The 271,042-nt window shown below is 37.5% G+C and overlaps 2 protein-coding genes across 2 annotated transcripts; one reads left to right on the forward strand and one right to left on the reverse strand.

Annotated features, from left to right (window-relative positions):
* Positions 1 to 29,068: 29,068 nt before the first annotated feature.
* Positions 29,069 to 168,504, reverse strand: luzp2 (leucine zipper protein 2). The gene is made up of 13 exons (XM_062433566.1): positions 168,414 to 168,504; positions 165,032 to 165,095; positions 108,011 to 108,173; positions 104,272 to 104,342; positions 101,428 to 101,509; positions 93,587 to 93,649; positions 68,223 to 68,285; positions 55,389 to 55,451; positions 51,368 to 51,442; positions 50,429 to 50,596; positions 41,651 to 41,755; positions 37,363 to 37,437; positions 29,069 to 29,179 (listed from the first exon to the last, which is right to left on the reverse strand). Exons 1-13 carry the CDS (start codon positions 168,502 to 168,504, stop codon positions 29,069 to 29,071), a joined length of 1,194 nt encoding a protein of 397 aa, XP_062289550.1.
* Positions 168,505 to 221,263: 52,759 nt separating this feature from the next.
* lingo1b (leucine rich repeat and Ig domain containing 1b) lies at positions 221,264 to 223,220 on the forward strand. The gene has a single exon (XM_062417109.1). It carries the CDS (start codon positions 221,264 to 221,266, stop codon positions 223,133 to 223,135), a length of 1,872 nt encoding a protein of 623 aa, XP_062273093.1. The 3' UTR covers positions 223,136 to 223,220.
* Positions 223,221 to 271,042: the final 47,822 nt, after the last annotated feature.

Below are 271,042 nucleotides of genomic sequence, written 5' to 3' on the forward strand. Positions count from 1 at the left end.
CCAGGCAATGGGGGGCTTTGTTATTTGTCTCACCCTTCTTCTTGTTATTTAGAAGTGAACTCTACTGTGTGTAGTGTGATGGGTTTTTATGCATTTCTAGAGGTCTGTAGTGATGTGCTCTTATCATGGTGTGTGTTGCATCCCTTGATGGTGGTGTGTACATTTTTATAGCGTGAACAGTCTTCCCCTCAGTGTGGTAGCTCTCCAGCCTAGTCAACCTCCTGGGTCCCTTTTCTTAAATGACATTAATGTAATAAAGATTTTCATTTTATCTGCTATTCCTTGTGGTCGAGTGTTGTATGTTCTGAAGTCTCTGATATTTCTCCCATATGATCTCTGGTATCTGGTAGCCTTTGGTCGGCCTAGACTCAAACCCACATTTATTACAGTACCATATAACTTTGAATTTATTCCTATTAGCGAACAAACAAATACAGCAGGTAGCACAACAGCTCTTGATTCTCTGAAGTCATCACCAGACACTGACTCTGATTGCATTTGCTTTATAAGTTTTTGCTCTGATTTGAATTGCATTGACATATTAGCATGAATGCAAAAAGAGAGATTTGAGACATTATACTTGACAGATAACAACATTGTCCATCCATGCATGAATAGAGTAGAATCTGGCAAGGTTTTCTCCATGACTCTCTTATATTGACGTTGCTTCCTGTGTTCAGGAGGCAGCAGTAATGATGCACGCTGGTACATTAAGGGGTGAGGCTGACTGACTAGCGAAGCAAACCGTTTTTTTCTGCAACACGATCAATCACTCAAATGTTTGACTGACTGGCCCCTTTTAGCAAGGTTTGGGGCAATTGCCCACCCTTCCCCATTTTTGACTTTTTCGACACTACCGACCCTGTTGTTTTTTTTCAATTTTTGCCCACTTTGGAAAATCCTTCACAATTTTCACATAACACCTCAACTGTGCTTGATTTTGCTTCTTTCTCACTCAGCCCGACCCCTGGCCCCTTTTAGCAAGGTTTGGGACAATCGCCCACCCTTCCCCATTTTTGACTTTTTCGACACTACCGTTTTTTTCAATTTTTGCCCACTTTGGACAATCCTTCACAATTTTCACATAACGCCCCAACTGTGCTTGATTTTGCCCCTTTCTCACTCAGCCCACCCCCCTGGCCCCTTTTAGCAAGGTTTGGGACAATCGCCGCACCTTTCCCCATTTTTGTATTTTCCGACACTACCGGCCCTGTCGTTTTTTTTCAATTTTTGCCCACTTTGGAAATTTCATAATTGGTCCATTATAAAGTCTGAACACTGTGAAAAAGGCAATCACAGTTTCTTAGAGCTTAAGGTATTGTCTAGGAAACCGTCCCAGAACCCAATTTGTCTAATGACCAACAGTCCAAAACCCATTTTACTTTAATATAAGAAAGAGAAAAACAGCAAAATTTGAAAAGGTGGAACAATCAGAATATTTCTGAACGAAAACGATTAAAGATTACACCAGGTAGAAAAAAGTTGAGTCCTATCTTCTATTTTTCATATTTTTTTTCGATATTCTCAGCCTTAATTGAGTGTCAAACCTTTTTCTCTTTTTTTATATAGCTAAGTTTGTCCTTTAATTTTCATCAAAATAATCTTAAATTATTTTATCTGCTCACAATGGTTTAACCTATTGTCCTTTGAATAGTTTGAATAGTTATATGAATGATGTATTTGAGCAAATACATACAAAGAAATATTGTAATTTAAAAAAAAAAGTTTGACAATTGATAAAAAGGGGCAAGATAGATTTCCAAAGTTCCTTAAATTAATATCAGTCAAGTCTTACCTGAAATTAAATGAATATTCAATCTGGATGTAACTTTCTTTATGTAATGGCAAAGTATTTATTAAACAATATTTTAAAATATATGTTTTTCAGGTGCCTGAGTATCCGTAACAGGGTTGTGCCAAACATAGCACACAACAAATAAAACATCTAATAAAAGGTGCATCTTTGATGTCTGAGCTGGACGAATCAAATTATTTGATGGTTTACAACCTGTTTTTCATGAAGGCATGACAGAAAATACTAAAATAAATGGTCAATTTTTCACTAATATTGATGCGTAAATTGTCCTCCAATTCTGGAATGACCCATAAACCCTCATATACTCAACTCGACTGGTGCTGAAATTGTTCAGTGCCCAAAACCTTTATCCTAGATTCAACTGCTGATACTGATTCCAGCTCACACAACTCTACCCTCTATGCATCTCTTACATGCTGATCTACTGCTTAAACCTGAATTCATTCTAAAGGCCATCAGGGGGCGACTCAACTGGCTCCAAAGAGAAAGCTGATTGTATAGAAGTTTATGAGAAAATTACCGTCCTTATGACTTGATTTATTAACTGAGTAAATATTTTCCTAATGAGTTTATGTTGTCAATCGCTCATCTTCCTCAATACAGCATCATGTAAATCTTCTTAATGATGGTTCCATTTAAAGTAAAATAGAAAATAAAGCAGAATATGCTTTAGGGTGGGAGCTCCTCCCTTGCTCCACACTCCCGTCCAAAACCAGTCACTTCTTATCACTTCCCGCTCCAAAAAAACCAAGATGGCAAAAGTCAAAATGCCAATCTTGAGGCTTCAAAACAGGAGACATCAGAATGGTTATATCCATTATTTTTTATACAGTCTATAGGAGCTCTAAAGTAATCAAAATTGTCCTTAGAAAAGTCTTTAAACAGTTTAACTATGCATTAAAAAATAGCAGATTACAACAATAGATACTCAAATGTCAAATGGCATGGCTTGGCTTGTGGCTCAGGCATCTTTGTAGTCTTTTGCATCTTAGTTGAGTCTCTTTCTGAAGACAACAAAGACAAAACAGGTCAATGCCCAAAATGCCAGGCCACCCTGGCTGCAGAAAACAGAAGAAAATCCCCAGACACAGAGCTGTAAAACGTGTTATAGTCTAGGAGTGTTTTGATAGAAATACGATCCTTGCCGCTTTTTTGAGGGACTGCATTGATTACTAATGAATTATTTTCTGTGGAGAGAAAAACATTGACCTTCAAATAAAAAAGGAGACCATTTTATTCCCATAGAATATTTGAAAATTGCGCGCTTACAAACCGATCATTCAATTTCTGTCACCATTGCTAATTACATCAACACATCATGAACTACAGAGAAAACACTTGGAACTTGTAATATTGATTAACCAAATCAAATGCAGAATAAAGTCAATAAATAAGACTTTATGACAGTGGCACACATGTAATGTAATACATTCAACCCGAGCCAAATAACACTTACACTGCTAAAAGAAATCAAATACAATAATATGTGCGACTTATAATTAACTCATATTGAAGCAGATTTTAAATTTCCATAATATCAAACTAATTAAATTGTTATAAACACATTACAAGTTCACATGGGTTAAACAAGCCAAGAGTTAACAAATTTAGTAGCATTTTTATGTCTGTCAGACACTTATTGTGCATTAAAAAAGGAGAGGAAGAGAGGGAGTAACCTTTCCAAAGCCTATGACTAGAGCAGGGAGGAGAGTTCATCCATGTTGGTGGACACTGTATCTGAAAAGTTTTTAATTGCCAAAACTTTTCACGTTGTGACTGATGGAGAGAGAGCAGTGCTGGTGAGAACAAAGCTGTGAATCAAAGTAATAAAACATTATTTTCTGATTGTATCGCAGCGGTTAAATAAACACGCTCACTTTCTGCTCTGTGTGGGTGTGTGTTGGTCAAACTGACACATCCACAGCAGAGGAGGGAGATGGAGAAGCAGGGGGAACAATTTATCAAATAAAAAATAAAAGTAACCTGGTTACTACGAGTCCCGACCTCACATGCCATTACTGGCCGGGGGCTACACACCAGCTGACCAAAGGTTGATGCCCAGAAGCATCCCGAACACAGCAAAATAATAAGAAAATGATAAATTACACGCAGAGGGCAGAATCTCTGCAGATACATACACCACCACACACTTATAGTTGGTCAAAAGTGATGATTGTGAGAAATTACTTTTGTATGAGTCTATACATAGTTTTGTTTTGGTAAAATCCTGAATAGTATACCTTTTAAATATCCTGCTGAAAAGACCACAGCTGTCTGAGCTTGCTTGCTGAGTGCTCACGTCTCCTCTGAAGAGCAGGTGCAGATCTGAGCTTTTCTGATAAGAAAGTTTCTGTTTGCAATGTCTTTAGTCATTTGTGCAAAATGGAGGCACGCTGTGTATCACACATAGATGAGCTGATAGCACCACGCATGCTGAATCTCATTATTTCAACTAACTGGAAAACCAATTGTGAGAAGACGCACATTAAGCAGTCAAGTAGGGCTCAACGACGTTATAATACCTCCCAACAGCCTTCTCATTCACACTCTGTAATAGTCAAGCTCCCCCCTGGTTGACATGTTCTTCTTTCATTTAGACCATAAACCAGAGAAAAACACTTCACACTATCCCAGCTAATACTGGAGGTAATGATTCCATGTCTAGAATCCAAACTCTCGAGTTTCAGAAAAACGTGATTCCTGACACAGTGGTAGATGACATCTTTAAGGCTTTTTTTTAAACGATAATTCAAAGAGAAGTTGGTGGGTTTTAAATGGTCTGCCAGCAGGGTAGGTGGACTGGAAAGTTGAAGCTTTCAACAAAAAGATTGAGGGCAACAGGTGGTACAGGCTGGAGACTGAATGTTGGTAGGTTGAACACTGTGGGGATCCACAGATCAAACAATTCCTCTACTTTTAACAATTGCAATATCTAAATTCAGGGAATATGCCGCTCTGATACTAGTGCTCTCTTCTCTCTTTTCCCAAATTTAAAATCTGCCAGAGCCAGCAGTCAGCATGTTTACTGGTACACCAGTGTGATCAGGTTTTTGGAGTATCCTGGTTATGTTTTGTGCATGTAAACAGCATATCCTGGTTTGAGAAACCTGGATAAGCTACCTGGAGTACTGAAATACAATCTAGGATACTGGCATCTAAACATATTATGGACTAAAGCATGTCATTTTTTTTCCCTCCAAATTTGTTAGCAAGCTGTTGCTTATATACACACTCAGTTTCTATAGAGCAACATTATCATCTATTAGAAGTCTGTTTCTGGTGTCTTGAGTCCTATATTCTGTCTATTCTGCACAGTATGAGGAAATATGATGAATATTGTGATGATGATAGACCCCAAACTTTGAATAGCTTGTGCTCAGTGTCCACTGAATAAAGAAATTAAATACATTATTTCAAACATGCTTTTAGGAAACCTAAGTCAAATTGCACATCCAGCTGCACATGGACACCCAACAAATTAAACAAACATAACATTAATAAATAACATCTAAATAAATAAGAAAATAAATTAAAATTTAATTTCCCCTACTCCCTTTAATCCCCCCCCCCCCCCCCCTAAACTCTAAAAAACAACTCCATGCAGTGTTGAAATAAAAAAAATCTGGGGAAAAACAGCTTAAATAGTTAAATACATATAAATAAAACATGCCAAATTGAAATAACTGTTATATCTCCCATTACTAACAACTAACACAGACCCAAACTTACTTACTTCCGATGTTGAATCATCACGACCTCTTTACCGTCAATAATATGGTGTATTCAATTCAAAGTATGGTATTTTAGTTACTTGGTTAAATTTGTGTCATTTTCTTTTTTTCGCTAGAATTGATGTCTGTAAGCGATGGACTGGTTTCACACATGAAACACTCAAACAGTTTTCCCCAGAAAGAGCATTAAATGGTAAATTCATGCAAAAGGTGCGTTGCCAGGTTTACAGACTCATTTACATCCAAGACCTGCCAGGAGGGAACCAGATGCCGCGTTTTTCGGTCCGCCGAGAGAACATTAGATAAAGCCCGACGCTGCTCCAAGACCCTCTCCATCATCTTTTGCCTTGAGCCCCACATGGTTGGGCATTCTGTGTTGAGTGAGTGCTCTGGGAGGTTGTGCTCCTGTCTTACTTCTTTCAGAGCCATCATCTGCTTCCAGCTGTGGGAAAAATGTCCCACCAATTTTTTTGCAAAGCCCAGAAGCACGGGCAATGCGACTTTCATCTTTTAACAGCATTTTCTGGGAAGAAGACACTTGAAATAGAAAGCACTTGCACGTAATTCCTCTCGCTCTTTCTCCATGTTTCCTGTTGGCCTCTATCCCAGGTACTTCTAAATAAAGGCAAACATTTTTTAGCAAAAGTTAAAAAAAAAAAAAATCTTTAAAATTGAAGGCTGTTGTATTGAGCTGCAGTCACTATGAGCAACCACGATGCGTCACCAGTTAACACAGTTATTCGTTATACCGAAACACCGACTATTCAGGTTACAGTAGCGATTACACCTACAGCAGATGTGCAGTATTCATTTACACCTCTCAATGGCCATGTAGCGGACACAGCATCGGTACGGCTCAGAACATCATCTGGTCAGAGTCACCTTTGACCCTGGGATGAGTCAATTGGATCAGCTTTGATATAGAGACTGACATGGTCTCTCTCTTGGACAAACAAAGATCCATTAACATTCCATGGAGCAACCAAAAGTGGCAAGAACTACATAAAAGTAACGAAAGACAGATTTTGGTGCTTCCTTTGGACGTCATAATTTATCAGAGAGACTTTACTAACCCTTTCTTCCATCAGATTAGAGTCACACAGACCGCCGTCATAAATTATGAGACACTGAACATTCCTAACTTTCCTGTCTCCTGAAACCACACAGACCATGAAAGTGAGAACATTAGTGATAAAGACTTAAACAAGAACATCTTAGTAAATAGTATGGTTTAAACAATACCAATTACTTATATCAGTATCAATTACCTAAAGAAACCTCCATTGTAACAGCTATTACAGCGATCACCGATAAGTGGGTATTTGAAGAACTGTCATTATACCTCCTCCTTTCATAAAAACAAATGTTGGTATGAGAAAGTTTACTTAATGTGAGAAAGTGTTACATTGATGTTATGCTTACATTATGGTGATAATCAATTACTTATCATGGAATAAGTAGACTAACAATGCTTGATCATATTAATCCTTTTCAGGTTTTAATGAATAGCAGCTTGATGAATCAAGCTGATGTTATATTAATGCCAGAATGATACATCCTGTGTTATGTGTTACTATGTTATAATATGCATTTTATAATCAGGATTAAATACTGAATGAATGATGATGATGATGAAAAGTTTCACAGTAAATTTGATCCTCAAAGTAGCTGTAATGAACCTGATTGGCTGACACACAAGCCCTCCCCAGGACAAAACCCAGCAGCATCCATCTGAAACCGGCTTTACTTGGCTTTTTGCCTTTTTTGACTTGAATTGGCTCTGCTCCAGGTTTCCATCTTTTTTCTTTTCTTCACCTCACACATTCGTACCTTAGTCACCTTATCTTATTTTAATCTTTAGTTATTCTTTATCTAAGTTTTCTTAAGTTTTTGTAACCTTGTAACTTTTGTCAGCAAACGTTCCGGAAAAAGGCCCTTTAAGTAAACACGTCATTAAGTTTTGCATTCAGCCTGTTTTTGACCCTTTTGAGGATTTTGACATGTGGCCAACGCTGAGATATCTCCAGAAAGTTATTAAACAGTGAACTAGTTAAATTGGACCTTTTTCTTCCATCTTTCATCAACCTGCGAGAGCTTTTTGGGCAGACAAACGTCTGTCAATCCTACGACTCATCATAATTGAGAGGGACAAAGTCTGCAGGCAGACAACCACCAGACCAGGCAGTCGGAGAAACGGCCAGCCGACCCGGACCATCCTCACCCCGCCCGGACCGACGACACTCTCTGAGATCTTCCACTTGGTGTGCGTACGCGTGGTTCTGAAGGACGGACAGCTGAGGCCCTCCATGGATGAAAGTAGGATCCAAATATTGCTTTAATCAAGGGTTGATGTGAGATTGAGTATTTCAAATTGTCTTTAAAAGTAAAACTCAGTAAAACTTACAAGTTTTCTTACTTTCCACATAATTACACATCGTTCATTTAAATTCATCATTCACCATCATCTTTCATTCATGTCGCTATATCGAGTAACCATCTGTTGAATTCATATTGTATTGCAAACTCATCATTACAATTATTTATACATCATTTATAAGTAGTGGGTAGTTAATAAAATCCATAAAACTCAATCAATTGTGTATGTCTATTCTTCCAAGTGATACAGGGGATCTATTGAACCGTAGAACCATGAACTTTAGATATTTGACTGATTCCGAAATTTCTTGATTTATTAATTATGAGTTATTGAATAAAAAGATTTATTGGACACACAAAAGTCCAATCAATCTATTCCTTCATAATCCGAAGGTGGTGTCCCTGATTAGATTACGAGAGCAATTTTTAATATCTTATCATTTCCATCATTCGCCTACAGCCACATGCAGCCTGTGGCCAAAACCCTGAATTCTGACCCCGTGGTTGAGTTCAGTGGCCTTTATAATGTTTGACCTGTTGTCAGCAGTGATGCTAACAAGTTGCTCTTCCGGCAAATGCCAGCTGGTCAAAGCCTCCTGTAGTCCACATGCTTCTTGAACTGGTCATAATTCAGCCAATACCGTTTCATAATGGAAGGGCACATTGACTTAGGTTAAAGAGTAATTTCACCATTGTAAATACGATGATTATTTAAAACTAGATCAACTATGTAATAGAATGGAGAAAGATTTTTTTTCCAACCTAACCCTAACCCTTTTTCAAAAATTGTTTTATTTAAATGGGTAAAAAAGATAAATACTACACACATATGAATTATATTCTCTGATGCTCATCTGAATTTTTTTTTTCAAACAGCATAAAACAAAACATTTTAATGTGCGCCTTTAAAAAATGTAGACATTTTCAGTCAAACTTGGTAAAAAGAAAATCCAGAAGCTTTACACACACTTGTACACACCTGTTGCACAAAATATAAACGCTTCCTACAGGACCACATTGTTCATCAGACACTTTTTATTGTTTTATCTTGTAACCTCTTTTTCATTCAGTTACTCGACTCTGTTTTCATCTCCCCTGCAGGGCTGCAGTGAATTAAATCAGTGGAACCAACAAAAAAAATGGCAGCTGTCACTCTCTGTTTCACAAAAAAGGGATATTTTGCTTTATGTTTTGTTCACTCACTGTATAATTCAGGTATGATATTGCTGTTTTGAGGTCATTTGAGTACTTTAAATGACAGAGACTAGACACACTTCAAATCAAACAAAATTGGGGAGTAGTTTCAACTGAAGGTTTTTCCATTGTGAAATTGTCTCAACACAATGGTCCTGAATAGGTGTTGTGATTGTCTATTGAATGTTGCTCTGAAGGAAGTAGAGCAGCAATTGTTGATTCTTTTATTTGGCTTTTTTCTTGAAAGGGCACAATAGAGATAGATTGAAAATAAAATGAGGTGGGAATGACATCCAATAAAGGTTCCTGACAGTTGTTGCAAATACATGGTCAGCAAGATATTTTATATTAAAACAGAAAATAACAACAAATCATCACAATTAAGAATCTAGTTGGCACTAAAAAACTTAAAAAGTGTTTTTTTTTCTGTTGACTGACAAAAACTTACTTAATATTTACTCTTGGTGTCACAGTATTTCTTTTTAAAGATGAAGAAACATTATTATTCTAACTTTTCAGCAATCAATCACAACAAATTACTGTTTCTTTACCAGCAAACATTTTTGGGTAAAGACAGTCTGTGTGTCACATTGTTATCCAATAATTGCCTAAAAATGGTGTCACATTGGACAGCAGAAGTGAGAAGCGTGTGTGGGTGTGTGTGCGTGCGTGTGTGTGTGTGTGTGGCATTTACGTTTCTCTTTCAGTTGGGTGAGTCGGTTACAACAAATCATTATCGGCTTTGCTGTTGTGAGACAATCCAATAAAAGTTGTTCATGACCTCTACTGAAGTATAGAGACAGCTCATGGATGAGCTCATTCGCCAGGTTTTAGTGCACTTACTTAACCTTGTGAAGAGTTTTGCTTTTCAGGCAACTCTTACGCACAGGTAGTAAAACACTTTTTGTCATCACTATGCTGCAATTTTGAATCTTGTGAGCTTTTTAATTAAAATACACATCTGACATATGGACTCACTATACCTAGTTTAAGAATTTCATATCCAAAGTTAGAATACTTTTATGGAAATATTAACAATTGTACTGTATGTGCACAAAACATAAATCAGGGATACGAGGCAAGTTATCTCTTGCCTTTCACTCAGTCTGTAGTTTACAAAAATGTTGGGCTGTAGCGCTGAGAACATCGTCACCATTCACCTCCAAATGGCAGCTGAATTGGGAGTTACTGCCTCAGACCAATTGTCTGCTAGAGAGGAGTTTGAACATAATAGTTATAGAGGTTACCCTCCTGAGGAGAGCAAATGCTAAAATTTGGCACCTACCTTTTTGATTTAAAGGCCAAGTGAAAATGGAGAAATCCACTAAATTTAAAAGTAGGGTGAACTGACTTTATAGTGAAACTAATTCATTTTCATTTATGCCCCACACAATATCAGTTTTCTCATATTTAAGGAATAATATGCTTCTGTTAATTTGTTCAAACAAATAATTAAAGTGACACATTAAGCCCTTTAAGGACATAAATCACCATATATATGCACACAACTTATTAACTTGACGATACAACTTTGTAATTTGTGTGTATGAACTCTTAAAAACTTTATCACTCATACCTGCTGGGGCTCGTAAATGTAGACTTTCACTGAACACGTTGTTAAAGCTTGTAAGTATAGCTGGGGAGCTGGGAGCTCCACTTTGATATATTGCTCCTATCAAGCCACGTACTTCCTTCCAGACTGGCTCAACAAAACACCAGGATATCTATCAATGACTGTCTCAGCAGACAGCATTTAAAAACATTTTGGCGTCTAGTTTGAGGCTTCTAGTTGAGAGTCTATATTAATGGATTGCATGACAAAGGGGTTGCTCGCTTTAATTTCACCTGATTCCACTCACTGTTTTGATTCTCCGGCCTGCTGCTTTGTACTTTTGATTAAATCACCATGCTCTCTTTTTAATATTATTTTGAATGACTAGTTGGGTAAACATAGCGGAGGATTCAGCAACTAATGAGCTGAATACTTAAGATATTTCCCTCAGGAGTTGGTAGGGACCAAAAAAGAGTTAAAAGGAGAGTGAATATTATACTTACTTTCATCAGGACACAAACACGACTCCGAATTAATGCTAATGCTTCTCTGCCTTTGCTGGATGTGTAGGGAACCCATACAAATGTAAAAGGTGACGTTAGTTAAGTATTTATGGCTTGATTCTGCTGCATCACAAGGTAATGCAGTTTAAAAAAAGTTGTTTTGCATTTGAAAGTCAGTTTAGGTGAAGCTAAAGGACTTTGTTTTCTTTAGTAGTTCAACACTAATGGCTTCGTCTAATTAAATTCAAGTACTCTTTTCTATTACATCTAGAAATAACACATTTGTTACTCTGATATAGACTATTTGTTCAGTTCAGAATAAAATTGGCTTAAGATTTTCAAATATTCTTCAAAATCTTAGGAATATGCTACTCAGCAACATACCTGACATGTTTGCTTTTATTAAGATAAGTCATCCCAACCCATTTATACTGAAATACAATTACAAAATAACCCACAAAACGAATTGAGATTTGTGCTCCTTTGTACACTCAGCTGGATCAGAAGTAATGTTATGTCAAAGGCGATGTCTCTCATTCAAGTTCAGGACTGGGTTTTTATCTGGAATTCTACTGGAAATGAAATGATTTATATTCATTTTTGCCTGGAGATGCTATTAAGAGTCACTTGCATTTACTGACGGTGCCTGAGAGGTCAAGAAATGAATATGTCCTCAATGAATTATCTCTCTGCAGCTGTTGCAAACAGGTGTGAAGTAAAGATGTTTAAAAATAGAGAGTCTGCAAGCATAAATCTGCATAATATTTTTGCTATTAAGGCCTTGTGAAAATATTCTGCTCATGCAAATATTGTTTAAAGCTAAAATAGTTAATTTAAATGAAGTCTTAATAGTCACTTCATGGCTGTATCATTCTTACTCTTATCACTCTTTGATTTCTTGAGACACACAGATAAAAAAGAGTCTCCACACCTTCCTAACCTGCACTTTTACAGGTGAAGGTAAATTAAACATCAAATCTTTCAGCCTCTTTTTTTTGTCTGAGTTGATATCTGGGATTTTTTTCTCCTAAAAAAAAGAAACAAACAAATTGATCAAGCCAAGCGGCCTTATTTGTTGTTGAAACAGCTTTCTAAGATATAACACCATCGCAGCCAGAAGAATATATGAGAAGGAAAAGCACTCAAAGCACAAGCAACCATGAGTGGTATTGATAAAGCCTGCTAGTAAATCTATATTTTTGGTTCACAAAATCACAACATAGAAATGTTCACATAAGTGGCTCTATTTCAGTAAAAACTGCTCAGAGGATGGAAACAAACATATAAAATAACATGTTCTGTATCACAGATTTTTAGCTGTTAACCTATTTGAATGATTTCCATAGAGTAAAACATATCACATTTGCTCCAAACATGGTTAATTTCAGAGGATGTTAAGCACTAAGTCATTGTTATAACCTGCAATGTCTCCACTCCAAGACTTCCCCTTGTGCTCTCCTACACTCGGCAGTGTCATTCTCTAAAAACGGGCCATCACCCTGGGGGTTTGAGGTGGAGCTAATAGACATTTGGATCTTCTTGGTTGTCTGCTTCAATATCAGATATGAGAGATTAGGGAGGAGAGAAGTCCGCCACCTTCAGTGACCTCTAGTAAAATCACACTGAGACTCTGTGTCCCTATCTATAGCATAAGCTTAACAAGCAAGAGTGAACTTTAATGAGAATATGAGGTGAGCCCTTCTATCACTGAGACACACGTTGTTTCTCTGTGACATTCCACCCCAATTATTCCCTTATTTCCAAATGTCTAGTCAGCAGAGACAGACTGAAAAGTGTCTCAAAAGTCTGTGATAAATTTGGAGTGTGGGTTGTAACGTACCTAGATATTGTTTACTTAGAACTATTGACAGCCCGAGTACATGTGGCAAAGGAGTCGATAATAAAGATGCAAAATTCAGCAGTCTCTGTGAGTCTCTTTAGGGCAATCACAAGTTGTGAGTAGTGGCCTGGATCCCGGGGGGGTCCTCAAGAAAGTGCATCTTCCTTTTCCCCCTCCTTATTGTGACCATTATTTATCCATTTGGACAGTGATTGTGTTCATTGTTGTTATTCTTTTTAATTATGCCGTGTATGGCTCTCCCTCAGCCAATAAAAATGACCTTTTAAAAGTAATTTCCCCTACAGTCGTGTTAAAAGTTAAAACATGTATTTTCTTTCTTTAATACATTTTTGGGGCATTTTTAAGCCTTTATTACAGTGACAGTAGAGAGCAAGAACAGGAAGTGGGATGTTTTTCAAACTGTCAATCATTTAAGAACAGTTTGGGATCCTAAAGCAAAGCCAAAAGGTTTTATAGGTGGACATTTGAACATAAGAAGCATTACATCTAAAAGTATTCAAGTCAATCATCTTTTAATGGACTCTAATATAGACTTCCTTTGTTAATCTGAAAATCAGTCTCACGAAAACACCCCATCAGCAGCATTCATAGTCCATGGTTTTACCATTTACAGGAGAGAGTGCGGTACTCAAAGGGAGGCGGAGTTGTGATTTATGTGAAAGATAGTATCCAGTGTAATGAAATCCATTGATCAAACTGTAAAGGATTGGAATGTATTGGGCTAAATATAAATATCACCACAAATGTCCTTTGTTCTGTAATTTACCGTCCTCCCTCTTCCAATAATTTGAGTAATTTGACTAATTATTAGAAGAATATATTTAAACTAAAGAAGGAATTATTATGGGAAATTTTATCATCAGTTGCGAGGACAAATCATCCAGATAAAACAGATAAGAAAACATACTGATAACTGATAACTTTCACCTCATGCAGTTGATCAGTATAATAATCAACTGCAATAATAATGAATAAAGTCCACCAGCACTCATATGGATTTAATATTTTGTAACAGACCTGAGAGCATTTTAAAATCTTTCATTATGTTAACTGCTCTCTCTGGCCACAATTTGACTCTGGTGGCCAGAAAGTGGGCTACGGGGGACCACGCCTAAAACATGTCCTTTCTGGCATGGATGCATGGCTGCCTGCTGTTCCAAATGAAATGTGAAAGTTTGTTTCCCCCATTCAGGCGAATCTATGAGGATGAACAAATTGGAAGAGACATCTGAATCCGAGGGCATTGTTCATTTTAGCAAATTTGATGCAGCTTCCTATAAAGCTGACATGTGCCCTCAGCTGTAGGTCTGGTTTCTAATAATCCATCAAAGGTGGGAAATTGAGTTTAGAAAGAGAACCAAAAGATCAAGAGACACTGACTCCTAGGTATTTACAACAATCAACCCTCTCGAAGCAGAAAGCTGACAACATGAATATGCAGCTGTATTTTGGGCAGCAGTTCATTTTCTATGAATTCAGTTTGTACACATACAACACAAAAGGTTCCAGTTTTCCAGCACTTACTATCACCCCAGACAGAAATGGATGTATTAAGGACACAGATGTGGCTTTGAAAAATATACTGATGCAAAATTGCCAGTATAGTGTTAAGCAAATAGGATGTTTCAATTTAAATCTGCTCTATTTAACAATGCAGGGTTGTAATTAACACATTTCTATCACAGATATTTTCTACTGGTCATATCCTCGGTTAATTGATTAATTTGTGGTTTTTAAAATGTTCCCACAGCCCAAAGTATTATGCAAATGAAATGAAACTATCTAAAACAAAATACTTTTCACATTTTAGAAGCTGAAATTAGTGAATGTTTGCCATTTTTGCTTAAAAACTAAACCATTTATAAACTATCAAAATTGTTTTCTGGTCAGTTAATCAAGGAATTGTTTCAGAGATCTACAATACCCATGTGGACATATTAATGAATCCTCTCAAACTTCACACGCACAGAGATGTGCAAGTCTTTTGTCTTTCTGGTCTTTTATTGTCATATTTTGTACATAAATGAACCAACCGACCAAATTCCTTTTAGCTTACGTGTTGTCTAAGTGCTGAAGTGCTCACCGTTCAATTTCATGGTCTAAATATGAGGTGTTTTTGGTTTTTATCATTATTCTTTAGTTCAGTTTAATTTCAAGCCTGATTTTACTAGAGTTACACAGTGCAGTGACAAAAGCTAGAAACAGAAGTTGACAATCTGATTTGTGTTTCTACAGATGCCTTTGCTTATTAAAAATGCCGCCAGCTCTCTGTTTTTAATCTTCATGTTTTTGAAACACTGCCTGATTAGTATTTCTGTTTAATACGGCTGTAAATTGGCTCAAATCACACCTGGAGACCAGTTAATTTTAAACGCGTTGTGGCACACGAAAGGTAGCATTGCAGTGGAAGATTATACATCCTTTTATTGGTTTTCCACATTATAAGAAGAATTGCAGTTCAACAAATATGAATCTTAACCGCATATTCTTATGTCTAACTCATAATAAACCATGAGGATTTCTTCAGTCAGACAGAGAAAACTCATCTGCTGGTAATTGATTGTGTGTATACATTTAATATATTAAATACATATTTAATTCAAATTGTAACCCTTTGCAAATAAGAGCTGCAATAAGTCAACAATATCCCTCCTGCAGAGTGATAGGGGGACGCCAGAATTAATGGGCTGGTTTCTATTTATTTTGTAAATGCTAAGTAAAAAACAACAAATGAGGATTAATTCAGAACAATGAGCATACAGTATATAAAAACATATTCCATTTGGGCTTTAAAAATGCATGTGTCTGCAGAGTAGTGAGACTTGGTTTATTTCTCATTGGGGAAAAATGACAGGCATTGTCATTTGACCTTAAACAACACCTCAATGAGAGGGGGTCAGGGAGTTTGGACGATGGTCGGATGTCGGATTTTGTCACCAAAGATTTGTAGCATTGTGTCCAACCAACAGTCAAAGTTGGTTTCTTTTAATCATGACCATTATCTTTCAATTCACATACATTTAATCACTTCAATTATTAATTTGTAAGTATTTTCATCATTTCCATTTTTTTCCCAGTTATTTTTTGCTAAGTCCAACCTTGAGGCCACTTTCCTTAAATGATTCTGTCATGAATGATGACTGATGAAGTTAAAATGGAAGAAGAAAATGATGAAATATGACTCTGTTTTCATCATATCACAACTGTTTTAATCAAAGCTTTAAATTAATCATATTACTTGATAATTCATCACTCTATTTTTCATTTCACATCCATTTTTACCCCTCTGTTGTTCATCTCACACTTTCATCACCTCCATTTTTATCAATTAATTTTTCTTACTTCCACCCCTCATTCATCACTGGTATCAGTCACTGTAATGTAGAATATTTCACCAGGAAGATAATTGTGATCGCTCCATCGGTCTCAAAGGGTATCATTACCATTACCACACATTTCATCCTGTGACGATGAACTGCATCTGTAGTCAGAGTTTCTTTATAAGGTTAGCTAATGGGTTCAGGGAAGTAAAATATTTTTTTTTAGGTCGGCTTCACACAGCAGAAACAGCTACTTCACCTCGCCAATTCTGGTCTAACTACACCTTTAGGCAGGTGGCCAGTCAACAACAACTCATGTAATGTCCACTCTTGAGCCAGACTGTGACAAAACAGTTTATACCTGCTTTTCATTCTCTCTCTCCTCTCTCTCCTCTCTCTCCCTCTCTCTCTCTCTCTCTCTCTCTCTCTCTCTCTCTCTCTCTCTCTCTCTCTCTCTCTCTCTCTCTCTCTTTATTAATTAATTTAACACAATATTGGAAACCCATTGAATAATAATGATAAACATTTTAAATTGAATACATCAAATCAAGTAAAAAACAACATATTAAAAGAAGTAAAGCAGTGAATAAGTGTAGTGTTTTTAGTTTTGTGTCCGCTATTTATGCCAATTCATCTTAGCACCTCTGTGTGTAGATTTCCAGCCTCTTTTCCCAGTATCTAGCTTTCCCACTGTTTTTTTTCCCCCTGGTATTTTTATTCTCTGCTTTGTTTTCTTCTCCTTGATGTATTTGTTTGTCATATCTCCTGTCTGACTTCCTGTAAATGGTAAATGGACTGCACTTACAAAGCACTTTTCTAGTCTTCCAACCACTCAAAGCATTTTTATTTAGGCACACATTCACACACAGAGGTTGGCAAGTTACCACACAGCCATCAGGAGCAATTTTGGGTTCAGTGTCTTGCCGAAGCACACTTCAACATGTGGACTGGAGGTAACAGGAATTGTACCGCAGATCTTCCAATTTGTGGACGACCCGCTCCAGCACCACAGCCACCCCAACCTCGAACTTCACTAGTAAAAACGGAGTCTTGCGTTTGTTACTCCACCAGTCAATACAGCAACTTGTGAAATAGGTCGAATTTGTCCTGGTTGTGGTTATTTTCATAAATGTCTTATCATCCGCGCCTGTTAAAGTAGGATGAAGCTCACATGCTTGTTTGAAGATGTTACATAAAGATAAATACGGCATGATTAAGTAGTTTTCTTTTCCCAGTGAATGTGTGCATTTTGAAAAAGCACTGTGTTTTATGTCATCAGAAACAGAGTTGGCCTGATGATATGTTGTTTCCACTAGAGAGACTCAACGTTTTCTGCAAATGGATTGAAAAAAAAGTGCATATATCAGTATATTAGCCAAAATAAGAATATGTCATCATATTGGATATTGGAAAAAATCCAATATTGTGCATCCCTCGAGTTCATCCAAACTTTATGGTGCAAAGTTTACTTAAAATATTCTTACCGCTCTCAGCCAGAACCTGATGGTGTTGCTTTTTTTTGCTTATTTTTTTACTGAGATCTGGACTCTTTCCAGATTTTCTTCTATTTTTACCCTGAGAGGAATTATAGCAGCATCTCATCGGGGTCTATATTATAGGGTGTCAAAGAAAATAATGAATATAATACTGCTTTGTCATGCTACAATTAGTTGATTGATTAGATTGAGAGAAAATTAATCACCAACTGTTTTAATTATCAATTAATTTTCTTTGTCATTTTTCAAGCAAAATTGTAAGGTTCCAGCTTCTCAAATGTAGATGCCTATCTTTGTCATTTAATAATAAATAATAATAATAATGCATTTTATTTAAAGGCGCCTTTCAAAGCAGTCAAGGACACCTTACAAGGCACAAAAACACGACAACAGTACATCAAACAATAAAAATCAGGTAAATTTTAGTGCAAAGATAAAGAAAGAAATATGAATGTGACTATAAAGTGCATCAGTGCAACAAATAAGCAAGAACATGATTGCATAGTTAGTGTGAGACAGAGTATGCCACTTTACAGCATGATAGCAAACTAAATATCTTTGGACTTTGGATCAAATAAAACATTTTGAAAAACATCAACTTCTTGGAAATTGTAATGGCAATTTTTCACAAACTTTAAATGATGTAGTATTTGGGTCCCAAAACAGTGTTAAAGGCTGGAAAATGAGTTTTTTAAGCCAGAAATCGTACCCTTCTCATTGGTATCGATCAACAACCTTATCCACTCTGGGCAGATATATTAAGGTCATCTCATGCTATAAGGCAGTAAAACCTTGAAAAAGCTTACTTGATATGAGCTGTGCCAGAAGCCTGTCAATGCTTTTGCAACTGCTTGATCACTAAATGAGGTCGCTTGATAGTCCCATCGATGATTTTCCCTGATGCAGTTTGTCATCACAGCTTTATTCAGTATTTGCGTTAGATTTTTCACTTCGGCTAGAATTATTTCAAATCTCATCCTTTTTCCATATCTTTAATCAGTCTTTAATTATTTGTCATCCTGACATTTGTCAAGTACCTGTATAAATACAGTAACATGACATGTGTCAATCCTTTCTAATCTGCCTACAGACCATTAACCAGTCAACAGACAGGGTTAAAACGTTTTCACAGGCTCCTTAGAAGTCTTTGTATGCCCTGCTAAAAACATGACACACTGTGATTATACGAATGAATACAAAACACCATCAAAGCTGAGTATTTAACAGTCTGACACATACTGTGCATTAATGTTTTTGAAACACTGTGAAAATGGTGACAGTGGCTATTTGCATTGATTGAGGGAAGTGCTCATCAGTTTTGCCTCATTATTGTCTCAAGGCTGGAACATCAGAATTAGCTTTATATGACAAGTATAGGGATGGGAATCAAGAGCCGGATCCAAATGATCAGATCCATTGGAAAGGTATATCTCTGAGCTTATCAATACCTTTTATCAATATTTTTCTGGCAGTAACACCTTGCAAAACTCAACCTGTGACCATCAGTTCGGATACTATGATGATAATAATAATAATAATAATAATAATAATAATAATAATAATAATAATAATAATAATAATAATAATAATAATAATAATAATAATAATAATAATAATAATGATAATAATAATAATAATAATAATAATATACTTGTTAGTATGTTTTTCATATCTGTCTTCCACATTTGGTACACTGTATGGTCAGTTGATTATGTTGTGGTTTCATTACTGGAAATGACCAACACATTGGATAAACAAACATCATATTGTATTTAGGTTACTTTTTGGGAAGTACCTGACATGCCAGCAACACTATATATGCTGCTCACTCTCGGTCAGCGAGTATAATCACAATTGTATCTATCCTGCATGCTGTCTGATGATCCGTGCCCACATTAAACGTGCATTAAGAAAGAACTCTTCAAAATCATCACAAAAACATCTACTCTCAATACTGCAGCAGCATTGAGCGTTTCCTCTAAGTACTCTTGACAGTTTAACATTTAAAACTATTCATTTTAAAGAAATAAATGAAGAAATGTGATTGCTTCTTGTTGGTGGCACAGTTTAATTTCCAAAATGTAAGAGAAAAAGGACCAGATCAATATATTATGTACTGAACATTCATTTTAAGATGGTTTAAGGCTTTTAAGAGGAAAACTGCATGATCTGTTAGTGTTTTCAACAGCTGATGTCACTACAAGAAACCTTGTAGTGTCACAAACCTCAGACGTCCTCTGTCCACTGAACAGCGTCGGAGAAACACTGATTTTTCAATGTGAACCCCCGCAACCACACACACGCACACACATGCACACGCAAAAACAGCTTTTTCTTTAAATTTGGTTCAGCATGGGCTTACTTTGGTATACCATTGCACATGTTCATGTTAAGCATAGCATTATCTTAAAATGAGATCTGTTCTCTCCAAGTCCAGCAGCTGTCAGTTCCAATTTTGTATTCTTGGCTGGGAACTGCGTTCACTGTATGATCGCTCAAGCAAAAAAAAAGGGACTGTGTGTGTAGATTTGTGGGACGCATTGTTTTTTGCGGATGTTCCAGGGAATGTGGTCTTGATGCAGGCTTTGCCAGCATCGCACTGTAATGGACGAATACGGATGAAAAAAATGTGAAAACAGAAAATATGAGATTAGAGAGAGAGAGTCTGGGGGACAGTAGCATGAGGCATACAGACAAAGCTTTTTGACGTCAATTTGTAATCACAGAAATGTGGCTCCCTTCAGTTTGCTTACATTTGGGTAGAAAGTAATATTAATTCTGTGTAGTTTATTTTTGGTTGTGAGATTGTGAGATTGGTGGTTTCAGCCTGTCACACAACACCAATTTCTGATCCTGATGTTAATAATTATGATTTAAAATGATTTCAGTGCTGTTGCTTTGGTCTGAATCTGTGAGATTACCAAACCTCATTCATGTGAATATGACAGATAGAAATAAAAAGAGCATCATAGGAAATGAAAGTCCCCTGAAATAGATAAAAGTAGTCCTTTTAAAAAATGCCATTTTAAAATAAAAATCTATTTATTTATTTATTTACTGAACTGTATTGACTCATTTATATGTTTATATTTACATTTATTTATTTCAAGATTTATTTCATAGCCATATTTATTTTTATAGTTATTTATTTATTTATTCATTCATTTATTTAATGTTGTCTTAAATGGCATTCTGTTGTACAGATGAGTTTTTCTTATATTAGAATACAAAATGAGTTTTTAACCAATTTAATGTGTAATGTTTGACTTATATTCAGTGGTATTCCTTATTTTGCCTTCTTATCAAGTGTTTTAATGATGAGATAATTGTACCTTTTGTTTTAGTTTAAACTAAACGTCTCTAGACTCCTGTATGATGAGGGCAACAGCAGTCGAATGTAAATTCTTACTTTGCCCAAGTCTCGTATGTGTAAAAAAAAACAGCTGCAGTTTGCATATAAATCTAAATAATATTGATACAGATGATTTAAAATAAGAGTGAACAGATGAATACTTTCCAAAATATGCAGTTCCAACCTACAGTGATAGCTCGGAAGTACATATACGGTTTACACATCTCCACTGTGCTTGGATAGTGTGCTAGCAAGTCAACCGTAATTTAGTTCATCATGATCTGCTCTATCAGACATCTTGAACAGCGTTGGCCAAAGACTCACTAAACTGGTGGGGCAACAAATAAAAACAGGGCTTCATTGGCACTTGGACTTAAGCTGACCTGAAGCGCATTTTGAACTGAGCAGAGGAGCACGTGGGCTTATTACAGAGACTCTTATGTGGCTCAGGTGGCATTTAGGAAGTGTCTCATTAGGCCGCAGATTTATGTTGGATAGATTAAAGCTTCATAAATGGGCACTTAAAAACTGTTCAAAGCCCCCACCCATCCTCACTCCCCACTGGTCCTGAATGTCAAACCCATCTAGACCCCAAAATCATGTCGCAGAAGAGCCCAATCTGTTAGTCCACCAAGATGTAATCCCAGTTTGTATATATATATATTTATTCTGATACTGTATTTTTCTTACTGACATACTGTACCAAAAAAAACCAAACAGTTGCTGTATGTTCCTTAGCAAACATAGACACGTACATAACAGGCCAGGCTTGGGGTATTTGCATTGTATGAGTTACTGTGTTATATAGCTAAATATATCATCTGAAAACAATAGACAAATTGAATAGGGGGAAAAAATTAAAGCATCCTTTTTGTGGCTTAATATTTTTTCACCTTTAAAGTTTGCTTTCTTGGACTTCTATGCTAATTTCATCATTGATAAAATGACTCTTTCCCCCCACCATCTATGTTATACTATTCTGTTTAATGATATAGTAAAGTGGTTTGTTTGTTAAATCTACACCAGAGTATGCTTCAGCTGCAGATGAAAATAGAATTTTATGTGACAAGATGAAGGTGGAAGCATTGAGGGCAGCAGCTGCTCTGTCACAGATGTCCTGCAGACCAGAGAGTTTCTGCAGTATGCCACTGTCACTTATCCACGCTCATGCTTTTACATTCAAATATAACTGTAGGTTTAGATTTTTCTCTATATCGTATGTGTCGTAGATTCACAGGAAACGTAATGTAGATTTTTTTTCTTCAGTAACTCTGAGCTCGCCTCTGGTGACAGCCCCCGTACCTTTTTCTCTGAATTTCAATGTGAGATAAAATGGATTCTGACCTGTAAAAGGCCACACATAACACAGCGCTTAAAAGCTTGTCAAATCAGATCGGAAAGGAGAATCTTCGGCGTTGCTATGAGTCGAATGGTGATTGACCCTGAAAATCTCTTTACAATGTTCTCCTTGACTTTAAAGGATGACGTTTAAAGCCATTTTACAGCTGGTCAGGAGGCGAGTGTAGCGAGTGGGAAACTGCTGATATTTGCTAAAACAGGTGAAGTGGAGATGGATTGAAATGACATCATACTTCAAATAGATGAAGGAGACAAGCTAAAAAAAAAACAGTCGGGTCAGCATCTAGACTGATGATTTTTTTTTACAGTGATGCTCTCAAAATGCTATGCCAAAAATGTTCTTCTTCAATCTTCACACCTAAAAAAAGAAAAGTCTAAAAGTACATACACAGTAAGCTGCCATATGCTGAATGTGGGACATTTACTCACAAAGTTTGCAAGGATTAAGTTCAGGAATGATGAGCTGTGTTTTATCAGTTAAATGAAATAAGATTTAGATTTGGATGTCACTGAGACTGAAACTCCTCAGATTGATCTCTGCTCTAAATTTAAAAGAGGCGTCTCATTTTCTTTAAATTAGCAGCCTCATTCAACACTCCAGTTTGTCATGATTTCTAATTAATGCTAAAAAAAAAAAGAAGAAAACCCACAACTACAACCCACGTTCCACTTACAGTTTTTGCCTAATTGCTTTTAGGTCTTGATAAATTGAAGGAAATTAAAGAAATTTAACACATTTTGAAACACCTGGGGATTTGAGGAGCTACAAGAAATTTGTATTTGTAAACAGTTTCCTACTCGTGTAGTCAATTAGGTTCCAAGTGGGTGATAAATGCCAAATGGGAGTGCTGGTGCTAATGAGGGCTAGACAATCAAAGGAACGCATTAAACGTCAACACTACAGAGTATTGTGACTCACATTTAACCAGCCATTACTGAACTTGTGCTCATCTGCTCCTTAGTCTGGTACTCCACATTAGTTTAAAACTGCTTAAAAAATGTACGTATACTGCCTTTTTGACTCAGGTTTGCTTTACACACCTCTCAGAATTGATAGGGAGTGTAAAGCAGCTATTCTATTAAAACCCTCCACCTCGTTAAAATCATTAACTCTCTCAGCACATTAGCAACCTGGGGTTTAAGAGCTGTGGATAAAAGAGCAGATGAAGTGGGCAATCTTGCACACTTGTGTGCGCTCTGTAAAGATTTTGCAATCATTCATGTGTGTTTCAATTCAGTATCACCTCCAACAGCCCAAGTTTAAAAAGAAGAGGCAGCTTCCGGCTGTGTAATTAGAGTGAGTGTTTAATTAGGTCTGTGTGCTTAAGTAGTGAGGGCTTTTCACTGTCATAATACTGCTGACCTTTGCTGTCTTGAAACATAGCCACACACCTTTTCCCCCCATTTGCAGCTGTAAAAGAATCTTATCTTAATGCATAACTGGGCAGCCAGGTGTATAAGAAAATTAATTAATGCAATAAAAATGCTCCCACTCCTATATATACCCTTAATGATGAATTAATTAATACAGGAGAGCTTTATAAAAACCTTATTTGCTTTGACTGGAATGTAGATTATCCTTAAAAAAATGTGTGTTCATAAACTAGCACTAACATAAACAGGAGAACAGCTGACTTTGAATATTAAATGTTTTACTAATTTAACATATTCGGTACTAAATAAGTAACAATCCATGTTAAAATTTGAAAAATACATTATTTAACACGGTTAACACAATGTGTAAAAGCATTACCTGCATTAAGTTATTATTTATTGAGAGTTTCACATTCAAAAACTCATTGCTAATCTATCTATCTAGGTTATGTGTGTGTGATTTAGTCAGACTTCACCAATATACATACAACCTATAGATAAGCAGTAGTGTAAATAAAATAAAATAGAACATCCTCCTGTCATGAACATGGATTTGGAAGATGTGTTTAATCTTGGTGAACATACTTAGGAATTAAGTTAAAATTTGGAAAAATACATTATTTAACACATTATTCACAATTATGTGTATTGTAGGAGGGATTTGTTTTCTTTACACAGTAGAAAGTACCACACGTTTGTGCTTCTGAGAGAAATACAAAAACCAAGGAACGAGAAATAACATTTCATAGGCGAGTTTTTACACAACCTTCTGTCATGAACATGGATTTGGAAGATGTGTTTTATCTTGGTGAACACACTGTGGAAACTCAGGACGACATTGGCAACCATTACTTTAGCCTCATATCTTTGATTGTGAGCAGCTTTCACAAATTGAGGCAACGTGACAAAGAAAAAGTCCAGACCATGAAGCTGCTTGCTGGCAGTTTAAGAACACAGCTGTGTAAAGTAGTTCCAGTTCAATATTGTTCTATGTTGACAGCAAACTTGGTTAAACCATTTGCACACACACGAGCACCTACCTGATAATCTCCCTCAAAGACTCCACAAAAAAAACCCTCTATTTTTTTATATTGACTAAGCTTTTAATCTCTCTCATACACAAACATGCAGCCCACAACTCCTCTTCATTTTACACTTTGTGCGTCACTTATGTAAATCATGTGAGAAATGTCAGTTGATCAGTTGAGTCGGTGTGAAAATATGAATATCAAAAAACTGGATTGTGAAGCATGTCTATTTTCTGTGTTAAAAAATAATTATAGCCATATAACAATGCAATAGGAAAATAGAATATACTTACAAATATTTTCAAAACAAGGGCTCAACTTTAATGTATAGTAATATCAACCTACTGTTACTTTGCAAACTGAAGAATTCTGGTGTAGAAAACATATTTTTTTATTCTAATAATTGTTCTGTATTACACATGAATGTCATTTTGTGAATCTAATCCACTGAAAAAAGATAGACCTCTTCCAAAAATATACCTGTATGCATTTGGAAATGCAGCTGCCCCATTCTAATATGGCATCCATGCTGACACAATACAATGAGTAGCAGCACCCATTGCCGTATCTACTGTATGTATCTATGCCATGGATGTATAAAGAGATCTGGACACAGCGTTGGAGGCAGGGCCCGGTTAATCTCTATGAAAGTTGTTCAGTATCGAATGAATAATTGGTAAAAATGGCATAAAAAAAGCCACTTCCTGCTGTAAAGACATTGCCTGGATGAAAACATACTGCACACACTATGGGCCACATGCACCCACGGAGCATGCTCACTAGAGACTTTCACCAGCTGAGGTAGCTGACTTCTATTTTAGCCCCTTAATGGATTAGAATCTGATACTGAAACTTTCACATTATAACACAAAACTTATTACATTATGAGATAAGTTTCACATTTTAATGTAACAAGTTTCATGTTATAAAGTGATACTGAACCTTTTTTTTTCTTTTTCTAGTGTGGCAGCGATACGCTTCTGTATTTAAGCAAGGTTTGTGATGCTCCAAAAAATTTTTTTATTTTTTATTTTTAGATGTTTCTTTCACAATGTATGTCTATGGGAAAAGGTCTTTTTGGGCCAGTGTGCATCACGTGATGTAATTGCTAACTTCTATGTCAAATTTGCTTCAAAGCCTTGTGCTGTTCCTATATCAACTTCTCTTTATACATCCATGATCTACACATACAACCCAACAACTGCCATCACATTTTGATTTAAATGTCGATTTTGATTTGATTTAAATAAGTCTGATTGGTGCCCCCCCCCCCCCAACTGAGCATCGCCTACTTCAAACCAGCAAGAAAAATAACAGGTGTTTGTATGACAATTGTTTTGTGTGTGACTGGCTCCCTTAGGTCTCTCTTGTTAAACTTCCATGATACCTCCTGACTAAATAAAGCTTAAGAAACTAAAAAGAATGCAGTGTAGTTCAGCAAAATGTCCACTGCCTTCTTTTCATACCCATTACTTATTGTGCAAAGGAAACCACTATATTTTTTTACTAGTTGTTGGGGTTGTAACAACATGTGTCTCCTGAACAGAAATAGCTAATTACACCAAAATGAACTGTATTATCTTTATAATAGGCAGTGTTTTGTACTCACACTAACCACAAACCATTTTCCTTTTGGCCTGGTGCATTTGAAGACAGGTTTGTGTAATTGTCCTCAGAAATATACATGATTTCCACAAGCAGTGAATGGGTGGCAGTAAAATGAAGATGGCACACAAAAGCCCATGCTGTCACTTTGATCAAATCCCAAGCCTGTGTACTTCATAGCGAGCTTGACCATCTTTCTTCTTTCCTATCGCTCCGGCCGCTTGCAGCTCTGAGGTTTAATGGCAGCATTTCCAAGATTCGCCATGGGTCTCCAAATCCTGGCGACAGGCCCTTTTGTTTGCTTCTCAGCAAGATGTACACCCAACCTGGAGGAAGCACTCAAACCTGCAAAAAAAGATGGATTATGGCCCTAAAATAGAGCCGTGCATCTGCCATGTAACATTTTCCAGCCTGGACACTCTTGGATCCAGTGACCGCACCAAATGTCACATGAAGGGGATGCTGTGACAACCAAGCTGCTTTAACCAGTCACTTTCAAAACTCAAAGGGGAAGAACAGAAATATTTCACAGTCAACTGTGGAGTTAAAACAGATGACAGAAGAATGCCTCCGAAAATTTGGATCATGGTTTGAAATAAAGATGGCACAATATAATATACATACTGGCATAATATGGTAGATCCTTAATGACACCCTCACAGCTTAGCTGGTGACTGAGGGGTATTTAGTGCTCATAAAACAAGGTGGAAATATTATATATGCTGTTTTTTGTTCACTTATATACTTAATCTGTGTAAATTTGACTGCAGGTTTGTTTTTGGATTCTGTGTTTGTTCACCTTTGTTTATTGTTCGACTGCACAGACTCAGACTGATATCAGAGCCCCCCCCCGACAACTCCAGCTCCTTCTGTTTGCTCCACTTTATGTACATTCACGAAATCAAAACCATTTTAACTCACACGGTTGCATGTGCCTTTTTGTGCCGCCCAGAACTAATTTGCATCCCCTCACGTCTTAAATACACTTCCACTTCTCACACAGTTTGAACACACTTTCACAGTCATCTCTTTGCCCTTGACGTTCTAATATTGTTGCATTTCTGGGCAGTAAACATCAGATGTTGTGCTGTTTTCTATGGAAAATGTCCTTGAAATCAATGTGGCAGCTACATGAATTTAAATAGAGCTCAATAAAACTTGACTTTATGGGGACAATTGTATTCCAGTAAGTTGAATAACTTAGTTTCATGGTACTCTTTTTGGACAACTGCACATCAAACCAAGGCTGTGTTTGGTTGGTGTCAACCAATACAAAAATGTACAGTGAACAAATTTGGATACAGCTTTCGGGGATCAAATAAGACTTCAGAAAAACCATAAAGTAATAATATATTGCCCAGGAACTTGTTTATGAAGATTCTCAGTCATCCAGGTCACAGAATATTTAGATGTACTCAGTAAAAAGCAGCTGGATTAGGAGAGCAAGGACAAAAAAGGAGGTCAGATCACACAATTATTCAACATAAATTAACTTTGAGAATTGTGTGATGAATATTTCTACTTTTGGGAAATTTAGCTCCGACTTCACGCAAGTGTCAAATGCTTCTCTGGTTCCAGTAGTACACAGTGACTTTGTTATTCATATTCATAATGCGTGATTGCTCTTTGCACAGTGCAACCTTTTCCTCCTCTGATCACAAACATACTCACTCATTTCTTTCCCACAAATAACCATTTATTCTTCACACATTTACTGAAAATTACAGTTTATTGAAAGGACACAGAAAGGTCAGATAACACAGATACATGTAGCTAGGAGTTACTACTCAGTGCATGGCACATTCTCAGGGAGACGACCCATTGTGAGTCTTTGGCTCTTTGCCTCTGGAATGTTAAAGGCAGAAAGAGTGCTGAAATATTAAATGTTGAACAGTTGGCCAGCCAACTTGAGCCTCTATGTTTCAAAATGTGGAGGAGTAAATAAACCTTGCTACAATGAGTGACAAACAATAGTCTAAGTTGGGTAGTAGTAATAGTAGTAGTAGTAGAAGTAGTAGGAGTATTTTTTTAATCTTTGTCAATTGATATACTCATCACAGGATACAGTGTCAAACCTCACTAGTGCAAAGGGATTTTTCTAGAAAGATCACACATTTAGAAAGCAGTGTCCTCACTCAGAATAAAACTCAGATAAGTAAACAACAAATGAACAATCATGAAACAAGTTACCAGTGCCATTGCTACCTTTTAAAAAGAATTTCTAGAATGCATGCCATTTTACTATGGAGGTTTTCAGATGACAAATTTGTTGACAATTCCAGTGTCTCAGCTTTTGCAAACAATGCTGATATGCGTATGTGTAGCTGTGAATGTGTGTGTGTGTGTGTTTGTGTGTGACTGTGTATGTGTGTGTGTGGGTGTCTGGGTATGTGAGCGTGTGGGCGCACATATGTTTTTTTTGTGAGAATGAAAGTGTGTGCTCTTAGAAAGATCCTTCAGGCAATGCAGAAGCTCTGCATTTTGGATGATATGCCGTCCGCTCAGTTGTATTTTTGTGGCTTTGTCTTTTTGCTGCTGCTGCCTCCTTCTGCCTCCTCGCTGCCGTCTGAGGGCTTTGTGTTGAATTTTCCAGTCTGCGCTTGGCTCCTTTGCTGTTAGGTTCAGAAGATAAAGATTCATAATGAGCAAGACTGATACAATAATATTCAACAGCAGACATGTGGTGGTCTGTAATTTGAGCAGGAAATGTTCTTAAATATCTCTGGGATTCAAAGGAAGTACTTAGGCATTTCAAATAATATAATATTTATTACTAGTGTTTCATTACCAACACTATAATCACTGTCATTACTACTGTGCAATAATCAGACACTTTATAATTCCTCTCCACTCCTTGTTCTTATTACACAAACCCCATTTTGATAGTTGGTGCAGCGTATATGAAGGAGTTGACTTCAGAGGACAGATTGATATTGGCTGCTATTTATCAGTTTGTCCAATGTCATTGAATACCATGTGTGAGTTTTACATTTTCACATAAGTGTCACATTTTACAGAATAACTTAACACCCTGTTTTAGCTTGAACATGCAGCCATATGTTGGGAGTGAATATGTGGGAGTGTGGAGTAAGGCAAACTATAACTGTAATGTTTACTCGATCATCAGAAAATGCATCGATTCAACTGTTTTTCATAATCAAATAATTGTTCTAGTAACCTTTTAAGCGAAAAAGTGCTTAAAGCTTTTCAAATGTGAGAATGTGAAGCTCCTCTGTGTCATACATGATAGCAAACTCAATATCTTTGGATTTTGATCGTTTGATAGGACAAAAAAAGACATGTGAAGACGCTGCCTTGAGCTTTAAGAAATAATAACAAGCAATTTTCTCTATTTTCTGGCATTTATAAACAAAACAATTAATCAGTGGAGAATCGATGGCACCCCTTGGCAAATAGCATGTTTTGGTGATTTTTAACTCAAAGATGTAAAAAACAACCTCAAGGGTTTTGAAAAAACACATTTCCTGCAAACCGTAATGCATAAATACTTTTTATATGATAGAATGAACAAAATAAAAACATCATCTGTGGTGAGTGCAAAAGTTTGGCCAACCTAAGAGTTTATAAATCTCAAACTCCTAATAAGGTCTCAGCTGGTACAGGTTTCATAGCTTTACAAACACTCTCACTCTTCAAACCTTTGTGTGAACACCCAGCAACCAGGGGTTCGTCTAAGGAGCTGTGTAAGACTGAAAATGAAAGTTATTGATGCCAACAATGGAGGGGGAGGCTACATGAATATAGTGAGGTGTTGTCAGCTTGTTTTCACAGTGTGAGATATAATTAAGAGATGGCAGTTTAGGGCAACTGTGGAGGACATGTTGAGCTCTGGAAGATCAAGAAAACTCTTGGAGAGAACAGCTCACATGCTGGTCAGAAGGGAAAATCAAAAAACCCATTTGACTACAAAAAAAAAAAAAACCTGCAAGAAGAATTTGCAGACTCAGGTGTGGCGGTGCACTGTCCCACTGTGCAGCGATGATTGCGCAAACAAGACCTGCATGGAAGAGTCAGCAGAAGAAAAACTTACCTGCATCCTCATCACAAAAATCCAACATCAGACATATTCAACAGAACATCTACAGAAGCCTGATGTTTTTCGGAAATAAGTAGGGTGGACTGATGTAGTTAAAAAAAGAAAAAATAGAATACTTCAATACTACAATCAGCAAAGGTATGTTTGGAGAAAATAAGGAGCAGCATTTCATGAAAAGAACACCTTGCCAACTGGTAAGCATGTGGGTGGGTGTATCACGCTTTGGGGTTGTGTTGCAGCCACTGGCACAAGAAAGCATTACACGTGTGAAGGGAAAAATGGATTCAACTAAATCCCAGCAAACACTGGAAGCAAACATCATACCACCTGTAAAAAGCTGAGGCTGAAAAGAAGACAGCTTCTACAACAGGATAATGATCCTAAACATACCTCCAAATCCACCACGGACTACCTCAAGATATGCAAGCTGAAGCTTTTGTAATGGCCCTCATGGTCTCCCTGACTTAAACATAATTGAAAATATGTGGGTAGTTCTTAAAAGAGCCATGCATGCAAGACAGCCCAAGAAAATTACAGAACTAGAAGGCTTTTGAAGGACTTTTAATTGACTACAAAAAGCATTTGCAAAGCTTTTATATCTGCCAGAGGGAGTCTTACTAAGTAGGGTACCCAAACTTTTGCACATGCCACCAATGTTTTTATTTGTCTAAATTTCAGGTTAAGGTATAAAAAAGTATCTGTACATTAATGTTTGCAGAACATATTGTGTTATTTTAAATATCCTACAGAGGATGTGTTCACATCTTTTCAATAAAAAAGAAATCACCAAAATATGTGGTCTAGAGGTTCCAAAACGTTTGCATACAATTGTAAATAGGGGATAATGAAAATAATTGTTAGTTGCAGCCCTAAAGGAAACGATGATGGTCACTGGAAAAGGGAAAAACACACCAGGGAAATAATGATGTGACTGTACATATGATTTACTAAAAAATTTGTGGTAAAAATATCACTTTAACTCAATTATCTATCACAGTGTGAGTAAATACTGTAAACACTAGCAGTATGTGGTTATTAACAGCATATCTTTGTTCTTTTGAGATCAGAGTTTATCCCTGCAGTGCACTCCTGCAGTAGATTTCCCCATTGATCCAGTTCGTTTGATATACAGTATGTGCCGGTGACTGCCTGACCACATGACTTAAAAGTTGATTAGGACCACTCAAGTGCACCACTGAACGATTCACTGTCCATGAAAATTAGATTTTGGGATTCTGGGGGCTGCAAAAGATTAACAGTTTGTGTACTCCTCATTTAGGCAAAACCGAGGCTGTATTTCTGGGATGAGTTTGGATGAGCCTTTGAAATACAGCATTCTTGTCAAACTTAGATCAGCAACTTGGCCTGGGTGATATCTTCTGAAATCATGACTAATTATCACATTTACCATGATAACATTTTGTGAAATAATACTTAATTCAATACAGCTGTGCACAAGAATCTCCACGTCTTGGGGCGTTCTACTACAAATGTGAAAGAGAAGTTGTATAAAGCCTTTTGTGGAGCTGTGTGATTTTTTTTTTCAAATTCAAATTGAGTCAATTACATATTGGCTCATGCTTTTAAGCACATTTCCAAGCTTCAAATGTATTTTCTTCCATTTTAAACACAGTAATTTGTGCCAGACTCTGGCGCTGCCAGTACACGGGTGACCTGCACTTATTAGTGTGCCTGAATGCATCCAGTGTAGACTCGGAGGGAGGGCTGAAGCTGCTGCTCTGCTACCGTGCTGCTTATTCTACACCGCCTGTGTTGACACTCTGTCACACTGAATGTCCACTGTTACATTTCAGTGTTTATGGCTAACCTGACTCTGCTCTGACGACCAGCTCACGTGCCTCTCCTGAGCACAGACGCACCATCTATCTAAAAAATTCACTTTTTTTTCTGTATCTTGTTGACTAAAGCCAAAATATGCCCATATGACCGACATGACATGTTGTTCTGCTCCTGCCCCCAGCTGCTTTTACCCCAACATTTGTCTCTTTTGTCCATCAGACTTACAGTAGACTGGACACGTCTGGTTGAATACACTGTTAAAAACTACTAGGTGGAACAATACTGACAGTGTTTCATGAAATGAACTGGTTGTGTGCTCTGGCCTGTAGGGTTAGATTTGTTTTTGTACTTGAAAAAGGTAGCAGCCTGTATAAAGTGATGAATTTATCGAACGCATCGGCGTGACTGAAGTTAGGTCATTTAGCGAGTTGCAATATTGATTTTTTGGTAACTTTTCAATTGATTTCTCAGCTCTAAAGGCTACAGAACCCCTGCTGGCTTTCATCCTCGGCATAGAGGGAAGGACTTACACTTGGGACGCAGAAGGAATGCAATTAACTACCTGGTGGGACAGAAAACCAGCAGTTCTCAGGGTTTTGAAGAACAGTGAGAACAGCAGCAGTCTGTTGACAGTTCAGTGGCATGTTGAAACACAATGCACTATAATAGTTATGTGTTAATGTTATTTTCACAATTTCTCTTTAATATGTTAAAGAAAAACAATCACTGGGCTCCAATGTATTATTTTATTGGGATGCAAGTTTCTTTGCTATTCTGAATAATTTAAAACATTTTTTTTGACATGGCAGTTTAAATACTGCACACAGACACAATAAACCGATTCTCCAAGCAAAGCATCTGTTTGGTGTTTACCAATGTCACTTTGGAGAATACCTTAAGGCTCGCTGGCTGCTTGCAAATTATTGAGTTACAGATCATTCTGCATAGCAGCGGGTTACAGTTCTACCACTTGGCTTGAAGCAAAATAAACAGAAAAGAGGCAACATGCAGCTATACACTTATCCAATCACTTTCAGGGGAGCATGAAAGTAAACTTTGTGTTTGACCTCATCATCTGGCAGTTGTATTATTACAAAATACTGAGCAGTGGATTTTTAACTGAAGTACATGTATGTGTGTGACTGGTACTCAATAACTCTCACTTCATTCTGCAGGCAAACTTGATCTCTTCCTTAATGCACTCATGTGGCTTCATGCCAACCTCTGTTCACACCCACTTTAACGTGGGCTTGAGATTCTTCTTTTTTTTTCTTAAGGATTTTTTGTGCAAGGGTGGGTTTTTGTCAGTAGGAGCTCTGCTAATGTCAGCGGTCAGGCTGATTAAAAAAAAATAAGTGCACAGTATATCTAATGAATGTTTCTGCTATTGCAACATATGTCAAATCTGACCTTGTATTGACTTATTGTACATTGTGTTGTGTCACTGGCATGGATGGAGAGAAATCTTTACAGATACCTTTGTTTTCTAATAAAATGAGCTGAGATTACTTTTCATAGAGAGGCTTTATATCAATATATACACAGTCTATAAAATACAAAGATAGTCCAGAAACATGTAGAGGTATAAAATGAAATAAAGTACAGCTAAAATTACCTTTTTTTGTTATGGATGAAAAAATCTTGTCGATAACATCAGGGGGAAGGTGGGCGCACACTTCCTGCTTTACTAGCAAATCAGGCAGAACGTGTAATTATCTTCCTCAGGAAATGTTAGCAACTGGACACAAATGCCACCGTTATTCTAAAACTCAATAACAAATGAGCAGGTTCTTGTTCTGATAATGTCGCCATCGGTAAAACAACTATTTTAACAATGCTAGAGCTGACAGAGAGCTGACAGACTACTTGTTCTTTTTTAAATAGTAATGATAATAATAATAATAATGATGATAATTTGAACAATTATTATACATTATTTTGGGGAACTGCATGCTGGGTACATACATTGTTGTTTTCCCCTTCTCACATTCACTCTTTTGTGATTTTTGTATTCCAGCTGTTCTTCCACTTGCACCTTTCCTTTTTTTGATGAATTCAAAATGTTAGAAACAAACAATACTGTTGCCACGGTGCTTCAGAGAGACGCTGTGTTGTTTAAGAATGTCACAGTTTGCTGAAGTGCTTTGGAGTTATAAGGAGAATCTTAATGATGGGCTCTAGCAGATATACCATGCATCTGAACAAATGTTATATAAGTTTAATTGCATGCTGTGTCTACACAATGTATTGACAAACCCAGAACAATGTTATCCCCCCTCCCTCCAATGTTGTTGACATTATAGTTATTCTGGCTGAAAGATCCACTGAGGGTATCCGGTGTTGATCTGTCAGACTGTTGATGTCGAGGCCACATCCGCAAGAGCCTCTTTGTCTGATCAGTCTGCCGGAGGAGACTGAGAGAACAGATGAGGGCTTATTGTACAATACATCTCACCTACAAATACAGCTGTTGCTCTGTATCCTTGTAAAGCTTTCTTTGTGCTGGGAGAATTTGAGAATAGCCTTTTCTTCTGGTAATATTGGAACATAAGGGGAGACAACACTCAGGTTCTCGCTCTCACAAATCGAACATGAGAACACATAATGAAGGCAGAGTAGTGACAGAAATAGGGGGGCACTTTAACGCAGATTGATCCACAGAGACCGGAATGCAAATCATTACTAATCAAATTGTTTACTACACCGTGAATGGCAAGTGCTGTGCACGAGGGATACCAACAGACGAGCAAGCCAAGGGAACTGATGCTACGTTTAGTGCTGCAACACAATCTGAAAATTAGATTATGAAAAAAAATCCCCCTGCACACCTGAGTAGTCTTGTTGACAGGTGTGTTGGTGGAGTGAACACATGTTAAAAAGGAAAAAGGTGAACACCTGCACACTTTCTTCACTTGCTGAACAAAATACAAGAACAAATAAATGCAACGTTTCAATCACTGACCTTCTTTAGGTATACAGTATATCATATTGTATATTTATTGAGCAAGTGAAGACAGTGTGTAAGTGTACAAGTAAATAATGTTTTCTCAACAAAAGGTTGAAGTATAAAAAGTAATAAGCTGGAACATAATTATTTCTCCTTGTCTCTCAACTTTTTTACTGCTCTAATAAAATTATGAAGATTTTAGTTCCCAAATAAAACCCCCTCATCATAAAGGTGGACACGCTTCACTAACGCAGATTGTTTCCATTATATTTTTCTTTTGCTGGTCTGGCATGTTGTGTTGGTACAGTATACTGCTGCACAAGTGCCTGTGGGATTTGCGCTTTAGTAACATATTACATATTGTGTAGGACTATTTCACTATCTGAAGCTGAATACCATTATCTTGTAACGCTTTGAATCGGTGACAGTCCTGTGTTGTATAACATAAGAAAAGCAAGTGTCAGACGCTCTGTCTTGCATAAAAACAAACCAGTGATGTTAAATCTGCCCATTTGTCGAGGTCTCTTTTGAAATATTCCCGCATTCTTGTGCAAATACTCTGTGTACTTAAAAATGGACCACTGCCACTTGGAATGCAAGGCAGTTGCTCAGTTACACAGTATTGCACCGAATTGAAATGAGATGCATTGTTTTGCTGTACCATCTGCCACCTCCAAACAGGTGTGACTCAATTCAATAATATGATGAGGGAGGCAGTTAAGCATAGGCTTTGGCAGGGCTTTGACATTGGCACACTGAATATTAGATTTTAGCAGATTGGTTGCCTTCTTTTTTTTAGGAACGTGATGTAGGAGTTGTACAATGCACTGTATTATCTATTGTACTTTGTTTCACTTCTTTGTGTTTTAATTATTTGCAAACGGAGTTGATTTTGTTTTAGCTGTCTGTGAGTGTTTTTCAAATACATTTTTCTGTAATGTAAAAATATGTTCGGAATAGCAAAAACAGCTTAAAATGACTAATATGTTACAGATGATTAAATCATAGCCTAAGGTAGGTGATATTATATATAATTTGTTCTTATTGTCAACATTTTGTCAAGTATTTTTTTGTGTTGACAAATCTTAATATCTCTGTGCCATAGACCCCCTTGTTGTGCAATAACTATTAAAACAATCAATGAAGCACATATTTGCACATAGTGACATATTCCCATTCATGTAAACATAGACACTGTAATAATGTTAGTTAAAGATACAGTGCCCTGCTCGGTAAGGGAGGTCGCATTTTTGTAAAGTAAAGTAATATTTGGTTTTAGTCTTTTGCAGTGGTGTAAAATACAGTTACTCGAGTGTGTGCTTAAGTACAATGTTGAGGTACTTTTACTTGAATTACCAATTTCAAACTTCAATTTAATACAACTGTATACTTTCACTCTACTACATTTCGGAGGGAAATGTACTTTCTACTCCACTACATTTATTTGACAGCTTTAGTTACTTATTAGAGGAAGATTTGACACAACAGATAATATAGCATGCTTTTCAAATACAACGTATTGTTAAAGATGAAACCAGTTCGCAACCTTTTTGTCTTTTGACATCTTACAAAAAGCAGTGTGTAGTCAGGGTTTCATTTCAGATGTCTATGAGATGTTCAATAAATGTTCAAATGATCCAATATTTCACCAAAAATTTAAAATGAGAGAAACTGAATACTTTTAATTAAGTTGGATTTGTCACACAGGACTTTTACTTGTAATGGAGTATTTTTACATTACTGTATTGGTACTTTTACTTAGACAAAATACCTGACCAGTTCTTCCACTAATGTTCTTTTTTATTGGATTACTTGATTGTGAGAAACATATAAAAACACCAGCCTTATCCTGTAAGACAGTTGCGTTGCTTAAGTAATATATCATTTGTTTAGGGGTGGAAACCATGAAAGGACTGACAACACTGCAGTGAAAAGAATACATTTACAATGTTTGCACCCGTTATTTACATATAGATTCAAGTGAAACTCACCTGCTGTGCCTCTGGTAGCTTTTTACTGTCTGCGGCCGATTCCTCCGTCTGATTCTGGAAGCAGTTGCCCCCCGTCTATGGGAGGAGATGGAAATTATTTCAGAATGCATGCTGGGACAGTGTTTATTCAATGAAAACACATGAGATGAATAGACTTACTCATAATAATGATAATAATAAGAAAAACAACTTTATTTTTATTTTTCAAAACAAAGCAACAAAGGGCTGTATATGTTTGAAACAAGATTAAACATTTCAGGACTGAGGCAAACAGACAATTAAAATGATACAAATATAAAATGGAATAAGATCAACAATAATAACGATAAAAAAGACAACAGTAATATAGTCGTTGGAAATAAAACTGTGCTAGGATTAATATAAGGCTTTTTAAAACAGATATCTTTTGGGAAGTGATTTAAGAAGATGTCACTGATCCTGCAAGTCTCACATTCTTGGGCAGGGAGAGCTGAGGGACCATGACTGCAGAACCTTTAGTCCTGAGCTGGGACTTAGAAACAGCAGAGCCCTGCCAGACGATGTGAGGTCGTGCTCTGGCTCATAGGGGAGCAGCAATTTAGAAGTGAAGCTGGGAGCTGAACCATGAACTGCTTTAGATGTGATCAGTAAAATCTTAAAATCAATCCTGATACTTACTGGTAATCAGTGAAGGGAGGCTAAAATGGGGCTCATGTGATCTTGACTTCTAGTATTTGTTAAAAGCTGGGCAGCTGCATTTTATAAGTAATCTAACCATGATTAAATAAAAGCATGGATGACCTTCTCGAGATCAGGCCAAGAGAAAAAAGACCTGATGTTTGAGATCCTTGATAAAAGAAATATGAATAAAATTTGTAATTTGTTTTTCAAATGAAAGGTTAATATTTGTAGGCAGTGGTCCAAGATGTTTCTGTAATATGGGGATGTACTTTTGAGGACCAGAGAATTATTTCTTTTTTTTTTCATTTATTTATTTTCATATAGAACAACAAGGGACCCAGGATGGAGCCTTGTGGAACACCAAACGTCCGAGGGGCCAGAGAAGAGGAGGCATTTCCCATGACTACTGGGAAGGTTCTGTTTGATAAATTGGAACAATCTAGAGCAATCTCCCTGCAGAGCTCAAATCAAGATGACTTTACATCTAACCAGCATCAGCTGTAGGTAAAAAGTCATTTGTTACTTTCATGAAAGACGTTTCGGTGCTATGACGTGCGTGAAAACCTGACTGACATGTGTCTCAGTCTTCTCCAGGTGAAAAGAGGAAGAGGAGTAGAAAAGGAGACCCTCTCCTCATGCTTGTGGCTAGCTTGTTGGTGAGTGACCTCCTCCAGATTGCAGACAACAGAGGTGTTAAAACCAGGAGGAAGGTGGATTCACAGGCAGCCACATCTTCACCGCATATTAACATTTTTAGAGCATCCAACTCGGTTCATACAGCGGCTAACACTCCAGCAAGCACCCGACAGTCCTTGCATGGATTCGGCTTGCTGGCAAATACCTCCTTATGGGCCGTGCGGGAGGAGGGAATCTGTTCCCACTTTGGATTGGACAACTCCATAATCAACAGTCTATCCTGTTGCAACCCGTCACTCAAGTGCAAACTGCATGACGAAGCAAACAAAGTCTCAAGGTAAGAACCTGATCCTTATACCAATGATATTAATAATATTCTATTGACTTCTTCAATATTCTTCAATTCTATCAATATTCATATGTGTACTGGACCAGAAATTATATTTGAAGTGATTAAATAATCAGTCGATTAAACATTTTTCTATTAAACATTTATTGTAGTAATTTTATGAAGCAAAAATGCTAAACATCAGCTGCTTCCAGCCGCTCAAATGTGAGGATACACTGCTTTTCTCATTTTCACACTATCATTGTAAACTGAATACCCTTGGGTTTTGGACTGTTGGTCGGAAAAAAACAAGCAATTTGAAGATGTCCCCTTGGGCACCTGGAACATGTGATGGGCATTTTTCAGTATTTCTGTCATTTTAAAGACTAAATAGTCAATCGTGAAATAATGAATGCTGGAAAAAAAATCATTCATTGTGGCCCTGTGGGATATGTTTCCTTTTGAAGAATTGTACATATGGCTTCAAGCAATGTCAAGACATTTCCATTCTGGAGCCATTTTGCTCCAATGTAACTTTGCTGCCATCACTATACTTTGTCACGACAAAGTCTGTTTAACCTTTAGTTGAATTGCGAATGACCTACTTGAAACACCGACTGAACGTAAGAATATCTGGATGCACCTAACCACAAGCAGGATGTGAATGGAGGTGAACGCCTAGATACTTCATATAACACTGTGAGACAATCCCAAACCTAATGCATTTTACATGAAATATATATTTCAAGTGTGACATCTGTGTAGGAAAAGCAAAACATTCCCTGGATTGCCACAAATCTATCGCATTTAATTTTCAAACTGAAGCACAGTCTGCAAGTTATACGCACTCATACAAACTGTCTCTCCTCATTTCCCTCTCAGCCTACAGGGAGAGGAGGACATGGGAGGATGTGGAGGCACTCACGAGCAAACACAGAATCTGAGTCTCTATTTCAAATACTGTACGTCTCTTCTTATCTGTATCAGAATGCGTCTCCCTCTTGCTGCAGGATTTTTTTACATACTTGCCAAAATTATATAATCAATTATGGGACACCAGCGAACATTGTTTTTGGCACGATTTCATTTAGGAAGAATCTCTTTGACACATTTTCCACCGAGGGTAATTTCCTCTCTGGGTGGCATCCATCCACACTCCCCTGTCTCCAGTGGTCTATCAACTTGTAGCTGTAATACTTCTTGATAGCCACTCATCAAAAATCCTTACGGACCTGTTTCACTTTCCCTGCATTCTTCAAATCCCCTTGGTTTTGACAGGGTTTGAGATACTCATTCAAAGCTTTCCTGATAGCTGGCTGCTCACAGTTGCCTGGATCCTTGACAAGCAAGTATGTGACTCCAAGGTACCAAAAGTCCTTCACAGAAAAATCTGAGTAGAAGAGGCCAGTGCTTCTTTCTCTCCTCCCTCAATAACTGCTTTCAAAGTGCATGCGTGGCACTCAGCTCCCAAAAATGAAATTCCTCATTGTAAAACTATATTTGCACTTAAGAAAACTGTTTTTTGAAGTTCTATTGTTACTGCCTGTGCCCCAAAACGTTGCCCCGTTGTGAAGGGAGGACTGCTTTCACAAAGTTTGATCCATTATTATACAAACTTTATTTTTAATCCTTCAAACCCTCCCAGCTTAGACCCTCCATCAGTCCTTGGTGATCCATTAAGAAAACTCAGCTCTTTCATGATGAAATCTTTGATTTTTGCTCCACTTAATCATAATCTCCTGTACCCAAAAAAAATATTTTTCTACATTTCTGTCTTGACTGAAACTCAACAGTTAATGTTAATGTGTAATATTAGAACAAGTAGCTAAAAATGTATGTTGCAACGCCATTGGTCATATTTCAAAACACAAAGATTTATGCAACACAAACTTTTGGCCAACTTTGGAAATAAGCTGCATTAATTTCCCTTCAAAGATGCTTGTGTGGTATGTGCAGCTTCATCATATTTAATATATTGGTCATGTTTCAGGTGGTTTCAAAGTAATGTATATTTTTTGACTGTCATCATTGTCTTTGAATCTAACATAGCTGCACACAGTAGATTGCTTTTGTCATTACTGGGGTTTATGAATGTATTTATTTTTCCTCATCATCATTAAGTGTCCAAGATTATGGCTCAGTTTAATATAACTAAGGAGGTTTCTCTTTCACTGTATTTTACTCCAGTTTCTTGCACGTTAAATGTGTTTACATTGCTGTTCTGCCTCCTCTTCCTGTGATGTTAGCCCTTACCAATGCAAATATGGCTAATCATGAGACTGAATTAAGTTGGCAAATTTAAAAAAACATTAATCATCGCCCCTTTATTAATTGATTGAATTGCAGGTTACTTTTGTTAGTACTAGTGGGATCAATGTAATCCTTTAGTAATGTGCAAGAAGAACTGATTCAATCCAAAATATATTTCAGCAATTTGCAATTTGAATCAAATAAATGAACTAAAGCACGTGTATGATTAAACTTGTGACAGTTCTTGTATAAAGTTTTCCCATTAATAAACCTAAAGAAGACACTTGGAGCAAAAGCAGCTTGTTTGATTTCTGATGCAGGACTTGAACATGAAATCTGTGAACAGATGAACATCATGGATTCAGGCCCTCGGGTCACATAAGCCATTACAGTTTAATTACTCTAAAGGCTCACCTTTTCCATCTGGCACTCTTTACCGCTGCCATTCTCTCTCCTCATTACTTCAATGTTCATGGGTGATTTACTGGCAGTGACAATTCTCTGAACTTTGGAGATATCCTGTAGGAAAAAAGAGAGACAATTTCAGTTTGGGGTTAGAAATAAAAATGTGTAAATGGCTTGTTGATGCAGCAGTGACTCTGGGGTTCCTGAAATGCAAACAGTTCACACTCAAAGTATCCTGACAGTTATACTTATTCATTTAAACTAATTTAGTTTATTTATTTCTTGTAAATAAATCATGACTGGAATGACTATTTTATAACAGGCAGCGGGAAGGGCAAAATAAAAGACAGTGAGTGCTGGAAAGACTAAAAAGAGAATTGTTGAGATACTTAGGCTTGGAGGTGAACAGAGTAATATTCTTCAACCACATATCAAATACTAATTTAGACTACTGCAGCTAGAAGCCAGAGTCCACCTCCTCACCATCACACCAGCTATTTCCAAAATGTGATTCACAAAGTAGGCTTTAAGTAATAAGTATTGCACGTGTTTTGTCCACTGCATTTTTCCCCAAGTACATCTTTGATACAGTGATGATGATCATTATTCTACTCAATAGAGTGGGTATATAAAGTTTTATTTTAGTTGTCAGAAAGGAAACATACAATACAGAACCTACATATCTGATGCATGTCTAGAAAGCAAGATATTCAAAGCAAACATTTTTCTTAAAGTTCAGTTATTTTATAAATGTGAGTGCACTGTTGTCTAGCAACTGACTCAGAGGTTTCAGAAGTTGGACCTTGAAACCAGCTTGAAATTGATGTCTGTATAAACATACTCGATTAAATGTGAGTGTACAATCGTGTAATTCTGTGAATAGATCTGAACATTGGTGAGTAGATTACACACAAATGGTGCTCAAATAAAAGTATCTTTATATAATTTAAAAGAAAAAATGACCTAAGACAGAATATCATAAATTTAAAAAAAACAAAAAACTAATATTGAGTAACTTCATAAGATGCAATTTATTACATTGATGCACATCTGCATACCAACAATAAGCTAACTTCTTACTTTTAAAACATATATCTTTTGAAACCAGTAGCAATATTACATGACTGTATTAGGGCACCTCCTCAACAGCTAATAAAAAATATGAAGTGCACAAATATTATTTGGATAATTTGGATTTTTTTGAAGTGGGATTGTATGAGGTACTTATGCATAGTCATTGTATAACCTGCACTAGATCGAGGTCGGCAAGCCCCCAGTTTGGAGAAGCAGGCAGGTGTAGCATACCAACACCGGAGCAAAGCACTGGACTGCTGTCCCTCAGACAGCCTTTTCATTTGGCGCTACATCTTTTTTTAAATGTCTAGGTAGAAGTAACGAGAAGTGTAGCCCAACGTGAATGAGCATGTGTACATATATTTTATCTGAAATGTACTCAAGTAAGAATAAAAAATAATCTGCAAAACAATTAATCTTAGAAATACAAATTATTTTAAAAAACGTATTCAAAGACATGTAATGGAGTAAATGCAACACACTACTATCCATCTCTGGATTTGAGATTTACTACTACAGGAGTTTCAAATGATAGACAATGTTACGGTGCTGTGACCCTCTGTAAAAACATCCAAAGGAATGTTAAGATCGTGGGCGGGAAACAAGATGGACAGCCAGAGATGAAAAGGCTCTCTCTGGAGATGGTAAAACGATCTATACTACCACCACCTGAAATGATCTCTGCATGAAAAAAAAACAAAAACTATTTCGAGGTTGAGTTTCTTTGAGTCAGTGGTGTAAGAGATGCCCTGTGCTATAGACCAAACATTTTTAGAAAAAAAAAAAGGGAAATAGGTTTCAGAAAGATTACATAGCAGGCTTCTGTCGGGCTGTTTTATCCATCACTTACTAGAAATAGTCATTTGAATACTGATGCGTAATGGTATGGCTGTGACAAACCTAAATGGAAACTGTCCATTCTCAGAGCATTCATTAGATATATAATCATGATATGTATAATATCAAACTGATAGATGTATAATCATAAAGGGCTGCAAATAACTATTACTATCATTATCAATTAACCTGTCAATTATTCTCTTGATTAATTATTTGGTCTATAAAATGTAAGAAAAAAAAAGACTCACAATGTCCTGTCTTCACGGTCTAAGATCACGTATGACAAAGAAAAGCATTAAAACAAAATTTTAAAGACGTAGAAAACAGCAAGTTTTTGGCATTTTTTCTTAAAAAATGTTCAAACAATTATTTGATTATTTAAAAATAGTTGTCAATTATTTTCTCTCAACTGACTAACTGTTGAGTTGACTAATCAGTGCAGCTCTATAATCAGGTTTCTCATTTTCTCAATAAACTTGAATATCAAATATTTATTAGCTATGGCTTAAAATATAAAAACAATGATATTCATATATTCCTCCTGTTGTCCTCAGATCAATTTTGAACCAGGAGGACAGCGGGCGTTCAAAAATGAGGCATACTTTCATTTAAATGAAGCCCATCGACAGCCATTTCCAAAAATAAGTGTAAAACCTGTTGTAATAAGTTGGAATGAAGTTGGCTAAAATGGTCTAACACAGAATTGGGTGATAATATACCTTATGCTTTATAAGGAGGCAAACCAAACCAGGACAGTTTTGACCTGGGAGGAAAAAAGTTGCACGGTCGACGGGAAGACAACAAGATGGTTATAACAATTACATCAGAAATGTCCATGGTACAAGGAGTCATGACTGGATAAAACTGGATAATTACATCATATATCCATCGGGTTTCTTTTAGGATGAGAGACATATTATGTGATTCATGTACATTACTGAATGTAGCAGCAGAATAACCCAAGGCCAATTGTAGTTGAGATTATTTTTATGCGTTGTGTGGTAGACATCAATAGCCATGTAATGGCATAACTGAACTGCACTGCTTCGACCCTCCTCTGACAAATGCTCACAAGCAGAACCTCTTACAAAATGTTGGCCTTTGAGTTTTATTTTCTTATTAATAAATGATTTGGTATGCGCAGAAATCAGGTGCAAAAAAAAAGCAGGTGGCAGTTATTTAAATCAGTCTCTTCCAAACTATTCAGAGAGGTGAATAATGTTTTCAGTCTCTGCTCAGGGCTGTTAGCAGAGCATGTACCCTCTGCTTGACCCTCTTGCATAGGCAATGCTGACATTATTTAGGCACAGCTCGAGCTTTCACTCACAATGAGGAACAAAACTGCTAAAAACTGCAGCAACAGCTTATTGAAAAGTCAATTACTTGAACTTGGAATATTGTCTGTGTAAGCTCAGTGTGTAGCCGATCTACAGGCCAGAGGCTCACGTAGTCGTTGAGACAAAAATTCAACACTCAAAAGGCCAACTTGTCAATTGACATGTATTCTGAAATATTTTGACATTTAAAAGCTGAAAATGGAGATCTGCTACTATTCCTACAACCTTTTCCTTGTGTTAGATTTTTAAAGTAACAATATAAGAATTTTAATCTTTTTAAATGTATTTTAGTAAGCACTTTGTATTTGAACAGGCTGTTTTAATGGTTTCTATTGTACTGTAAAACATAAAAGTAATATGAGAAACTGCTTGTTTTCCTGCTGTCTACCACATCTAATCCTGTATGCACCAAACAGTAAAAGATAAAGTTAAGTTTTTACAGCACATATTCCTCCAAACACAACGTTGTCTGTCTGTTGCAGGGAGACTGCTGCATAAGGCTTGTACAGTACAGTAGTATCTTCCTTAACTGGGTCAAAAGTGGTCTCTCGAGAACATAAAGCAAGAAGGTCTCAAGATGAACATGAGCAATTTTACCCTGTCACTGTCAAACTCCATTCTTACTGTGTCAGCTGAAAGACATGGCAGGTTCAGTGGAATTGGCTTTACTTATGGAAGTGACCACTTTTGGGCTAATGTTTCATGCATTATTTCCTAACTTTGGACAGCATCTGACAGAATCAGCAGAATTTTACAGCAGTGTAAGAAGGCGGGGGGGGGGGCCTTTTAGCATGCTGCTCTGCCTCCATGGGGGCGATGATGTTCCAGTAGGAACTTTGTAAAACTTAAAACTTAAAATGTTCATTATTAGGAGTGTTCTGTTTAATTAAACACTAAAAAAATGAGAAGGATAAATGGTCTTTGAAAATAAAAAGTAAAAAGAGTGTTTTTTAAAATCTAAAATCACAAAGGTTTATTTTCTTCACAGTTTAATAAAAATGAGCCCTAACAGAAAACACTGCTTGGATGGACTTCTCATATATTTTGCATGATGCAACTGTATTGCATAACAGAATTATTCTACAGTCCAAATTCAACAGATAAATATCTCCAACCTGCTTTTTTTTGTTGTTGTTGCTGTCAACCACCTACTATCTCCTCTCTGCGTGACAGAGATGAATATCCCGTCGATGTATATAGACAAGGAAACAATCATAAAAGTAAACAGTAAGTGCTGAGAGCTTGGCGTGAAATGCCTCATTTCACCTCCGGCACTGTGCTCCGAGCATCTAAAGACATCAGCTCCCATTACTTTGATGAAAATTGCATGCTATCGGACCACAAGATTTGGCTCTATCCCAGAGACTCTTAAATATGAAGCAACTTCCACTCCATTCTTGCTGATCTCTGCATCCTCACACTAATGAATCTTTCACCAGCGAGAGGAGTTGCGTGTATGTGCACGCGCGTGCGTGTGTGTGTGCATTTGAGAGGCAAGGTCTGGGAGTGTCTTATCAGTGGTGTCTACCAGAGCTTAAGGCCCATTATGTTAACTCAAACTACGAGTGTGAAGCTCAAAGTGGTGTCAGTGAGTGCTTGAACAAACATCCCTGCACTTACCCACTTTGGATTTGAAAAACACAAAGTGGGTTTTAGTCTAAGTGTACTCATGAAACTCAAATGTATGTTTTATCACCCAGGGAGTGGATAAAGGCTTTTCTCCATATGTTATAAGCATAGCAGCATTTTTTTCTTTTTTTTCTACATTGGCGTTAATGCTGTTAAACCCTGCTGTGTGCAAAACAATTGCCCTTTGATCACCAGCAATAATTAGGGTTTGATTAGGCATGCATTTTCAGAAATATTAGCATTCGGCTACATTTCACTTATACTAATATGTCAGGTTGAAAACTACACAACAGAAACAAGGATAAAAGATGTAATAATAATGCTTCTGAGAGCTTCCATACAGTTAATGAGCGTACTGAGGCACACCTCGTGGTTATCAAAGAGCCAAGTCCTTCACATTTGCCTCTCTGTCATTGGATTGTTACCCAACTTCTCAGCTGCTGGCCGTCTTGCTCTTTTATGCAAAGTAAGTGCTGTTGTGTATTGTGCTGTGCTGTGCGTTTTTTTTGTTTTTAACTACTTAATTTGAAATAAATTTGGCAGTGATTTAAACGCATCTTGACCCTCCTCCTCATGCACAGGCAGAGTGGACAGATGGAGCACCCCAGTAATCTTTACAGTAAGGGTTCGCCCAGATTTATCAGACAGCCTGTCATAGTGTACAGCGGCTACAGGAGATAATGGAGCCAGCCTACTCACGAGTTGAGTGCTGCTATTTGTATGCTAATGAAGTAGGAAGTAATAACTTCATTAGCATAAAAAAAACAGCCCACACCTAACTTGAGTTGCCTCGACTTGTCTTATCTTTTGTGAGATGTTTATTTCGCCCATGTGTTTCTGATTATTTGGCCCACAGTAAAAGGAAGAAGGTGACAGGGAAATACAGACTTGCTATAATGGGATCATCCTGTTTGACTGCCAACATTGACACAAGTTTAAATACAGAATGTGTCAATTACAGGATATTGTTTTGTGTGATGCCGCTGCAGACGGTCAGTGGCTACACTGGTAGAGATGGTGGTATTGAAGCATGATAAGAAAATGGAGAAATATATATATAAAAATAACATCTAAGTGGCATGTCAAATCTCTTAGGCACTCACGAAAGAGATGCAGAGTAAATTGTGACTGCTTTGAGGAGAGAAAAGCCTCTTAAAGACAGAATTGCTCACCAGGATCATGGCAGATAAGGCGTGGCGGTGCTGTGGCCGGCTTGATGATTTTAAAAGTGACTGCAGCCACTGCTTTTCAGAAATCAGAACTAACACAATGTCTGATTGAGGTTGACATGACTGCTTGGTAGAGGGAAAAATAACTGTACTGTGAAGTATATTTCCCAGAAGTAAAAGCGATGTGTATATTCTGCTGCATTTCAGCTCTATATTCTAGGTTTACACAGTCACACCAATATGTAGAAATGTTCTTTTATTTGGTATCCCTTTTGCTGGAATTCACAAATAGGTTTTTTTCCAGGATAAAACCTTGACATTTGACATTAGCCCTTAAATGTCAAAGTGTTTCAATAGCAAAACAAGAAGCAATATCTACACTGAAGGCATAATCCTATTTTTTACAACAAATTCTCTCGGCAGTCACCTTTTTTGTGCTCCTAAAAGGGATTAAAGTCTGAGTCCTTAGTTGAGTCTACTGTGACCTTGACTTTGCAGGGCTCAAAACAAAGACTGTGTCACATTCAGCTAATCATTTCATACAGTACAAGTCCAACATACTAAAACTTCCAAAATGCCAAAAAGACTAATTGGGACTTACTTCTAAAGCCACATGAACCATTGAATATAAAGATTGACATAAATTACTGTGACTGCTGCTTGATTCAGACATGTTATTATTCTGAACAACCTCAGGAATTGTGTTTGCCCAACTGTTATATTTGGTAGTAATTATTTCCTGGGCCTTTTCTCTCTAGAGAGTGATACTCAGGGCATCAGATTGACAAATAGCCACTTGAACAGGAGGTAATAATCGGCTAACACTTAAATTGATATCGCAGACAGTGCATTATGTGCGCTCTGAAGTGCGGCGAGGTGAATATTTTGGCACCGAGTTATATTCCATGATGTCACCAAGCTGGGAGTTACAGTGTGAAATGAATTTCAATTTCAAGTGTTTACACAGAGAGGAGAAAGAAAAAAAAACCCAAAACAGCAGTTTGCTTTATCTTATCTAAAAAGTCAGAGGGAAAATTATACTCAGCATTACAGAAGCAAATCACAAATCCAACTCGCTCTCCATTTTCATTTTACAAAAACAAATGTATCTCATTTTCATCATAAGACATAATCACGGCTGTGTTTAAACAAGGGTCACTCACACTGACCTGCTATTTCACGGCAGAATCGATGATGGAGGCAGACATTTTGACATGTTGTAGCGGGGAAACAGCAGGTACAATTAATATTATTAAAAAGAGCTGTGATCCATTTAGTTTAATCATCTCAGGTTACTGCTTTTTACATACTGGCTCATTGACATGGCTGACTGACACACTTAAATGCAATGCTTTGCTTGCTATGAAAAGTCAAAATGTCTCGTATGGAAATGGCTGATTGGTCATGCTTTTGGAAATATGGAGAGGCTGTAGTAATGCATTTTGCATTCAGCCTGCATTGTTCATCCAAATCCAGTGAATCAAAACTGGCTTGAAAAAAAACAAAACTGTTCCAATTCAGCAGCCAACGATGATTACCATAATGACTTTTTTTTTTTTTTTTTTTTTTTTTTACAGCTTTAGTAAATGTTTACTGCTAACTGTTATCTTGAGCGTGTCAGTTCAGAGACTCCAGGATATATGGATGTCTTATGCACAAAAAAAAAAGATTCACTGACAAACACAAACATGATCGACCAAGGAGATAGAAGTTATGATTCAAAGTAGCGGTGTAATATACTGTAAGTGAAACGCCATAGCAAGTATGAAGGAAAAGAGTTGAACAACTCTGTTATTCAGGAAGCACCTAGGTAAAAAAATGTTTACTTATTAGTTAGTTTGATAACAGTCTTGTCAGGTTTGGGACGTTTAAAATTAAATGCCAGTTATTTGTTTTCTTGGGAATTACTCTAATTGGTAATTTAAGGAGGATACTACCCAAATTTTAACATCCTAAATAAACTATAGTGGTATATCTCTGTAATGTAGACACATTACTGGGGGTACACTATGTGGGACTGATTTAACTGATAATAAATCAGTGTAGACTCAACCTTTATGCACTGCCCTCAAATGAATGTGTTTTCAGTAATTGCACGTTTTGTTCAAACTTGTGTATTTTTTGCTAACTCCCACTTCAACATTAACAAACTGATGAACCTTCATTGTCAATTGTCAAAAAGAAATAAACAGGTCATGATTTCATTACAAGAAACACATTGTAAAATGACTAAAAAAAGCTGCGTTGTTGCTGCCTGATTAGCTTTCTGATTAGAAAAAAATATTAGATCTACTTAATTCATTTATTTACTAAAATTATTTGTTTGGCATGTGAGATTATAAGAGATATAAAAGGGTAAAAGGGCATTTTGTGAACATCTGTGTGTGCTTTCAGTGGTTTTTGAGCCATTTCACAATCTCGGAAAGATGCAAGGTTGTTGTAACCACAGTAAATGTTTTAAAGTCTTCAAGGTGAACAGTATAAAAATCTCACAGTGTATAAATGTAAAAGTAAAATCTCATCGTTGTGGCACCTTTGCAAAGCACATTTAAACATCTAACAGTGAGACATACTGTTAGTTCAAGGACAGCGGGACCTCATCTACAGTAGATGTGAGGCAGACTGAGTGTATCACTCAGCCAATGTATTAAATATAAAAAGGTTGGATTTTTACCACATGCAGGCCTCCTTTTGGATAAACATTAAATCAGATGAAAGTGAGTGGAATACTGATTTACCTTGGCGTGTGGCTGCTGAAAGGTGACTCTCGAGCTGTTGATGAGTGATGAGTATCTGAACAAGTGGGTGGGGGAGGTGGGAAATCTGTGACTGCTGCTGGGCTGGTTTTGCATGACAGCTGAGAAGCAGATGTGAACTGTGTCCTTCAGCGCCTTCAGCTGAGACTCCTGTCCCCAAACAAGATTACACACACACACACACACATACAAGAAGATTTTTGAATCCCTCCATCCCTTTTTCCATGCATCCACATGAGAAATGTACTTAAGCATCAAGCCATGAGAGGCCAAGCCTTAAAGGGACTGTCGTCAGCTAGGAGGCATCGTTAGGCAAGACATGAAGCGTTACTCACCAGAGTGATAATACATTTAATCAATAATAATAATTTAAAAAATTGGTTTAATTATTTTACAGCAGTGTCTGATGTCAATACAACTGAGCTGAACACCAGGACTACGTGTTTTTCTGATTAGCAGTTGTATCCCCATGCATTTTTAACTCCAACTTGCCCCCAGTGACAGTGTGTCATATAAAAATAACATTATACCTCATAAATTAAAGCTGCTGCATATGTTCAACGTGCTGAAGCTAAACTTTTTTTTTTTGTTGTTGAAAATACAGACATCCTCACTAAAGAGCATATTGCCATTAAAGTGTTTCTTTGGAGAGTTATTTTACCTTTACCCAAACCATTCAACCTTCAAATTCTACTTTCTAAAACATGGATTCAAACTGACTGATATTACTACGTATACTTTATTCATTAAATAATTCAGTAGCTGTTTCTCTATTCAGCATTTGACATTGCATGATTTAAATGGGTCACAGAGAAGATAAGCGAAGAGTTAAACAACCTGCAAATAAAGAAGTTATAGAACAGTATGATACAGCAAGAAAAAAAATTAACAGCCCCCACCCCCTCTCCCCCTTATATTCACCTTGTCGAGTGCAGTCTTCTCCAGCTCTTCCTTGGCTATAGTTAACTTGTGCTCCAAGTCCATTAGCTGCTGCCCCTGCGAAAAGACATTGCTTTTGAATCAGCTCAATCCTCTTTGTTCTGTGCAAACAAAGCATTTCTCCACCCCCGTCTTGTCTCACCAGCACTATCAATAACCCAAATCTATAGCACAAAGGATTGAGAGTCCTCTCTATTATTTTGCTGATCATCACTTTTGTCCTGTTTTTTTTAAACTGTATTATGACACACACACACACACTCATACAAAATTGATCGAGCGCTAAACCTTGTGCGCCTAACATGCTTTTAGCACTCAAAGAATCTGCTGTGTGTTGTACCAGGAGTGTGCAGGGACCTCACAAACCTTTCTGTATTACATTGATAAAATCTCATTTTGATTTTAGTGCTAAAATGCTTTGGTGAATAGGCCTTTAGTAACACAGGAAACTGTAGCATCCAAGATATGGTTGAAAAAGGTCAGATCTGTCCTTTAAACAGAAGAAAAGTTTAATCTTTACCACTAAAGGGAGCAGATACTCTGAAACCATCAAACCCCTTAATGAGTATCATTGTAAGAGTTTAATCCCTGAGTGGTACAACACACACACATTTTTTTTTTTTTTTTTTTTTGGTAAATGAGCCAATGTATCTCCATATGAGGATCAATAGAGCTTCCTGGTGAGTCTTTTAGTATTGATAAATTAATCAGTAAGAGGAAATAAACTTGTTTTAGGAGCATTTGCATACAGTCTGTGTATAACTGGCCTTGGCGATGGACTATGAGTCATGAACTTTTATTGGGTGCCTTTTACTGGCCTCTAAAAAATCATAAACTGCATGTGCTTGCATTCTGAAACACCCAAGGTCAGTAACCACCAAACAGCATCCACAAACTCTGCAGAAAAGAGTGTGAAATATCAGAGAAGAGTGACGAGGCTGATTGATGGTTTTTAGGGAGTTTTATGGACTTGTGTTGTACCTCGGTGGGTTTTGTGGCACTGTGGAGACTATTTGGCATGTTCATCGCATTTTCATCTGGATTTATTCCAGTAAAATGGTAAGTAATTTTAATGATGAACATGTCTGCCACTTCTAACACTCAACGGGGTGGCAGAAAACAATGTGTAAGTCTTGCCGGAGGGATGAGTCATACGGTGACAGTCAAGGACGAAACAACATTCACTGCGATGAGTTTTTAAAGAAGCCAAAGTATCAGATCTTGCTCTCAGGTGGTGTTTTCTTTTTTTTTTTTCATTTACAGGGAGTACGAGACGGTCACACAGTCATTTGTCGCTGTCGGGCTGTGCTCGAGAGGGAATCCAAAATAATAAAGTTTCAGGGAACTTCTTTCATCATGAACGCAAAGGCTTGTATATTTTATCTTTGGGGTGAATGAGAGGCATAAATATTCACTGATAGACATTTTTTTCAGTATAAAGGATAATGAAGGTTACTGATAAAAAAAACCAGACCAATTTCAAAGAGACTGGTGACATTTTATCATTAGATTTATACCATAATAACACTGGCAGTCGACATTATAATATGATGTTACATAAAAGGCCAAAAGAATACATTTAGATTCATTATTTCTCCTTGAGTTTTTATTTGAGTGTGTTCACATCTAATCATGATAGATAACACCAACACAAAATGTTTGGAGTTTGCCTTATTAGCAGTGAGAGCAGATTTGAATGCTTTACTGAAACTGTGCCGACCAACACCAAGTTAAAACTACGGAGAACTGAATAATCATGAGTCACGGCTGCATTGGCTCACAAGTACATAGAAAAAAGCAGCCTGCTCTTTGTTCGTCTTCTTAAGGATCTGAAGACTCTGTGTGTGTGTGTGTGTGTGTGTGTGTGTGTGTGTGTGTGTGTGTGTGTGTGTGTGTTTGTATGTGCATACATGCGGGTGTCTAACATTATAGCAGAGAGCCATTACATCCATTACACAGTGCATCATCAGCGGATAGTCTCCTGAGGACTGCAGCCGCATGGCCACTGACCCAGAAATGCTGACTTTCAGGGTTAGCGCCTTCAAGTCTAAAGCTCCATATTTTTGTGCAGAGTCCATTATAGAGGTGCGGGGTCAGTAGGGTACTAGCCACTCTGCTAGACGAGGCATGCAACTGCATCAAGCCGTCATTTTTCTTTTCTTTTTTTTTCTTATAAAGCCAGTGGAGAAACAGCTCTGGGGGTGAATTTAAAAGTGGTCTGACAGAGAAAAGAAGATGTGAAGCCTTGAATACGGCTCCTCTGCCAAAAATATTGTCTCGCAGGGAAATGCAGGGAAGGCACCGTCAATTCCTCTGAAGTCTCTAATGTAATGACTGAGCAAGTGAAGGGGAACTTGCCTGTGTGTACTGCTAATATTGGGACTGGTGTGCATTCACAAGTATTGGTTCTATTTTACAGTTGTCCTTCAAATCTTACTACAATTAATGGAAAATTATCAAGTGAGGGAAACACAGGCATTACTGACTCCCCCCCCTTACATGTTGTCAAAACAGTACCTTTTCCTGATGTTATTGTTTCAGACCATATCTGTCAATCCTTTGAAAAAAAGTTCATTGCTCCCAAGATAAAATAATTAGGTAGGTTTCTTGTCTTTGTTCTGTTTCCAGCCTTTTTAGATGGTTGTGTCTTTGTGTACTGTGACATTGTGCTGTACTGTAAAATGCACTTGGACAAGGTACAAAAGCCGTCATAACCAATTCAATTGCCTCCTGGTCAAGGTGCCTTGACTGACATCCCCCCTGTGAGGCTGATGACATTTCCGTATCTTGAGTGACTCTTCCCTACTTTCTGCTTCCTCGTCCCCCTGCTGGGCTTTTGATCACAGAATACGTTTGGGGGATACAGATGAGTTTTCAGGAGTAGCCTGAGGGATTGGGGCGGAAGGAGTAGGTCAGAGGGAAACGTATCACTTCCCTTTAACCTTTCCCTCTTTAAAAAAAAATGGAGAAGCAGCAGGAAAGATTGGTATTTTTACACAACAAAGCGTATGATCAAATTAGCCTCGTACTTCTACATTAAGCAAATCACCAGAAACCATAACGTTTTACAGGTCCACATGAAATGTCTGCTGATATTGAGCAATAAGGTTGTTTTGGGTGTGTGACTGATGCAATTTAGCGACAACGATTTATGAGTGGTGACACCAAGCAAACAAGTCAAGGCATCCATCATTCTAGAGGCTAGGCTAGAAATAGAACAAGAAACAGGACATGCAGGGACAATATATTCAGACTTTGGGTTAGAAGCATAAAATTCTGTCTGTGAGGCTCAAGTCCTTTTTATTTATTTATGTCAGCGCTCTGACTCACGTAGGTTTAGGAATGAGTGGGTCTGAAGGATCAAAATATACACTCAAGAAATGGCATTGTAGGGCACCGTGGCAGAAATGTCGACTGACATTTTAACACTGCAAACAAGGCCTGAAAGGTCAGCCCCTGTACCAGTAAATGCCAATAAGCATTACGTGAGCACTAAAGTCTAAAAACATTTAGTCCTTCCAATACAAGAGGCAGTGGAGTATGTGCTGGTGGGCAACAATACTAAACATTTTGTTTCCCACTGTTTATATTGTGCTTGCAGAAGAAGTATATGAGGAAGGGGGAGACTTCTAATGCCCTGTAATTTATGTCTTGGAGATTCCCTTATATGAACTAATATATAATTCTGTATCAACTTCATACACTGCTGTCCATGTCCATGTCCATGTCATTTATCCACACACTTCCCATCATTGAGGAGGATGGGATGGCTCTTGCTGGGGGGGAAAACAGAGGAGAAGACTTAGCTGTATGTGGACTAAGCGCTGGCCCATTGACTTTGCAGGCTGCTGCCTTGCTGGAAGGGACTTTGTAATTGCAGGCTGAATTAATTGGAGTACCTCCTGTGATGGGATCATCCTTTCAAGGTGGTCTGAAGTACCTGTTTACCAGTGGCCGGAAGCTACTATAAAGCCCACCCCCCTCCTCTTGAGTTTGAGCTTACCTTAAAAATTAAATCCTTTTTCCCGTACCGCAGTTCTTTCAGTTGAGCCTGGATTTTTTTGGACTGCAAGAGAAAGATAAGGAAATAAGTGTTAGCTTATTCAAATAGCGAAATTGGTTTTAGATCACGTAGCAGGATTCTGCCAGCTGCAGCAGAAGACTCCTTTGTGATTGTTCCCTGGGCAAAGCTCTGACTTAAAGGAAGGCCCTACTGAGAGGAAGAAAATATCAAATCTCCCCTTCACTGAACTGCATAGTCCACACAATGATGCAGTCATGCACTGGATTCTTGCCCACTGTCTAAACCTGAATTCTCCCTCCCACTACACACATAACCGCCACAACCACACACATCAGGGTTCCTAGGTTACGATGGGCTCACGCCTGTTATCGGTAAGCACGCACGCACACACACATACATATAATATGCAGTTCTTTACTGCCACCCCCAACCCACAGTGACCAGCTCTGCCTGACATCTGCTGCTCCACTTCAGTAGGCACATAGAACACAAAAGCTGCCTCCAAGATAGCTTGATACATCACCATCCACAAAGCTGCTGCTGATACGAGCGTGAATACTGAAAGCCTCCACGTGGGACTCAGCAGCAGATCAGAGGGCGTCTCTCCTGGTCCTCAGTGAGGTCGGAAGATGTTTTTTATGCATCATCTTTATACTGTGGGTATTGTGAAGCCTTGCAAGACTGCAACTGTGATTTATTATGCAAATAAAAAGGCCTTGAATCGATTTGAATAGCAGAAAAGTTGTGAGTAAGAAAGATCAATGGGCGAGTCCATCATATTTTAGTCATTACAAAAAGCTGTTTGAGAGAATATTACTGTTGTGATGTAAATGCATAATGTATATTATCCATATTAATTAATAATTAAGCTGCTTAATTTATACTTATACCTTTTAGCCAATCTCATTATTTCTGCTCATCTGTGTGTATCTCTATTCTATTTATCTATATCTTCCTCTCTCTATCCATAACTCTAATATTTATATCCACCTGCACATGTTCAATCTGTGCATAAAAGCCTGGGTGGTAACACTAGAACAACAAATAAATGAAGCATGCAAGTTAAACATCACACAAGCTTCAGATCAGATCTGTGTGGACTGATGAGGAGAATTAAAATTAATACATGAAATAAATATAAATGCCATTTTTTAATCGTTTGAGGTTCCACTGCTGCTCCTTTTGTTGCTGCCTTTTCTTCTGCAGTGCTTTGCTGGCACCAGAGTAGAGAGTTTGTGCCAATAGCTGTTTATCTTGATCTAGTCCAACTCTAACAGTAGCATAAGAGCAGTGGACAGAAACACGTACTTTCTTTTGTGGATTATCTGTCCATCTGGTTAGATTCTGTGCTCCATTTGGATGGAAATTTAACATTAGAGCTGAAACGATTAGTAGATTAATCACTTAGTTTATTGACAGAAAATTAATAGCCAGCTCTTTTGATAATCAAATTATAGTTTTGAGTCATTGTTTAAGAAAAAATGCTCAAGTTCTATGGTTTCAGATTTTCTTGCTTCTTTCTATGACAGTAAACTTTGGACTGTTGGTCAAGACAAAACATTTCAATATTTTTTCATCTTTTCAATCAGCAGATAATGAAAATAATCGTTAGTTGCAGCGTGTCTTGACATATCTACTTCTTTCTAGGACTGACACCTAAAAAAAAAAAATCAAGTTCGAACAAGATCGTAATGACCTGCAATTCGTTCTAATTAATCCGAATGTGGGTTATCCAATCACAAGACAGCAGAGACACACTGTGGTTCACACCTGTCTCTATTATATGTCTCAAGCTGACCACTTCTGTCCAGATTTCATTGCTGATTACATCACTTCTTTTAAAGGTTTATAATAGCCCTGTTCACAGTTATCACATCAGACAAGCACTGCATTTAATTTTTGTGTGGGCTAAAGAGCTAAAAACATTTTTTTTCAAAAACTAACATACATGTACAGTCTATTCCAACTTTTCAGATTACTCCAATCACATGCATCTGTACTCCTTTTTTCAACAGCTGACACGCTTTTACCAAAACAACCGCTACATCCTGCATTGATGACGCATTTTCCTGTTACATCCTGGCCGGGATGCATCAAGACACATTAGTGTTTCACTACAAAATATATGAGGTCAAATGCATCCCAGACCACTTCAGCAAGTGGTTTGAGTGATTGGATCACAAAGTGTCTCAGTGGTGGTTTACACTGTATTTAGTGTTGTCCACTTGAGATCAGATCACTTGAGACACATTTTAATGCCAGCTGTAAACAGGGTCTATATCTCTTTCTTTCTTTCTTTCTTTCTTTCTTTCTACCTATATCTCTTCGTTGTACCTTTCCATATCTCTTTCTTTCTTTCTACCTATATCTCTTCGTTGTACCTTTCCATATCTTTCTTTCTCTTTCTTTCTACCTATATCTCTTCGTTGTACCTTTCCATATCTCTTTCTTTCTTTCTACCTATATCTCTTCGTTGTACCTTTCCATATCTTTCTTTCTCTTTCTTTCTACCTATATCTCTTCATTGTACCTTTCTATATCTCTTTCTTTCTTTCTTTCTTTCTGCCTATATCTCTTCAATGTACATTTCTATATCTCTATCTTTCTTTCTTCCTCTATATCTTTGTTGTACCTGTCTATATCTCTTTCTTTATATTGGACTGTCTATCTCTTTAAACCTTCCTTTACCTCTCTTTCAATCTATGTCTATCTCTTTACTTCCTTGACACAGGCAGTAAAGATGTGACACGAGGTCTAATCTTTCACCACACGCACTGATGGTGAGGGACAAATTCCCTTCGAAGGGTTTCATGTGCTTGACAAGCACCTGTTCCTTTTTTATGAGGTTCTTTATCTTGTTAGTCCTCCTCCCAGGGTGCTTCCATGTCCTAAGACACCCATATCTGTCTTGTGTAACTGGATTCAAAAATTGCATCCTGGGGCTCCTCATAGGAAAAAAAGAGGATAAATAGATACTGAGGTAACTTTAAAGAGAACGAGACATTTATATGATTTGGGATCGTTAAGTCTGTTTCACTGTGGCCCAGGTCATGAAATCAAATGTTAACAAATTAATTTTATTTGTTTCAGTGAAGTGGAGCTTTTGAGATATTACAGTAGCTGTTAATAGAATGGATCATAATAAGAGGCTGAAGAGTCAAACACTGTGGAGTGTTAACTTATAAATGCAAATATCCGAATCTCTAAATGTGCTGAGCTCTCAGAATAACCAAAGCATTGGTGTATTATTTACTCAGAATAAATCATGTGAGCTGTCTCCGCTGCCCTGGAGAATCACAGCAACATCTCAGTCTTGTTGTTCCTGATAGTTCAAAAAACTCTGCAAGGATGAGACCTGCATTTCAAAATGTTTAAAAAAAACTGTACAAAATATAATGATGCAGTATTTCATAAGCTTGGTGTTGTTTAATGGCTGTCTCTAACTTTTAGAGAAGGATATTAATACTCATGAAATACATCATTCTGTATCACTGTCCATGTGAAAGTGATGAAAGAACTCTAATACCAGCCTGAGCAGCAAGGACAGAGCAGTGAATGTCTGAACAAATATGTCTGACACTTTTACTCTTCAAAGTTCATCATTTATTTATTATTGATGACAAGATCAAATTAAAAAGCAATGCTGCGGTGTCAGGTTTTGTTCCTACGAGACTGAAATATATCCAGAGGCTGTTTAACATTCTCTAACTTGTTTAGTGGCAATTTATTTGACTTTGATAACCTTGTGAACATCTAACTAACCTTGTGAAGTATGGACAGTCTAGTTTTAAGTGCATAACAACAAATACATCTAATAAAAGTCATATTTTCAGTGTTTGAGAAACTAACAGTTTATTTGCTTGCCAGATATTGTAGAATTTACTCAACCCACAGAAATAGCATTGATTCCTGAGCCATATAGTATAAAAACATAATCACCATAACTGCAGTATGTATATTTAGTAAATCTGAAAGCATCCAAATTACATTTAATCTGTTCTTGAAGCTTTACATGTCTGCCACCTTTCTTTGAAATATAACAACAATCCACACATGAACTGCATGTCCTTACACGTCTCTTTCATTTATTTCCTCATCTTGACCTGTTTTCTCCTCTCCAGTAACATGTATTGTGTATATGTCCTACTGTATCTAGTTTTCTTTTCTTTGATTGTTCTTTCATTTTCAGATTGTGTCATTAACTTTGAGTTAAAGCTGAAGCCACGCTACGCAGCTCTGGATCTGAAGACAAAGTTCTAAAAAAGTGTGGCATGAAAGCCTTTAAGGGTTTCTCATTATCCAAGTCCAAATAGCCTACGGTGTAAATGATGCAGCGTGTGGGTGCGTCTTGAGAATTGGAGATCATTAAAAAAACAAAACAGTGAGATAATAAACAACAGTACAAGGCTCAGTTCAGTTTGGTCACAAAGTGAGTTAGCAGGTAGATGACAAGAAGTTGTCTGTATATTGATGTATTCCTAAATTTTTGCTCATCCTTTGTCAGTGCACATTGGTTGAAAGCTTTATTTTTCAGATGACAACTAACACTTGGTTTTCATTGTTAATAATAAAAAAAAAGGATTTGTTTTGTATGTATTGTCAGTGCCCGTAACTCAATGTAACATACACAAACTATGTAAAAGCAGATACAAACAGTTGACATGACAACACACAGTAGTGGGAGGTGAGGTGAAAGGATGTCCTGACATCTTTGGCATACATCTGCATCTAACTTGCAGCAGGAGCGCAGCAGCATTACAGACCTGCTACGTTTCCTTTTCCATTTAAACAGATTGCCCTATTTGTGAAGTGTGTCTGATTGGCTGACGCATGTGAGCCGAGTCAGACCAGTGGCTGGCCGGCAGCCAAAATGTACCGGCTCAAGTATATATTTCATTTCAATCATTTCAGTCAGGGTAATCTGATTTATTCAATATGGATAGTGAAGTATAACAGCATAGTGATACATTTGTTTTATTTAAAGGATCTGCTCTTCTATGCTCCCTGAGCTCATAACAAATTGTATTATAGAGTACATCAATGAAGCCGTGAGCAGACAACGTCTTTCAAAACAACATGTTATCAAAGCAGCACAACATCAAACGCTCATATCTGTAGTATTCTGTCTTTTGGTTTCTGATTCCTGGATGAGACCGGGGCCGTTTTAATATTACGTGGCATTTAACCACATATATGTCATCTCTTCGCTGTTTCTTGATAGGACATAAAAACGAACGTGATGCTCGGAGATGCACACAGGGTGAGATGATGGGCCATAAATGATGATGGTCATGTAACAGATGCAGCTTGCCAAAATGTCAATGCTATCCATCTCCATCCTCATATCAAACCTACACCTAATCTTACCATCGCTCATCTGATACATAAACATTACTCATCTTGCAACTGAGGATTTTCATTATTGTGTGATCTGCCAATCAATGTCTAGATTTATCAATCGATTTGTCTAATAAATGTAAGCAAATTACAACCACGACATAACGATCACTGTGGTTTACTTGATAAATACAAAATGTTCAGCTGTAATAACACAGTGAAGTTCTCAGATACCCGTTTACATTCAGATTCAGACACTTTATTGTCTGGCCTCTAGGGGTGTCTGCAGTGTTCCTAAATGAACAACCTCGTTTTGCTCATTGGGGCTTTTCACATAAAGGCATCAAAGAATGAAAAAAACTCCCAGACAATCTGAAAAACATCACTAACTACCTCAGTTTCTCCTGTGGCGTTAAAAGAATGGTTTCTAAGTTATCAGTTGTGTCAGCACTGAATTTGGGTATGTAGTAGGGTCCGGGGGTATATGTGATGGTTAGTATGTAATTTGGTCCAATCACTGCACACTTTTTTTGTCTTTGTACTGTATTTTGCAATGTGATACTGTTGGGCTTGTTACATGGTCTTTTACCGTGCGCTTTATTGTCTTTTCTGTACTGTAGTTGGGTTTTACTGTACCTACCATGTTTGGGTATCAGTAGTTATTACATTTTATGCTGTATTATACATTTTGCTCTGTGTACTATTGGGAGTTATTTTTTGCCTGTAGGACAACAGATGGAAATTAATATTTTTATTTCTATGTATTTTTTTAAAATAATAAATTCAACTAAATTAAAGAAAATGCCCACCAGTTTCCTTCAGCCTAAGGTGATCTGTATCTTTTGTGTTTCCTTGTCTGAATTGACACTGTAAGGACAGAAGGTGTTGTATACTGTACAGGTTGTAAAGACCTCTTCAGATAAATTTTGGATTGAGGATATTGTCTCATGTAAAGAAGATTTACTTGATTTGACTCACTGTTTCAGCTGCATAGCTGCATAACTCAAAATTAAAAGTTATTTAATTCATTAGGGGCTGCAATTTATATATTTTTTGTATCATCAGTTCAAATATCAATTGCAGTTCCTCAAACATTTTCAATTAACTTGTTTTGACAGACTAACAGTTCAAAACCTTAAAATACATAGTCATGACAAAGAAACAGCAAATCATTATATTTAAAAAGCTGGAAACAATCATTTGGCATATTAGCTCAGAAATGCTCAAATTATTGATTAAAATATTTGCCGGTAGTTATTATTGCAGTTCTATAACTCATTAAATCATAAGTAGCTAGATCTCCTTGTCTTTGTCCAAAGTGAGGATTGAAGTGTCAGCTTAATCACTTGCGTGCTGTGATATACTTTTATTTTTAGATACATTAATTAGTGAAATAATTAAGACATTTTGCTGCAATAAATTGTTTTGCAATTGTTTGCCAGTTCAATCTGGTCGGCATGGCATCCTAGTACTGTTAAACTCTCCCAGTCACATCCAAAGTTTATGAATAAATGGAAGGGATGAACGTTTATTAAAATAACTGATCCTTCATTATTAAAGACTAGTGTGATCTGTTTCTTAGATCATTAATCACCCCAAAATACACAAGATGATGGTGGCATGCTGTTCTGTTCAAAATGCCCTTGTAGAATTAATTACATGGGGCCATTCACCTTGAACTCACTCATTACAGGAAATCCTCCCAAATCCAGTGTATTATATTTTTTCTGCAGATGGTTCAGGCCATGAGATGTTACCATTAAATCCTGATGTAAGAATGAAATGTAATTCTAGTGGTAACAGAGCTGAAATACTAGAGTGTAACAAACACCCCTCTTCCAAATCGTTGTGCAGCAACACTATAAATATGACAAAACAAGGAATAGAATAAATTCATGCTCTTGAGGAAATTATTCCCAACAGATTAAATGGCATCTCTAATGCCATGTTCCTCTTTCATTCACTGGACAGTCTTAACCTTGACATTGACTCAGGTTTTCGGAGCTATCAGATGCCCTCTTTTTCTCCCCCAGGACATCACCATCTGGTTCGGAAAGGTTGACATTTTTCCGATGATCCACGTAAGGAGCAAAAATAGTCAGATGTGTAAAGCACGCAGCAGAAGTTTCAGTAGCAGACTGGGTTGCGCAGACCTATTAAGTTTCCTCTCCAATTGAAATGGACTGCTGCATTTGTAATTGGTAAAGTGAACAAGCTCACAGCTGAGTCAGGCCAGTGGCAGCCTGCCAGTGAGTTTACTGACTGAACTTTCACATTCATACAGTCATGTCTGAACATTGACAATTCCCATATTGTCTTTCCAAACAGTTTTTGAGACACATAAAATAAACTTGGCAGGGGGAATTACTTCCATCTATTTTCCCCATGAGGAGAAATCCATCCTCAAACCTCAATTAACGATCCTTGATCTTTGGAAATCATTTTTAATGTGAACAATGACACATCACTGGACTGTTTTCACTGATGCTCTGACAAATGAGATAATACAATAAAGAGTTTTATTAGCCTTGTTAACCCTGGTTGTGGCCAATTGAGTCCATGCTCCTCCTTATGCCCAAATACACCAAAGCAGTTTAAACCAACTGACCAAATTACTAAGCAACCAGATTTACCATCCTTAAAGCCCCTCTGAGAGGCTGAAACTGAGAAATTATGACCATAATCAAGATTATAAAGTAGCAGGGAACTAAAACATGAAGCACACTATGATATTTTATATATGAATGAAATGGCGTTTTAATTTAATGTATTTAATCATATGACATATTTGTTAGTATTTAATTTACATAGTAGCTCTTTCATAGCAGTGTCAGCATTTTTCTACTGTTGCATGATAACCCTCATTTGTGCAAATTGTTCGTTAAACTCCTCCCATGAACAGCAGCTGTCCAGTAGTCCAATAACTGACTTTTTGTAATTAGACCTGGCAGATCTGCTGAGCTTTGGATTTGATGTTTATATCTGCCAAACACACTGGTTTTTCCTCATCAAGTATTTTTCTCTTGTAATGCTAAATGTGAAACTAACTGTTATAAATATGAAGGATAAAGTATAAATGTAACATCTGTCTTGCTTCACTAAGTATGTAAAGCAAGCAGCAAAGTAGAGTTATGCTAAGAATGATAACTTTTTACCTGGAAAATGCAACTTTAGCCTCAGTCTTTAGTGCATCGTCACATCTGTAGCCATCGTTCGCATTTTAAAGACCCTCTTACAGGGCTCTTGTTTTAAAACAGGTCACGTTGAAATGCTAAAAAATTCAGCCAGAGACAGCATTTTCAAACAACTCACGTAGCTAAAATTAGCTTAATTAGGTTCACATGGTAGTTAATTAAGTGCTGCTCTTCTTGCATTCTGTAGTCTATTATAATATTGTTCATAAAAACCAAAAAGGTTCACAAATTTTACAGTAACCATACAAACTTTCCAGTGTGGTTAAATATGTAATTTCATGTCTTTTTAGCTGAGTAGTTTTCACAGCACAACATGGATTAAGAGCACAAAGCTTGATCCTCCACCTCACATACAGAGAAAAGCCAAGCTCAAGTTAAAGCAGCTTTCTAAAAACGATTACCACACCAAATGAAATGTATTCCAAAATACAATGCAGGAATTCCCAAAGCCAATTTTCTCAAGATGAGAGCGCAAATCACACATAAAGGATATGTGCTGTTTACTCATACAAAACCTTAAAATGTATCACATGCAATAAAAGAAGCTTCTGCTTGGAAACTTTATCCAAGGCCAACTAAAAAAAGATCTGGCCTAATCTCAATTAGGGATTAATCTCTGACGTACCCAATGCTCTAAGGAGATCTTAATTGAAAAGATCTTTGAAGCATGAAGAGCTGATTTCTAGACAACAATTATGTGTAGCCTATGTTCGAGGGTAAACATGCTCTTAAATGTTAATCTACTTTCGGGTGGGTGTCCGCTGTCACAATCTGATTATAATGAAGTGAAAAGTTCAATAGGTCAGTAAAAATCACTCACATAGTGCACATCATAATTTAGACCTCATGAACAGATGTTATGTTTTAGCACATCTGGATCCCTTCGCAATAGACAAACATGTAATAGAAGAGTGCTGTGGCAATTATTTTCAGCTTTAGTATCCATCTCTCTCTGTCAGTCTACAGTAATTACAGTGTGATTACAGGCCCAGTCAGTGACCTTTCCCCTTTCAACATAAATAACTTCCCAGGATGAAAGTAGGGGCATGGATGAAAATTCCCCTCTCTGATTTACTTCAGCGTTTATAGCCTTCCAAGGGAATTGAAGACAGTGACCTCCATCTACCTGTGTTCAAGAAAATGTCTCTAGCTACCTTCTCCCTAAAGAGACCAGTCCACTTGCCTTGATAACAGCTCTGCAGAAATAATCAGGAAGGCAGTGAAGCACTGGACACAAACACAGCTCGATGTAGAGAGAGTGCAGAGAATGAGGCATTAGCAGCCACAAGCCCAACTACTAATATTTTTATAAATAATTTCTCCTTTGCTGTCACTAATTCTGGCTCAGTGTAGAGTGACCAACATAATGGCTTGGAAAAGCCTGGTCAGTAAAATATCAGGGATATTAAGCTGGAGAATCTGGAGCAACAAAGAAAGGCCTGTTATTTTCAACACCAGTTTCCTGTGTGTGTCAATAGGAACTCAAGGATAACTTGTTGGAGCAGAATGGGGATCGATGAACAGCCCTTCTACGTCAAGAGCTACAAAGTGCAAAATTCTCTTTTGGGTCTCTGAACTGTGGTGTGCACGCATCTCTGAACCATTCAAAGCTTTAGTCTATCATTACAGATGATGCCGGACTAATTCCAGTTACAAGAGGAGAGTCAGTCCGTCAAGAAAACACCTCATCTACCTTGCAGAGACCTGTCATTCTCAAACAGAAAAAAATAACGCTAATGCTCAATCTTAAATTGATCATTTGTGTCAATTAAGTTATTGTTGCAGTGAGAACTGAAGCGGCAAGTTAGCAGCTCAGTGCTAAGGTGCCACCTGAATATTAAACTAATTTTATAAAATATTAATAGTCACTTGGGCAGCTACATGTGATTGATGATACATGCAACTATATATTAGCTATGCAAAATAAAAATAAATGAAATCAGAGTGGTCATAGTTAATGTAACTGTTAGTTTTATTTAGATTTTGGTGGATTTAGCTATTTGAAACTTGAATACAAAGATTTGCGGTCATGTAGCACTTGATGCACAGTAGAGAGTCTCCTTTCTAAGCTAACCTCTGCTGCACTACTTCTCATGTTCATATGTATTTTCCTATAGAGCAAAGTGAACTGAACCAATATTATATTGTGATTAATAAACTAAAATCTCACTGCTACAGTAAGCCACATGGAAACTATAACAGCTGTAGTTGACGAACCCTAACAGAAACATTTTTGTTTGTTTAAAACTGACTTGCTCAAATTGGAGAGAAAATATTATTTCAGGTTTCCAGAAAGAGTGATGAATGAATGAAGTAATCTATGGGGAACTACACTAAGAACCTCAGGTGCAACTAAAGTGCTTCATAATGGGCTGTGCATGAAGGAGAGAGATGTGCGCCTGATCAAGAGAAAAGAGGCAAAGAAATTAAGTCATTTGAGAACATGGATTAGTATTTCAAGGGCACAAATATTATTCTGAGACTACAGCTTTATTTAAGAGACTCAAATTTTACAATTTCTCCTCTGATACATGCCTGGGCTGCAACTGATGATTATTTCCATTATTGATTACTCTATCAATTACTTTCTTGATTAACTGATTAGTTGTTTGGATCAGAAAATGTCAGAAAATGGTGATAAATGTTGATCACTGTTTACCAAAGCCTGAGGTGAAATCATTAAATGTCCCGAGCAACAGTTCACAACCCAATGATAATTAGTTTATTATCATAGAGGACTAAATAAACCAGAAAATATTCACAGAGAATTTGGAAATTACTCAAACAATTAACAAATGATTAGAAATATTTGGAGATTAATTTAATATTTTGCAACTAATCATTGCAGCTCTAATTGCTTGACTATAAAAATGGAAACTACTAACAATGGTTCTGCTATTCAAAAGCCTTGGTAATGTCCTCTGTGGCACTGATCGAACAAGCCTCAGCTGTAAGTCCAGTCCAGGGTTTTTTTCTAAAGAAAAATCTCCATCTCAATACAGAGGTTGCCATCTATCAAGGGGCCTTCATCATCACACGCTCAATGTGTTAAAATCGGAGGTACTGGGAATTTCTTGGAATCAGTCGCTGCACAGCTGCATAACTATTGAGCCCACGATTACACAGTACCAACTGCGCTGACTCGGACATATCATCTGGACGCCCGCAGGACCTACTGACTTACAAGATCCTGCATGGCTAAATTACAGTGTTAGCATTGGTCAGAAGGGCGGTAAAAGCAGCAGTTCAAAGCTCAGCTCAAGGCTTCGCTAAGGTTGTGAACCTGGTGGATGCTGCTGACAGGAACAACTGGAAGCAGAGCTGAACTAGGAAAACCAAAAAAGTAGATGACAGCAAAAATGACACAGTAGAAATATACTTGCCACTGCTCTCACTAAAACCTGAGTTTCTTAGATTGTACTGTACAGCCGTCAAACAGCTCACTGTTAGAGACAAGTTGTTCTGAGATTCACCAGACAGTCAAAACCAAGTAATATTGTGTTTTTGTGTGAGTGAGAGATAACCTTTAGGTCTTTCAACACAAATAAGTAACACCAAAAATGTCCTAAAAAGTGTTTCAATCAATGTTGAGAATTTACTATAATTTCAAGGGAAGAAAAATTACGAAATAGTGTATATCCTCAGATTATTATACATCAAATGAGCAAAAAACATCTCAAAATAAAAAGAAAATTGACCATAAACAGAAAATACATGGTGGCAGAATACATGACCATCGTTACTTACAGAGAATTAAGGAAAACACTGACAATGTACAGCCTGAGTGGACACAGTCTGGCCATGTCCGTCAAAGGCAGAACAGACTACCCAAGGGAGGCCAGGCTGTGTTCACTTTGTCAAAAAAGAGAGGTGGAGACAGAATCTCACTTCCTATTATACTGTGAGAAATACAAGGATATGAAAGGTTTTCTTGGAAAAAAGAAAAGTTTATCCATATCCCCGAACCTCAGAAATGTGTGGGGAGAGTGCAGTGATATATGTTAAATACTGACATACTCTAAAAGAAACAAGTTCTACAATGCTATGGGATTACATCTGTAAAATACTGTCAATACAGTTAATGATGAATCTGAATTAGAGATAATAATTTTGCATCTCTCAATTAACATGTATTTTGTTAACATTGCTAACTTGAACAAAATTTCTGTGTAAAATCGTATGCATTGCAACATGATTTCATGAACATTGAACTCTTATGTATAAAGGGAGCAGATAGTTATATATGTGATAAAAACACAGTGGACTAACTGAAAATCCTTACCTCTTCAGCATAGGCATCACAGAGTTTGTGTCCCGAGAGTAATTTAGTTTTCAGGCTCTTGTTCTGAAAAAAAGGAAAGAGAGGATAATGTCATTGGTGTCGGTGTCCTGTGTTCCTCACTGTATGCACTTTTACATTTTTTTGTTGCTTTTTTATAAGCATTGGCTGACTCAGTGGTCCTCAGTTTCTCGGGCAGGGCATTTGGCTGTGCAGGAGTGCTGACAGCAAGTGCTCGGATGCCTCTCGATTTCAGACTAGAGTTGAAGAGCAGTCAGGAGTGCCCTGTCTGAAGATCTGAGAGTGCACTCAGGCTCATAGGCATCTAAAAGGTCAGGAATGTAGCTCAGGGCCAGACCCCCACTGAACTTTAAACGTGATCAGTAAACCCATGAAATCCTTTGACTGGCAGCCAGCAGAGGGATGCCAAAATAGGGGTCATAAGGTCTCTCTGTTTGGTGCCAGTTAAGATCCTCGCAGCAGTTTTCAAAACAATCTGGAGGCATGGGAGTGATCTCTGATTTGGAAAGGAATAGAGCCAGTTACAATAATTTACAGGAGATATGGTAAAAGCGTGACTAATCATCTCCAGGTCACACAGGGATGTAAAATATTTTTTATTTCTGGAAACATTTATCAGCTGTGAAAAGCAGAACTGCAGCTCTTTCATAACGAGAGGGCTCATAACAAAAACCTCATTTCTGAAGCTATAAATATTAGATAAATGGCTAATTTTCTAATTTTTCGAAATGACATATGAAATTCAATACCCATGGGTGAAAAGATAATGTAGTACCTCTTTTTCCTCAAAGGTGAGGTCATCAGCAAGCATCCCACACACGTCTCTGGCCACAGGCTTAGTTTAAGAGCACACACTGTGATTTTTAGTCTGAATGGAGCTGAAATCCCCTTATTTAAGTCAAATGCACGGCTAGATCTTAGTGTCATCTGTGTGATAACGAAAGTCTGACAATGATACACCCAAAAGGGATCCTGTAGATTCCAGGCAGGAGGGAATGAGAACTGAAGGTGGTAACAGCATTTGGAGAGAAATAATTTCCTTTTTCACTGATAATCATCTGTTTGTAAGTTCTGCTGTAAATCAACTTATGCTTAACCCAAAATACCAGTCCAGATCTCAAGATGACCCAATAAAACAGCACAATCAACTGTGACGAAAGCTGCACTAACGTCTCCAGCATCTGCAGTTAAGAGATGGTCATTACAGGATTCAAAGCTGACCATCTGTGCTGTGATTTAAAACTAGGTTGACTCAGAAGTGTTATTAAGGTGTAAAACGAAAAAGGTACTTAAAATACTAATGCAGTATGCAAAACATACTGCATCATGTAGAATATTGTATACATGTGCATTGCATAGTTTTTTTTAGCAACCTGACAATGTAACATTTTCATAAAGTTTTCAAAAGAATTATACATAATATCTTCACTGACAACATATTTCATTTGTTTTCCTCATCCCCTTGTAGCAACTAAATTAAAACAATTATATTTAGTTTCAGGCATTCACAGCTCAAATCAACACTGACTTGAATCAGAAGACAGAACATGTTTACAAAGTTGAACTGAAACAGTGATCTTTCCTAAACTTTAACCAAGTGAAGAGTTTTTCTCTCTAAATCCAACCTACATACGACTCAGGACTGTGATGGATATAAAACAAGCTCTGGCCACTGAACACAAAATAAGTTTTCCAGCAAAAGAAATTAGTAGAATATAAACAGGATTTCCAGGAGACAGTTTGGAAGATGTGTCTGTATGTGGCTGGAAAACATATTGGAGGCAGAAAGAAAATTATGATATGTGTGAGACTTTATAAAATAACAAAATACCCCCCAGAATGTACACTTTCACTAATTAAATACACTAAGAATACTATTCCTTCACAATAAAGGACCACATTACATTTCTGTTTTTGTCTTAAAACCAAATCTAAATGTATACTATCTAATAATATCTAATGTCAAAGTTGAGGTGAAACTGCAAAAATAAGGAGAGGAGCCACATGCCAACACTTTGCAATAGTTCCTATTTTGTTACCACAAGCTGTGTGATACACAATGTTCAGGGAGATGGATATTTCACACTTTCAGTTTTTCAAAACACAGATGTGAGTGTTTTTAGAAGAGCTGAAAAAAATGGTTGCAAGGGACATAGAAGCTTAGGATGTGTTGAAGGGATATGTGGCTCACTATGAACTTGATAGCTAAAGGAAACACACAGGTGATCCTGTAACATTTGATATTGAGAGGAAATTACTGCCACTGTTCTGTAACTAAGCTTGTACCACTTCTGTTTAACTTAACAAAGAAAAAAAACCAAATTTAATTAGTCACAAGTTCATCATAGCGGCCATTTGAGATGTGTTATTACTTTTCATTGACTCATTCTTAATGAGTTCGTCAATGAGCTAATTACATGTAGTCGAGGGTCTATTCTTCAAACTCACCAAGCAGTAACAACAATGAATGTTATTAAAGAAAGTGAAACCCAACCACCAAAAACAACCTGAGACCCTGAAGAGGTTCTTGCTCTTCAGCTCTTGCTTTGCTTTTCCATATGTAACACTGCATGACAAAAAGTGCATGCAACAGCAACTCCTTTTCCATGCTGGTTTTGCATATGAAGAGGCTTAGAGTGTGATCTAACAGACTTTGAAACACGATGTTGGGTGCCAGCAGGGGTGGTCCTGAACATCGCCCAGAGTGTGGTGCTGCTCAGCTTTTCAAAAGCAGTAATCTCCAAACTGTGGAGTGAATGTATGGACCAGAAAATCTCATCACAATGTTTCCTGTGTTGGACACAACACTCAGAAGATCCACATGGGAAATGACAGTTCTACTCCACACCACTGTATGACACTCAACATCAAATAGCAGTTGTTTGCAATAAAGAATAAACACTGAAACTCAATGAAAATTTAAAAAAAATCCTGAACTTCAAATATGATAAGGTTTTGATTCTTAAAGTTAAAATTAATTTCAATATAGTATAAACATGCATATCACAAGCAGCATCACAACACTTCCATATATACATGAAAGAGTTGCCTCAATCATCCAATGAGAGGACTGGACAGATCACTCTTTTTAATTAGTACATTCATATTATATTAATGAGAAATTGGGTTAATACAAATAGTGTCAAAAATATCAAAATGGTAGAATATAATTGTCTGTATTATTGTCTGACAGGTGACGCACACTATTTGTATTAACCCAGGTGCTCATTAATTAGTCAGAGTGATCTTTCCAGTCCTTTCATTGGATGATTGAGGCAGCTCTTGTTTGGATGTATGGAAGTGTTGTAATGTTGCCTGTGATATGCCTGATGAAGGTTGGATAGACCAAAACGTTACAGCAACTTAATAAACAAACAGCAGTGACTGAGACAGTGTGCGGGACCTTTTTTCACTTTTTGATTGCACTTTCCTCCTACGCACCTGCCACTACTCAGGTGTGCAGACATTCCTGTCTTTAATACATGATTAATAAAATGATCCTGGAGATTAAAAAAAAAATGAAGCTGGGTCTGGAATCTCTCCTTACTTACTGTACAGTGCACTAAATCCAATCCTTTGTCATTTTATCTGAGTGTACAAATGTTCAAATGTTCATGCTCTTCATTGTGCTCAAACCAGGTACACAACTGTCTGCCCAACAATAAAATGTATTCCATTTTATAAGTGCAAAAATAGGATAGGATTTATGGAAAATATTTAAACATGCAACAGTAGGAAAAGCACAGATGTTACTAATAACATTACTGATAGGCTGTGTTGTTCCATTCAAGTGTCCCAGTAAGCTGGGACAGTGTGACAGTCAGCCAGGATGCAAAACACCAGGACAGAGACAGCTAAATGGATTTAAGCCATCATTAATTCAATGATATACACCTGTGCTTTTCAAAAGGAAAAACACAGGTGGCTGATTATAGTCGTGATAAACTACAAAAAGACGAGTGTCCAAAATGTACTGCTCACTGTAGAGTCAATTATTGTTTGGAGTAGTGAGTGATTGTTTTTATTAGTTAACGTGACATGACAAAAATGTGGACTCTCAACAATTGTAAACTTAGTTTTAAATTCAAATTCAAGATTATTATTTACAAAAATTCAAATTTTTGCACATTTCAGACACTCTCCATTCTGTCTACCTCAGTCTTGTCTCTGCTGCTTTAGTATCAGCTGCAGTCACTAAAGCTTTTGCAGGCTTTAGTGCAAGTTTTTATTTAGCGGAAATGTAGTATCGCCATACAAAATTATGCCTCATAGATGGCACATTAAATTCAATTAAGTGGAGATAACACATTTGGCTAAAATGTTGTTGTGCTCTCATGATGGATCTGCTGCTTGATGTTGGAGACAGCTCAATGTTATTAGGTGACAAGTTGGCGGTGAACCACAGGGACAGTTTGGATACAGAAGGCGGGTGATTGTGCATCAAGCAGCTGGCCTTTGACGTCTATGTATAAATAATGTGGTCACCTCCACAGTTGACAGATCAATGCTTAATAATGATCACTCACATCAAAGATGCAACTGTATATGGTTATAATGAAATATTTCCATTTAATGTGTATATGTACTGCATATATAAAAGTCAAATTGGTCAAATACTTCCTGTACTTTTGAATATGAATGCATGATACAGGCAGGTTGGTGGCAAAAACACATCCTGGGAATTCCCAACATCAAAACTGCAGTGTGCACCAGAGTACTAACAACTGATAGGGCCATTTTTACAAATTCAAACTCGAGGCCTTAGTGTACTTTGATATGTAAGTACATTTGCTTCTGCATTACATCATTATTATTATCTGAAAAACAAAATCTTTTTGAAAAAAATGCTACTGAGGCAATGTTCAGTGCTGTATTTTAGCAAGCAGCAAAAGGCTACATTCAGTTGAAAAAGTGTCAGTTTCTCACATGTGGTACATTTTGGCCTCTGTTTTTTCTTTGCAATTCAGTTCTCACTCCCACACACACCTGTACAGTGTACTCTAACACATACAATACATGCACGCCGAGCAGAGGTAATGAGCTTGGATGGCAGTTGTTTTGTGATTCAGTGAGGCAAAACTGGCCGAGTATCAATTCCAGATAGTTGCACCTCCTCTCGCCCATACAGAGGGACCACCATTCGAGGACATGCAGAACTGGCAGCTGTCGTGAAATGTGACGTAGCTTCGCCGCAGGACATACTCAGAGTGAAAATGAGATCCTCTGGAGCTTATATGTCACAGTGCATTATGCAAAATGCGAGACTCTGAGCTGCATATGTCGAAACGTGTTATTCCCGGAGAGCTGTCATTCTGCAGACCAAAAATAAAGGAACAATTTTTAAATTTACATGTTGCTCATATTTTCCTTGTAGAAAAAAAAAAACCACAACAGCACACAAACAAATTCTACAAAATCTGTCACTCAGTCTGTCACAGGGTCTGTATCATTGTGGATTCCCCACTTTTTACTTCAGATCACACACAAAAATGCTGCAACAAAGGTTTCTTTTAGATATGGGATGATTTAAATACAAAATTAAAGCATGAATTCATCCTCGTGAACATTGCAAGATTGAAGAATTAAGTCTAGCGATGAAACTAACAATTAATCTGTCAAATAGCTGACAGACTACAAAATGTCAGACAATGGTCTCAATTATCTGTTGTCATGTCTCCCCTAAAACATTTTGTTACAGTTGGCTTGGTCTGGGGGTGTGTTTTCAGCAGCACGGATGCTACTGAATGATCACAGAAATATTGTAGGAATATAACAGACAGCAGTGTCTCTCTATGATCCTCTCACTCCTCCATGATTACATGTTGCTACTTGTCACTTTGATCATTCAGGAGACACCACTCTATAGAGTATATAGGCTACAATAAATTATAGATGTGAGTATTTAGAGTATACAGTTGAAATATTATTATATTTGCAAGATGAAACTGACAGAGGGGCGGGACTGAGAGAAAGTGATGCAATTACAAGTCTGTCTTCTACTTCAGAACCATGGACAGCTGCACCATGGATTTATCAATACACAGCACAGTTAGGATACTGATATTTCAGATCCATAGTTGATTCTAACTTGCACAAACCTCCCTCATATAAAGAATCAATGAATAAGGGAGACTAGACAAACATACTCAACTAAACAACTTCTCTGCCCTGCGCTCTCTCTGCTACTAGGGGACGGAGAGGGGGAACAATGAGGATGGAATACCCCCTCATCCCCTCTCAAATTATCTACAGTCCGTTTCCCAAAGTCTAAAATGCAACCTAAAATCTCATATTTTGTGTTGACCAATAATCTACAACCCAAAGATATTTTATGATAGAGGACTAAAGAAACCTGAAAATATTCACATTTAAGAAGCTGGAACAAGATCATTTTGGCTTTTTTTTCTTAAAAAGATGTAGTTGTATATAGCGATATAGCCATATAATGATTTCAGCACTAAAAAATTGTCTATCTGACTCAACCGAGTTATTTTCACACATAAAGTGCTGATATGTTGACAGCCCCTGAGTGCTGATATTTACTGTCCATCTAGGTCAGCCTTCACACTACTCACCACATTAGTGTTGGATCCTTTTAGTCGTAGTGTGAAATGTCAGAAAGCGCCTCCTCTGGTTATTTATTAATTTTTTAAAATTTAATTCTGGTCTTATTGTTCCCACAGTAACACCATGGAATATGAATGTACTAATGCACACTTAGCTCTGTCAGATCTGTGCCTCAAACTATGTAATTCCCACTGGTCAAATGGAGAGATGAACTCCTTCCCACACAGCCATGCACTACAAACTTGAAAAAAATCCAAAACAAAACAAAAAAACACGTCTAAGACAACAACAAAATAACTAAGCGCAATGCATTTAGTGTTGGCATTTTTCTTTTCTTTTTTTAAAGCACAGTCACACTAGGCATTGCATGAATATTGCCTGACACTACTCAGGGGTAGTACAAGCGAGAGACTGTTGTCACAATATATTTTAGCTTAAAAGGTCAATAAGCTTCATTGTAAAGACACAAAGAAAAAAAAACAAGATGTTTCTGCTTTAATGGCGTACATGTCTCAAAATATGACTTCATTATTCACATCAATTAAAGGCCACAATGAACTGTGTTCACAGACCAAAATGGACTCACAGTCTCTGGTGTGGGTCAGTAGATAATGCCACAGATAATGAAATGTTTCTTTTAAAATAAACATTCTCAGTGAAATGTCACGAAGGGTTCTGTTTAGTTTTTAATGAACTTCTCAAAGATTTGATGCTCAGTAAGGCACGAAATAAAGAAATGCCTCAACTTTCTAAATGCATCTTGGATAATGTCAAGTACATCGCCAGTGTCTGAATCTGTTTACACTTAGCCACAGAAAATGAACAGAAGCTTGTTGAATTGGTGCTGTGAGACAAACGCATTACTCTAGTATTCTGTTTGGTGTACAATTGGACATTTTAATTACAGGAACTCTTGACACCTGCCTCATAATTTTTTGTCTTAATTCATATAATAATTGTAGTATTATATTTATTACCTGTTGAGCCTGCAGGCAAAATCTGAATTGTCTGAGACCTTGAGAGTGTCACATCATTTCTGGCTATGTAGAAACTGTGTTATTCACTCTGTTGGGTAGCAGTGGTGGGAGTAGTGTTCGTTAATAATGTAGTGTAGAAAAGAGGATCCCTTTGCTTTCACTAATTCTGGACTGGAAAGTCTGCCTTAAGACTCCAACAGTGTGGCCAACAAAGAGGAATAGTAGCATTATGGACTATTTAGAGCATTTTGATTTCAAATTATCATAAATTCCTTTGTTGTAAATTTGTATTCATTCATTCACGTGTACCATTTTAGCTCCCAGTGCAGGATTATCGTTATTATCTATTGAAAAATCGTTGGTTGTCTAAGTATTGAAATCCATTATGGACCCAAGCCTTTTAAAACACCAGTTCTTGAAAGCCATATACTGTTTTCCTGTGGCAGAGTTCAGTGTGAGGCTCATTTCCATTAAACGTCACGGGGTCACTCTCAGTAATAGTTTCAACAACCTGTACAGCACACCACAAAATATACTACCAAAAACTAGACCAGTCCCCCACTGCATAGTACAGAGTATAGACTCAGAAAGCAGTTTCTAAAAAATGTAATGAATTTAATCTGCTTAACATTTTCCAGCTGCATTCATAAAAAAAAGTTTTGTGGATCAAGAAAAATGGACTTTGGAAAAAAAAACACATAGTTGGCATGTCATTTAATATAAAACCCTGAAACTGAATAATCAATTATTAACATTAAATAATGTGTGGGAATTTTTTTGCAATCTATGCAATGTTTTCCTAAGTGTTAACTCATAAATTGATTTATGAATACCAGTCTTAGACATTTTATTTTTTATTCAAAATATTTCTTCTTTATAACCTAAAAAATGCATGAATATAACAAAATAAAACCCCATTCTATGGTCTGTCTATTTGAAAGCTCTCGTCATATATTAATCACACTACACATGTAACATAATCGATTACAATCACTGTCTAGAAACTCAAAGCTATTTCAAAGACAGAAAAAGAAGATACTGGCATTGAATACAGCAAGAAAATTGTGGCAGGGCCTGCATCTGTTCTCTAGTTATGTAACTGTTGAACACATTGGATATAAATTACTGATATTAGCAGAGCAAATGTTCACTGTGGATAAGCTATTAAATATGACATACCCACAGACATGTTACAAGGCATTTGGCAGCTTGAGCTGAACTCATCTTGGCAATTTCTTACAGACTTGAGGTCAAAGGGGGATTATGCATAAGTGAAAAGACTGTCACTGTTTCACTGTTTTGACACATAATCGTGTGCATGCGCTATGTATGCTGCGTTTGAAACAGAAAGGTCTAGTGATTGTATTTTCCCTTTACCTGTCTGCAATTGTCAATTTATTTTTGCTGCTATTGCTCAAGGGATACCGCACTGCATCTGATGAACCCTGCGTTGCAACAAGAGGGCAAAAAAAACAGACAGTTGGCAAATGAAGCAAACAAAATCCTCAATAGCTATAATTTGTTTTGCTACAAACTTGCTTGAGACTCAGCCAAAATATTAGGGGGAAACCCTGAAGACACAAGCCAAAAAATCTGCCCAACTTTCTTGTTTCCAGGTTTGACGTTTTATTCAGGTTTTTTTTTTTGCATTCTGAAGTCAAAACTTTCAATTGCAGTTTATTGCAATTTACTTTTAGATGAAAAGCCCCTTATACAAACTAGTTTCTTAATTTACTCTGTCACTTATGTTTAGCAGGTTGCAGATTCTCCACAAACAGAAGAAACAAATCAGACTAGTTTTATGCAAAAAAAAATGTTCAGTTCCCACTTGAAGTCCTGGGTGATGACGATTCCAGGGAAGTCAAAAGACTCCATAGTGTTGACTGGGGAGTCACTTAGGGTGATGGGGGTGGATGGAGCTGGGTTCTCTCTAAAGAACTGAACCATCTCCACTGTCTTTAGAGCGTTGAGCTCCAAGTTATTTTGGCTGCATTAGGACACTAGATGGTCAGTCCCAAAGATGAGCCCAATGAGAGTGGTGTACTCTGCAAACTGTTTGACTGACTGGTGACTTGAATGAATGAATGAATGAAGGCTTTATTTCAAACATGTAGAGAAACAAAAACAAAGAAAAGATATAAATATATGTATCTTACATAACAGAAAACAACAGTCAAACGCACAAAACAAGGAAAACAACATTGATTAAACATGTTTGAAAAGGAGTAGGAAGAAGCATTCGCTTATTGAATCCTACCCCTTCTCCAATTTATAATTCAACTATTTATTATTTATTTATTTCCTGTGTGTTTATATCTTATTTATGTATGTATTTTAATCCTAATTGTTATTTATATTTACTTATTACCATATCTAAATAATCAAACATATTTGTCTGATACAGACTCAAAAGAAATAAAATAAAATAAATTAAACAGATAAACAAATAAATAAAGAGAATAATATGTGCAAACCCTAGTGCTCGTCCCACCCTCCTTCCTCCCTGTACCTAGTGTAACAGTGATCTTAGGTGTTCTCCATTCTGGTTGGGCATTTAAATCAGCTGACAATATTTAGGTAGTTGATGGCCTAAGGATGGAAGGAGTTACAGTTGATGAACAAAGTTTCCAGAACAGGAGAACAGTGCTGCAGAATCACTGTAACATCTTTACCCCACCCACAGTTAGCATAAAAACAAATGCCTCCTCTTTTTGTTTTGCGGGAGAGCTCTGTGTCTCGAACTGTGGTGCAGAGTCCAGAATCAATCCACACAGCCAAATTTCCATCAAGCACAAAACAGAACGTGAATAGAAGTGTCTGTTCTCCCCAGCCAGTAGTTTAAGTTCATCTAGTTTGCTGCACAGTGATCACATTTTAAAGAGAAATATTCCCATATATATAACAGAGTGCACAGTCAGGGTCTCCACAGATACACAAGTGCACTGGCATATTTCCCTCTCCTACAGCGTTCACTGAATGAACAAAGGTGAGTGCACATATGACCAAAATGCCCAGTAATTCCACAGATGAGAAGGTTGGGAAAGTTGTTTCCCTGATTTTTATGTCCTCTTCTCTGGTGAAAGAGCTGTAGGTAATGTAGCAAAACACTGAGTTTACATACAAAACAAGACAAAAAAGTGCACACCAACACATCGAAGCAGCCACCCATGGCGCCATCTTGATCTTCTTGAAGTGGCCTGAATTAATATCAACATAATAATTGAGCTGCAGGCCATCTCTGCACTAACCCACCCATCTGAACACTATTTTTACTGGTCATTTAACTTATAGTCATTCCTTGTATTTGCTCAAGCTGAATCAGACATGGTAGAATAATCTGGTAAATCAGATGGAAATGAAAGCGGTAAAGCCTCTAATGCGCACAGTGAATTATCTGAGATTAATTGAAGCACTACAACAGTAAAATATGACTAAGCCTAGACAAATTGATATTACTTCAAACTGAATAAATCAAACCCTGATATGCACAGCAGAGCTAAAAACATGGTTATCCACTCTCTAAATTGAGGCATATTGTTGAAGAATGCATGTTTAAAGTTCATATGCTATAATATAATACGAGTTTTGATGACACAAACTTTCAACATGATGTTAAGTGTAGAATTACTGAAATTTTGAATTTTTAGTTGCATAAAAGAAAATAAGGAAAAGAACACTGACATTAGAAAATGATGATGCTGATGAACAGTAAATGACATTGTTTTTTCTTAATTGGTTATTCATAAAATAAGCAGGTATGACTACAGCATAGTTAAACCATGGTTAAAAAGTACCTAATGGGATTTTCTTATAAATAAGCAGAGTTATTTTTACATCAAGTGTTACTCACTGAAGTGCACTGAATTGTAGAAAGCATTTACTTCTTTTTCTTAAAGTTTTTTAAATCCTAAATGTTTAAATTCATGTTTAATTCATGTTTACCAGCTTACAATCTTCTTTTTTCCTGCATTTGCTGGTGCATTTGCTGTGTTTCTCGGCTCATTACAGCCACTGTTGATCACTGGAACATTATGAAACCATTGGCATGAATGTATACCGCATCACCCACATGCACATTTGTCCTTGTGTGTGCACAGGACAAACACAACTAGGACCCACTCAAACTACTCCATAGCTTCTCCATCCATCAGACCCTGTAGACAGTCTTTAAAATAAGGCAACTCAAACTACTTGGTTATGGTAATGGTAAGAGGCAGCTGTGGATTAGGTGGTAGGCCAAGTTCATTATAGGGCTGGTAGTTAGATCAAAGCATTCTCGATCAAGACTCTTGAAGACTCCAAAAACAGTTCAATGTGTATATGTCAGAAAAAGTTTAAGTTCCTCAAGACAAATGTGTCTGCTAAAATAATTGTTGGTCTACAGCATGACCTGGTCTCCAGGGTAAAAGAAAATGGATCCATCTACTACCCTAACCTCTACAAACCTACTTTTTGTTGTGCTAAACAGCAGATCATTTCCTGTATTGACCTGTAACACTGAATGACCATCATATACAGAGTTGTCCAATATGAAGATACTGGTGGTCTATGCTGGGTTATTTGCCTTAACTGCTGGTATCAGTGTTTGGACCCATTTAGGGGCACTTAAGGACAACTAATTTATTGGTCTGAGCGTCCATATGCTTTTAAAAAACCTTTCAAAACAATCAATCTGCAGATGGGACCATTGATTATGCCTAATGGTCTTTAATACTATTCCAGGGTACCATAGGGGGCTATTCTGTTCTATTCTGTTCAGTTTGTTCCATTAAGAGAAAAGTAAATGGGTTGATCGTCCCTCACTGTATAAAAAACAGCAACATATTAGGGTGTAGTGTTACTAACACATTAAAATGACCCTATTCCAATGTAATACATTGTTGTAATGTACAGTAAGTAAGTTCAGTCCTTTGTAAGTACTGAATAAAAGTGTAATGTACCTTGCTTACAAGGATGTCATGGTACATTATGTGGAAAGTAAACTCATTTAATATGCTAATTGAGGTACTTAGCTGCTTGAAGTCTTTTTTTTAAAACAGTGATTCTAAGCAACATGACATCATTTTCTGTGGCTGTACTCATTATGTTAATTATACTGCTTCTCATTAAGAACTTGGGTGTTTGTTTATGAGTCACACTAAAATGTTTGCAAGGAGAAAGCAAAGAATAGGAGGTCAACACCATTCACTTTATGTTGTCAGTTATGAGGGTCCATTATAAAATCACATTACAGTAAGTTATCAGTCAGCTGCCTAATATCATCATATTATAAAACAGTTAATTAAACATGGGTTAAAAAACAACATGACCGACAATGTTCAGTAAGCAAAATAAATAACTAAGAACTATACTAAAACTATACCTACAGAAAACTAGCACACTGTGTTACTTAAAGGCTCCTAGTTAGAACATTTGTAATAATAGAAGCAGCTTTTATAACAAATAAAACATACTTCTCATTGATTCATTTGAAACACTACATAATAATGATTTAATGTAGCTCTTTTTGGAAATGTTACCATTGCAGTGTATTAAAATGATCCTAACCTCTTAATGCACCACACATCACCCGTAGACCTCGTGAAGAATGTAACCCCGCATCTGTGATTAATGTGTTAAATTCACAGAGGATAAGCAAATGTTTCTTCCTGTTGAATTTATCTAAGGCAATAAATATCTTCAGATAAAACTTTAAAGTAAAAGGTCTCCTTGTTGAGTAGGTGGACAAGCCTCCTGAATTCACTACATTAAAGCCATTAAAAGTTTTCTTGGAGCCAGAAGAATAGTCAAAGTGGTAGAGGCAGAAAGTGTGGTAAAACACAAGAAAGGCAAAGTATCAAACAAATAGTATTAAATGACCTCAGTGTCAAATTGGAATACTCAATTTCTGTTAAGAGCCATTAAACATATACATTCATTTTACAACATTTTATGTGTTGTTCTTGCCTAGTGTCACAGTGCAAGCCCGTGCCCTCTAGAGAATAATGGATGACTAGATGTGCTGACCTTAGGCCAAACATTTCATTCTTAGGCTGGTTAGTCTGTGGTCTGAGAGACTGGGTTTGAGACCCAATGTGGGGAAACCTCCCTCACTACACAGATTTAATGATTTATTATTATTTGTTTATATTTAAAGCACCCAATAACCACTTAGAGTAACTTATAATCACATTATAATGCATTATAAAATGATTATAATGTGTTATAACTGAGAATTATAATACACTATGATCTTAAAAAAGCCAGCAAGTGATCAGATATTATGAATTATGATAATTGAACTTAAGTCTTTATAAAATGCGTATAATTATACAATGCAGATTATAATACATAAGTATGTGCATTATAGACATGAGCTTCACAGAAAGTGTTACTGAATAATGATACAGGAATGCTTTCCAAGAAATGATTTTTCTAAAATAAGGCCCTGTTATTCTGGTCTGAAACCATTCTCTGAAGTCTTGACACTGTCTTGTCGTGTCAGGACATTTTGAAATTGAACGTCCTGTGTAACCACAATGTTTGTGAAGACAGCCTCTAGCCACAGTAAAAAAACATTAAAAAACACATGTAATTTTCTGAACATCTCAAAAAAATATCTGGAGTCACAGCCTTCATCAGTCTTGAAGCTCTTGGATGTATTTCTGTAAAAAAATAGACCTTCCACTTTATAGTGTCACAGCTGTATACCACAGAAAACTGGTCACTTGTCTGAAAGCTGAGGGCCAGAAATCAATATCCATGGCAGGCTGTGAGGAATAAAACAACGCTGCTAAGTGACAGCATGACACCAGCACTCTGAACACATGCAAGCCTGTCCTTACCTCTCTCAAACAAGCCTCTATGATTTGAGTTCAGCGACAGTGTGCATGATGCCACACAGAGTGAAAATTTAACATTAAGTGCAAAACAATGTGGAGAGTGACACAAATGTAATCCCACTTGTAGAATAAAGTCGAAGACTTATGCATAAATGTAGGAGTTGCCAGCAGGTGGCTGAGTTACCCAGACAGACATCCCACACATCTGCAAATGAGGAACCACAATTTTTCACTTCAAGCTGATGCAAAGCATCTCCTTGATAGCGGGGAAAACTTTGTGGCTGATAGTTACTTCGCTTTCACTGTGGAATAAAGAAGCGCAATGATTCGATTTTCTGATGACAGTATATATTGCTCTGGACCATCAAAGCTCTTTCTAAATCACGCTGTAAGTCAGTGCATTTTTTTCACTCATGAGAGATCATTCTGTGTAAATAAGGACATCTGACTATACATCTCAGCGAGCACCAAAGTGGTAATCTGCTGGTCAAAATATAGCTTAACATTTAACATGGGTTCAAAATGTGGTTGAAAAACTAAGCTTTACATATTATAGTTGCTTTGGAAGCATTTCAGTGACTATATTTCAATGTTTGTATAGAAGTATAGTCATTTAAATAATGTTGAAAGAAACGTAGATGCCTAACAAAACTTGTCTGTTGAACCATATGTGGTCCTCCAGCCTTCTTATGACCAATACATCACCAAAACAGGAACTACATTTATTTTGGTTACTGTAGTGTTGATATTTAGTACAGCAAAAAGAGATTTATGCTGAATTTCAATGAATAGATCTGTATCTGTAAGCTCAAGATAATTTTAGGCTGCAATAGTTAACATTAGAGACAGAAAGAGGAGTTTGTTTCTCTATGACTGTCACATGTGACAACTCAGTGTTGTTGGACTATTGGCCTGCATCAATGCACACAAACAAGAATAGTAAACAAAAAAATGGCTGACACTCCTCTTACTCTCAGAGGAAAATGCAATGTTTAAAGATATGTTTCTGCATTAAAAAGTATTTTGATAACAACATTTCTAGCAAGAAATGTGCATTTTCATAATCTTCATTGATGACAAAGGTTTTGTCAGGCTTTCTATTGTTGCTATGGTGATTGCTATGGATGCTGCTGTTGCTGAAACCATGTAGTGATAGCATATTGTTTGAATCACTGTTTTTGTGTTGTGTAGTTATCTGAGCTGTTATTTGTTTTATTTCATGTAACTGTTTGATGATGTTCTATGAATAGAAAACATAGATTTTTTTAATGTGGAGATATGTTGAATGGAACAGTTCATTATAAATGGAGGGTCCTCTGGCTGTGCTGTAAAACAATAGATTAGAGACTTGTTTCTGTGATCTCTAACATTGTTAGAAAATGGTTTAGGGTCTCAAACTAATTACATAATCCCAGGCTATGAAAATAATGTATTGGGATTCTGATAGTGAGAAATATTACCTGTAAATAATAAAGGATTGCTGCATTGGCTATTTCACAGACAGTAACTGCAATTTGTCTTTTTGCATATTGCAGCAGTTTGGCAGTGTTGGGAGGAATTACAGATTGAATGCAACCCGCCCCCTGGCTCCCAGAAGGAACACGCCCTCCTGTTAGTATCTGACACTGAACCAATACATTTTTTATGGGATTTTAGTCTGTCAGTGTGTTTTCAGGTTTACCTGCCACTCCAGATTTCATTACAGACAAGCTATGGCAGAATTACTACAGCTACTTCATAATTTGAATATCCTCCATGTAGCTTTTACACTCTGCTTGACTGTTTATGTTTCTGGACAGGCAGTCTATGGGAGATCTTATGTTTGGTAATCACAAAGCGTTTTAATAAGGCCCAACTATCTTTGCAAACGCCTCAGTTCTGGGTCATCAGTTCTAATGAAAAACCCCAACAACAACACAACATTAGCAAATGAAATGTGGAACAGTTCAGAGAGTTACTCACCCTGACGTCATGCCTTGCATAAGCAGCCCTGTTGATAATGAATCAACAGAACACAACACATAAAAACATCTCCCGCGGAGAAACCTCTGCTATGGATGACACAGTTTGCATCCTAACCCAGATCACAAAAATACTCAGTTTCAAATCCACTGCAGGTATTATCCACAGCACATCCGCTGCTGATCACATCTAAATCCCAGACTTTCCCCCTAAACCCCATCACGGCAGAAATACTACCAAATCTTGGCCTCTACTTAGTGCTGTAAACAGTTCTTCCCCTGGCTTTAAAACATTTCTGTATTTTAAGAAATAACAGGCTAATGTCCAAAACTTTTCAATTTTAATGCTTTCAAAAAATACACAGTATGTAACACAGACATGGATGATCTTTTCCTCTCTGCTGAAACAAACTAACACAGAATGGTCTCATTGGTAATAAGCAGCAAATAAGTAACTCAACATTTACTCTTTGCATTCAAAATAATTTCGTTAAAAAGGTACCCCTTTTATTTGTTGATCAATTGAGATCAAGTTGAGAACTTTCAAGAACCACAAAATCCCTGATGAAACTCTCTTGCATATCATACCTCTTTCTCCCCTTGTATCATGTTTGCGTCTTCACGATTGTCCAATTACAATGCAAATTATATTTTTTAAAAAGATCTAAAAAAAAACAAACAGTTACAGCAGCTGTAATAGATATTTTTACCATAATTTATGAAATGACAACACATAATGTCAGAGTCATCGATTGTAATGATGAACTTATAGAGAATTATCAGCAACTCTGCAGCTCTCCTCTGCTTTACGCAGCTTTATAGCGAGTTCCAGCTCATTGTTTGGTTGTCTGGCTGCAACTTTAGCATTTCACTTGACTCACAGCGCTCTTATAGTGCTGTTTTCAGCCACAGCAAGCATCTGTTTTCAGAGAAAAAGGTCTAAAAACCCCACTGTACACTACCTGCACGAAACAGCAAAGAGACACACTTAGCTGTAGGCTAGCTGATGGACATAGTGGCGCATTTAGCAGCTAAAGAGCCAGATATTTCCCCCAGGAGTTCGTAGAGATTGAAAACAGAGTTAAAAGAGAGTGTGAATATTGGACTTACACTCACCAGGTGGACAACTCCAAATGAATGATAATGTTTCTCTGTAACTGCTATATGTGAGAATAAGCAACCGTGTGCTAACATTTTCTATATCAGCTTAGAAGGTGAAGATAAGTCAGCAGTGTTTCTGTAAGAGTGTGAGAGTGAAAGAAATACCAAAGGATTATGTGACCGGGAAACACCTTGAAGCAGGTGTAACACTGAAGTAGCAGATGGTGGATAGATATATATACACAATTGTCTTCAACTCCAACTAACCCCAGTTCAATTTACTATACCTTGTTACATCTTCACACTTTAGTTTAGCCTTGTTTATGTAAGTCATCATTGTAACTAAATAGGCATTGATGCGCTTTTCATCAGCTTCTAGAAATGCCATGACTTGCTGTGATTTGATCCCTTGTTTCTCCCTTTTTTAACTTACATTTTATCTTCTTTTCTTTCTTGTTCAGGCTGCTTGCCAAGTGTTACCTTTAATATGTGATACGTTTTCTTTTGTTGAATTTGGTGAAGATGCTCTGCAAGATTCTTGGTTCAGGACTTATGTGTAGCTTATGTGGCTCAAACATACATTTTTAAATCCGTGAGATCCCTCTATTACTTTTACACAGTTTGCCATGTTTGCATATTGCCATAGCAACCACAGACAGATGGATTTTATGTCTTGATTGTTCTGCATCTAATTGACTTTCTCATACCAGTCTGGTTCTGTGAAGTCTGGAGAGGCATTGGGGATTTTAAGCTGTTATTTGATGTTTTATTTAACTAAATGCTTCTACAGCACATCTCATGTTCACTTACATAATGACATGAACAAAAAAATACTATTCTAAATTAAATGTCATGTCCAGTTCATTCATATTCTGATTTCTCATGATCCAACTCACTGTGGAAAATATTAATGATCGTCTAATTTGCATCCACATCGTGTAATTTATCTCAGAGTTCATGCTCAGTCCACATCATTTTAGGAGTGTAATATTTCTTTGTAGTATGCACACAACTCATAGGGATGTCTGCACCACTCTGCTCAGAATTGTTACCACATGCTTTGGGAGTAGTTGTTTTGAGAGCTATAGTTACTATAGAAATGATGAATTTGAAACCATTGTCTGAAACCTGTTTTTTTTTTTTAACTTTGCTTTAATTTTCATTTTTATTATGATTCACTGGATAATTTTACCTGCTAATGCCTGTGAAAACAAATGAATCGTCAAATAAATTAATGTGGGAAAGAAAACTTACACGGTGGCTAACTATTTATAATGTGTGGACAATTACATCTTGCGAGCAGGGGACACAAATGGAAATAGCTTTGTTTTTTAAGTGGTCACAAGCTGAGAGGGACGTGAAGCACCGCTGTCCAAAAGCTGCTAAATGAAACAACACAATTACACTCAGCACTCTGACGCAGTTTAAAACCTAAAAATAATCCCACCTTCACACATTTCATGAGCGAGGTGCGAGTCAAAACAAGGCATCACACTGTCAATGTAGAACAAATATAGATAATTGTGTAATTGTGTCTGTTGTGACATTTTACTACACTTTATCGATCACTGCCATCTGACCAGGCCTTTTGTATTTGTAATAAACACTGTTACTCTCACAGGATGTCAAGTCCACCATCACTCTTGTGTAGCAAGTCAGGTCTCTGATTTGTAAGTGCAATCGATCAGGCTGGACACCGCCTGTCTGATCAATGCAAAAAGTGACATCAGGTGCCATCACCTGTCTCACCCCATTTCACTTGAACCTCCATTTTTGTCAGTACGCTTTTGCTCTTCCTGCATGTCAGTGATCATATGTGTGAAATGAGTTCTTGAGTCTCCTTGTGTAAATGTGATGGCTATTCATTTGCTGAATGATATGCTAGGGGAGAAGTGAGAAAGCCATTAATTCTTCAAGGGGAAAAAACCCCAAAAACAAGCAAAAAAAGCAGGTAATTATTTACATAGCCAGTTTTTTCATAAGACAGAAAATGCAGGTATTTACTTTGCAAATATTAAGAAAAGCTTCAAAAGGAAAGCCACATTGGATTTACAGTGCTGGAGCTGAATATCTTACAGTAAACACCATGTTTGGCTTCATATATTATGAGAATGTACAATTTCTATACTGTTTTTTTCTGTGCTTGTTTGTTAAGATCTGGAAAAAAAGACTTTACTTAACTGAAAACATTTTTTTTATCATTTATCATCAGTTTTTCATTACATCTTTTTATGTTAGCCTATTATCACTTTTTGAAGGCCATAAGCATCAATCAATGGCACTTCAACACACAAATGCAAAAATGCTATGGCTTGTTAGACTATGACATTAGGCTTCTTTAAACATCAGTGGCGTCATCTGCTTTGTCTTCATCCTGTTCAACACACAATGACGCAGTTTCCTTATTTTCTACCTACTTCAGTTTCTTGTCAGATTATTTCCAGTAAGAGTATCGCAGAAAGATCCAGTAATGATTTTTTTCTGCCATTTAGCCAGTGAAATTACATCAGGAAGACATGAAAGGAAGAAGCCAATGACGGGAAGCCATTTTAGACTTAAAAACATCAGCATCAGCAGCGAGGAGCTGAGTGGCAAAGCTGTCTATTACAATTCTCTGTGCGAACCTGATGAATCCCAGCAGGATCCACATCAGTCTGTAAATCACTCTCCCTCAAAATACTCATAATAAGCCCTGAGAGCAACTCATTGATAATGGCTTCACAGTGAATCGCAGCCATAAAGCTTCCCTGCTGACACCACAACACAATTCACAGTGAAATGCAACATAAAAACACATTTAAAAAGCTAATGCTGGTGCTGCTGTAAACAAAGGGTATGATTAGCTTTAAAAGATGTTCCTTTCAGCTTTATCGGGAGTTTATATTTACTTAGATTTGCTATGGCCTCAAAATCAAAATAGTTAAAGGTTTTATATTATAATATTACAACACTTGAGTTTTAGCATCATCTTCTCAGCTATACCAAACTAATGTAGTTTAATCCAAGAGCCAGGGATCGGAAAAATATTGGAAACACTTCTGAGTATAATGCAATACAATTCAACAGCACCACAAACCAAAGCCTCTAAAAAAGTTAAATCAACACCTGAAACAGTTTCAACAAAAACTGATTAACACAGTATGATTTATTGCAGGGCTGTTGTATTTGACTGTATATTTATCTCAAGGCTAAATATTTACATAAAATAATAGAAATACAGTAGTGCAATCAATGCCATGTAAAAATGAAATTTCTCAGATGAAGAAAAAACACATTTTTAGATTGGACTACTTGAAAGGCGCGCACCGTATCTCGACTTTAACCTGCCAAGGTTCAGAATTCATGCCGACTGCAGTATAGCCTTCATTCTGTCAATAAAATATTGTTGTCATGGCCACAACTTTTAATCTACTCTGTTCATTTTGGTTTCTAATTCATGTGTGGGAGACTGGTATGTGACAGTAAATGACTAAAAACTGATTACATGATAACAGTATGTTGGTATTTAACATGGATATCAAAATACTTCCATCACCAAAATAACATGTTTAAAACTAGAGTATTGCTATAAGTGCGAATGCCAAAATGCTCTTCCTTTTATACAATATATGCAATTATGTGAGCATTTTGCGTGTCTACTTGTATCTCTTGTATGAGAGTGTATCATAGGAGTGAGGAGAGTGGACTCTAAGGTAGAAACATAATAATGTGCAACACTTTTGACCTTTGGGTTTTTGCACACAAGACATTTTCTGAAACTCACACAAGTAGTAATAGATGCAGGAGTTGATGTTTCTCATGATTCCCTGCATGTAGCCACGACTTAAATGTCAGAGAGTCACAGATGTCAGAGAAGTTTCCAGACTTCTATTGACCGAAAATGACCCCTTCTGCATGTGATTACGAAGCCCCCCAAACCTAGAGACGACCTTTTCCAAGATATGTAGATGTGGGACAGAAAAAGGTAAATGTCAACAATGGAGCACTGGCATGATTGGGGGGCAATGTGTCCATAAAAGGTGCTTTCCGTTTGCACTGTTTGTTGCCACTTACTCCTGCCAGCAGAGCAAATCTCAGTATCTAACCTCTGTGCTGCTTCAGTTGGTTTGCAAAAGCATTTACACAAAAAAATACTCTTCATAATTCGAATCTCTTCAATTACAGCACAGTTAACTCTAATTCAGGTCAAACTGTTGGCAGCACTGTTTGCCAGCTCTTTGTTTTGGCAAGATTTAGTGTGTACATCGATGATTGGCTTATGGTAATGAGATTTAGCAGAAAGCAGGGATCATAACATACAAAAACATAAAACCATGCAGAGAGCTGAACTGCTCGTGACCGACAGTAGAGCAAAGATCATCGTCCTCATCAGCATCTTGTTCTCGTCCTAGTTCCAAATCAAGATGTTGTTTAAGAGTAAAGGAACACCTAATTGTTCATTACAAAGTCAAATCATGGCCTCCTTTATGGGTCATTTAGTCAGTTAAACCAATCTGCTGCACAGTATTGCCAACATGTGTAACCACCTACTGTGTAAATCACTGGATTGATTACAGAAGTGTCTGTACATTTACCTCTGATTACCCCCTACAGAGTTAAGCACGCAAGGACAAATTTGATATATAACATCCACAGACATTCCTTTATATCATCTGCTACCTCAGATATTACTTTTTAAGTGCATGTTGACCAATATTATATTTCAAGGCTGTTACATTGCCCCATTGATGAATGTGTAACTGTTAAAATGTCTAAGGGTGTATAGGGGTTATATAATGACTTTCTGGAGTATTTGTGCATTGTGAGACATTTTCATAGGACTTACTCCACAGCTTTTTTTGTATGTTATTTCCATGTTAATGTCCGAACTGTTGCAATTCCTCTAGTCAAATTTCAGTGAATCAGTTAATTATTATCATTAACGTTATTTTTTGCATAAAGTCCTATCTTTGACTTCTTCCCAGGAAGCTCTTTGCTCCATTATATTTTCTCCTGTTTTTGTGTTATATTTGTGTTTTGTGTTATAAGCACGCTACTTTAAGCATTATAACTCATGTTGGGTATTCTGTTTAGTATTGTGGTTTAAGAGGAAAGTCTCATTTGTTTTTAATTTTTCTAAACAAAAACTTTCTATGCAAGGAGGTGAGTGTTTGTCCAGATTTTTGAACTGACCCCTGTTGACCTCTCCTCCCAAGTGGCAACTTGAAAGAATACAGGCCGGACCTCCTGAGAAGACCATGGCTGACAAAATAACTAAATTAACCAAGTGCCACAGTGTTTATGATGGCTACATGCCAATCAACAAAAAATGAGCTACTGGGAGGAAAATTCTGATTATGTGGGTGTGAAGACACTACAATACAGAGGCGTATTTGTTTCTAGATTCTGCCTACTAACACACAAAATATTTAGCCATTGCTCCTTTGGTCCTAAATCAACTCTATTTATTGTTTTTTGGGAGTCTAATGACACCAGACATTTACGTAAATTAAATTTGGCTTAACTAAACAGGTAGACAGGAAGAAGCAAAGCAACAAAATGTTTGCAGCAGGAAAAAGCATAGAAATCAACCATTTGTATCAAACTACCTGTAACTTCTAAGTTGTATAATTACAAATAAAATCAGCTGATTATAGTGACTTTTGCAGAATAGTTCAGGAACCTTTAGTGCCGCAAGAAGGTGTGCTATTTTAGACGTGTACTCAACAACATAAAGTTATTGAGTTATTGCGCTTCCTGGTTGGAAAATGTGCACAGATAGTGGTGATAGAGAGACAAAACAAAAACAAAGTACATACATGTGGCATGCGGTCTTCTGTGAAGTCTACATACATAAATTTACAAAATCCTGCATTCTGGCAGGTATTTCTCTAAACAGTTCAGTAAATTGATGTCATTATGTTATTGTTGTGTCCATCTGAAGCACTTGATCATATTACCAAAGCAGAGTTTAGTCAAATTGGTCTCAAATTAATTTGGACATCTGGTGAAAATCCGTTTTTCTCACTGTAGCAGTGCAGTATGGTGTATTCATTTACAGTAAGAAGCAATAAGAAAAACACACACATCCCAATACCCAATAGGATGGGTGCTGAAAAAAGAAACGTGCATAGTTGAACAGAGAGATCCGCACTGCAAACGCTTGAACCGTCACAGCAGAAAATAAAAAGTCCTTTTAAACAGGAGCTATTTGGTGTGCAAATCTCTCTGTTGAACTTGGCGTAGTAATTTTCAGTACGTCTTCATCATTGTTTCTCATGATCTTGTGATGCAATTAAACAGTCTGCCTGCAGTTCATAGCACAGAAAATGCACTGCGTGACTATAGTGTGCAAGGCGGAATTAAGATAAGATATTCTCTAACCTATAAAAAGTTTTAAGTATTCTTCTGACATGTTCATTAGGCAACTTCAACTTATTTTAAGGAAAAAAAGTCACTTTATAGGTTTTAATGAGCGTATAATGAGTCACCATTAGTCATCATGTCAGTGTGGTTCCATCAAGAACGTGGGAATAAGTAATCAGATGAAAAAAAAAGTAATATCACAATTTAAAAATATACAATTACTTTTACCATTAATTAAGTCATGTTCTATATTTACAATCTTACCAAAAGTATAATAAGTACCTACTCATTATGAAACCGCCTCTGTGAGTGATACGTTATTACATATTATATTATTGGATTTTTATTACTCATGCATTACCATAAGCAGCATTTTAACATAGTAGGCTCAAATGGAGCTAATCTACTTAATAAGCTTTGGGTAGTTTAAGCTCTACCTATGCATTGAATTTTATGAACTGATGCCGTGTTTTGTCTTCAAAATCTTCAATATAATTAGTAACTTTAGGTGTCAAATAAATGGAGTTAAAGAGTACATTTGACTCATAAATGCAGTAGAGTAGAAGTACAAGAAAAGACATATATAGAAATACATAACTTGCAAATGTCTCTAAATTGTATTCAAGTACAGTACTGAGTACTTACTTACATTACACCACTCCTGACAAGTTAAAATCTGTTTTAATGGAATCTGTGTATGTGAGCTTGAAAATGCCATAAAAACCTGACTCATGTCATTCTGAAGCAGCAAAACTCTCTCGATATTTACAGTTATACTGGGTAAGGGGTCATACATATACCAGCTAAATGGCTGATGTTGCATGATTTTTGTAGGAGTTTTCATGTCACATACCTGTTAGACAAACCCCTCTGTGCCTCAAATAATAATAGCAGCTGGTGTATTTAACACAAGCCTACATGTTGTTTTGATGTTTGTGACTTTATTCTATTTTAGTCCTACAGATATATAACAAGGCAAACGGTAGATAATGTGTTGTCATATATTTTTGTACCACTACAATGGTATTAACCAGCACAACGTGTTTCCCCAGCTATCTTAAGGCATCAGCGGTACACATCAGATTATGGTGTCAGCCCCTCAGAATCAAAGAGAAATGCTTCTTTCTAGATTAACTATTTTCCACTGACATTCATACGGAGAGAGAAATCCATTGCAGAAGAGGCAGAAGAAGAGAGACCAATTTCTCAACCAACCCAAGCCACAGCAGTCATGATCACAATCATGATCAAAGACACACTCCACTGTTTACAAATTACTTGGTAAAATAGATATATTCATGCCGGCGAATGTCCACCTTTGATTGAAAGCAACAAGCTCTCCCCCCTGTCGTCTCTGGGGATTGTCAAAAGGCATTTGGCGAACAGAAAATCATTAAACGTAATGGAAGCAGACAGGGCAGGAAAAGTGGGCTCCTGATAAGTGAATTAGAGTAAAATTCTGCATTTTGGTTAAACCTTGTGAAAGTCTACACTGAACATTAATGAGGATGAAAACAGGACTTTTTTATGTGGTGTGACTCAAACACACATGAAATGATGCTTTGATGACTCACCTCTTGCTGTAAATCCTTGATGATTTTGGTTTTTTTCTCCATCTCCACTTTAATTAATTTGATCTGGAGACAGAGAGAACAGAAGAAGAATAATCACACTGAATCACCAGCTTCACTGTCATTCAATGAACATTTAAAAAAAAAAAACATATTATAATTATACCAATTCATACAATGTACTTAAATTAAGTGCATTGAATGGATGTACGTAATTATGACACTTTAGAATCTGATTTACTGTACTCCAATATTATAATATTTCTAATATCTCTTTCTTTTCCCTTTTTAAAGTCAAGGTCACATTTTTTTTCACTTTCAATCAAAGCACCCTGGAGAACTATAAACTCGATCACACCAGTTGACTCACATCCCCAAGCAGGGCATGATAACATAAAAGGTCATGTTTGAACCGTTCAGTCACTGCCACTTCCCCCGAGAATGGAAAATATAAAAATAAAGACACATTGAAAACATAAGAGGAGGAAAGAAAAAAAACAAAAAAACTCATGGTGCAGCATTTAGTTTGATTATTAAGGTCATTGAAAAAAAAAAGAAAGAAAGTTGAAGCAAAAAAAAAAAAAAAAAAAAATCAATCAATAAATAAATAAAATAATGCAGCCTCTATGCATTAGCACTGAAGTGTACCAAATGTTTGTGATGATGCTAGTGTAAGCAGAAAAAAATAAAAATTGTGTCAGGCAGCATTTGATTTATTATCTTTAATTTAACTGATATGAGCAGTGTTGGTAAGTTTACATGTAGGCAGTATATCGAGGCTCCTTCCATAAATGATCACTGTTCCTCATAAATTGACAGAACCGCAGAGGCCCCTGACTATAGTGAAATTCAAAACACAGTATTTCACTTTCAGATGGCCACCTATCAAGGCTAAAATACTTTTTAATTTCTGATAAAAACTGCTGCCACGTAGTATATTTCCCTTGTGTCTTGCAAAGTTAGTTTAGCATAACAAGTGTCCAGAAATGTTCCATCCGCGACTCTCTGATTGCAGCACATATGATTTGCCGAGGCATTTATTCCTGCAGTGAGCGACTGCCTATTTTCCACTGTGTGCCTGACTTAATAGCCCATATGCTCATCATGTCAGAGTGATATCTTTTTTTATCGCAATCCTTTTATCATGAGCTCAGCATGTCTTGCTGGTGCAGGCCTGTGGCTTGTGTTTAGCAAACAGACAGAGGTTCAAACACCAAGTGCAGATGGAAAACTGCTGCCAATGGCTACCATATATCTACACAAATGAATTATCTATGTGTCTGTGTTGGAGGGAGGTGGGGGTTAGGAGGGAGGTGGTTAGATAGGTCAAGGTTTTGTCTTTCTTTCTGTTTGTCATCCTGTAAAGACGGCTTTAGAACGTTGTGTGTCCTTCAGAGAGGTCGTCAAGATAGGCCTGAGGACAAAGAGGAAAAGATTCATGGTGCTGGTGACCTCATACCAGGTATGCACCTCAGGGAACTGTAAACTAAGCCTCACCAGTTGACTCACATCCCCGAGCACGGCATGATAACATCAAGGTTCATGTTTGAGCCTTTCAGTCACTGCTGCAGCCTGCAGGACTGGTTCAAAAAACACCCTGCTGCAGCATTTAGGTTTTCAGTTAAAAATTGTTAGTTGTTGTTGTTTTAGCTCTATATGTCAGGTGGAATGTAAAAAATTAGAGATTAGGAAAATGAAGCATAGCATAAGTGATGTGTTTTATTGGTCTTAAACTGGATTACAGTACCAGTCAAACACACGCCTTCTCATTCCTTTGTATGAAAATGTAACCAAAGTTTTGACTGGTTCTGTAGGTGAAACCAATGCAATGTTGTTTTCTGACAATTATACAGTAAATGTACTGCTTAATGAAACATGTCTGTCTGGTTGAACAGCACAAAGTCATTAAAAATTTGGAACATTTGCGTTTTCCTAAATTATTATTTTTTTCTTTTTTGCTTGAATTATGAATCATGTGGTGCTGAACAATTTAACCGACTAATTAATTGATTAGTTAATCGGCAAAAAATTGTATCTACAACAGTTTTAACAACTAATAAATAAGCTTTAATTAGCTTCAACTAAAATGTTCACTATATTACTTTAGTGTGCGATTTCGACCTGATGATTGTGTTTAAATAAAATGCGAGTAATGCAATGTTTATAGGATGTTTGGCCATAGCCAATTTGCAGTCTTTGTCCCTGGTTGGGCTTTTAATGGATACAATACATAGTAAACAACTACTATAGGCCTACAGACCAACAGCAGACATACTACCAATACCAATACCAATACAACCAATACTACAAATGACACTTAAGAACAATGATTGAAAATGATGATTAAGAACAAAAGGCATGAGCATTAACATGCATGCTGTAGAGACCCATGTATCATAGTATTCACAGATTTGCCTGAGTATTGAAATCTTTAAAATATTTTTTTTTTTTTATTTCTGATGGCAGGGTATTCAAAATCAGAGGGCCTTTGACTGGAAAAGAGGATTGACCAATGGTTGTTTTGTGTTTTCCTGGTTTGCAGTCTCCCCTTGTAGTGGCTGCTTTAGTATTATAGTTTAAAAATCATTTGACTGACTAGTTCTGGATCAAGGCCATTCAAATACTAAAAAGACATTTTATGTAAGAGGGATTTATAAAATTCTCAAAGCTTAATAAATTATACTTTTTCGGAATTTTACAATACTTCCATTTTATTGGCTTCTGATCCAATATTTTCAAAGTTTGTTTGTATAATGACACAGATTTCACTATTGATTAGGTTGCCTGGCCCCCGACGGTTACACAATGACAAAGATGCAATAAAATCATGTTGTGTGTATATAGTTGGGCAGCCTTTATGGGTAAGCAATATCTTATAAGTTGAAAACAGTTAAGGTTAGTCTTAACAATCTTAAACACTTTCCAAATATCAGCTTCAAAATTTAATAGGGAATCCAAGACAACATCTAGATATTTGACATTTACTTTCTCTATTTCCTTCTGATCCATAGTTATTAGAAAGCTACGTTTCACTTTCGTCTTATTGAAAAGCACATTTAAAAAGTTTTTGTACAGCTTAGAGTCAGGAAATTACTTTGAAGCCATTCGCCTTTTCAGTAACTCTGTATCCTGTTGGCACCCGATCTCTTTACAGCTGTCTGCTAACTGATCAATGGATATGCAAAAGAGCAGTGGTCCCAAGATAGAAACTTGTGGTATGCCCATTTTGCAATTAAAAAGTATCACAGTATCAAAGGCATTTTGTGGCTGAAAAATAATTCTCCCACTACTTTACCATCATCTAGATGCCTCTAAATCATTTCTGAACGATATTATGTAGCCATTTCAGTTGAATATATTGGTCAACACCCAAATTGTTTTGGATGTAGATGCTTGTTTCGTTCAAGAAAATTAATCAATAACTTTCAAGATTGCAGGGGGAATTTAGATCGGTCTATGATCACAAGCTTGGTCAGGTGTTCCAGACATATAAATTAGAGTTTTAATTCTTTGCTTTCCCAGGAAATTCCCCAGTAGTGATGGATAAATTCATTTTTTACATGCCTCGTTGAAGTATATACCTACTATTTGAAATGAAATTAGTGTCTAACCCAAACATTCAAACAGCCTTTGAATTATTTAATTGATAAATCATTTGTTGAATTTTACCTTGATCAGTCTGTGTGCTGGAAAGGGAATTTGCTGTGTCATTTGCTGACGTCTCTATCACTTTAAAGTTTGCTGCCAGTTCCTCCACTGATTGGACAAAATAGGCATTAAGTGCATTTGCAATTACCATGCTATCAGAACTGATTTACATTAATTTACATTTAATTGAATTATTCCTTTTCCCTGATTAGACTCTCATTTAGTAGGTCTATTTATATGCCTCCAAAAGAGATGAGCTATTTCCTCACATTGGCTTAATCAACAGCAAAAAGTAGGCATTCTTTGCTTTTCTCGATTCACTGACCACTTTAAAAGGTACAACTATCAATGTATAATGATTTGTTTAATGTGAGATCCCTCATTTTCATTATTTGAGGAATATCATTATTGATCAAAGGCAGTCAGCCTTTTTTTAAACCATATTTTAATGGCTCTATACATTTTTGTATTTACAAGTGAAACCATCAACAGATTTCGAAATTTATTTAAATCACATGTTTGTAGAACTGAATCTCAATTTATGTTCCTTTCTTCACTCTCAAACAGGGATTTCGTTCTTTTCAATCCCACTCTGCAAATGTTTGTTGTTTGGTCTATAGCAAACATTTCTGGGATCAATGGTCAAATTATGATTAGACAGATATTTCAGTTAATTATGTGTTATGTGACTCACTCATATTTATTCATAAACATTATATTAGAAGAAGTGTTTTACTTAATAATTTTGAGTTTTACTGCCTTTGTCTAAACTATTTATGTTAAAATCTCCAAGTAATACAGTTTTACTGTGACAATGGTAACTGGACTAAAATAAATGGACTGCATTGATATAGTGCCTTTCTAGTCTTCCAACCACTCAAAGTGCTAACAACCCACATTCGCCCGTTCACACAGACACACACGTTCATACACTGATGGCACAGCCATCAGGAGCAATTTGGGTTTCAGTATCTCGCCCAAGGACATGCAGACTGGGGAGCCGTGGATTGAACTGCTGATCTTTCGATTGGTGGATGGCCCACTCTACCTCCTGAGCCACAGCTGCCCCATTTAACAGTTTAACAGTTCATCTAAATCACGATAAAATGATACATTTTAAGACAAAGGATTATAGTGAATTACAATGTTGAAACTCATCTTAGGTGACAAGACAATATTTAAGATTAAACATTCATATACATCAAACGTTTCTAGATTCATTTCAGAGAACTTCAGGGTGTCTCTGTTATAAATAAGGACTACCCCTTCTTTTCCCAATAGTCTGTGTTTTCTGTAACAAGCATACCCAGGAACATCAATCATAGTTAAAATATTATTGTTCACCCAAATTTGACTCAGAGCCAGGAAATCCAAATTATAATCTATCAATAGATGTTGAATCTGATCTCCCTTTGAAATATTTAAATGACCTCCAAAAGCTTTTTGTTTAGACTTTAAGACCCAGATTACCTCCGAATGGTTTGAAAATACCTGAGTTTGTTTTGTTTAAGACAAATAGCTGTCTCACGTCTCTCTTAGTGAAAGCTGATGCTGAGATGTTGATGTTCAGAAGACAGTATGTCATCATCTGATAACAATGAATATCTGTACAAAATGTCATACAAATCCATCCAATACTTGCTTAGATATTTCAGTCTGTGTCAAAGTTGTGGTAGTATTTATTATAGCTTCTGATGTGCAGAACATTCACTGCAAAATGCAGCAGAGATTGACTCATATGTAATTACTTGTACCTACTGGCATATTTAGTCACTTTTTATTTTGGTCTGTGTGTTGTTGGTGTTTTCTGCACATCAGAAGCTGCAATACATATTACCATGTTTACAGAGGTGTTCTTTTTAATCTTGAATCTAAGCAGGGTGATAAATGCCATTTGACAGAACATAAATGTCAAATTCAAAACATAAGACTCTGCAAAAGGGTCTGTGGTCTCAGGAAAATGCCATGAATGTCATTTGAAATGTTACTGTACACAGTGCAGATGATTTGATTGTTGATCGTAATGTCACGGTGCACATTAAACCTTGTGACTGCGCATAAGAATTCGGGACTGTAGCAGGACAAGCTTTTCATTAGCATGAATTGAAATCCCAGAGGCATTCTGTTGCTAGTATAGCCAGTCAGGCTTCATGGTGATTTGTTGATAAGGAGTTTTGTGTCTCTTTGAATGTATGAGGATACAAATGTGGGACAATAAAATAAGGTGGAGCACATGCATAGGCATAATTTTTCAACAATGCGACATCTCCATGGACAAGCTACAGTACATTTAAATGAATTTGCGTTTATAACAATAGACTTAAACTGGGGCTTAAACATAACGGTTACAGCAGTTTCGGATAAGAGGCTAGTGGAGTTCAGTTAATTCAATAGACATACAGGTTTATAATAAAAATGTTTTTGTTTAAAGGTATTGTTTATTTATGGGAATTATCCTACACATCCACAGTGGAGCCCCTGCTATTTATGTGGTGTTAAGTTATTAAGTTCCCTTTCATAATTCAAACAGTCCAAAAAGTACATTAATACAAAAAATGGAAATACAATCAAAGCAGATTATATATAGGTTAAAAAATGTGATAAAAAAAATGGTTAATTCATTATTAGAAAATACAGCCAGATGCACAATTATCATTTTAAGGAATAACTGAAAGAAAAAAAAGTAAATGTAATGTACATTTAGATATATGGCAACTAATGGTGACATCAAAACATCAAATTAATTGCAAAGCATTGTTATCAACTATACTATAGAAAAATAATAAAATATAAAATAATAAAACAACAATATCAGGCAGACTCCAAGTGTGATCAGTCATAGTCATTCTGATATAGAGCTAATTGGTGGTTAAAATAGCAATGGACTGTAGAACAAAACACATCCATTAATTATTTTGTCATGATTAGTAAAGTGACCAAAGGTGAACTTGTTTCAATTGACAACAGCATCTCTTCTTAAGACCTTCAATATTCATATCTAACCATGATGGTCACACATGACACACATTCAATCTGTTCACATCTGCCCATTTAATTGGATTTAGATGTTACATTGTTCTCATAAACTAGTCATATACAGCTGCATCTTAAGTATTACACTTGAATTAAGTCATTACAATTTTAATCAGAATATCATCTGCATACATGACAATGTAATATTCAAGCTTCAGTTGTTTATAATCGTTTGTAAAAACAAAAACTGTGTATAGCTGAAATGATTAAGTACATTTATTTATTGATTAACAGAAAACAAAAAAGCCACTATTTTAATGATCTAATTATTTATTCTTGTCAGGTCTTATCAAGTTAAAAAGCACAATATTCACTGATTGCAATGTCAATAAATCCATTTGTCGATCAATGGAAAATTAACCAGCAACTATTTTGATGATCGAATTGTCATTTTATTCCAACATTTGCCGAATTTAGCTTCTGAGATGTGATGATTTAATGCTTTTCTTTGTCATACAGTATAGAAAACTAAATATCTAGACTTTGGACTGTTGATTAAATAAGACATTTGAAGATGTAATCCTTTGACTCTAGTTGAAGCCCTAATCCTATATGATAAACATGGATGGATGGATGGATGGATGGATAGAAACAACTAATTAATAAAAATAATCATCTGTTATTATTTCATTAGCCAGACAGTGTTCAAAATGCCTGTGTAGAATTTAATTAGATGCAGAGTGACATTCAGTTAAGCAAGGCTGCATTAAAGTACCATGTCCGAGGTATTAACCCCCCCTCCCCAGGTTAATACCTCAAGAGCACCACACAAAGTCAAGCATTAATGTTTTTTTCTCCCGTGAATCTTCTTTCTTTCTTTTCTTTTTTTTTACTGGAGCCTGTGTATTAAAACATTTGGGAGATACAGATAGAAAGACGGAATGGTTGATCCTTTGTATGGAGAGGTGGCGAAACAGATGGATAGGTGTTGTTAGCGTCATAATGCCTTTGTTCAATCTTGTTAATGTTTGGGTGGGGGTTGGGCAGACGGGACACAAAGCACTCTCTCGCTATTTCTGAGATTTTCAATTAAGTGGTGAGGCAAGGAGCCGAAAGAGCTGGCTGCTGGCTAATAAGCGTGGCTCACTGAGGGGCCTGTGTGACAGGTGACGGGGCTGGTTAGAGAAGACCGGATGTTGATGGTCAGGTTAGTTCTGTCTTACCGTGGCCTGCTGCTTCTCTGCTCTCTCATTTGCCTCGTCCAGCTGCTTCTGCAAGGCTGCCTGGAGGGATTTCATCTCCTCTCTGTCAAGTTAGAAACATTCTGTTAGCACATCTTTCTCACACTCTCAGAGGCCTAAAAGTCTCTGACATTGAATGGCTTTCTTCACTCTATTGTTTAAGGTTAACTTTAGTTGGACCTTTGAGCCCCAACTCTTTGGATATATTTAATTGTGCTCAAGAGTAATTTTTTTAATTGCATGACAAACATCAAGTTTTGCATGAGTGACATTTGTATTAATGCAAAGCAGTTGGTAAACAAATATGTTGAAATAATATTGTAATTTTAAGTTTCACAAATTCAAAATTTAGGAAGCACACATTGTGACTTAATATTTGCAACATTGAATTTTGACACTTAATGTCCACCGTATAAATGAATGAATTACATTTACCTTATTTACAGTGTAAACATAATTCACATGCATGAATCTTTTATCTTTCCTAGTTTGAATATAAGCATTCAGCTGCAGGCGTTATTTTCCCCTGCCGTGTATGGCTAGTTATCCCTTAAATAAGTGCAAAGACTCACATTAATGCACCTTTTAACAAAGATTAACCAAGATACAAAAAAGTCAGCTTGATTCCATGTCAATGGGGAGATGTAGTATAAGGAAAACACAGTATGTAGTATTCATTTTGTTGTATTATGTAGTAGCCTATGAGCATTTGGAACACCCAACACTGATTTTATTCATGCTGTATGAAGACATGTGCTGCATTCATTATGCGTTTAACATAAATGTTAATGAAATAGAATGCAATGAGTATTTCAGTACCGTTTGATGCTCCTGTGCACAGATAACCGCAATGCACACTGAATTATGAATCAAGTGGGCAAGTGATGTGGGTCAGTGGTTTCAAAAACGCTTGTAGACATTTCATTATGAGGCAGCTCAGTTAAATTAAAGGTAACAATTTATTTACTGTTTCCAAGCATAGCTTTAAGTTTGAGACTATATGACGAGGTCAAAGTCGGTCAGTGGAGTAGTTAGGCAGCAGTAACTTTAAAAGCAATGCAGCAATGCTCGATGTTTGTGTGGAGAGAATCTCACTGTTCAACAGCCATATACAGCACTCTCATATTTTATATGCCAGTGGTCTTGTCTCTTGGCATAAGTTCAGCCTTGCAAACATTTTTCTTCACAGCGACCAGCCAACCACCACTCCTCTGGCATTTCATTTATATTCCCTTCTCCTGCATCCACCACTTGGAAACATTTTGTAGAAACAAGATCAAAACTGCCCAAACTGACAGACAAGGGCACAGTAAACGTGAGATTGTCTTACGTTCAAGGCAAAGAGTAGTAAACATGCAAGTGAGTCCAAAAAGGTTGACAGCAGATTAACTCATAGCTGAATTAACAGTTTTCTATTTTGAAACATTAAAATGCAACTCTTCTGCTTTTTGTACCTGATCTGTTAGTACACATTGTTTTTTGCATTACAGTATGTAGCAAAATTATTTTCAGAAAGCAATCAAATGGCTGTTAAGAGTTGTCAAAAATAAATGACTTGCAATGAATCACCTGTCTGCATCCACCATGATGGAGTCAGCTAGTAATCAAACTTGGCATAGATGAAACTCCAAGGGGGGATTAATAACACTTTGATAAAAAAGCAGCTAACAAATGCTTGGTAGGCAACATTGAGCCAAGCCGCTGCTTTATGGTTTTTAGCTTGATGACATGTGAGAGCTGCCATGGACTGGTGATAGCCTATTGATTAGCTATCAAGATACTGCACACAGGAGGCTGGACTTCAATCAGGCTGACATTTTGGAGAGCATGGAGGCCACAAATGACTCCTAATCATTAACAGTCTCATTACACACAACATTAATCAGACAATCCTAACTGGTAAAGCACTTTAGGTAAACACTTTTACAGCTCGCCTGCAAAAAAATATAACTCTAAATCACAGATGCTTCATGTGCTTTTTCACAAAAAAAAGACAGGCAGATTATTTCCAAGTGTACAAGAATGATTTATGATTGGATTATGTATTATCCAGCTGCTTCTGTGTACACTGACTTGTAAAAGCAAACTGGGCAATGCCTTAGAATAACCTGCATCAATAATGGTGAATAAATCATTATATAAAGGCCTTGTGAGCTTAATTTACTATAGGTGATGGGATCCAGTGTGAGCATACTATTTTCTGCAAAACTTTTTTCTTTTATTCCCTGTTTCTTTATCATTGGTTTGATATTGATTAGGCTGAGAGAAAAAAAAAAGGTGGTGTGAGGCACTGATGAGGATCTACTGCGGCAACATTTGGATCAAAATGTCATGACAGTTGTCAGGTTGTTTGTCTATGTCACTGGCACTCAATCAATCAAACCATATCAAACCATGCAGACCCGATGAAGCTGTGTGAGAGGAGTTTTTTTTCAGTGCTGAAATAAATAATACCTAAAGATGACTTTGATTGTTGTGTATTTATGAATTCATGAATATTTTGTTATATAGAGAAATACTTCAATTGTCAGGGCCTTTAATATGTGTTAATGTCAATTAAATGATTGATAAATGAACATTTGATTGATGGAGAATGGATTCCTGCATTATTTTCTAATTAGTAGGACATTATTTGCTTATTTGTTTTATTTATGATTTAATTACACATTTTTGGTGTTCATTAAAAAAATCCCATGCCTTAGATTTGATCACTTCACCATGTATTACTGATGTTTAATGTCTTAACCTTAATCTTTATGACAATCGTGAGCAGCAACAGCAATGTTATTAACTCATGTCTAACACACTCATGATGCCTCACTTTACCTCTGTTTGTGGCTGAGATCCAGAATCCTCTGCACGTCCTTCTTGGCCACTGAGTCAACATTTTTCAGTGACTAAAAGAGAAAAGAAACACATTCTTGTTTTTCGAGGAAAGAAAGGCAAACTCCAAAATGAGACTCATGACAAAGCACTGAGGAAACAAGGGGGAAATAAATATACTGTGTACAATACACTTTTGATTCAAAATGCACCTTGGGGTTTTCAAAGTTGCAAGTTCACTCCAGGCAAAAAAAGTCAGAAGCTTCAATGTTAACAATGGAAGTCACAGGGGGATTAAACGTATTGTAAAATAATTGAGGTGAAAACCGGTAATATAAAATGATGCAGCAGATGTAAAATGCTGTTGATGCCACAGAAAAATGATGTAGCCTCTAACAATCTGATGATGAATATCTTTTAAAAATCCTAACGTGGGTAGAGAAAAAGCGCACAGCTTCTACTGGCGCCTAAACACCTGCCTGACGGGTAATTATGGATTAATCAGGTCTCTGATTGCCCTATGAGCCCTTCAAGATATTTTGTATTTGTTATGAGTTGGACAGACATTTCCAAACTTCTAAGAAAATGAGGACTCAAAGGGGAGATAGCTTCTCTTTAAATTACGCTCGAAGGTAATATTTGTGGCAATTAACATCACATTTCCATAAACCCTGTATCCTCCTGTCACAGAGGAGATGTTTTTTTCCTTCTCCCCAGTCCCTGACGTCGTCTCATGAGCGTTATGTTGAAGAGTAAGAAAAAGGAAAGAAGCCAGCAACAGTTTTTGACATTAGGGAATGCATATTTACTCAAAATAATGTCAAGTTGAAACTGTGCAGTTAGAACAGTAAAACTGCTCTGAAGTGTGTATTACAAGCCAAATCACAGCTATTCCTTCTTCCTCTCTCAAGGGGTCCCCCCCTGTAATTTGGTGATTTGTATCATCTGTCATTGAACTATGAGTCAAATGGCCAGTTTTCCAAGCTTCCCTGCAACACTGTCCACAAATTGTACTACTGTTTTCATTTTCAACAAAAAATCATGTATGTGACAAGCACTTGGCACATACTGGATCAGTCTACAATCCTCAAATGTGATCATGACATTGAATTCTGACAGCATCTACTCTTAACTCATTTGCAAATGTTTCATGAGGTTATTTTTTCAAAGTACAATCCAAATAGCTCCCAAAGGCCACATTTAGGTGCAGGGCTAAAGAACTCCTATTATAGTACTAAATGATATATAAGGATCTCACCCGGGAGCCACTGCCAACAATAAATCACCCCATCACATAAAGTTTAATTATTAAGGTTGCTGACCTGCACCTAGAGGGCAACTCATTAAAACTATAAACATTTACTCCATCAAACCCAATACTAAAATACTAAGTGCTTGTCCCTGTTGACTTGATTCTCCTTTAAAAGTTGATGATTTTTATGTAGATGATGTTTTCCCCCTGCAGAATAGATTTGTTCCACCGAACACTATTTCAAATCTAACCCAACCTCTGCCCTGCCCAGCATGCTGGCGCAGGGCCCAGGGCCAAGATAGATGCCAACCTTGCTAGCCTGGAGTGAATAGACATCAAAGCCCACCCAGGGGACGATGGTAACCAGAGTACATGAGCTTTTTTTCCCCCATACACGTGGGACATGTATTACCAACAAACACTGATGCAGGAAAAGTGTGCATATCATTAGTTTGATTATTGATTTGCTGACAATTTTACCGGCCAACAAAAGTTGCCTGAAGCTTAAAAACACCAACACCAAACTACCACTCAGACTGCAGCTTTGGGAGGGCTGTGCAGAAACCCAGGGCGTCTGAAACCTGAGGTCTAAATGTCCAAGAGGGAGGATTATTTTGCAGGATCATTGTTGTACGCACTGATGCGACTGAAAAATACTGAATAATTAAAATATCTGAATGTATAATTGAGTTTCTGTTCATTTCTTGTCATTGCCAAGAGCTGTAATGAAGTTGACCTAATCTGGCTGGTGGGAAGCGATGTGCAGTATCTAACACTCAGATAATTGTGTTTCTTGAGAAGGCTCATAGCATTATAATATCTACAGTATAATAAGGTACATTACTTGGTAAAATGTCCAAGACCAGCATTTGGCGGAACCAACAGATACCTCCCCTTGCAGCAGGGATAATAATCCTCATTATCATCCAACTAAAGTTGTCTTATGAACCCACATTTTATTCTCACTTTATGTAAAATAACATTCACTGCAGGAATCCTTATATATATTTTTGCATCTTTGTTTTCAGGCCAAATTTAATTAGGGCAACAATCTTCAAAACTTTCCAGAACACAAATACATGTTAAGTTGGGTTTGGGTGTATACTAGCATTTCTCTAAATGTCGAGATGCTGCATTTTTCCCCCACAAAAAAAATAAGTGTTTTAAACCTGCATGAAGCTCTCATTAAAGCCACAGGTTTGTTTACTTTCTCGTTTGATAGGAGCCATCACATTCTTTCAAAATTACTGTGTAGCCTGGAATAGATATAATTAAAGCAAACCTGCAGTTTATGAGAAATTGGCTTGTATTTTTGTAGCTCAGACCATCGGTTATAATAACATATTGCTCACAAACATCACTGCTGTAATCCAGGACCAAGATAACAGTGACAATTTTGCCAGGTTAGCTTTCAAGCACTTTACATGTTTAGATTCTTATATATTATGCAGTACCATCAGAGATGTGTCTGATTCTGCTGCGTGAAAACAACCCCAAATATACAGAAAGAGTCATAAAGAACTATCTTCATGTATAATAAGAACAAGAAGTCCTGCAACAGATGGTATGGCCCCTAGAGAGCCCTGATGTCAACATCATGGAGTCAGTCTGTGATTATATAAAGAAACAGAAATAATTGAGACACTGAAATCCACAGAAGAACTGAGGCAAATTCATCAAGATCCAGAAACAACCGACCTGCCGTGTGCCTTTAAAAAGTGTGTATAGGTGTACCGAGAACTGCTGCTGTATAAGCGAGGTCACACCAAATGGATGTTTCATTTAGATTTCAGCTGTTTATTGAACATTGTATGTAGTCCATTGATAAATACAAACAATTCATTTAAAAGCATCCTCACTTTACTTTTAGTGCCTAAAACCTTTTGCACAGTACTGTATAAACAAAGATTTAACCTGAAGTGCCTGTTATGTTGTGAATAATCCTTCATTACACAAGAAGAGTAAGTTCATTCAAACCGTAGTTTTCCTTAAATCAGAGCATTGATGATTACAGTTGAAGCCTTTGAGGCTTTGAAGCGAATAGAACATTTGTTTGGATTGATCATCCTGTCTTTTTGTATTTATTTTTTTATTTTATCTTTTCTTTCTCTTGGGAAAGACTAACTTCTGTTCTCATAAGTGCTAAAAAAAGAGTTTGCTTACTTACTTACTGATACTTTCTAATGGATATGCATTTCCATCCCTGTGTTGCTTATTCAGCAACTGCATTTCAAGTAAATCACTGCATACATAACAGTGAGGTTGAGTCATCAAATAGAAAATACTTCCACATTCATATTTAAAAACTATAAATTGGCATATAGCAGGCTGATTGGAAAATAATCAAGAAGAAGAACTGGAATCACTCTTTTCCAAGTCATGTAATGGCAGAAATTAGAGGCTGTTAAATTACATCCGGCCCTGAACTCACAGCCAACAAAGCCTTCTAACATCGCTGCGTCTGTCAAGGAGAAACAGTAAAATTCCAACCTGAATGTTGCCTTTTATGCTGTCCAGCTCCTTTGATGTCTTGGAGAGCTGGTGCAGGATGTTGCTTCGTTCACTGAAGACTTCCTTCAGCGTCTTTTCAAGTCCATCGTAGCTTTGTCTGTTGAGAGAATGAGAGAGAAATACTTCACTATTTAAGTGTCTTCTACCGGTTGAGAGCATTCACATTTTATTGTCACCCATGGGACAAAGAGGTGTTTTAAACTAGATTAAAAGCACTGTCTTTAAAGCTAAAGGGTAGAGCAATAGGGGAGAAAACTAATATCTACTCAGCACAGTCCCTTGGTGACTTAACCCTTAGATGCATGACCTACAGATACCTACACTCTTCCATGAGTGGGGTCAAAAATGACCCCAATTAGAATGAATGCGTTTTATGCTGTAAACTTAAGAAATGTATTTCATTTTGGTTAAAGATGATGATTTGTATTATATTTTGGTCAACAAAATAATTATTTCATGTTTGACAAGCTCATTTATCACTTTTTATCCCAGCTTTCAAAAAGGTCAAAAACGGTTAACATCCAAAAAGTATCCCAATTAGAATCAATGCATTTAATGCAATATTATAACATATGAATGATTTCATGTTTTCCATGCTATCACAACTTCAACATTCATTGTTTGTGTATCCGTCTGTCTGTCTATGCATGTACACACACGCGTCTTCTTTCTTCTCACTGTGAGCAGCTGTTACAAACTACTTGTTTCTGGCTGTGAGCACTGCACACAGAGTCACTGCATTTCCAGCAACTATTGGTGGCTTTGCACACATCTTACACCTCTTTCTCTTCTGTTGGCCCTGTCATAACCCTAACCCTAACCATCATAGTGAGAGTCTGCTTCTCTACACAACAAATACGGTAATGTTAGCTATCTTAGTTAGCTAGTGTTAGCTTACTAGAAAGTAATTTGATAATAATAATTATAATAATAATGAAAATAGGTGCGATTTATATAGCACCTTTCACATATCCAAGGACGCTTTACAATTTGATGATGATAACACAACACTATATCACACAAAAATCATGTATGTGGAAACTAAGTTCATATTTTATAACAGCATATATATTCTGAGGTATACAAATGATGATAATACTTGTACTAATAATACATGTATGTTGCTGTGAAAAAATAATCTTTAGGGGTGGTGAGACTGCTGACATTAGATGTGTGGATCGACAGTAAATATACCTGACAGTCACAGTTGATAAAAATCAAAGGCTCCTAGGGTTAACCCTTGAAATTCCATAGAAAATGATTGGGGTCATTTTTGACCCCGCGTATGGAAGAGTGTGGTACTGATACAAAAAATGCAATTACTTAAAAAATATAACAATTAGATACAAATCCAAATGGCCTCGTGTCAAAGACAACCTATTTGAGGAATACATGGAAGATTAAACGATAAAAATTTAAAATTACAAAGATATTGCAAAAAAACTACTGCTGGGGTCATTTTTGACCCCACTTATGCATCTAAGGGTTAAAAAAAAGAAAAACAAAGTTTCTTTCAATCAACCAATTTAGTGAAGGAGTCTTTTGACAGAGATATGCCTTTTGACCAGAGGTATGTCCCTGCATTTCCATTTAAACATTCATGCAGTCCCTCCAATTATTAAGGAAAAAAAATCTACAGGGTGTTTTGTCAAAGCCTGTTTTTTCTCTGAAGCTCAATTGAATGGCACTGCAGAAACATTTTTGTCGTTTATAACTGAGTTTCCGGAGAGGCAAACATTTCTTCACAGCATGTTTTCATGGACTATAGCCATAATCAAGATTTTCTTTTTCATGATGAATGTAATCCCCACTGAGTGATGTACTGAAGAAGTGGGCACAAAGAAGATTTGAGTACAAAAAGAAGAGTTAAAGGCACCCGGTGTGCATTAAGTGAGCAGACACAGAGGGAATAAAAGCTGAGGATGCTGTCATACTGAGAGCTAAAAGATGAACTGACATAGTTGGTTGTTCATTGTTAACTACTAGTTTATCTTTTTACCCTTTTCATTGTTCATTGTTAACTACTACATCATACTTTTACCCTTTTAAATGTCCATTGTTAACTACTAGATTACCTTTTCACCCTTTTAAATGTCGATTGTTAACTACTAGTTTATCTTTTTACCCTTTTAATTGACACAATCAGAGATAAAGGAGTTAGGAGTTACCATGTGTTCACTTACTGCCTGACCCAATCTGAAAAACTGAAATTAAATATCCATGTTTACTGACTCAAGGACTTCAACAACTCTTCTGGGATATGTTTATAATCAAGTGTATCTGCATGTGGTTACTCTACTAATAAAATACCCTACATTTCCCCTAAAGCCAATCAATTTGATTACTACAAAGAGCCCTTGTGTCTTTTAATCACAATAGTTGACAACAGCAGTCACAAAAGGCCATCTGCGGTTAGTAAGGAGCAGGCATGTAAAAAAAAAAAGAAAAAGAAAGAGGTCAAGTACAAGTGCTATAATGTAATCTTAATAATGGAAGTGGAATCAACGTCTGTAAGGTAAAGAGTTTTTTTTTTTTTTTTTTTTTACCACCTGCCAGGACAAGCTGTGGTTCTCAGGAGACAAATTGAGGTCAGTCAGTAAAACAGCCCTGCCTCACTCTGTGATGCTCACCTGCCCTAATTCACTTTGGCCATTACTGTGCAACTAGGCTGATGTAGAGTGTAGAGTGTCACATAGATTAAAATATTAAAACTAATTTGAGAATGATGTATTGAGGGTAATAATCTATACAAGAACAAGCTGTATTAGATTTACATTAAAATTATTAATAGATGGGTATGATGTTAGTTTTAAAGGTGAAACTAAGGTTATTTATTTATGCTTCACTGACAGGATTTCTCTAGTTGTAGAAAAATAAATGATTTAAATTGTCAGAGACAATCACAGTAAGTTCAGTGTTCCAGTATTTTGCAACTTTGTAGACCGATTAATTACAAATATTTCTTCATTACAGTATTTTGATAATACTAAATGTAATTCAGGAGACATAATATTTCTATTAAAACAAATATTCTGTTGCAAATCAGTATATAAATGCAATTGTCACGAGACAAGAATAATCAAGAGGTATGTATAACCAATCAATGTTTAAAATCTGGAAATATGTAACTAAAATGCATTTCATATAGTTGATTAATTCCATCCTAAAGACTTGGTAGTAGTCCCAAAAACTCTCACTCATCTCCCCCTTTTACATGAATCACTGTTTATAATAAAATTTAGTCGACCATTCCTAGGTACAAAGAAATATAGAAAACTCACTCGGCTGAGTGAGTTTTCCATCATGGATGGTGCGGAGTGCTGCCACATTATTCCAAATCCATGGCTTCGTTTCAGCCTGGGACATCTTCCAAAAACCCTGCACACTCCATGTCATAGATCCCAGCAGCAGATCATACACAATAACACATGAATCACTAATAGCAAAGCAACACCTGGGAAATAAATAAATAACACAGAATACTGAATCCCACACATGACTTGCCACCATATGGCATTGGCGGGAAATTTATTGCAGGTTCATGCAATGGGGGAAGATGGGGTGAGAGATTTCTCCCTGTCTGCCATATTATTCATTACCCGACGGAACAGGCCCTTGGGTATCTGCGAAATGAATAAGGCCCATAATTTGAGGCCAACTGACAGATAAACATGTATATCACAAGGGTCTTAGATAAAGCTGAGATTATTTTTTCAGCTGATCTACTATAAATTGCTCATTACAACAAACAAATGGTAACAGCTGCATGATTGCACTGAAACCTCCTAAGAGTCCAGTGTTCTAGCTGCCTCCTCCCAGACAAAGATCCCCCTTTTTCAAGGCAGAGAAGTGTGATAATGAGGACCAGAATGCCTGGCAAAGAGGCTTATGATCAGAAATGGCACCACCAGGCACACGACCATAAAGCAGTAGTGATGAGATAATGAAATCTTTCATTTCAGACATCTGCAGTTTGAAATCAGTCCCCGGCTGTCCTCATGAAACTCATCAAACTCTCGAGACTGAGGCGGAGGCATCTTTTATTGGATCCGATTATTGAGGACAAATATTTCTTTACCCTTGGAGTCACAGCAGGTCTCAGAGTTATATGAGGCTGACCCTGCAGTGTGAGATAGAACTGCTGAGGATAAAGGAAACACCACTGAAGACTACAGTCAACTTCCAAGCAACGGCTCAATAAAGCAAGCCAAGGCTATGGCATCCGGCCTCACAGAGAGAGCTGCAGGGAGCTCATAGTCCACTGTTGACAAGAGCCAGCCTGTACATACGATTAAAGTGTAAAGACAGTAAGACATTAAGACAAGAGCCAGCCTGTCTCTTTAAGTGTAGAGACAGTAAGACATTAAGTGAAGCTTTACTGCACAGCCTGAACAAAAATGTGCAACTACTGAAATCTTCTCTCATATGGTTTTACTGAAGCGTATTTCCACCAAATCACTGACATTTTGCATTTGCAGCCCTGCAGCCTCTATTGAGTTCTTCAAGTTCAAGTTTATTGTCACCTATTGTCATTGAGCCACAGGGATATAATGAATTGTACTGTAGCAAGGCACTATTGATTCAAAACATAAAACCCTAAACATTGAAATATACAATATAGTATAGGATTAAAAATGAAATAAAATGTATAAATAAAATGTCAAATATAGTGTAGACTGTGCATAAATAAATGAGAATATTTCATATTTTGACAGAAGCAATCTAACAGCACATGATTTAGTCCTATCACACAGCTCATAACATACTGTAGGCAGACCCGAGATAACATGGTTTTACAGGGGAAAAACCTAGTAAAGTCTGCCATCTGAATTCTGTCCACACATTTTTGTCAGGCAGCCACAATTTTTCATCACATTAACCAAAATGTATTTCTCAAAATAAAATTGTAGTATGTAAAAAAGGCGGCCAGTACAGCAAGCAACATTAGCGGCAGAGTGAAACGAGGAAAGCAGAGAGCAGCCCACAATAAACTGACAGCAGAGGGATTTTCATGAAAATATGAAAATGCTAAAAGGTGGACGGGGGGTGTTAATGTTCAACCTTTTCAGCCTCAGTCACATCTGCCTGATGGTTATATCATTCTGCTTATAGCTATCTCAACACTAAACGACTGATTATCTGATGTACCCTGATCTAAACTGGTAGACTTGCCATACTGAAATCATGGCAAGTTAAATTTAAATGCATGTATATTTTTCTCCATCTTACTTGAGCTTTTTTTAATGCTTTTTATGTGCTTCTTAGTGATGTACGGAGATGAGGAATCATTCACCTGCCTGTGTTGTTTGCGCTGTTGATAATAATAAATACAAATAATTTAAAAAACAGGTTGATAACAGTCACATAATGATCCACATACAGTATGCTGAGACCAGTAAAACCTAATACAAGGGCATGGAGGATATCATCCACCGTTGTTTGCTTTCTGATTAGCTGCAGCAAAAATAATCACATGTGTTCTCAGGTTGAGTAACTTGATGTTTCCCCCTCCCAAACATAAACTTCCAGTGCTATTTTTGGAAAAATGTGCAGGATGCGGTCTGAAAAAAACAAAAAAACAAGGTGGTACAGACAAGGACAAATTAAAGGATTCCCCTGGGCACAGTGTCTTTGGAGGCACCTCCACTACCTGAATGGTTATTTTAATATCCACCCAGAGTGGAATCTGAGCACTATCAATCATTCATTTCACATGTCAACTAAACACACAATCCAATGACCTTAATAAATATGCAGCCAAGAATCTGTCAGTTTTTTTTCACAAGTGTGTGACTCCTTCGATACCACCTTACCCTAACAACGCTGCCTCTCTTACATCGCTTTCTTTTTTGGCTCTGTGCTTTTAAGACCTACTATTGAAACATCTATCATCCATACTGACAAACAATTTAAAAAAAAAAAGAAACTAAATTGCCTAGTTTTCCTAGAAAAATGAGACAAGCTGTCATTCCTTGTCTTTCTTTATCTATTTTGGAAGTCAAATATGGAAAAAAACAAGGGCCATCCACCTTAGTGCCCCATTCAATGACTTGGGAAGCTTTGTAAACAAACAGTGGTAGTCAGATTTCATCTCTTTTTGTTGTTATTTACTTGAAATGTCAGCTTCTCAAATAAATCCATACATGTTTAAGCCAAAAATCCGACCTTAAATATGAGAGTGGACAATGCAAACATGTGTAAACACCTCAGCAACAAAAGCTATGGAGAGGACAGCTGTTTATGGGAAACCCCCTCAGCTTGTCTGCAAGGTAGAAGAAAATGTTGCAAATGAAGTGTTCAGAGCAGGTTGACGCCTTGGCTTTTAACAAGGCAGCAGCAACAGAAACCAACAGCTACTCAGCATAAAGGAGTTTATTTGCCGTCATGCAGATTATGGCCAGACAGAGGTTTATATGGTACTTCCAATTTCAGGCTGGATTAATTATGCCATTAGGAGGGGACAAATAAATAGTTTTAATAAGGGGGACTGCCCAGGGCCTGTCAGGGAATTAATATATTCCTCTAGCTGAGCATGACCACAATCCAACATCTGCAACAAAAGTCAGTCATGTTTATCAGCTGTTGTATAAACATCACAGACAGCAGGGAATATTAATTGCATGCATGTCAGGGGATGTCTGACAATAAATCTTCTGTAATTGTTTAGTGAGGGACATGATGAAACAATGGGTGCTGAAGAAGCCAATTTCGCTTTGTCAATAAAGGTCAAAGAAGGCATAGACCTTGAATGCCACAGCATATTCAAGAGCTTATACTTTTGAATAACAAATGCATACAAAAACATCACATAATACAAATCTGAATATGTTTGGCCTACATTAGTGTGAAGTTTGGCATGTTTTACTTGTATTGCACTGTACTGTATTGTTGATATAACTCTCTAGAGTGACTTTGCAAAAGTGATGAATGAGAACATTTAGGTTGAACCAGTGTTTTTACCCATGTAACTAGTGTTGTAGGCAAATATTCAACAATTATCCCTGTTTCATCTTGTATTTTATTCATTGAGTGTGCACTACATCAAAGAAATGCATTGTGATTTTATTGTAGTGCCCAAAAGCGCCCCCAAATTTCTAAAATGATCCCCTTGCTTGCTGTCTTGAAACTCAGCCATGTTATTCTGAGGAAATTCTGGTATTTAGGGATACTGTTATTCACTGAGACATGTATGATTCTTCTTTGAAAGTGTTTCTGACTGCATTCTTTATTATGATTATGGACAATTATGCACTGTTGAGTAGCACAGTCACACTATGAACCACCCTTTTTGATTATTATTGCTGTACTGTACTGCCATACACAATGTTTCCAGCATTGAAACCAAAAAGTCCTCTTAATTAAATGCTAAAACATGTTGTTTGACCACGTAGCTCCACAAGGACACACAAGAGCTTTTCTTATCTGACACATCGGTCTGCAGTAATCAGCTGAACAACATCATTTTATGATGTGACAATGCTGTTGTTGAGGTCTGGTTTGGCACAAAAACTACAATAAAAACCACAGGGTTAAGGTCACTGTTTCCTTTAAAAAAACGTTCTGACTCGCAGTTGAAAACAGGACACGAACAGTGGTAAAGTCCACTGTCGGGTTATAGCCTCCCATCCCCCCCTTAATCCTCATAATGAGGAAAATTGTCAATTTTTATATACGTCATCTGAACTGCACCACTGCTCCAGGTTATAATTACCACAGCTGCTAGATGTCATCTGTCACTCAAACCTAACTATACGTTGTTTTTGGGCAATTGATGACCTATTGTGTCATTTTTCTCATTGGTGCTATAATTATTATACTCTATGAAGTGTGTAGTTAATGATAGAACAACATATATTGTGATAAATCCCAGAAGCAAACATTATAGTGTTTAAAATTCCTCATAAATGTTAAATTAAAATGTGATATCTGATCATATAACTCAAAATAAGGATCTTAAAACAAGTGCTGTCCAACAGTGTGAGTGTGAATGCATCTATCATAAAATAATTAAGTGCGGTACAATTTCCATTTAAGCATTTTATCATTCAGACAGATGAAATTAAAGTAGTGTAAACCAATTTTACACATGAGCAATAAATGCAGATATTCTGCATTCTCACACTTTCTTACATTACAGCATTGAAATTGAGAGCTGTGTTTGTGTGTGTGTGCGTGTGTGTGTGTTTGTTTGTGTGTGTGTGGATGTAGTGATCACAGAGGAGAATTTTGACCTCTGGTTAATCATGTAAACTATCCCGCAAATATTTTAATGGTCTTTTTCAATTATTCCTTTTCGGGCTATGTTTGAGCAATTGATATAACATTACAGTGGTGGTAACTTGTAAATGATATAAGAGCCATCCATTTTAACATCCTTGAAAAGTGAGTCCATCTAATTTGTTCATCACTTAAGTTACGTAATTTTCCACCAAGGGAGGTTTAAGGCATTGAAATAGAAATACTTAGCATATTAAATGAATAATTCAATGATTACTTGCAGGCATTTTCATGCATAAGTAGATGCCAATTACCTTCCCTCGACATTTAACACTCTATCATTCCCTGCATGTACTTGGAAACAATGCTGTTTCTAGACAGATAGGCACTTCATAGTAAAAGGCAATGTAATTGGCACAAGAGAAACACATGAAATGTGTCACTGGAAGAAAAAAAATGAATGCAACTGAAAGTATTAAAAATACATTTTAATATTCCTTTGTAAACCGTGTCCATTTAACAACAGATAGAATATAATACTGACATGATGAATACTCTTGATTGGAAATATCACTGAATTTTATCCCTTTCTCATTTCAGTTCAACATCAAATAAATAATGTATGTATTTGTCGCTTGCTCAGTGTTACCTTCAGTCATATGTGGAGAGAAAAAGTAAATCCTGAGTGCATTTCTCTATTTTCTGCGTGAGTTGAGCTCATCAGACAATCCCCTCTGCTCCCTCCATTGTCATGTACGATCCAAATCATTTTCACAGTGACATGAAACCCCCGCAATCAAACTAGGAGCACGCCTGGAAAAACTGCATTTGATTTTAAATTAATCGGGTCAAAACCAAAAAAAACCTTTTTTTTCTGGCTATTTACATATTCACATGGTGGTTGTTTTCTATACATTCCCCTTCTGCTTTACATAATACATACGTTTGGCACCACAGAGATGATGACGTTCAGTTTTTCTGTCTTTAGTCAGCTTAATGCATGATTTTGACTCATTCTTTCTTCCTATGACAAAGGCTCCTCATCTCATCTAGGGAGATATCGCACAACACATATATCACACGAATTACTGTTATAAAGCATCCCAGGCACCGTTTTACAGTTGCCAGCTTCAATTAAATCTGAGATTTGAGGGTAGCTAATGCAATTCCGCCCATCCTGGCTTTTCAAAGATGTGCGACACTGTCTTTCCGGCTTCAGTAATTGTTGTGCTATAATCAAGCTGGATTGAGCCTGGACTTTTTTGTTTACTCTGAGGGGCGTTCTTTGCCAGACATCAATACTTACTTGCAATTGCAGATGATAAAGCGATCCCTTTCATGTGGGAGAGCCTCACCTTTTCCCTCAGAGACATTTTTATGACAACATCTAATCCAGCTTTGTTTCCACTGTTTGGAAAATGCTACAAGAAACAAGTTGTTTTACACCAGAAGCAACATCCTCAAAACGTTAACGCTGCAGTTTTGAACTTTGGCACTTATAATTCTGCTCGTCCCGATTTGTATGAGCAACAGCACGCTGTCAGCAAAGCACATAACGTGAGCAACAGTGACATTTAACACACCAGCCCTTTTATACGGAAACCTTCACCTGATACATTATGCTTTCTCAAGAGTCTAAATTCTCTAAAATGACATGTTATATTTATTTGTTCAGTGACTTATTTATGAGGAGGGTGAGCTATGGAATAATGTGATGTGTGCTGAGTGTGGGAAAAGAGCTATACTGTATTTTGGAGCTTTGATATAATGCACTGCAGTGGTAAAACAGGATAAAAGCCGGGAAAAGATAAGTCAAGCACATAATTTCTTTCTCACTGAAGTAGAATATCACTTATGGACATATTTAACTTCTTATACTTGAAACATTTAGCTGATATTAAATATTTTAAAATCAGGTGGTTTCCCTAGGGGGAAAACAGTTAGTGGAGGAGGTAATCGATTTATAGTGGATTTCGGATGCAGGGTGACACAGAGCGCTGCTTTGAAACTTCTGCGTATTTCACACATTCATTACCACAAACAACACAGAGCAACTGATACAAGTCCAGCTGGTGAATACAAACTTTAAACCAACTTCGATGCAGTGCACACTCTAACTGCATCCAGCAGGCCATTATCAGACTAACTACAGCCTTGTGTCTGACCCCAGAGGTGAGTTTTACTTTAGACACATCCCCATCTCACTGCGACTTACTGAACCATTTGTTTCCACTTTCCTCAACATGGTAAAATGTGTCTTCGTTTGTTATGGATATAGTTATTACGATAAATGGAGGTTTAACAGTCAACAGCATAATAATGGCTGCAACTAACAATCATTTTCATCATTAAGTGATATGACAACTATTTTCTCAATTAGATTAATCATTTGGTCTATACAATGTTCAACATCTTCAACAGCTTCAAAACGGTTTGCTATCACATAAGGTTAAAGAAATGCAGCAACTCCTCACATTTGAGAAGCTAGAACTAGATAATGTTTGGCATTTTAGCTTCAATTATCAATGAATTATTCTCCATTATTATTATTATTTTCTGGTGATCATCATTTCAGCTCTTGTAAGGATTCCTTTTGATGTTAGCTGAGGCCCTTTTTCTTTACGGGCGAGGTGCTTAACCTCTAGTACAATACACCACCAAAACCCCTGATTTGGCTTGTAGCACATTAAAATGACTACGGAGTGGCTTTGTAACAGATATAATACTTTAAAGGCTTGATATAACAAAAAGAAATTGTCAATCTGAAGAAAAGCACTTATCTACCAGGAGCTCTGGGGCTCCGTGTCTGCTTCCCCGCATCTGACCGATGGCTAAGCTGGGAACTGGCAACAAGCAGGCAGATGCATCTGATTCACATCAAGGGCAATCAGTGAAGCCTCTCCCCAACTTCCAAGTATCACTCAGGGAAAACACAAGGGGACAAGTTAAGCCAGGCAGAGGGGAGGGAGGAGGGGCGGAGGTGTGAGGTGAGGAGAATTTGGAATTGGATGACGGATGTGACTTGATTACTGGTTAACTACCCTGCTGGTGCACCACTCCGATCTGGATGAGAAACCCGCTGGCGGCTGGATTATCAATTTGGAGTAGGCAAGACTCTATTTGAATCTATTGTTTCATTCCAGGCAGACTGACAGTAACAGGGCCCCTGGCTTTGACTGAGCTTGGTAGTTGGCTTTCTTTGCTCATGCTTGCTACAGTGATTTTCCACCTCACCAACTCTTTAATAAAATCTCCTATCAAGCTTCTCATCAAATTCATCAGCGGTCTGTATATTGAAGCACCTGCACCTGCCACGAAGTTCCGGTTCACACACACCTGCTGCTCATAGTTAGGGCTGACATGATGAAATGCAAAGGAAAGTCAGACATGCAAGGTGGAGTAAGTCTTTTCTCACACTGGAAATAAGAAGATGGTTGAAAAGATTGAGCTGACTGACAAGAGGAGCTTTTGATCAGCTTGAAATTCACAAATTAAAAGTCAGAGAGGTGTGGACTCCATTTTAGCTACATTTATTATTAACAATGACACATCTATCATGTAAAAACCTGATATATTAACTGATATAGACCATATTACTGTTTTAAAGATATTTGATTATAAAGCTGCAACATATACAATTTTACAAGTGTTTGAAAAGAAGCAGAACAGCACCAGGACCATAGACGTTTCCCATGGTGTGATTACTGACAACTCGCTTCGCAGTCCACAATCTAATTTCACACAATTTTTCCCAGTTCTTTGTTACACTGATGAAAATAGACATAAGGTAATGAATCTAAATGTCTAATATATCTACTGAATAAATCAAATATGTAGTGACAGCGAAGCTAAGAGTAAAGATGTTGGTTTATATCAGATATTTTACCCAAAACTAGAGTCGCCCACAACAGGCCATCCAATGTAAATGAGGCTCATGGGTATAAAAAATGTTAACTTTCAGAATCTGAGGATAAATATTTAAAACGAAATCTTATCATAGTGTTGCGTTATCAAGAGCACTTCTCTCTTTTTATGTTGAGAAATGTTATAGCTATCAGCAAAGCTTCAAATTCTGGATTTCAAACTCAACTCATCTTTGGGGCACTCTAAAATCTACCTTTTTATTGAAAGAACATGATCAAATAGTTACATAAAGTAACAGCTCAGCTAACTACACAATCTAAAGAAGATGGTTCAAACAACGAGCAAATATGTGGTTTCAGTGATAGTAGTGTCCATAGCAACCACCATAGCAACAACAGAAAGCTTGCAAGAACCTTGATAGTAACAGACAAAATAAACATTATATTCACATATCAAGGATTATAAAAAATGTCTCACCAGAGATGTTATCAAAATGCACTTTAAAGCAAAAACTAAACTTAAAATATTGTATTTTTTTTCTCAATTTAGAATAAAAAGTAATGTCAATTATGTATTTTGTTTTATTTAGTTTTGACTGAAAGAAACTCGTCATGTGAAGTGGACTGCCGTGATATGCCGTTTAGTCTATGGGGACTAAACAGTGTTAAAACTTCAAAAGCACAGAATGTGTAATGGTAACATGCAAAATGACTCAAGAAATTGGTGTTATTCATTGGTGATACTAGGCTGCATTATTTGGGTGAAGATGTCTATCTAACAGAGAACCAGCATTGCACACTTGGGGGTATGGAGTGTTATTTACCAGGCAGGCAGGGTCTCATCAAAGACACTGAAGGATCCAGTGTTAAAAGTCAGGAAATCTAAGCCTCTGCTGCATCGATTTTATTCATTCTTATTTTAGTCTGTCTGTTGTGAGCCCCTCAACTTCATGGAAGTGTTAAATCTCTGGAGTCTCTGTCTTTGTAGAGATGTTTCACAGAGAATTTATAAATATCTGTGTATAACTATTGTATACTGTCCAGAAACTTAAAAATATTGAGATGTTATTTTTAGAGGATGTCTCACAGGGACTGCGCCTCGGTCTCAAACACATGCATATGAAAGATGTTTTTTTTGGGGAGTATTTTTTGCTTATTGTTATCAAAAAAAAACACTAATGTTCGCTTAAAATGTTACAGTGTAACCTCATTCCCAACAGCCTACCTACCACTGCAAGTTGTGCATTTTCATTTCTCCTTTCTTACAAATGTTATTAAATGTGCAGTTTATAAGCTGGGGAAAGAACCACTCTCTCTGGTGGATATTTGTTTGGGTATGTTGCCTCTGATGTTCTTGCTAGTTTTTTTCCATAAAGAATCCTCAGGCAAACAACCAACCTACACACAAGTTGCAGGACTGTGATTATCTACATGCTTAGACGCTGCAAGCGGCTTTTTGTCTGACCTCAACAGCAGATTTGACACTCTGCTTCAGCAGGTAATTGAGTGTTCTGAGTTTACAGGTGTTTCACAGTCACTGATAAACATCACATATGAAGAAACCAGTTTAAGGATAATATAGTATACACAACTGAATGGAAATACATGGTAAGCAGTTGACATAATTTGGGGGTTTATTATAAATTAAGAAAGATTATACTAGATTAGGATTTGCATAGATTACCATTTACATTTGAATGCATGCATTTCATAGGTAATGCTTCGAGATAACAAGTTTAATGAAGTAATTAAGACAAGACAACGAATGGCACTGCCACAGGATCAGTGCATTAAACATCACAGTACAAAATATTAACATGGATTGGGAGGCTGAGCAGATATCTGAGTGCTGATCACTGAATCATGTTTATAATGAAATTGTGATTGGAAAGAGCGCAGATTATAAAATCGAAGAGCCGCAATTTTAATTATAAGTGAGATAATAAACCTTGGATGGAAAAAGCTGTAGTAGGTGAATGTTTAAGTTAGCAACTGTTGATTTAATTAATAACTATCACCAGTAAATTTACTCAGCTGTGGTTAATTGATGTTAATTCTGTCAGTGGGTCTGTTGACACTGTATGCTCTCTGTATACCAGTGTCTGTACTATTTATGTTTGGTCAAAGATAGAGAGTGATGTTGGTCAAACTATCATTTTTTTAAGCTTGGAAAAAAATTGGAGACGGCTGTGTGTTTTTGCTTTTCATAAAGACGCATGTGTGGCAGGTGTTTTCTATGTAAACCATCTTGGCGATTGCCTCATCAATTTCAGACAGACAGCTAGCAGGATGCACGGTTGTTGTTGAGTGTAAATGAGAAGAAGCTGGTGAACAGACTTGTTGGTATCCCCCAGTTATACTTTTAAGCCTATAATCGTTATTTTATGCTAATCATGTTAAAAGCTCTAAATTGAGAGCTTCAAGATTCAGAGCTGTAAAGCAGCTTGTTCTGTCAGTCTGTGAAGTGAGTATCGAGGTATTGACGCTTCCACATCAAAACATTATCAGACATGATTAACAAGCAGTTCATTGATTAGCATAATTACTCAGCCTTTTTCTATCATAAAACAATGACACCACTTCCAAATGCCATGATTCAATTTGATTATCGAGTAACGTCAATAAGATTTTACCAGCAGAGTGAGTACAATATAATTCTAACCCGCTTCCGAGAAATAATACAATAATAGTAAAAAATCATCACGAAAACATCCAAAAATAGCTTGTCCAATTTGTTTAACTGTGTTTGACTTCTGTTTTCTCGTAAACAACGCTCTTGGGAGTCTGCACATTTTGAAAACGGCATACAAAAAAAAGACGTCACAACCACACGGTTTGATTAAAGTGCTGACCAGGACCAGGGCCTGTCTGGTGAGTGAGATGACAGACGGCAGAATACTGATGGAGGCATTAAGGTCAGAGGGACAACCTTGATTTGAACAACAGCTGCATATCGCATCCACATTCGACAAAAGCAATTTTCCCTGGGACTAGACCCACTCATCCAGATCCAGTCACGCAGGTGAAACAGGTTAGAGCGATACAAATATTCAAACGTTACCAAATCTGCCCTTCAGTCGTCGATGTTCAGTGAAATTTCATCAAAAGTGACAAATCGAGAGTAGAAGTGGAGGCATTAAATGTGTTGATTTACTACGTAGGAGAGGCAAAGATCGTCTGCTTAATCTGCACTCATGGATTTCATATCAAATTTATAATTACACTTATTAGCATATTAAGTATAAAATTCAACTCTAATCTGCAGTCCATTTACATTGCTTTTCATGAACTGTGCCACACAACGCTACATTGAAAGGGAAATTATCTATCAGGCCCCACAAATACTGTACTGCCAATGTAAAAAAGGACTGAAATGAAGCGGGGTTAATAGAGGTCTTAACCCTCAGTGGATAGGAAATAATGTGGGTAGCTGTAGCCTTGCTCGAGAGTGACAAGAAAACCATTGAAAACATGATTTTATTTTAGCCTTAGTTAGATAATTATCCAGTCACCACATTCGATATGTTTCTTCATAAGACAGTGCAGTCAGTGCCTTGTTTAATAGCTTCTAGTACCAAGTACTGGATGCTAATTGCTGAATACTAGAACAGGGCTATTTACAGTAACATGAGCCTAGAAGGAAATGGCTTTTCTAAATCGATTATTTTATGAGCAGACAGAGCAGGCGTAAGAAGAACATACTGTATCACCACATGGCTGATCATCCTCTAACAGTCTGGTTTAAAACAAAATCATCCGAAAACAAGCTTCAAGCTGCATATCATGAAGATATTTAATATCATTTTTTATATGACGTCTAGAAAAGTGTAGGGAAATGAATGGACCCAGATATTCTACTTAAATAAATACCGACAAATTCAGTTGCATGACTTTTATTCCAAGAGGAATAAAAATCCAGTATAATGGCTTTTGTTAATGTGAATCTCTGTCAGTTTTTCTTTCCATTCTGTAGGTTGTAAGATTTCACAGATATTTAATGAAATAGTCCTTTAAGGCACCTTAGTACAGGCTTTTTTTTTTGGTTAGGCAGACACAGTAATAAAGTATACTTTGAAAAACAAATTCAATAGTTGCTTTCAGACACATTCATTTTTTGAAACCCCTGCTATTGTATTGACATACCCCAGCTCCTATTTATTCTGCTATTTCACTGAAACTATCCAAGTGTTTGTTGCTATGCTTCTTGTTACCTGGTCTCTCACGCTTTGCCATCTGTTAACAAACTAAATATGTTGAATTCTCTGTCAGATTGACCCTGTCTTGAAACACATTTATGCAATGAAAAAGCATCTTTGTGTCATATACTGCTGGCTTTGTATCTTTTTCATTTGAACAAAATTGCTATGGAAGTTTTCTCGAAATGCTTGTGCAAAGAATAAACTACTACTTGATTATTTTTGTTAGGGGAAGCCTCTTTGCCCTAAGGCATGGGACAGTTTGAAATGGATTCATCATTCATTTATCAAATCTCCAGCAATAGGCCTACTAGCCATGAATATTAATAGCATCAAAAAATAGTTATATCCCGCAGCTAAATGCTGATGAAAATGCATTTTCACTGTCCATTTGCATACCAGTGAGGTAAGATATGGGCATCATGTGCTGTCTTTAATTGGGCATGAAACTGGATTATACAGACTTATTTCTAAATGGAAAGATTACGGTCACACACATTTGCTGCCGGATTAGATTTAACAGTATAAATCCACACATTATATATGATTACTTAAGGTGTTTAAATGTTCACATACTGACAGACCTTATAGTTGGCAGCTGAATTTGGACCTTTAGCTTGTGTAAAAGGAACATTACCAAACCAGCAATGTGTTAGTCCATGTTTGAATACTTTCTCACTTTCCACTCTCTGTGGTTCCTACTTAAGACTAATGAATTCCCTAAACTGGGGGGGCACTTTAGCTTTTTATTTATGTATTTATTTATCTATTTTTTTAGCGAATATCATTCAAACAGTGGTAAATGGCATCTTTTGGGGACTTAGGGATAGAGATGCTCTAGTGAGTATTCACAGCACTAGGACAGTGAGTGCGGGATTGAGTCAAAATAAACTACATTGTGAGTGTTCATGGCAGTAAAGGAGCATGTTACAACAGTGTGGTTCATTGAGGTGTTTATTAGTTTTGGACAACAACAGAGGAATGTGGCACAGGGAGATAAGATATATTAGGGTGTAACTACACAGCAAATACTTTTTTAGTGGATTCAAGTCATATAGTTTTTTTTTCTTTTCATGACATCTGTTGACAATAAGACAGATATCGATCAACGCCAGACTTATCCTTCAAGGCCTGCTTTCAGAACATGACTTAAATTAAATAATAAAAAAATATTAACAATAAATTGTATCAAAAGTAAAAAGTACCCATTCTAAATAACAACCCTTTTGAAAGTCTTAAGTCTTAAATAATAAGTATTTTCATGTGTAAGAAGCATTTTGATGTAGTAGTTTGTTTAGGTGTTGTCAAGTCAAACTACTCATCAGCATACAATATAATGCTCAATATTATAGTACTTTATAATCATATTTCTAAACTCATCATGTGTCTTACAGGTAGAATTTGTGACAGAAAAGATGTGGGAACTGTACAAATAAATAAATAAACAAATAAATCTAGTAAAAACCTGAGTAAAATGTACAAAATCTCCTTCAGAAACAAGGTTTAAAAAGTATAATACATAAAATCATGGACATTTCTTAAATACCATCAACATTGTATTTGAACTTGAGTACCTTTACTCAAGTACAGTATTCTGACATTTTCAACTCCTACTTTGAAGTAAGTGTTAGATTCAGCGGTGATCCTTCTGCAGAAACAAATTACATATCTCAGGTTGCTATTTTTGCTGTTATCATAGGAAGGCATGTTTTTAAAATCAATTAAAGTTGTTAAAATTGTTCCCATGTTGAAGGCTCCAAACTGACTTTAAGGCATAATTATACTTTGATGATCCCAAGTTGACAAATTCATGAAAGGATTACAAAATAATAACGGGGAAGATGAATTATGCATATGACTAGCTGCATAAACAAAATGCTTGGCAGTGTTGTGCACAGTCTCTGAAAGGGACGGAGGCAAGGTTGGGTTAAGGGGGTCCTCTTGACTGTCTTGCAGATCAGCTAAGTACTGGCTGTGTGCAATAATAACATCTTGGATGTAAATCCTGTTTGGGACCTTTGCTGCATGTCACACCCTCTGTCTCTCATCTTTTTGTCTGTCTTCACTGTGAACAGTATAACAGAACTGCAATGCCATAAAATGGTCTTTAAAAGAGCACTTACCCAGAAATGCTAGAGGGGTCTGAGGCAATGAATCTCCAACAGTGAGACCTTTTTTGCAAGTCTGCTTTTCTGATGAGTTTTACGTGGTAGCATGCGGATGTCCTTTAAACGGAGGTCAGGTTATAGCTTACCTCCCATAAACTCCATCTCTCATCTCTTTAATATGTATCTAAACTTTGCAGATACTAAATGATGTGCAGCATTAAACTTAACCAAACAACAAATAGGGCCTGACCACGCACAGCATATTCTTTATTTCCCTTCTTCTGGTTCTGTCAACTAAGAAATTAAATGTGTGAATAGGTGTAGAGTTGGATATAATTGCTAGTAGTTGCTTCAGCACACACTGCAAAAAAAGGAGGCAAGTGTCCTTTGGCTTTGTGCAGAGGATAAAAACATCCCTGTGTCCCTTCACATGCTCTCTGTGTACTTATGTAAGTAAGTAGGTGCAGAGTTTGAATAACCTACACACCGTATAGCGGTACTGCCTGAAGGTTCTTCATACCTATTATGTGGCCCTTTACTGTACAGATCTTTAGTAATCAGTGTTACAAATGATCTTTTGGAAACTGCCTCAGTATTCAATCTAAAATGGTCACTGAGGTTGAACCTGTTTATGTTGAGCCATGGAATTAATCAAGGAGCTTATAAAATGATGACTGTCGACCATAGAGTTAACATTCAGTGTAGGCAGAAAGGTAATTCATTATATACATTTCCATAAGAGTTTGGTCATTTTACTTCTTCCTTTTAATGTAGTGAAATTATTTTTCAATAAAACTATTAACTATTATCATATTGTTTTTTTTTTTTAATAATTGACTAAAGACATAATGTTGATAAGTCTAACGTAAATGTTACTTAGTGGACACACTGCTGTTAAAATTACATTATGATTCATGTAAAAATGAAAGCTACTTCCTTTTATTTTGTAATTTTGAGAAAAATACATATTATCCTTCTCATTAAGTTTAATCTACTTGATTGGAACCTCCACAACATTGTGCCTATGCATACTGACTTCACATTTATCCAAACACACATAATTCAAATTAAATTTTAAGCTAGGATAAAATAACTTGAGGACATTGATAGCAAACATGTTTAAAAAAATGTGTTTCTTCATCTCTAATGAAACAGTCAATACCCAAAGTAAAAAAATCAAGCCTGTTTCAACTCTCTTTGCTGTCAGTGAGTTGTTCAAAGTTTATCCATCCTCTTCAATGACATTAATTAACTCAGTGTGTATTGGCAGCAGCTAATCCGTTGGACCGTGAACACATGTTCAGTAAAGAGAGTGAGAGGCACATGAGAGGCTGTGTGATAAAAAGCAGTTGCAGTATATCTAACAAACAGCTGACAGTGTCTAATAAACAGTTTCACAGCACTTGTTTTATGGCTAATCCCAAGAGAGGTTTTTCTTACTTGGAAGGAAACAATCCGACAAGAAAACATTTATTTTGACATTGGAGCAGATGTTCCATTTGGCTGGTATGTTACATGAGCATGTTAAAAAAAAAAGTCGTTGTAAGGCTTACATATGCAAAAGTTAACTTTTGACTTTGTACAACATTTACTGTATCCTTGAATTCCACATTACAAAGGAAGCACACACTAAATGGGGAAAAATGGCTATTATCGTTTAAAAATGTCAAATAATTTATCTTGAATGTGCCATTACAAGATATTGTTTCACATGTTTTGGATTAAAAGGTTGCTCATTTAATGCATCACACGTGGGAACAAAAAATACTCTTAACACACACACCCTCCCGCCATCCTTTTCTGCTCAGTACAGAGTATATGATAATAAAGGCTGCAAAGAAAAAACATGACACAAATTTTAAAAAGGTGAAAAGCAATAAAGGACTACACGAGGAGTGTCCACTGTGGGTTGTTTCTTAGGTAACGGATGAGGGGCAGACAAATCTTATTGAATTCTGACTCTCTATTCTTCTGAGAGAACCTTGTGTTTTCAAGGTGAAGGGTATTGGTCATTTCATTGAGCCACAACATAAAAGTGGAAACCTCCTTTTTCTTCCTGAGTACCAAAATTATTTTTTTTTAGCTGTACTCAGACCATAGTAAAGAATTTGCTGATGTTCTTTTTATAATACAGATTTGAAATCTGAAGTTCCCAGTACAATTAAATCAGGATCAGGTTCAGTATGGATATTAAGAAATGTCTGTTTTCTATTTTTTGTCCAATATCTCTCTATCCTGAGACAGAGAGTGAAGATATAGAAGTGCTTTACCTCTACTGTACAGTATTTGTCACAGTGTGAGGAGATGTCTGGAAACATCTTGTGATGCTTTGATTTTGAATAGTGGAGTCTATGGATAACCCAAAACCGAATGAGACAATGCCTACAGTTGACTGAGCAAGCATTAATCTCTCTGAGGCTCTCTTCCCAGGTGCCATCGGGGATTGGCATCTCCAGCTCATTTTCCACTGCAGTTTTGATTTCTGTCATTTAGGGAGAGGGCATCTATTTAGAAATGAGGATGAAGCACTTTCAAAAGGACGTAATTGAGTGTGCACATAGTTTCTGTTTTGCAGAACCTAGGGAGTTCATACATTTCTTGCAACTAAGCAAACAAGACAAATGTTGCACTCAGGTAAAAGTAACTAATTGTGTGGATTAAAAATGGTGGTAATGAAAGATTTCCAGGCATGGGGAGCAGGAAAGAGAACGAACTAATGCCACAATGTGTCTTAATATATATTTCTAGATTCTGATCAAGGAAAATCATTTTAATAGTGTTATTTCTATCTATCAGCGAAATAGGGAGCAATCTCCAAAATTGAATGTTAGCTTGCAATTTGACCAAAAGAGAGTGATAGTAAAGAGAGGAAAAATGTTGAGTGATCTGAATCCCAAGATAGGTGAATGTCTGAAAAGAGGTTTAAATGGTAAATGTTGTATCAGGGAAAGGACCTTTAACCCAACAGGCACCAACTCACTTTTGGTCCAGTTAGTCCTGTAACCAGAAAAGGTTAACGAGAAGACACAATTAAGGTTTAGGAATAAAAATCAGAATGTTGTCTGCATAAAGGAATACCTTATCTGACATGTCTGTAATGTTGAAACCAAAAATATCTAAGCCTATGCATCCTCTGTTAGTCAGTGTGAACAGGAGGGGCCAAGGGATTTTTGTACACACAGCTTAATGCAGGAGATACATTTATCTTGTAAATTAAATTTGTTTAGCATGGCAAACAAATTGGACCATTCTACCTAGTCAAACGCCTTTTCGGCATCAAGGGAGATGACTATGTGACCACTCATGCTGGATATAATGGTGCAATATATTAAAAAGACATCTAAGGTTGGAGAGGGTTTCCGATATCCCCCTGGTCCTAGCCCCTTTTTTTGGAATAATTGTTATGACAGTCTTATTAAGTCTTTGTGGCAGACAACCATTTTCAAGGGCCTGAGAGAACATATTAAGCATATGAGTATGAGTGTGTCATCAAATGTTTTGCACAGCACGCAAGGGAGTCCATCAAGGCCTGGGGTTTTGCCCCCTTTTAAAGTTTTAATTGTTTATTTTTGTTCTTTGGGGGTGATGCTCCTCAGGGATAACACAGGCCACTTAAATTAATGCTGGGGGCTATGACCGGAGATTAATATGTCATGACATCTGGGGGATATAACTGGTGGATATCTTGGGTTAAAAATGTGAGGCAGTAATTTAGAGTCCACCAGAAAATAGTCAGTATGTGTATGAACATTATGTACATGGGAGTGAAAGTAGTCTTGGTCTGTGTGGTACAAAAATATCCGCATTGGAATTGTTAATGTACAAATATAAGAAATATATTGTAAAGAGTGAGGCCCTTTTCTTAGAGACAATTTTCAGATTAGGGTCTAGAACATAATTTAAGCCTCCTCCAATAATCAGGTTGGTTTGAACAGTAGAAAGAAAATAATAAAAAAATAGTATACACAAGAGTATAAAAGAACTTCCCTATAATCTATGGGTTAACCTATCATAAACCATCAAGTAAATACAGTACAAAGAGTAACTAATAATAAATAAAAGCAAACACCCTATCACCTATAAGTTAAAACTGTGTTAACCTTAAGATAAGTAGGTTGAGGTAGGTCAGTTTATGTTTTGAGAAACACAATATACCAGCCTATTTGATGGTTCAAACCTATTTATTTGAACCATCAAAAAATAGATTCATTAGTCAGTTTTTCAGGTTTTAAAGTGTAAAACAAACAACTAAGGATCGCCAGATGTCTCAATTAAAATGTAAACAGATTCCTGCCAGAGCAAGATTGTCACCTGGCAACACAAATCACAATATACTGTAGCTGCAACAGGGGAGAGCAAACAGATAGTTAGAGATGCAGTTCTTCAGAAAAGACAGCGATACACTGTCCATATCTGATCAGGTACTCTGTTCAGTAAATCCATGACACGTATCCAAATGTTTTACATACCAAGTATTAACCTGTGGAGGCTGTTCTGAATGCTGCTCTGCAAATTCTGTCGCCCTATCTCGGTCTGTTTAAAAATGTTCCTTGCCGTTGACAGTGACCTATAGTTTCGCAGGGTGATGCATAACAAACCTCAGTCACTGTTTGTTCTTCAGCAGCTCTGTTGCTCTTTTAAGTATAGCACGCCATTTCACAACTGCTAGGGGGGGTAGTCTGGGAATATCAGAATCCTCTGTCCACTGAGAGTGATCCACTGCATCTTGACTGCCTTCTGTAGTATTTCTTCCAACTTGTGAGTGTAGTGCATTTTGAGAATGAAGGCGCGAGGAGGTTCGCCGTCACCAGGACAGGTTCGGAGCACTCTGTGACATCTGTCGATAAGTAGACATCTCCCCCAGAGAGTTGTGCAACCAAGTCTTTGGGTTTCTTACCTGCTTCAGCTCCCTTCTTTACATACAGGATCCACAAGTTTTGTCTCCTGCTGCACCTCTCGAGATCGATGCACTTGTCAGAGAGTCTCACCACTTTGTTTAAGCACACAACTTCCTGCTCCAACTTTGTGATTGTATCAGCAGCACTAGACGGATTGCACTCCAAGTGTGTGAGCTTGCTAGCATGCTCAATTACTGCAGCTGATATGGCTGTGTTGGTTTCGCTTTTGAGAGCTGTCAGCACACACCTGATGGTGGTTGAAAGTTGCGTCAATTATGTCTACAGTCTGATGTGAGTGTAGTTCAGTATGGAGGGAAGCAATAGTCTCCAGCATTGTGCTGTTTCCCAGATCTTGGGCATTTCCACCTGGAGCCTCTACATCAGGGCAGTGTGAGGTAGTTGGACCCACTTCAGTAGCTTTACAAGCTTGACTTGACATGGTTGTAGTTCACTGTGATATTAGATGTGGCAGCGATAAATGGTCGTGTATAAAGTTATTACGGTTCTTACATTAATTATTAGCCAGAATATTTTATTTCAGACAAGTTTTATAAAACTCAACTACAGGAGCAATGTGACTCACGTCTTACTTGATCATTGTGAAGTGCATGTAAGGAACTCTTAACCTTCTTAACTATAAGGTTTCTCTTAAATCCACTGCCATTATAAAAAGGGTCATTTCACACACAATGTATATTTTTACTTGCCCCTCCTGGTATCTAGCCATGCAGATAGTTCAAGCTGTATGTCAACAGTTTGAATTGGTACTGTATCTTCAGTAGAAAATGGAGTGGCAGGAGTCATTTAGCTTTAACCCATAGGTTCATTTTAATGTAAATTGGTTTAAACCAGCTTCAATGTCGTACATTCAGTGTTATTTGTAAGACATGACACCAGAAACAATAAGGACACACGCCGGTTGAATCGCTGTGAATCAGTGACAATGACTTTTATCACCATGGAATTGTTTTAAACTGTCATCTTACTTCAGAGAAACTTATAACGTGCTTCTACAGTGAATAGTAATAAATGTGACATGTGCTTGATAAGGCCCATTTTTCCTCTTAAATTGGACAAATGGAGGAAGAATTGCATGCTGGGCATGAGAGACAATTCCATCACAGACAAGTCTTTAATGATGTCTCATTTGCATTTTTCAATTTGAATTGGGGCCAAAAATAGATCACTGGCCAGGCTTTGTTGAAATGAGTCACGTTAAATAGATAGCAGGGCAACAATCACTTATCTAAAGTCTACGTGTCTGTTTTACCAATGTCTCAGTCATATGTTTATCAAAACCCTCACTAAAAATTGAATGATAATTTCCTGTTGAGCAAAGTAAATAATATCTGAAGGGATTTGTTTATTTTATTTTCCTCCAGTGCATTTTACATGTTTACAGAAGCAGATTAAGGTTTTTTTTTTTGTTGGTTTGGGTTTGGTTTAGATGTAGTGGAAGTGAGAGCTCTCAAGATTAACATCAGTTAAATTAACAATTAACAACTTTCATAGATGAGTAATTATATATTTTATGTCATTTATAACAGGAAAAAAACTCAGATATTTGTTGTGGATCAAGTTTCTGAAATATTGTGATTTGCTTCCTTTTTCCACCTCTTGGACACAAAAAAGTGATATGGGCATTTATTTTGATATCTTCTGACATATATAATTAATCATTTCATTAAAAAAATAATCAACCACTATCATTAGCATAATGCTGCTCACACACAAAAGATAGCAATACTGCGCCATTGTATTGCATTAGAATAATAGTGTGGAAGTATGTATGAACACCAAGCCATTATGTTTTCAATTGCACTTGTTAAATTAATACAGTCCCATTATACAAATGAATGCTAAACTAAGCTCAGAACTAAAAAACTTAAATTCCAAGGACGGACTGTTGCTGGCAAGTATCCCCCTTTAGTGCATCTACATTTTTATTTGCATAATTCAGACATGTTATTTGAATATGTCATGTGCAATATAAGACACTGTGTGTTAGCTAGTGTTACTTCCCCCTAAGGAGCCGCCTGCCATGCTAAAAGCTGGGGCAGAGGCTTGGCCATCCACTTCAGATATTGGCTGAGCCAGCGACAACACTGAGGCTCTTTTGCCACTGCTATCCAGCCAAGACCATTAACATTTGGATGAATTCTGCTTGGAGACTAAAGAGCACAAGATCATAAGCTGATGCCTGTGATGAAGTGAGACTGATAATGGCTAAAACTCACACTATGTTAGGGGGTCAGAATGCCTTGTTTGTCACTCTGGAGTTTGCATTCTTCTCTCAACAGGGCTCAGGCTATAAGCTCCTCATAGTGTCTCCACTTCCTTACAAAGGCAGAGTAGGGAGTGCTGGCTTAGGCTCATCCCTCCCTCCTCCCTTTTGGCTCTTATGTCTCCTTATGTGAGTGTCAAAGTCAGGAGAATATCTTATTCTTGTTGCTTTTGGTCCTCAGTTCCTTTATGACCTTTAAGATTAAAGATAAGCCACAAAGTGTTATCTTCAGTTCACCAGTCCCTTTTACTCCCCCCTTTATTTTTTCACTGGTGGGTTTTTGATTAAATATTTAGAATAACATTTGAACAGGCTTCAAAGTCAGCTGATGTGCAAATGAAGCACCATGTGCTGATAAATCAATCCTAAGGAATAGGTGTGAGGAATAAAGTGTTGGCTGATGCAGAAAGCTGTGATGGAAGCATAAAGAAGTACAAAATGGCATAATCCCCCTGCGGCGAGACAAAAACATCACACGCATGTCAGCTGTTTTGTTGTTGTTGTTGATTTGTTGAGTAATTAAGCAGAAATTTGTCAATCCCACCAGCTTCTCACAATCAAGCATCAACAAAGCTCTCATCAGTGCAACCAACGTCACTACCCGCCAACTTATTCGCCTTCTTAAAAGAGACTAACATTTGACTCTATGTGTAAGAATAAATAAAAAATCAACGTCTAATGTACTCCAGAGACTTTAAAACACACAGTTAAATATATCTTCACTTTAGCTGTCTAAAATTAATCAGGCTGAAATGTGTGCAAATATGCATAATGTACATCAGCTTCATATTTAAAGCTGCATCAAAAACATCATCTGGCAAATATTATGTATGTTGAATTTATTTAGGAGTTTCATGTGACTTCACAACAGAAATATGTTTTAAGGTAAGATGAATCATGCCTTAAAATAAAGTGGTAATATCGTATCTTGATCGTTACTGTATGTCAGTAATTAATAATTGTGATTTATCCCTCTTTTATTCTAAATGAGCATTAAGAAATTGGATTTTTTTTTTTAGCTACATTAATTGTTAGGCATCACTGATGTCACCGATGTCACCTAAAAGTAAGTAAAAAAGTTAATCCATCATAGAAAGTAGCCTGAAGATTTGAACCCCAGGCACTACTCAAACACATCTGTTATTTATTTCATTCGTAATGCTTGTCATCTTAATGAATGTCTTCTATTTTATCATCATTTAGCAGATGACCAGATTGAAAGAGCTCTCAATAGACTTTGTGCTCGCTGTCTCCAGGGTGCCAAGATTTTATGCTTAAATGCCTTCAAGCTCAGTGGTGAACAGTGATGCCTTGTCAGACTGACAACCTCCAAATAATTTGAATGACATATTAAATAGCATTCAATATCACTCGGCTAAATTACAGAGATTTTGCTACTGATTGGAGATAAATACCCCTGTCACAGAAAACTATTTGGATATATAATCCTCCTCAGTAACTATGAACACTTAAAGAAGAAGATTATGCACTGTATGCATGTGCAAATACTGGTTGTATTTGAGCCTTCATACTATGTCATATTATGTGCATATCTAAAAATGTAAAAGTCCCAATTAGTGGGACCATAAGTCCACTCATCTGGAAACATGCACATGAGATTCATATTAGCTGGCAAGTAAAACAAAGGATGAATGTATAATATTTCTACTACTACTACTACTACTACTACTACTAATAATAATAATAATAAAAATAATAATAATAATTTAACATAAATTATGATATTACATGTTAACTATTAGCTTTATTTCAAATTATTATTTAAAGTTGGTAAACATAAAGCATATCAAAACAAGTCAGTACAAGTAATGTATGTAGTTTTGCCCATTTCAAAATGATTTCACAACGACAAACAAATGCAATTTCTAATATAGCAGAAAAAACTGATAATAACCTAACACCTTTAACTCAGACACACACTTACGGAGGTGCTGTCAACACCTCCTCCACACCAAACACTTTTGATGATTACAAATGGCTGAAACATAAAGACAAAAGCTTAAAACAGTTCCCCAATTGGTATAAATACTATCAGTTCCACTCACAAAATTACATATAATGAGCAAGAAATATGCAATTGGGAGTTGTTGTTTTTTTTTTATGTTACTCTGCTCAAAGAGAAAATGAGCTTGAAAACCACAATCAGCACTGAAAATGACAATTACAGGCTGCTATGGTGACAACATACACATGGAGACTGTAAGTAAATAAAACAATACAAAAAGACAACATTTAGGACACAAGTGTTCAGGGAATATTAATCATCAGGAGGCATCACAAATAATCTTAAAGTCAAGACATTCTCCAACCAAGGACTATAAAACTATTCCCCTCGTTGTGCTAAGCCTATCGACTTCTCTCTAAACAGTGAGAGCAGGCTGTTGCCAGCTCACCAGCGCTACAATTTGTAAAGGAGCCTCAGAGGAGGCTGGTAAATAGAAAGACACAGAACAAAACAACATTCATGATTAATCCTTATATAAAATTATATTGTCAAGTTTAGCTGCTGGTGGTGCTTACTAGAAAAAAAAAAGGGAAAACACAAAAAATAATTCTTAAATCTGCAGTGCGGAACTTTTCTATGCTAATGAACGTCCGTTACATTCAAGCCTTTACTAAACGAGTTCACAGAATGCTGCTTAAGCTTCCTATTACCACATAAATCTCTCTGTATTTCACATACAGAGTTTTTAAATCTCATTTTGGGACATTTCCGCGCAGACTGTTTCGCTCTTCTTGGCTCTCCAAATGTTATTGGACCAAATGGATCAAATTCTGATAATGAAACGAGTCATTTCGCAGGAGTTGTTTGACGCTCAAAACTATTTATCCAACGTTTTACATCCACAACAGTAAGTTACAGCCAGTGGTATACTGGCCATCTGGCATACTGGAACAAATCCTGGTGAGCCATTGAACCATCAAAAAATGCACGTTTTTGGGCCAGTGGACTGTCAAAAAATATCTTTTTTTTTCTGGACCTCCCTGTGTGCCTGTCATTCGGGGTGTGCATGAGAGCATGCTGAGTGCTGAGTGCCCTCTTTACACAGAAGGGGGAGACAAAAGTCCTGTCCACCGGCTTTAAAGTGGTAACTTTCCAGGCCCACATTACGTCTGTAAAATTGATAAGTTTGGAGGTTTGGAGCTAATCTTGTTGCCATGGCAAGAAAAAAGGCTTATTTGAGGTTATTGGCGATGGTTGTTCCAATTAATTTTATATAGCTAACAGAAATCACACCAGCCTTGAGTTTCATGAGAGGGTCAGCAGTCAAATTCATCTGAATGTCAATGCTGCTCTGTGGTTTTGAGTGCATAATGTTAAGGTTGTCTCCAGAACAGGACAATTGATAGAAGAAGTATTTGGCCATCCATGAAGTCTGAGCAGAGGTTCACACACTGAGCCCTGTACATGCTGAAATAGCACTTTGATTCAAAGTTATTGCTGCATCAAATTGTTTACCAAAGTCGTGTTTTATAATGCATGACGGCACATAATGGCACACGGTGGTATTGTGAGGGCAGGATTTTCAGAGTGAACACAGTTTTTGTCTTTGAAAAAAGATCTTGTAAAAGCTGATGGACAGTCTCCCCAAGATGAGAAGTTATATGGTCTTCCTTTGCTGATCTAAGTACATTTTGTTGTTCTGCATTTAATTTGCATGACTTTACATTCAGTCCACAAACCAGTCCACAACTGACAGATGTAAAAAATAAATGAGTAGCAAAGCTGACAAAAATAGGCTCAAACAGAAACATAGTTCATTTTTTGTATAACTCTGTTCACTGAACGTAACGTAACCAGCATTTACAAAAGTACTTGTAAGGTATTTGGTAGGAATACAAAACAACACATCAAAGACAACAATACAATAAAACAGGGTGTGAAACAGAGATATAACCCCAAAAAAGGGAAAACACAAATATACTTTGATACAATTGTTCACAGGTCAACTAAATCATACAATGAAGTCGTGTGTAGTCATGTATAAATAGATCTGAACTGCAAGAAAATGTAGTCGCTTCACATAAAAGAAGGGTGTCCACATTGCACAGAATTTGTTTATGGACCCTTTAAGTTTGTTTAATTTCTTCCAACTTTATGCGATTTAAAACAACTTTAATTCGGCGAACATGAGAAGGGGGCGCAAGGGATTTCCATCTAAGAAAGATTAATTGTCTCGCAAACAAAGTGAGAAAAGCAATTACATCCTTATTCATTTTGGACTGTTGTAGGGTGAGTGAGGAAGCACCCAAAAATGCAATAAAAGCGTTAAAAATGTTTTTTCCAGGTACCAACAAGAGAAGGGCAACACTGAAACAGGTGTACCAACAGAGTTCCTTTGTACACCGCCAGTGTGGCAAAGACAAAACCTTGATCAGACAATTGTACACTTTAATGGCTCATCCACAGCTTGGTACAACACGACGTGCAATTTGCAACTTTTTGTATCCGACAGTTTTAAAGAGACGCACTAATGAATGCCTGCACAGGTGTTCATACCTATTTTATTAATTAAATACCAGACATCCCACCAATGTAGCAGCCTGCTCGAATAAAACACGACCCAAATGATCGGGCCTCCCGAGACATTCTGAGGAGAGCTTCTCTCTGTACAAAACATCACGTCTGCTGGTTTGACTATTACATGTGTGTCCGGGTGATACATAATTCACATGCGGACCCTTGAGGTTGACTTTCTTTGTACCATCCCCCACCACACACACACGCGCACACAGCTTGACCATTTCATTCTATCTCTATCAGTCCAAAATACCTTACTGAGTGATTTGTTTCCATTTATTAATCATTTGTGCAAAATGTGCATTGCATATTATCACATACTGTGTGAGAAGAGGGGATTATGTATCATCGTCGTCAACCAAGTACCCATTGAGAAGATCTTAATGAGGGGCAGTGGGTATAGGCGAAATTCAGCTGTTAAATTGCCAGTGTTGAATTTTGCATGAAATCAGGGTTTAACTATGTCAGGGGACGGATTTCATTGCTAAATCTAGCGACAGCCCTTCAATGTGGCATGCTCAAGGACTGGATGTTAATGTAATATACATTATTACCTTTTGTCTTGATTACAGGACTTTAAAAAATAAAAAAAAAACCTTCCACAAAACAATTCACCTGTACTAAATTAAAAATGAAATGCATGAAATGACAAACAACCTTAGGTGTATAAATTGACAAAGATATCTGTAGAAACTATAAATATACTGGGAAGGCTGGAAAGGTTTGCTCAGCTGAATCGCAGCTTCTTGTGCTCGCTGGAATGTGTATGATAAACAACATGCATGGAGCTGTGTTCATTTATTATATTAATGGAGTACAATGAGGTCTAGACCATGCAGTCTTGCACATTTGTAACCTCAAGGGAGCTTAAAAAACTGTACGCATATAGAACCGAGGCAAGCTTTTCTGGGTGTGTTTGATTTTCATATTGCACGTGTAACATAGGTTTTCATTTAATACCCAAAATGAATCTTATGGCCCTGTTGACCAAAGACCAATTTTTCCATACAGCAAAAGTATTAATATTACAATTGCTGCATGGTAATTATTGGACTGAGTCTTTATGTAATAGCAGGCACTTAAAACAGGTATACATTAAAAATTTTGATCATGACTGAATAGCTCTCTTTCTGTGTGAGAGGTTGAAAGCATAATGAGGAAGCCGGCATTGCATTAGTCAAGCAGATACCCCTGCCATGTTGCTGTTGACCAACCACATCCAGAAGAGCTCTGTTGTCTGCATATGTCTCTATGTCAGCAGAGATAGTTTATCATCAGCTAAAGAGAGGTGAAAATGTGTCGCTGCTGATTTGAAGGTGCTACTATTGTTGTTTTTTTTGTAGGCTACTTTCCAAAAACGTATTTTGGTATCTAAGAAATAAGTCTGAAATATTTTTCCCACAATAAGCATCAATTAATCTTTTTAATCAATTTTTATCTCAATTTTGCCCCCCAGAAAATCTCATCCTGTTTAAGAAGGTGTGTCCGTGTCAATTTTAATCTTCTATTAATATTAATAGCTTAATCGCCTGATTGCCCCCTGTGCGCACACACGCACACGTGCACGCGCACACGCACGCACACACACACACACACACCTCAAATAAAATGGGTTTATGGTGAATCATAAACATTATGTCAAAGATGTTTGCCTCCAAAATGTGATCAAACATTTGATCTTCAATCTGGGAAGGAAGAAAATGATCCAAAAACCCAGAGGCAGCCGTGAGCCACACTCAGTGTCTGCTAATGGGAACTCGAAGCGTTGTAGAACATGAAGCAGGTTTGTTTGTAACCGTGATTTTTGTTATGGCAGTTAGTGAGCTAGCGGATGTTTATACATGTCAAATATCTAGCTACTGATCACTCTGTTTAACTACTGATAATCACTGTGTTTTCAGTTTAGATTTTGTGTTGATGTGCACATTAATTCAATGAAGCTGCATCTCGGTACATCAGTGCATTCACAAACTACGTATTGAATTACTAAATGAATATTACCACTAATACAAATTCACTAGAGGCTGAAAATATACATTCATTCACCATTTAGAACTGCTTTTATGAAAATCAAACTCTAGGTATCATATTTGTTTACAGTGTAAAGACTTGAACAACTGTTTTTTTCTTAATTATCTTTAGCCTTAATCGGAAGTTTTTTGGACCACTTAAAAGGTGGAACCACACACGGTAAAATACAACATTCACCTGTTATCACTGTGTAATACAAAATGATGATGGTGACGAAGAAAGCAAAACGGTTAGCAAATGGTTCATTATTTACACAACAAATACACATTAGCATTCATTTGAAGTTGTGTCTCACTCTGCATTCACTCTTCTTTTAGCTTTGTTTTGTTCCTCCTACCGACTCCTGAGGGAAATATCTGTTTTTTTGGATGTTCAGTGTCCCAGTATGTTCACCAGCTATTCACTAGCTTTCTCTGTCTGCTGTTTGGTGCTGGGCCGGGACTGTACTGTTAGTTTTTAGACTTGTTTTCACAGAAAACATCTGCCTGCTACAGCTGAAAAGGAGGCTCTTGTGAGAGCAGTGGGAATAAACCAAAACAGTGAAGTTGTGGGCTGGAAAAACCAAAACAATGAGTTAAAATAATGATCCAGAGAGTTGAGGAGCAATGCAAAGTTAGTGAAAGAATGAAAATGAAGGCGAAGTAAAAAGTGAGCGACTCTAAATAGTCATCCATCCGTTGCTAATAATACATTATTTTATATATATATAAAGTAGAGCAGCTTTAAAGCAGAAAACTGCAAATGCAGCCTCAGAGTTAACTATCCACTGTGTAATTATTTGTTTCGCCCTGGCTAGTTAACTCTCCATATTGTTATTGTGCTCATGGCCAGGATTAAGCCTTGCTCGCTACTTAGAAGTTCATTTAACTAAGCCAATACCCATCCACTGTGTTTAAACGCCCTGCCAAACAGCAGCAGACTTACTTTAAATTATCCTAAAATAAAGACACATAAGTGAAATCTAGATTAGTGCTAGTTTTAAGCCGACTATGTCAGCTGTGAGCATCTTAGCAAATAATGCAGTCACTAAGTGTGTGTTATGCATGCATTTAACACTTCTAATCTTTGTGTAAAACCTTTTTGTATTGACATGATAAAAGCTTTGGAGATATTCCAGGCCTACATGTCAAGGGTCCAGACAATAAACCAGGCAATATGGCGCACGTCACCAGAGCAGTCAAGTTCTATCAGATAGTGGACTAAATACTGTTTATTTACAGCTCTAGACACACACATTATACACAATTCAAAACTCATTCACACTCCAAGTACAGCCAGCTTTAAGAAAGCTAGAATGAAAAATATGACTAAACTTTACAAGTCCTCCAAATTATAATCATAGTTAAAACATAATTATGTTCTATTGTGGGACAAAGCTGTGCTTTTTTAAAAGAAAAACTACTTTGTTAAGGTTAGGGAAAGATCACAGTTTGCATAAAAAGGTTCAATTAAAATTTGGTTATTCTGAAAGTTAGGCTATCTTTGTTGTCATGGCAACAGTAAACACCATAATACGGTTTAGAACAAAATGCCCAAACTCACGGTATGAAACAGTAAGGGAGCAGTGGTCTCCTGCAGAGTCCACTTTTTGCCGCAGCAGGAATGTTACTTTTCTGGGTCATAATTACTTCAGCTGCAACATGGCGTTTGTCACCGATTACATCACAGTATCACCTAAGATTTGAAAGCATAATAATCCTAACTTGTATATGTTTTTGCTGAAACATTGTCGATGTTGTCATGCAAACATCTAGAACTGCAATGATCAATATTATTTTTTGGTTTCTTTAATATTTTATGACATTATGTTGAATATCTTTGGGTTGTGAGATATTGGTCATTTGAGGTTGCTTCTTGGGCTTTAGGAAAAAGTGATCATCATTATTCACAATGTTCTGATACTTCATAGATCAAACAATCGATTAATTGACAAAATAATAATAGTTACTTGCAGCCCTACAAACGTCAAACACAAAGCCAAATGGTCCTCTTTTTCCCTGTAAAGTAACCCACAAAAAGCTAATGTGACTTGTCAGAGGCCACTGGAGAATACATTGCTCCAGTTTTACCAACTTAACACGTCATGGTAGCGATTCTCTTAGAGAAAGAGACTGTTGCCAGGTGTAAAAAGTAAGAGAGGCAAAGGTGAGAAGTGGCCAGAGGGAATGCGCTTTAATCCATCTGGATAAAGACAAGTACAGGTGACAGGGAGACAGTCAGAGGATCATGTAAGTCTAGGCATGCTATCAGAAGTGAAATGTCCAACTGGCAGTGCAAAACCTAAATATATTTAGTTCAATATGAAAGAAACTAAATATTCAGATTAAAGTAGCTGAAACTGGTGAATTTTTGGCATTTTTGCTTTGAAAAATGTAAAGATTAATTGATTATCAAAACTATTATAGACTCATTTCCGGTTCACTTCTGTATCAATCAACTATTGTTTCCGCTCAATATGAGAAGATGTAAAACAGTGAAGGCTGAAAAGACTGAAAATAAGGAGGCAGACAGAAAATACAAGCAGATAAGAGCCTTTACTGATGAACAGAGAGCAGGTGTTGATGACAAAGGTAATGGATTTTTCTCTGTTTTTCCAAATTATCGAGGGCAAAGCTGGAAATCGGGGCCTGCTGCTATTATTTTGGCTGATTACCAGGCGTCTTTAAACCCTGGACATGCTGGGTTACATATCCTATTTGCAATCTGCATAATTCTGACGAGTAAGTAAAACTAAATCACTCACAGTAGGCGAGGACTGAGGAAGTCTTTTTTCCTGGTCTCATTACCGTTCTTATTATAGGGCAGGGTTAAAGAATAATACTGGGATTTTTTTCTTTTTTTTCTTTTTTTTTAAAGATTGAGAGAATCAAATTGGTTGCCCTCCTCTGTATTCCTGTATTTCTGTTTCTGAAATGAAACATGAAATGCAGCTGGATGCCAGGCTCATTTTAAGAAGAAGTCATCTGCTGTCAGTCATTCTTGTAAAGCAGGAAAAACAACCTCCAAGACTTGAAAGTTGCCCAAGTAAGATCATTTATTGCACTAAAAAAGAAGCCCTAATTTGCTTTATTTTTCACTTTCTCTTGTTGCCTGAGTTATGAACTGCTTGCGCTCTTGACATTCAAAAGAAGGATATGGAGGCTGAAAGGAAATGCATTTAATTCCCATTTCATTAGCTACACAAAGCTGAAACTAATGCACCAGACCTGTAATGAATCCTACCTTCATAAATCTTATAATGCTCAGTTGTGTTGTTTGGTTTTAGGGTTGAGAATGAAAGATGATCCTTGACCTTTAAAGCCAGCATGGATGAGAAGTCCTCAAAGTGCTAAAAGAAAATGGAAATTCGAAGATCTACGATTCCATGACCACCAGGCATGACTTCATCTGCCGAGGACGCCAGGGTCAAGCTGCATGTGCTGCTGACCTGTGTAGGTGATGTCAAAAACACACTTCCACTGCTTTGCAAGGGATAACACAGTTGCTCTGATTCTGATTGAGAAGTTATTAATGAATATTGTAGTAAGATTGTTTTTGAAAGCTGGAGTTTGTGATGCTGCTGAATTATACTGACAGGGAACCCCATTTATATCACTATGGGTAGACCTCATACAATCATGTGTTTTTTAAACTTTACTGGCAATGGTAATTTTGTTGTTTGCTTTTGGTGTTTGGGGCTTTTTTGGTGGAGTGAAAATGCATAATGCTTTGTAAGATAGTTGTGTTTAATATGCCGTTTTGTTCAGTTCTGCACTTCATTATCCCAGGTGGGAAACAAAACAACACAAGTACAAAACCAAAAAACAAATATGTTCCCTCTACATACAAAAGACAGAACACAACGATACAGCAAAACCATCACTAAAATGCTAAATTACATGTGCAGATTACGCAGGGAACAAAGGAGTTTTTACCCCTATTGCACTTGAACCAGAGTACTCTAAATCCACAGCCTGAGGGAAGAGTTTCAGACTCAAAGTGAAGGGGGTGGTTTGTGTAGTCTAGTATAGACCTGGCCTTGAAGAGAATCTGCTGGTCAAAGACAGTTGTCGGGGGGGCTGTGGGACACCTATGACCTAACCAGCCACCTTCAAAATATAGCTTCAGGTGATTTTTGTCCTTGGTGTTCAGGTTTCCATAGAATCATAGAAAAAGTAAATTATCTTGACTAATTTTACACCATCTGCAGTGGTTAGTAACCCTTTATGCAGTCGTGAAATCCTTTAATCTGGTAAAGTAGCAACACAATAATGTACAAACACTCCATTACAAGTAAAGGTCCTGCATTAAAAATCATAATTGGACACAGAAAAGATAATAATTTACTGTTCATCAGTTTAATATTAAATGTCATATGTGCATCATATTCTATTTATCACTACATATTATCTTATTATCTTAATCCTTCTAAAATTGAGGCACTGTGAAGTAGCAGAAAATGTAAATACTTAGTAAATTTGTACTCAGGTACAACACTAGTGTATATGATGTTGGCTTTATTCCTGAAAAGCAGTTGGTGAAAAAATCACCTGCAGTGTAGCAAAGAAAATTCCACGGCATATCCAGAATGCTCTGTATATTGATTTTCCAGCTCTGTGCCTGTGGGTGCATCGCTGATGCCCTTTATTCCCATATGAGCCACTGGCCTTCAAGTAGTCTCTAAATGTCCACGGTATCGTCAGAGAGCAGATGGCTACATCAGGAAAAGAGACACGGTGCACGCTGGTTTAGAAGTGCCGATTTAAAAACAGAGACTTTCACCCTGAGATGAAACATCATGGGGCGCTCATGAAGAGAGGCGCTGAGTTATGTATCTGTCTACTTTCATCAAAAACCACTCATGAGATAAGACTGTTGGCTTTTCAAACACACACACACACACAAACATACACACACAAACACACACAGACACAGACAAACTCTGCACACAAGCTATTGACCAACTCTTACCTTTAAATGATAATTCAGTTTGCTATGACGGGAGTTATTGACCTGTGTTGATATCAACTGAATGTCCTGTTCTTGAAGTAAAGATAACAATTCTTGCAACTATCAGTAGTTTGCTACTGAGGAAGTCAAAACTATAACTGTAGCAGAATCTAAATGTCTGATCTGCCAGTTATTTAATAAATTAACACTTGGTGTATAAAATGTCACAAAAGTGGTAAAACATTGTCATTACAATGTCCTTAAACTTAAAGTCACGTATTTAAATGTTGGGTTTTATCCAACCAACAGTCTGAAACACAAACATATTCCATTTGCTATCACAGAGGACAGTTAATCAACAAGAAACTCAAAACCACTGATTTTTGGGTGAGCATTTTTACTTAAAATTTACAAAAAACACAAAATTAGTCAATTATCACAATTAGCTTAATTTTCTGTTGTTAAAATATTTCCTGCTATGCACTGTTTTAAAAGATACAATAAATGCTGAATAGTACCTAAACAGTATTTAAATATGTATTATTATTAGTAAGGGTAATGGTAGCATGAGTAGCTTTTTTTTTTTTTTTTTTTACACATTTTTGCTTCAGGCAGCTACAATAAAAAAAAAAAAAATCACTCCATTTAAAATATACTATGGTTTTGTAGGCTTAAATGTAATATATATTATATTAGCCACTATAACATTATGACGCTTGACAGTAGGGCTGTCAGTAAGACCGTGAAAAGTCAAATAAGTCTGTGAAATGAGTAAAATACATTAGAAATTAAAATATTAATTTAAAATTATTGTCAGATTCGATGGACAGGTTGTGATCAAATGTTGATAAAATGAATTTTAATTTTCCCCCTTTTGTCTGTGATCCCCTCACCCAGCCTGTTATTTCAGACCGTGTCATGTCACACCTGTCCACTAGACGCCCTCAGACAGTTTCTCTTCCAGTGACTCCTCCTGTGATCCGCCACCTGTCTGCATCACTGCTTTGCATTAGCTCGTTAGTCATGTACTGTAGTAGATATAGATGGCAGCTTTTTCTTTGCCCTTTGTCAGACTGTCTAAGCTGTCGTAGCATCGCCGGTTTCTCTATTTTCCTATCCGGATCTATACCTGCATTTTCTCCTGCCTGCCTGCCTGAGATTTATCTATCTGCTTGTTAATGACTGTAAGCCTGACCGACGAATAAAGGCGCCTTTAACCCGATCTGCCTGAAGCTCCAGCATGTGAGACCATGTGCCGCTGATTCTTCTCTCATTACACTGAGTGTGATGTATTGAAATACGTTCTGACAGCTATACTTGACAGCTGTCACACAGTCACATCAGAATGCAGTACACCCACAGAGATGAGGGGAATAAAGGAGTACCCTGTGTATTTATATCAGCTTAATGACTTGCCTGGTATTGTGCACATGCCTCTAATGAATGAGCCCAAACCACACAGAGAAAACCTCATGTTATTTTAATACAACAAATGCAACCTACCAGATATTCATCAGCTAAATGAGGCTCACCAACTACTGAGTGCAAAGTGCAAAAGATATGTTCATGTCAGTGACAGGCTGAGAGCTCACCGCGCTGTCACATTTCACTAAATTAAATCCGGGGGCCGGTGTAATCTTTCAGAAAAGGTCGACACCGTTGGACCTCTAAATTGAGCTCTTGTGATCAGGGTATTTGCTGGAACCCGAAGGCTTTTTTCAATATCTGTTGTCTTTGGGCGGTAATCTTCTATAACTGCTTGTGTGACATTGCACAAATTCCAACCTTATTGCCCAAATCCCTCAAAGTGATTTGCCATTAACCTTGAAATGGTGACTGACTTTACTTAGATGACACTGGAGGCTCGGAGCAATTTTTCCCCACATGCTGTTTGATGAGGAGTGAATGGACGAGTCTTAAATCTGTCAGCACGCAAGAACAGATTTTAGATGTGAGGAATGAATCTGAATGTTAGTTCAAAGGACACTTACAGCATGTCATCATTAATACAGTGATGATTAATAGTGTTAGTCCTGATAAAAAAAGTTTCTCTGTGGGATAATAAAGCACTACCTCAAAAAGTAGGGCCACTTCAGGACAAACTAACAGCTGAGTTTACTAAATGTTGTCTAAATTTATTCTTTACCAAGAGAAACATAGGTTTCAGTTGTTAATCTTGATCAAATATGTTTCATCAGTGACAATGGTTCATCCATGTTGGGATTTAAGGGAGAAAAAACAAAACTCATTCATGTGTGGCAGATCTTTAGTTCCTGTTATGGGCTAAGCTAAAAAATTAAAAAAAAAAAAAAAAGTATCATACAGTATATTGCCTATAATGCATTTTAATAGAGGGCAATAGAGGATACTTCTGCAACATAACCAAGAACTTCTGGGTTCCAGAGGTAAGAAAACCCAATTAAAAGTCCCACTGACATTTTCTACTTTAATAAATCCAGCTTTGGAACAGAGCTTTTCTCAACAGTATGTTGTGTGGCTCGCTTCCTTTGTTTAGATAAAGACAGTTTTTTTGAAAAAATGATCTAAAATCATTGTTAATTCAATATATGTGTTCTTACAACATTTCCTACAAGTCCTGGATGATTACAAGCTACACGTCACGGCTCGATAGGGGAGACACATCCAAGAGCGAGTCGAGGGGTTGCAGCTAGCTCACGTCTGTTATAACAGCAGGACAGAGAGGGGTGAAAGCTGTGCAAGTCTTTACACAGCAGAGATTATGACTAGAAAGTTGAAATAATTACTTTTGAAGAAAGCGTTGGGAAGTTTTATGATCAAATGTTCCCACGCTGTGCTTGTAGTTATTTCTGTGCTCACAAAGTAATTGTTTAAATGTGTAAGAATCACAGAGGTTCAACTTTTGATAGCAGATGTTGTAGTAGATGCCATGTTGTCTTAGAATATGGAAAATAAACCACAGGAACACACATTTTTTTCAGACAGACAAATTGAAGAATGAGAGATGACAGAAGCTAGTGAAACAGAGGCTTTGACATCTCAAGCCGAAGCTAAGGGAAAAATAATGATATCAGTTATTTTCTCAAAACAGACATTATCCAGCTGTTTTCATAGGTTGAGTAGTACTCCTCATGAGAAGTTAGCTGATTTAAATTCTGTGCAATGCTTCTTTCATAACCGCTGCACGTTTTTTTTTTTTTTTTTTTGAAAAGATGCTGTATCTTAAATGGAAATAAAGACAAATATATCTAATAACAAGAAAAATCTATTCTTGAAAATGTTCCCCATCAACTGAAACGAGACAACTGTCTGTGCCAGAGTTTCTCTGAAGGTCCTTCTCTGCGAGTACAGTGATTGTCTGACCTTCACGTCTCCTGCTGAATCAATAAGAAATCTAATCAAGAATGTTAGCCAGGCTTCAAAACCAAATTATGTCAGAAGAAAAGAGGTTAGGATTTGTGGGCAACCTGTTAAATTGGGCCATAACATTAAGTATAATTTCATTAATTGGCTAGCACATCAATGTTTACCTTCTCTGTTGTACATTACGACAACGATTTGGTCTCTATTTGTTAATAAGCAATGCATGCAGTTAACCTGCCTTAGATCCCAAAGCGAAATTGCACTCCTACCACTCCTACACAAGTCATTTGAATGCAAAGGAACAACCATTTACAGTACATACACCCTCACTACTGCACTTACTTTACACACATGCATCATTAAGGTATTTACATGCACAGATTAATTAGTCTCGGCTAATATTCCTGTATTTACTGCAAGCTCACATTAATCAAGTTGACTGTCATGCACTGTACCTGATCCCCTCGGCTACAAGCAACATCAATCATTCCCATCCTGTCATAAACTGCAGTCATATAGCTGCCCTGAAATTTATGTTACATCCATGTAACTTAATCACAATTTGTCAAACAGACTCGCAGCATGAAGGCTGGATATAAGGAAAGATAGCCGGAAGTAAAATTTAACAACTTAATATGCTGTATGTTGGATTTATTGTTATGGTGTGACTAATTTTGCAGTAATCATGTTTTTTATTATAAACTGAAGGAATATAACAGGTCTGAGATATATTTATAAGTATACGGTTTAATATGTTAATATAGAGAAGTTAATTAATTATCTTGACATTTGTAAACAAAGGCATGTGTTTTCAAGATTTAAAATTGTATTACTGTGATTAAAAAAAAAAGTTTTGAGTTTCTGTTCTTGCTTTAACTGATTAACGGAATAATTATAATGTAATTTTATGGGTCGTATTTACAAAAGAAAGAAGCAATTAGTTTTTTTAAAATAACACAAAATTAAAGATTAAAAAGTTAATACCAAGTGGCGCTCTTCAAATACATTGAAATAACTCGACAAAAAAGGACAAACGCTGTTTAGTGGTGTGTATTTAAAATAGTAATTAACTAGTAAATTCCAATCAACATGGTTTCGGGGGTGAAAACAACTAACCACAGAAGAGTCAACTGATTACCTTGTGATTAGAAGTTTACTCTGTCTCATTAAACTGCATGTTATAAAAACAGTAACTCATAAAATTATATTATATCAATATAATATCTTCAAAAATCGCCTTTTAAATAAATATGTTATGATAGATGAAAAAGACTCCAGACCACCATAGAAAACAGATAGTAGCGCCGCTTTGGTTAGATTCCCTCTTGTGAAAAATCCTTTGCCTTGCCTGTAGCGGATTGATTTGAGGGATTGGTTGGGTCAGGATGGCGAACATTTCACCTTGGTAATGCAGTTCTTAGGTGAGTGTTTAGGTTTATAGTGGATGGGACTTAGTATTCATAGCTGGCTGCATCGCCATGCATGATAACATAGTGGATGTGCATGAGCTACAAATGTGAGGCAGTGCTCATTCAGGACTTGGCTCACTCGGTCAGTCAGCTTACAAGGTTCCAATTTTCACACAAATCTGCCGATGACCAGGAGACTGAGTTGGTATTTGGATCACATTCAGGGCATCTCGTCTTTCTCATCAGTTTTCCAAAGCAGCCACTCTATCAAGTAACTAATTGGCGCGGCGCCCTGGTGGCCTAATGGTTAAGGCGCACACCACATAACAGCCACATCCATGGTTCGACTCCCCCAGTTGAGGGATCCGTGCTGCATGTCATGTCCCTCTCTCTCCCTCTCTCCCTCTCTCTCTCTCTCTATCTCTCTCTCTCTCCCTCTCTCCCTAGACTCCAGTCTTTACACTATCTTTCAAATAAAGGATCAAAAGCTTGAAAAAAGTCTCTCCTTGGCTGCATCTCTCCTGCTCCTTGAACACAACTCATCTATTAAGAGATCGTCACTCCAGGGTCCTTAACTAGACTGAAGCATGTTATTTCATTGGAGTCTGGGAGATAGTCAACACACTATCAGATAGTCAATACACATTTTGAGAGGCGCTGAGCATCTAATCACAGTTATCCAAGGTATACCGCATCAAAACCCTTTACTAAGAAGAGCATGGAGGCAATTATTTAAATCTAAAGAACCATAAAATGCATTTGACGCCCAGCACGTTTTCAAAATTTAAAAATATCAATTTCCTTTTCTTTCTTTTTGCTAGATGCAGAACACCTTCTGACCTGACTAAAGTTTGCTCCCTTAATCCCCAATAAGTTTTCTTTGTATTTACTGTGTCTCACTGGCTTCAGGTCACAAAGGTTAGCAAGATCCTTTTTTTCTCACCATACATTGTGGTTTTTTTTGTTCTCTTCCATCTGATTGTATTGAATATTGTGTCACATTACTCGGTTTGGTGACTGTAGGCAAGTTAAATTATAGTGAGCATACTTTTAAACAAACACATCTGTAGCCCCCAGATGTTTAAACTTCTGAGAAGTCATTGATAATTATGTTTCACCAGTTTCTCCGACTGCAAAATTAGAATAAGAAGCAGAAGGAGGTGAAGAAGCAAATGAAGAAACAAAGTTTTACTTTTATGAAACAAAAAAGCTAACCAAACATGTTGAATATATTCAAGCTAAAACAACTTGCCAGCTAATAGATACAGTAAGTTGCTCAACAGAAAATTAATCAGCAACTGTTTTTTTTTTTAAAGCACAAATGCCAAACACACTCTAGTTCCAGTTTTCATTGCTGTCTCCATTAGTCTTCGTAAACTGAATAAACTGTATTTGGGTTTTGACTTATGGTCCGGCACAATAACAAATGTGAAGATGTCACTTTGTGTTCTGGGAAACTCTGATGGATGTTTTTCACTGTTTTCTAGCAGTTTGTATACCAAACAATTAATGAGGTAATCGGGAATATAATGGGCAGATTAATCAGTCATGAAATGAATCGTTACTTGTTTGCCATCTATCCTTCAAGAATATTTTTTGTCTTTAGTCACATTTGAAAAGGTATTTTCTACTTAGCAGCAGGTATGAAGGGAATGAATATGATCCTGTTCATCTGATATAAGGGATTTGCTGTTTGCACCTCATTCTCATACAGAGCCAGCAGCACTTAGGGTTTTGGGACAAAGTTATGCTGGTTTTTGTTTTGATAGAAACCTGTTCTGCATAAATATAAAGAGGTAAGAGATAATCAGCACATATTTGTTTTAGCTGAGAACGTTGGACATATTGTGACAGAGATAACAGATCCTGACACATTAATAGCTTCAGCAATAATACACTGCCAACACTTATAAACAAGACAGTGTCTCAACTGAAACTAACATTTAAAACTGCCTCTGTGGCACTTGATTTTTTATTCAGAGTGAACAATAATAAAAATTGAATTCAACTTGTGTTTAATCGGAAGAGGAAAGGATCTCAGAGATGCATTAAAATATAATAAGTCTGAGATGTCATTAATTTTTTAGAATGACTCTTAGATATCATTCATTTTTAGGAGTGGAGACGAGTAATGGCACGCAGATTGCAGGGAAGTTGGAAGAGAATAGCATCTGCAAGCTATGCTTTACGCAGTCTTATCAATTCACACAAGCCTGTTGGGGGTTGCTCCTGGATCTAATATAACATTTATAATGCCGGATTCTTTTTAGAAAATTGAATACAATTCATCCCAAGAGAAACTGTGCCACAATCAATCTGATGATGCTCTATTGTGTATGTTTTCTTGTCACTAAAAGTGTTATTTTGTTACATAAATGCAGTGGTTTACAAAACCCAGACGGCTAGAGTGTGTTTTGTGGCTTTGCAATCACTCCAGTGCCATTCAAGAACAAAATTAACCTCAAACTATGAACTACTGAGAAGACAAAATACATGCTGTAAACACTAAATGATAATGGTAAAGCTACATTTTTGTATTCTGTGGGCCCACCAAAGCTTTTCAAAACTGTCAGCTTTGAGTTTCCCTCAATTAGGGAAGCAATTATTCCAATAAGACATTGGCTGCCACCAAATGTGCTCCTCATTTAATGATTTTTGTGATAAACTTTGAAATTAAAGTGTCATTAAATTTCTTGCAAAGAGCCAAGTATGGATTGTGAGCCAATGTTTCCTAACCCTGAGGTTAGGTAAAAAATAAACAGGCATTCATTACAGTTGTTTAAAACACATCTTCTCATGCCAATCTTGTCTTATGGAAATGTAGCTGGATCCATTTTCAGTACAACTGTCATGGTGCAATTTGTGTATCCAGCCCAGGTTTGCTCAGTCTTGTTTATTTCCTCTCATTCTGTGGCATCCTGTGACTTGACTGAATTAAGACCAAACAAACAAGACTTTCTTTTTTCTCATGAGACCCTGAGGGAAGCAAAATGAGGAACTGCAATCTAATGCAGGCCTTTCCAAATTAGCTCTGTGAAATCCCTGTGAATGCTGACAGCTGAAAATTATGATGGATGCACTTGATTTCTTCGTCCCCAATCCATATCAATCAATCGGGGGCCCAATCCAGGTCAGAATGCTCCCACGTCCCCCTTTCTTCACCCCAGTCCAAGTTTGTCTTTTCATGATTATGAGCCAAACCTAGCAGCCTCTCTTGGGAGGTCTAGATGATGTGCCAAGCACAGGCTAGGGGATAATTAACTCTGCTTTCCAATTAGGACAAAGCAATCCGCTGAGGATACAAGTAGGGAGAGGATAAATACTCAGGCATCAGTATGGGAGGAGGACAGGGACAGGCAGACAGATGAATAATGAGTGGGGAAACACGCAGGCCAATGCTAAACACATAATCAAATGCCACAATATGTGATTGATGTTACGCATGTACTATTTCATAGATGTCACTTTCTGAGCAATTATTTATCAATTTTACTGCACATTAAAAGGGAGTTTTACATATGATGAATGCATACAATTATTCAGACTTCAGTATTCTTTGTAAGATTGTTACAGAATTATAAGACTTGCAGTTGATAGGCCCTGTGGTGAACCATAAAAAGAGGTCATATAATACAAAATGGACAGAAGTGGATATGAGAGAATGAATTTTCCCCAGCAGGTCCAAAACGTACACCGTTAAAATGGATAGTGTTTTGCTGAGTTTCACTAAATAGGCTCTGTAGACCGCTGAATGGAATAGTTCTTCTTCCAAGAGCCCAGGAGTATTACTTATAGTATATAGCATTTACTTTGCTACAATGACTATACAATATACAACCCTGAGAAAAATTATTTAATACCTTTGTTTCTTTTTTTCCAGAATAGAAGTGGTGCTGTGTGCCAAATGCTCAAAAACAATTGGTTTTCAAGTGAAGTAAAAACACTGGTCCTTTGGGTTGGCCTTTGATTGCGGTTTCAGGGGACTGCAATTATTTCAATTGTTAGTAATGAAATTATTAAAACCTTTGTTTCCGATCTTTGCTACTGTAGATCACATAATGTTTAGCTCCTGCCTTGTGTAATGATTTTGCTGGTGAGGTTCAACTGTGGTCAACCTGTTTGTTAGCTGTTCCTAAGTGTACAGAGGGAAACAGTACACTGATGAATAAAAACAAAACAAAAAGAAAAACAACATTTGGCATAATGTAACCCATGCTCTTTTCTTCTTCTTAGCAAAATACCAAACAAATCCAGCCTCATGTGGTGCAAGGACAAATTCAAAGGAAAATTCACACTGATCAGGATTCATATTGTTCCAATCATATTACACACCCCAGTCTTGGTTTCTGCACAATTACTGCTCTGCTGGCAGTGAATTGGAACATGGCATGGTCATTTCCAATATTAACCATTTAGTCCCTGGAAAAAAATAAAGCTCACAAAATAGTGGCCATAAAAGCCCCACATTCTGCAGATCCACACATTAAATCAATAATTTAATATGTGAAATCACAACTTACTGAAATATATATATTTTTTACAATATTAAATGAATGTGTGGGAGCAGATTTTATTTTTATTTTTAATTTATCTTAAACTGCTGTTAACTCAACTTACCCACAAGTCATTTATGTATATCCATCATCATATATGTAATTAGTAACAATTTCTAAAAGCAGCTGAGTCTTTACAAGAGAATCATGAACAGAAACCAATGTGAGCACATACTGCACACTCACATTTTAGCAACTACCAATTTTAGGGTTAAGGATCTTTTTTGCCATTTTGAGACGAATGGTGACCCAAAAAAATCTTTGGTTAAAGTATTTGCCAAGAAAGCATGAACATAAAAATGTAAAAAATTACATTGTGTGTTTTGGTGTTTTAATGATTATGTGGTTGTTGCAAGAGGACATAGATTATTGTCAAATATTAGTAGGAAATGATTTTTGGATAATTTGGCGACATAAAAGTGACATAAGGATTTGTTGTTTTTTTTACATTCCACATATTACATAGTAAGATGGCAAGAGTGAAAACATAGAGCCTTAGGAATAGTTAATTATTACCTGCATAATAATAGTTTTGGATTACCAAATGTCAAAAGAGCTTTCACGCACAAGAAAGATCTTCTTTGATGAATCCTACCGAGAAGCAGAAAGGCCAAACACATGAGAGGCAAATCAGGGAGGTCAAAGATAACAGACAGTGAGACAACCTGAGAATGGAAGTAAAAATCCACAGCCTGAGGGTTCGGTGCTCAGTGATAGCCTGTCAGTGTCTTTGACTTGCACTTTTTTATAGTTGACAGTGCACATCAGCCATGCTTCATTCACAGGGTGTCATCTTCCATCAATAAAAAAATGAAGGGTCTAATTCTGAAAGCAGATCGCTATACTGCAGATGTGGGAAAACACATCGGATGTGAAAAATATTGCAGGAATAGAATAGTTAGACAAGGATGTATTTATGGAGGCACATTCCGTCCAGTTGAATCTATTGATGTCTTGGGAGTGTGAGTGCCAAAAGGGTTTCTGGCAACAGTTGTATGGTGCTTAATTAATCATTTTAATGTTCCTGTAGTTTTGTTTCTTCACATGACAAATAACCTTTGCATTCTTGTAATAAATTTATAACATTCACTTTTTTCTCTGAACATTTATATCTTTATATCTTCTCCATTGTGTTCATGTGTGGAAGCAGAGTTAGGAAAATGGAAATATCAGCAACATTTTACACAGTAAGAAATATGCATCTTAGAACATTTTTAAAAAAAATATTTGGTGTAGTATTAGGTTTGTTTATCTTGTGTATATCCAAGCATATAGGTGTATACGTACACCATTCATCATATAGCAATTACATTCAGATATGTATCTAGGCCTGTGTGCCTGCTGTGCAGGTTCATACACACAACACACACATATATACAAAAACACCTTGTCCCAAAAAGATGTCCGCCTAATCCCACAACCCTGACTCATGCTTTGATCTGTGTTATTTTAATGACTATAGCCTAACTTATTTTTCCTTATAATGACTATAACCTTACTTATTTTTCCTTATATTTAACTTATTTGTGAACAAACTGCTGTTTTACAACCAAATAAATCAATATATTAATAAATAAAAGTAAATCCAGGCTTTTGCTTCTAGAATGAAACAATGCCACAGCACCAGTCTACTTTACTATAGCACCATGAGTCCATGTCCAACATTTTAAATGCATAGTAGAATGCAATGTAATGCATGCAAAACAAGGAAATGGTACCACCATTCTGCACTTCCATTTTCCAGAACATTTTACGAACTGTACCCTCATTCTGAATGCAGGAAGCCAGGGCCAGGTTTGGCTCTTTGGCCGTAGAGCTCCTGCCTTACCCAGCACCTCTGCTCCCCTGGTAGTCCTCTCAGATTTCCCAGGAGGTACTGGGGTGGAGTTTGCAGTGCTGAATGTCACGGACTGGTTAAACAGAAGTTACTGCTACTATATGTGTACAGCAGTGGTCTCCAACCCTGCTCCTGGAGAGCTACTGCCCTGCATGTTTTAGGTATCTCCTCACTCTATCACACCTGATTCTAATAATCAACTCGTTATCAAGCCCTTTGACGAGCCTCAGCTGCTTGATAACGAGTTAGAGTGAGGAGATACCTAAAACATGCAGGGCAGTAGCTCTCCAGGAGCAGGGTTGGAGACCACTGGTGTACAGCATTCATTCAGGATGTAAAAATGTAATGGTTTGTACTTTGTATCAACAGGACTTTAATAGCTATGAAAATAAAACTAAGTAATGTGACCGACTTCTAGGAGACTCAGAAAAAACAGATGAGCGAGAGAGTGGGATAACAGGAGTGAGAAGAAACAAGAGCAACGAAACCTACATTTGCTCGCTAATTGTGTGAGAGCTGGAAAGCAGCATTTGATACAATTTCATATTTTAGGTGGCAATACAAGATGGAGCAGCAGCTAACAGCTTTCTTCAGAAAATGCAAATATTCTGGTTATTTCGATGTGGTTACTTGCTAGAGCAAAAAGAAAAATAACCACAAAAGAGTTTAAAGATACTTCAGAGACAAGCATCTTGCCTTTCTGGTAATTTCAAGTGCCTTTCCACCTCTGCACACCTTCTTTCCGAAAGCTATCACACAGTCACCAACCGTATACAAAGACCACCACAAAGATTCTGAATCTCTAAAAAAGCTTCAGTCCTCAGAGGTTCCTGAGATGTGAAGAAGACGCAAACATAAATGCACAAAAGGGACTTTCAGCTCCCGAATTTAGTTTAAATCCTATTTTATCATCACGCAGAGTACTTGATCCAAAACAGTCTATTAATATAACTCCTCTCTATAACCAAAAACCAAAACTTTAGATCACAGATAAGAATCCTCACAAAGAAGAGGTGTGCATTCAGGCGTGTCCCACTAGAAGATTGGCTGGACTTGTGTTGCTTTACTCCCCTTCTGACAAAACATACTGGCACCAAAATAATCTGAGTCACAGGTAGATAGGCCTAGCTCTCTCCATCACCTGTAACTCTTTAATGTATGATGGGAATTTTAATGACAGGTACTAGGTGTAAAAGACAGGCAGATATGTGAGGGTTGCCAAGGCGATGGTGCATATATGACCTTGTATATCACGGACAGTATGTCATAAATCCACTGATCCTGACATTTGACAGATCTGAATGCATAATCAGGTCTAAGACATGTTTTATTTCTTACCACAGGATAGAATAACATCAATAGGTGTAACATTTTACACAAGCATGTCACAAACATTCTGACAGGCTGAATAAAAGATGACTAGCTCACAAATATGAGAACCACAATTCAGTATGCTTTCAAAAATATATGATTTTCTCAGTTTATGAGTGACCTTATTTGAGCCCAGAGGCATTTTGAAGCACTGATGATGAGCAGACTTATCGTAAATGCCACGCCAACATGGAGCCATTCCAATATAGAGAAACATTGTCCTCCAAAAAAAAAGGTTTTTTTTTTTTCCTTGTGCGAGCAGAGATGAAAATCACGAGTCTGCCTTCCATCTGCTGTAATATGTTAGTTTATTTTGGCTTGAGTTGGCAAGAGATTTTGTCTCCCATTTTCACTTTGCAGCAAAGCACTGTTTGAGATGAGAATGTTCTCTTTCTATTGTGTATCATCAAATAGATCCACCTTGAATTTGTATACATGCTTTGATACATTTGATACTAATTAATTAACATTCGCCTTTGATCTATCTAGCACCAGGCAAAATGCCTAGCTTGGATTATGTCCCTTAAACAGACAAACATGGCACATTTCATTTTTATCTCTCTCTGATGTGGGTAAGATTGTGAATTCTTTGCAGAAGCCTGACACGTTCACCCTTCACCTTTGATGCACTCAATGATGGCATTTTGGGAACTGTTGTCTTTGACAAGCATTTGACATTGTAAATCTTATTATGTAAATATGATTGATTGGGGGCACATTTAAATCACAGGGGATGGACCACGAGGTCGGCCTGATAAACTAATTTGAAGTGAATATAAATTTTTTGAACAGATGAACGTGATGATGCAGGCAGTTCGAAGCCTCTAGAGGGGCCACTACTCACTGTCTATGTCTATCTCAGTGGCTTTCCATTACATTATTCTTAAGGATAGCTGTCTACAGCAACATAAATATGTTGCAACAGACAGTGGCGTCCCTTACTCCCATAGGGGTCACTGCAATCAATGCCATCCTCAGGATTGGCTGTCACATTAGATGTAGTGGTAAAAGCATACTTAAGTGAATGAAGTGGCTCACATAAGCTCAAAAGGAGTTCTTGCTGTGTGAAAGGACATTGAGGATGGCAGGTTTAAGATGCTCTTCGTCAGTGACATGTATTGTTTGTGTTATTGTGACTGGAACACACATAGCGGAAATATCACAGCACGACATATCCTGACCAGAGCAGGCAGAAAAAATCTCTCCTTTTCTGACATGAGGTCTCTTTTGTCTGATGCAACATAGCCATACAACAAGTGCACAAAACTGTATAAATAAACTGCAGGCATCCTCTGGAAAACAGACGTTCCTGTTGGAGGCGCCTGCAACAGGGCACCATATGTGCTTGCTGAGATAAAACGGAAGGGATGAGCATACCCCCTGTAGGTAAATACTCATCAGACCAGAGTATTGGCTGCTGTGTTTTTAGATTATTCCATCATTTACTGGCAGTGCCAGACACTGTCCTGCAGTACCTGATATCCTCTGAAGACTTTGGACCCTGGTGAGCTGGAAGCTGGCTCAAAAGAAATCCTTCCGCATCCCTGGAAGGAGCACATATGTCTTGTTTTTTGGATATGTGGCCATTTAATCATTAGTCTTGGCCTTTGTTTTAGGGACCTGCCAGACAATGCTAACAGCATCATTTCAATTCAGTTTCCAGTTGTGCTCATAAAACATCTACAGTGCTGTGCCTCACCCCTCCCTCCCTGCCACACAGGCGCATCATTTCATGTTTGTGCCCACATATTTTTCTGCTTTTCCTCTTCATCTTTTTTTATAATGCTGAAAACGCATGTTGTGTGTGGAAATAGCCGTCACATTGCACAACTTCTTTAGTATTAGGTTTGACGATCTGGTGAAATCACAGATATGTGTACAGATTTATGCATCTGGACAAGATTTGCTGATGAAAGCTGAAATGAAATGTGCAACTTAAAGTGGTAGATCACATGGCAGCCAGGCATGCAGCATTCATTAAGCATAGTGTTTTCTGTTTGCATACTGTGAAGCATAGGCACATGACCCCATAAAAATTCAATTAGAAGCAATTCCATAGTTTCATACATAGCACACTGGATTGTTCAATGAAGTTCAATGCACGCGCCTCATATGCAATGAGTTTTTCATGCCCCGATGAAGATTTAATAATAGCAATTCAATAACAGACTTTGGCTTAGTCTGCTCTCAAAGATAAGTACTATACTCTTGTTGGAGATTCAGGAAGATGAGATAAAACTATCTGCACAGATACATGTGAAAGCTTTCACCTGAACATTTCAATTTACCAGCACAGGATATTGTTGGCCATTATAGCTGCTGCCGCATTACTGCTAGCTTCTTTTATGACTGATGTGATTATGTTGTCACACAGCACCCAACAGCTACTTTCAGCTGATGTGTGTTATGAGTCAAAGGCACCATAACTCAGGAATTGTGTCCGCTATTCTTTGAGGTCTGAGACGACCCAGTTGGTATTTGTGATTGTAAGATGTTTAATACCACTGATGATGTATCACATCATCTCCAGCCTGGACATTTTCCATAAAAATCATAATAAAAATAACTTTTGTTTACAGATTCTTCATATTGGGATGTGCACCTGCTTAGAACAATCAAAGCTATAGATGCACAAAGGCACTGTGACAATAGTACTGTCCTAGATTTCCCTCTCCACCCCTCCCATCACATAAAATATCATTTCCATGTGTTGGGTTTCTATGACACCATGTTTGCATCCTGGTGTGACAGCATGAGATTACTGACAAAGCATTTCACGGGATTGATTCAGCTACATTATGCAGTGGGCTTCACTGCCTTTGTTTGTCATAGTGCACCCCACCCTGCCAAGCCTATTCCAAGTGGAAATACCTCAACGTACTGAAAAAAGTCACCAGAGAGAAACTGGTTACTGGTATGTGAATTTAACACTGACACATGGATGGATCTGGAGATTCCTGCCAGAATCAAATATAGCACTCACTTTCACATTCATTTTGTTCTGTGAGGTAGTATGCACATCTCAATCACTTTTATAAGAGGGAAAAAACTATTCATTGTGCAGTTCACACTCATATTTCAATATTACATAATCCATTTATATGAGATTTATCTGCATTTTGCACCAGTGAGTCCTCAGTTCTTTGTTTTTCATATTTACACTGTTGAAATTACAGGCTTAAGTAGGATTACATCTTATTTTGAATAGCAAACAAACATTCAAATCATTTCAAATTTGACAAAACAAAATATGCCTTTTATCAAAAAGTAAATATAGCAAAACACATGAGATTTTTAAATCACTTTTAGATTTTGCTATTGGATAAAGTTCTTGTTATTAATCCCAAAGAAAATGAAAATGTTCACATGTAAATATGCCTCCCAACCCACATAATCTCCCACAATTGAACAAAAATGGTTTCTAAAATGCCCTTCATGAATATTCATATGCATATCAATGTGCTTGTTATTCTATTTTAGTTATTCTTTTTGTCTCTGAAAAAGGAGCACAAAATACAACTTCAATTTCACAGCATGAAATAAAATGCTGTTGTGAAAGGGAGGTGTAATGTATTGCCTGGTCATGTTATTTCTAGTGCCTGTATGCATGCTATAATATATTATGCTGCCAATTCCAGGAGTCATACCCTTTATTAAAATAGAAATGAAAAAAATAAATGAACCCATATAAAGGTTAACTCCTGACTAGCACCTGACTGCCCATCTACTGAGTGTCGTGAGGACAGCAGAGCTGTCAGACATCTCATCTCGATAATGGGTAACCCCAATTAGTGGCACTGTGCCAGGAAAAGAGGGCAACATGAACATGGCGTCAGAGACATGAGATTGGTGCAGCTGCCTGGAGAGAAAATCTGTCTTTTAGTTTTGAACGTCTGATTCCAAGTAGTCGAAATGTCTTCATTTGTATAAATGTAAATGTATAAAACAACGAAACAGCGAAGCATCCTCCTGAGCCACGTCATGCAAGATATAAGAGAAAAGTTGTAATAAAATAGAATAAAATAGATATTAAGGAGATAATCGACATTTAATTACAAAGTAAAATTAGAATAAAATAGTTATCAGGGATAAAAATAGATATATAAATAGTAAGCAGTTACCAGTCATAGTTTCCAATGTAAATTATTCAGGTGCAAAGTAAGGCATGTAATGCAAAAGTAATTGAGTTCAGTCTGGGGTTGTGCACGGGTGCAGTTGGGGTAAGAGGGGCGTGACGGAACATTTTTTTTTCAGTGTTTGTTTCACATAATTTGTTCTTCCCACAAAATAAAACAGACATAAAGGTAATGTAGATTTTTGTTCTTACTATTACCCTGCATACATTTGGATTTACCTTAAGGATACAAAGCAGTTTCTGACACTTACTGTAGTGTATTTGTATGTAGTTATTTCCTGTTTTGGCACTAGCGCCTCCTACCGGCTCATCTGCCTACATTTACTGAGATTCACGATTCTTCACCTGTGCCGAAACTGTCATCCAAAGTCTTGACTTGGACCTTCTAGCAAATGATGCAGTAACACATTCAGTATGCACTGTGGGAACGGTTATATTTATTTCTGTAAAGAACAGGAGAAATGTGCCAGGATGGGTGTATTCTGAGCCAAAACTAAACAACTGCAGTGATTAAAGATTAATTTACTATTCTCCAAAAAATGACCACAAACAAACAACAAATAAAAAGAAATACCACTGTCAAATGCATTATAAACATAACAAAATACATTATAATATCATATAGTCACCAATGGAATCACTCATTTCAGGAATAATTTCATATTTATGAATGAACATACTCTTAAAGTATTCATTGTGGGTATCCTGCTATGCATGCCAGAAGATTAGTTCATCATTAGTGCAAAGCTGCAGAATTAATTTGGCTTCCCTCTAAGGACATTATAAGCAAAATAATTAGACCTAATCACTATGGTATATATGTCACCTTTCCCTTGTGAGATTTAGTTACAAGCAAACAGTAACTAACTCCTTAGACAAATGCTTCACACTGATAAGAGAGACATTACAGTTAAAAAAAAAAAAAGTTCACTACTTGTAATTTATCATTTTTGAGATTTTTTGAAACCTGCAAAACAGCTGCTCAACAGATTTTTTTAGCCACTTATGGGCAGTTGAAACAAGCTGTGAACACACTTCATAACCTTTTAAGTTGATATGGCGATATGGTCCACCTGGCAAATGTAAGTCTAATATTCACCCTCTTTTAGATCCATTTTTGATCTTCATCAACTCCTGAGGGACTCATCTGGCTCTTTAGCTGCTAAACGCTCAGCTTCTGTTCACCAGCTAGTTGCTATACTGTGTGTGTTTGCTGTTTGGTGCTGAGCATGTCGTGTGCAGTGGTTTTTTTCCCTCTGAGAACATCTGCCTGCTGTGGCCGAAATGACACTATGAGAGCGGTGAGAATGAATCAAAAAAGATATGCTGCAGCTGGACAGCTGAACAATGAGCTGAAGCTCACTATAATGAGCTGAAACTCCGTAAAGCCGAGAGAGGCTGCTGAGTCACTGATAATTCTCTGTAGGTTCATCACTCGAGCGACACTTCTCACATTACACACTGTCATTTGATACGTTATTACAAATTTATCAATTATAACCACTTTAAACTTGGTGCTTCTGCATTGTGATATCTTATGGATTTCAAGTGCCATTATGGAGCAATGTAACACTCCTGCAAGTGATGCTTGAAGCTGTAAAGTGGATAACAACAGCCTCTTAGGGTATTCATATCATTTTACCTGTTTTATAATTTTAAAAAATCAACACACATGCCGTGACGGAAGTTGAATAATTTTAGTTGGAACATTTCCATCTACTAGTTGACCTTTGAACCATTCAAAAGTTCCCTACACTGGTTAAAATATGCACATTCAAACATGAGGACTGACAAGGTCGCTCTTCAACCACAATTACTGCACTTCTTGCTCAAAGTAACTCTCCATGTCTACTGTTGGCCCACTGGAGAGCTGTGACTGGAATGCCAACTCTGTTATCACTGCAGTCAGAACCACAGTTACGAGTCTGCAGTGCAAACAAACTACCTTTAGCTGTCAAAAATAAGTTGTTGGCACTTTCTCAACCCATTACTGTTGTGAGCTAGGTATGCTTCATTTCATTGACTAATTCAAAGGATCTGATGTAACTATCTTGTGTGCTATGAAACTGGGGTTTAAAGACAATGAAATGTGGCTTGCATGTTGGAGGAAAAGACAGGAGTTTCTTACTAACTTATTTCATAGACATTTCATTAAATTGGATGACAGCATGACATCCTTGAAAGCATCCGAACAGAATTACATCATCTCTGAATTATTCATTTTCTTGTGTTTCGGAACATGCATCACACTTGCATGCATACTACACTGTGAACATCAGTGTTATAGACCTAATAAGGCTGATACATGTGTTTGACAGTGATGCCATCGAATAATAAATTCCCCTGATTATTATGAGATTAAAATCTAAGGTTTTGGCATTGTCATTACTGTTGTGGGTCCAATTTAGTGGTTCCATTATTTGGCTTCGTCAGGATCCAGCTGGTCAAAAGCTTTACAGGAAATCTTTCTGAACTATTGCTGTCCAATTCCAACTGCTACCGTGTTTACGATCACTGGTGGTTGTATAGCACACAGTGTTACCTAAATGTCACCAGCACCGCCTTTATTAACACACACCAGTGTCCCAATCCAAAACTAAATATTAACTGTACAAGGGTTTATTGTGTGTTCACACTGCAAAAGTGACGCAATTCAGTATACTGAAACATGTACATTCAAAATTCACTTCACGTTTGAGTGTGATGCGGATGGACACCGGTTCCACAAAGCTAGGCACAAAGGACATAGAGGAGTTGCTACGAGATGCAAAACCATGTATATGTGAAGGATATGCACCTTTGGTATTTTAATTTGTCATGCACTTGTGTTTCGTGCATCTTCTCATAAATACTCAACAAAAACCCTCCGACCTATTATGAGAAATGTCATTCATGCCTCTATCCAGTTACAGTACAATCCAGTGCAACTGCAGAGCAGCCCCACATTAAACTCCTATAATAACCAACATGAGTCTCATGTTTTATCTCTAAGACTTGCATTTTAAAATCCTGGTGCAATGAAAAAATATTGTCCCAGTTCCAATCCTGTGTCCCCTCATTTTTTCAATTTATCTTTTGTTATATGCCAAATAATAGTAAAATAAAATCAGTATTTTTACATCAAATTCCCAATCTTCAGTTTCAAATGTTTGCTGACTCATCCTGCACACTTAGGGGTGTTTATAAAAGTTTATCCAATCAAATGTGACGTAGCTAGTGACACCGCTCATATAAACTGCGCTTCACCGACGTAATTCACTTATCGGATATCGGACTGTTGTTACCGATCCACGAACTGATCCAGATTCCATAATCTGCCGGGGAAGTCTGTGAGCTGTGCTTCTCTCTCTGCATAGAACACAAGATAAGAATGAAGGGAATATGCGGGCCTACGGCCTGGTCACTAATAAGGAGAGTTTAAAAGCCCTGAGATGAACTGACACAGAACCCACAAGTGAGGCAGAGAGAGGGAGATGGAGATCAGCACAAATGGCACGCTTCACCCGCAGGCCACTGCAGGAAAGAAGGACACTTTGATGGAAAGAGGGGTGAATTTACACAATTGTTTTAGCTCACCAATATTAGTTAATATAGCTGGACTATTCCACCCTACATCATATGCACTCTTGATGCACTAGGAGACTGAGATAGATGACTCTGTTAATTTCTTTTCACCCTCTGTATTCGGCACTTGCAGATACTATGAGGCAGCCAGGAACTGCAGACCATCCAACTTACTGTCGCCAGAGCTAAAACAGGACTGCTCTGAGCTGGATTGGACACATGACTCTTAACACTGAGACATTTTCTTTTCTTTAGTGATGTTTTATTTCTTTCAATAAATTTAGACTTTTGACCTGTGTTTAAAAACTGCTCTTTACCTTATATTTAAATTGTTTTTTATCCTCAATTTCAAAGTATGAAGCAACACAATATTAGTATGCTGACATTTAATAATTAGTGCAACTGAATTGGTATATTATTAGTTTTACAGGTATTTGGTGAGAAAACATTAATTATTGGATAATCTGAAATTTTGACCTGAGTACAGTTACTGTATTTAATCCTGTGATGAACTAAATGTATGTACCAGATTTCACAGCAGTCCATCCAATACTCGTTGAGACATTTTACTGACAGCCAAAAATGGCCAACTGTACATCATGCCAAAATTAGAGCTAATGAAGGTGTCACATTTTGACCCATTTAGAATTTTTATGACTCCCCAAATTTATTCTGCTAAGCATCAACTCCATGATTTGGTCTCAGCACTGAAAATTAAACAGTCAAAGGTTTTCTTTAGAGCTGGAGTTCTTTTATTAATAAACAATAATGAGGAGAACATTTGAACAGATACAGTGATACGAATCAGCCTAAGTAGGCCAGAATCATATGCACAGTGTACCTTATTGTTCAGTTTTGGTTGCTTATTCAGTGCGTCTCACCCTTTTCTTTCATCTACATTTTCTGCAAGTCTACCTGCCTGTATTGTCCAATCCTTAGCCTTCCTTGCTGATCTAACTTGTGTGTACTGGGCATTAATTCAGCTATACAGTGATGTGCAGTAGTAAGCACATAAACAGACTATTTAAAAAGCCCTGCCTTTTCCCCCTCCTTGTTTGTCCAGCACGCATTTATTATCCTTCCTCCAATCCATCAACACAAAGCGGCGTAAGTGAAGTGAACTTGCTGAAAAGCTTGGTATATAAAAAGTGTTTATGTGGAAAGGCAGCTCAACAAATTCCCAAGAGCACAAGATCATTGTTAATCCGGTTAGGTTGGAGGGAATATTTTATTATTAGTCCTATCCATTTAAGTAATGGGATTCTGCTCGCTATGCAGCCAAGCGCTATATTCAGAGGAACCTGTTGTCAACTCAAGTTGGGAGGTGTTGGATTAATGTAAGTTATATAACACATTACACAAGCTTTGCAAGTCTCGCTAGATGAACAGTAAAAGATATGGGACATCCCAATATGCTATGAGACTTTGCTAAATACTCCAGGCTGAGAGGGAAACTATTTTTTTTTTTTGATGACAACGGAGTCAGAGCAACCCAGCAACTTTTACTAGCTGGAAGTGTTTAGTTTCATAGATAATAAAAAGTGAAAATGTTCTGGTGGATTTTTTAAAGCCTCTAGGAAAATGGATAACAGATGTTGTATTTTTTTCATCTCTGGCCACATAACTCCTCCAAGTTTAATCTATGAGGTGCATCTGAATGCAGTGGTGGCTTTGAAGCACTGGTCCTTTAAGCTTCTCCTTAAAGTCAAGGACAGACAGGCATACTGAGAGTTGCTCCTGGTGAGTTGTAGTCAATGCCCACAGCAGGTGACACAGCAGACCCTTTGTCTGTACTGTGGCTGATAAGAAGAAGATTGACAAGGTCGTGTTCGGCAGGGACAATTTTTTTAACTCCCACAGGTGACCACTGTGCCCGTCTTTTTAAACCTGTCAAGTTTACAGCTTGACACCTCTCATTTTCTCATACATTATGAATCCAATCCCACGCAAAGCCTTTTGTTTCTCTACAATTTCGAAACAGTTGTATTACCATATGAAAAGTACTGCAACAACAAAGACAAAAAAACATATTTTCTGATAAGGATTAATTACTTGCTAAATCCTAGAAGAATTAAGAATTATGTAAATACAGATACACAATATATCAATATACTGTACAAATGTGTAGTTTTAATAATTTCATGCTGGTGCTTCACAAACAATATGCATCCCTTGTGATTATTCAAAACTTTTTTGTGGACACCAACACCAACCTGTTTTTTTGGGGATTCACACAACAAGCATGCATAATGTGCTCAGCAGAATGAACACATTAAAACACTTCTAGCAACAGAGCAAATTATTCACAACGCCTGCAGGTGGGCAGACACACCGTGCTTTGTAATGCAGATTGGCACTAACTACCGACACACACACACACATTACCGTATCCTAACACTCATGACCTTGTGATCCATCTAATTAGTGTTTCGAGGTGAAAAATATACTGAACTTTCAGCACATATGGGAAATCAGACAGCACCCTGAGTAGTGTATAAACTTACAGTGTTTCTTGAAGCTGAATTTCAGGATGCCACTCTGCATGAGAGATTAAAATATTCTCATCACATACTGTGTCAAGTAGTTAAAGTGAAATGACTCAAGGAATGTAAGCTTATAAACTGCTTTAAAGGTTTTGGTTATTTGGAAACTATTTATTGTAATCAAATATGAATTTAAGTCTATCAAAACTGCCAGCTTGAGCATAAAATTGTGAATGCTGTTGAAGCTTTTAAAAGTTGAAGGGTAGAGGAGCATACAAAGGGGGTAATTAAGATGTGATCTGTTGAATGTGGTGAACTGATGACGGATTGTCACACATGGTGTTACGGTATCTGCTCTGCCTCTCCCCTCCCTTGTGTTCTCCGTTTGTCTCCAGTTTGTCTCTGTCTTTGTTTGTGAGTATGTGCTGGGCGTGGTCTTCCGATTCCCTCTCCCGCCTATCCACCTGTGCTCCTGCAGCTGATCATCTCATCTACCCAACAAGCTACTGCAGTATTAAAACAACAGATCTTCACTCCACTTGGCAGATTGTCCTTTCACTTATGAGGTAAAACACTTTAACCAGCTTCATTTTTTGGAATTCAGCTAACTTTTGTTCACCTCTGCCAGCCTTCCTGTTCCCCTGCCTCGCCCATCTGATCATCGTGTCTCCAAGCTCCGGCTCTGGAACCTGCACACAGTCTGCTGACATCCCTGGCTCAGTTACCTGCTCTGCTGCATGTCCTTCTCTCCAGCTGCTCCAGCCCATTCCCCAAACTATCTTCACAAAAAAGTTGCAATAAGCAACCTTTTTGAAGTGTGGAAATGTTTCTTTGTCTGAGTCTGATTATGGATCCTTAAACTATATTGATTCCTTTATTTAAAAGAAAATGAGTAACTTGAACTGTTTAAAAGTACTAATGGAGGTATATAAATACATCAGAAGAAGAGAGACTCATCTTTGAGTCTGATCTCACAAGAAGAGTGTCTGGTGCAAGGCCATGTCGTGTCTTATTGGCTCATAAAATAATTTGAAAATCAGTAAAAGTAACAGGTAACCAGAGTAAAAACTGTAAAATGAGCATGTGATGAAGGTAAATTAGTGTAAAACTCTTAATGAATAATACATATAGCCTAGACAAGATGTTGATGTTGCTTATTTAGTCATTAATATTTAATGTTAAAGAGAAATAATTAAATCATTTGAAGCCAAGTTTTCAGGGGTTTTATATATTTAATTGAAAATGATTTATTATTAATTAAATTAAATTAAAAAATACCTGACCAAAACTCTTACTTTACCCAAGATGAGTCTGAACTTAGCTAAACAGATGTAGACTATTATTTTAAAATACATCACATAAATAGAAACTTCAATTCAAAAAAAGGTTAATGTTATTGTTACTAATAATATTAATTAACATCAGCAGCCGGTGAAAGTAATCAACAAACTCACTGCTGCCATCAAAATCAGCTTCTTAGTCATTGGTCAAAACATGCTATACCTTCAAAACGGTAATGTGTGAGAACTGGATGTAATTTTTGTTTAAAACATTCTAAATTACCCAAAATGATCAACAGAATATGAAGAAACAACAGTTTTGATGTTATGTCAAAAAACTATATGTATTGTGTTGCAGAGCTATCTATAAAAAGTTAGCATGCTAACCAGATAACGTTGTACTGCCTGTACTGTCCAGGCTGAGGATGCGTCCTCTTCCTGTACAGGAAGAGGACGCATCAGTGCCTTAAAAATGGCAAAACTCAGCAGAATGCTGCTGACATTTTCTCTGTAGGACTGTTAATATAACACTTTTTTTTTTATTTTAATATTTTCTCAGGTGAGAAAGTAACCATGTACACTCCCAGCAGACTGTTGTAAAATGGCAGGCAGTTAATGAGAAAATGATGCTGTGTGGCAGAAAAACTGCTGTTTTACCTTCATTGAGTTCAGTGACATGTTATGATTTACACTTACCCCGCGGGGCATGTGTGTGACTAGTTGCTACTTAAAGTTATGTTGTATCTCTGTGGTGCAACCACTTTCTAATCTGTGCAGTTCTTTGGTAACGTACAGCTGGCTCTAATTTATCCGTAGCATTTTGATATCTTGACAGCGCCATAGTACAGATTCACAGTAAACAGTAAGCCTTACTTTATATTGAGAGAGTGATAATGGTGATGGGATGGCATGCTGGGGGGTAGAGGGGTGCTTGTTTGGATCAGGTGGCTAATTCTTACACACTGAGCCTTTAAGACTGCTGCCTAGTAAACAACATTGCATATGTATTTCCAATTTAGCATCCCATCAAGACAATCATTATACACAGACAAGTCCAAGGGAATCAAATGTTTTGCTGCACATAATGTAAAATTCACGTCTCTACAATAAAGACATCTGTTTCAGTTGCACATCAGTAAAAGCGGAGGTGTAGTGTTGTGATCCTGCTGGGGTTTGTGCAGATAAGGACATAGACACATTTTAATGGATTTGGAGCAGAGATTTTCCATTTGCCTGTCTTTAACAGTATCCTGGAAGTCGGTAATCCCAAAACCCTGCATTCATCCTCGGGGGACTTTCATAAAGCTCATTAAATCAGTGTTAATCCAAACACCTGTCATCAAATGCTAATTTGTTAAACACGGAAGGGAAGTTGTTTTGTATAACTTATTTAACATTTGAGGTGAGTTTTGTGCATGTGTCTCCAGCTGCTTGATGCAGTCACAAACAGGAATACTCTGTGAATTCTAATATCAAGCTTATAAGATTCAGATCTGTACTAAATGTCCCCAATAACCTCTACAGTCCCCCAACTGAATCTCTGTTCATACATTAAAGGGCTCCAGTGTAACTGTTCTCCTATTAGACAGATTATAAGATTAGAGACACATTAGAATGCATCTCTAATCCTACCAGTCAAGTCAGGACAGTAAGCAAGCCACGGGAAAGCTCTGAGAAAACAGGAACACTGTGAATCAACGAAAACAAATCTGTCCTTAGACATACACCATCACCACCTTGTCATAGTGACGAGATGCCAAGTAGTATTTTGATAGCTAATTATGCTACATGCCAGATAATTGTTGCTGCCGGGAAGCAATTTCACTCACAGTGTGTTCCCATTACGCCTCTATAAGAGCATGGACTGTGCATGTTGTTATGCATGCCTGTGACCCTGTATGTTTTATGTAAATGTCCAATTCTTTGGGGTTTTCCTTTTTATAAACTACAGCTCTCTCCCTTTTTCTTTTTTGGCGTGTGGGAGCTTCAGTGCTCCTGGGGAAACGGTGCTTTGCAGCCAAATTGACATTCACTGGAGTGTGCCCCCCTCCTGTCATTTTGTCAACACCATCACTGTGTGGAGCTCAGCCAAGCAAGACATCTGACAGACAGGCAAATGGGAGTGGTGGACTTCAGCAACATAACACCCTCTTCGCTGCCCTCTCTGTGCCCAGTGGTGAGGTTCAATGCACATACATACACACACAAAAGAAAAAAAGGGCTATATTGTGTAACCTGAACCCTCTCTATATCTTCTTTGCTGGTATTTTGCAGTTGTCTCTGGCAAAAAAAAAATTTAAAAAGGAAGAAAAAAAAAAAAAAACCAGGGACACAAATTGATCAGAGAGATGCAATCAGCAAAAGGTGAACTGCATGAGTGGGTTTCCATTTGTTGCCAAATAGTAAACCCAACACTAAAAATTGATTGGCAAGTGACAATACTGCTTCAATCCTGGAAGAAGCATCTGGAGAGCACCGTTTCAGGGTCAGAAATCATGACAAAGTAATTTAATTTATTTAATGCCACGCTTACAAAGCAGAGCATTTTTCAGCGTGTTGGAGAATCGCCAACCTATGAAACCGTGGCACATTGCTACTTTAAAGCCATAAATATACAATAAAAAAGATTTCAACAAAGACACATAATATACAGCAGCTCCAATTTAAATGTGGCATTTATTTTATAGTGGCCACAAATTCATGCAAATTGCAGCTCTTTTGACCAAAGCCTGTGGATTAATGACAGCGCTGACACCTCACATTTCCTCAAGACACCGTTTTTCTTTTGCAGTGAATAAGCACAAGTCTCAAAAGTGCCATCAAGTGCCGAGGTCTGCGGGCATAATTTCCTCAATCAAAATATAGAACAAAAAACATTTATGAGATAAACTGCCACTGCGGGCACTGCTGAGCGGCTTCTCTGTCTAATTGCTTGTGTGTCATCGGTGAAATCCTCCCCTTCTACATACACACTGAACAACATACTTATCAGTCAGGTGCCATGGCAAAACACTGAAAAAACAGGGCGATAGGGGCTCAAATGGAACCAGCACTTGTCAGCCAAGATGGATCCTGACACCAGAATATGCTCACAAAATGATTAGATAAAAATAACAGAATCCGCCAGGGCGTTTTTGAGGAGGTGTGCTAGCGGCTGATAAAGGATTCAGATTTATGTAGCCTTCACCAAAAGAAGCAGATATTATGTTTCTTGAAAAATGGAACATGACAGCTTGGTTGTGATGTACAGTATACCCAGCAGAGAGCACAGAATAAATAAAGAGGGGTTAATAAAAGACAGGAAATGAAAAACACAGCACCAGTTTGGCAGCTCTGTTTGATATCTTTGGAAATCAATCTCAGCTCTTGAACGTAAGTTTGTTTTGTTTGCCCTTGAATATTGACAGTAAATCTCTGTCAGACACTATTTTTTTCTGAATAGTGCCATATACGAACATGAAGTACAGAAGAAGTGCTCAGATACTGCGGCTGCTTTTTTATATTAAAGGAAAGAGCTTAGCAATCAAGTGAGCAATTCACATTGAATATGTTTTGTTGAATTACTCTCAAGACCGTTGACAGCTGTAGAGTCAATTCTGGCAGCTCAGAACTCGTTCAATCCCTGCGCTCAACACCGATCAGACCTTAGTTACTCGACTACAACGACAAGAAGGCTTACGCATATTCCACTGTGCTGCACCAAAATAATTTAAAATGTGCTTCAGTCTCATCTGCAATAACCTGTCCCAAAACAGCTTCAAACAGCTCAAAAAACCAAAGTGTACCACTCAGAGATCTGAAAGTGAATGCTGCTTTGCTTGACGTAGCTTGCTCAGCAATATTTCCTTATGGGGGATGGGGACATGGATCCCCTTTTAGGGCAAATTCCCCCCCCTAAATATTTCAGTGTAACCTAACTTCAAAATGTGCAGTAGGTGCATGGCAATGGCACATCATGTCCTGGTTTACCTTAGTTAGATGGTACAGAAATAAGGACTGCAACTAACATTTCCCCCGTTTACTATCATTTAGCCTACCGATCATTTTTTGGATTAATCACTTGCCTGTAAAATATTGGAAAATGATGAAGAATATCCATCACATTTTCCCAGAGGTGACAGATTCTAATTGCTCTTTTTGTCCAAAATGCACAGATATTCAATTTAACATGATGTAAAAAAAAATAAATAAAAAAAAGCAGCAGTCCTTTGTGGGGGTTTTTTCAGTGAAAAAGCATGCAGACTACAATTAACTACTGTATTTTGTTTTGTTTTGTGTTGTTTGTGTGTAATTTATATTTCCTTTTATGAACTCACAAGAATAACTGATGTAAGAAGGGAAACTGAAACTAGACAAAAAAAACCTCAAATAAAGCTGAAAATGAGGGAGAGATAAAAACAAATAAGTGTTAGCACTTAACGCTCATATTAGAAATAGTGTGGTTTGTGACATTATGGGATATTAATGGATATGGGAGAAGATATATTTGCATCATACTTATAAAAGCAAACTTAGGGCATGGTGTAGCATAATGTCATCTGCAGGTGTTACTGTATTTCTGTTCTGTTGAAGAGGAAAAAGTTAATTCTATGAAGACTTTGACCCTGTATACATAAGCACAGCTGACTGGACCGCATTATTTGCACATTTTCATTCCTGATTTGTGCCCAGTTTCTTCAGCTGGAATAGATGTCACATTTCTTTGTTTACATAACATTTATTATAATTGAGGTCTTTGAACATTTCTAATTATTCATAAAATTATATTATAGGTCTCTAGCCTACGTTTGTTGTTAGCAACTAACTGTTGAGTGTATGCATAAATTCCACTTTAAACATCAATAGGATAATTCATCTTTATAAACCGTGGCCAATCATTAAACCTAGCGCTCAGGAAAAGCATTTTTTGCCATTATTTATTAAACAAAGCGGAGGATGTTTTTCAAAGACAGAAAAAAATGGGTTTTGAATGAATGACAGTCATCTTTTAAAAGCTGCTATGGCATTTTAAAAACATGAATCGGAGCATATTTTCATGTAAAAGATGGAGAAATTAATGACAGAACAGCAATCATTGACACAAAACAGAGTGGTCTACAACTAGAGAACAGACAAATACTGCAACGCAATAAATATGTTGATAAAAAGGACAAACCACTGAGCTCTCTCATGATCTAAACATTTTTGTGTAGACCTGTATTATTTATAACCCTTCTCTTTTGTTCATGCCAAAACCAATATCTTCGCATTCTCTGATCTAAGATTTTGTGAATAATGCCTCTAAGCTCCTCAGTTCATCCCGTAGTGAACCAATTATGGGCCATTAAATAACAGGAAAGAATAAAACCGGCAAATGGAAAGATTGCTGATGGCAGCCTAATCATCAGAGATGTAGTCTATGACTAAAAGCTAAATCCTAAGAAATGCTGCAGAGATCAAGGTGGGGAAGGTGAGTGTGTAACAACCACTCCCCCTCTATTCTTTGATAACGACTGTACACTTAGTCTTAAGCAAGCTGCAAACTAACTGCTTCAGTGGAGCTGTTCGATACAACACCATTTGATGTGTGAAGGGCAGCTCCCCGGTGTGAAAGCGTGTAACTTTATGAATGTGAAGGGGGGAAAAAAAACACGTCTGCTTAGCAACTGCTCACTCGATAAATATACAAAAAAAAAAACAACAACAACATGGCAGCAGGAAGGGAATGAAACAAGAAAACAATTTAAATAGCAGGTATCGTTTTCATCTCTCTCCGTCTGAATCACATTAATGTTTGATATTTAAACACTGTGTACTGTCGCTATAAAAATCAATGAAATCCCAGAGGACTTCTATAATGTTTAAGACTTAAACGGGAAACGTCTTTAAAGGCGTACTCCATTGAGTATTGCCCTCCTAGAACATTGTTGCACTCCCGATGGACAGTTTTCTTTTTTTTTCCTTTTTTTTGAAGGATGAAAATCGATACAGATACATTTAACTCCATGCATTTTCCATCGTTGTCAACACCTAGAGCCTATATTTCATGTATTTATCTTCATTTATTCAGTTGTTTGGTCGGGGCAATTCTCAATGATCAGCAGCGGGGAAAATGCTAATTTTCATCTGTTGTCTCTTGTCACATGTTAAAAAGGCAACCTAAAATAAGATTAAAACAACATATTTTATAAAAGAAATAAAATACATCATTATCCACAATGCAACTTGGCTCGATTGATGAAAGTGTACAGATTCAGGTTTGTTGTGCTAGTAGCAGCTAATATATCTTCAAGATGCTAGCCTCAGTCAGAGGTAAGGACATAACTTCTGATAACCCCAACTCTTTCTAACTCCAAACCCCCCAGATTATTGTTCATTTTCAAGCTTGTAGTCCTCAGCACTGTATACCACTCCAAGTTTATCAGACTTCACATACAGCTCCCTTTGAAGCCATGAAAAGATGTATGCAACTTTCTCATAGATATTAACCCTAACTACCCAAGTTCAAGACTTAAATGTGTCAAATCTGTGGAGTTTCACATATTTATGTAAGGATACAACTGTAATATGTCAGGAAAGTACGTTTGTAATGTCATAAGTTTCAAGACTTTAACGAGCGCACTTTGTCTCAGCATGAAAGTCTTAATGTTATTCTGCAAAATGTTACATTTTAAACTAAACTTCTTCTTTTTATACTTGATGGTTTTTCTGTTTGTGCCATTATGAACATTATATGAAAGTTGTAACGGGTGTTTTAGGAGTTGTCAGAAAGTATCTAGATCTATTTTTGTCAACCGGCAACATCATGAGAGTATATTCTTCTCTTAAAACTCCCCGGAGATACAATTCTGTATCATCCAGTGATTAGACTAGGACGATCAGTGTTATTTAAATTGTATTTCTCATTATGATTATGTGAAACACTTTCTCATGGCATTAAAACTCTGGTGATGATTCAAGCATCGATGCAAGGGATGCAAATGGAGCTCTGTTGGAATTTTAAAATGTTTTATGATAAATGTTTCTTTCCAGAATTTCAGCCTTCAGTAGAGACACGAATGCCCCAGACAGTGTAGAAAGTCAGAAATTATTGAGAGATGTACGAATACATTCTTGGTTTTGGTCCTTTTGTTGGATTTTTTGACAACAGGAAAAATACAGAATAGCAGCAGATTTATCTTTTAAGCCAACATGTAACAATTCATCTTCCTCCTGTACTGCATCTACCAAACCTCACACTTTACAAATAACCAACAAGCTGTACCACACACACTTCCCAATGTAAATCTTCCTAAAAAAACACAATGTGCCACAACCTTTATTGTATTTACATATTAGAGTTTGCGTTATTAATACTTATGCTGTTATGAATGTGGTCATACAGCAGTTAAAAGTATGGATTTTTTTCATTTTTCTTTTGAATCATGAAGTGAAGTAGTTTCTGACTCCAACACCGGGCAGGCTGCCTCATGCAAACTTCACTGTTCCAGCTATGTGTACTGATTATGATGCTTTTTCTTTGGGGGCTCAGAGCCCATAACTAAAATGAATGTCTGAATTGAACAATAAAAATAAAAAGCCAAGATCCCTTTTAAATCACACTGAGGGATAACAGATCTGGACTGACACGGATGTCAAACTTCAAAGTGAATGAAACCATATAAAAGGGTGAAAGATAATAACACTTTGACATCTACATTAGAGACCATATGAAAGGTCCTGAGTGTCAGTATCTATGTGTTGGTCAAATGGGACATGAGCAAACAGTTGATGCAATTCAATTTTATATTCAATTCCATTCAATTCAGTTCAATTCAATGGGGCTTTATTGGCATGGACAACAGACATTTACATTGCCAAAGCAAGTGTGAAATTCTCCTTCAGCTTCAAAGGGAATTGACTCATAGCTGCTCAGCAACAATTCACTGAAAACAACATTGCCACTTAGACAAGGGATAATGCTCAGCTTTTGTTTATTGTGGTTATACATCTCAGGCTGCATTCACACCAAATCTGGCAATGCCTGTTCACCAGTAGTCCTCCCATTCATTTCAATGGGGGCAGTGAGTTTAGGCTGTGGGAGTGAGTGCTGCTTAGCAATTTCTGTCAAAATGTAACCTGACATCATGCTGTGGTGGCCATTCACATACATGCAAGTTCCTGGTAGATAATTTATGTGACGTGAATGGTGTATTTGGCGGATTATCTCATGATCATTACAACCAAAGATAAAACAGCTGCCGTGAAAACTTTCCAAAGTTGTAAAATCCGTGTTTTGGCTTCAGATAAGTCCTTAAATACATTCATCTGTAACTCCAACTCATCTTCCTGTATTGTATTTCATTATCTCAATGGGTCCTAAACAAAAACACGCCCCCGCAATTTTAGTCCCCTGCGTCATAGTCTCCGGATTGCGGGATTTGGTGTGAATCCAGCCAAGCCCTCCAGTAATGACTCATCACTGAAAGAACACGAGCATCATGTTTACAGGGACTGAGCAATTAAGTGCCTGCCAATTACAAGAGTGACTTTGTCAACCCCAACACTAATATATATTCTGACAGCACCAAAGGTGCAGAAGCAAGTGCTGCTTGATACAGCAATAAATATTAATATGAAAACTAAAGTTTCCCTAAATCAACAGCTATAATAAATTCAAGGTGCAAAGAGAAGACAGCAAAACAATTGAGGTGGGGGGGAAAAGCCAGTGAACAGCAATAGATAATGAGAAAGAAGTTAAGACTCCTTAAAGTGATGTGAGGTGAGGATCATTGACTAAGTTGGATAATGTAAAGCTGCACTAATCAATATTTCTGTGTTCAAAATTCATTAAATACAAAGTTGTCACTTGTAGTGTTTAACCCACAGAGACTCATCATCCAACTCTTAAGTTCCCCTCAGCCCTACAGAGTCTTTTACCATATTTCAGCTCATTCTTTTGGTTTTCCAGCAAAGTCAGCTCTTAACCTCCTTCCAGATGCAGATGTTTCCACCACTAAAGTTTGGATAAACCCGCCATACTCCACCTGCTCAGCACCAAATACCATCAGACAAATATAACAACTAGCTGGTGAACAAAGTTGAGCATAGAGCAAGCCTCTCTCTCTCCTCTTTGTTTCTCCTTCCTCGCTCTTCTTCTTCTCTCCCTCCCTCCTTCTCTCCCTCAACCCCAACTGGTCGAGGCAGATGGTCGCCCACCTAGAGCCCGGTTCTGCCTGAGGTTTCTTCCCATTAAAAGGGGAGTTTTTCCTCGCCTGTGTCGCCAAGTGCTTGCTCATGGGGGAATGTTGGGTCTCTTTGAATTAAATTAAAGAGTACGGTCTAGACATGCTCTATGTGAAAAGTGCCTCGAGATGACTGTTGTTGTTATTTGGCGCTATATAAATAAAGATTGATTGATTGATACTTAGGCAATTAAGACTCAATGTGCTAGTGAGGTTATCAAGTTTTTATTTTAACATATGCACTGTAGTGCAACTGTGCATCTTCACATTTGGAAAATATTTTGACTAGACTTTCAGTTGCTCCACTAATGTTAAAAACCTTTAAAAAAAAAAAAAAGGCACATGATGGACAACATAATTATGGTGGAACTGGATATTCCCTTAGTATTGGTGCACATTTGATGCAGCAGAGTGTCATTCTGATTGACAGCACCTGTCCATTAGTAACAACTGATAAAAAAGGATATAGTCTGTATTTTCCAATTTAACACTATTATAAGATTATCCAGTGTCAATTATCCAGTAGAAAAAAATATGATTGTACAAACTGCTGCACTGCCTCTACAAATATTTTAGTACATTGCAAAGAAGGCAGAACACATTCCCTCTAAAATAAAGTATTAATAATAGCATTATTAATATTTTCCATCGCTGCACGGATTTAGACAATTGGCTTTTGGAATTCATCTGAGGTGCTTTCATCTTTCTCTCTGTGTTTAAAGCAATGATGTTTCTAGTTTCTTAGCTGATGATAATGTCAAGGCGCGTTTGTTAATTGAAGAGAATGATAACTTTTAACGCCTTTTAAGATCAGGTTAATGGCAGGTCAGATACGTTTCACTGCATAAGTCAAGGCAACATTACACTCATTGTTCAATCCTTTATAAATATTTTAGACTGTTAAAATGTAATTACTCTTTTAAGAGTAAGATGTCAGTCTGATAATATCTGGTAATTTGTGATTTTTCTCTCAGTCACATTAACTCAACCATCCTAATTTTTACACACAATGATGAACTGAATAAACGCCATGTCAGAGGTTCATGCTATTCAACGATAACACTTTCTGTTCCAGGAAGAGCGATAAAGAACAAATCTATGACACGCACTTTCTTTGCCTGAAAAACTAACACTTCCGTCATTTCAAATGTCTTCTGAGAGCAATGAGAGCCACAGCACAGTACCTGAAACGCAGCCTTGAATATAAAACGTCGGGCCCTTCTTCCCCGTCAGCCTGGTTGTGGTCCTTTTAATTACTTTCTCATTTGTAGGAGCCACCCAAGGTTCTGTTTATTGTAGCTCACTTCATTACTTTCATGTGGCCAACGTGGTTGCCATGGTGTGGCCATTACGCCATGTCCTTTGAATTTCAATTATCATTCACAGTCTGATTTGTGCAGAGGGGGACATTACTGGGCTGCACAAACATCATTGTCTCACATCTTGAGGGCTCAAACCCCACCATTCAAAGTCATATCGATAATCATGTATCTGCTATGGATGTTGTTTGATGGCTTATAAGGAACACTGTGCAGAGAGGAAATCACACTCATTTTTTCCCCCCCAAAGTCATTTTCATGCATACAAATATATGTTGCAGAGGCCAAATAATGACACAAACCACTGCTGCACATTAAAAGCCACTCAGAGGTTGCCTTTGCACTGTAATTAAACATATGAACATATTGTAAGGTGCACAATCAACTCAGTTAAACCACCAACCAACCAACTGCTGCTCTGCAAACTACATAAATGTTTATGCGGCGGCGGCTCAAATATGCCCAGCTTCCACAGTATAAATAAAGTGCCAGTTCATTTAGGTAATGATGGAGCCCTCACTCAATAACAATCAAGACAATTGGCAACACAGCCAAGCTTCACTTAACAAAAGAACATATAGGCGAGCTCTGCATCCCATACATAATGTCGTTCAAAACAGTCGCTCTTTCATCACCCAACTGCTAAACAATGCCCAGGGATACAAGGTAGATTGCTTCCACTTAGTCATTATCCCCGCTAACCATTTGCAGAGCATCAATGTATAGATTGAAATTACCATCTCCCCTGACTCAAAGTTAGGTCTGATTCCATGTCTGCTCCACACTTGACCTCAAGTCAATTCTCACTTTCTCAGTTTGCCGGAAAATGTTTGTAGCACAATCGGTTTCATATAAACATCTATCTAGGCGTTCTTAAAGTGCAATGCAAAACACAATTCAGCCTGCGAGTGCTCATCCAGTGAGATATCATGTGGAGTTTCTCTCCCGCTGCTGTACATCTTGATTGAATGTATTCATTGTCACTTGTAAGAAAGTATTGATCGGATGTAAATGATGATCTGTGGAATGTTTTCAACTCAGCAAACATGTGACAGATTGAGACAAAGACGGCATCTGCTGTTGTAATAAATGAAGGAGGCTGAGCACCTTTCAGCACTCATTCAGCTATATGATCCAAAAGAGAGAAAACTGATGCGCGCTGAAATATTGCTTAACCTTTAAAACTGTTTTATATGACAGTTATCTATGAAAACATACAAATACTGTCCATTTATCACACATTAAGTTGTCATTTTAATGTAAATTGTGGCATAATATTTGATTGTGATTACTGAGAGTATTATAGGTGGATATAGACAGCACTTTATCATTACAAAAGTTTATAACAAAAAAATAACGCTAATAATATCACGTGGCATTTTTTATTATTTATCATATTTGCACAGCTCCATCATTACTTGCATAGTCTCATCATCCAAACTGTCTTCCTTTGCAAGTCTGACCCTATATATCATAGAGAGACCCAATTTAAATTACAATAAGCTCATATCCACGGGCATATGTTAGGCTATAAAGCAATGTCTGCACTCTATGTATAATCCAAGGCTCTCTCTAGTCCTTTTAATTGCCGTCCAAAATACTCATAAATATTTGATGTTGTGGAGATCCCACCAGATATCACCGTTTCTAAGAAGAGTCTGCTAAGGTAAAAGACATCAAAGATAGTGTCAAGAAAATGTGTCAAATGTGTTTCAAGAAATGTTCTGAAAGGGAATATTTGAAAGTGTAAAAAGGTGGAGCTGTTTGATCTGACGAGAGGAAGGAGGAATAAAATAAATAAATAAATAAATAAAACAAGCGGAATGCAGAAGAAGTGCATTCTTACTGTAGTATCCTCCCAACCCCGAGCCTTAGGTGGAGAGTCATATCTCATGGGACTAGTGTCAATGCAGCCTTGTGTTCTGCCTAAGTACCAATTGATTCCTGCAATGACACATAGCCCTGGCTCTGCCATTCTGTGGCCCCAAGTAGCCCACTCCATTCATTAAAATCAAATCCTTCTTAATCAAGCTCTCACATGAGCAGGGGATGGCACAAAACAGCTAATTTACAGTGATAATAAGAAATAATATTGTATTATTTGAAAAATTGTGAATGTGTGCATCTTTTCTACAGTTGCTATGTATTTTTAATGTGCATCCATGCTCTTGTGACCTTAATAACACAGAATAACCCTATGAGATGCATTTTAGACTATGCAGAATATAAAACAGAATTAAGCATAGACCAAAGGCTTTGCAAAATGCTGCTATCATATATAAAAATTGAAATGGCTCCTATTTTATTAATTCTTGTTCCTTAAGGCGACTCTATCAGGTCAAACAATGGAGGTTGCGGTTAACATATGAAATGGATTCTCTCACGCACCACTGATGTGACGATAGCGAGTCGAGCAAAGCGAGGCAGAGCAATACGTACGAGTAGACAGCCGGAGTCACAATTCATTTCCCTGCTGCAGATACACAGTCTTTCTCTTCAATAATACACTATCACAACAACAAAAATGAGCATGTCACAAATGATAATCCTTTGTTTAGGCCCGTGACCTCCAGAGTAACAACACAAATATGACAGTCTCCTCTGCTTGAGAAACCAATCAGCTCAGGAAAGGTTTTGAATAGCAGCGTAGATCAAAAGTTAAATCTTCTCAGTATATTATTCCTGAGCTGTTTTTTGATGACCAGCAAAGCATATTAAAAATAAAGAAATAAAGAATAAAATACTCAAAGCTGAATATTTTCAGCTTGGAAGTACATCTAAGAAGAAGCGAAACTCTCAAATTCTGTGCAGCCTGAACCAAAGTCTCACCATATCAGCAAAACTAAACCTATTTCAAGAGTGTTGTGTTAAATGCATCATTGCCAACTGTAATTGCCTCAGCAGAACCACTCTAGGGCGGTGCTAGATCAAAAGACAAACATAGCAGGATGATACGCTAGCTAATTAGCGCTGGCTATTAAAGGCTTAGCTAATTCAGTGTATTTGACAGGGCTAACAGTAGACAGAATGCATGTCAACCGCTGCGGGAGGAGGGGGAAACAATGACGGAGCAGACAAGTGCAGGTGTTATGGATCAACTCGTTTCCTTGTTCAATTGTGACATTTGTCTGATTGTGTAATCGGATGCTTGCGGTGAAGACAGGCATCAAGATAACATTTAAATGTCCTTGGAGATGCCTCAGTGGTTTCCTTTTGTTAAAATTTAAAAAGCCACAGCCATCTGGGGAATCTTAGTCCTGACCTGAAACTTTGTCAACAACACAAATGCTGTATTAGCCATGTTGCCTTTAAAATGGTTCAGATTTTAAGCAACAGTCATGTCATTCAGCTGGATCAATTTCTCAACACTTTCTTTGTGCATTTGCAACAGATTACTTTCTGCTTCCTACTGTCCACCCACTTATTTTTTTATATTTTGGCCGCAGCAGAGAACATTTTAGATACCTTCGAGCGTATGATAATATAAAAACTACAGCCTCCACTTTTTGTGTTTAATCAATATCTCTACGACAAGGTGTCAACGAAAGAGAAAGACAAGCTTTATAAAAGGGGTTTATTTCAGAGCTACTGTCCTGAATTGCTTTGGATTTAAAGTAACAATTTTTTTATATTTCAAACATCATTTTAAGCACGGTGAAAAGATCTTCTTTGGGTAGCAGTAGTGTAACAGATGAAGTGGTCTGAAAACAACCCTGTTTGTAACATTTATTGTTTCACTAACTCGCAGTCGGAGCCCATCTATTATTTAAATCTCCCAAATTGTGGTGATATTTTTCAATTACAGCTTTATACAATTAGCTGGTCATTGCTGGTGCTTCCTGTAGACAAAGCACTGTAGATCTGTTTAGGACCTAGCTCGTGCTTACTTTTATTTCCCTACTTTTAATAGAAAGTAATTTAAGGTTCAGCAAGTCTAAATTGAGGTATTGCCTTCATCTGAAACCCTCTCTACCCTTAACAAAACACAGCCTTATGCACAAGTTAGTTTTTATTCTGTGTTTCGAAAAAAAAACGATCTAATAAAACACTGATTATATCTATGTGTTCTGGTAATTACATTTCATGACATTCCCCCTCAAGAGGTAGCATACAATCTGTGCTGAACCGCCAAATTACGACCTTAATGCCTCCCTCTCCAATTAGCACCCAAAAGATCACCTCCAAGGCTGATGAGAGTACACACTATTTAAAAATAAACCTTGAGAGCCAAACTGCATTTTAATAAATCAAACTTCAACAAGAGCATTATTAGTTTCATGAGCCTCGAAGACGGTCTGGCAAGTATACACAATTTAAAAAAAAGAAAAAGATGAGTTAAAACAGACTGAATGTTTCCAAAGCTGTTTGCCTGGAGGCTATTTATTTATGCATTTACCTTATGCGAGCATTAAAACTGCATGTGTGTTAAAGGGTGTGCGAGTGTCTAATTTGCTGACTACTAAATGCTAGAGGTTCATACATCAATGCGGTTGCTAGTTATATGAGTCATACATCAACAGTGTACCTTTCTTGTATTGACAAATGTGTTGGACGTAGGCTATAACCTTCACTTCTTTCTCTACACATCTCTATCTACTGTAACTCCTGAGGCAAAAGGAATCATTCACGAACCATTATGTGTTTGGCATCCCACAACCAAAATGTAGGTATTTGTCTATTTAGTTAATATCAGCAGCAAAACATTCAGTTCAAATCCATCTTTCTCTCTGTGCATGTAGTCCTGCATTCAACAAATTCATCAATTAAAAAAAACAGTATTGAAGTGTTTTAGGCACTGAAGAGAAAAAGGAAAGGCAAGTTTTATAATGCATGCCTTCCTCCGTGTGATGTCTCCATGGTATAGCCAAAGCCCTGAATTTCCTCTCACGGCTCTCATTAAGGCAGTAGTGTCAGGCACTGGCAGAGAAGAAGGATGATTTTATCAATGATTTAATTAATCATCAAAACTCTCCCTCCGCACACATTTCTCTCTTATTCATTCTTCTTGCCCATCATTCTTCCTTCTGCTGTTTCTAAAGCCTTACATTGCGCGGGTGCACACACACACACACACATACACACACACACACACATACACACACACATAAGATAGAAACACACACCTGCTCTTTTTCACAACACTGCAACACAAGTAGCCTTGTCCTTTCTTTCAGTTCCTTTTACTTCAACTTGCTTCCTACCAGACCAAGCGGACAGCAAAAGTCCCAAAAAGCAATGTCACCACTATTCAGCGGGCATCGCATTCAGTGAATTACCACCACAAAAGGACAACTGTCTCTTAGCCTGCCCCGAACTGAGAAAGATAATAGCCCAGTTAAACAGATAAGCTCTTCCTTCGTCCTTTTAAGTCTTTCAGTCTCCTGAACCAACATGCTTAGCTCACAGAGAGCCTCTGCCAGGACAAATTAAGGTTTCAGTATTTGACAGGACAGAACACACATTCAGATTAGTAATCTAAGATTGCCCATTCTATGCTTTCAACCTATATGCCCCTTTTGTTTCAGAGTCTCTTGCAGGGTGAAACTGAAAACTGAGAAAAAACCTCCTCTTATTTACCACTTACCTGGTGTTGTGGCTTAAAGCTGGACAGAGAAGCAGTAAGCAAATAGCTTGGATGAATTTCATAGCTGTGTTACACTCCCGTTCCTTCTCCCTTCTCAGATGCTTTTTGCCTTTCCCCCGCGTCTCTCTCTCCGCTCTCTAGCTCTCCCACTGGCTGCCTGGGTTTTTAGCGCACTCACACACGCACCCAGACACACATGCGGCGAGGCAGACAGATGCAACACAGTGGCTCTGCGAGAGAGGGAGGATCTCTGGCTTTAAATAACACAGGGACACGGACCGACTCGCTAATGGAAAGGAGCGGGTGGGGCTGAAATCAAGCGAGGGAGATGTGGGAGTGATATGATGTCAGCGCCCATGTAGCTTCAGCTAGTGGTGAGAGGCATTCTTGCCATTGTTTGGTGCCGGTTGCTCCTTAAACAATACACTTCTCCATTCACTTCATTCTGCCGGTGTACTACCGGCATTGTGATAGGTGGAGATACAGTACAACATTTAGTGGTGAGGCTGGACAAACACTCAAGGGGTTAACAGTTCAGTAAAAGCAAAGCCACAGTCCAGCTGAGCTAAGACACTAATAGATTTAGAGTGTAATTAGTTATGAAGTTTTGTATAGAAAGCAAAGCAAGGCTGTTAGTGAATAAACTATCTTCAGTAGAGCAAAAATACCCAGCTAATTGGAGGAATAGTCTGTGATGCCAAGTATTATTTTATGTGGATGTTCTTTGAATTTTTTGTCATTAGGTTTTATTGTTTCTTACTTTCTATTGAGAACAATGGCAGTGCCCAACAATGCATAAAAAACGTAAAGGCTTACTAAAATACCCCAAACTAAAAATTATACAAATAAAAGAAATATCTGAAATAACTAAAATAAACATATTAACAAAACCAAAATCATTAAAATAAGACTCGAAAAGAGTTGCTAGTCGAACATTTTCAGTCAGTGGAAAATAAAATGTTTTTATTAAACTATGTAAATACCTACATAACAAGAAATTTCAACACAGACTCAAGAGTTATATTGGAATCAGATATCTCCACAACACTACTCATTTACTTCCAACATTCCCCTCAATGGCATCATAGACTCAGACATATTATATTGTGATAACAATATAAATGGAAAAGCACAATCTGTGACTGTAGACAAATTGATATAATCTCATGGTACATTTTGTCATACCGCCCATCACCCCAGCAAAAAAATGTCAGAAAAAAGTGGTCATGCTAGCAAGACTACACTCCTTACAAAATGTTCCAAAAACAATTATTTTTCCATCTCTTTCGAGAACATGATGTGAACTTGAGGGAACTTGTTGAGGCAGGTGATTTTGCCTATTATGACCTAATTTGTTCGCACAGAATGAAAGCCACATTTGTAAAATAAGACAAAGCTCTCATTCCCTAAATCAAACACACCTTGGACAATGACGGAAAAATAAAAATGTCTAATAATGAGATTATTTCCCCCAACCCCCAGCCTCACTTGCCCCTTGAATCTGTTTAAAATTCAAGGTTAACCTTATGAAAGTAAGAACAGCTCAAGAACAAAATGTTGAGGACTGAGAGGATGCTCCAAGCGACACTCTGAGTCATGTAATACAGGTAGAATATTAAACAGTCCATACAAAAGGTGGAGGTCACAAACCACAGGCATGATAAATGATTTCCATTACAGGTTTAATAGAGTTTGGAGTCTATTGTCCCCCAGTAGTAGCCCATTCTCCATTCTGAAAGATTTCCACCAATTTAGGTGGTCTAATTAGAAGTTCATGCATGGAAACCCATGGTGACCGGTTGTAATGAGTCTGCTAGACCGCAGCTTGCCTTAGTTACCAGGGAGAGAGTCCTCAGAGGACCTCTGTAATCTGTCTCAATCATGTATCACATCAGCCAGAAACTTCGGTGTCCCCGTGCTCTGTGCCAACCTGTTGAGCATCTTAACATAATGAAGAATAATTACCATAAAATGAGCATGAACTGTTGATATTATGCAAGATTACATTTTGATAAATCCCCATAGCTAAGCTTGAATGTCACATCAGTTGATCTGTATATTTCATTTACAAATGCTTCATTTGAATTTTGATCATGCCTAAATGGGATGCTATAATTTAGTCAGAGTCAGGCCCTGTTTTGTGTTCATTATGAAGTCGGCATGGAGGAAAAACATGTTTTTGTATGACTGTATTTTTTTATGTGCTAGTTACACAGCCAAACTGAGTCCCAGTGACACTTTTTATTGTACGTTTTCAGTCCTTAAATCAGCTTTGCCTGCATAAAAAGGTTTCAGTGCTTTGAGTCAGTTTAGCATTTGACAAACCAATTATTTCATACTTTCAAAATACAGTAAATCACTATGGAAGTCAAATCATTTCAGCTTCTTTCATTTAATCTGAGCTGCTTAGTATCACAGCATTACAGCTGAGTGTGTTACATTAAAAAATTAAAAAGGCTGCCTCGGTGCTCTGTAAGGTGTATAGAAATTAGAAAAGCTTTTTTCCTTTCCTTCTTATGCTTCCTCCAATCATTTCTTAATGTCCGTAAGCCAAGTCAAAGCCATAAACATCCAAGAGTGATGCAACATAAATCTTAGAAAGGCAATTTTAAACATTTTGGCAATGAAGTAAAACCTTTTTTAGTTCAAATATCAGCTTTTTACTCCTACTGTGGTCACTGCAGATGACATGAGGAATGTTGGACTTAAACAGCACAATCAGGCTTTAGAGTGAAGGTAGAAGATTATCTGATAGGTTTGCATGAGTCAGATTGACACAACAGTCCTGTAAACTGCTGGTTCACAGGGTTGTAGCTTTTTCAAGTATTATATCGATAATGATATCTTTTTGAGGACGGCTAACAGTTTTAAACATGCTTGAAAAGTATTAACATTTTGGCTGGTCTTCACTTCTTTAAATGGGTGTTTGGGAGTTTATATTTGGTTTAGAATGAAGGTTTATGGTAAGGTTTGGGGTTAAAAAAAAAGTGATAGTTTAGATACGGACCAGGGAATTATTTATGTCAGTGAGGGTTCTCACAAATATAGACGTGCACAAGCGTGCGTTTGCAGGGATTTAAGAGATTTTTTTTGTTTCTTTTTAGTAAGGAAAAGACAGAGCTTGCCTACCAGCTGTCAAAATATAGTAGGCACGGACGACGAGCCTTTGAAGCCATATTCTCTTTAGCTGAATCCAGCATAAACAGCCATGAGTGTAGATGTTTTTTTGTTTTCTTTTTAAACCCTTTATTTATCCATGAAAGATTTCCGCTACATCCAGTAGAGCTCATCCAGCAACATCCTGCTTCACATTTAAACACTTCAAGCACATTAACCAATGGAGCTGACAAGTAAAACCAATGCTATTTTCCACCAAGCAGCTGGTCAGTGTTTCCTACAGGTTGAGAGTTTACTTGTGGATGTGGGGTTGTATGGGCAACATGCAATGCAATGCAGAAGTCAATCACATTTTAGTCCACATTTTTAGTCCAGAGATTTTCTGTTTTTGCCTTCTGGTCGCAAACTCCTGTCTTTACCTTCAGGCTGCCACACTCCCAGCAGACAACGTTTCCACTTGTCTGCAATAACATATCAAAGGACAGCCATATTGACTGACAGTTGCCTGAGTAAATCAAGATATCCTGATTCTTGAGCTAGCTAAAATAATGGCCTGTCAGCAACGTTGCCGATTTTACAGATGATTGTTTGCTTTCTGCAAAGATGCCTCTCATTCCTCTTCTGCTTTTCCTAGCAATTAATATTTCACTCAAGAAGATAAGTTAGCAAGTGCTGAAATGTCCACAGTCATACATATTATGTACTGTATGTTTGCAGAGGGTTTGCACTACAAGAGGAAGAACCTAGCATTCCCATGCATAAATTTCCATTCTCAACATTTATGTGCCATTCAACATTTTGTGTGGAGAATGAAAGAGAAAACAAAAAAAGAGAGGAGTCTGGCAGCAAAGCTGAAGCTTAAGGCATTTCCCTGTCAGTTGGTTCATTCTCTCAGTGCAGGAGTATGGAAATGTGCTTTCACTGAACTGGTGCTGAAATAAGCTCTGAACATCATGTCTGGAGTGTTTACTTTGTCAACAAGCGTTCAGAACGAAGGGAGATACTGGAAAAACAACCTTAAAGTCTGTTAATACAAATCCCCAAACAGCTGTTGTTGGTCAGTAGTTAGCTAATGAAAGGCAAGAAGAAATGCAGAAGTTATATTTTAACTATGTAAATATGTTTCTCCCCCTTGAGACAGCCCATTTTTAGGATTTCCAGTTCAAGGTTTTAGTTGTATTCACTGCGGTGGAATGTACCACATGAAACAGTAATGCTGAGAGACAGAAATAATGGAGATTGTCAAGAGCAACAAAAGTTATAAGCAGACTAGTTTCAATTCAATTTAAAGCTGCACCATTTTTTCCCCCACCACCAGAGAAAAGTTTTCAGCTTTCTTCACCAGCTGGTTCCTAACATGCACACCTGTCTGCCACATTTTCTGAGTTTTATGCTGCCATTCACGGTTGCAAAAGCGCACAATTTTTCTTCTACACACAGTGGCCATTGTTTAGTGGATGCTGATCTTTCTGTCCTGTGGAGCTTCATTTAAAGAGGACCTATTATGCACATTTTCAGGTCCATAATCTTAATCTGGGGCTCTACTAGAATATCATTGTATGATTTACAGTTCAAAAAGCTCCTTGTTTATCTTATAATGACCCTTTAAGCAGCTCCTCATTCAGCCTCTTTCTAAAACAGGCTGTTTAGCTCCTGTCACTTTAAGGCTCCCCTCCCAAGGTGATGAATGAACAGCACACACATCTGCAGCAAGATTATAGCAGCAGGGCATCTCTGTTTGGTAAATACTACACTCATTACCTAATTTGTGTGACATAACAGTACATTTAGTCTTTTAATCTCAAACCGTATATGAACATTTTTTTTATATATGCAGTTGTTAATATAGGCGTACTTGTGGGAAACGCTCTAAAATGCCAACTGAAGTGGAAAGTCTGCTGTCAGGAAATATCAAAGGTAACAGCCAGTAAAATGTTATTCTGCTGTCGCCAAATGATTGTACAGTATCTCCCTGTACCATTGGTTATATGTATGCTTGAGTACATTAAATGCCTATAATACTACTCAAGTAGACTGTTTTGTGAGAACATGTAAATGCATTTACCAAGCAATCCGTAGTTTGACAGGCTTTAGGCCTCAAATATCTTCACTCAAGTATAACTGCTGTTCCAGTAGGAGATGACCATATAAATAAATCCATCAAGAGTTGGTGTCAGCTCGTCTCAAAAGTAGAAAAAAAATGTTAGAAACACAGCCTAAAGAGCTTTGGTTTATGAAAGCCTTAAATGATGTTCACTGTATAATGTATAACATATTTCAGTAATGGTGAAGCTATGAAACATATATCTTTGCTATGAATATTTCACTCATGGAAAATGCACCACTTTAGCCATTACATATAGACTAACATTACTTCACTTCAACACATCAGTGCTGATTAGATTGAGGTATTAATGAGCCCGACCAAAGGCTTTAATATCAAATAATTTGAGGTGTATACAGCTATTAAAAAAACTGTAAAGTAATATTTAGGTGTTCACAAAGCATCTTTACTAATAGGACAAAATAGACAAAAATGGCTCATATCAAAGAGGCACAGCCTATGTCACACATGTGACACGAAAACTTTAAATCCTTTAATAAAAATTGCAAAATCAAGAGTTATTGGGCAAATCATAGGCCTGTGAAGGTACACATATTTGTAGCCTTCTTGAACTAGTGACCACTTCTGGATGAAAAATGGCTCAAAAATAAGTTGCATGAATCAGAACGAGGCCAAACGAAAATAGGCAAAAATAGAAAAATGGGCACTTGCAGTTAGCTCAGCTGATGGAACCTCTTTCCATTTGGACACTTTCAGAACTGTACCTTTACTGTCAGCTGTCCTTTCTGTCTGTTTCTTTCACTCCTTCTCTCTCTCCCTCTCTTTCTGGCACTTAGCTGGCTCAGCAGGAGGTTTTGAAAAGAAATCAATATCCGCTTTTCCGACATGCTTTGAACCACTAGCTTAATTTGATTCCACTTGCTAGCTAACCAGGTCAATGTGTGCATCAAGAGTTCTAACGTGCAAAACTGGTCTGTGTGCATATGTCTATGTGGCTACATGCACATACATGCATCATCTCAGTAAGTGCCATTTACTGACTGCAGATATTTTCATTCATTATTTCAATACTTTAGGAATGCACATATCGGCTACAGCATATGCTGAATTAAACATGGGTCAACCGTTTTTCTTGGGGGGGGGGGGGTACAAGCCCAGCACCCCCTGCTTCCTAAGTCTCTGGAGCAGAACACCCACAATCAGAGGCAAGATGCCCGGACACCCACATTTAAAGCCAGTAAACTGGCAGCAAACCCACATAAAGCTGTAATAAGATGCCAGGACACCCACTTTTAGCAGTAAGACAGCAGCAGGACATCTATGTTTAGTTGCGGAGCAGCTTCGGATTTGTATGACAGTAATAACACATGAGAGGACATTTTAAACACTGCACAATTCAAAACCAGTGAGGAAAAAACCTCAGTCAGAGTCAAGCATTGTTCACTCCAATACACTGTGATGTTCCAGAGAGACCCCCTGAGCAGATCCTTGGCCTTAAACCACGGCGATGCTGCCACTAGAGAGGAGCATTTGCGGGGGATTGTGCCTCAGTTTATTGTGATTCAGTCGGGTTGTTAGCCACTGAGCTACTTACCCTGCATCCTCTGAGTGGAGGCAAAAAAACTGCTAAACAGCTTTTTTCTAAGAATGATTAACCCATGAGATTGTTATACAAATAATTATATTAATTAATTAAGTTAATTATGTCTCATTGAGTATAATTAAGTGCTGATTATACTTTATATCCTAATCGTTGATAATCTTACTTGCAGCAGAACAAGTTCTACATCAGCAACATTAAAGTACATGCATCTCATTTTCAGGAGTGGAAGTGATGCAGCCACAGCTCTATGATAACACATGTAAAAATGTTCTTGTGGTGGAGAGGAGGATTTTTTTTATCACAAAAGCCACAGATAAGAGAAGAAATGACAGACATATATTTAACCTGCATGTAGGAGTGTTTTCACGGATGTAGGAGGAATACATAAGTGAGAAAGATGGGTAATATAGACCCTTACTTTATCAACGTTATGATTCCACTCACATCACATATGTATCTCCTGTGAAACATGCTCAACATGTTTGCATTTCACTCTCATACGTCAGCAATAATGTCAAGACCAACAAAAATGCTGTTTATGTAGCTCAACAATGTTTACTGCCATTATGTAGTTGCATTGTGCTAATGGAGGTATGAAAAACTGTTTTTCATACCTCTGGTTTTCCAGCACACTTATTCCAAGTCTCAAGACTTGTGGCTTGTAAAGAAATATGGAGATGGTCCTTTTGCTACTAGTAACATAATAGTATGTGCCATAGCTCCAGGCGAAGAATCTATTAATTTGCAGATCTATAAATGTATAGATTTCTTGTTCTTGTAATGTCAGCAGCTTTGCCATGTGGTCACCCCGGGGTTTAATGTTAGAACATTGTGTGTTATATGTTCGATTGGCTGTATACCATTAAAGGACCATTTCTGGGACAAATTTTCACCATTTTCCCCTTCTCTTGTTCTCACGGTAGAATAGGCTGTGGTCTTTACAGGATGACCCCACAGGACAAATACTGGGCTGTATACCGGTGAATTACTGTTTCTGGAGGCCATTGTTCTCGAATGTGTGTAATGCCAGTTCTGCCATGAGAACAAATTGCTAAGGGCCTCAATAAAAGGTGGAAGGAGCGTTAAGTCAGATTTGTGGGGAGAATGCAATATTATTTGCCACAAGGGTCACACAGATAATACAGCATTATTCATTTCTAGCGAATGTTTATTTTAAAAACTTGTTAAAATATGCAGTGCATCAATCAAAATACATAATGTGTTTTTGTTTCCCAAGGATACTGGCTTCTTAGTTTGCATATCTTAACATTAACTTCAGATTTCAATTTCAGACTGTCAGAAACCAGACAGACGCCGAGATTTTCATCTGTCACGCTACAACATACAAAATGAAATTGTTCCATAGATGCAGAATTGTGCGAGATTGAATTTGTAAATGCATATAATGTTGATTTGAGTGCCTACTTTACCCTGAAATGAGGTGTCCTTCTTGGTGGAACTATAGTATGAACCAAGAAAAGACAAAAAAAAAAAAAAAAAGCTAACTCAATTTCTCATTCTCTTCAAGTAATTGTTATAGTATCTAGACAGTGCTGTGCCATCGCTTGGGTGGCTCTCCTTACTGTAATACTCTAGAGTGGAGAGGACAGTGATGTACTGCGAGAATACAAACACAATTGTCTGGGGTGTAAGGATTATCAGTGCTCATAATTCAGAGGCAGTCCTCTTTTTAAATTCACCGGTGGATATTTACCACCATCTTCAGGTAGGTTCCTTCAATTACAAGTAATGATCAGAATGAATATTTAAACAGTATTTCAATGTGATACAATAAAAACATAAGCTACAGTAAACAAAACACAAAACTAATTATCCTGTGCCTTTTCTCAATATCGTTGTTTGTTTGTATTCTCACGCTGAACTCTCTCGAATGAGTAGTGAGGCATCTTAAATACTTGTTTTTCTTCTGTGTCACAGCTGTGACCTGGATAAACAAAACCCTGCAGACACAAGAGTGTTAACAACATGCTGCTGTTGCTGTGTCACATACACTACCAGGAACACAGGTTATATAATATAAAGCGAAACGTTTAAAAGTGAATAGTGAAACTTTAAAAAAGGTCATTCTCTCAGACCTCTTATTTAAAATTGATATGACACTTCTTAAATCATCAAGCTACTGTATAATTAAAGCACAACATGCAGGTACAGTAGGGGCACCTCACAGACTAATTTAAATAATCTAAATATAAATCATCGCTAAAATATATTAAACTGGTTTTCAAATGGATCAAATAATTATTAATTGATCCAGGAAGAGTCTAATAACAAACATTCATTTACTTAACATGGTTAATTTCACACTCACTATTAAGTGTATTCATATATAAAATGTTAACTTAGTTACAAATAGGGCTTTAACTAATTGTTATTTTCATTACTGATTAATCTGTTGATTATTTTCTCAATTATTCATTTGTTGTTTTGTCCATAAAATGTAAGAAACGTGTGACAAATGTTGATCACTGTATCCCAAAGCCCAAGGTTACATCCTCAAATGTCTTGTTTTGTCCTGACCAACAGTTCACAACCCAAAATTATTCAGTTTACTGTTATAGAGGGTTTACTGTTAGATGATCCCTTTAAATCTACATAGGGGGCGGGTCCCCTTCCACCATTTTGCATCGCCATATTTCTACACTTACAAAAAACAATAAGTGTTGTAAGTTTTGTAGTGACCATATGTTCTCCTACATCCTTGGAATGGAAGGGAAGGGTGAAGGAGAGGTATTTAGATGTCCAACCTCACCACTAGATGCCAGTAAATGATACACACTGCACTTTTAAAGCTTATGGAGACATATTCAGATGCTGATCAGCAGTCCAAAACCCAAATATATTTTAGTTTGCTGTCATGTACAACACAGAAAAGTTCAAATCATTATATTTGAGAGGCTGTAGTGAGTAAATATTTGGCATTTTGCTTAAACAAGACTACAACAAGTATCCTATCATTAAAATAGCTGCTGATCATTTTCATGTTGATGTACTAATTGATTATTGCAATCTAGTCAACTACACCACATACTACACCGTATTTGATGTTGAACAGTTTTTAAAGAACTGCTTCCTCATTATTTGCAATCACATCATATTTTTACATTATAAACTGGGTCACAATGTGATTAATCCAAATTATAGCTGGAAACATCCTCTAGAGGTGCAAAATTTGAAGCAAATGTTAACATATATAGAGGCTAATTTTTGGTATCTGAAATTCTTAGGATGCATTTTTAAACACATCATTAGAAGCATTTTTTTCCAAGAATCTCCTTTTAGATTGTAGGTTCAAATATCCATCCACACATGTCAAAGCTTGAATGAAGTGAAGAGGAGCTACTGTGTATGAAAAGAGGGGTCAAAAACTGTAACTGGTAGAGGTCTATGTGAGAAACAGCAGGAAGAGCTCCAGCTGCCACAGAAACACAGGCCTCTAGTCTGCATAATACAGCATGTGCCAGGAGGACGTAAACACGCAGGATTATCTGTTCATCTTTGAGCCAGCCACACCGCTTGACAAAATGATAATGAGTGACAAAGTGCAGCTGTGCCACTAGGAAGATAAAGACTCCGCTGATGGGATCCAACAATTGTAACCAGCAGAACCAAGTTAATATGCTGCAGTGATTCTAACTTGTGATTGTTTTTGTCAGATTGTGTTGTTGATGGCAGAGAAGAGAGATCACTGGGTGCATCTACTGGGAGCTTGGCACTCTCTTCAAAGACAAACAGAAAGAAACAAATTGCCACAGGGAATAAGTGTTTCTACAACTTAAGCTATGCTTGTTTAGGGCTTCAAGTCTAATAAACCATTTTCTGTGGTTATGGATGCTAAATGACTAGCCGTGTCTAATAGTAACTAAATTATAATGTGCAATGAACCCCAAACTAAACAATTAAATGCAACCCTTACCATTTAATGCACCTGCTTTCTTTTCTCTCTAAAGTTACATTACTTCTGACTTTATTCTCAATATCTCTGGGAAAAATAAGGTCATTTTAGACATTTGAACAAGGGACAAATGCTTTTTTTCCCAACTTGGTCTCATAGGATGGCATATAAATAGCATACCTTATGTGACACATAACCTATGAACAAAGCATCTGTATCCATCTACAGAACATCCTAGACATGAACAATATTGGCAGTAGAAAACTGAGTATTTTATATAACAGACATTAACCAGAGCTAGGCACATTCATAGTATGGAGAAATAGTTCCTCGCCTTGGTTAACCAGGTGTCATGCCAGAGGGAAGAAATTCAAATTCCTTATTACAGAGATGTGGAGGACACTCTAGCATGAATCCGGCTGCCCTGACAACCTGCCGCTGTGTGGCTGTGACAAGTCCAAGTAAATTTGGATTTGGCCCCTCCAGGGTCTCATATAAGTGACTGTTCTGAAGGCAGGCAAGTCCCAACCTTGACTCTCTTGAGAAGTCACGGGCCTATTGGCTGATGTCAGGAGAGGAACACTTAGAGCAAGTACCCTGAAGCAGCTGTCACGTAATTCAGCTGGCGTCAGATACTGATAGTGGTATGTGAGCTTTACTTCAGCCATGCTTTTTAAAAGACTGATGAGCCATTACAAAAACTCTTTTTTCTAACTAAGTAGACATAAAAGAGGTAGTCAGCAGTCCTGCCCACTTCATCAAAACACTCAACTTAAATCTCCATTCAGCTCATGGATCACTGGCCTGCACTTTGTGAGGCATTTCTCCTACAGCTATATGATACCATTTTGTTCCCTTTAGTGTAGAGTGAAGGAAGGTTTACCGGCCAATTGATCAGAAGCTCATCTTAGGCTGAAGTCATGGAGATTTAATCCATTACTTTAAGGATGACATTATCTATCTGTAAGTCCACCACTTTGGTCCAGACAGCCAATTGGCATGTTAGCATTCTAGCATTTAGCTCAAAGCACCGCTGTGTCCGAGTACATTTATATGGTATGTATGCAAAACTGTGTGTAATACCATGTATGTGTACTATGTACATGTTGACTAAGAAGCAGACTGTTTTTCACTGTGTGGAAAAATGCACTAATGGCATTTTAATGTATATTACAAATTCCTTATATTATAGTATAGGATTATAGCGTTCTGATATAGTGTTCTATATTCTGACTGTACTCGACAGCTGCCTATCAAGTTTTTTTTTTTTTTAAATGTACGTTCAAAATCTGACACAACCCATTTAAGTTCATGTTCATTCTCAGTTCATGCCAACCTGCATGAGCCTTTTGATTTTGTTCTAAAACTAATAGCAGCATTTGAGTTCCACAGTGTCCTACTATTCGTGGGCTAACCCAGCCTTAGCAAAAGACAGACCTGTAATTACTCCCTATTCAAACAATGATCACACAGGCTAATGGACTGGACTAATGGAATCATTAGGTCAGTGATTACTCTGAATGGCCATCTAATAAGCAAAGAATGAAGGACAATTTTGAAGGGCCAGGTTCACCTTATGGCACAAACTCTATTCACTCGTGACATTTGCCAAATTCTAAGACTATAAAAACCCTTAGAAACTGTAATGCAAATTCAACAGAAGCACCAGGAAGCGGTCCCCAGGTCACAAGATCAAAAGTTTACTGAAACTTGATGGTAAGTTCTGGAGAAAAGAGAAGAAGCTGTTCAGTACAACATTACATCCCGCTACAACTGAGGCTCTTAATATGACATCATTTCTTTATTATCCATTAGGAGCTCCATACCCCAACAGTCATGTTAAATTTGGGACCTACAAAAATCCTGATGGGACAGAAAATGTTACAAAAACTGCATGAAATAGTTTCACCCTGTGTCACAGCAAACCTATGAGAGCTTCTGCAGCTTTTGATGTCAGTTGTTTCTGTATTTCTGTCCACTCTCCATACATTACACATCAGTTATTATGCAAAATATCAAGGCATAAGAAATATTTAAGTATAAATACTGTAATGCATATTTGGAATCCCTTTGCTTAATAATGTACATTGTGCACATACTGGTCTGGTGCAGAGAAACACAGTAATAGTATTGACTACAGTGAAAAAACTTTTTAAGACTACTGAAAGCCTGTATTTATTCAGTGTGTTTGGTTAAATATTTTAAACACATTTGTTCAGCTAAAGAAGGAATTAGTATTATTTCCATGTGTGTACATTTTGGATTTTTAGTCCTTCTTTCTTTGCTTTACCCTCATTTTATACATTGTGTTCTTTAACAGAATCTGTCATGTTATGTTTGATTCATTAGTTACTTTCTTAATTCTAAATTAATAAAATAAAAATATACATAAATATATAGTGTGACTTATGACAGCACAGAATATGAAATGTTTATCTGACAAAATGATGTAACATCATATTTTTTTGGATTACAGACACAAAAACTAAAATCGAAGTGATAACATGTTAAAGTGAAAACACGTATTTCCGACATGGTTCCCGAGATGTTAAAAGACAAAGAAACATGAAGAAAACACAAGACATTCAACATTAAACCTAAATAATACAATCAGGAGATCCAAACACATATCACCACTATTTAAGAAATAAAAAATAATAACTCCCACGTCCATTTGGACAAATGCAATGCCTATTTACACCTAAAATAACAATGCCATTGCACATTTCACTATCCATTAATAAATCCTGACATGACTTTTATAAGCTCCTCTCATTTAAAAAAAATGGATGTATAGTATGTGTTCAACAAAAAGCCATCAGTGCAAATAAAAAGGACCTGGTGGCTACATTATTCACTTGAGGCAATTTACATGAATGCACACTAGCCCTGATATTATAGCCACGCTGAGCATGGACCATTGTTATATGAAAACATGAGAATTGAGAAGTATACCCATTTATAATATTGTACATATATTGCAGCTCTTGTTCTGCTCTGAGCTGTACTGACTTACACATCTGAATTCATTACTACCAACATGAGTTTGAGGGGATGCATTTTAATAAATACCAAATATCAGTTTTCATCACCTGCAGTTTGTTCCTTAATGTAGCTGTCAAACCACTGTGCCAAGCAGAACATGCATAATCAAAATTAAACTGTATCAATGATGACGCAGAAGTCAAAAAGCCTTTGCTTTGCTGATAAACATGGGATCTTGTGATTTTCTGCCCAAATAAACCATTTATAAGTAGCATCTGCTGGCTACCCTTGTGTTAAAATGACCGTACATTTTCTATCTAACATAAAGAAGACTTTTTTTTAATGCTTGTTACATATTTATGCTCGCCAATGTTGTTTTTCCCTGCTTAAATATTTTAAAAAGGACAATACTGTTTTCATGTGGGCTTGCTGTGGAGAAAATCCCCAAAAACCACCAACTTATGCAATATGTGTGTAAGAAAAACATTCATCCGTTTAAATTTAGGAACCCTGCTAGACTGAGATGGACTCCAGCAAATTAAATACGGCATAAATCTGAGTCAAATGAGCCCAAAACATTATACATTCTGAATATAATTACACTGGCAAGTGAAATGATTTTTTTTTAAAAACTAAAAAAAAAACTAAAAAAAATAAGTTCAGATTCTCTCATGTAAATCAAGGTCGTATGAAATGGTGCATGACTGCCAAGCATGGAAGGTGGACATGGTTCACAGCTTACACAATTATACACACTTTGAACACAATCAGTGCTGTGCTCACTGGCATTCTCCTTAATTTTAGGGACAGGTGTTCTCTTTCTTCTTCATATCCCCTCACTGCAGCAGAAAATGAAAAAAAAGAGAGAGAGAGAGAGATAGAGAAAACGTCTTCAGCAGATACGTATGTCACGCTCAAGTAGTGCACGCATAAGCTGTTCTTTGACATGCTCCCAGTGCAGTCAGCATCATGCCAGAAGAGGCTGTCTGGTTTCGCTGCTCTGAGGGTTATTCACTGAATACAACTGCACATGTCCCTGCAAAAATGTCTCAGCTGCATGTGATAATATTAGCAGCGATGTGGGATTGTTTTGGTGACCGGCTGAGCAGCTGAATGTTTCAAATGATAACACTGCTGCAGAATAAAATACATCATTCTTCTCCTCATAGTATCTTGTAAAATGATGTATATGTATGTGTATTGTGTACTATCCTATCGTGATTTTAAGCTGTAATGAGCTGCACACAATAATATGCTTTGTCTTAGATGTAGTAGCTCTCATTCTGGTACAGTTTGTCTCCCAGCCTACAGTGAGCAGCTGTACCTAAATTGACCTATTCGTTGACTTATTCTTAGTAATCGCTGTGTTGATCCACAGGGTGGTGCTCTTTTATAAATTTTGGACCTAATTGAAGCTTTTGTCAACAAAAGTTCCTTACAGGGGGTATTTTTTGCACAAAAAGGGTTGATTAAAAACCAGATCAGTATTTTTGGACTATATCACAGTTATATGTACATATACAGTACAAATATATGACTTTTAAAAAATGAGCATTTGTACATTTATCATCTGATAGTAATAATGTAGTAAAAAGAAGCTTATTTTACTCCTGCTGCTCTAAACTTAGAAAAAACCTCACTGTTTCATAAAACATAATTGATTTATTGGATCCAAAGCGGTTTTGAATTTTAGATGTAATGTTACCCTTTTGTTCACAGGTGGATTGTTGTGCAAGGTTGTTTGTAACCTTAACTGTACATATGGACAGTAAATATCAATCTAAGTAGTAAAGAATATCTTAAAAATTGGAAGAAATTTCTTAAAGTTCACATAAAAATGTGTGAAAGTGTCCAAGGCATTTTACACTTACCGTTTCATCACCTAACTGTGATCTAGTCTGTTTTTCAAGTTTTTCATCGGAGGACAAACTACAAGGACTTTTAGAAAAGTCCATCTTTATAAAGACGGACTCTGAACTTTGAATTTAAAAAATCTGTAAGATTTCTATCTTATCGACACTGTCCAGCCATATTTGGCACCCTTAAGTGATATATAAACTGTACTGATCTTTGCGTTGTATGTGACTGTCTTGATATTCACTTAATTATACACCAAAAAAAAACACTAGCCTCATAACTCCATGTGTATCTGGCTACAAATCATTCATTGTCCTCTTATCTAACTGCATCGTTGCCATTCTTCACACATTCTTAGTCACCATCTGTCAAAAACTGAATAATTGAGTGCCATACCTACCGCTGTTTAACATTTGCTTCTTCTAAATACTGACAAAGTCCTGTGTGGGCTGGCCTTGTGTTTTACTCTGTGCTTTGGCACCGATCTTAAACCATAGCAAAAGAAACTGCACTGGTCTTGTAAGCAAGTCAAATTTATGCTTTTCTCTGTCTTTAGTATGGTGGGTAAGATTGCCGTGTAAACACTCATGTTCTCTCTGGCTCATTCTGCTGCTGTACACCTATATTTAGCTCAACATGTGAGTGATATTCCTCACAAGACATTTTGTTCACAAGCATTTCTCCTAGATTTGCGCTACTGAGCCAACTTGCTTGTCTCGGTTGTGAAAATGTGACTTTGTGATTCATGTATGTATGCATGTCAACCCACTCAGCTGTTAAATGTAACCTGGAATCACAATGCATTACTGTACAATGCCAGCAACACATGTCAAAATTTCACTGTTGCAGAGAAAAGAAATCACTCACAGATCTACAAAGATGTTTTCTGTTCTGTGTGAAGAAAGTGAGAAATGCAATCTACCTGATTAGTACACAGAGATGTGTAGCTTTCTTTTGTATTCCCCGTTTGCTTTTTGGGACTGTATCTTATAACATTTAATAATATGGTGGAAAAACAAGTCCCAGAGTAGGATTAATAAAGTACAAGAACTCCAAGCCACTGCATAATAAAATATTCTCATTCATTAATTGTAGTTTTTTTAGAAATTAGTCTAGTGGTGCAAATGTTGGTATGATTATAATGAAAAAAACTATTTTAATAACAAATCTTGTTTACTTTTGGCGACCCGAGGGGAGAACAAAGCTATCAAAAATGCATTGACATTCTAACACTTCATACATTTGATATGATGAATGTGTTTAAATCAGTTGCCTTTTTTACCATTAGCATTCATTAAAAGTTATATTTCTGGCCAGCTGGCATCAGTACAATATTTACTCACATTTTAAGTCTGTTTGGGTTTTTAGAACATCTGGCATTTAGAGCATTTAGCATTTAGCTGCTAAATGCTCTGCTATGTTTAGCAGGTAGTTGCTCATTTTGTCTGCCTACCTTTGCTGTTGAGCAGGTAGCATACATCAAGTTTGTCCTTGTTTCTTTTTCACTGAATACAACTGCCTGGTCCTGTTGAATGATACAAAAGTATAAAGTTGCAGGCTGAAAAACTAAAACAATTGACTGACAGATGCTAAAATGCTCCGTAGAGCTGAGAGGAACCGAAGACTCTGTGGGTGCATCACTACGAGAGACTGTGTTCACATTAACCTGAGTCAACTGATCCATTGTTAATATAAAACTTATTGAGCAGCTTTAAGGGTTTATACTTTCACCTGTCACCACATTTATATACGTTTTTGTTCAGTACTTTTGGGATAAAATTGGATTAAAGTAGATTCAGGTAAGGTTTTGCTCATCTTTGGGTAAAAAAAACCCCCACCAAACACAGCCTCATACTTCTGCCTAAACCAACCAGCAGCTTTAACTCACAGGACCAAAAATCTTGAGGAGACTTGAGGGATTAAGAGATCTCAGGTGTACAGTATGAAGTATCCACAGTAAGATGTTAAAATCAATACTTTGACACACTGGAAGCCAGTGAAGGGAGTCCAGCACAGGAGAGATGTTGTCTCTGTCTTTTTGATGCCAGAGCAAGAACCCTTGCAGCAGCATTTTGGACAGTTAATACCCAATAAAAGGGGAATACTGCAGCCAATGCAGCAGGAAATAGGTCAGGGGTTTTAGATATTGTCCTCAACTGGATGTCACTGTGCACCGATGTCATTTCAGAGAGTAAAGTTTCTCCATTACATATATGAGTCATATTTGAAGGGTTATTGAATAAAAAAATGTGTATTTTTTATGTTAAGATTATCAGCCACTATATGAATATCAGATTTTTCTTACTCCCTTATATCTGTATTGGCCCCAAAAATTCAGTATCGGTCAGGCTCTACTGATTTTCTGTTTTGCTAAATATGTTGATCAAAGCTGAGTGAAGAATCTCTCAATAATTTTGGCAAAAGGCTTGACAAGGTTGTTAGTGATGGTAATGATCAAGTCAAGGAGGCCAAATATAACAAACTCAGACTTGCTCTCATTAAGCCTCTGAAACAGTCTTTGATGTTTTTCAGACAGCTCTTTCAGTCAATAATGGAGGTAAATAAACGTCAAGTGTACTTTTTATTTTTTCATGAGCACAGCTTGCATGTTTATTTGTATCACATCTTTCTGTACACAAACAAAAAAACAAAGAATCTGACTGATAATGAGTCACGACATAAACGAGTTAAAACGACTCTTTAGGCTCTTTGTGCTTCCATGTGTAGTGATGAGTGCAGCCAACAGAAGCCTCTTTCCAGCTGACCACTCGCACTGTCTGTGATCGACTCGTTTCTTCATCGGGCTATAGCAGTTCTTAAACAGAGATAGACTTAAGGGGATGCTGTGTGTATTTTGGGAAAAACCCCGCCACATGGTAGCATAGGGAGACACTTAGAACCAGAAATAGCAAGTCTGAAAACAGATAGTTTGGTGTCAAATCCTCGCTGACCAAGCTTAATGGAGAAATCCACCGAAACCACATTAACACCAACAAAGCTATCAGTGGCTATGTCCCTTCACATTCTTTTTTTAGCTATAATGCTGTGGGGTGGAGTCAGGTTATCTAACTTCATAACTGGCTAAATGTAGACAACGTGATGTCACATTGACCTATTTGCAGTGATTGCCTCAAAATCTAGAACGTCAGCAGTAATTGTTGTAGAAAAGTGCAGAAAAGACCGGAAAACCCTCTTCCTCCATGTTAAAAATCTGGCTTTTCTTTTTATACCTTCCTTATATTCAAAGTGTTGATGCTTTGAAACCCAAGAATTTGGGAGAAAAATAGATAAACAAGGGACTGTATATTTAAGATGCTAAGTTGTTTGGTTTATAAGATGGCATCGGACTTGTGATTGGCTCAGAGGTGAAAGGAGCCATTCAGGTCATACCTTTAAAAAAGGGTACATCTACAGTCCTTTATTTGATCTTTCCTCGATCCCCGCCATTTTTAAGGCCGTGCCAAAGCCTACACTCCTGCTCTGAGGAGCAAGAAGTGAGAAAGGATCTCAGAGGAATCATGAGCAATGATACATGAGAGCAGCCTTCACGGAAGTCTTTTTCCGGCTGACACACCTCGTTATTGGAAAGCAGTTATTGACCGGACACTGCAGCTGATCGAACGGATATGATACATTACATCACTGAGTGAAGACAGATTACAGATTAAACTCAAGTGTGCCACTCTTTATATTTTATTTATTTTCTGATTCACCATCTAGTTATTCATTTGTTAATTGTAGGTCTGATCAACTTCATTTATTAGAAAGATTTTTCTTTTTATGATTTGTTATTTCTCCCCCATTAACTTTTATTATGGATGAAATTAAAGTCAGGGAGAGTCTGTCTGAGAGCCTTTAAAACACATTTACATTTTACATAATTTGTCATCATTTCCATTCAGTCACATATGAGGCTGAAAATTCCTAAGCGTTGGGTTTGATATGAGTTACATAATTTCAATTTTCCCTGAAACATTTAGCTTAATAAATTATTGCCAGTGTTCAAAAGACGCCCTGACAATATTCTGGGTTTTTGAATAATGAACCCACAATCAGAATATCAATAAATCCAGACACAAATAATGAATAAACAATGTAAATGCATTCTGCCAGTAGAAATGGTTCATGTGTGTCTGAGTATAAATACAGCATGCAGGTTTTTATTCATGTGCAGGTGTTTGTTGAACAGGTAACAGGCTGCAGAGAGGAAACGCTGCTGCTCTGACAGTGATAACTGTGCACCTTTATTAGTATTAGCACAGTGCACATGTGTGGAGACACAAACTCCATCAACAGTCACTACAGCTGTTAAACCCGAATTACAGCGGATGAGCCATTAAAGCCGACTGACGGCTGATCCACCTGTGATCTGCCGTCGCCGTCACCAGAAATGGACGTCGCTTCACATGACGCTTCAGAGGAAAGGACGTCTAAAAAATATATTTCCTCATTTTTTCTCTCCTCACCTTGTTCCATGCATCCTCAGTGGGAGGGTATGAGACACAAGGAGAGGATGCAATTTAAGGGACTCAGGATGCACCCACAGTGTCTAGTGTCAGAGATTTAACCACTCAAGCAATCATGAATTTGTAATGTACTGGCAAGTATTCATGGCCACATATAGCACAGTGCCACCACAGAATGCTTTTCCTAGGAACTAGGTGATTGTGAAAAACGCCTCTAAAGGTTTTGTGCTTGTTTAATTTGTTGCAATATAAAACACATTTTGCCATAAGCACTGCTAAAGGATTGAGCATGAAGGCATGAATTTAACATTGTGTTCAGGGATTCCCTTATTTACAAAAACATTTGGTCGCTGCAGGAGGAGGTTTTATACTTAAGTCAGCTATTAAACATGATCAGACGCAAACCCCACATCCCCTAAGAAGCTAAAGCACAGATGTTTAACTGCTTGCAGTGCAGTTTTGTGCTCCTAAATAGCGTTCATTCAGGTTGTGAATAAAGTATGTTGGGTTAAAAAAAAAACAGTAGCTCATCATCTAGCAAAAGTACCTGATCTGAAACCCATGAGTCACGGAAGCCATTTTGGCATTAACAGTATACAAAAGAAAAGAACTGGGGGAAAAAAAAATACTGATCGTCATACACATTAGAAACCTTCTCTTTGACTCATCAACATTTTTAGAGTTTTATGAATGACTAAGTAGAGCCCCAGAAAGACACAAGTGCCTGTACCACAAAGCAGATAGCATCATTTACAGAAAGAGCCGCTTTCAATGGCAGGTGACTAACTTTAAATGTTTACTACACAGTTGGCAGACTCACCTCAAGGAAGTTACTCACAAATGTGTGGTAGGTTTAGGTCTCTACTAGTCCAAAAATGTGCATCTTAGTGGGGCACTACTGCATATTAACACACAATAATTACAGAAATAGGGGGGTTGGATATTTTAGTAAAGAAAATCCTTCCTCTAGAATCTGATTTACACCCCTAACAACACAACGCAAACACAATCCTGCTTTTCTACTGCCTCAGGAACAAATCAGAGCTTGAGAGTCGTTTGGTTCCAAGTACTCCAGAGTCCCTCATGTGCCTCTAAAAATCACATAACCACTCACTTGAAGTTGAATTGTATATCAACATGTTGAATTTGCATCACGTCCCAAATTAAATTAAAGGGTCTGAGTCACAATATGGTATCAGAGGCCCTGCTGTGCTTAACACAGAAAAAAGTTCACAGCAACCTGCTATCTATTTGAATGTGAATGCAGATGTCATGAATCAGCTCTCCAATATATTCTAAGTGGCCATAGCAGTACACCATTCAAAATGTAAAAAAAGAGAATAATTCATCCTCCTGGGCGTCATCCATTCAAACTTCCTCAACGCCCACCTTTCATCTGGTTTCATTTCTTACATGGAGCATAATTCATCTCTTTTAGATTAGCTTTTAGTTGGTGAAATGAGCCATACATTACTTTTATGTTGTATTGGTGTTAGAGTGCTTCCTCGTTTTCCAACTGCCTTAATAACTCTTCCCCCCAGTGTATGTTTTATTGTACAGCGGAGATGTTCCACCGTTGGCTGTCTTCAGCTCGGTTCGCTGCTGTTTGTCTAACAGATTTAGTACAAAAGTAAAGTTGATTTTCTTCTAGAAGGTATATGCCCTCCATCTGTCTTCAAATACAATGACATACAATAATATTTAGACATAAATGAGTCAAAGTAAAGATAAAACATGCCAACAAATCATTGTAAAAAACATAGATGTCTTTTTTTTGAACCAACATTGTTACATGGTTCATTCAGTGGCCAGGAGCCCTTCATGTCTACCACCACTCCACTAAATCCTTGCCCCCCCTCTAATCTCCCATAAACAGTCCCCAACTGTGTAGCTTCCTTTGCACTGCCAGCATGCGTGTGCCAGCCCCATATACCCATTAGCACCGTTAAGCCTCTGCTTCTCACCACCAACCCCCAACTTCTCACGGCATAGGTGAATATGTCTGATGATTACCTCACTTTGCACGACGGATGGCGTTAATCCGTAACTCTGGCGAGAAATCTTGAAAACAGTAAAAGTACTTATCCATCCCTATCCACCACAGTCTTCACTTGCCTGTCATTACTAGCATAGGTTTGCAGAACTGCATAAATTGAATTTCATTTGGTGTATATCTCTCTAGTTTCAGCACTCCCTCCTCCCTTTCATAACCGCCTTGACTTTTTTTTTTTTGCTTATCTTCATCCCTCTGCTTTATTTGCACGTTCATACTTCTCCCTCTCTAACCTCCTTTCCTCTGTCACTGTCACCACACACCAGTCTGATATTCCTCCTCTCTCTCACGCAGCCTTCCAGTTAACCAGATCATCCCAATCCCACCACAAATAGGAAAACTACAGTAAACAAACAAACAAAACAAAAATCAGAAGAAGATGCTGCCGGTGCAATCAGAGAAAATTTCTCTCCATTTCTTTTCAACTCTCCTCGCTGCCTCTGCTCTGTGCCTCTCATTCTCCCAGTGCACTGCAGCTCCTCCTTCCACCTCTCTCATCAGCTGCCCCTCCCTCTTCCTCTCTGTCTCTGCTAGGTGCAGCATGTATGTGAGCGTGTGTGAGCCAGCAGAGCCGCCTGTGTGTTTACATGTCAGCCTATCAGTGCAGCCGGATTTAGCGCATCTGGAGAGGACGAAGGCATTTCTCAAATGCCCCTCAGACAAGGGATTCTCATCGCTGCATATCTCTCTCTTTCCCATTTGAATCTAGGCTGTCTTACATCCTGCATCCCTGTCTCCATGCTTTCGGAGGCATTTTGAATTTCCTTGGCAACATGGAGCTGCCTGAATTAGAATTCTCTGCATGACAGTCCTGGTAAGAACTCTGTCTCTATGGTGGGCTTTGAGCACTGAGGCATTGGATCAGATTTATTATGGTGCAGTGGTGGGGCCAGGGGATCGCCAGGGAGCAAATTAATATCAGGAATAAAATTGTGTATCGTAGGTAATGGCAGGGATGGAAAGAAGAACAATTATTCTCTGAGGAGTGTTGTAGATCTTATTTGTGCTTTGTCATCCAGATGGATTTCATTTTGTTCTGTGCTTTGCAATCTGTGTTTGTACTGTGTATGGAACACACACATATGATGTGTGCATGTAGCGAGAGTATGTATAGTAATTAGCTGGACATTTTTTCACGGTGTCTATAGGAATACAGGTATACATATTAATAATGTATGTATGTATGGAGGTATGCAAACACCTATGTTCCTGGCTTTTCTTAATCACAGCTAAAAAGGAGTGAGGCTGAGAAGGAAAGCGCCAGTTTTGTGTTTCTCACTGAGTGTTTTGCCAGGGTGGTTGTTGATTCCTAATCTGCCCTCATTATCATCCATGTTCCTTCCGATGCCAGTAAACTCATCTAGGAATCACACTTATTCATTCCATGCTGCTCTTTGCTGTTGGCTATTTCCAGTGGCAATCAGGGATACTATGCAGGTGTTTGATTTGCTACAGGTCAAATAGATGGGTGGTGGTGGTGGCAGTGGTGGTGGTGAGGGTGCTGGCATAGAATGGAGGAGGGGGCTTTATATGATTATTTATGCAGGCCAGATAAACTAGCTCCCATACTTTAATTTATTTTGCCTGTTATATTTGCATCTTTATAATGGCTGCAACGCTCCAGCAGGCAGACAGCTATGAGGAGTCTCTTCCTCTCTGTTGTTAACAGTGCAGTAACAACCTCTCCATGCCACAGACCTCCGACAGTCTCTGAGTGAAGGGTCTGCTCATCACGTCTCAGCTTTAAGAGCTAGACAAAGCTTTTAATTGTAATGGATTGGAATAATTCCTTTGCAACTTATTAATGCATGTCTGCAGCTCCAATATACAGACTGAAATGAGAAATGTTTGTTACTGGCATTCCTGATTACATCAGATGAAAACTGATACTGACAATATTATAAACTGTTAAAAACAAGTAATCATAATGTGGATCAGTTTGTTCAGTTTGCATTTCTAAAAGTATCGCAGTCTGCTTGTATTCACATCAAATACCAGCACAGGCTGATAACTATAATGTATTGGTCAGTAAGGTGTATATTAGGACTGTATAGACTGGAAAATATTTATTACTCAGCATTTCAATTAAATCAGCTCTAATCTGATTATATAAGATACAAATTAATGAACATCACAATAGTTATTCATTACCACGGTACACATTGTATTCATCTTGCTCAGAATAGTGCATCATGTGACATTATTTCTCATACTACGAACCATTTTGAGCATTCATAAATGCTCTTGTAAGATTCTGATTTTGTACATGCTAAGACATTTGAATTATCTGTAAAGGGTCCATTAAGAGGAAGATCGGCCGTTCGACCCCCTACTCCTCCAGTCCGCATGTCAAAGTGTGCTTGGGCAAGATGCTGAACCACATATTGCTCCCAAAGGCCGTGCCATCGGCGTGTGAGTGTGTGTGTATGAATGATTAGAACTCCTCCTGATGAGCAGGTTGGCACCTTGCATGGCAGCCTCTGCCATCAGCGTATGAGTGTGTGTGTGTGTGAATGCCTAAATATGGCTTGTAGTGTAAAGCTCTTTGAGTGGTTGGAAGAGTAGAGAGGCTCTATATAAATGCAGCCCATGTACCATTTGCAGTCCATTTAAACACTGAAACAAAAAAATACCTAAAAATGTTGAGGGTTCGGTAAGAGCTTGTGAAGTTTGTAGGATCCAAAAAGGTTTTTACCTTCAAACTGGCAAAGTCTCTAAGTCGATGTTGTTCATAGATACTATATAATGTAAGAAAATAATGATAATAAGCATATTGTAGTTCACTCTAACGTGTCAAGGGCAAAAAAAAAGCAGAAAAGGGTTCTCGACATTATCTGAGGTAGCTAATATATGATATAATTGAATTGAAATGTGACAACTGACACATTTGTATAATCGCTTTACCAGTACTCATAATACAACTAAACAACAGTGAAATGTTTAGGACAGTACGGTAAAAACTATGGAGCCTATACTTCAGTCTCTCCGATACCAAACACAACAAAACAGCCAGACGCAATCAAAGCAGTGCTGCTGTTCAATTTTTCACAAAGCTTTGTTCCATGCTGTCACATGCTTAATATTCTGTGATGTAGCAGACTACATAACACTGAACAATAGCCAATTTTCTTTCAAATGGGGATCATCAAAGCCAAGGTAATGTTTTTTGAATAGAATTTAAGTTATTTTTTCCCCTGTTCAAAAGGAATAATAGCCAAGCTGACAAATACCATGTTGGAGGAAGTTACAATCAGTAATACTGATATTGTGGAGAATTCAAGGGAGGCATTTAAATATAACAATATGAAAGCCACATGTGGCCTTGTGCTGTGCACACAGTTATATATGTTTCAGAGTTCACTGCATCTGTTCTCTAGGACTAACAATGCCCCATCTTATTTACAGCTAAAAGCAAGGCAATCTTGCACATAGCAGTTCATTTGTGATGCCTCCTGAAAGGAACAATATATAAACTGGTAGGAAAACATAAGGTGTTACTATTAGAGCCTTTTCTGAAACAATCCATCTGGATTGCATCTGCCACGTAATGGATAACATCAGCCACCTTCGAAAGGATACAGTGACAGTGATTGTGGTGACTGCAAGACCACATGTTTATTCTGTGTCTGCTGGATGGTGAGGTGACAGACAGAGGAAGATCTGTCACAGGATATTCTAATTTGCGTTCTACAAATGTATTCAGAAGGTCACAGTACTGCTGCTCTGCAGCAGCCTTCCTCATTTCAATTTAATAATAACAGCTTTATGCAAAATATGAGAGTCAGGGGCTAGTAGAATCGAGGACTGAGGTTGCTTCATGTTGATGCTCCTGGCAGGCTTCATGCTCTATCACAGCAGAGCTCACAATATAATACATCTGAACTGATCGTAGTGGAAATCTGTCAGTCCATCCCATCCTTTTGTGTGGCTGTTATTCATAATATATCTGACACTACAGTCAGGTTTCCTCAAATAGAAAGAATGGAAATGATGAATTATTGCACTGCATTCTCAGAACTGTCAGGATTGGAGCGCTTACTAATTCAAGTTAGCCAATGGAATTTTAACACCATATTTCTCTATCGACACCAAACCTGGTGATGAAGGAGGCTTCAACACACTGCAGTGAACAACATTCAACATTTCCTTGCGATCGGGAAACTGAGGGGCAAATAATTGGTGAAAGTATAAGGGTCCAAGTTTCTTTGTATTGTATTCAATGAAAGGCACTAAAACTTCATATTTGTACTGTGGCTGGTGCCTGAGTGACTTGGTTTAACAATCTCTCAAAATCTTTCATTGTGCTTTCTATGAAGGGCTGTAATAGGCTTGTCTGAGGTAAATTACTTTTAGAATGGCATTTAGCTCTTTCTTTTCTTTTCCAGTCCAAAAACATCTTATATTCCCTGATGGTGAGTAGGGGATAAAGGTTTGTGTAATTTCCAGCTTATCCTACTTGACTTTGAAGAGGAATGGGTGTTAATGAAGAAAGGCACCTCTTTTGTAGTATTACCGTTGGACTTGTCAATGAACCATATCTGCGTGGTAATACTGTATAACAGGCTAAGTGTGTTGCAAGCTCATTCTTGTGGACGTTTTTCCAAAGAAATTCATGAGCATCACAATGACTTTGCTGCTTTAAATGTTCATTGTCATGAATCAGAATGAAGTTGTTGATTTTGAGCCAGGAAAGGACAATAAATCCAACATGATGATTCATATCTTCAAACTCACATATTTAATAAGATCTCATTGTAAAAACAAATCATGTGCTGCCAGGCCAAATGGACATAAGTAAATCATGCAAGACACACTATCTATGTCAGTTATCTAAATAAATGTGAAAAAAGCTGTCACTAGATGCCACATTCAAGCTCCATCAAGCAATATGTCTGATATCAACACTAAATCAAATCACTCCCTGTAATATGAAGGGCTGGTAGTATTGCTGATCTCAGAGAATGAATAGCCCAGTTTGCAGCTGTGTGCAGCTGTGTGCAGCTTTCAACCTCTTCCAGTTAATTGTTTTGGTCCATCAGCATGTCTGGTGGAGTCCCCCTGGCTCTCACCCACCCCCCAAATAAAAACTGTGGGCAGCTCAAAAGCTTCCAGCTCAGAAGCTCCCACACACTGACTGTGCGCTACCTGCCCAGTGTGAAAGACAGTAGGAGCCAATACCTTTTGGAGAGTCGAGTACCTGTTAAAGACAGCCAAACATTGAGGAATTGAAAAAGACACCGAAGGCCAAATCAGGGCTAAAAAGAACCTGACAGCTGGTCCTTTTTCATATGGTTGTAAAGAGAGTCTAGTATAATATAATATAAGTGCAGAATCCAAGTTTTTGTTGAATGAATAAGTAACAATGAACCAACATATAGAGTGAGTACTGTGTTTTGCTACTGTTAAAACCATGCTTTTACAGAACCAGCCTCTCTATATTTAGATGTTGAAGATTTTTGATCTTCTAGTGATAGTAGAAAACGTGATACATTTTGGATATAATGAGTAAATTAATGCAAAACCTGACATGAATGGATCGAAAAGTGATTGTTGTTGTGTTTAATGTACAGGAATACAACATGAATGCTTATATACACAGCAAAGAAACTGAAATCCACAGTGCTTGGAGTTCTGAGTGTAGTAAAAAAGCTTTTATTCAAGCATGGCTGACACCCACGTTTCAGCAGGAGTTTTCTTCAGGGCGTGACACGTAGGTGTCTGCTCAGAACTCTAAGTGCTTGTGATTTCCCTTTCCACATGCTGCTAACTCTCGACTCCAAAGAGAAACTTTTGTTTGCTGAGAGTGAGGTTTTAGAAAATCGTTTTTTACTGGTTTTCTTTTGTTTTAATAGTACTCCAGTTTTCCCCTTTCTGCAATGCCAACATACCATGTCGACTGTTGTTGTATTTATGGATTTATGGAATCTCTGTGTGCATGCATGGCAGAGGATCCAGGCCATATGTGCTCTAATTATGTGTGCATGTGTGTTTGGGGACACACTTTGCGTTGTTTTGGCACATTGACAATTTCTTTGTGAATGCACACACTGCAAGGTTCTGGAAGAATTCAGCAGCTGCGAGAGCATTTTACTAGGAAAATTAAACAAGAGTGTAACAATTAAAAAAAACCCTCTGGTGTCATAAAATCTCCACACAATGCAGATCTGTAGCAGAACTGAGATGCCAGCGGGGTCAGTACATCTGAACTATTGTCCTGTTTTTATTTGCCCGATTTTACTCTGTACAACACTATGTGCATTGTTTTTCAATATGTTCTATAAATAAATGTGATTTGAATTGACTTGACTTACTTGACTTGAGGCTCAAAATACAGTAGCTTCAAAATGAAGGCAACTGGCAATGACCTCACATCTGTATATTTCCAATGGGTTTCTAAAATCCTTTTTTATTCTCATTACTCCCTAAACAATATTGTTAGCAGCCACAAACTGTGAGCTGTTTCCCTCTTTAAACCTCTTTAGTTTGGGGCTACTGTTCAGAAAACACATCCTCATAATGAATGACCACATAGTTTAATTGCACCTGAACTCCAGAACAAATCATGGGAGCATTTCCAGAATGAGTCATGAGGAGCTCAAGAGCATTTTGTAATATTCTGCCTCTATCGCCAGTGATTATGTTTAATGGTGTGACAATGCTGTGGTTGAGACACCAAAACCACTTGGTTAAGGTTAGGGAAAGATCATGGTTTGGCTGAAAATGATCACTTCAAATGTGGTGTGGGTTAAAGTTACACAACCTTCCCCAAGTCATAATTACTACTGCAGCTAGATGGTGTAAATGTAACTATAGGTTGTTTTTGCTGGCTGAATGTTCAACCTGTACTGTCATTTTTCTTGTGAGGATGGTCAGTGATTGTTACCATGGAAACATGGCTCCTTGCTCTGAGTTGGCTTGTGGGTAGGGTGTCTTTATTTTTGTGAAACTATCTTAAACTAATCTATAAGCAGAATTTCTGGTTTAAATGTTGCTTATAGACTGGTTTAATGATGTGTTTTTGGTTGCCTAGTGCAGTGTTACTAGGATTCATAAATACACAAAAATTAAATAAATGATTCTTGTTTGTGCTTGCTTTTTCAGTGATCCACATCAGTTATTGTATCTAGTACTATGATTCCAAATAATCATAATACGCCTTATTCTCAGCACACATTTCACTTTTCATGGTAGGAAAAGCGCAGGTGTTACTAACAACATTAACGATGGATGCACAATAGATCCCTTTCATAGCAGACATTTTGACTTGTCAAAATAACATCAACCCATTCCATTAATCTAAGGCATGTCATGTCTGTGTGAGAATGCACAATACCAGAGCCTTAATGCAATGCAGCCATCATTAATGTCAGTATTTGCACCTGTGCTTTTCCTGCTTTGACATGGCAGTCATTTTAAGACTGCCATGAAAAGGGTCTACATACTAGGACGTTAAATGTATTTCAGCCATCAATAACTTTGACCATATTTACACCTGTACTATTGCTACTGTGACATGTCAAAATACACACATATATATGTATTGTGTGAAAAGGCCAGTTTGTATCATTTTTAAAATATTGGCGGCAGCTGACTTGGACTTTTGGGTTGTACTTACAAATGTTGTGACACGATTTGTCGAGCTGATGCTTATCAGGTCATGATAAGGTGAGTGGATCACAAAAAAAAGGGTCCACTGAATTATTTTAGATGCACTACAGAAGATCAAAGAGGATTAGGTTAGTCTTGTCCACTGACCACACAGAAGAAGAGAGCCTTCTGATGTTGAAGCTGATTATTTCCAGATCAGTAGTATAGAGGATGAGCTTGTGAGAATGGTGCAATTCTTGATGACTTGCTATTGGCGAGCACCCTTGGGCTGTCTTTGAACGTAGTGATGGTCCTGTGGAGGTGAGCATACACTCTATGGTCTTAACGTGAGGGGGCATGTCTCTGCAGGAAATAAGTGCATAAAGCAATACATTTTCAAAAGAACTTCACTCATCACAGCAAGGGATGAGCAAATGGGTTGCAGTACTCACTGTAAAAAGCTTGCAATAATTATTGCTTTATTGTTTGAGAATTGTTTTATATTGGTATGTATTTATGCAATTAGAAAAACAGATTTCCACAGGGTGCACTACCAATTTTTTTTAACGGTTGTAATTAAATTAGTATTGCATTACTATAAAAGCCTACAAATTGTTTTGCCAGCATCCACCACTACCAGCCATGATTTCTGACAACTGATGACTGCTGTGTTGGTCAAACTCTGTTTTGGTCCGTGTGCAGTAAATGATAAATATCTGCATTTACATAGCACTATCCAAAGCGCTTTACAATGTTTTTTGCTGCTCACATGCACATTCACACACACAGACTCACATAGTGCTGATGATATATGCCACGTGACAATAGAGCATCATACAAAATGATACACGTTTTTCTATCATTTATTATGTGTGTCACAAATCACACTCTTTACAGCAAAGATTTTCATAATTTGCAGTCTTTCCATCTTTTGCACAGACTACATTAATAAATTAACATTCTTGGCTTTTTACTCACAAAGCTTTTCAGTGTAGTTGTTGTCATCTCGAGTACTTCATATGGTTCACTTTCTCTCTTCTGCTGCACTGTGTCTGCAGCAGACACACAGAGGGCTCAACCCTGCTCTCCGAGAACCACAGAGAGCAGAGGAGAGTAGCGCAACCATAAATGACAGCCAAATGCAGTAGAGACGCTCACACTGAGCTGAAATGAAATGAGCGAAAATAAATTAGGTAAATAACATAAATAAACATAGTTTAGTCTACTGCGTTTTGCTGTCAGTTATGTGCTACTCTGCTCTGGTGGATCAGTGAGAGCGATGTTGAGCTCTCCATGCACAGCAGAAGAGAGACAGTAAACCAGGTGAAGTACTAAAGTTGATGGCAAATACACTTGTTACAGTACATTACTACCCTCATTACTAGGGTGGGGGGATGGTATGGACCCAAAACTATTTATTTATCTTTGATAGTTTTTGTGCCAAAGAAACAGGTTGGGGAGTGCAAATAGATTACCATTTAATTAGTCCCCTCATTACTGTATGACCGCAGCATCATAATTACATAATAACATAATTGTATTCCACAATGGCACAGAGCTCTGTCAGCACATACCTTTCCACCTCTTAGGCCTCCTTGAACAGCTTCTTAAAGAGCCCTAAAAGTAATTTGGCAGAAACACTGTAGAGGGATAGTTTTAGTGAAAATTTGCTGGTAGTACTGGCGTAAATCTTTTTGACTTCATGCACTTATTTGTCTTGTGAATACTTACTATACTGGATAATGGGGCATTAGGTGTTGAGTAGGTTTGGAGTAATTTGCTCCTCATTTTGAACTTTAAACTATCATTGCTTGGCCATTTTGTTTTGAAACAGGTTTTCATTTTTGGATGAACCATTTCTTCAAAAAGGCTCCTCTCTGTGCTTTTGCTCGTCCTCCACAGTGATCAATATAATTATTCGGACTCTTCTCTTGGCACCACTTCTTTTCACTTCCTTCATCTGTGCAGTAACTTCTTAGGGGAAATATATTCAATTCTGGCTGTGAGCCCTGCTAGCTAGAGAATACTCCTGTCAAAGAAGGAAAGATCAAGGGTTCACCGACCTCATGCTGGTGTGTTTCTGAATCTAGGAGTATTTTGTCCTTCTCTAAGCATTTGATCCTAGCATGGTTAATCATCAAGCCAAAGGGTTTTTTTTTTTAGGTTTGGAGGAGTGGAGGGGTCGTTCTCATGAGATTTCTCCTGTCTGACTGCTCATTCTTATGGAGGATGTCAGTTAGCTGGCAATTATTGCTTCAATACAGTTCTGAAGTGTCTATCTTCCCCCGACTGCCCTCTCTATGGGCCCTAATGACCTTACCAGGCTGATTAATACTAACTAGTAAGGAGCAATAATTATATAAAAGTATTTCTTGTAATAGCATTATAATTTGCAGGTCAGCATACATTTGTACAGTGACATCATAACTGTTGGCATGTTAAGCTGATGCATGTTTAGATCTGTACATGTGTAGGATTTGGCTTTCATTTAAATATGTCAATGGTGATGCAGTACTTTTGACACTAGAGGTAAACACCTAGTAAGTTTTGTTTTACGAAGAATCCAAGGAATATCCAGTTGAGTGAAGATGGAACCTCTTTTTTCGTTTTGATAATTCAAGTACGCACCAAAATACACCCGAAATGTTTGCTCAATAGATCACACGTTGCAGGTATAGTTCAGTCTCCCAAAAGAGTCACAGACCTTCCGAAACACTTTTCCATTGTGATCTCACATCAGCATTGTCATTTTGATGCAGCCCAAAAGATTTTCTTGTTTGTTTGCTTTTTGACTTTTGAATGTTTGCTTTAAATTTGTCAGTTGAACACAAACACAGCAGTGAAAGAAAACTCCATCTCTTAAATCCTATATATATTTATTCTGTTACATTGCAGCCGTAACTTTCTTTTTGCTTACCCTTAGTGCTCGCTAAAACCAATCACAGAATGATCAAAGCTGTTTGGGGCATGTTTGCTGCTTAACAACAAGCTACATATAAGAGCGGGGCTAATGAGCACACTGTTCACAACTATAATGAAGAAAACTGAAACTAGGAGTAATCTACTGAGCACGATCATTCACGAATTGCAATGAACAGAAATGAAAGCATTACTGAAATGTTTATGGGGTGTACAAGAGATTATTGTATAGATTTCTTATTCTCTAAATGAGATTGAATTTTGCAGTACATACTGTAAACTGAAAATCAAACAAACACTGTCCACCAATTACCTCATCAACAATGCAAAATGCAGCTTTTTCCACTTTGTAAAATGGGGTTTCATAAAAATGTGAAATCTCGCATGTATACAGTCGAGACAAAATAGCAAAAATCCCTCTGAAAAAAGGCTTTGAAAATACTAACATTGCTCCAAAAGGTGGGTCATATTATGAATAAGCAGCATTTCTCAGCTATAAAGAAGAAAGGAAACAGACAAATCATCTGTGGCCCAACAGCAGACACATCAATCAAATAAAAAAGTTAAACTACTTAATATACAGTATCAAGGGAAATACTCTCACAACTCAGGCTGTATTGATGATTTACGACAGCAGTCAACAGTTGAAACTGTCCAACAGGGAAATAGTAGACAAATACAGCATACAGTTCATAGGGAAGTGACAAATAATACTAATTGGTTTGCAACTAACGTATTTATCATGTATACAGAAAGGGTTCAATGATTCCAATACTACTATGCTGCACAACAAAAGGTACTTTACTTAATAACTAAGACAACTTAAGGCCATGTATGCATTGATGCATATTGCTCATTTGTCTGCAAGCAGCTTGCAGACATTCAGTGACCCATTAGTAGTGCACACCACTCTCTATTTGCCCAAACCACATAGCACTGAGAAGAGAGGAGATATAGAGATTCAAGGCAACAGGAGACTAATGGTGAGCTGAGACATGCTTTTGAGGGGAAACTGTGACAGGGAGAGAGGTCCGCAGAGAAAATGCAAGCAGTCATAGAAGGGCAAGAGAAAAAAAAAAGGTTTGTCCACTCATATTCTTCACCTGCACAATGCTATCAAAATAGGAATAGAGAGAATCAGGGTGGGGACAAAAGATATGGAGTGATACATCAAGGGCTGAAATTGAATTTATCTTTCCTCTACTCTTCGAATGTTGAAAGAAGACAAGCTCCACTCTAAATGTGTGAGGTGATGTAAAACAAGTATATTAAGTGCTTGACTATTGTAATGCAGAGGCTATTTACTAACTTATTTTATCTGAATTTTAGCTGAAGGTCAAATCACAGTGGTGATACATTGAGTTGGTCTGGGCTGTGAGTCCAGATTACACAGATAGTACCCCTGCCCCTACTACACTGTGAATCATAAATCATGCATGGCACTCGGGTAAGAAAATCACCACGGCATATGCACTTGGTTGTTTTTCGATTAGCAATGACATACGTGAGCTTCATCCTCATACATATTCCTGACTTGACAAGATAAAAATCTCATTCTGTGTCAAACAGATAAACCTGTCACCCTATTTCTGCATTGAATATCTTGATGATACTTCATCTCAGTCAAAGGTTTATAATTTGTCACAGTGGATCAAAGTTAGATGTGTGCCTACACTATGTATGAGATTTTTGTCTTCAATTTCACTGAACGGATGTTTTAGAGAATATTTATTTAACACCATCCCATTGGAAAAGGCTCCATGCCATTCACTGTAAATTCACATAATTAGTGGGAGACAAAACAGAGGGGGATGTGACACAGGAGGTACTGATACTGACAACATTGCTTTCATTCTGTCTTTTGTTTTTACACTGCCCCATACAACTGGATTCAAGCCCAATGTGTCTGACATGTGCAGCCAACAGAAATTAACAGTTCCAGTGGAAGTGAAAATGGAGGCTGCAATTACTGCTCCATTGGAACTACTCAGACCAACATCCATGCTGCCTCAGCCCCATGACTTTAATTCACTGGAAGTGGTGTGTAATTTGTGTTGATGTAATAAAGCAGAATCATTCATATCTTCATGATCAAGGTTAATATTTTTTGAAGCTGGAAAAGTGTGGTAGACAGCCAAAGAGGTTCTAAAAAGCACTACAGTGATAATTTAAAGCACTTTTACAAAAACACTCCTGTGGTGAATGAGTTACGGAAAGAATCCACAGTGCCTTTTCAGCTCCCACATATTATGACAACATGATGAATATTTGGATGGAGGCTGCATTAACCTCTCAAAGTGGAATTTCCTCTTTGAAAACCAGCAGATATATCACTGCGCATCACTGTATACGGTTTAGTAAGTTCATGATGGTAAAGGCGTATGCAGTAGTTAAACCACTTGTGCACCACATACAAAAATGTTTTGCTTTGGGTTTTTTTCACAACCTCTGGCCTTTAGATGCTTTTTTCCCCCTTAGATAAAAATGTGAAAGACATCATTTATTTCCAAGTGCTCATTATGTAATCAAAACAGTCTTCTCACTGAAAACAAATCACAGCGTCATGTCTCTTACTTTGCAAGAGGCTCTTCTAAAAAGTGCATCCTACAGATATATAGCTGTGACTTAAATCGCATGATTGATGTGAGAAGTAGAGCTTGAAGGCTTTAGCAAGTTAAACTGCCCCTGAGTCAAAATCAAATAAGAGTTTAAAGTCCTCTGACAATCTTCCTCTCTCCATTTATCATCACTTGGCAGCAGTATCTGTTTTATATCACTGCAAGGTCAACAGCTCAGCAGTGGCATGGGATGTGTTAAGTTTGAAAATGTTTAGGGGATACATTTAAAGACAGACCATGACAGTTTTGCCTGCTTATTCAAAATGGTTTGTATGAATGGAGACAATGCATCAATGATAGTTGCAGTAATTGTTTTCAGCATACTCAGAAGTCAGAAGCACAGCGGAGTGGTTATATTGTGTGACCAAATCCTTTTATTGATTGGTTGATATCTCTATTTGTGAGAGGAAAGTCACAGTAATGAAATTGTATGCAAGCAAAAAGGGAGTACAGATAAAGCAAAATCATGACTTTATAAAAGCAAGTTAATTCTTCAAAAGCTTATGCTGTTAAATTTTAAAAGCAAAATGTGTGTCTGTCACAGGAAATGTTAACAATTATAATTTATATTTCCATAAAGCATAAAAGTATTTTAGTAAAACAATTAGACACATTACTGTTATGCATTTGGACAGCCATATCTACATCCATAAACATGAGCTTTATCAGTAAGTCAGACAGCTTTCTTTCTTCTAAAAAGCAGTTTCGTAGTTAACAAAATATCAATTAAAAATAAAATGTGACAAAAAGCTCATTAGAATCCCGATTCTCTTTCATTTTGTTGCCTTTGGTCTCATATGGCAAAACTCTTTTTGACAGAACTGATGCCAAACTTTTTTTACTTTTTATATATGACATTGTTCTTCATAGCCATTTCTGTACCATTATCCCACTCTTTTCATGTCTCCACAGGTAAGCAGTAGGATGGTGTCTGGGGAGGCAGGAGGGCACAGCTACTTGGTGGCGTGCTGGCAGCCCATCCTGATCCTGATGCTGGGCACCGTCCTTTCTGGCTCCACCACCGGTTGTCCCTCCCGATGTGACTGTAACGCTCAGGAGCGTTCGGTCGTGTGCCATCGACGGCGACTGGCTACTCTTCCTGAGGGCATACCCACTGAAACAAAGCTTCTGGACCTCAGCAAGAACCGTCTGAAAACTCTGGGTACTGAGGAGTTCATTAATTATCCTCAGCTGGAAGAACTTCAACTCAATGAAAACATAATTTCATCCATTGAGCCTGGGGCTTTTAGCAACCTTTTGAACCTCCGAACTCTAGGTTTGCGCAACAACCAGCTGAAGCTCATTCAGCTGGGGGTGTTCACAGGCCTGACCAACCTCACCCAGCTGGATATTAGTGAGAACAAAATTGTAATTCTGCTCGATTACATGTTCCAGGAGCTATATAACCTGAGGGCTCTAGAGGTTGGTGACAATGACCTAGTATTCATATCACCACGATCGTTTCATGGCCTCAGCAACCTTGAAAGTCTCAACATTGAGGGATGCAATCTGGCCTCAGTGCCCACTGATGCCCTTAGCCATCTGCATAACCTATTGTCACTTCGATTACGCTACCTGAACGTCACTGTCATACGGGATTATTCCTTTAAGAGACTGTATAGGCTGAGAGTACTGGAGATTTCTCATATGCCTGCCCTGGATACCATGACCCAAAATTGCTTGTTTGGACTCAACCTCACATCATTGTCGATCACAAACTGTAATCTTACTGTTATCCCCTACCGAGCCATTAGTCACCTAAGATATCTTCGCTTTCTGAACCTGTCTTTCAATCCCATTCATACTGTGGAAGGAAACCAACTGCACAATCTACAGAAGCTCCAGGCTTTTCACCTGGCTGGTGGGAGATTAGCTGCCATTGAGCCCTACTCTTTCCGAGGACTCAATCACCTTCGTATTCTCAATGTATCCAGCAATAGCTTGAGCACCCTGGAAGAGTCCGTCTTCCACTCAGTGGGAAATCTGGAGACCCTGGCTTTATATGACAACCCTTTGGCCTGTGACTGTCGCTTGCTATGGGTCTTCCGCCGGCGGTGGAGGCTCAACTTCAACAGACAGCAGCCCATATGTGCTTCACCTGAAGTTGTGCAAGGAAAGGAGTTCAAGGACTTCCCAGACATCCTCCCCTCTAACTATTTCAACTGCCAGAAGTCAAAGATTGTGAATAACAAGGTTCAAGAAAGCCATGTGGATGAAGGGACTACGGTCCATTTTGCTTGCCAAGCTGAGGGTGATCCAGTCCCAGTGATCATGTGGCTTTCTCCTAAGAAGGAATACATTACTACCAAAACAGTGGGGTCAAGACTTTCTGTGTCTAATGAGGGCACATTGGAGGTGCGTTACGCCCAAATCCAGGATAATGGTTCCTATTGGTGCATTGCAAGCAATGCAGCAGGCAATGACACCAAAGCTGCTCACCTTTTTGTGCATAGCTATTCCCCCAATTGGCCCCATCAGCCAAACAAGACATTTGCCTTCATTTCCAACCAGCCCAGCGATGAAGGTGCTAATGTGACCCGGGCCACAGTTCCCTTTCCATTTGATGTAAAGACACTTATTATTGCGACCACCATGGGATTTATCTCTTTCCTCGGAGTTGTTCTCTTCTGTCTTGTAATTCTGTTCCTCTGGAGTAGAGGGAAAGACAGTGCTAAGTCAAGTATAGAGGTTGAATATGTGCCACGTAAAGAGGAAACAGAGGAGCCCAGTCCAAATGAGGCACCCGTACAATTCAACATGAAAATCATGTGAACCTCAAAAATGAGGTCATGTAAGCTTACAAACTGCAGTCGGGATGCATACTATCCTCGCTTCAAATATGTACTCAGTTTATGAGCGATAGAAATTGCACAGCAGCGAACGCATCTTGACACTATACCCTTGACTTTTTTTTTACATCGAAAAACTGAATCGTTAAAGGCAAATGTTGAATTTCAAATTTTTTCTGTAAATGTGTATTGGCAATATTCAATTGGTATGTTAACATGCACACAATAACTTAATAACTGTGTTTAACCACATTAAGGTAATAGTTGGAGTAAAGCACATGCTTCACATTACAGTGATTTCCCTATAACTATTATTTAAATAATAGCTTGGCTGCAGTCAGGAATAATACTTGTATCAGCTCAAAATTGTCAGCACAATTGAGGATCTCGTTGCTGTTTACTGATTTACAAAGCACAATAGCCAACAATTAGACACAGGCCCTATTACTTGAAATGTTAGCTCAAAGCAGTTTCTCCATTTTCTTTTATCCCATCATAAGCAATTTACAAAAATGATGGAACATTGGTGACATTTTTGAAAAAGAAAAATAGCAAAAGAGACAAAGTCACATTTTGAGAGAAACAATAACTATAAAACATGTAATTCCAAGGAACAAGTCATAATATTTTTTAAGATAGTTATATTTTGAGAGAAAAAAATCACATTATAAGAATAAAGTAATAATTTTGAAAGTGTATAATAATAATAAAATATAATAATAATAATAATAAAATGTATGCTGTATAAAATGTAATGAGAGTTGTAATATCACCAGAACATTTTTAACAAAACACTTTAGAAACTTTGAGAAAAAATATGAAAATGAAGCTTCAGTATTAAGAGTTAGTTGGTGAATTGGAGACAGAAGACTCAGTGCACCTCACATGTCATTGAGCGGTGGCCTTTAACTATTTCCCAACATTATTAAATTGTGTTGACATTTTCTCTGCGTGCTTTGAAACTGCCCTCTGGAGGAATATGTTCAAAAGTTTCAAACAGTAGCTTCTGTACTCCAGCACAGACAAGCAATTTTGAGAATTGGATTATGCTTACCCTGATTTCAATTTTATTGAGTTTATCAGTTACCATAATTGGACTATCTCCTTAATCTGGTTACAATCAAATTAAGAGTGTGCAAACTGTGCATGTTAACACACTGAGTAAGAAACTTAAGATAGTCTTACAATATGTGCTCCTTTATGCCAACAAAAAGAAGTTTGTCATTAAATGTATTGACATGTTCAGCTATACATATTTTTCTGTATTTTATTATTTCCTTGTACATTATGCTATTGCACAATAGTAATGCTTTTAATGGCTGTGAGTTTTGAACATATTACAAACTAAAGAGCAGATAAAATATTCAGTAAAAACGTTTTTGATGCAACCAAACCAAAAGAGAGACGGGTGTTATTGCTCAGAGTTTGTAAGAATACCCTCGAAAATGATCAAATTAACAGTTTATTATCAAGTGTAACATGGTTAATTTGTTTACCCATTTGGCAGCTCAATGAGCATAAACACTTTGTCAAAGTCCTGAGAATATTGTCACTGGTGCATCTTAAAAAAAAGGTGACATTATTAATTTTTAAGAGTTTTAAGCCTCATAAGGATTTTATGTTGTGTAATTAATTTCAGTCAAGGTCTGCTCCGAAGATAATGTGTTCATCAACTCTTAAAATACTTGTTTAAAAAGGGATGGGCAGGTGGAAATTCTATTAAAATAAAGAACATTTTATACGACGGGTGCTTATTTTATTCTAGTCTACTATAAAAATGAATGTAAAGACACATTTTAATCTCTAAGGAGGGAGGCTAAGGCGTACAGTGAAGTAGGAACAACCCTTAAATTAATCATCTCCATGCAGTGTTTTAATATCAGTCCTTCCCAATAATGTGGTTCTAAAAAATAATGTCATAGCTCTCACATATCCATAATGTGCACGTGTTAATTGTGCACTATAAACTACAATAGTATGCCAAAGTAAGATCTCTTGCTATTGTCACGCTTGGGGATCTTTCATCAGTCTAAGCTATCGATCCTATCTACTGTATTGTGATTTTGCTATTCTTAAATCAGTCTCAGCTGTCTTTCTTAATTACACAGTTTCTGATCAATGCCTACCTTAAGTTAATAATTACCTATAGGTCACAAGAAGATAACGTTTTATTGAGTTTTGCATGGGATTGCAAGTCAGCATAAAACAACATTAATTAATACTGAGCACATCGGGTGTGTTAGCTGTGGTAATTCTTAGCAGCCATAACTGCAGCTAATGGTTGGTTGTAGTAATGACTACAGAAGCCCTGAGAGGTGAGAAAAAAAGAAAATATTATGGTGATCGATGCTCTAAGTCTGATCTAAATTGTGTTCTCCCTTGTGTTTATGGCTGAAGAACAGGTGAAAAAAAGGAGGTTTTACCAGGATAATCTTTCTAAGTGCCCCCCTCCCTCCCCCCCATCTGTGAAAGGGGGATAAACGTTTTGCCAGGTTCATTTTTCTAAGTTGCTTTTTCTCCATCAGTGAGAAAAGGTGGGAAAAAAATTGTCAGGACCATTTTTCATAATCAGGTCTGATTTTTTTCTCAACTGTGTGCAAGTCTTATTCTGCCCTCTTTGAAAACAATACAGCATCGTTCACAGTCACAGCTGCTGTTACTTAAGTATTTTATTCATTAAATAAACAGCTTATTATCTTACATGGCCTCACCAACGTGGCTTACACCTCTAGGGTGGACCTGTTGGACCCACAAGTCAAATGTTGGACTCCCCTCTCGAATATTAAACAAACAAATAACAGCCAACTGGACTCGAGGGTGATTTAGATTAGATTTAGGTTTGATAAGTGGGGTCCGGGGACCCCCAGAGTGTTCCGTGAGGGGGTTCAAGGGGGTAGTTCAATTTGACTAATAATCTATTCACTAGAAGTTAGTATAATGTATAAGAATGACTACTCTAATCAGAGGTTTCACTCTCTCCATGGTTATCTTATCACTTATTACACCATCATTATAGACAAAGACAGTCTATTAAATATATAACCTCTATCTTCTCAGATAGGGGTCCCTGCGACAAAAATCTTATCAAATGTAGGTCCACAGCTTGTTACATATTAATTTGGGGGTTCATTGATATTAAAAGGTTTAAAAACCAATTGTCCATGTTCCAAATGTTCAACTGTCAACTGAAGGACTGATTAAGAATAAGTATCATACTACAGCTGCAATGTTCAGTAAAACAGCATCCTATACTATATGATAAATGAATAATAACCACATTAATTAAAATTACCCAAATCAAAATGTATCCAAGGTGCTTATTCAGGTGTGTATAGCTATCATTAAATGTACAAAATCATCCTATTCCCTTAGCAAGTGTCCAAATGTCCCATTCATGAGAGGTTTTGTTTGTTTATTTGTTTAAATCTTCATTGGTAAAACATCTGTCATAACAGGTGAAATGTCCCCATTACCATGACTAAGCAAACTAACAGTCAACACACTTCAGCTCTCAACTACAACAACAAACACTTGACAATGATCCTGAATCACTTGATCCTGACTAAAAAACACCTGCCACACAATGGGAGATTATCCTTACATAATCTTCTCTCACCTGTTCTTAAGTCTCAGACACACGAGAGAAAACAACTTAGATCAGACTCAGAAAATGGATCACCAGAATGTATTTTTTCCCCGCTTGCCTCTCAGGGCCACGGCAGATGACAGACAAAAAAACAGGAAAATATAATTTCACTGTCAGCTTGAGACTGGGGGAAAGTAACATTACAAAAGACAAGGCTTAAAGGCATAAAGACGCCTGGTCATGTTTTGAAGCAGTAACTGTCAGCTTGATCTAAATCACAAGGCCATCACAGAATAATTTGTCTGCTTGTGGACAGGTTTCTTTTTTATTACATGAAATAAACATGACATCACATGATATTTCTTGACAAACCGTAACACTTGTGCAGGGGGACATCAGAGTAATAACTTGTGTCTGAATACCAAACAAGGAACGGCTTACTGTCTTGTTCATTCACTCGGAAAGAAAAAACATTTATAAACACTTCTAAAATGTAAAAAAACTGTGGTGAAATCGACTCTATGAGTAAAGTCTGTGAGAGTTCAGGCGTCCTGACTGCCAAAGGCGACTGAAACAAGAAGCAAGTTGAAATTAAACTTTTTGGAGGGGCTGTGTAACACTAACTAACAGAGCTCATGCTTTTCTGAATGAAATATGTAATACAATGAAATAGCCTTTGAAGTCTTTGTAATTTTGCTTACGCTGACAAAGCCAATAAGTCATGTGGATGAAATATGGCTTTGGCTATAAAAAGGAATCCCAACCCATGCTGTTACCCCTAATGGCTCCTAAGAGGAGAACTGTTAAATATTATGACGTCTATTGAAGCAAATCAGTGTGTTCATTCTAGGCTACTACAGTATGTGTTTATAATTAACACCACAACACTGAGATATGGTTGAAATAGCAGTTCAATATTCCTTTGTCCATAAAAAGGCCTCACATTTCTGATAACAAGCCCTTAAAACATCCCCATGATAATTCACCTGAATCTGTTGCATCTGCTTTAGCTAAAGCAATAACTATGACACGAAAATGAGTTTCAAGAAGGAAAAAGCATCCTTCACTCAAAAAATAATACATTTTTATTATGTTTTGCTGTTGTCAATTCAGAAAACTCCCTCACCATTGAACACTGATTTAAAACAGTGTGTCTATAATGAAACTTATTTTTCAGATGGGCTGCCACCGAAACTGGCCATCTACAGTGCTATGATGGATTATTTATTCTCCCCTACCACTTTCTGTTGCAGCTTCACTAGAAACATGACAGTTATCAGTGACTCTCCAGTACCTGGTTCATGAGAGCGTTGAAAGGATAGAATCTTATTTACACCCCAATTTCAAGCAAGAGAAGCTTGCAGGCCACACTTTATAGAATTACAGCTGCACTCTGCCTCGGAAAAAGACGAGCAGTAAGCAGCCAGGCCATGCTGAGCCAAGTAATCACTAAAACTTTAAAATCGATTCTGAAATGAAGACAGCATAGAAAGGCTGAAAAAAGAGGCTAATATAGATGAATGAAGTGTGTTTAGTCTTCATCAATTATAAGCAACATGTTGGCAGGAGAATTACACAAAAACTAGAGCGGTGCCACATCATGTCGAGGATGAACAGAAAATTATTGTGGAAAAAAAAATCTAGTCTTATTAAAAAGAAGAAAAGGTCTGCTCTATCTTTTCAATATTCCAAATCTGATTAAGTAATGCCCTAGTTTAAAATCTGAGTCATAACACATTTGGTGTACAGTTTTGGGGCTGTGAAACCAATTTGTCTGGAGATGTTTTCCGGCCATCAAGAATGGCTACAGTAAAAAGACATTTTTCGGAACATTTTCACCGCAGCTTGTAGGAGAAGGGATTATGATTAATAACATGGCCAAGAAATACACTAAGGGGAGGAAAACTAGAGACACCTCACAAGTAAATAATGAAGCTGGAGAAATATGCAAGCCAGAGGACTGAACATTTTCTCTATGACAGGTGAGATGGGAGCTGCAGCAACATCTGGGGACAAAACTCTCACTCTAAATTCTTTTTTTGTTGTATACCTTATTGGTATTGTTGAACGACTTCACTCAAGACAGACACCACAGACAAATATAAATAAATAAAAGTAATCTAAACAAACAATAAATTACATTTTACAAGACTTAAAATACAAAAATAACTCAATAAAAGTCAATTAAATAAAGACCAGGGCTGAAATAACATAAAAATCAATAATGTGAACAAAAACTTAAACCCCAAATCTAAAACATAACTCCAATTAAGACTGAAAATCAGGTCTCTAATTTCCTTTTAAAAATACAAAGAGAGTTTGTCGTTCTAATATCTCGAGGCAGTGTGTTTCACAGTTTAGGGGCATAAAAAAACAGAAGGCAGCCTCATTGGTTCTTTTATGAGACACATAAGGAACATTTAAAAGAGAAGCAGTGAGGAGCTATAATAATGATCTGGCTAGAAGATAAAATTAAACAAGATCTTTGATGTAGGGAGGAGCAAAGTTATTTGAAGCTTTACAAATGAGTGAAATCAGTTCTAAAAGATACAAGGAGTGTCTTAAGTAGTGGCGGGATGTGGTCCATTTTCTTTGTGTTAGTTAAGACTGGCTGCAGTGTTTTTCTTATAGACTTGTTTGATAATCCAGTTAAAGTAGTACACTAGTCTAGACGGCTGGTAATAAATGTGTGAATGAGCATTTCAGCATCTTTCTGATTTAAAAAAGGTGTCTCTGAGATGGAAAAAAGAGGATGTTATAATGAGAATTAAAATGTAAATAAGAGTTTAAAATCACTCCCAGTTTTATTACTAAGCTCATTTCCATCAGCAGTCCCTGGGCAGGTACACGCAGAACAATTATCAGACACTTAAAACATTCATTTACAAGCAAAATCATTACATAGTCTCTATCACACCAGCAATTACACAGACAGATCTACAAGCACACATCGACAGATCAATGCCAGCACATTCACCCAGTACAACTATGAAATTATAATTCATTACAATTAAAAATTTGAACCATGGCCAAATTTATGTCGACATGACTGGATGCTTAATATCCATTTTTCTGCACCATGGGGGAAAAAAAGAAAGTCTGTGCAAGTTTTGAGCTCAGTTGGAAGCATATTCCAATCTTTGATGGCTGTAAATGAAAAAGCAGATTGTGCAAAGGCAGTCTGCCGCAGAGGGATGTTTAAGTCTGAGTTTAGAGCGGATCGAGAGGTTCTGCTCATTTACTCAGAGCAGAGCTGAAAAAAAGCTCTTCGATGGTGGTGAAGCAGCATTGTGAATTATCTTAACTACCAATCAAACTTCTAAAAACAGAGTTAGACTTTTTTTAAACCTTAGAGGCTGTATTTTGAGGTTACGTTACAATAATGGCAATTTAACGATTCCCTATGAAAAACCTTTAAGGCTTGTTTAAAAAGAAACTTGGTTGGTTTTAGCAAAGTCTTACTGGTGTGGAATCAGCGGTGAATACTTTTCAGTACCAGGCGAAGTATTCAAAATCTAATCTTCTGATCCATTTGAATAACCTTTTTAATCTATTAGATCTTTAAGAACCAATTTACACTTGTCACTTCATGTGTTGTACCTCACGTCCAGATAAAATCTACGAATAAATTGAATACATATTCATTTACACTCGGTCACATGTGTTTCGATTAGCCAGATAAGTGTCTGGGTGGGCCCTAACATGCTCACAACACAGTCCAGTTCAGACGGTGGAGGTAACACACCTAAAACTGTTTGCAGCCCCCCTTAAAAAAAGAGGAACTCATAGGCTGCCTAATGTTTCTGCATGACATGCCATAAATGGTTTAGCTTGGTGGCTAACAACCAACCAGCAACTAACACAATACATGGATGACTCACTCACATAAGGGTGGAAAAACATTTTTTTCACCATATGGCCACTCGCACACTACGCATGAATCATTTACTAGTTCCACTGCTCAGAGATGAGATAAACGCTCCATATAACAGCAGCTTAGCATATCTGTATTACCACAAACAGTTAAAGCACAGCAGCTGCTCTACTGGTCTCATTAGAAAATGTTGCACATAGAATAATTTCAGTGTTGTGATGAATTCGTCGTCATTTTTGCAGAAGCATGACCCTGGAAGTGGCTACTTTCACACTTACACTTGTGGGGAAGTCAGATTAAATATGCAAACTTAGAGAGATGTGTAGAGATCTGACTAGAATGCCTTTCAAACCACCGTGGCTAGAAATTCAGTTTTTTTGTTGTTGTTTATTTTTTATGCACTTACACTTAAGTTTTTTTGATGCTTGATAGCTATGCCATTCTGAATTCAGTGCAAATGCAAATGAGACAATAGTTTGTGACAACTGAACATACACTTTATTTCACTGCATATTTATTTACTTTATAAGTCAGTTCACTTTTATTGAAATATTTACATTTCTGAAATTCATTTCCCTTCTTTACTGAGACATAAACGCGTTACATGTCATCCTCAAGGAAAAGAAGAAGCTTTTTCAACCACTTTTAACATTGCATTACTGTCATTACCACCTGTAACAGTCGATGGTGGAATTCTTGTGACAGAATTAGGTCATACAACAAAGTCAAACCATGACAGTAATTGGAAGTTTCTCTGCAGTTTCACAATAGGCTTCATGCAAAGGTTTTTTTTTTGTTTGTTTGTTTGTTTTTTCAAGCATCACTGTGAAATGGAATATCAGCTGCACCAACGTCAAGAGAATTGTACCAATGTCTGGTTTTACCGTCTGGAAGGACACAGTAACCCTGACCCTTTGTTGTCTTGTTAAGGCGGAGTGGAGTGGCACTTCATTACACTCTGCAAGGATTCTTTTGCATTCACAAAGAGACACCTATTTCATCTGAAAGTGGAGGTGGATGTGTTGCTAATGTAAACAGCGTACATGCTTGACAATAGTTTGACCTCGATGTGCTGCAGAGTTTTATGCAATATCTCTCGACAGCTTATCTGCATATTATGGTGGGACTAATAGTTTTGTTAGATGCAACACAGTGCATTCCTGACTACACAGAATACACTGCTCAAGGTAAGCAATGCAATCTGTGTGTACACACTGCTCAAGGTAAGCAATGCAAACTGTGTGTATGTGTATGTGTACCTACATGCATGACCATCTGGGCCCGTGGGAGTTAGATTAGCCAGCCAGTTCCATACACTTACATTTACGTGGCAAGGCAAATACATTTATTTATGTCATCATTTTTTCCCGACAGACTATTTGAGTTGGGCATAAATCATACCTGGATTTTGTATGATGTAAGAATGTCTCTGAATTAATTGTATAGTTGTAGGTATATCCAAACAAACAGGTATTGGAAAAATAAATGACTGATTTGTGCATTCATAAGAGACACTGATGTTACCTTTACAAGTAGTGAGTCAGAAGACAAAGTGATCTGGGCGGAATGTATTTGTATCATATAAAGGTAACATATTAGTACAAATAGATGCTTTATTTAGGTGGCTTGTTAGTGCAGTGGGTTACTGTACGGCTGGAATCCCAACTAAACTGCTGCTCGACCCCTGATTTCCAGCACCATGGACAGCGCTCACACCACATGTTCTTCAGCTTGAACTCATTCAGAGCATGAACATGTACTTAAAATGGAAACAGACGACTTTTCAACTCTCCCTCCTCCCTTGCATTTCCAAGTGGTGTTATCGTTTGCCTCACTGTCACACAACGCAATCGGATTGCTTTCAATTTCAGATCCTAGCTCTGCGAAGCAATAATCAACACCACTTTGGAAATAAGAGAAAAGAAAGACTCACCCAGCCCCCTCACCCAAAACAGTCAACCTAGGGGAAACACTGGTAACATTATTAGGAAAAGCATGAGTTTGTTCTTTCATTTAATTTGACTGGTTATGCGTATACACGGCAGAGAAATCTGCATTCTAATCCCCTACCTACTGTAACCAGGTTTCACTTTGATGTGACACTTTAGTAACTAGGTTACAGAAAACTGATGTCTTGAGTGCAAATGGTAATAGTAACTACTGAGATTTTCTTAATAACAAACATACTGTATGTATACAGAGATAATGTTTTTCAGGGGGACTAGTACAAAATGGAATTCATGCATCCCATTATGCTTGAAACAAAAAATATCCAGACGCTTTGTTGTTAACTTCAGTTCAGAGTCATTACAACCCTACTTGCATGCAGAATTCACACCTGTATATCTCAAAAAGTAGAACACCTATTAGTATGTAATTATGTATTTGTTTTAGAATATGCTCGACAGGAAGATCCTTTTACACGGTGTCCTAACAGCCTCAGGATTTGAAATGCTGTCCGTGCGTTTGTAAAGCATGCAGTGAGATGCAATGCTTTTTAGGAAGCACCTTCAGCAATATCCAGCAGGTAAAACTTACCAAGGCGTACAGGTACGTATGTGTCCTTGCAAACAATTAATGAAGGCTAAAAGTGTAGGTGTTTGCAATCAAAACATCTTATTTTAATATCTACTCAGATGTGCTTTCATTGTACTCATCCTCAATTAAGCAGCTTGTGTGTTTGAAATGCATAAAGTGTATAGATAATGAGTGTGCGAGTGCAGTATAATAGCTCTAGCTGTCCTTCACTTACACTTCAATTTCTGTGTTTGTTACATTTTGAGAAAATCTTTTTTAGACAGAGGTGAAAATGAACAATTATTCTTTTTTGTTAGAGGAAACAAGCCCTTGCCTAAACTGCTTTATTTAACCTGGTCAAGGCATTCATTTTTAAGAAGACAGCGTATTTTGAAGTATAATTTTCGAGTTCAGGTTGTACCACAGCTTCATGTTTGCTTAAAAGCTAAGAATTCCCAAAGCACAAATCCACTGGATATAAGAAAGCAGAATAAAAATTAGATCTGAGCGAAGCAGAGTGTGTGTGGGTGTTTGAGGAGGTTGGGCTATGTGTGGACTAATCTGTTATGACATGAGAATGGCCGTGTCTGGTTACTTTCCTTTCACACCTCTCTCTGTTTAAAGCTTTATATTTTGGCATATGAGTAACATTTGTTGATGCTCCACTGTGGGCTGCTGAGATGTGCATCTATTTACCACCATGTATGTGGTTGAAGTTAATTGCTACATGAAAAAGAAATCCTAATTTGACAAGACAGATCGTGTACTACTTATGGCACCACCGGTTCCTCTGCTGCCTCTGTTTATGTTTATCTCAGTTTGTTTAAGATACACTTTCTGCTTATTAACTGATTCCCATCATGACACATTGACAAATAATGCAGCTGCCATTTGAAGCCATTTATTATCAGTAAGGGAAGTTACCCATGTTTTATTCATCTTTAATTAACTTTTTTAAAAAGGGCTTTATTTTTTACCCAGCAAATAATTGAACATCAGCAAGATATTTTAATAAACAATTCTACATTAAAGGCAAAATAAAAGACATGTTATCCCTCATTAGTTAATCCCGCATACACTTTCCAACACAAACAAATCAGTATGCTGCAAGAACATGCATCCACATGTCGAAACACAATTTAAGCAAATCAATTAACATTAGATACAAGTAGTTTAAAATGAACAGTTGAAATAAAAATAAATTGTTTCAATTGGCAGATTAAGGCATTGACACTGCCAGGTTTAGAGGGCACTTCTGAACCTGACACCCACTGTAGCTACACTGCTAAAATTTTTGCAATCTTTAGTCATGTTTCAATTCAACAGTTTAAAGCAGAGGTGTCCAAACTATTCTACAAAGGGCCATGTGGCTGCAGGTTTTCAATCCGACCAAGCAGGAGCACACCAGACTCGATTCATTTAAATCAGCTGATCTCAGTCTTCAGACAATTGATTGGTCGAATCATGTGCTTTTGATTGGTTGGAACTAAAACCTGCAGCCACATGGCCCTTTGTGGAATAGTTTGGACATGCCTGGTTTAAAGCCTTTTGAGCCAACTTTAAGGTTTTGTTAATTCCAGAGGATAGGATAGGATAGGATAGGATAGGATAGGATAGGATAGGATAGGAGAGGATAGGATAGGATAAGATAGGATAGCAATGATTGAATGGGCTTCATATAGATCAGAGAATATATTAAAACACAACAAAAAAAAAAGCTGTAAAAAATAATTTGAAAAAGTCTGACATTAAAACAGATTACTGTTGGGCTTTTTATGTTAGCATATACTACAGTAAGTACAGTATTTCATGCTATCCAAGGACTTAACAAAATGCGGAAAGATCATCGGCTAATTAGGATTCATATCCAGCCTGGTGGTGGCCTTATAACTGTGTCTGACATTTCTGTAAGGCACTAATATTTTACAGCTTTCCACACACAGTTTTAAATCACTCGGCGGGTTGCTCAATGAGACCGAACTAATTCTATGTTGTTATCCATTTAAAAAATGTGTTTACAGGACTATTTATTTTTCTTTATCAATAGCAAGTGTAATTAAATCACTATGGCAAAACCAGCCATTTAGTTTGGCTTTTTAATGTGGTACATCTTATTTTTTGTAAGATAATTACTTGAGAGCAATCAGTTGTAGACTTGTTGCGAGGTATGACTACAAAATTGAATATTGCATTTTACTCGTCACTTAAGAGTTTGTTGGCAAAGGGATGACAGATAATAGAGTGGTTTTCATAGACATTCAATTTGTGATTGTGGTTGTATTCTTCCAGAGTTCATAGTTAAATGTTTCGGTTCGTCTGTAATTGCACTTAATGGCACCAATAATTACAATGCACTTTGGAACAGACTTGCCATTATGCTGCTATCAAAAAAGTTTGCTTTGCTATCAATATTTTACATAATTGCATATTTAAGAATATTAAGATGGATTGTTGTCTTTGATCTTTGTGATGATTAAAAGTGATTTCACAGTTTTTGATTTCTGTCTTAAATAAATAGTCAGGTGTCACTCTGGAAAAGAGTTTTTCTTGCTGTAATCAATTATCATACAGACTAATAAGTCAGTGTTCCCCTTGGTTGGCTGCTTTGGGGTGGCAGCAGCGGTGACCGGGGAAGGAATTGTTTTCCTGGGAAAAACATGTTGCCATGTGTGAAAGGTGTTACTGGTGATACCAGTGTTCAGGCATTCACCGATAAAACAACTTGTCAACCGCCCCCAATGCTGTTTTGCTTTTTCTTTAGGTACAAATAAAACCCATCGCATGTTGCAGTACCCACGTTCATCAACTAAAACTCTAATTTGCAATTTGTCGGATAACAGACAAAACAATTAAACTAAAATGTCTGCTCAGTGTCTCTTTACAGCAGCAGCAGAGTCTCAGGACAGAGTAGCGGAGTGAGACGTCTGTCCTCCCTCCTGCTCTCTGCTATAAACACACATAGCTGTCAGTGAGCAGCTGTTGTCATGTCTATGTTTGTTTTCAGAAACTCTCCCGCTCTCTGCCTGCTCATGGACAGTAGCTGCAGCTCACCATTATACACACACTCTGTCTCTCTCTCGACTGCACACTCACTATGCACTGCCCTATTTCTTAAAGGGGCTATGCTACCAAGAGTTTCCCAGGCAACCACGCAGAGGTTGACCATGTTTTGGAGCAGGGCTGCACAGAGGCTCCCAATCACTATTGATTTCTCAGTAAATTGATATTTGTTTTGTTTTTTCTTTTATGGCCTGGCAGGGGCTCTCATTGGCCTGGCGGCCCACCAGGCCTGTACAATTATAGGGGAAACACTGTAAGTGATCACTTGGTAAGTCACTTCATCACTCTCAATGTAGGTGGTGAGATGTAAAATCGATTAAAAAAAACTCTAATAAGGCTCCAAATTAGACTCACAGGTCAGTCTCTAAACACTTCAGTGATATAGAATGAGGACAATCTCCCATGCTTTATTGGTTAATTGGCTGGAAACTGGGTGGAGTTTTTTTTTTTTTTAAAAAGACCCTGCTTTGTAGAACCAATCCAAGCAGCTCTTCATATTGGGGTGGTGGCATGCATTTTATTACGGAGGAGAATGGGGGGAGATCATCATTTCCAGTAAGGCGAGTCCTTGACTAAATGTAAGGGGTGTACATTTTTATCGGCTCTTCTCACCACCATTCAAGCAACTACCATGCATTTAGAAATCCCCAGACTTCAGCAGGCTGTCTGGTATCACAAGACTAATCTAAAATCATCACTTACATTGAAAGCGCATTAGAAAGGGATATTTCAAGTATGAACAGGAGGAATGACTGCAGTAGGAAAAATCTGTTTAATGTTCATATCGACATCTGACTAAAAATGTTTTTGAACCTATCCCTTAAATTTAAAATTAGGACTCTCAGATCCGGCAAATGAACAGAAAATTCACAACCAGCAGTCATATAATCAATGCACCGATGACTGAATTTCAAGAGAGTGCGAGATTCACACAGCAATGTATTTATATCCCTAATTAGTGGCAAGTGTTGTTCTTCAGTTCAACAACATCCAGTGTTTTTTCTTACATGGAACCTTGACAGCATATTTTAAGCTAATTCTGTAGCAAGATGAACAGGCTGAGGCTGACAGACAGCTTCTGTCTATGTGACCACAGTCCCAGAATGACAGTGATGGAATTCATTAATCATTAGCAGCCTACAGGCATCTGACCCACACCCAATATGCCTGCTGTGAAGCCTGTTAAACCGAGCCAGTTATCTAGTGCTTTCACACATGGATACCGAGATCATTGGGACACAAATATAGATCTGCCAAAAGGAATAATATAGTGTTATGAGGTTTGCAGGTTGCTCATCTCAAACATTTATCTTCTCCTTCAAATGCACCTATGCTGTGCTTCATGAAATCCTTCACTTTCAGTTGGTGCATGGTAATATGTAGCACAATTCGTAATGCGAGTGGCCCATTTCAAAAGCAGCAGAGCAGGGTACAAGAGCAAGCAATGGATTGAAAATGGAACTAACTTGCCCCTAAGCAGGCCTCATTATAGAGAATGATAGGAAACGCTCAAATTTACACATTAAAATGAGAAATATTGTCTTTTGAGATTAGTTATTTGTATAAATAAGTGCAAATCCAGTGAGTGTGGTTTGTTTGCTGACACTCTGATATCAATGTTGTGTCCCGTGTAAGGGAGACAATAAATACATACAATGCTTTCCAGGTAAGTTTCAGCCTCCTTTTTTGTGCCTCAGCCATTGAAGTGACTATCTCACAAAATGTCCCTAGAGTTTTCAAAGTAACAGAACAGCATTTACGATGGTAGTGAGGATTCCCAAGAGAAAACGCTAGGTGGAGGACAATGGTGGCATTTGAAACAGGTACATGAATCCTGTGCTGTGTGGTTCAAACACAAGAAAATACAAAAACTATTGGTGTTCAATACAATTTTTGTCTTATGACTATAATAGAACTGCAGGGAGTATGATAGGATTGTTGAGCAATAGCACTCAAAAACTGCTTTGCTGGAGGCTGACATTTCTGGCCAGAAAAAATACAAAAAATAAAACGGTTTTGGTGCGCTGAACTGACAGTTTATCGCAAACATATGAGACTATCTTGTATTGATGTGATAGTCATTCCTTAATCATGAATACTGAGCAGCATCACAAGCAGTTAATAATTGTAAATAAATATTTCATAATGTAAATATTCAGGGTCACAGGGGAGCTGGAGTGTATCTGTGAATACACCTGGGCTGAGATGTGTTTGTACTGCCAGTAGAAACTGGAGCAACTGCAGGAAAACCCACCCTGAGACAAGATCATAGAAATGCCACACAGGAAAGACTAAGACAGTGATTTGAATCTTATGCTGTGTTTGAAGTTAATGCTGTGAGGCACACTTCTTGTGATGAGCAACCAATCATCTACAATTAGCACAAACTTAACTGGAGAAAAGAGCACATTACACCAAGCTAAGCGTCCCTTTATTGGCCTCCCATTGTTTCCGGAATAAAGTTCATAATTATATTAAACCACATGCAAAGTGTTAAATGAATTAGCTCAAAGCTACATTTCTGAACCTGCTAAATAGGTACAAGGGTGGACACTTGGTACACTGTCTTGCCTCCAACCAAAGGTAATTGTGCATTTGGTGCCATGAAACCTAAACTGGAAAGCATTGCCGTTTACAATCTACACCATTAATGTATTGCTTTTACTTTCCATGCTATATTTTCTTACAAATAATTAATCTCTTTTAAAACAGTTTTTTTAAATGATGATTTGTACGATTATATATCTCCTGGAGAATACTACATTTATGGGTATTTTTAATTAAATATTTTAATGTTATTTATCTGCCTTTATTTTTTACTATATAATATATTACTGTCTTTAATTTCCCTTGTTAAAGCACTTTGTAACTGGATTGAGAAAAAAGTGTTTTATACAAAGTTATTATGGTTAATAAGCCAAGGCTGTGCATTGTACTGGTACTATGTGATATAATACTTGAGCTTCAGGGCCAAAATCAAACACATACTTTTTCAATACCTGACCTTGTGACATATTGTAAACATGTTTCTCTCAAAAGCTCACATTTAGAAGCAACAGCCAAACCTATGTTGGCTGCTGCTTCTTCTGTTCAAAATGCTGCTGTACAATTCTTTCTACCATCTAAAACTGGCAATTTTTTTTATTTGAATTGGAAAGTATATGATCACAACTAATTAAACAAAATTATGAATCAGACCAGCAATGCCAGCTTGCGATACTCAATGGATTTTGAGACTTTCAGAACCAAAAGAAGTGTTAATACTCAGTACAAAGCCCTGCATGAAGCCCTCAATCAAATACACACATACAATCAGTGAAGTTTACAGCACATTAAAGTGGAGTGTAGAGTAGAGTGCATCCTATTTCAAATTGTGTTCATGAGTCAGGAATCTGGGAGGGTCATTTTTAAAATGCTAAATAATTCACTAAAACTGCTGGGCACTGTAGTTTTAGCAGATGTTACTAAGTGCATTTGTTGGGGACTATTTCAGCAGCAGATTAACACTCATTTGTGTATTTATGAAGCAGGGCCCAAAAAACAAACCAAAAAAAAAAACCCACAGAGCCCATGTTCATTGAAATGAAGGGCCATATCACAGAGTGCAACACTGTGATTTAATATCTTTTTAATAGTTTTTGGACAACATTTTCAAATCCACACAGAGGAACAAGCTACTTCAGGGTTTGGCTACACTGGCAGCACTTGTTAGTAGAATCAGTTCAATGTTGGTTTTAGTCTTTTCAGTGGCTTTATTGAAAAATATATAGAATATTACCAGACTTGTCATTTCATGCCCTCCTAATGATACAATCATTTTCAAACATCCAAGGTGAGTTAAAGAGTGAGCAAATAGTAATACTACATTATGGGCTTTCCCATTCTCTTCAATGTAACATTTTTGTGCGGCTAGTATCTAGTGGCCATTAGAAGATCTGCATTTAATGGCACTTCTGCTGAGGCTCTGTGTTCAGCCATGATGGTTGCCACTCGAGTAACACGTAGGTCGAACTCTCCGTTGTCACTGAAGCTCAGTAAGTGGAGTTTCATGTACCTGTTGTCCTTCTCATACAGCGTTTCACATTAGTAGACATCTTAGACTAAATTCCATCAGATTCTTTTTTCTTTTTTTTTTCCATTAAAGCATTTCTTTTTATGTCAGGTTGCCAGTTAAGCGTTTTCAAGGTTGTAGTTAAGTACTTGGTTTTTCAGCCCTCTCCCAACTGACACAGAAACATCCTTTATACACAAAGTGATAAGTAACACAAGGCACTATACTTACAGGAAATGCATTTCGAGGAACACGTACTATGGTCAGTTTGTATAGGCAGGTACAACACATACCCCTGGATCAAGGTTTGCAGTAAGATAGGATTCACAGAGAATTGATCCCCCTAGATGTTCTGCACATGTGTCAAGGTTCAACAACAGATGGTATTGAATATGAAACCACCTTGACATAACAGCTTTTCTGAGTGAGAGCATCTGCCAAACTGCCCCAACACTGATTCTTCTCTAAATGAGACAACCTTAGCAACAGCCCCCTATGCTGGTGTAAAAAAATAACAAATCCTGCTTTTAAATAGGGCAAGACTGCATTAGAAAGTTATTTGCAACCTATGACTATAAGTCCCTGGGTATTTTATTAAGGGTTTGGCATGAGGCAGTAGGCTAATTAACTAAATTCATTGAATTAATGGTCTATACCTAACCTCCAGATATCTAGATAGTTTCTGGCTGCTTTAGAAAGCTGTAACTGCCAGCAAGAAATACAGCTGAGAGCAAAGAGTCAACATGATAAATCTGCACTCAAGCTTCCAAATTCTTACTTGCAGACAATGTGTGCAACGGATTTATCCTGCAGTATAACCATTATAACATCAACAAGATTGTGCAGTGTAGAAATTAATGGTGACTGATAGAGTTTTTCTGAGTAACAACTCAGGTTCATAATTCACTTCCTATTCTCATTGAAATAGATCCAGTGTGTATTGTTGGCACCTAGGGTACAGGATGAAAGAATATTTCTCTCCAAACATTTTTCTCCACACACAAACATGCACATGTTCTGGAAACCTTGTTTGGCAACAATATTATGTCCCCGAAGCTTTAATGAAAGATAGCCAGCTTTCCAATTTCAGACGTAGAGTTTCCCAGATGCTGTACACTCAAAGCATCAGGGTGTGCTCACAAGCGCTCAAAATATCTTCACAATCACAAAGGATCTCTTTACAGTAAGCCTTTGCACTTAATGGAAGATGCAGTTATTTTTTTATAGCCTGAGTCATAGCTGTCATATACTCGTGACCATCATTTCTCCTGTTTTGTGATGACATTTTATGCGCTGATGCAGAATTTATGATGCTCGTTTACTTTTAATCTAGTTTTATGTATTTTACTGTTCTGTTACTTTTACTTGCTTCTTTTAGTCTTGTTTTCATGTCTTTTATTATTTAATGTCTATTCTTATTCCTGTTAAAATTATTTTTGCATTATGTAAAGCACTTGTGTACGTGCTATAAAAAAGTGCTATAAAAATAAACTTGTTTTTGCCTTATCAGTATCATCTTTATAATTGAGACTGTAACAGCAACATGAGACAAGCCAGGTTTTAATTAACTCTCCAAAAACAAGATTTTCAGATATTTCTTTAAGAAACAGTGAAGGATTTCTGCATAGATAGGTTTTTTTTTTTTCCCTACCATGAGTAGGGCACAATTTACTGACATGATGTGACATGATATCTGGGTCATGAAGTACTTTGAATCTTTCAGAAATTCAACTAATTTAAACAATTCAATCTAACTTACCTAAAACATTTATACGAGCTGTCCTTTAACTGTGCTACAGTATATTCTGCAACTGAAAAATTGCAAAGACATACTGTGTAGGATTGAAAAATGTCTGTTAAAATGTATAGACTCCTCTCAGTCATTACTTATGACTCACGAGAAATGTGTGGCGGTGCATTTATCTGTAGAAACCCCGCTCTCCACCTGCATTTTCGTATTTTCTCATTATTTTGCTGTGTTTGGGATGCTTCTGGGCATCAACCTTTGGGCAGTGGGTGTATCAACAATCAGAAAATAATGTTTTATTACTCTGATTCACAGCTTCATGGCACCACTCGCTCACTTCATTCAATCGCTCGTTCGACCACCTCTCTGTGGTGCGTGTTTACAAACACCAACCAACAATTCTTGCATAGTGTGCCTTTAATTTTAAATCAATCTGATTCTCTTTCCTATAATAATTCATTATGAAATTTGTAAAATATCAGAAAATTGTGAAAAATGCCAAAAGTCTAAATTTTCTAGAGCCCAACGTGATGTTGTCAAGTTGCTTGTTTTGACTAACAGTCCTTAACCTAAAAGATAGTCAGTTTACTACCACATAAGACAAATAAAAGCTTAAATGCTGTGACTTGGAAATATTTAGCATTTTTGCTTAAAAGTTTACTAATCATTAACTGATTTTTTAAAAACATCCTTATTGTATTACTGCACACTAAAAACAATTACTTATCTATACTGTGTTAAGATTTTGTGAGAAACTGACCAATTTGAGTATGTTCTACTTTTGTGCATTTGTGCTAAATCTTGTGCTAAATCTTCTCCCTGAGAGAGTCTACAAATAAGGACAGCAGGAGGGGAGCTCCAGTCAAGAGGATGCATCGGATATAAGGATCAGTGGATCTTGTGCATCTTGTGATGAATTTCTGGGCTCGGGAGCACATGTAAAGTGTGACATGCATGAGGTCACTGAATACATCTAGTCCTGAATAAAGGGCTTATTATACAGTTGCTGAACCACATGGGAATGACCAATTTTATGAAAGCTATCAAGGCTAGTTCCTGGTTTGCAGTGAAGTATAAACATTAAAGCAGCTGTTCCATTTTCATGACATTTTTTTATTAAGAGAGTGTCCTATTAAAAAGCTTAAGCAAGGGTTATTTTCCCTCTGCTGAATGTAATGAGTATCTTACTGCTCATTATTACTGATAATGAAGGTCCATCTCATTGGGAAATCAAATATTTTATCAGGCAGGCCAGTGTTAATGTTCTGAGTGTATGATAATGTGCTTACAATAACTACACCTAATGACAAATAATGAGGCTCTCTGCTTTCATACCCCCTTAAAGTATAATATTCAATGCATTAGATGAACTCTTGTTCCAGGCTGCAATTAAGACACACAACTACAAAAGTTAATGTGGTAACCGAGAGCACCTACACTCTTTCAAAGTTTATTTAAAATCAGTTCTTCTTGTGGTTTAATGGTGCTAGTGTGAAAGCTGTCGATAGGACTTTTGTGTGGAACAAACAACCAGACCCAGACTGCATGAAATAAAGGGCATCAATCTGTATATCAGTGAACTCTGTTGTAATATGCACATTTTACCATGATTGATTGTGAACTCCTCAGAAAGCGATGTTATAATAAGCTGTCTGAAAAATGCTATGTACGCATATTCATGCAAATCATTAGGTAACTATGGTAACACATGTGAGTCGGCAAGTAAGAACTGAAATGTTCCCTTATAAATGACACAGTCAAGCAGCTAAATATATGGTGTGTAACTAACTAAGCTGCACCTAATAATTATTTTCATGATTGATTCATCAATTATTTTCTCGATAAATCAATTAGTTGTTTGTAAAAAAAAATATATATATATATATATAAAATGATGAAAAATGGCATCTCCCAAAGCTCAAAATAACATTGTCAAATGTCTTGTTTTGTCCACAACCCAAATATATTCATTTAGTGCCACGGAGGACTAAAGAAAACCAAAAAATATTCACATTTGAGAAGCTGGAATTCTTAATTACTCCAAATGATTAATCAATTATAAAAATAGTTGGCAATTAACTTACTAGTTTACCACTAATCGATTCATCTTTGCAGTTCTATTGGTGTGTTATCCAACTTTTACAATTTACTTAATCCATTCAATGTGCATTCACAGCATGCATTTAGGGCTGTGCAATATGATGAATGAAGTAGATTAATATGAAGTTTTGTTTGTGTTTGATATGTCTAAATCATGAAAAATCCAGTTAGGTACGAAAAGGTATTTTTTTTGTCAAAAAGTAACGTAGATGCTAGCTGCTACATTAGCCGTCTTGAGTCACCACCGTCCTGTAAACTGTTACATGAATAGTTGCACTAGATGCTCACCTGCAGGACTGTCGTATCTCCAGGTAGCTAGCTCTGTCATAGGGAATTTAATACTGAATATGACTGCACACTGATCTGCGGTGAGATATCATCTCTGATTATGAGGCGTGACGCACTGGGAGTTGAGTGAACGGTTTCCAGATTCTGCTTTGTTCAGTCTGTCTAGTACCTGCTGGGTAACACTAACCACCCAGCAGTCTGCAGATATCAGACTGATGTCTTGTCAAGAAAACACAAACAGCAGCAGATCAATTAGTGAGCCAACATTTCTCCTATGTCTGTGCTGAAACTGATTATCAAGCGGCATGCCCATGATCTACTTAGTTAAAGCATCTGGTACTGACAGTCAATAGCTGTGTAGGATAACCTGAATTTGAAGCATTATGATGACAGACAGCCCTGCGGGTGATGCAGGTTTTATTATTCTCTGCTTGACTGTCTGAAAAATATGATGTTTCAATCATACATTTTGCAGGCAAACAAAATCAATCTCAAGGTTACCAAATAATAAAATATAAAATAAAAATCAAGATGTATGTATTTTTTAGTCATATCTCACAGCCGTACATGGGGTCAATTTTCAGTCTAACAATATTATTGGTTAGGAAGCCTGTCCTGCATGACATACTGTCAGTCACCACAGTTTGAATTCCCCACATGGGTCAGTGCATTGCTGATGATGCAGAATAAGAGTCACCAAAACTGTCCAATCAATTATTAACCTGTCAGTCAGTTTGACTTCATGTTTACAGCTCTTGGTTTGTTTGTAAAAAAGCCAGCGTGAACACGAACCGGACCACAATTACATTGTATGTATTTTTTTTCTCCTCCGGTGCAGACCAAAAAATCTCAAAAATTGTGTGTATGTTGGTGTTTTAAGGCTTTCTGCTGCTAAGCCAACCTGTTCCCTTTGCTGTGTGCTGCTGCAGTCCCTCAATGACTGTCACACACATACATTTCAGGTTCATCTTTAAGGACAAAGTCTCCAATTATCCTGAGCTCTCAAACCCTTACTGTCTTCACTGTCATGTGCAGGGGCAGATATGTCTGCTCTGAGATCTCTAGACACACACACACACACACACCTCCCCTTATTGGAGCTATCAGGAGATGCATGATTACAGTCAGTAGTCTTTTGATTAGGTTCACAGTAAGTCATACTAATTAAACTAAACTAAAATATGCAGACATTTAGCTGCTGTTCAGCTAAACATTAAAATGGGTGAGACAGATGATCCAAGTCAATGTTTTGTCATTTTTGGTGCCAAATGTAGGCTATTGGTTTCAGCTCCTCAGAAACTGCCAGCCCCTTAGCATTTTCTTGTTCTATAGTGCAAGAAAGCCCCATTCATTTACAGAGAATAGGACAATAAATTAAAGAGAAAAAAAAGACTGTTGGCAGGCTGCACCGTTAGCAAAAACAACTTGTCGATGACTGACATCAGAGAAGAATGGCCAGACTATTTCAGATTGGACACACGAAGGCCACATGTACACAAATAACAGCTCATGACAACAATGGTGTGCAGAAGGGCATCGTTGAATGCACAACTCATTGAACCCTGAAGCAGATGGGCTACAGCAGCAGAGAACCATCTGGGTTCCACTTCTGTAAGGATCCGATCTTGTTAGCCAAGAGAAAGAACATGATGCTACGGTGGTCACGTGACTGCAAACACTGTGGGTGATTGAAGAGTGGGGAGAAGTTGACTGATGCGACAAATCTGTGGCTTGGACAGTCGGCAGACAGTGTGAATCCATCCTTCCTGACATCACAGATACAGGCTGTTAGTGTTTGTGAAGGAATGGAGAGGTGAGTCTTTTAATGGTACACCTGAAGTGTTGCAGGTGACCCGGTGAATTCCTTTATGGCTACACTGTGGCCTCTTTCAAAACCGACACTTTAAGAGCGATAACACACTGTGTCACAAAGATGACTCCAGTTAAATGACAGTGCCTTCGGTTTATTAAAATGCTGTGCACACTCTACAGATCAACACAGCAGAGGAACTTTCAGGAGGGGGGATATTTTTGCAGCGTGCATTTCTGGCAAACAAATCTGCAGGAACTCTATGATGCTGTCAAATCAGCAGGGCCTAACATTGCCAGTGTTGACTCTGTTCCCAAATTCAGGCTTTGTTGGAGGCACTATCCTACCAAATGTGAAACAGGTGCACCTAAACAGGACTCTCAATAAGCAACATAAAAAAACATTTCATAGTCCTGCTATTATTCTACACTAAATCAATCAACTTGAAGGTTCACATATGTCCATCATACACAACTAAACCTGTATTTTCATCCTCTTCACACAAAAGCAAACACCAATTGCAAAAAAATAAAAAGCAAGAAAAAGAAAACCAATAACAATGTCAGATAAAAGAGGAATTACTGCAGGGGGGGAAATGCTGAACTGCCACTCTTTAAGCCCTTCAGCATGTCATCAACTTGAAATCTAAGCATTGCTCTTTTTATCACAATATAACAGTAGATCATAATCTGTCAGCGGGAGCAGAGCTGCAGTATAAGATATTACACTTGACTGCACAACATACTGATGAGTTATACACTTGTACAGGAGATGAAAAGAGAGAGGGACAGAGATGATGTAGATAGATGGTGACATGGCATTTCTACATGTATGAGCTTCACTTCCAGCATGATTTCGCTTTCACTTAAATTGTATTTACTGTTGACATGCAGGGTTGTTTTTTTTTTTTTTTTTTTATTCTAAATTTATTTCAGATTTATTTGGCAGGGACAGTACACATCAATCAACATTTTAGTTCACACTGCCATATAAATGTGTCAGAGTTAGCCAAGAGGGTAGTTTACATCTGTAGTCCCCGGGCAGTTTTGTATTTATTTGATCTAACGTAAGCAGTTATTGTTTCACATGTCTGGATAACTAACCTTTACTTGTGCACAATTACAAATTCAAGTATATTAAAATACACACTACAAGTAAAAGGCCTGCAACCTTTAAACTTACTGTAAAAGTATCAAAGTAAAATATTTGTTCAGCAGAAAAATCGCCCCTATGACTGATAATTATTATTATTATACTTCATTATTTGATTGATAATGCTGATTAATTGATATGTCAGCAGATTTGACTGTTATTACTGGTATTTTAGTCCATCCAGGGTTTTCTCAATACAAATCTGAGGAGTCCCAACATGATTTATGGGAGAGGAACGAATTAAAGAAAAATACATCTCATATTCTGAAATTTTTCTTTGCTTTTTATGTTAAATAATGGATAATTATATTCATATTACATACACATACATCATTTTTACATAAAACAAGGTGAAGAGACGATATATCCTTGACTGGCTGAGTCAATCAACTGAATCCAAACTTCATCTTCATGTGTATCTGTCCAATTAGGTTTGTACCACTAAACTATGTGTGAGTGCACTTTGTGTTAAAACGGCTACATATCCCACAGATCTTTCAGTATTGACATAAACCTACTCAAGTTAATGTTAAGACTTGGTACTTTAATGTAGTATTGATTATTTTATTTCAAATTGAATGTACTGAAGCAGAGAGTGTGAAGAACAAAGTGTAGAAATGTCCAAATACTTTCTTTCTGGACTGCAAGTAGCCATCAAGCGCAAAATTTCTCACTTTAATAAGTCAGCAGGAAGCATAAAAAATGTGCCAAATGTAGACAGCTCATGTAGATAATGTAAACTAATTACCAGTTAGCAACAGTTGATCAGATTTGCCAGTTGTCATTTTAGCTGGGTATAAATGAGAGGTCTCTATGTCTTCCTCTGTCTGAAATCCAGGACTTATTGTAAAGAATGACACACGATTTTAAATGGTAAATCTGCCACAATCATCATTTTAAAGTGTACACTAACAGTGCAAGAAAGGAAAGCTTTAGAGGCAAGGCACTAGCAGCTAATGGGTTGCTGAGGAAAAGTCAACTGGCATATCTGCTCTTCGTGTTTTAAGAAAACTATCATTCAGTATGAGACATTGATAGATGACAGTGTACCTTTTCATTCACTGCCTGATTTATTTGGTCAAAATTCTTGCTTGTCAACGAGGATCATTTAGATGTCACTTCTATGGTTCAATAATAATTTCATTCACTCTCTATCTCTGTGACAACACATCAGCATCATAATGTCACTAAAGTTAGTGTTTTTAAATTTTTCAAAAAATATGGGTACTTGGCAGCATGAGCAGAGGCTCCTGAAAATAAAGTAGGCTGTACTGTATTTCAAGCCACATTATGCCACTGCCTAGCTGTCAAACGGTGGAGGGTGGAAGGGGGGGGGGTAATGTCTTTGGTTACTTCGGTCCTGTCCCTGTCCTTGTCCCTGTCAGGATTTTCATCGCATACGGTATATCATTTTCACATCTCATTTCATGGCACTCAGACAACTCAAGTCAACTCATTGGAGCGTGGAGAGCACAATCCTCAAGTGCGTGGTGAAATTCTCTGATGTAGGTGCAGCCGTATGACGTTATCACATTTGATTTAGAAGTGGAAGAGCAGAACACAGCTGAAAGTAGTCAGATTAGTGTCTAGAGAATGAATCACCATGGTCATTTTTAATGATAGGAAGGAGATGGTGCTCTTTTCTCAGAAGCATGATTTCATTCAGTCTATTCATATTTCTATTCATGCATGACAGCCATGAAGACTTGGTTATTAAAATCTGTTAGGGAACCAAAAATACATCAGATATTTGTCTTTCTTGTGGTCTAATTAAAATAATAGTTAGCTGCAGCCGTAACAGTAAGTGTGAATATATATTTTTTGTTAAATTTTAACATTGTTTAGCCTTTACTTCTTCTGTGTGGGGGAAAACACTCCAATGGTTTTATCATAAGCGACGTCTTGACCAACCTTGCTCTTACTCAAGGCATGCTCATGTGTGAAATAGTCTTACACGTTGCACACCTGACAATCAACAGTGATATAATTTCAAGTTACAAGGGTACACCTGAATGCTGTCATTCTTCTGCTTCTAGTTTTTGCTGTGCATTCACAAGATAACCTTTGCTGAAAACATTGAAAGGCCTTAACATAGGATTAGTTCAGCCTTTAAAAAGGCACAAAGAACAGATTTATAGTGTGAATATAGAATATGTAGCAGAAATATGTGGCTTCTAATCGCTGCAAGCATACACCAAAATCAGAACAGCAGAGACTGGGAAGTGACAATAATAAATAAATAACAACCAACCACTGTGGGAAAAATATCTAGTGAAGTGAGATGTATAAATTTAAAGCCTGATATCCACTGATATAAAGCAGCAGTCTAAGACACACTGGCTATGCAGCAGATAATTATTCACTTAGGCATATCAAACTCACAATTCATAGCTCCTCTTCTTACGAAACGTTATGTAGTGTTGATAAGCAGCAGATGACCATCAGTACATTGATAAAAGCTGAAGGTTGACAATGAGTGCAGCGGAGTGTAACAGCAGTGTAAGACCAAGAGCTCTGTAGTGTAGATGTAATTATGATATGAGGAACTGTAAAGCAAGCTGTCTCATAAACCCATTACTTTGAGTTGAAGTATTTCTCCAACGCTTCAGTGAATGTGAAGTATGTGAAAAAGAATGTGCTATCTGGCAATGTTGAGTTTCACCTTTAGTCAGTATTACAGAAAAATAATTCTGTGTATGGACTGTGAAAAACATGTTTACATCCCACAGACAAATATTATTATTACCTTCTATAATGAAACCAATATTTGCTGTAAGCCAATAGACTTTCCACAAACAATAGCAACATCATATAGTGCAGTGGTGGGCAAATAGCGGCCCACGGGCCAAATCTGGCCTCCGATATTCAATATTTGGCCCCATAATGAAAGATTTGAAAGTTTTCCCTCTTGAAGATGACATCAGATCTTTTGCATGACTCTTGAGCATAACACATTTGTGTTAATAACTGTACTGGTCAAGAAGTGGTCCACTATGCATTGTGTGTGGAGATTATATTTTGTGTATGGAGCATTAACATTAACTGTTGTCACTGGTGGTGAAAAGTAAAGGTTAGTACATACTCAAGTACTGTATCCATGTACAGTTATGAGGTACATGTTCTTGAGTATTTCCATTGTATGCTATTTCATACAGTTAAATATTGTACTTTCCACTGTACTACATTTCAGAGTGAAATATTATACTCTCTATTCCACTACATTTATCTCACAGCTTTAGTTACTTTTCAGATGTGGATTTTACACAATGGATAATAAAAACAGGCTTTCAGAATACAACACATTGTGAAAGATGAAACTAGTGATTTCCAACTTGTTTGTCTTTTGACATCTTACAAAAAGCAGTGTGTAGTCAGGGTCACATTTCAGATGTCTATGAGTTGTTAACAGCTCCACCAATTAGTGATTTTTCCCTCTAAACTTCTCACATGGTTTCATTTCCAATAAATGTTCAAATGATCCAATATTTCACAAAAAAATCCGACCCCTAGGTTGAGAACCGCTGGACTAAACTATCTAACTGTATAAGGTAGTTCAAACTAGCTCCACCTGCAGCAGCTACAACAGTAACATACTGCTCTAACACTGATGCATTAGTTTTCTACTAATACTCATGCACTTTTACTTAAGTTCTTTACTTTAGTAAAGGATCTAAATACTTCTTCCACCACTGTCTGTCACTCCATTAGCCCTCAAAAGGCCTACTCATAGGAATTATAACAAATGCCCTCAAGTATAAACCTAAAACTGTTTTATGAACCAATTTTATCATGAATGAATAAAAAGAAATAAAACATAGTAATAATAGTAAGCTGTGCTGAAAAAGAGAGGTCCACTGCTGACCCCTAATACAAGAATAATAATAAACTAATTCAGCTGATAACACTCATAATACTCAAATTATCAATAGGTCTACTTTACCACTACATAAACAGCTTCATAAAAACACTATGCCAAACCACGGTCTAGCACAAAAATAACAGCCACTATAAGATACAAGTCCATTAATATTAATATCAGTTCGTGCCAATGAAAATACTGCATGGCAGCAGAGATAAACAGCCAGTTATCAACATTAAAATGACAAGTAGCCTCGGAAAAAGCATAATTGCCAAAGCCAGAAACACCTACTGAACACAACCACAACATGAAGACAAAAAGCACCAAACAGCCTTCTTACCTTGCTGTTGTGAAGCAGTGACTCCTCACATCTCAGTGTTAAGTCCGGAAAGGGTTGAAATTATCCAAAACGTCCAACAGCAAAACAAACTCCATTTAGGCCTTGAAAGGCCACACCTGACACGACAAAAGTCCAAAAGCAACGGTGGAAAAAAGACTTAAAGCTACCTCCACAAAGCGTCTTTAAACAACTGCGCACGGGTAGCTTGCTAATGAAAGGCTAAACGAGCAGCAGGTGAATCCTTCAGTCAGTGAAGCTTGAAATAAAGCACCTGACTGCAAAGGTGCGTTTGATATAAACTACCGTGCGTGTGTTTGCGTCAGGTGGGAGTGTAAAACTATACGCATTTCTTTTAATAAAGGTCTTTGAGTGTACGGACAGAAATCACAAGAAAGTTAGAACTACATTTGAAGTATTTATATTTCAATTTGAATTGCTCAATTTAAATAATTGCATTAAAAGCTGGATTTTTAATTTGTATTGTTTAATCTGAATAATTGCACTGGAAAACTGAATCCAAATTTTGAAACTGATTATAATTCAGTTGCTCTGAAACTGTATTTGATGCACACGGAAAATGTAACTCTCTATACAACTCCACATTCAGTTATCACAGTTCAAATTCAATTAATTTTGGTTCTATCCAGAGGTGACTCTGGCATGAAGTATTTGCTGCATTGGTTTTCAAATGAGGTAAAGAAGGATCCACACTCCAAAACAGACTCAGAAAAAGCAACATGGGGCTGAGATTTATGCTTTACTGCAAGTGTCTTGAATGTATGTCTGGTTAACCACCCTGCTGTTGTTAAGGAGCAGTGCACAGCTACTTCCCTAAACTTTTCTAATAGGAGCCATAAAAAGCTATCTCCCACACAGTGGGCCAGACAGGCTGGAACAGGGCTAATCAGATGAAACCCAAAATGTGTTCAAACTAATAGAGAGAGAGCACCATTACTGGCAGCAGCACAATATACCAGACACAACCAAAAAAAAAGAAGAAAAGTAGTAAAACATATCACTCTCCCTGCACATCACAGTTCACACACTCTGCCTGCCACAAAAAAACACACTTTTCTCCACTAGGGTAGGATGTTATAAATATTGACCCATGGCAATATAGTGAGACCCTACCCATTACCCTGAATGTAATTTCAGCCCAGCCTGGTGAAATAAGTGTTCAGAGTGTGCATGTATCACACAGAGCCACATTTCAATAATAAAATAAATAACAAAATAAACAATTTTGAGTCCTATTTCCTGGAGATCATGTTTTCCAGTGCTCTCTGTAATGAGTTATGTAGCTTTTATGCTGAAAATTATTTTTCACAGATCATATCAAGTCAACAACTAGTTGTCCTCCTCTAAAAGTTAAGCACTCATTTACTTCTTCGTCAAGCAGCAAGCAAGTGGACAAGTAGACAAGAGTAGGTGAGGGCAGCTGAGGGAGTGGACAGAGATCATAAATTAAACGGGCCTAATGCTGTCTATTGATTAGCTGAAATATTATTTGACTATCACTTTTCAATAAGTGCCTTTTAACAAGACAGTGTGCTCATAATGTATGTTTTGAAGAAAGGGAAAGACTCAAATGAATAATTCCATTCTTCATTCCTATCGATATATACATATTAGATGTGATATTCATAATTTGTTTGGTGATCTTATCATCATTTATCCTGTCCTTTAAATGATGAGACTTCATATCAGGAAGAAATACTAACAGAACAAACTGCTGCTCAATATCAGCAACACCAAGGAGCTGATTTTGATTTTAAGAAAAAGGAGAGAAAGAGACTCACCTCTGTCTACATCAGTGGAGCTGAGATAAGGCAGGTTAACAGTTTTAGATTCCTGGGGATCAGCATCACAGAGGAACTGTCATGGACATCATATATAAAAAGAAAGTTCAGCAATGGCTGTACTTTTTCAAGAGAACTTTTTTAAAGAAACTTTAATTGGCAAAACTCTGAAGTTCTTGTTCTCTTTTATAGAGGAGCATTAGAAAGCATCTTGACTAGAAAACATAACAAACTGGCATGGGATGTGCACGGCTGTGAAGGCTCTGCAGCGAGTGATTAAAACTGCTCAGTACATCATTGGTACCCATCTACTGAGCATAAGTGGTATCAGTGAGATGAGGTGCCTAAGCAGAACCCAAATGATTCTCAATGACAAGAGCCAGCCTAGCCACAGCCTGTTCACCCTGCTGCCGTCTGGCGGGTAATACAAAAGTATCTGCTGCCGTTCCAGCAGACTAGAGAGCATCTTCTTTCTTTAGGCTGGGAGGCTCCTCAACTCCCCCACATTCTTCTGCACCTCTATATCACACTGCATCTGCGAAATTGTTTTACATTCTGTTGTTTTTGGTCTTCTTCTGGCACAAGCACTGTTTGCAGGTTGTCTGTCCATACATACTTACAGTATGTCTGTCTGTCCCTTGTGAACACAATATCTCAGAAAAGAACATTTCTTCATTTTTGGCACAAATGTCCACTTGGACTCAAGGATGAACTGATTAGATTTTGGTGGTCAAAGGTCATGATCACTGTGACCTCACGCCCATACCATTATTGTGAAAGCGATATGTCAGGAAAGCCTGGAGGGGATTTCATTACATCTGGCAAAAAACGTCCGCTTGGGCTCAAGGATGAACTGATTCAAATCTGGTGGTCAAAGGTCAACGTCAATGTGATATCACGAAACACGTTTTTTTGCTCAAAAGTCAAAAATAACTTAAAGATTCACAGGCTTATTATGACAAAGTTTCACATAGTGTGAAATAGGATAAAATTATGAAGTGATGACATTATTCTTCCAAAAGGTCGAAGGTCAACTTCACTGAAACATCATAATGTTCTCCTAAAACACTGTTCTGGCTATTATTCAACATCATAACTCAGGAACAGAAGGGGAGATTGTGACCATATTTCACATTTGGCCAGATACTGAACTGGTGACACGTATCTTGGCTGTTCACCTTGAAACTGTGGTGACTGTATAGATATTCTCTGCTGCTGGGTTGAAGATGTGTGTGAAGCATCCATGTTTTAGAATGTGTAGCTTCTTTGCAGCAACATCCATCTTTGAAGCATTGTCTACTGTCATGGGTACAAGTTTGTATTCTATGAGAATTTGGCATTATTGATCAAGCTTGTGGACATATACAAGGAAAATACACTTAATACCTTTTTATTAAATTCCTTCAAAGTCTTCACTATAAATATCACATGAGTCTGGAAAGCTATGGATGTAAACTGCCACTTGAGTGGTCTTAACTTAACTCATATTCAATTTATTTTGATATTTTGGACCCACCCCGTCTGTGTAGAGTCTACATATGTTCTCTCCTGGTACTTCAGCTGCCATCATGCAGGTTAAGTTAATTGGTGATTAATCTAATTAAATGTGAGTGTGAATGGTCATCTGTCTCTATATGTCAGCTCTGTGATTGACTGGCGACCTGTCCGTGTGTACTCCGCCTCTCGCTCAATGTCAGCTAAGATCTGCTCCTCTTAAACACTGCTTTTCACCTTTTTGGTGTCAAGGACCCCCAAATTGAAATACTTCAGGCCGCCGACCTGTATTTGATAAGATGTCGTCTCAGAGATCCCAATCTGATAAGATTTAATTATTATAAAAAAGCTTAACAGTGAAGAGTGTGAAACCTATGAACAACGTAGTCATTCTCCTCTCAGTGGGATTATTCTACTCAATATAATAATAGCAAAATAAAAAATGTTCCCCATTTTTCTGAGGACCCCCTGGAACCCACTTAAGGACCCCTGCGGGTCCCCAGACCCCAGATTAAGAACTGCTTAATAGAAATGTGGAAAAAGCTTGAATGAACATGAACATGACTTTAACGTTAAAAGGCTATACCATTATTCTTCATTACACAAATCTTTGTTATTTTCAACATTCATTTCAAACCTTTTAAATTGAATACATGCCTAAAATACATACACAAAATCTGCATATATTAACACCACAGAAAATCGCTCCTTGGTAAGACACTCAGAGAGGACAGAATGAACGACCATTCAGAGCTTTTATCCAGACAAATTTATGCAGAATTTTTTTATTTCTATTGACTGACCTTTTCAACTCTGAGTCAAGTTACTTCCAAAAGAAACAGTGAATAGTTTCTTAAACAGCCAGTGACAGCTGACAAAAGGACAGAACCACCTTTAATCCTCACAAAATCCTGCAAGGGTTATTTAAATGTTAACCCGCGACCCTTCATTATGTGGACACAATAGGATATTTTTTAAAGGAACTCAAGTCTGCAAATTGAGGACATCTTATGTAGTCAGCAGTGAAAATGAGTTCCCAAGATATTTGCCAAAGAGGATTTTGCTCCAGTTAAGCACATACTTGGATTTAGTAAATTAATTATGTCATCACTTTTTATTTACACTGTATATTCAAATATCACTGATGTTCATACAATAGTCTTATGTATGTATTAAAAAGAGAATTATAGTTGTTTATATATGATATTATTCTTTTTTTGTGATGAAAGAATACAGGTACACTGTATATTTAATGACTTATGACAAGTGCCAGTGCTGTAAGGCAGTCTGGTATGCAGGTAAACAAAAGTTTAGGAAGTAAATGGTAGGATTTAAGATGCAAAGACGTCTGCAAATTGGATTGAAACCATAGACTATATATGGTACTTTCATGCTGGCTTGAGCCTCAAGTCTTGGGAGTTGCAGCTTAATTAAAACAAGCTGTTGACCATGTACTGTAGTGTAATTGTATGTTAATAAAATCATATAATAAGGAATAGAAGATTTAAATCAGTAATGGACCATCTGAGATCGTATAAACAATAGTTTTATTCCGATGGCTTAAGTTAAAATTGCCACCTGGCAGTTCTTTAGGTTTCTTTTCTTTCTTTTCTTTTTTTAAATCTTCATTTTGTCTGTGGTACATGTTATTCTGTGCACTCCTCACTGTGCCCATACAATAACGTTGCTAACCTCTAGAGTTTTGGATAATTGTCTGAGCCAAAGTTAAACCATTTTTTCCAGATCTTTATCCCCACTTGCCATGTGTTTTATTTCAGTAAGTAAAAGATATACAGCACTACTTTCAAAATATAAATATAGAACTCTCACTTTTCCAACATCCATTGAAACCAAAGCAAATGAGTCAGTATCAACCCTCCCTGGATTCTCAGCTGCTCTTTATTTAAATGCATCACATCCTCCAGCTAGTTCAAAATCCTCTAGGGGCAATGGTGCCTTTACACTTACGAGTTGGACTGATTTTTTCAGATTGTTGGTCACATTTATAGATTGCATCCAAACCAAACACTGTCATTAGGGATTAATGATAGAGGCACTGAACATTTGGATTCCTCCAGGCTTGAACATATTCAGTTACAGCAGCACCTCAGATTATCAGAGATTTTGTCAAGGTTTGATCTGTGATCCACTTATAGACTTGATCCAATTAGTTTAGCAGTTTGGAATAAAGGGATTGCAATAAAAACAGTGTGAGTCACAGTCACTTCAGTCAGTCCCTTGTTCTCTTAGTGCAGTTTCTCCCTGTAGCTATCTCATACAAACAATCTGCTGCTCTTGCCTTTTCCCTGTCTTCTCTCTTTAAAAAATGCTCAGTTCCTTTTTTTTGTTCCATTTATTATACATAACTCTCTCCATTTCTTTGTTGTCGTCTTGCTCCTTTTCTCTCTGGCTCTCACTTTCCTTCCCACAGTTGCTCATCTTCCACCCCAGACAGGACAGTGCTGTGTGATGTCTGGATAGGAAGGGACCACTTCTGCTCCATAGCACAAGACAAAACCCCCACACAATGCACATCTCAGAGTGCTGAGCATGTTGACTGGGCTTACACTGGGCTAAGGACCAGAGTCTTACAAATTGCTCTGCCAAGCAGCTGAGGCATTGTTTCCTTTATTTTCTGTCTTGCAAACAGGACAATGAAACAAAATCTGTGACATACTGGGAATGGAGATTATGCCTGAAAACACATTTTAAGACAAACATCTTAATTGTTATGATAACATCTTACATCTCTTACTGTTATTCAATATAAAAGTGATATTTAGTTATTGACCATGGTAATCTGGACAAACAAAATCAATGTCAAGCATGATTTTAAGTGGAACAATAGTTCAAGTCAACTGTTTTTTAATCCTTCTAACTGCTGATAAGAGCTGATAAGGGCTGACAACTCAGCCGATAATATTTCTAGAACCAAGCTCATCATAAGATTGTCTCTTTTATTGAACTCAGATAACCAAGCTTAATAGTCCTCTGTCCATGTGCACACAGATACAGTGCAGTTGTACACTGGGAGCTTTCGACTAAGCTCTCGGTCCAGCACACAATCATGTACTTGGAAGATGCTTTGGGTAGCAGTTATGTGTATAATGGCGCATGAAGTTGGTATTATGCTTCATCGGGCTGCACATAGGGAAATGTGTACCTCCAGACAGGAATTGAATCAACCATTCAACGTCCAAACAACACATTGTAGAGATTTATGAGTAAGCATTGGCTCTTCTAGGAGGGACCCTTGTTAGCCTTCAGATTAATACTGAACTTGTGGAAGAGGCCTTCAACTTCTTAGCACCTTAAGAAATGGAAGGAATTACAGTGGATTTTAAAACTTGAATGTCTCATCCCACTGGCTAATTTTGAACTTTAATCTTGAGCCCATTTGGTGATGCTGTATGTGCTTTTGTTTGTCTGGCTATCTGTGTGGTGTAGTGTGTCTTAGTCATTTTTGTTATGCCTGGCCACGCTTGTTTTCTCTCAGGTCTCTCTTGCAGAAGAGATGTTGATCTCAATGAGATTACCTGATTAAATAAGGGTTATCCTTTTCTGCATAGAGGTGTTAACATGTATCTTTGGAAAAACATAATTCCTGCTTATTTTGTGAACAGTATGACTCACACGTGAGTTGTTAATGTGCCAGAGCCTGACAAGCTGAATCAGTGAGATGTCATAAAAATCTACTATACAGCCAATAAACCATTCATATAACTGTGCAATTTGAGTGCCCTACATGCAAAAACTGTACTGTGATTCACAGTCTTGTAAACCTCAACCCCTCTCCACATCCATATCCCAGTGCTGCTCATGGTTATGTTTAATCTTTGACCAATACACTAAAAGGCTAATTCAGATACAGAACATTCTATCATCCTGGAAACCTGGTAATGATTAGATTAGTTGTGTCTTTTAAAGAATCAGACTAATGCTTTCATGTCATCTTGATCTGATTAATCTTGACTACTCTGCAGTAAGTAGGTAATGTGACACTGGTGATATTACTGATAATAACTGCTTGTTAGGTTTAGATTTGATTTTAATATTTGACTGATCACGTTTAATGCTTGAATCGATGTGGTTCCCACTGGTATCTTACGTACATACAGTTCTCTGTCTAGTGCTGAACATAAGGTTGTATACAGCCTGAAATCCCTAGACAGTGCTCTTTTAATTGGCTATGAGTCATTGCAAAGCATGGTGATCAGACACTGGTATTGCAAGTAAAGCACAATTTGTTTTGACACAAGTTATTTTTAATATCATACATAGTATTAGATTTTTGGATAATGAGGAGGACAGGTTCCCAATTCTTGATAACCAGGATTATTTAGTTCCCTTTGAATGTTTAAAAATAATATAGTACTGTGTAAAAACATATAGCTAAATGCTAGCCTTTTATATTTCTCCTTCTGTCTTGTCTTATGCCACATTTATATGGGATTCATATTGCATAAAACGGTATTGCTGAACACAAGGCACCTTTTGGAAAAAAAGGGTAATGGCAGTATTCTCCACCAGTTATGTTGTTATGATGATAGCTGTATACTATCATCATAACTGCAGGGTGCCAGTTTTACAATACAGTCGATCAATGATGGCAGAGGAGACTTTCTCAAGCCTGATGACTAGTTGGCTTTTATGAGCTTGAATGTGTCCATTGATCTTTAAAAAAAAAGATCAACTATATATTTTTAGAGAGGAACCCAGCCACTTGTGATGCACAAGCCAGTGCATTCTTATTGCCAGTCTCAAGCCCAGATGAATGAGGAAGATTGCATGAGGAAGGGCATCCAGCATAAAACTTTGATGCCAAATCAAATATGCAGATCGTAAATCACATTTCCATTGGTTGAGGCCCGGATTACCAATGGCTGCCACTGGTACTGTTGACCAGCAGGGTGTCATGGAAACTATGTTACTATTGGCAGAATGAGAACGATGGAGGAAGGAAGGTCCAGAGACAGGAAGAGAGGGGGAAGGGTAGGAGTGTGGAGGTGAGAGTCAGTACCCTCAATATCAGCACTATGACTAATAAGTAAGCAAGAGCTGTCTGATATGATGGAGAGAAAGAAGGTAGACATGGTTAGAAAAAACAACTTTAGGCATTTCTCTCAAGTTACTCTGTTTGAAGTCAACACCAATCCAGATTTAGAGCTAATCACAGCACCATTTCAGCCATTACTTTAGTTACAAATAATATGATATGCATTTACTATAGATCTGTCAAAAGCATTTGACACAGTTGATCATTCATTACTTTAACAAGGGTGCTGTAGTATGAACTTTAATGAAAAGGCTTGTAATTAGTTTCATAGTTATTTGTCTGACAGATTTCAATGTGTGAAGTCAGGGGGTGTCCAGTCTGATTACTTGCCGGTAACAAAAGGTGTTCCGCGAGTTTCAGTTCTGGGTCCTGTCCTCTTCACCATTTACATAAATGACATTGTCTCTTTATTGAACAGCTGTCAATATCATCTTTATGCTGATGACACTATTGTGTATTGTATCACTGATTATGTACAACAAGCCACTGAGGGGCTGCAACTCCCCTTAAATGCTCTACAAGAAGCTCTAACAAATCTTAAACGAGTACTATATGCAGATAAAACAAAGTTCATGCTGTTTATCAGAGCCAGAGATATTGGTGGAAATAATTTACATATATCCACTACAACCCTATAAACATTGATAGAGTTACTAAATGTAAATGCCTTGGCCTCTGGCTTGATGAGAAATGTATACATTCAAACCCCATATTGACAATCTTGCCAGTAAACTCCATCAAAAACATTAAGGTGATGTAATTTATAGAGATGCTGTTCTTATCACTCTTAAACCCCCTGACTTTGTCTACCATTCCAAACTCAGATTTATTACTGATAAACTGGGTTGGTCTTTGCTAATAGGACGTCATAATAATCATTGGTATTTATTTATCTTTAAAGATTTTGTCAGAAAACTACCACCACACTTATCAATGATACCGGATTGGAACTTATCAAACTTGCAGCCTTTTCCTTTAGTGCCCCAAACTCCTGGAATGATCTTCAATGCACACTAAAGATCAATAGCCTACCAACCTATGGTCAGTTTAAAACCTTGATCATTAACCTCCCTGCTTCACGCTGCAGCTGTTTTAACTGATTTTCATTTGTATTTTTTTCTGCTTTTTTTTTTAACTTTACTGTAAATCGATATCATGTAAATGAGGGAAACCTCAAAGGTTCTTCGAGTTTAAATAAACGCTTAATAAATAAAAAATACATATACTGTGTGCAACAGAGCAAGTGGAAAGGGGGTAAGGCCAGGACTATCAGAGGTGTTTTCAAGCTGTTATACAATGCTGTGGATGGTAGGAGAAATGGGGTCCATAATCCTGAAGGAAGAGTGAGTCAAGAGTGTGTTGGAGGTGACGAAAGTGTCGGACAGAGTGATGACTGAAGAAATTGAGGATGTGTTAATGAATGTTTTCAGCGCATATGCCCTGCAAGTTGGGTGTAAGATGAAAGAAAAGAATAATGCTGGAGTGAGTTGGATGAATTGGCAGAAAGTGTAGGTCAGGGGACAGTGGTGATTCGAGTGGACTTCAATGGGCATGTTGGTGATGGGAAGAGATGTGATGAGTAGGTGATGAGCAGGTATGGAGAAGAATGTGGAAAGAAAGACAGTGGTGTATTTTGCAAAAAGGATGGAATTGGATATAGTGAATATGTATTTCAAGAAGAGGGAAGAGCACAGGGTGATGTGTAAGAGTGGAGGAAGGTGCACACATGTGGACTATGTTTTATGCAGGAGGTGCAATCTGAAAGAAACTTGAGACCAAGGATCAAATGGTTGAAATTGAAGAAAGGAAGACTGTTTAGGGAGTAGTTAATAAGGTGCTGAGCTGTTGTGAAAAGGATGGCTGGGTAACTACTGCACAAGTGATATACATACCTGTGGAGGCATGGAAATGTTTAGAGATGGCAGTGGAGTTCTATACTAGATTGTTTAACACAATCTTGAAAAGTGAGAGGATGCCTGAGGAGTGGAGAACAAGTATAGAGGTACAGGTTTTCAAGAATAAAGGTGATGTACAAAGCTGTGGTAACTACTGTATATAGGTATAAAGTTGGTTAGACACAGCACCTATACCTTTTGTATAAAAGGTGCACACTCTGTCACAAAAGCTTATCACCATGCATAACTGTATGGTTTAAATCAAGACCCAACCCCACAAATGAAGGGAGACATTACTTGCTTGCTCCTCTGACCTGCCAGCAGTGGTCCGGGATACCATCCCATGGTTGGGAGATGAACTAATCTAGCTTCATGGCTTTGGGGGTGGAAGATTGGCTCAACCCTCGGGCAAGATCCAAGGACCAAGTCTGCTCTACTCCCTCCATTTGAGAGCCTTGGGCTCTTGTTGTCTGTCCTACATCCTGTCTAAAACTCAGTACTGAAAGAGCTTTTGTCAGAATTTTAAATTACATCATAATGCATGCTGATTCTGTGAGTGTTCAGTTCTGTTGCTGCTTGACCTAAGTGCAGCCTTTGACACTGTTGGCCACTCTATTCTCCATAGTAGACTTCAGAAATGTGTGGGCATAACTGGGGCTGCCCTTGACTGGTTTGCCTCCATATTTGTCAGAGAGGAGTTTTTCTGTGGCTATTGATTATGTCTCCTTATCTGTTCTGTTGACTTGTGGTGGTAAATTCCCTGTTCCCTTCGCTTTTTCTATGTACACACTTTCCCTTAATTTCAATTATTTTACACAGCACAAGGTTATGGGAAAGAGTAGTTGAATCTAGGTTAAGAGGAGAGGTGATGATTTGTGAGTAGCAGTATGGTTTCATGCAAGGAAATAGGCACTACAGATGCTATGGTTGCTTTGAATGTGTTGTGAATGTTAATGGAGAAGTATAGAGAAGGTCAGACGGAGTTGCATTGCTTCTTTGTGGATCTACAGAAAGCATATGACAGGGTGCTGAGAGAGAAGGTGTGGTACTGTATGAGTAAGTTGGGAGGGACAGAGAAGTATGTAAGAGTGGTACAGGAAATGTATGAGGGCAGTTTGACAGCGGTGAAGAGTTCTTTTGGAGTGATGGATGGGTTCAAGGTGGAGGTGGGATTACATCAAGGATCGGCTCTTAGCCCTTTCTTGTTTGCAATGGTGATGGACAGGTTGACAGATGAGATCAGGCAGGAGCCTCTGTAGACTATGATATTTCGTGAATGACATTGTGATCTGTAGTGAGAGTAGGGAGCAGTTTAAGGAGAGCCTGGAGAAGTGGAAGTATGCATTGGAGAGAAGAGTGAAGAGAATCAAGGAAAAGTGGAGTAGGTGGAGAGAAGTGTCAGGAGTGTATGAAAGGTACCAGCAAGAGTGAAAGGAACATTAAACAAGATGGTAGCAAGACCTGCCACGTTGTATGGTTTGGATGCAGTGGCACAGGCAAAAAAGACAGGAGGAGGAGCTGGAGGTGGCAGAGTTAAGATTTTCTTTGGGAAAGACGAGGATGGACATGATTAGGAATGAGTATATTAGTGCTCAGGTTGGATGGTTGGGGGAGACAAAGCAAGAGAGGCGAGATTGAGATGGTTTGGACATGTGCAGAGGAGAGATGTTGGTTTATTGGGAGAAGGATGCTGAAGAGGGTGTTATGGAGTTAATAGGAAAAGGCTAAAGAGGAGGTTTATGGATAGGTTGAGGAAAGACATGCAGGCAGCTGGCGTGAGAGAGGAATGTGCAGAGACTAGGAAAAGATGGAAACGGATGATCCACTATGGTGAACCCTAACAGGAGCAGCCAAAAGAAGACAAAGAAGAAGAATAATACAGGGTGTCCATAAAGTCTCTTTACAATTTAACAAATGTATTACAAAAGCAAATGAATAAACAAATTTGTGGAAATGTTATCATTTAATACACCTCTATATGGGCACCATTAGTTGCACGAAGCACATCAAGATGGTACTCGATTTCTTGCCATGTTCGCTTTAGCATAGCCTCATTAATGGTGGCAATGGCATCAGTGATCTTTTGCTTCAGGTCGTTGATGTCCCGTATCTTTGTTCGATACATGATACACAAATGCAATGTGATTAAAAACTTTGATAACCACTGAGTACAAATCTGATTAACATATATCATCAATTGCTTTTGTAATGATTTTTTTAAATTGTAAAGAGACTTTGTGGACACCCTGTATATTTTTATGGGGAGTCCGATTTTGCAATGTTGTATAACAATAGAGAATATATTAAGAAAAGGCCATTGTAGCGAAGGGAATCTGGAAATGTTATCAAGCAAACAAAGTAATATATAATGTCACAACCAGGCTCCTAGACTATGACAAAAATAGGAGACCAGATGAATTTGTGTGTGAATAAGCATTATATACAACATAACATTAACAAATGGAAAAGGAAGTAATCAGTCATGTGAGAATGTGTGAATAACAGCAACGCCTGGGATAGGAGAAAGAGAAACAGGACTACGTAGGAAAATGGTGGGCTTTAATATCAGAAACTACACCATGCCCAGGTGTGGATCATGAAGTTAATGATGACCCTGACCCGGATCCTGAAAATCGAAGAAGAATCTGTGAAACAAAGGACACAGGGACACCTAGTGGAGTGGAGGGGTTCTCACAACAATTATTTGGTGCTGCGTGTTATATCATCTGGTTAAATTATTTGATGTGTGTATTTTTTACATTTGCAGTGTTGCTGGATTTTTAAAATGTTCTTTTAGGCTTCCTAATAATTTTGCCCTCTGTAGTGAATCTAAGTATAAGCATACTTTACAATAAAGTTGTTGTTGATGTTTCTGTGGGAATTTGTAGCATTAATGAAGAGAGACACTATTATTTTCATTTAACTGAACAAAATAAATTGTCACTGCCTGGACAGAAATTACAGGTGTTTGAAGCTGCATCTGAAAAGTACACGTCGTAGTCTTACACCAGTTTTAGCAACATGCTACAGCAACAGCTGCTTTCTCTCTCCTGGCATAGTCATAAACCCAGGCTGCCCTTTCTTTCTCTCTGTAGGCCTTACAGCGCGGGCGGCACAGTGAGCACTAGCACCCTGAGGACACAGTAGCAGCAATTACACTTAACTCTTGGCATTTGAGTGACAAGAAAACTGATTCAGAAATAACCTGTTGCACAAAGCAGTGTCAAGTGCCAAAATCTTTGCCTGAGGGGGATATCAGGGGAGTTGGGCCAGTACAACAAGCAAGTTGAGTTAGTATTTTGAACAAAAACTGTGTGCACTTCAGAGGGCTAAACAAATTCAGTAATCTGCTTTCTGAGACACAGCATACTAACTAGATGAGACAACATATCAGTGTGGACTATGGGTTTATCACTGCTAAGTCTCCAGCTGTGGAATAGATGCAGGCAGTTATTCAGGTTTGATTTCAAGGGCAGGATGTTTAAAATCATCCCTTTTAAAATTGATTCACACCCTATGGCTTAATCAAGTACATGGATTGCTTTGGGTAGGGGCATGCTCCTACACTACATAGATACTTTGTGTGCATTATTGACATGTTCGAGGTATAGTAAAAGAAAAGAGTGGTTAATTCACCATTAATTCCTAAAATGGCTATATGGGGACTGAGAATGTCAATACAATGGACTAGAATGCCAATAAATGGATATTTATTGTTCTTGCACTGCAAGTTGTATAAAAGGTGCACACTGTCACAAAAGCTTATCACCATGCATAAATGTATGGTTTAAATCAAGACCCAACCCCACAGATGAAGGAGACATTACTTGCTTGCTTCTCTGACCTGCCAGCAGTGGTCCGGGATACCATCCCATGGTTGGGAGATGACCTAATCTAGCTTCATGGCTTTGGGGATGGAAGATTGGCTCAACCCTCGGGCAAGATCCACGGACCAAGTCTGCTCTACTCCCTCCATTTGTTGTCTGTCCTACATCCTGTGACATATTTGATCCATGAAGTCCCTAGTCTGTTTTTTGTCTAAAGCTCAGTACTGAAAGAGCTTTTGTCAGAATTTTAAATGACATCATAATGCATGCGGATTCTGTGAGTGATCAGTTCTGTTGCTGCTTGACCTAAGTGCAGCCTTTGACACTGTTGACCACTCTATTCTCCATAGTAGACTTCAGAAATGGGTGGGCATAACTGGGGCTGCCCTTGACTGGTTTGCCTCCATGTTTGTCAGAGAGGAGTTTTTCTGTGGCTATTGATTATGTCTCCTCATCTGTTCTGTTGACTTGTGGTGTTAAATCCCTGGTCCCATTGCTTTTTCTATGTACACACTTTCCCTTAATTTCAATTATTTTAATTGTATGTATTATCATTATTATGCAGACGATACACAGCTGTACCTCTCATTCAAACCAAAAGACTTTAGTAAGCTCTCTGACCTATAAGACTGCTTAACAGCTACCAAAGACTGGATATCATATAACTTCCTCTAGCTTAACCCTGACATGACAGAAGTCCTTACTCTAGACCTTGAGAGCATTCCTCATAAAATACAGTGAATTGGCCCCAGGTGTAGGCTTGTGAAACCATGTTTGGATGACACTGGTCTTTAATGGGTTTATTCTGTAGTGTATTTCTGTTACATGAGATGGAACTAGACTTATGTCATGTTTTCTAATCCTCAATTTGATCTTTGGTGGGGAAGAGACTTAGGCGTATGTTGTTTCCAAGATTAGCAGTGCTAAGCTACAATAAAAAGGGGATCACAGGAAATTACTTGTTGATCTACAAATGTATCTTGACTTTAGTAAATAGTAACATGGTGGCACTTTTTCTTGTAAATAAACCACCTTTGGACATCTGATCAAGCCTTCTGTGTCTGCCTCCTACTACACACCAAACCACTTTGGTCGGCCTATACCACAATGACATTGACATAAGTGTATTCCAATGGCCTCCACAGTCCTTTGATTTAAATCCAACAGAGAACCAAAACAACACAGGGTATGAGGTCAGGAATCATAGCGTAACAGCTTGGTTACATCGCTGTCTCCATCTCTTTCCTCTGCTCTCTGTCTGTGTGTCCGAGGGCGGGGCTAAGCTACACACACACAAACACTCAGACACACACATAGCCACACTGGAAAGGATGAAGCGTACACTTTGGATGCATTTACACAAAATCCGGCAATGCATTTATTTATCTGATTCACTGCTTTTTTCTTGCTAGCGATGATGCCCTCTCTTCATTCACTCTCTAACTTGCTTGACCACTGCTCTTTCTGTCTCTCTTTGAGTGGATGGTGAGTGTGTGAGTGAATGTGGGAGAGACTGTTTTTTTTCTTTTCTTCAAACATAGTCTTTGTTAGTTTAATGTAGTGTTGTGCTAAACAGAGTCTGAATTCTCTTTGTAGTTTTCCTCCGGCCAGCCCAGTTTTGGCAGCATGGCTGATGAATTGAGCATGTTGAGTAGGAGACACGGTATTAGGGTCAGCTTCGTGTTTGCCTGCTTAGTGGAGGATGTTAGTTTAGCGGTGGGAAAATCTGTGTTGTGGCTGTGGTTATCTTTTTGGATTGAGTTGAGAAAGTTAATGATGTAACTGAACATGGTATAACTGTTAAGGATCTGCATGTTCCCGTTTTGCCACTTTCACAACGGTCAACTAAAATTACACTGTCTAATGTCCCTTCATTCATTTCCAAAAAAGAACTGTCCAGTCACAGAAAGATAGTCTCTCCCATCAAGAAATTACTCATAGCATGCAAATCGCCCTTGCTGAAACATGTTGTTTCTTATAGATTGAAAGTGTATATGATTATAAACAACAGGAATGAGGAGGTCAACATAAGAGTTAAGTTTAGGTGTTTTGGTTGTGTTGTGGAGAAAAGGGGCATGTGATTGGAGCTTGTCAAAATAAGAAAAGTCAAGAGATTGATGATGACCCAGGAGAGGCTGGTAAAGTTGCTAACAACTATACAACTCAAACTAATGAATGGATAGATGAAGGAAGGGTAAGAAATAAAGACCTAGGAAGAATTTCATACTGAGAAAAAGGAAGCTAATAACAGCGGTGAGTGTGAAGAGCAGACAGAAGTGGACAGTGCTGTGCATGAGAAACAAACAGAAGCAGGCAGTGCTGTGTGTGAAGATCAGACAGGACTGAACAGTGCTGTGTATGAGAAAAAAACAGAAGCAGGCAGCACTGAGTGTGAGCAACACACAGGTGGCTAGTAACAGTGGTGTCTGTGATAATCAGGACATGGACAACATTGCAGTAGTTGTTGAACAGATAAAGTTAGATGAGATATACATGAGTTATCTGTCTACATCTCAGCTGCCGTGATCTGTAGATGAGATGCAAACTGATCATGGTAGATGAGAATGTAATTCCAAAACCTGTACCTCATAAATGTAAAACAAAGAGTGACAACTTGGCAACACCAATGATAGCTAGACAGAAACAGTGACACCTCTGTAAGATGCTATTGATAGAGAGCAGTGTAAGTTTGATAACAGTGATATGCTTGATATTAAAAACAACTGTCAAAACAGAAGGGCATTCTCAGCCAAAAATGATCATATCAAGTAATGCAAGAAACAGATATTATGGGGGGGGGGGGAATGTACAATGCTTTATGGACTGGTATTATTACAGAGACACACTGTGACAAGGAAAATGAGACAGAATGGAGGACATAATGGGAGGGAAATGTAGTTTTAAATTACAATATTACAACTATAGCAGTGGAGTGTTTTTTTATTTTCCTAACATTTTGTTCCTTCTTCTTATATTGCCGAACACGTTGTAGAGGGTAGATTTATTGTAGTGAGAGCAGAATTTGAAAAATTTAATATGCTTTCGTTGAACATTTATGCTCTTTCTAAAGGGGCTGAAACAAAGAGTTTTTCTGTGTATAATGTGGACCCAGTTGACAGACTTTAAACCAGAAGATTTTTTATTTGTTTGTGGTGATTTAAATTCCACAGAGAATAGCAGTTTAGACAGGAATCATAATGAACCCCATCCAGCTTCCCAGTGCTCTACAACAGCTTGTACACACACACGGATTAGTAGATGTGTGGAGGAGGTTTCATGTGAATGAGCGCCAGTATACATGGTCTTGTTGTAAGAATATTGTTATCTCTTTAGCTTGATATTTTTATTGTTTCAAACATCCTTTTTATGTTTTTAAAATGTGTAAAATATTACTCATTGGCTTTACAGATTTTTCACTGATGATGTGCAATGTTTTCATAAGACAGAAAAAAATATTGGCATTTTAATTAAGCTTTGCTCCATCAGAAGAAACTTTAGAGGTGCTTTTAACCTTTTTTGAAAATATTTGGGAGTAGGAGAAATTCATTTTTAGAAGTCACTAAAGGAAAAGTTGTTTTGACCCAGATTTAGTCTTATTTCTTATTTTAGTGTTGGGTTATTTACCCAAACTAAAGCTCTTTATTTTAAACCAGAGTGAAAGGCAACACCCCACACTTAGATTTTGGAAGGTCCTGGCTCCAAACAGAAAAGATGGTGCCAACCATAAGCTGCTGCAACTCTAGGCTTCAAACCAGCTCTAATGCAAACCAACGTGTAAAGTCACACCTCGCTACATCCATCTTTATATGCAGTTTATGGTTGGTAGAGAGGATTACTATTTTAGGTTTCACCATCACCATTCAAAGTGACATATTTATTTGTCCCGTCATTTCCATTCATGACAAAGTTGCAGTAATTGCTAGGAACATTTAACATTTTTCACAAAGTTCAAAAATTAAATAGTTATCAGTAAATAATGTGATATTTCCGTAAGTCAACTTACAACAAAAAAGGGCAATACCTCTCTTTATTCTACAGCCAATGCAAGTCACAATGGCTATGCAATATGGGAGCCGGAATAGTTTTTTTACACTTTCAACATAAGTCAATGATAGTTGACTCTTTGTTATACAGTCTGCAGTGCATTTCAGCCTCAATTATCTGCATGCCGAATAAAGGTTGCATAGAATACACCAATTGTGTTGCTCACATTCAGGCAAAAGCGGGACCCATTTCTCAGGCTGCATTCAAAAGAAGCCTTTGGAAGGGGACAGCCTTGTCATATTTGGTCTAGAAACACAGACTTCAAAGGATGCAGCCCCTGAATTGGGCCACAGTGAATATGTGTACAACAGCATCGACTCAGTGACGCACATGCTGGAGACTCTTCATCACTATTAATTGGGTTATATCACGAAATGCAAAACCCTCACCCATCTTTACACATTATGTGCCATGGCTTGATTAGCCATGTCTTAACATGAATAGGCTTAGTCACTGATAATTTGTTTATAAGGCCATCGAGCGATGGGTCGCGTTCCCTTTATGCGTTTTTATTACTCATAAATATGGAGGACAATACAGTCTGAGATCCCATGACTAATTTCTACTGACTGGCCTGAACACTTGGACAGAGCATGCGTAGAGAGGCTGTCTGTGGAGTACCCTGCAGAAACATTTCAACCGTATGTAACTTCCTATGAGTTCAAAGAATTTATGACAAGGAAGATGAATCTACTAAAAACTGTTGGTATTTCTGTTGTAAAATTTACCATTTTGTCTATGTTTCTTCTCTCCTTCTCATTGTGTCTCTTTCTCATTGGCTTCCATTTTCTTTTATTTGTGGGCATAAATTAATTATTATGGAATGGTAGTTTGTTTCTCCCTGCAACTAAATTATAAGTTGCTGCTGTGTCAGCCGGGCCTTGCAAAAAAAAGAATCCCTTAATCTCATCTGGATCAGCCTGGGTAAATAACAGCTCATAAAAAAACGTCCTGCTCAAAAACATTATGCCCTTGTGGAGGGGTGATGAGAAGCATAGGAGCTCCAACTTTTCTCCACTTTATCGCAATGAATGACACCAGACTCCACTGGCTGTCTGACTGCCCTCTGGTGTCAACTTCAATAGAGGAAGTTCTCCTCTACATGTGAAAGTCAGTTTTGCAAATTGCTTGTTGGATATGGGTTAATATGCATAATAGTATTCGCCTCATGGGGGAATGAGTTAAGGATGATGCAACGTGAATGTTATAGGTGATGTGTGGAGAGGAGAGTAGAGCTGTCAAAAAGACATATTGTTAAAACGTGTGCTGGGTGAAAAAAGGTGAACGACAGCAAAGCTTTGGTTTGATTTGAGAAATCTTACCAGTGCAATTTTCTTCTTTTGAGCAACATTGTTATAGGAAGGTAATTGTAAATTTCAAACTTTTTCTAT

Source organism: Scomber scombrus, chromosome 1, assembly GCF_963691925.1.
Source record: "Scomber scombrus chromosome 1, fScoSco1.1, whole genome shotgun sequence".
NCBI classification, from domain to species: domain Eukaryota; kingdom Metazoa; phylum Chordata; class Actinopteri; order Scombriformes; family Scombridae; genus Scomber; species Scomber scombrus.

Bases quoted from the DNA above. Each gene is read 5' to 3' on its own strand.
- luzp2 (XM_062433566.1), bottom strand. From the start codon at position 168,504: ATGTCAGCAGACTGTGTGCAGGTTCCAGAGCCGGAGCTTGGAGACACG. The intron at 68,286-93,586 runs GTGAGTCATCAA...CCTTTTTTTCAG, and splicing joins TCAAGGATTTACAGCAAGAG to AACAAGAGCCTGAAAACTAA. The intron at 29,180-37,362 runs GTGAGTTTCACT...TGAACCTAACAG, and splicing joins AGCTACCAGAGGCACAGCAG to CAAAGGAGCCAAGCGCAGAC.
- lingo1b (XM_062417109.1), top strand. From the start codon at position 221,264: ATGTCTCCACAGGTAAGCAGTAGGATGGTGTCTGGGGAGGCAGGAGGG.